At 43.3% G+C, this 288,358-nt stretch overlaps 2 protein-coding genes, 1 long non-coding RNA gene and 1 pseudogene across 4 annotated transcripts; 2 read left to right on the top strand and 2 right to left on the bottom strand.

Moving 5' to 3' along the window:
- Window positions 1-31,532: 31,532 nt before the first annotated feature.
- On the bottom strand, window positions 31,533-43,429 carry LOC115649116. Its single transcript, XR_003999765.1, has 3 exons — window positions 43,341-43,429; window positions 32,117-32,282; window positions 31,533-32,029 (listed from the first exon to the last, which is right to left on the bottom strand). It is a non-coding gene; the product is annotated as an uncharacterized LOC115649116 (long non-coding RNA).
- Window positions 43,349-50,794, top strand: EPCAM (epithelial cell adhesion molecule). Its single transcript, XM_030557716.1, has 9 exons — window positions 43,349-43,519; window positions 44,422-44,526; window positions 45,040-45,280; window positions 45,637-45,702; window positions 47,097-47,160; window positions 47,868-47,969; window positions 48,125-48,319; window positions 49,111-49,152; window positions 50,254-50,794. The coding sequence occupies exons 1-9, from the start codon at window positions 43,450-43,452 to the stop codon at window positions 50,293-50,295; spliced, it is 927 nt and encodes a 308-aa protein (XP_030413576.1). The 5' UTR covers window positions 43,349-43,449; the 3' UTR covers window positions 50,296-50,794.
- An 11,670-nt stretch (window positions 50,795-62,464) lies between these two features.
- MSH2 (mutS homolog 2) lies at window positions 62,465-186,251 on the top strand. 2 transcript variants are annotated; one of them, XM_030557718.1, is made up of 16 exons: window positions 62,465-62,554; window positions 73,050-73,204; window positions 74,386-74,664; window positions 76,064-76,210; window positions 78,545-78,694; window positions 83,365-83,498; window positions 125,236-125,435; window positions 133,339-133,448; window positions 153,096-153,219; window positions 156,079-156,229; window positions 159,712-159,809; window positions 162,933-163,178; window positions 165,305-165,509; window positions 165,853-166,100; window positions 172,876-173,048; window positions 182,511-186,251. In XM_030557718.1, the coding sequence occupies exons 2-16, from the start codon at window positions 73,085-73,087 to the stop codon at window positions 182,679-182,681; spliced, it is 2,556 nt and encodes an 851-aa protein (XP_030413578.1). In that variant the 5' UTR covers window positions 62,465-62,554; window positions 73,050-73,084; the 3' UTR covers window positions 182,682-186,251. The 2 variants fall into 2 exon arrangements, with proteins under 2 accessions (XP_030413578.1, XP_030413577.1); XM_030557717.1 differs by lacking the exon at window positions 62,465-62,554 and adding an exon at window positions 63,832-64,155.
- Window positions 186,252-230,634: 44,383 nt separating this feature from the next.
- Window positions 230,635-284,817, bottom strand: LOC115647590 (annotated as a pseudogene).
- Between the last annotated feature and the right edge of the window lie 3,541 nt (window positions 284,818-288,358).

The following is a 288,358-nucleotide window of genomic DNA, read 5'->3' on the forward strand; positions in this document are numbered from 1 at the left end:
TGGAATCTGTGTCTGGGCTGATTTCAAGGCAGTAACAGACATTTTAAGATCACTACTTTTTTGTAGGTTTAGCATTTTGAAATAAGTAAAAGAATTCCATGATTGTTTTCTTGTGCATTGCAATTTGATGTTTCTGTTTAAAATGTTCTGTGTAAATTAATTCTGTTTTGTGTGTGAATGAGGAATGAATGTGTAAAGAGATAAGTGTGAAGGCCATTGTTGAGCCAAATGTATGAGGGAGGAACCGGAGACAGACGCAAGGGCGCCAGGAGGCTGCAACATGACCCTATTGAAGTGTCAGAGGAAGGCAGATTGAAGACTCTAAAGATGAGACAGGCCCCTATCAATGGGGACATGATAGCTGTTAAAGACAATTTAAGAAGGACAATTTAAGAAAACAAGCACTCGTCAAACAACAATTGTTTACAGCATGACGGTGCAAAACTCATTGGTCCCAATGAAGGAAAATCACTATATAAACAGGGTGCCTTGCCAGACAGTCCAATTTCTTAAACACAGAACCCTGTGATGGAGGAGAGTCTTTTGCACTGAGATGAACAGTCCTTGGAAAACTCAGCCTTGCCATTAACTTTGTTTGGGGACCTCTTGTGAGGGGCCTCTGGAGGCTGACCCTATTAGGTGCTGAGCTCCTGAGAAGGGACAGAATAGGCCCTCTGCTCCTCCTGCATGTTATAAGAGGAAACTAAAAGGGGACTTTCTGGAGAGGGATGGGCTCCACCAGGTTAGAAATTTGTCCAAGACACTGCATAGGATGAACAAGTCAACCATGTCCATACCGGATTGGTCGCAGCACGGGTTAATAATGACCGCGCCAACCATCTCCCACCAGGGCAGACATTACAAGTATACTAATAGTGTAACCCCAACAAAGAGGATTCATGTAAGACATAACATCACCATAGCCACATGGAATGTAAGGACATTGAGACAAATAGGGAGGCTGAAAGAACTCACGTACGAAATAGAACAATATACCTGGCACTTCTTAGGAATCTCTGAGGTCATATAGAAGAACTTAGGAGAGGCACTAACAGAAGAAGGCCAGGTGGAGAGGACAAACATGTCAACAGCATAGGAATTCTTGTGCATAACGATATCAAGAATTCAGTATTAAGATACCAGCCAATAGCCAGCAGGCTTATTTCCCTCCGTCTAAAGGAAGTACTGTTCAATATCACAGTGGTACAAGTCTACGCTTCTACAATAGACTATGACAATGAGCATATTGAAGATTTTTACAATCAGCTCCAAGACATCATTGATAAGGTACACAAGAAAGATATTCTGATTGTACAGAGAGAGTGGAATGCTAAAGTGGGTACTGATGCACAGGCAGATTGGTGAGATTATTGTGGCCCTTTCTGTAGTGCGGTAACCAATGAGAGAGGACTGAGACTTTTGGAATTTGCTAGCTATACCAATCTGGTTCTTGCAAACACATTAGGAGCACATAAAGCATCCAGACAATCAATATGGCATGCACCTGATGGTTTACATCACAATCAGATTGGCTACATCATGGTGCAAAACTGATTTTGTTCTGGGATCAACAGAGCTAAAGGAAGGAGCTTCCCCAGTGCTGATACTGGAAGTGATCACGACCTTGTGATGCTAAACTTTTGGCTGTGGCTAAGGTAAATCGTCAGGCCAAAGTTCACCAGAATTAAGTTTTACTTAGAAAGACTTAGAGACTGAAGCATTGTGGAGTCATTCCAAGCAATGATTGGCAGAAAATTTGTTCCGCTGCTTGCTCTAGAGGAAGACGTAGAAACAATGACCAATAATTTCAACTCTGTAATGAATGAGGCAGCTATGGACATCCTTGGAAAACACCATAGGAAGACAAAACCTTGGGTCACAAATGAAATACTACAAATGTGCGACATTAGAAGAGAACTCAAGAGGGACAAGATCAGCACTGAGGGAGCTGATAAATATAGAGTGATTGGCAGAAAGATCAAGAAGGGAATGAAGGTGGCCACGGAGATATGGATTGAAAAACAATACTCTAAAATGGAAGAGTGTATCAATAATAAAAATAGCAAACAAGCTTTCCAGACTGTAAAAGATCTGACGAAGGAAAGATGGACCAAAACTAATGTAATTCAAGACAAAGAAGGGAACAGTCTTACAGAAGAAAAGGACATCATCAATAGCTGGACAAATTACTGCTCTGATCTATACAACCACCGGACAAATGGAGATCCTAGTGTCCTATACAGCCCAGATTCAACAGAGGAGGATGACTTTCCAATACTGCATGAAGAAGTGGAGACAGCTGTGGAATCACTCAAGAACAGAAAGGCTACAGGTATTTACTATATCCAAGCTGAACTGATGAAATTTGGAGGAGAAATAGTAATAGATGTACTCACCAAGATCTGGCAGACCACCGAGTGACCCTCCATGTAGACACAGTCACTAACCATCACTCTGCAAAAGAACAGCAACCTGCAATTGTGTCAGAATTACTGGACCATCAGCTTAATTAGCCATCCCAGCAAAGTGATGTTGAAAGTCATACTGAACAGATTAAAGCCACAAGCAGAGAATATCATCACTGAAGAACGGCTGGATTTCGTGCTGGAAGAAGTATCACAGAACAGATTTTTAATCTTCGTGTTCTATGTGAGAAGTACTTACAACACCAGCGGGACATCTACCACGATTATGGACTTCAAGAAGGCATTTGATCGAGTATGGCACGAAGCTCTCTGGGCAACCACGAAGAAGTACAATGTTGGTCGTAAACTTATTCTTACCATTAAACAACTGTACGCCAAGGTCAGCAGTGCAGTTCTCATCAGTGGCACAATAGGAGAGTGGTTTCACACCACTGTTGGAGTCCAGCAAGGCTGCCTTCTTTCACTCATACTGTTCAACATCTACTTGGAGCGCATAATGACTGATTCCCTAGAAGATCACATATGCACAGTCAGCACTGGGGGGTGAACAATCTCAAATCTTCAGTTTGCTGATGACATTGATGGCCTGGCAGGTAGCGAAGATGAACTTGCCAGCCTTTGTGAAATGATTGGATGAAACCTCCACAAAATATAGCATGGAAATCAGTACAGAGAAAACCAAGCTGAGGACAAACAAACGTGATGGGATCATCTCACATCTCACTGTCAGTGGATTAGAGCTGGAGACAGTGAAATAATTCAAGTATTTGGGGGCAATCATCACTGATGAAGGATCAAAGGCAGAAATTCTGGCAAAAATTTCACAAACAACAGCAGCAGTGGCAAAGCTAAAGTCAATTTGGAGGAACAAGAACATCTCCCCGGAATCCAAACTGAAACTGCTGCATGCATTGGTCATCTCCATTTTTCTGTATGCGTGCAAGACATGGACCCTTGAACAGAAAATACAGGTAGTAGAGATGAGATACTTCCATAAAATCCTGGGCATCATCTATCCCGACCATGTCACTAATGAAGAGATCTGCAACATCATGACCAACATGCTGGGTCGTATGAAGACCTCCTGATGACTGTGAAGAAGTGCAAGCTGAAGTGGACATGCATGAAGTGACATGCATCCGACGAAGTGGGTATTCACCCATGAAAGCTCATGCTGCAATATGTCTGTTAGTCTATAAGGTGCCACAGGACTCTTTGCTGCTTTTACAGATCCAGACTAACACAGCTACCCCTCTGAAACTGAACTGGTACATGTAACAAGATCATCTGGCCTATCCAAGATCATCCTCCAAGGGACAGTACAGGGGAAGAGAAGAAGAGGTAGACTGAAGAAGAGATGGATTGGCAACATAAAAGAGTAGACAGGAATGGACTTTGTGGAGACTCAAGCACTGACACACAATTATTGGGGGTGGAGACAATTGGTTGATTGCTCATCAATGATGGTGCCTCAACGACCAATGTGGTTATGGGGCTGATAATGATGACAGAAGGTCAGAGTGGACAGAAGTTTCTATTTCTTGGCCTGGAACGCAGTCCTAAGAAAACATATTTTAATCTCTTATGCATTCTTTAGGCTGCTTATGCTGAGCCATACTGTTTATAAAGCAATATACTCAATCAGTTTAGCATTTGTTCTTAGTGGTGAATTTAGATCTATACAGCTGCATTGTGCTTTTGCTTCCTGGGGCCTGGCATACAGACCTGATTCTCCATTTAGGATCCCATAAGAATCCAGCACCGACAAACTTTGTCAGAGACTAACAGCCTGGTTCTCATTTACACTGAAGGTCCCTTTGCACTACCAGAGTGCTTAGAGACGTTGGTGTAGTGAGAATCAGACTCTGAATTCCCTAACTGCTCTTCCCCACTTGAAATTATACTTCAGCTCCACCTCCTGGCTTCCTGGCTCTTGTAGGGAGGATGTCACCAGAAGCCACAAACAAAGGGTGAGCCTAAACAAATGCTTAGTGTGTGGCAAGTCAGGGTGTGAATCTGCCTCACACTAGCCTACTGTGCACTAAGTGTCTGTGCAGACCCTGCTGCCATGCAAACAAATTCTCTAGTGCACTTTTACCTACTCCACTCTGAAACAGGAGTCAATTAAAGTCCACTAATGAGCTTTTAGTGTGAAGCAGCAGAGTCCACACAGACTCTTAGTGCCTGGCAAGCTAGAGCAGGGAAGATTGACACCCCAGCTTGTTGCAAACTAACTGTTTGGGTTTGTGTACACATAGTGTACAGGGGTACCACAGCCTGAGGCAGAACACCCATTTTGGGGAGGAAGGGGCGAAGACAGGGATGGAAAAAAGTTTGGGAACATGAAGGTGAGAGGACTAGGTCATAAATGAAGAGGAGCTTGCTTCACATAAGGCCCCACACCTAGGACTCCCAAGAACATGAACTCTAGAGTTGGTGGAAATTTTTATGTGGAAAGTTTTCCTACCACAACACTTTCATCAATATAAATCGCATATAGGGAAGGGCAAACATCAGTTCAACACACTGCTGGTTTCCACATGGGAAAACTTAGAAACAACTTTACTCTCACATTCACATTTCAAAAATGAACAAACTTTATTTCACTTCAATTTTAAACTCTTCATTGTGGTGGCTTGATATTAAAACTCATGCACACGACTATATGAAATGACATTAAGTCAAAATATGAACTAAAAATATATGTGTGGTTTCAACTCTTTTCCGCACCCTCTGTCTCTCTTATTTAGATTGCAATGTCCTTAGGGCAGTGACTGTCCCTTACTATGTATATATACAGTTCCCTCATAATGGGTCCCTGATCTCAACAGACGCTACTATAATATAAATAGCTACCATACCCATCCAGTGGATTTTTACAAATTGTAGATAGCCTTATATAACTTAATCACATGCTCGGGCTCTACAAAATCACCTTCCCATCAAGGGTTCAGTTATGGGAACAGCAAAATGCACACCTTTGACAGCAGGCTGACATGCTGGCCAAATTTCAAATTTCAACATGGGGTGCTGTAGCAGAGTGGGTCTCTGCTCCAGCCTAGAAGGGGTTAAAACAGCCCTGGATAAGGGCTGGGGCTGGGGCTGGAGAAAGCAGCCGTTTAGGTTGGGCTGATGGGGGAAGTGGCAGCAGCTGGGGCCATGACCCAAACTGAGCAACAGGCCGTTATATAAGGGCAGAGAAGCCAGGAGCCCAGATAGTCTCTCTCTGTATTGAGCGAGAGAAGGGCCTGGCTGCAGGGACCAAATAAGGTACCTAGGGTGAAGCAGGGCTGGGGAAAGGCAGAGGAGCTGGGGAGCTCCTGCCTGGAAAGCCCCAGGCTGCAGCCTAGCAAAAGGCTAAGAGGTACTGGCCGTTGCAGGGTGCAACCCAGGGGTAGGCCAAGGCAGCATGTCCAACCCCCTTTGCTGATGATGAGAGGCTAATACTGCAGTCTGCCCCAGGACGTGGGGCTAGCTCATGACTGGGCAGTTGCCAAGACACTGAGGCAAAGTGGGGATAGAGGTTGGGGGGGTTCCCAGGGAGGAAACCCCTAAGAAAGAGGCAGTAACCCCACCCAAAAGAGACACTGGGGTCCAGAGAGGGACACGTGGCCAGTAGCTGAAAGGCGGATCACCGCCCTGCAGAGGGCGCTCCGAGCTGGAATTTGAGCTAATTCCCGAAGCAACCAGCAGGAGGCGCTGCGGGGGTGAGTCGTGCCCGGTTACAGGTGCTTACTTACCATAACTTTGTTGAGAAGCATCTCTAAAGTGGGCAAAACAACATTTCCCTTCATCTTATTCAGTAAAATGGCTGAACTGTTGGCTGAAGTGAAAAAAGATTCAGCCCGAGACAGATACCCTGCATGGAAAATTCAGCCTGAATTAGGGTGACCATATGTCCTGTTTTGGCAGGGGCAGTTCCCTTTTTCAGCTCTGTCCCAGCTGTCCCTACTTTTTCACCAATGCTGGCCATTTGACCCTGCTGCAAGGCAGAGAGCAGAGCGGTGGCTGCTGCCCGGGGAAGGGGGAGTGTCAGCTGAAAGCAGCACTGCCCACCAGCTGGAGAGCAGAGAAATTTGCTGCTGATGGGCAGCGCTGCCTTCAGAGCTGACCCCCACTCCTCACCCCCTGGGTGGCATGGAGTTTAGGAGGTCAGCCCCAGCCCCGGGCGGTGCAGGGCTCCGCGGGTCAGCCCCAGCCCCGGGCGGTGCAGGGCTCCGCGGGTCAGCCCCAGGATGTGTGGGCTGGTGAGCCCAGGGCTGCCCTATTTTTACTTTAAGAAATATGGTCACCCTAGCCTGAATGGTAAAAGTTTTGGAAAAAGTATAAACAACTGACAACAGGGTCTGATAATAGAAAGTATTGGGCAACCTTAACAGGCATTGCTACCTATGTTGCATATACTACGCATTAGATAGTAACTGTAAGCTGGAGACCATGCCTCCCTCTAAGCACCGATCTGGGAGCCAGGAAGTCCTAAATTCTGATTCCAGTTCTCAGAACAACTCTGCCTTTGGCTCAGGCAAATCATTTGGTCTGTCTCCTACAATAATACCTGGCTACCTAGAAGGGGTGCTGTGAGGATTCATTAGATGTCTGAAAAGTACTGCGAGATTAAAAGCGGTGTTAGAATATATTATATATTTTCCTACTCCACTTAGTTTGTAAAGGTTGTAAATATTTCACTTATTTACATACAGTTGGATGCTAAGACTGAAGACATAACTCCAGTGTTACTCACTCCACTACGGGTCAGGTTTCTCATAAGATAAGGCCAGAGGTCTGTGCAAAAATGGTGTAATTGCACATGCAAATGAGGAAATACTAATTTGTGCTTGCAATTTAGGTAATCACACATGCAAATCATGCACAAGCACATGTGCCTTGGGTCTCCTTTGCAAATCTGGCCCTACATGTTTAAATAATTAGATCTTGATTTTTTGAATGATGTGTTGAACAAAGAATTCTACATTCTCATGGGTATGTTAGATGAGAAGTCCAGTGGTCAGTTAGAGGTGACTGAGGGCTTGTCTACACAGGGAAATCCAGAAAATTAATCTGAATGAATAAAAGATGTGAATATGAAGTGGACTAGTTGAACTGCATTAAATCCCTTTGTGGATGCTGTTATTCAGAATTAAAGTTGCCTTAATTTGGTTTCACTTAATTCACATTCTATGATTCTGAATGAGGCTGCTCACACAAAGGTTTAATGCAGTTTGAGTGGTGGGATCACATCGTCATGGAAGTCTGGGGTGACGAGCAGTGGCTGCAGAACTTTCGGATGAGAAAAGCCACTTTCATGGCACTGTGTGCTGAGCTCACCCCCACCCTGCGGCGCAAGGACACGAGATTGAGAACTGCCCTGACGGTGGAGAAGCAGGTGGCTATTGCAATCTGGAAGCTGGCAACTCCAGACAGCTACCAATCGGTCGGAAACCAGTTTGGAGTGGGAAAGTCGACAGTTGGAATCGTGTTCATGCAAGTTTGCAGGGCCATTAATCGCATCCTGCTAAGAAGAACCGTGACTCTGGGGAACGTGCAGGACATTGTGGATGGCTTTGCACAAATGAGTTTCCCTAACTGTGGAGGGGAGACAGATGGGAAGCACATTCCTATTCTGGCACCACCCCACCTAGCATCTGAGCACATTAATCGGAAGAGGTATTTCTCTATGGTTCTCCAGGCGCTTGTGGATCACCGTGGGTGTTTCATTGACATTAACACAGGCTGGCCTGGAAAGGTGCATGATGCACACATCTTTCGGAACACTGGCCTGTTCAGCAAGCTGCAGGTTGGGACTTTTTTCCCAGACCAGAAGATCACAGTAGGGGACGTTGAAATGCCCATTGTGATCCTTGGAGACCCCGCTTACCCGTTAATGCCTTGGCTCATGAAACTATATACAGGGAAGCTTGATAGGAGCAAGGACTGGTTCAACTACAGGCTGAGCCAGTGCCGAATGACTGTGGAGTGTGCTTTTGGCCGTTTAAAAGGGCGCTGGCGATCTCTGTATGGGAAGCTAGACTTGAGGGAAAGCAGCATCCCTGCGGTTATATCTGCATGCTGTACCCTCCATAATATTTGTGAAGGGAAGGGTGAAACATTCAGTCAGGCATGGACCTCTGAGGTTCAACGCCTGGAGGCTGAATTTGCACAGCCAGAGAGCAGGGCTACTAGAGAGGCCCAGCACAAGGCTTCAAGGATTAGGGATGCCTAAAGTGAGGAATTTGAGGCTGAAAACCAACAGTAATGTTTGGTGCCTTGCATGGGAGTGAAGTGCAGTGGTTACAATGTTAATAGGAATCTTGTTTTCCTAAGCTGATTTGCAGTGCCTGTTTCTTTCCTGGGTTAAGGTATCTTTGACTTTCTGCAATAATAAAGACTGTTTTCAAAGCCAAGAATTCATTTATTGAAAAGAATATAACTTTATTGACAGACGCACAACATTTTGGGAACCTAAAAGGGCAGGGCGGTGGGGTAGAGAACTGTGCAGTCACAGGTTTGACTATGTCCGATCTGGAGTGCTGTGCAATGACTGTTGCACTTCAGGATGCCTATACTGCATGGTGATGGGGGTTGAGTGCAGAGGGTAAGGGTCGTAGTTCTCAGGGCTGGTTGGAGAACGTACAGGTGTTGGAGGCAGCTGGTGGTGGTAAGAACCTGGATGCTGGGGAAGAGGGTTTTGAGCTGACATTGAGGCACAAGGGAAAGAGCTTTGGGATGAGGAGGGGGCCAATGTGGTAGTGCTCTGCCTGCATGGCTATGAGCGCCTGGATAGAGTCCGCTTGGCGAGCCAGGATGCCTATCAGCTGCTTTGTGATTTTCTTCCTGGCTGTTGTGTTTTTCTGGCAGATACTGCTTTCCCTTTCCCTCCAGTCCTGCACTTTTTGATTCTCTGTGGCAGAGTGATCCATAACTGCTTGCAGCAGGTCTTTGCTTTTTCGCGGCTTCTTCCGAAGGATTTGGAGTCTTTGAGCTGTTGATAACACGGGCAGCCGAGAACTCAAGGTTGCTTGTGGAAAGGCAAAAAAGGTAACACTTAACAGAGGCAGCATTGTTTATATCGCAGACAGTTATTCCCACACAGTGAAGGAGTAACATTCTTCACAATAGCATAATTTTCCCATACCAAAGAGAGCGTACATAACCCACAGGAGCCCCGAAAAGGTGAGTAAGGGGGACTGATTGCTTCAGGGCAGTATTGTCCTTGGGGTTTCTGTGCATTGGGGAAAGCAAACAGCTGCAGGGGACACCTACACTGAACACTCTCCCAACATTTTCACCAGGAGTTGATCCTGGAAGATCTCTTGCTGCTGCAGGTCACCTGGGAAGAGTGGGAGGGTCTTCTATAGCAATGCAGATTCTGCCCTGGCCCCTATGCAGCTTGCCTGTGTGCAGCAATTGTCCCCCCCACCCCTTGCTATTCCACATCTAGGCAGGCATGCAGAACCCTCCCTCCTCTCCCGAAAAATTTCCATCCTGAAAATAAAAGCCGCTTACTGGGAACCCGCTCCTCTGTTTGTCCTCCACCAAGTACCGCATGCTGCGACTGCCTACCTTCCTCCTGGCTTGAGAAGAGCTCCTGGCTGCATGCGTCAAGGGACTCCGGGGTGTCTCCCTCCACCCCAGTACCCTCACTCTCGGTTTCCTCCTCCCCCCCACTCTGAAGTGTCCATCGTGGTCCTCAGATTGGCAGTGGGGTCACCCCCAAGTATCGTGTCCAGTTCTTTGTAAAACGGCAGGTCGTAGGAGCAGCCCCTGAGCGGTGGTTTCCCTCTCGAGCTTTGCAATAGGCACTCCACAGCTCCTTCACTTTAACCCTGCACTGCAGTGCATCCTGGTCATGGCCCCTTTCCAGCATAGCCCTTGATACCTGCCCAAAGGTATCGTAATTCCTATGGCTGGAGCGCAGCTGTGACTGCACAGCTTCCTCCCCCCAGACACTGATGAGGTTCAGCAAATCGTCATTGCTTCATGCTGGGGCTCGTTTGGCGCGTGGAGGCATGGTCACCTGGAAAGATTCACTGATTGCACTCCACACCTGGCTGAGCAAACAGGAAGGGGATTTTTTAAATTCCTGGGGCATTTAAAGGGTGGGTCACCTGAGGCCAGGGCAGTAGAGTTCAAACTGATGAGCAAAGTGGCTGAACAAGCATTCTGGGATACCTCCGAATACCTCTGGAGGACAATAACAGCACTTTTGGTGGCCACAATGGCGGAGCAGCGCTGCATCACCAGCGCTGCAGTCGTTATTCCCCAGGCCGAGGTGGAGTACAGCCAGCTCTGTAGCTAGGGAGATACAGCGCTGTATGTGCCTTGCAAGTGTGGATGGTGAGTGAGTTGCAGCGCTGTAAAGCCACCACCAGCGCGGCAACTCTCCAGTGTAGCCAAGCCCTTAGGTTGATATAGCTACGTCAGTCAGGGCTATGAATAATTGCACACCCTGAGCACCATAGCTAAGCTGACCTATTTGCTGTAGATTCAGCTAGGTCAAAGGAAAAATGCTTCTGTCAACCTAACTGCTGCCTCTTGGACAGGTCGATTAACCACATCAACCAAACCCCTTTTTGTTAATGTAGAAAGCATCTGCATGATGGTACTGCAGCGCCATAGCTATGCCTGTGTAGCGCAGCTGTAACATAGACATACCCTGAGTCACAGGTGAAGACTCCATGGGTGCTCTGGGGCTCAAGCACCACCGAAAAAAAATAGGGGGTGCTCAGCACCCACAGGACCAGATTAATCTTTTGTGGGCCCCAGTGCCTGGACCATGGCCTCAACCCACACTGTGCCAGTGCTCCATCCTGAGGCGTCACCCCTACTCAGCCTCTCCCCCTGTGGTCCCACTCGCCACTCACATGAGGGGAGAGGGCAGAGAGGAGCTGTCATAGCATTCCCTCTCAGATTTGAACCTTAGAGTTCAGAAAATGAGATACTAGCACCTGAATCCTCTAAGCTTAATTACCAGCTTAGATCTGATAGCACTGCCACCACCCAAAAATATAGTGTTTTGGGGTACTCTGACCTCCCCAACCTTCCCTGGGGACCCCAAGAACCCAGATCCCTTGGGTTCTTAAAACAAGGAGAAATAAACCATTCCCCCACCTTTCCCCCTCCCAGAATTTCCCTTCCTGGGCTATCCTGAGAGATACTGATCCAACCTCTTAAATCACCATATAGAGAAGCATCTCCCTTCCCTTCCACAAAGAGGCAAACAGATTCAAGGAAAACAGAGAGAGATTCTGTTTCTCCCCCATCCCATCTCCCCCACCCGTCCTGGTGAGTTATCCCAATCCCCGGGAATAAAACAAGGGAAACAAGGGGAAAAAATCAATCGGGTTCTCTAAAAAAGAAACATTTTAATAAAAGGAAGGAAAAAGTAAAGAATTATCTCTGTAACTTCAAGATGTAATTATTACAGGGTCCTATAGCTTACAGACACCAGAAAGAGACTTTCCCCCCCAGTACCAATATAAATCAAAATATTCCCAGCAACTACACATATAAAAGTTAACCAGCCAGATCCACAATTGCAAATAGAATAAAACAATCAAAAAGCCTAAACCGCCTGTTTTTACTTACTATTTGAAAAGAAACTTAGAGAGCCTGTAGTAATGTCTGTCTCTCTCAGACCCTCCGAGAGAAGAACACACAACAGACAAAGAACACACACAAAAGCTTCTCTCCACCCAAATTTAAAAGTATCTTGTCTTCTGATTGGTCTTCTGGTCAGGTGTCCAGTTCCCTGCTTGTAACCCTTTACAGGTAGAAGAGACATTAACCCTTAACAATCTGTTTATGACAGGAGAACCTACTGGTAAAAACAAGAGTCAGGCCTGTGCCCTGAATGAATCTTTTTGCCTCTTCATAAAATCTGGTTGCTATATAGCAGGCCCTGGGGAAGAGAAGTTTGTAAGACTCTTTAGACTTCAGTGGAGGGTGGCTGTAGAAATTTTACCAGAATGATCAAGTCTTGCTATCACACTAATACAAAGTAATAATACTAAAAAAACAAACTTTGAACACCTCAGAAAATGGAATATTGGCTATTCTAAACAACTCCATGTAGTGAAGACAGCGTGGAGCTGCTTGGAAAACTTGAACAAACTGAAATGTTTTTTGTCTCTTTAATTCTGTATCTGGATCCATTTTTCCTTGGGACACAATATTATAGAACACTACATATTTGATAATGCACTGTGCCTGGTTCGTATCTTGCATATATCCATTTTACAGCATTCTCCACTTATGTCAGTGAGGCTACACCTAATTCAAACCAAGTGAGAGGAGAGTAGATGTCCGTGCATTTATTGAATTAAATGACCACGTTCTTGCTTTTCTCATGTAAAGTCCAGATGCACAGCATGTCCTATCACACAAGGGCTTACATTTAATAATGCCAAATGTACTGGGCTATTTGTATTGCAGTAGGCACCTAGAGGTCCCAAATGAGATTGGGGCCCCATTGTGCTAGTCACTCCACAGGTATACCACAAGAGTCTGATCAAAAGCCTTGCTGAGGTCACAATGGGAGACTTTCCATTGAGTGCAATAGGCTTTGGATCAGGCCTGCAAGGTGCTGTGCACTCTAGTTCCAGTCTGGTAAAATACTTACAGTTAAGCACATACATATGAGTAGTTCCAATGAGTTGTGGTCTCAGTCTAGTTCCAACATGACTGGAGTCTATATCAAACACGCACACACAAAAATCACTTCTTCGTTAGCACTGTCAGTGGAAAGACAAGGATTGAATAAGCCTGGAGAGTAAACTACTCTCACAAATCCCTAGCGTGGCTTCTCCAGAATAGGGTGGAGGCAAGTTAAGATACTGGTGTGGGGAAAGCTTCCATTGTAATTGCTACACATGACCTACAGATAAAGAGTACTCTGTCCTTCAGGATTGTGGATCAGTAAATGGGACTAAGGCAAAGTATTGGAAAACTGCCTACAGGGTCTGGAATTTTCAGATGCAAGTTAAGAGTGTACCTTGCAGAGGGATCAAACGAGGAACACAATCTTAGCCAACGTTAATGAATTGATTTCAGTGGCAAGGCACCTTCTTACTTCAACGCTGACTTTGACACTTTCTTACAGTCCTTCTCCAGTCACTGGGGATAGATACAAAGAACTCTGCTTTACTCCAGCTCTGATTCTGGACAAGACTCCTACAGTGGGAAAGACACTCTGGAACTTTCACTGAAGACCATGCTGTCCGTAAGCAAACCACTGCAGTAAGTGACTGCTTTAAAATAGTTCTATCATTTCCAATGCAATTTTGAGTGTTCTGTAAAGACAATCTCTATCAGGCACCAGTCCCTCAAATCTGTTAAGGGATGGCCCTCAAGCCATACAATTCTGATCCATATAAGGACAGGATCCTTACTAAAGCTGAGGGGAATTAGTCCTGGGGTTCTAACTGAAGCTCATTTCTATGAGAGAGACAAGGTGGGTGAGATAGTATCTTTGTCTTGGAACAACTTCCGTTGGTGAAAAAGATCAGCTTCCAGTTTACAGAGAGATCTCCTTCAGGCCATTTCTATGTAAGTCAGCTGGTGAGTGCAGAGCTATTGAAATGGTATATGTTCTGGATCTACTGAAAGGTTGTAAAATCTACAGAGAGAGAGAGAATGGATTCTGCATCTGACAAACATCTGCAATAGATAAATATGAAGTAAAAATCAGTTACAAACTAACAGATTTTTATTTGTGTATGCAGTTTTATTTGTAGCCATGTTGGTCCCAGGATATTAGAGAGACAAGGTGGGTGAGGTAATTGTCTCTCTAGATTTTTATTTAGTGAACTTTACAAGTCTTTAACCACTAGAGGGCACTTTTTTATTTTATAGCATGAAACTAACACTAATCAGGTTGTTTGCAGTATTGTTGTAGCCCAGACCTGAAAAAAGAGCTCTCTATAAAACTGGGCTCTTTCACCAACAGAAGTTGGTCCAGTAAGAGATATTACTCACCTTGTCTCTCTACTGAGCAGGTTGTAACTTAAAACAATTGAAGCGAGAAGGTTTGGGATTGCTCTGGGAGCTATACCTCAACTCAGTTCCTTATTGTGCCCTGGAGGTTCAGTGCACTAGCAGTCCACAGCTGATCGTTGCATGTCCAGGGTGAGTGTGTGAATGTATAAAATGTGAAAGCAAATGTCAATACAGCTTTGAGGGTTCACAGTCATGAAAATGAAACAAGGTTCCTAGAGCAATGTTAACTCAGTTGCTTTACACATCCTGTAGACTTGTGTATGAAATCTCTCTCCTGAAAACTGTCCTAGTCTGTATTCCTAGTTCTGCTAATTTAGGGGTCTAATTCAAAGCCCACTGGAGTCAATAGGAGTCCCTCCACTGACTTCAATGTGACCTTTGGATCAGGCTTTTGTGACAAGTTGAAGCAGTGGCCTGAAAAGGGTTAAGAGATCCCCACCGACAGGGGTGGCTCCAGGCACCAGTGTAGCAAGTATGTGCCTGGGGCAGCAAGCCGGGGGGCCAGCGTGCTGGTCGCCATGAAGGCTGCAGTCAGGCAGCTTTCCGCAGCATGCCCGTGGGAGGTCCGTCAGTCCCGTGGTTTCAGCGGCAATTTGGCGGTGGGTACGCCGAAGGCATGGGACCAGCGGACCTCCCGCAGAAATGACGCCGAATCTGCGTTACCAGAGGACCTCCCTCAGAACCACCACCAAAAGCCACCTGACTGCCATGCTTGGGGCAGCAAAAAACACAGAGCCGCCCCTGCCCACCGATCACATGGATGGGTGAGGTATATAAGAGGAATGCGGCTCCTGCTGGTGAAGGGGAAAACTTCTGTGGACTGGAGCAAGCATTTGATTAATTTTGTTCTTTATCTTGAAATAGTAAATTGTGCCCTGAGGCAATGGCCTTTAGGGGGCTTAGGTGTAGTGTTCACTTCCCATCCCTGACTGGGGAAACAGCCCACCCATGTATAGTGCTAGATCACTCCCTGTTCAGTTTGCCCACTTATAAAAGGAGGATGGTGCTTACCTGCCTCATATATGTACTGAGACTTGATCACTCATGTTTGAAAAGTACTGAAATCCTTTGGTGGCAAGTGCTATGGAAGTGTGAAGTATAGTTAAATTTCCCTTCCCAGTTTTAAGCCCTTGGACCCAGCTCCCCAAGATATTTAAGTGCCTAACTACCTTTTATGGATCTGGGCCTTAATTATTTGCCTATTTTCAGGATGGGCTAATTTTATTAAAAGCTGAGAAGAGGGAAAATATAAGAATACCTAATATTTTTCTCTCTCTGGAAGAGGCAAGAAGTCATCCAGGGAATATAATCCATATGATCAGTGAACTTTATGGGTTAGCTAATGGAACATTATAGCCCTACACACCTTCTGAGCAAAGATTTTAACGAAACAATCACTAGTGGGAATAGCTGCAACATAAAAATGCACTAGGGAACCATACCAGTAAATTATTCTCACAATGCCACAGGCTTGCATGAGACAGATGGACAGTCCTTTCAGCAAGAAACTTGCAATCCCAGGGCACTCAGCAGGAAGGACTCAGCAATCTGCAGGGTGGGACCCATGTTACACCTCACACAGGAGAAACTTGAGAAGGAAGAGGGTTCAATGATAATTATATTTGTTTCATACATAGCTCACTGGCTTTAAAGAAACAACTTAATGTTGTAGTGTTTGCACTGTTTGAGAACAAAGTCTGTCATGATGGTAGTGGTGGGGGAGGGGTTGTCAGGGTTGGAAGGCAGAACTGACACCATGACAACAAAACACAGATTGTAATGAGACATCCGCCTAACAGTGATACAAACATCACAAGCTCTGCCCTTCAGTTCAGCCCCTTTTCCCTAGGCTGCGAATATCTTTATGGTCAGGGCTGATGCAGGAGAGTTTTGCTGGCACAATCTCTCACTGCTGAGCTGCTGTTCTCAGCGCTTTTGACAGGCAGGCCTGCTGCTGGAGACCATGCCCTTCTCTAGATGTGATTAACGCTACAGTTTAGTCATGGGTATTTTTAGTAAAAGTCACGGCCAGATGACAGGCAATAACCAAAAAGTCATGGCCAGTGACCTGTCTGTGACTTTTACTAAAAATACCCCTAACGAAATCTTAGGTGCTGGGGGCAGGGGGTGCTCCAGTGGACACTGCTGTTCCTGAGTGGGGGGGGCAGCCCAGGGCCCTGCCACTTATGCTGCTCCAAGCAGGGGGCAGCCGTCCCCCTGCCATCAACACCACTCTGGGCCGAGGGGCAGCCCGGGACCCTGTTGCTGTTGCTCCTCCGGCCTGGGGTGCAGCTTGTGGCCCCGCCGCCACCACCACTGCTCCTCCAGGCAGCCCATGGCCCCACTGCTGGCACTGCCATTCCTCTGAGCTGAGGGGAGACCCATAGCCCTGCGGCTGCTGTCGTTCCTCCGGGCAAGGAGCAGCCTGGGACCCTGCTGCTGCTGCTCCGGGTGAGGAGTGAACTGGGGCCCTGCTGCTGCTGCTCCAGGTGAGGAGTGGCCCAGGAGCCCACTGCCACCGCTCCGGGTGAGAGGTGGCCTGGGACCCTGCCACCACCGCTCCAGGTGAGGAGTGGCTTGGGACCCTGCCGCCGCCGCTCCAGGCAAGGAGTGACCCGGGGCCCCGCCACCACTGCTGCTCCGGGTGAGGAGTGGTCTGGAGTGCTACTGCTGCTCCTGGACCGCTGCTCTGGGGCAGCACCTGGGACCACTGGAGCAGCGGCTGGTGTGACTGGCCCCAAGGGCGCCCCAGCTACTCAGGCAGCCCTGCAGCTGCAGAAGTCCCGGAGGTCTCGAAAAGTCACAGAATCCATGACTTCCATGAAAGACTCACAGCCTTAGCCATGATTAATCTTTACTTGCACCTACCATCTTTCTTTTTCCCTGCTGCTTATCTGCTTCATTCCCTCGGCTGCATAACTCTGTGCACTAACACACTGGTCTTCCTTTGGCTAGGCCCCTTCTGTAGCTGGACCTGTTTGCAATACTTTCCTTGCTGCACCTGTAAACTGCTACAGGTGAGCAAATCCAGCCTCACTGGGCTCTGAATGGTGCTGGAGTTCATCCTCATAGAGCAATTTGCATGATCAAAGCCTAAATCTCTTCCCTTCCTCTACCTGATGCACTCAATTTATTTCATTTTGCTGGCGGGCTTTTCTCCTGTGTGCCTCTGCTATGTTCAGTCTCTGGCTTGTTCAAAGAGGATTTAAAAAGGAGATTCCTCTTTTAAAGGTTTCAGAGTAGCAGCCATGTTAGTCTGTATCAGCAAAAAGAACAGGAGTACTCGTGGCACCTTAGAGACTAACAAATTTATTTGAGCATAAGCTTTCATAGGCTAAAACCCACTTCATCAGATGCATGCACTGGAAAATACAGTATAAAGATATATACATACACAAAGAACATGAAACAATGAGTGTTACCATACACACTGTAACGAGAGCAATCAGTTAAGGTGAGCTATTACCAGCAGGAGAGAAAAAAAACTTTTTGTAGTGGTAATCAAAATGAACCATTTCTAACAGTTGACAAGAAGGAGCAGTAGGAGGGAAAAATAAACATGGGGAAATAGTTTTACTTTGTGTAATGACCCATCCACTCCCAGTCTTTATTCAAGCCTAACTTAATGGCGTCCAGTTTGCAAATTAATTCCAATTCAGCAGTCTCTCGTTGGAGTCTGTTTTTGAAGTTTTATTGTTGTAATATTGTGACTTTTAGGCCTGTAATTGAGTGAACAGGGAGACTGAAGTGTTCTCCGACCAGTTTTTGAATGTTATCATTCTTGACGTCTGATTTGTGTCCATTTATTCTTTTACATAGAGATTGTCCGGTTTGGCCAATGTACATGGCAGAGAGGCATTGCTGGCACACGATGGCATATATCACATTGGTAGATGTGCAGGTGAACGAGCCTCTGATAGTGTGGCTGATCTGATTAGGTCCTATGATGGTGTCACTTGAATAGATATGCGCACAGAGTTGGTAACGGGCTTTGTTGCCAGGATAGGTTCCTGGGTTAGTGTTTTTGTTGTGTGGTGTGTGGTGGCTGGTGAGTATTTGTTTCAGGTTTGGGGGCTGTCTGTAAGCTAAGACTTGCCTGTCTCCCAAGAGAGTGATGGATCGTCCTTCAGGATAGGTTGTAGATCCTTGATGATGCACTGGAGAGGTCTTAGTTGGGGGCTGAAGGTGATGGCTAGTCACATTCTGTTACTTTCTTTGGGCCTGTCCTGTGGTAGGTGACTTCTGGGTACTTTTCTGGCTCTGTCAATCTGTTTCTTCACTTCAGCAGGTGGGTATTGTAGTTATAAGAACACTTCATAGAGATCTTGTAGGTGTTTGTCTCTGTCTGAGGGGTTGTAGCAAATCCAATTGTATCGTAGAGCTTGGCTGTAGACAATGGATCATGTGGTGTGGTCTGGATGAAAGCTAGAGGCATGTAGGTAAATATAGAGGTCAGTAGGTTTCCGGTCCAGGGTGGTGTTTATGTGACCATTGCTTATTAGCACTGTAGTGTCCAGGAAGTGGATGAGATAATATATTTTATTGGACCAACTTCTGTTGGTGACAGAGACAAGCTTTTGAGCCAAACTGAGCTCTTAGTCACCAACAGAAGTTGGTCCGCTAAAAGATATTACCTCACCCACTTTGTCTCTCTATTATCTTGTCTCAAGAAGATGGAACACCAGCCAACAGAAAGCAGATGCAATCATGAATTGCCCATGCCCACTGACATAACTTCTTATAAAAAGAGAAATAAGGACAACCCAGGGAAATACAGACCAGTCAGCTTAACTTCTGCACCCGGAAAGATAATGGAGCAAATAATTAAGCAATCAATTTGCAAACATCTAGAAGATAATAAGGTGATAAGTAACAGTCAGCATGGATTTGTCAAAAACAAATTGTGTCAAACTAACTTGATAGCTTTCTTTGATGGGGTAACAAGCCTTGTGAATGGGGGGAAGCAGTAGACGTGGTATATCTTGACTTTAGTAAAGCTTTTGATATTGTCTCGCATGACCTTCTTATAAAAAAATGAGGGAAATGCAACCTAGATGGAGTTACTATAAGGTGGATGCAAAAGTGGTTTGAAAATCGTTCCCAGAAAGTAGTTATCAGTGCTTCACAGTCATGCTGCAAGGGCATAACAAGTGGGGTCCCGCAGGGACCAGTTCTGGGTCCGGTTCCGTTCAATATCTTCATCAATTATTTAGATAATGGCATAGAGAGTACACTTATAATGTTTCAGAGGTATAGCCATGTTAGTCTGTATCCACAAAACAACGATGAGTCCAATGGCACCTTAAAGACTGATTTATTTGTGCATAAGCTTTTGTGGGTAAAAAATCTACTTCTTCAGATGCATGGAGTGAAAATTACAGATGCAGGCATAAATATACTGACACATGAAGAGAAGGGCGTTACCTTAACCGTGGAGAACCAGCGTTGACAAGACCAATTCAATCAGGATGGATTTGGTCCACTCCAAATAACTGATGAAGAGGTGTCAATACCAAGAGAGGGAAAATTGCTTTTGTATTGAGCCAGCCACTCCCAGTCCCTATTCAAGCCCAAAATAATGGTGTTAAATTTGCAAATGAATCGTAGCTTTGCAGTTTCTTTTCTAGGGTTGGCAGGATATCATTGAGACTTCATTCTTAACTTTGCTTCCATTGGGGGTCCACTGTATAATCTTCAGAAAAAAGGGATTGCTTGGGCCTGCATGTGAATGCATTTGTAAAAGTAAAGCTGTAGTGCAAGCACCTGTGCTGATCACTCCAGATCTCAGCAATCCGTGTCACTTAGAGGTCTCTCTGAGTGCAACTGCTCTTGCAGCAGTAGCTTCTAACGAGAAGCATGGGAAAATCAGGCCAGTAGCCTAGGTCTCTAGAAAAATGAGCCCAATAGAACTCAGATCGGTACATTGCACCTTGTTGTTGCACGACAAGGATATAACAGCGACCCCAGTATGGACCTTCTCTCCATTGCCAGGTGTCCTGTTGTATTCATGTATGCCCAGATATTGATAAAGGGAAAACCTTGACCCAGTTTTTCACATTAATGCCTCCCCAAATAAAAATCACAGAGGCATATTGCTTTTTCATAGATGAGCTACTGTGATCAAGGGAAACCAATACCTTCTTGTTCTTATTGATCCATTCTCTAAATGGGTGGAAGCATTGCCCCTTAAGGTAAATACTCCAAACCACAGCAACAGTTGTGGTGGAACAAATCTTATCTCATATCCCTGCTAGGGTTGAGTTAGACAGAGGAACACATTTTACTGCACGAGTGTTCCAAATATGCTTACAGCTTTTGGGAATGCAACAAAATTTGCACATTCCATATAGACCTGAATCATCAGGGATGATAGCGCAAACAAATCACACCATCAAATTGATGTGGAAGCTGGTGAATGTCAGTAGGTGCAATTTGGATAAAATGTTTGGAATCAGGGTAAGGGCACTCAGAACAACTCCAGCTGCCTCCACAGATCATACACCCTTTGAGGTGATGACTGGCCGAACTATATGAATGCCAGGGCACCTTAATAGTATACCACTCGAGAGGATTCATCAGCCTTTTTATGGTTTATGTCCCGCCCTCTAATCCCATTTCCAGTCATGTACACATTTGGCACCGTCTGTCATTTTGAAAAAAAAATTGTTTTGGGGAATGTTAGAGGTGCTTGTGTGCATGTGTTTTGACATATTTGGCTGGGGTTTGAGAGAAAACTTAAAGAAAAATACTTTAAAAATAAAGAATAGAGTTAAGAAAAGCAAGAGAGCCTGTGTCAGTGAGCATAGGGCAGTGAGAGGATTTTTAAACGTTCTTTAGAGAAAAAAGAAAGTTTTTTTTAGAAAAGAAAAAATATAAAGAGTTATTTAGAAATAAAGAAAAGCAAAAGATCTATCAAATAGAAGAGGAAAAATAAGATTTCATAAAGAAAGAGGAAAATGAGGAATAAGGGTTTTAAAGAATGGAGACAAGGCTGTTTTAAATGTTTATGAAAGAAAGAGGAAAACGAGGAAACAGAAGGTAAAGAAAATAAAGATTTTTTTGTTAGATCGAGAGAAAGTTTAGTGAGCACATGGCAAAGAGAAAGAAAGACAGCATATGGCAGAAAGATCCTGTTTTGTTAGTGAGCAGATGGCAAAGAGAAAGATTAGAGGAGAGGAACAGCTTACCCTGTGGCTGCCTTTAGTGAAATTATAAGTATTCTGGGCCATGAGCTTTGGGAGCAAACCACATCTCTTGGCTGATCCAATCAGAAGCTGATTCACAGCCACCTCATAGACTATATTCTTCCTGAACCAATCATATCATAACAAGATTTTAAAACAAGAGCCACCTCCTCCCTCCCTTCCTGCTTCCCTCCCCTCCCCGCCCTCTGTTTGAAGATATAAGATAAACACTGACTCATCCTTCTTAATTCTTTTGCTAACAGTGAAATAAAAGATGTTCTACTTCTCTAAAAAATACAACAGCTTGCTTTTTAAAGTTTAGATTTATACAAAACACACATACAAGAAAAATGGCCCTAAGAAAGAAGCTTATACAAAAAAGGCTACTTTTTAAATGTAAAAAGAAAAAATTATATTTTACAACAAGACAACCTTCCTCCCTCCCCCGGCCCCGCAACTGTTTTGAAGATAAGCCCTTTTCTTAATTATTTTGCTAACATGAAAAAATTCTGGAAAGAAATTATACAAAACACACTATAATATGAAAACTCTCAGTTGAGGGGAGATTACAATAAAATGTTATTTAAAACATAAAACTATATATTATATAGGGCTGTCAAGCAATTACAAAAATTAATCGCAATTAAAAAATTAATTGTGATCATGTGATTAATCGCGCTGTTAAACAACAATACCATTTATTTTAAATATTTGTGGATGTTTACTACATTTTCAAATATATTAATTTCAATTACAACACAGAATACAAAGCATACAGTGCTCACTTTATATTTATTTTTTATTACAAAGATTTGCACTGGAAAAACCAAAAAAATGTATTTTTCAATTCACTTCATAAAAGTACTGTAATGCAATCTCTTTATCATGAAAGTTGAACTTACAAATGTAGAATTACAGACGCTCCCTGAATTACGTAAACCCAACATATGCAAATCCAAGAATAGGAGGGTTTTGGGAGGGAGGTTTGCATAATGTCGGAGATACGTTTCCGACTTATGCAAAATTTGAGTTATAAAAGGCGTTCTGATACAGAATGCTTGCGTAAGTTGGAAAGCATCTGTATGTACAAAAAAACCTGCATTCAAAAACAAAACAATGTAAACTTTAGAGCCTACAAGTCCACTCAGTCCTACTTCTTGGTCAGCCAGTTGCTCAGACAAACAAAGTTGGTTACAATTCACAGGAGACAATGCTGCCCGCTTCTTTTTTACAATGTCACCTGAAAGTGGGAACAGGCATTGTAGCTGGTGTTGCAAGATATTTACATGCTAGTTGCACTTAAGATTCATATATCCCTTCATGATTCAATCACCATTCCAGGAGACATGTGTCCATGCTGATGATGGGTTCTGCTTGATAACGATCCAAAGCAGTGTGAACTGACACATTTTCATTTTTATCATCTGAGTCAGATGCCACCAGCAGAAGGCTGATTTTCTTTTTTGGTGGTTTGGGTTCTGTAGTTTCCGCATCAGAGTGTTGCTCTTTTAAGACTTCTGAAAACATGCTCCACACCTCGTCCCTCTCAGATTTTGGAAGGCACTTCAGATTCTTAAACCTTGGGTCGAGTGCTGTAGCTATTTTTAGAAATCTCCTACATAGGTACCTTCTTTGCATTTGGTCAAATCTGCTGTGAAAGTATTCTTAAAATGAACATGTGCTGGGTCATCATCCAAGACTGCTATAACATGAAATATATGCAGAATGCAGGTAAAACAGAGTTGGAGACATACAATTCTCCCCCCAAAGGAGTACAGTCACAAATTTAATTGATGCATTATTTTTTTAATGAGCATCATCATCAGCATGGAAGCATGTCCTCTGGAATGGTGGCCGAAGCATGAAGGGGCATACAAATATTTAGCATATCTAGCATGTAGATATCTTGCAACACCAGCTACAAAAGTACCATGCGAACACCTGTTCTCACTTTCAGGTGACATTGTAAATAAGAAGAAGGCAGCAGTATCTCCTGTTAATGTAAACAAACTTGTTTGTCTTAGTGATTGGCAGAATAAGAGGTAGGTCTGAGTGGACTTGTAGCCTCTGAAGTTTTAATCGGCCTCCACATCAGACAAACATTTTGTTTCTTTTAAATTTAATTCTTTCCAGCTTGTGCAATGTGTAAGCATCCTGAGCCATCAGCCAACCTGCAACCTGCGTTCTGCTCAAAGTTTAACCATGGTTTTTGGTGGCTTGATATAAGGCAGTTACACCCCCAAGACTTCCAATCTCCCTGGGTACGTAATAAATTTTCTTTAGCAATCTTGCCATTTCTGAACCTTCTTCCTCTAAAACCCAAGTATATGTAGGCAAAACACAAGCCTTGCTCCTTTTTTTTAAAATTTATTTAATACAGAAGCAGAGTAATATAGGAAGCGGCTATACAAATCTTTTTTTATTTTGCATTGCATCTTAATATTCAGTTTTATTTATTTATTTTTGACCCTTTAGGAAAACGTTTTGTCATGTAAAAAGTTTTAGAATCTATTTTATGAATCCTCCTATACACCATTTGGCCAATTTTTGCTGACACCTTATTTGCAAGGTCTATCAGCAACGCCATTGGGTCCAGTGTCTTTGCTACCTCTATAGTCATTTTGACAACTTTGGGTACAGTTTCATTAGTCATATTAACCTGTTTCAGTTTGTAGCCTTTGGACATAATTATATTTAGGACCCATGCCTGCTACCTCTATGATCATTTTGACAACTTTGGTTACAGTTTCATTAGTCATGTTAAACTGTTGCAGTTTGTAGCCTACGGACATAATATTTAGGACCCGTGCCACATTCAGTTTGGGGTTGCGTAACTGTATGGAGGGCCGGGTAAGGAAGGCTGTGCCTCCCCAAACAACCTGGCCCCCGCCCCCTATCTACTTCCTGCCCCTTTATTGCCCACCTCAAAACCTCCAACCCATCCAACACCCCTTCTCCTTGTCCCCTGACCGCCCCCTCCTGGGACTCCCGCCCCCTATCCAACCCCCTGCTCCCTCTCCCCTGACTGCCCCAACCCCTATCCACAACCCTGCCCCCTAACAGCCCCCCTGGGACTCCAACCGCCTATCCAACTGCCCTCTGCTCTTCATTCCCTGACCACACCTTCCCAGGACACCCCACCCCTAACTGCCCCCTGGGATCCCACCCTTATCCAACCCCACCCCCCACTCCCTGTCCCCTGACTGCCCTCCTGAACCCAATCCACATCCCTCCCCCCGACAGGCCCCCCGGGACTCCCACTCCCAACCCTCCCTGTTCCCCATTCCCTGACCGTCCCCCCTCCAGAACCTCCACCCCATCCAACCATCCCCTCCTCCCTGACTGCCCCCCAGGACCTCCCGCTCTCTTACCCAACCCCCCTGCTCCCCACCCTCTTGCCAGTAGCAAGAGCTTGCAGCTGCGACACCCAGCCAGAGCCAGCTGCATTCCCCATGCTGCCCAGTGGGAGCGGTGGGCCAGAGCGCTGCCTGCGTGGCGGTGTGGCTGCGGGGGAGGAGGGACAGTGGGGGAAGGGCCAGGGACTAGGCTCCCCAGCCGGGAGCTCAGGGGCCCGGCAGGACAGTTCCATGGGCCGGATGTGGCCCACAGGCCGTAGTTTGCCCACGTCTGATCTATCTAGTTCTCTCAGGGTCTGATAGAAACCACTGGTAATACATAAGTGCTCCACAGGTAAATTAGATATGCTGTAGTTTGTTAAATGCTGAATATCCCTCCCTTTCCAAGAAGTGAAAGTCTGAACTGAATTTAATTGTTGTACAATAGGTTAAAAGTGCTTTCTGTGTATTCAAGCTCAATAACAAGAGGTTGTAAAAGCTTCCTCTGTCCAGAGTTGATGCAATAAAACCAGTAGTACTGAGGCTATGTCTACACTATGGGATTATTCTGATTTTACATAAATCGGTTTTGTAAAACAGATTGTATAAAGTCGAGTGCACGCGGCCACACTAAGCACATTAATTCGGCGGTGTGCATCCCTGTACCGAGGCTAGCGTCCATTTCTGGAGCGTTGCACTGTGGGTAGCTATCCTGTAGCTTTCCCATAGTTCCTGCAGTTTCCCCCGCCCATTGGAATTCTGGGTTGAGATCCCAATGCAAAAACAGTGTCGCGGGTGACTCTGGGTAAATGTCGTCACTCAATCCTTCCTCCATGAAAGCAACGGCAGAGAATCATTTCACGCCCTTTTTCCCTGGATTGCCCTGGCAGACGCCATAGCATGGCAACCATGGAGTCTGTTTTGCCTTTTGTCACTGTCACCGTACGTGTACTGGATGCTGATGACAGAGGCGGTATTGCAGTGCTACACAGCAGCATTCATTTGCCTTTGCAAGGTAGCAGAGACGGTTACCATCCCTATTGCACCGTCTGCCATGCCATTGTAAATTGGCGATGAGATGACAGTTATCAGTCGTTCTGTACCGTCTGCTGCTGTTGTGGGTGCTCCTGACTGGCCTTGCTGAGGTCAGCTGGGGGCACATGGACAAAAATGGGAATGACTCCCTGGATCATTCCTTTCTTTATGTTTTGTCATAAAATAGAGTCAGTCCTGCCTGGAATATGGGGCAAGTGTACCAGAGAACTAGAGAGCACAGCCGCTCCATGTCAGAGCCCCAGAGATCCCGCAGAAATGATGAGCTGCATGCCATTCTAGGGGATATCCCTGCAACAACCCCACCAGTTGCTTCCCTCCTCCCCCAACCCTCCTGGGCTACTGTGGCAGTGTCCCCCCATTTGTGTGACGAAGTAATAAAGAATACAGGAATAAGAACCACTGACTTTTTAATGAGATAAAATGAGGAGGAGGCAGCCTCCAGCTGCTATGATAGTCCAGGCAGTACAGAATCTTTTCTTTAGACATGAAATGGGGGAGGGGGGGTGATAGAGCTCAGCCTCCAGTTGCTATGATGAGGACAGTTACCAGCCGTTCTGTACCATCTGCCAGGAATGACCGGGAGTCATTCCCATTTTTACCCAGGCACTCCCGGCCGTCCTCACCGAGGCCAGCCAGAAGCACTCACGGGCTGATGATGACGATGGCAGACGGTACAATATCACTGCTATCCACCAGGAAGGGGATGCTGGTGTTCAGCGTTGCAGCACCCTGTCTATCAGCAGCATGCAGTAGACTAGGGTGACAATGAAAAAAGGCAAGAAACTTTTTTTTCCCTTTTGGGGGGGGAAGGGTGTAAATTGAATACATACACCCTGAAACACCCTGGAAAATGTTTTTGACCCTTCAGTCATTGGGAGCTCAGCCAAGAATGCAAATGCTTTTCAGAGACTGTGGGGACTGTGGGATAGCTGTAGTCCTCAGTATCCCCTCCCTCCCTTCATGAGCGTCCATTTGATTCTTTGGCTCTCCGTTTCGCTTGTCACACAGCACTGTGCTGTGGCCTGTGTCTATCATAGCCTGGAGATTTTTTCAAATGCCTTGTCATTTAGTCTTCTGTAACGGAGCTCTGATAGAACAGATTTGTCTCCCCATACAGAGATCAGATCCAGTCTCTCCTGTACGGTCAATGCTGGAGCTCTTTTTGGATTTGGGATTGCATCGCCACCCGTGCTGATCAGTGCTCAACGCTGGGCAAACAGGAAATGAAATTCAAAAGTTCGCGGGGCTTTTCCTGTCTACCTGGCCAGTGCATCCAAGTTTAGATTGCCTTCCAGAGCGGTCACAATGGTGCACTGTGGGATACCGCCCGGAGGCCAATACCGTCGATTTGCGGCCACACTAACCCCTAATCCGACATGGCAATACCAATTTCAGCGCTACTCCTCTCATTGGGGAGAAGTACAGAAACCGGTTTAAAGAGCCCTTTATATCGATATAAAGGGCCTCGTTGTGTGGACGGGTGCAGGGTTAAATCGGTTTAACGCTGCTAAATTCGGTTCAAACGCGTAGTGTAGACCAGGCCTAAGACTAATTAAAGTGCAAAGAGAAGTAGCAACAGCGGTTAACAAAGTCCATTGAACACTTGCAAAATAACGGAAGATTTTGAACAAGGAAACTAGTTACATCACAAACCTAAAGCAATCGACTAGTCTCATATCTAGTTGCTCTAATACTATCTCTATATCCTCTCCTATAATTTCTTATTGTTATGCTAAATTGTGTTTGTCAGATTAGATTGCCCCTCATCTTTTGGGAATTCTTGTTTCTGTGTTTATTGATTTTCACTTCTTAATGAGCAAATTCTGAGGCAAATGTCACCAAGTAGTGAACAAAATACGGACTATAACTTTTTGATACCTGCCGTACACCAAGACAAGAAAGCTGTCACTCCAGTCTGTTAGCCATCCAAACAATCTCCTCGGAAGCTCTGCTAGCCTTTACCTGGTGTACCCCAATCACCTCAGAAGTGTCGCTCTATATTGTCCAGCCCCTGTCACTGGACACTCTCAGTAATTAGCACCAAAGAGAAGGTTACAACTCAGGATTAGGTCCTTCATTACAACATAGCATTTACATGAGATTCACAGATTCAAGTGAGTATTGAGCAAGAATAATGGAAAAAGAAATGGTTACAAATAAACCAGAAGTAGAACATGCTTCTAACAGACTAGTCATAACTTTAACAGGCTACACTCCTTTGTCTCAAACAGTTTCTCATCATTGCAAAGTATGCTCATTTTCAGTCAATTCAGGATCCAATTGTTTATGAACCACCCCCTCCTCTTTCAAGATCTTTCTCAGGAGCAAGGGAAGTGGAGCGGACTGGGGCCACATTGCTCTGCTTCCTGCCGCCAGCGGCGAGTGCAGGTGGGGGACCTTTCCCTACCCATCCCCGAGCAACGCAGCCGGGGCCGGGGTCGAGGCCGAGGCAAGGGAAGCGGAACAGACTGGGGCCGCATCACTCTGCTTCCTGCCGCCGGCGAGTGAGAGGGGCGTCCTTTCCCCAACCTCCCAGCACTCACTGGTGGTGGGACGCAGAGCAAAGTGGATGAAAGCTGGTGGAGTGAAGTGGGCTAGGGCCGGCCCCAGCCACCCCGCACTCACGGGCAGCATCAGGAAGTGGAGCAACCCTGCTTCATGTAGGAATGTCCTACTGGTAGCAGCTATCAATATGTAACAAAAGCAGTTTCTCCTCCCTTGGTGTTCACACCTCAGCTGCTGGAAGAGGGCCTCATCCTCCATGATTGGACTAACTTCGTTATCTCTAGCCTGATTCTTGCTTGCATATTTATACTTGCCTCTGGAAATTCCCACTACATGCATCCGACGAAGTGGGTATTCACCCACGAAAGCTCATGCTCCAAAACATCCGTTAGTCTATAAGGTGTCACAGGACTCTTTGCCGCTTTTGTAAAAAGATGCTACTTACCTCATAGGTTATGTTTTCTAGACCTTAATTTTTTTTTTCTATTCCCTGGACTCTCTCCAGTTTGTCCACATCTTTCCTGAAATGTGGTGCCGGACACAATACTCCAGTAGAGGCCTAATCAGTGCAGAGTAGAGCAGATATCCCAGAGTGATGTTATGAGAAGGTCATGGGAGACAGTATCAAAAGCCTTACTAAAGGCAAGATAGACGTGTAAGAAATTGCAATCTGTAGGGATGTGCTACCTGTAACACTTCAATCTGATGAAGCTAATTCCTACAGATAGCAGTTCTCACACTGTAGGCATGTGAGACTTTTATCTGCTTGAATTAGCTATGTCAGATGGCCTTTTTTAGCAAAGTAGGACCTGTCGCTACTGCAGATAGCATGGTCCTACAGATTGCAGTTTCTGACACACACATTGGTAAGAAACGGCAATCTGTAGGGATGTCGATATATGTGATGAAGCAAATTCCTACAGATAGCAGTTTCTCACACCATAGGGATGTGAGACTGCTATCTGTAGCAATTTGCAACCTGTAGCAGAGAGATAGTGAATTCTTACAATTAGCAGTTCCTGAGAGCTGCGAAGGGCTGTACCTGTGGATGCTCAGATAAACAGTATCTCGTGACCAGCTAGTGGCTTTCCCTTACAAGCCGCAATGCATAGTTTGAAAGCCCCTGGCCTAGCACAATAAGCAAACATACTCTGCTATTTTCATTAAGAGCAAAAGAAACTAATGCTGAATACTGCAGCTGTCAGGATGTGATGTAAACAAGTATCACTTCTTGTTAGAAGAACTTTCTGCTAAACTCTGCACATGCCCAGCCCAATCACACTCCCTACCTTCATCTGGCTTCTCTCACTCAGCACAAAATGAAATAGTCACAAGCTTGACATTGGGAAAGATGAGAGTTTCAGTTGATTAACCTGCCAGATAATAGCTGCTGCTGCTGCTGCTGCTGCTGCTGCTGGAAATATAGTGGGGTAATATACCAGAGAGATTACACTGATCAGGCCTTTTGAGAATTTACCAGAGAAATCCAGAAATTTTATAATTTGGGATTCTGAAGAAAAGTACAGGGAAATGAGAGCCAGGATTTCCACTGACTTGCTGTGTAACCTTTGGCAAGTTACATCACCTTGTGTGCCTCCAGTTTGTCCTCTCAACTTTCCCCTGCCCTGTTAACTCAAGGGTAAATAGGCCAGCTACAATTTTGATTTCAGCAGCAGATCTTTTCACCCCTCTGGATCTATCACCAGGTGTTAGATACAAGTTGGTGTGCCTCCCACCTCTCTTGTGTGGTGTAGTGTACAAAAGAGATAGAGAAATGATTTTTGCAAACAAACATTCCATTCCTACATGGAAACTATTGACATGCTTGACAAATGGAAGGGTGTCAACAACTTCTTTAAAAATCGTGTGGTAAGCAACACCTTTCAGAAAGCATTCTGTCTTCATCATCCGCTGTAACCATGTCATCAAAATCACCTGGATGACTGCTTGAAATCCTTGACACTACACACTCCTCCTTTTCCATGTGTGTGACAGCCACTTGGCTGTTCTGAGTCTTGTTAGATACATTGCCTCCCATTTCTCCTACCTCTGAGGTTTTCACAGTGTCATCCTGTCATGGTAGAATTCTCCTACTCTGAACCTTAGCGTCCAAAAGATGGGGTACCAGCATGAATTCCTCTAAGCTCAATTACCAGCTTAGTAATTGTAGCGCTGCCACCAACCAGGAATTCCAGTGCCTGGTACACTCTGGTCCCCCCAAAACCTCACCCAGGGACCCCCAAGACCCAGTCCCTCTGGATCTTAACACAAGGAAAGTAAATCCTTTCCCTCACTGTTGCCTCTCCCAGGCTTCCCCTCCCTGGGTTACCCTGGAAGATTACTGTGATTCAAACTCCTTGAATCTTAAAACAGAGAGGAAAATTCACCTTCCCCCCTCCTTCTCTCTCCCCCTCCCAGACTCTCTCTGAGAGAGAAAGTAATCCTAACACAGAGAGAAAATTAACCTCTCTCCTCCCCTCTTCCCTCCTTTCTCCCCACCAATTCCCTGGTAAATCCAGAGCCAGTCCCCTGGGGTCTCACTAGAATAAAAAAACAATCAGGTTCTTAAAGAAGAAAAGCTTTTAATTAAAGAAAGAAAAAACAGTGAAAATTATCTTTGTAAATTTAAAATGTAATAGGTTCAGGGTCTTTTAGCTATAGACACTGGGAATACCCTCCCAGCCTAAGTATACAAGTACAAATTAAAATCCTTTCAGCAAAATACAAATTTGAACTTCTTCCAGCCAAATACACATTTGAACTCCTCCCAGCCAAATACACATTTGCAAATAAAGAAAACAAACATAAGCCTAACTCACCTTATCACCTAATACTCACTATTTGAATTTATAAGAATCTGTATCAGGGAGATTGGAGAGAAACCTGGTTGCACGTCTGGTCACTCTCAGAACCCAGAGAGAACAACAACCAAACACTAACAGCACACACAAAACTTCCCTCCCTCAAGATTTGAAAGTATCCTGTCCCCTGATTGGTCCTCTGGTCAGGTGACAGCCAGGCTCACTGAACTTGTTAACCCTTTACAGTCAAAAGAGATATGAAGTACTTCTGTTTTATTAACTCTTACTTATCTGTTTATGACACATCCACAGCAGGTTCCTTTTCCATGTTTCTCTGTGATATGTTTTCCTCACCTAATTTTGGAGGCTCTTTAAATACTTTTAGTTGGGAAATACTGTACAACTTTGCTAAACCTTTCCCTATCTTGTTTTCTAAGTTAACTCTTTTGCCCATGCAGCGGCAGTTTTGTATGGTCCCACGTAGGTAGGTTGTAGCTGCCCTCCCTTTCTTGTTTTCCTTCTCGCATTCAGTAACATGACAGTGTCACCAACCTTGAATGTTATTTCCCCATGTTTACGAGTCTTCATTTTGGCATACTGTATTTGTTGCTTTTCCTGTGCATTTGAAATATTACTGATAGCCAATTTAGTTTCAGCATCACGTCTAGCTTCAATTTTCATGATGTACTCTTTGTAGTATTCTTCATCAAGTTCCTCAAATCTGTTGGCTTTGGAAACAAATGGAGAAGGAGTTGTGTTTGTGAAAAGAACAATTGCAGAATAACATATACACTTGAAAGCTGAAGGACACTTACCGTGTAGTTGTCTGAGATTTAGTCTGGGAAACTTGCCTCAAAGCCATACAGTAGTCCAGAGGGTGATAATTTGGTTGTCGTGTTTGGTTTTGTTCTCAAAGAAAATACGTCACCAAGAAATTCATCACAATTAGTCGCACTGTCATCAACCAACTTGTACAATGCTCTGTAAAAAATAGGGATGGATTATTTGTGGGGGAAGAGGAAAGGACTGTCTTTACTGAGAGAAATTGTACGCAATCAAAAAGGCGTAAAGAGGCCATCCTAGTGCAGTGAGATAGTTCAATTTACTTGACATAGAAGACAAGTTGAGTTTCAGTGTACTAAACATTTGAAGCAATTTGTAGCTTCTGTTAAAGTGCATTCTCCTTTCTATTAATACTGTAATTTTCCCTGCCCTAAAATTATCTTTTGATGGATTTGTTTGTGTTTTCAGCTAGTCCATTGGTTTGTGGATAGTATGGGTTGGTGAAGCTATGTTGTTGTCCCAAATTTTTGCACATCTTTAGATTAAACTGAAAGGAAAAAATGTATGCCATAAGCTTTCCTTTGGACAGGTTTGGTGTGTAACCCTAACCCTAACCCTCTTCCCTTATACCTTGCATGGCATGCTTTATATGTAAGATCACAATTATATGAAAATGAGGAAGATGGGGTACACTCCCCCAAGGTATAGAATGTCACACATTCATTTTCTGATATAGCTGTAAAACTACTCTTAAAAGTTTTCTAAATAAATCACTGTTAAAAATGTATATTGTGTACCTTCTAAAAATGAAACATATCTAACTCTGAGCTGTGAAGAATATGTATTAAGGCTATAACAACCAACAGGAATGCACTTTTATCTAGAAAATTATGATTAAATCGAGTCTTCCTTACTAATGATTTAAATTATGATTTAAATTTAAATCAAATCCACCATGGTTTGGGGCCAATGTCACAGACTTATGTACATGCTTATTACTCAAGAAATCTTAAGTGACACTTTCGCTGTATGGCAAGATGCTTTGTCACCATCCTCAAAATACCCATTAGACAAACACTTGATACCAAACACATTTCTGGAGAAGAGAGACCCAACCCCATATTCCTATATTTTCAGGACTGTTTAAAAAACATTTTGCAAGTAGAATTTCATGGCTATTGCATGAAAAACCTTAATGAAAGTCTGAACATTTAAAAGAAATCTTTATTAGTCCCTTACCACTGCATAGTAGGTCATACAGTCTATTAATAAAAAAAAATGGAATGCACACAAAACATTGAGAATAGTGAAAAACATTATAAATAGTATGTGAAATATTTAATTCCTTTGGAAAGCAAGCTCATAGGCAGAAAATCTACCATTGTGCTTTGTAAAGTTTCCACTTCTGTCACTGTTACACACACATAAGGAGCAAAGAGGTATCACCACAAAAATTACACTCAGAACTGTGGTACTCACGTCACCTCATTGTTCTCTCATTTAATTTTTTAGACATTTTCTTTAGCCGTTGTCTTCACCGTTAAAACTTAACTTGTTTTGTGTTGTTTTCATTCGTTTTATTAGCAGTGAGAAAAAGGTCTATGTCTGCATAATGGAGACACAAGATATAGTATACACACCCAGATTATTCTTCAGTAGTTGATAATGTCAGATCCTTCTTGTTCTCAGTATGCTGAGCTGAGCTGAAGCGTCTGTCTTCCCATCATCCAGATTGCTGGGACAATCACTTCTCACTGTTCAGTCTTTGTACCTCAGGTGTTTCCAGTTGTTCTTGTAGGCTGTCATTGTCTACCTTTTTTTTCTTCCCCCCCAATTTCTGGAAGGCTCTTGTGCTGTGACCTGGGTCAAACAGCACCCACTGTGTAGAGGTATCTGATCTTGGTCAAGTAGTCCCCATTGTATAGCACTACATTCAGAGGTTCCTATAGCACACAGTTCCTGGGGTAATCTTTACGTCTTTGTGCATTCCTTCAATAAGCCACTAACATTGTCTGGCCTCATCCAACAGAGCACATTTGAAATACAGAGACATGGTCAATGCCTCAGATACAAATATTACATGCATACAGGTTGGATAAACACAGTCAATAGGTCTTAAGTTTTGCAATGATACCCCACATCAGACATCTTGCATAAAGTATATATTAGCTATGTCATATCCATATCAAGCATATTTTCATAAAGAATGTAGAGTATAATGTCACGCCCCACATGTATGTTTGCTGATCTGCAAATAGTAAAGGGGCATGCAGCTTTGGGTGCAAACGCTCATGACAATAGTGCAGAGCTATGCAAACTCCATGGTTCTGTGAGAGATGGCAGACAGTGAGGCGGGCCAGGCATGTTTGTGGGTTTAGAAAAAAAGGTGTAAACATTATGTATACGTTTATGTATGGGATACATATAAAATTAGTGGATAGTTAACAATGTATTATAAGAAGTTGGATCCCATGGCCACAACCACCCCATCTGACCTGTTTGTTACCCAGCATACACTGCCAAAACAAAGCCTCTCAAAATTCAGTGGGATAGCTATTCATGGTGCACCTCATTCTGAATCTATACAAGTGCTTCTGGTGAGTACCCTGACTGCTGAGACAAGGAGTCCAGGAGGCATGCACACAAGTGACATAGTAACCGAAGTGACTCTATGCTGACATAACTTGAGTTATGTTTGGGAGAGGTAACAGGGAAGTATGAGGGCAGACTAAGATTCATTCATAACAGTTGCAAAAATGCAATCCCCATTGGTGGATTGACTCAAAACAAAGTTTTGACACTAGGTCAGAGATTGTCAGCTCTAAAATGAGAAGAAAAAAATAAATTTAAAAATTCAGGGAATCCCAGCAGCAGATGCGACAACTTGGGAAACTGCTCGGAGACTCTATGCATTCAGATACAGTGATAAGGAATTCTCTGTTTCTGAGGGGATCTGTGTAAAATGTTTCACTGAATTAAGTCTCAGGGATTATCTATACTGGCAAGTTAAAGCACTGGCTCAGGGATATGAAAAATCACTCCCCCACACCCCGCCCGGGAGAGCAGCAAGTTTGAGAGCTTTAAAGCGCTAGTGTGGACAGGCTTGGCTCTCAGTGCTTGGAACTAATCCCCTCATCGAGGTGGATTCCCAGGAGCACTGGCACCCACGGTAGAGCTTTGAACTTTGTAGTGTAGACATAGCCTCAGTAGGTTAGATCAGACAAAGAGGAGCGGCACTGACTAGGCATTAGGATGCCTGTGTCTTTAAGAACCCAGCCCTGGGAAGCCGATGCTGAGAGGTGCTGTCTGTGAGAGGGGGAAATAAAAAAGCTGCTTTGCCCCCCACCATTTTTGCAAACATAGGTGTCTCAGTCACACTGGGGTAACTGCTACCTCCTCTTACGGTAACCAGACAGCAAGTGTGAAAAATCTGGACAGGGTGGGGAGTAACAGGAGCCTATATAAGAAAAAGACCCAAAAAGTGGGACTGTCCCTATAAAATCAGGATATCTGGTCACCCTACCCCCTCTGCCCCTGCCTGTGCTGGGCTTTGTCCTCTGTCATCTTCTGCCAGTGCCTCACCCAGAGCTTAGCTTCTCGCCCACCCCAAGCCCTCATTTTGCCCTTTTGCCCCTCTCCCAATCCTGCCTCCAGCTTCTTGACCCCCCCCCACCAGTCAATTTCCGCCCCCTGCTCAGACCCTGGCCACCCCCCGGCTCCGATTCGCCCTCTTTGCCTCTTTTTAGCCCTGTAAATAGCAGTCAGCAGATTTTTATGGCTAATAAGGGCAGGGTGAAGGGCAGTGGCTTCAGCAAACGTTACTGAGCATGCTCAATTCATGTGACCATACAAAAAAGCCACCTTGCTCAAATAAAAAATTCTCTGCTCCCCCGCCAACAAACTATTTTGCAAAGCACTGGTGTCTCAGTGCCACTGGAGTAACTGCTACTCTCTCTGCCCCTGCCTGTGCCAGGGCTTTGCCCTCTGCCAGCGCCTCACTCCTGGGCTTAACTCCGCCTTCTCCCCCCTCACCCCTTCTTTTAACGCTGCCTCCAGCTGCTTGACCCCCCCCAACCCAGTACATTTCCACCCCCTGCTCAGAACCTGGCCACGCCCCTGCTCCGATTCGCCCCCTTTGCCACTTTTTAACCCGTCAAAAGCAGTCTGCAGAATCTTATGGCTAATACGGGCAGGGTGAAGGGCAGTGGCTTCAGCACATGTACCAAGCATGCTCAGTACACCGTAAGTAGCACCTTCCTACAGAGAGCACTTCAATACACTACACTCCTAAGGGTTTGTAAAAATGCAACGTAATGCTCAAATTCTTAGTGTTAGGCAAAGGGGACTGCTTGTGGAGAGTTCATTACAGGATTGGGGCCCATGAGAGTAAGAAGGATTAATATTTTATTCAGTTCTGCTCACATTCCTGTGAAATGAAATTATAGCAAAAGACAAGTAATCAATATTCTTCATTTTCAAGGCCCATTTTGCTCAGCCTAGCAACCTGATAAATGATAGGGTAAGAAATAATCTCCTCTTGAATAAACAATTAAATATACTTGGAAAAACAGAGCTTTACAATTGGCAATGGCATTTCTGTCTATTGCTGGTGATGTTCACCCTACTCAACAACGTCATCATTTGTGACACTGGCAGTGTGGGAATCTAGGGGCAGGGTCTATAAACCATCCACACCCACTAATTTGCAGATTGCAGGGCTTGTCTGATGACGTCAGGTCTGCATTCTTTGAAAAAGAAGTCACAAAGGGACATTAATGAGTCACACAAAATAGTGAGAGGATATAGAAATCCTATTCACACTGGGTCAGTAGCAAGCTAAGGAACTGTGTTTCAACTCAGATTCAGCTGAACCAGTTTCTCACGTGACTTGGAAGGCCGGAATGGATGACCCTAAAGGCTTAGGCTATTGGAGCTAGTGTAAAATACAAAAACAAAGGATACACAAAGACAGATTACATGAAGAGACCTATCCTGCAGCCACTTTGCTCTTAGATCACTCGATGGAGTTCCAGGCGTTGAGTATCTGCATGTTCAGCCCTGAATTATGCTGTCAAAGGCAACATATTTATATTGAACTAATATAGTCTTAAGAGGAAGTTACACTATTAGGAAACATACTGTTTGTTACAGCTTCTAATTTAAAGGGGGGGAACAGACCTAGGTGGATTCTGTCCTGGCTTTCAACTTTCCTAAAAGAAAGTTTTCCTACTAATGCATTTTTAATTATTCAGAAAGATCTTTTTATTTATTTTGCCTTTCTTCTGGTGTGAAGTTTATTTAGAAAGCTAAAACAAAAGTTTAGAAAATATTTTTAAAATGTGTTCTGCCTAACCTCTGTCTTATGTTTCCAGTGGTATTGCTTTTATATTCTGGGAAACCAATGATATTTAAAAATAAAAAACTAGCTTTTCTGTTAAGATTAAGGGTTGTACCACTACCTTTGAAATACCTTTTGGTACTAACTTCTATTTTGTATGTTTTCACAAGCTTGATAACATTCAGATTGCATTTTTGAATTTAAAAGGAAAGGAAGTGGAGATACTTCAGTAACAGAAGTGTTCTCCAAATTCCTTAGAATCAAAGTGCACAAATACATTGCTGCTGTATACATCCCACAGCAGAACTAAAGACAACAGCTAGTTGACATATGCATAACAAATAGTATATTTAATATCTTTAACCATTTTTTTTGTTCTTGAATTGTCTGAGAATATACCAGGATTTCTATGGATATTGTGTTTATAAAATAATTTGGGGGAAAAAATGCAGTGGATTTGCAGAAAGCAAACTGAATATTATTTTTCATTATTTATTATTGTTTGCTCAAAAAGTAAAAGCAAAATGGAACTTGGGTGTGATATGTTGCAGGTGTTTGAACAGAAACTAAGGGTACGTCTACATTATGAAATTAGGTTGATTTTATAAAGTCAATTTTTAGAAATCAATTTTATACAGTTGATTGCGTATATCCCCACTTAGTGAATTAAGTCAGCAGAGTGCGGCCTCACTACCGTGGCTAGCATCAACTTACGGAGTGATGCATTGTGGGTAGATATCCCAGAGTTCCCGTAGCCTCTGCTGCCCATTGGAATTCTGGGGTAAGCTCCCAATGCCTAAGGGGGCAAAAACATTGTCGCAGGTGGTTTTGGGTACATGTCATCAGTCACCCCTCCCTCCGTGAAAGCAACGACAGACAATTGTTTCATGCCTTTTTCCTGGGTTACCCGTGCAGACGCCATACCACAGTAAGCATGGAGCCCACTCAGCTCACCGTCACCTCTGCTGTTGTGGGCAAGTCTACTGTGGGAGTTGCTGTGATCCAAATAGCCAATACAATCACTGATGTTCTGTTATCAAGGGTAGTGACTGTGGGAAATGTACAGGCCTTGTTAGATTTTAGGTGCATCATATTCCTGTCTTTTGTCGCTAGTAAAGAAGTCTTGCAGCTGTACATTCCCATCCGGTACACGCTGTAACACCTCATAGCACTTCTGTGTTTGACACATGTAACAACTCCAGGGCTCTTGCTCTTTCGCCTTGACCGAGGTACCTTGCCCTACCAGGACGCCAAGCATTCAACACAGAAGCACCTGCAGCAGCTGACATTGCTATACAGCCGCAGCTCCTTGCTTTCGCAGCAGACAGTGCAGTAGGACTGGTACCTGTCCTTGTCGTACATGTAGAAGAGCACCAATCGATCCCTGCAAGTCTGGCAAAGGCTTCCCTCAAACAGCGGGTGGAATGTGGCTGGGTTTTTTCTCCTGCAAGATAAACAACTGTCTTCAAGGCTCCTGTTGTTGTTTGTAACTTCGGAAACCATTTGCTTTCTCTTCTGGTCCACCTCCACCCGCTCCTTGCTGTTGTTGCAGAAGTTAATCTTTAGCCGCTTGGCCAGGGGTTCTGGGAATGTCTTCCCTGTCTGGCTCCTAGCAACCTCCAGGGCATAGTGTATGACTCGTTGATAGGAGACCAGCTTATTAAACGTGAAGTGGTTGAAATGCTGCCTAAAAGCCATCAGACCCACCAGCCTATCTGCTGAAACCTCAGAGAACTTCCCATCCTAAAACCATTGCACCCAGCACATTCCGGAGATTGCCTGACATCTGGATGAGACTCTGTAGGTGATGATGATTGCAGGCCACCAGGAGAAGCCCTTGATCTTCCCCCACATGAGCTCCCCAATTCCAAAATCTTTCCCATCTTGGTATTCCACCACTTCCCCTGCTCTCCTGCTCCCCAGCGACGAGCTCAGGGGATCCGTTCTGGTCCTCCTGGGTGCTGCTTTCAGATGTGGTAGTGCTGCTCTAGGAGGACTCCTTGGAACCCTCCTCAGTGAGGTCAATTAGTGGCACCTGGACAGACATGGCCATCCTCCTCTTGGAACATCGAATGGGAGCCAGAGACTCCAGGTCATTCTCTTCTTTAAGTTTCATCTCATGGAGATTCAGTCCTGCCTGGAATATCATGCAAGCTGGAGGCTTCTGCCTCAGGCTGCTCTCCCAACCGGCAGCACCACACAGTCGCACCTACCCCAGCCTACCCCTGGCTCCCATGGCTCATGAAGCATGGACAGTAGTAAGGAGCAGTTCAACTATAGGCTGAGCAAGTGCAGAATGATGGTAGAATGTGCCTTTGGACATTTAAAAGCTCACTGGTGCTGTTTGCTGACTAGGTCAGACCTCAGCACAACCAACATTCCCATTGTTATTGCTGCCTGCTGTGTGCCCCATAATATCTGTGATAGTAAGCAGGAGACGTTTATGGTGGGGAGAGAGGTTAAGGCAAATTGCCTGGCATCCAATTTTGAGCAGCTAGCCACCAGGACGATTAGAAGAGCACAGCAAGGCGCACTGCACATCAGAGGGGCTTTGAAAACCAGTTTCATGACTGGCCAGGCTTCAGTGTAACAAGTTGTGTGTGTTCCTCCTTGATGCAAATCTTTGTTGATTTTAATTCCCTCTAAGCCAACCACCCTCTCCCCTTCAAAATAAAGTAACTATTGTTTTGAAACCGTGCATTCATTCTTTATTAATTTTTTTAAAAAAAGAGATACTGGTCAAAGTAGCCTGGGTGTGGTGGGGTGGAGGAGGAGGGAAGGATAAGGCCACATTGTTTATTGTAGCCACACTACAAATCAAACTGTTTGAATGACACCTTCTATTGCTTGGGCCATCCTCTGAAGTGGAGTGGCTGGGTGCCTGGAGCCCCTCCTACCCCCCCGCATTCTTGGGCATCTGAGTGAGGAGGCTATGGAACATGGGGAGGAGGGCAGGCGGTTATACAGTGGATGCAATGGGAGTCTGTGCTCTTGTTGGCTTTCCTGCAGCTCCAACAGATGCTTCATCATATCCGTTTGCTCCTCCAACAGGTGCTTCATCATGTCCATTTGCTCCCCCATTAGCCTCAGCATCAGGTCCTGCATCCACTCTTCATGCTCACTTAATTTTTTCCTGGCCTCTGCCACTGAATGCCTCTCAATTTAATAAAATCACCAGAAACATGTCATGTGTAGTGTAAATATTCTCACTGTAATATGATAACAGCCAGTTAAATAGAAAAATCTGATTATATTACTGTATATTTGTCTAAACAAAAGCTCACTGTTGTAATAGTTATTTTTGTTTCTGATATTTATATAGCAAGGATTTTTAAACCTACTAAAACTTCCTAAATAAAGTTAAAACCCCCTTCCTAAATCAATAGTTTTAGAAAAAGTTATTCTGCTATAGCTAAACTGGGGCTTGGTTCATACTTAAAAATTAGATCATGATAGCTACATCAGTCTGGGCTGTAAAAAAAACCCCACACCCTTGACCAACATAGCTATTCCAACCTAACCCCCAGTGTGGGCACAGCTATGTCGATAGGAGAATGCTTCTGTTGACACAGCTAACTTTGGGTATGTCTACACAACAGCAGCACAGCTGTGATACTGCAGCTGGGGCATAGACACTTTCTACATTGATGGATAGATTTTTTCCCCATTGATGTAATTAATTGACCTATCTGAAAAGCAGTGGCTGCTCAATGGAAGAAATCTATCAACCTAACTGTGTCTCCAGTGGAGGCTATGTTGCATAAGGCATCAGATTTTCCACAGCCCTGAACAATGCAGCTAGGTTGACCAAAGTTTTAGGTGTAAACCATGCCTTTGTTTGAGCAGGTTCTGTTACTATGTGGACAGAAAACCCTTCCACTGGTGTATGCTGTGTGTATGCTATAGGGCAGCGGTAGACAACCTATGGCATGCATGCCAAAGGCGGCAAGTGAGCTGATTTTCAGTGGCACTCACACTGCCCAGGTCCTGGCCACCGGTCTGGGGGGCTCTGCATTTTAATTTAATTTTAAATTAAGCTGCTTAAACATTTTAAAAACCTTACTTACTTTACATACAGCAATAGGTTAGTTATATATTATAAAGTTATAGAAAGAGACATTAAACACATTAAAATGTATTACTGGCACGTAAAACCTTAAATTAGAGTGAATAAATGAAGACTTTGCACACCACTTCTGAAAGCTTGCTGACCCCTGCTATAGGATTATACTGGAATAGCTACAATGACATACCCATGCCAACACACAAACAGCCCAATACAACAATTGGCATATCTGAGAATCTGAGAGGAGCTTAAAAAATTAGATCATAGATATCACAAAGGAGAAAGGGGCATGTTTATTCCACTAGCGAAGGGGTCATAGAAAAGTGAGTGACAACCTAAGTTTCCACACCTCAAAACCAACAGAAGGCAGGGATTGACCCAGGATGAGTAACAGTTTCTTCTTGTCCTGAAGAGCAAAACCTCCTAGTGCAGGTCATGTACTGGTTTCATTCATGACGTTCCTCATTTCCTCCATCCTCCTTTCCCTCCCCTTTCTATGCACCTTGCCCTCCTCTCCTCTCGCTTTCCCTTGCCTCTACTTGCCCTGTAGATCCCTCTTCTCTTTCCAATCCACTCCACCCTCGAGCATTGTATTGGCACGTACTCAGCTCGCCAAGGGCCGTCATATTCCGCTACCTGTTTCCAGGCCAACCCCTCGGGGCCAGAGGGTCCCGGCCCATGGATCCCCTACTGCTGCCCCGTCAGTGCCTTTCTCCACAGTGCCCTCCTGCCTTGCTCCGCCCCCTCCCCCCGCCCCGAGGTGAGCGCTTTCCCCCACCCCATGGCCTCCCGGCTTCACCCCGCCCCCGGAGATGAGCGCCCCCCCCATGGTCTCCCGGCTTCACCCCGCCCCCGGAGATGAGCGCCCCCCCACACACACACCCCATGGCCTCCCGGCTTCACCCCGGCCCCGGAGATGAGCGCCCCCCCCCCATGGTCTCCCGGCTTCACCCCGCCCCCGGAGATGAGCGCCCCCCCCCATGGTCTCCCGGCTTCACCCCGCCCCCGGAGATGAGCGCTCCCCCCCCATGGTCTCCCGGCTTCACCCCGCCCCCGGAGGTGAGCGCTCCTCCCCCCACACACCCCATGGCCTCCGGGCTTCACCCCGCCCCCGGAGATGAGCGCTCCCCCCAGTCTCCCGGCTTCCCCCCGCCCCCGGAGGTGAGCGCTCCCCCCCACCCCATGGTCTCCCGGCTTCACCCCGCCCCCGGAGATGAGCGCCCCCCCACACACACACCCCATGGCCTCCCGGCTTCACCCCGGCCCCGGAGATGAGCGCCCCCCCCCCATGGTCTCCCGGCTTCACCCCGCCCCCGGAGATGAGCGCCCCCCCCCCCCATGGTCTCCCGGCTTCACCCCGCCCCCGGAGATGAGCGCCCCCCCCCCCATGGTCTCCCGGCTTCACCCCGGCCCCGGAGATGAGCGCTCCCCCGTCTCCCAGCTTTCCCCCGCCCCCGGAGGTGAGCGCTCCCCCCCCACCCCATGGTCTCCCGGCTTCACCCCGCCCCCGGAGATGAGCGCTCCCCCCAGTCTCCCAGCTTTCCCTCGCCCCCGGAGGTGAGCGCTCCCCCCCACCCCATGGTCTCCCGGCTTCACCCCGCCCCCGGAGATGAGCGCTCCCCACAGTCTCCCGGCTTCCCCCCGCCCCCGGAAGAGGCTATATATGGTCGCCGGCCCCGGGGCGCCCCAGGTGAGGCAGGGACCCCTCCCCCCCTGAGTCACTCAGTTTCGCCCAGGCGCTGCGGGGTTTATTAGCCCGGGTGGGGCAGCGCCAGCGATCGCGGGGGGAGGAGCGGTGGTGGTAGCCCCAGGTGGGTGTAACCGGAGACGGGAGGCGCGGCCAGGTCACTACCTGCGGAACCTGTCGGGCAGCTCAGTCAGTGACTGGGAGCGGTTCCCCGAGGCGCACGCACAGGTCGCTCTCCCGCAGCTACAGGGCCAAGCGCTCCGGACCGCCCGCCATGGAGCTGCTCCGCGGGGCTGCGCTGCTGCTGCTAGTGGCCGCCGTGTGCTGGGCTCAGCAGGACCAGGGTGAGTAGGGTCCGCGCCCGGGGAGCTGCGGCTCGGTCCCGCGCCCCAGAACGGGCCCTCCCGGCAGGGCGAGGCGAGCTCCGCCGTGGCGCTGCAGCCGCCCTTGGCGCTGTGGCTAGCGCGGGCTCCGCCTGCTGCTGGGGAGCTGAGCCCCCGGGGGCGGGAGCTGGGCCGGGCGCGCCGCAGGGTTGGGAAGCGCCGTGCTGGGAGCGCCCGGTGCCCTCTGGGTGGCTGAGCCGCGCCCCGAGCACCTGCAGGGCTCTGGCTGGGTCTCGGGAACCGCCCGGCCCGGCCCGGCCCCGCCCCGCCCCGCCCCGCCCCTGGGTGCGTGCGGTACCGAGCCCGGAGAGTTTCCCGCGGAGGGGCGCGCACGGAGGATACTTGGGAGGCGAAACCACCTGTTGGGTGCGGGGCCGGGCTCGGCAGGGCCTGAGGAGCCGAGACATTCTCCCGGCCAGTTCCTGCTCCGCCGGGCGCGGCGCGGGGCCGGGCTCGGCAGGGCCTGAGGAGCCGAGACATTCTCCCGGCCAGTTCCTGCTCCGCCGGGCGCGGCGCGGGGCCGGGCTCGGCAGGGCCTGAGGAGCCGAGACATTCTCCCGGCCAGTTCCTGCTCCGCCGGGCGCGGCGCGGGGCCGGGCTCGGCAGGGCCTGAGGAGCCGAGACATTCTCCCGGCCAGTTCCTGCTCCGCCGGGCGCGGCGCGGGGCCGGGCTCGGCAGGGCCTGAGGAGCCGAGACATTCTCCCGGCCAGTTCCTGCTCCGCCGGGCGCGGGGTGGCCTCGCGCGGGTCACTCGCTGCGCTTTGGCTCGGCGCTCGCCCACAGCCTGCGAAAGGGCGACGCGGGCCACGTCTGTAGGGGGGTTAAGTACTCACAGCGTCCCTGGGGGTTTAATCTCTTTTAGGTTGTACATGTGCCAAAAACAAACGCACATCCAACTGCATTGGCAATGATACCGGCTGCTGGTGCACATCCATTGGGTCAGAAGTCTCAGTCAGGTGTGACAAACGTAAGTATCGCCTGCTCTCCTTGGTCTGGGCAGCCGCTTACTGTTATCCTTTCAGGTGAGACCTCACTATGTCTGACCACTGGGCTGCGTTGGCAGTGATTGGTGCTGACTGCTTCAGACGAAAGGACAAGAAGCCACAAAATGGGCACTTAGGAAGCTTTCCCCAAGGGTGAATTATTCCTTAACCCTCCCTTACTGATTGAAAAGGTTATAAACCCATTGAGCTAAGGGTCAAATTTGTTTGTCATGTCTAAACAAGTTCTCATTATCCAAATCTATGTATATTTCCACCTCTCCTTTGTTTTAATCCTTGTACTCTGTCTCCTGGTAAGGCCTTCCATAGATGACTTTTGTGTAACGTTTCCTTTTAGCAACACTACAGTTGCTGCCTTTCAATAGGACATCATTCTACTTATAGCAGACCAAAGCCAGTCACTGATGTTTTGAATCAATGGTTCTGGTAACTTTCAAGATAAAACTTCTTCCTTTTTTTCCCCCCTTAACTATTCTTAGTGACTTCAAAATGTCTGCTGATGAAGGCAGAAATGGCTGGCTCGAAATCTGGTCGTAGGGAGAAACCAAAGCATGCATATGTAGACAACGATGGCATTTATGATCCTGACTGTGAAAACAGTGGCATCTTCAAGGCTAGGCAGTGCAATGGAACTTCCTGCTGGTGTGTGAACACTGCTGGAGCAAGAAGAACTGAAAAGAGTGATGCAGACTTGCAGTGCAGTGAACTAGTCAGAACAAGGTCAGTCCTGTAACACATTATGGTGCCATATTCTAATAGTACATGACTTGCCTTCTGTATTTTGTACATAAGGGAAAACTTAAGAGTGTATATATGTGAACCAAGAATCCAGTAATCCTAACCTTCTAATAATTTAATCAGTTTTAAAATAATTTGATACTTCATTTAATACGTCTGTGTGAATGTGCAGGGAATGGTGGAAAGAAGTTTCTAGTTCTTCTTGCTCACAACTTAATTTTAAAAAAATCAGTTAACATTGATCTCAGAACATGAGTAGGCAAAGTATTTTAATATATTGGTGTACCTGACTTTGTAGATACTTAAAATATTTGCTCTTAACTGCTTTTATATTTCAGCTGGATCATCATTGAAACAAAACACAGTGAGAGAAGTACAGCTGTGGATGCTTCTCGTTTGAAGGAGTAAGTGCATCAAATTAAAACATCTGTCTGTGCTATAGTATGCAGTTGAGGATGTTTTATTTTTCACTAGTATGTTTCAACTAGGGCTGTCAATTAATTTGTTTTGAGTTAATCACTGGAGTTAATGCAGCGTTTTTTAATCAAGTTATTAACACTGTTAAATTAAATGGTATTCTATTATTATTATTATTATTCACATTTTTGGATGTTCTACACTTACAAATATACTGATTTCCACTACAATACAGAATACAAAATGTACAGTGCTCACTTCTATTTTGATTACATATATTTGATAGTATTTTTCAATTCACCTCTTACAAGTACTGTAGTGCACCTTACAAATGTAGATTTTTTTTGTTTGTTACATTACTTCACTTCCAAACAACAATGTAGGCTCTAAAGTTTTACAAGTCCACTCAGTCCTACTTCTTGTTTGTCTTAGCATTTGACTGAACAAATTTGTTTACTTTTACAAGAGATGATGCTGCCACCTTCAGATAGCATGAAGGGGCATATAAATGTTTAGCATATCTGGTAAGTAAATACCTTGCAGTGCTGGCTACAGAACTGCCATGCAAACACCTGGTCTCACTTTTCAGGTGACATTGTAAATAAGAAGCGGGCAGCATTGTTTACATTTATGGGAGATAATTTTAGCAATTGGCTGAACAAGTAGGATTGAGAAGACTTGTAGGCACTTAGTTTTCCATTGTTTTGTTTTGAATGCAGTTATAGATTTGTTACATATTGGAAAAATACTATTCTTTTTTTTTACAGTGCAAATATTTGTAATCAAATAGTACGAAGTGAGCACTGTTGTAATTTTTAAATGTAGGAAACATCCAAAAATACTTAAATGGTATTCCATTATTTAACAGTGCAATTAAAACTGCAGTTAATCACAATTATTTTTTAATCTCGTGATTAATTTTTTTAATAGCTCTAATTTAAACTAAATAAAATAAAAATTCTTAGGTTTTGGCAATATTGTTAGAACACCAAAAATAATTGGCCTTCTGGTTTGAGCCTTTGGTTTACACTTGCGTCCCTCTATCTTCTTCCTTGCAACTGATAGCTAGAAATTTAAGATTAAAACTGTCATATAATCACTTGAGACTGAGGTGGGTTTTTAAAAAAAAAAAGGCAAATATTGCAAGTGTTACAATACCTGACTCACTTCATTAGAAGTTTTGACTTGGCCTTCACAATGCTTTATCATACACTCCCATGAAAGTCCCAGTTGTCACTGGAGCTGTTGCTATATGTTGTACAAAAGTCCTCCTATAGGGCTCTTACTCATGAAAATGAAGACTCCTAATATGTTTGGGTGGCAGTTTAGCTTCTGTGTAAACTTAGAGTTGCTACATTTTAATATTGTAATCTTCTTGCAGAAGCATCAAAAATGAGTTTAAGGAGCGTTACTCCCTGGATCCAAAGTATATAAGTGATGTTGTGGTAAGAGGCATATCTTTTTCTTTACTTAGAAATGTGTCTGGAAGTCAATTTAATATCTTAAGATTGAGCTCATACAAAGCAAGCATTTTGATGCTAGTATGACTATAAAACACTTAAATTGGAATATTCCAGTTGAATAGCAATGGTGATAGCATTGTTTGAGTGTAATCATTCAGTTAACTAAAGTAGAGACTGAAGGGTAGGCAGTGCCTAGATCTGAATTAGATTTAGAGTTGGATTTTCTCCATTCTCCTCCAAAAAGGGAGGAGAGATGTGCCTTGTTTGGGGAATCTATTCCTACTCAGAACATGCTTCCGAGACACTGTCCCACCTTCCCTTTCCTGTGAATCCTGTCCTGACAATCTCTTCAGACATGACCAAAATCTTGAGTTGCTCATGAATTGGAAAAATCAGAGTAAAGGCTGGTGCAAATTCTCATCTGTTTACTGTCCAAAAGAATTCTAAAATTCCTCCTCCCACCATATAGATAACTTTGCTTAACCATTGCATGGTTCAAATACATCATCTAATGTGCTATTTTTGGTATTTCCATCTTGTTCTCAATCTGTAAAACTGCTCATCAGTAACATTAAAAAGAACATAACTATGGAATTGCTTTAAAACATTATAAAGGACTTGTTGTTTTTTTCATCACTCTAGTTGTGTACAAGGAAGTAATAACGGTAACACTGCTTTTACTCTTGCAGTATGAAAATCCTTATATCACTATTGAACTGAAGCAAAATGTTTCCCAGAAGTCTGCTCAGGATGTGGATATAGCTGATGTGGCTTACTACTTTGAAAAAGATGTAAGACTGCATTAATAGTTTGCTTTCAAAACAGTGACTTTGAACAATTATATTCAAGTGTACTGGCTAATAATTTTGAGTTGTATCCAACATTGTTTTTAGATGGATTATTGCATGAGCAGTGTGCTAATAAGTGCCTCTTCAACCTCCCACAGGTCAAAGGTGACTCTCTAATTCAGAGTGGCACACTAAACATAAACATCAGTGGAGAACCTCTAAAATTTGATCAAGCTCTAATCTACTATGTTGATGAAAAGCCACCAGAGTTTTCCATGAAACGTCTGACTGCTGGTGTTATTGCTGTCATTGTAGTGGTGATACTAGCAATTGTTGCTGGAATTATTGTGCTGGTAAGTTTTTTAGTTGCAAACAAGTCTAGTAATACTGGCAATGTACACTTTTTGTGCCAGCACTCTAGACCAGTGGTCCCCAACTTTTGTCTGCTGCAGCACATCTCCAACTCCAGGGGCTCTTCCCTCCTGTAGTCATTGGCTAGGGAGGGGTAGGAGGAGAAGGGGATAAGCACAGGAGCTGACCTGTTGCTCACACAGTAGGGGAGGGAAGAAGAGAAATTAAGCTCTGGTTGGTTGCTCTGCCCTGGAATAGGCAAGGACAATGACTAATCAAAAGGTGGTGGTCCCTCACATGTACTTTTTAAAAAATTCCACAGCACACCTGTTTGGGACTTATGGCGCACTGATTGGGAAGTAGTAGTGTAGACTACAGAGAAGCAATCATGTATATTACAGCAGAAAATGATTTCTGTAAAATCACTTGCACTCAGTCTGTAATCTGACTGTATAAAATAAATGACAAACTTCACACTTGTCTCCTTCTGAGCTCAGTCGCTGGATGAAAAGCCTGTTTCTGCTTTTTGTTTTCTCTAGAGCTCTGGTGCAGCACACAAGTAGGTGATCCTTTTGGAGATAGGATAACTTAACGTAAATCTATCTGGATAGCTTTTTTTTTTTTTTTTTTTTTAATCTGCTAGTCCAATGTAGTAAAGTGGGTAGCAGAAACTTTTTTCTTTCCCTTCCTTAAGGACTCAAGGTTTGGGAAACTTTAGAGCACCAAGCGGGCTTGAAGCTTAACACTGAATTGTGATGCTTGACTTAACTGTTAACCTTTCTGTCTCTTACAGGTAATCACTAGGAAAAGGAGGGGAAAGTATGAGAAGGCTGAGGTAAGTTCCGAAGGATCCAGAGCACTTTATTAGGTACAGACTTCTATGAAGGCTAAAGGTGTGGAGTGTCACTTTCCTCAGGATTTTTTTTAGGGGGAAAGACTTCTTTTCCAACTAAGGCAAAATTTCTTTTTGTGAGGGTTGCAAAGCAAATGTCAAAGCTCTGTGTTCGTATACAAGTGACTCTAGTTGCAATGACTTAGTGTGGCAAGGGCTCATGGTTTTTAATACTTGCTGGGTGCTTGCTGTGTAATAAACCAGTTATTGTAAATCTGTATTCCTGTTTAGGTACGTCCTTTCCTAATCTCCACAGGATTATGACTATATGCAAGTAATGTACTTGGCAATAGGGGCAGTCTGATGCTGAGAGGAACTTCTTCTGTCTGGTACTTCTGTACCTGGAGACTCAGGCCTCAAACGAGAGAGGCACAAAACATCTAGCTTAAAACTTGTTCACTTGCTCTCTGCCAAGCAGAAGAAAAATTCAAATTTTGGGTTCCTTGAAGTAGCACTAGCAAGCCTAGCATTGTGTGATATCAGTGGTAGTAGCAGCAGCATCACCAGATTTGACTAGATCTCCTGGTTGCAGACTATGGTCTATGCACTGATACTTTTCCCTTTTCCAAAAAGAGTGTTTATTAAGTAACTCTAAAACATGTCATGGCATTGTGACAGACCTCTTTTATATGAGCAAGGTTAATGAATATTTGGTGCACTAAGCCCAAACATTTATGCAGGCATTAAGTTCCCAGTAACAGAGTTAAATCCATTCATAATTGTTTGCAACATCTACTAACAATAGTAAAGCTAAGCCCATGAGTAAGTGTTTTGCAGAAGGAGGATTTTATTTTCTATTTGGCTGAGTGAAGCGAGGCCCTAAACTGCTTCACAGTGCATGCCAAGGTATGGCCACAAATTATGTAACAATGGGATGAAAATGCCTGGCTATGATAGGGTGTTTGGGGCAGTGGCAGAGCTAATACAGAGACTGAGAGTGACTGCCGCCACCTCTCTCCCTCTAGTGGCCTTTAAGGAGGTAAATATAATTGTCTTCCAACTTCTGTATCATTAATATTTTTCTCTTCTTCCTTCCCACCCCAGGCAAAGGAAATGAATGAAATGCAAAGAGAATTAAACCCATAACTGAAGTTACTGAAGACAAATCGTGAACTATCAAGAAGGCAAACAGAACTAAAACAAGACTAGAAGTGTGGATTTAAACTTTGTATGTTTGTGGTCTACGGGAAAAAATTATGTGACTTAGTGATCTCTGAAATTCTAATGAGCATAGATAGGATAAGTACTAGTACAACTGTTGCCAATCTTGAGGGGGTGGGAGGGGGGTACAAGTTTAATTTGGGAGCTGGATAACTCTCCAAGAGATTGTAGCGATGAGCTGACTCTGCAGAAGTGTTGCAGTAACACATCTATTACAAACTTCCTACTACAAATAATGGGAAATTAATCTAAATACACTTTTTTGAGGCTGGCCTTGTCAGGGTATAGCTACAGAACTCTGAATACCTGCTCTCTGGCTCATGTACAGTTGAATATGGCTTTGTTTTTAAAGATGTCTGTATGTACACTGTCTTTGATACATTTGCTGTAACTTTTTTATGACTTGAATTTAATAAAACTCTAAAACAAATTGCCAGCTCTTTATTATATTGACTTTATATTCTACTAGTCTAGTTAAACTAATCATGCAGTACTTTGGTATTATCCTCTGTGCTAAAATATCAATTACACAGCAGTGTTAGAATAATTTATAACTTTTTAGCCATAACAGAAAATACGTGTCAAGCTAAATCCACAGAACAATGGGATCTAACCTTGTCTAGAAATCAATTTTTGAAAGATTTAGGCTTCTAAATCAGTTAGATATTGCAACACTGAGTGCAGCAACACCTAAATACCTTGAGAATCTGGGCCTAAGGCCACAACCTCAATCTAAAAAAGAAGTGCTGTTGAACACTCTCCATTTTAAAAATATGTTAACAGAGCTTGTGCAAGATCATAAACCACATGTCTAACTTGAAAATCCACAATCTTAGCCACTCCCCTATGCTGCATTTCAGGGTGACTAGACCTGTTTAGGTTATCCTGTGTTAATCACTATAAACCACACACTTCTCCTAAAGCCAGGAATAGAATACAGGATTCCTAATCACCCATTTCTACTGCTTACTAGTAAACAGGTGTGAAACCCATTTGGAAAGTGTCAAGTCCTCCTCTATTGGTTAGCAATTACTCCTGTAGCTCAAGTAGTAAGGCAGCCTAAGATAGGGACCTGATGATGGTCAAGGTGTTGAAACCTTGCTGCTGTTCTATGTAGGGAGATGGTATAGTTGCATGTAATAGAGGGAAGACTTTAAAACAGATTGAAAAACTATGATCTGAAAAGTAGGTGTGAATCACAAAAATACAAAGTAGCCATCTGTTGGGCTTGTCTTGTAGGAGGTGACTTCTGGGTACTGGTCTGGCTCTGTCAATCAGTTTTTTCACTTTAGCAGGTGGGTATTGTAGTTTTAAGAATGCTTGATAGAGATCTTGTAGGTGCTTGTCTCTGTTAAAAATACATGTTTCACATTTCAGTTTGTAAAACATTTTGCCTGTGTAACCCACTGGTCAGTGCGTGTTTCGTTAGGGTTGCCGAGTGTCCAGGAATTAAATATTAATCTGTAATTAAAGATTGTCATCTGATGAAACTACCTGGAATACGTCCAACTAAAGTTAGTAACCCTACACTCTATGCCCCCATGGTCCACAGAGGATGAGAGTCTGACAGTTCTCACTCCAAGAGACTAGGTCTTTAGCAAACATGCTAAAGACTCATACTTTCACTTCTGTAGGTCATCAGTTCAATCAATATGGTGTTGGCCAAGATAGCAGCCATCACATTTGCAGGTGTCCCACATTGACATCTTTGAAGGTTGAGAGGTATGCTTTATGCTGGCAAGAGATGGGGGGTCTGGTGAAACAGGGAGCCCAATACCCAGACTCGCTGGTACAATGCAGGCATGTACACCCAGAAGTCCACAAGAGGCTCTGAGAGTTTCAGGAAGTGAGTGATGAGATAGATTCCTCCATGAAATTCTCTCCAGCTCACAGGTTATGTCACCACTGCTAAGCATGGACATTTGATCATGGTGTACTTACTTTCAGTAATTCTTAAACAGAATATATATAGATACAGGGTTTACTGAGATGAGTGTCAGCACTCACACTCTTCTGAAGAGTCAGTGCAGTCCAGAGCAGCTTTAGCAGTGTAGTTCCTCCATGTGATCTCAGGCAGGTGCAGCTTCCTTTCTCCCTGATTCTGCAGAGCTATCTAATGAGGTACACTAAAGCTGAATAAAAAAATAGGAAATCAGCAAATAAACTATGTTTTGGGACAGTTAAGATTGCAACAAGACATGATTCATTGACACAAAATCTTAAAAGAGTGGAAACAAGGGGAAAAATGTGTGCATTCTTTTCTACCTTTATATTGCCATGCAACACTATTGATAACACACTCCACAAGAGTTTCACTTCCATCTGCAACAGATACCAAAAGGTGTGTATGTACCCCAGCTTCTTGCGCTTGTTGCATTTCTCTATGAATGATTTGTTGACCTACAAAAGTCCTTTGATACGGTTTAGCAGGAATGGCATATACAAAATTCTGTCGAAAACTGGCTGTCCACCAAAAGAGCTCTCCCTATTTAAGAATGAAAGCAACTATCCAGCATGAAAACGAAGCATTGTCTGAGTTACCCTTGCCCCCTCTTCCGGCACCTCTGGCTTTATGGCCAGCTTAAGAACTGCCCACAATGCAGACGAAGGCCAAAGCTCCAATACAGCTACACGCTCAAGCAAGGTTTCAAGACATTCAGCATTCCCATTGACAACTGGAAGAACCCTGCCCAGAATTGCTCAGTCTGGAGCAGTCATCATAGAGAGCCATCAGAGAGCCCAGGCTGAGGCCCATAGGCAAGCCAGGAAGGAGAGTTTGCTCCAACCTCCATCTGGAGAGTGGACCTGTAGCCACTCTGGGAAGGTCTACCGCTTGTACATCAGGCTCTTCTCTCACACGACTGTCATGCACCATTGACGGACTGACTTTGTCATGTTTCTTTTCATCTGTCAAGATGTTGGATGGCCATGTACCATGCACCCCAGCTTCATCAAACTTGCACTTTAATGCAAAACCTTAACAGTGACCTCAGCAGCGTTACAGCAGAATAATTTCCTAAATACACAACATGTGTGACACTCAGAGGTGCTGTCGATATAATTGATATAAAAGCATATGAGGTCACTGTTAAGGTTTTGCATGCTTATTTCCATGCTTTTACGGTTTGGGGTGGATAGAGTATGTCTTGTTGCAACCTTAACTGCCACTAAACTTAGTTTTTGTTTGCTAATAACACTACAAGAGTTAACGCTGCTATAGTGCAAAGAGCTGATCTGGCAGTAACATAATGAATTCTTTCAGAGTGGCAGCCATGTTAGTCTGTATCAGCAGAAACAAGGAGGAGTCCTTGTTGTTTTTATAATAAAGTCTGTGTTTCTTTATTTTCTTAGGGATTGTTTACACACACTTGCTGCACAGTTTTATTTTGGTTTAGAAACACAAAGTTAAGCCCCCTAATGTAGATGCAGTTATACTGATATAAAGGTACTTATATCGGTGTAGTTTACAAAGATAAGCTATATCAACAAAGGCACTTTTAAACTAGCAAAACTGCATCCACTCTAGGGCGTTGTATTGCTTTAACCATATCTATTCCTAAACTGAGATAGTTAGAAAGGTACATAAACTGTGTGTAGATCAGCTCTTTAAATGGTTATTTGCATTGTTCAGAACTGTTTCAACAATTGCTTTCTATTAATCTCTTTTTTTAAGCAGTTGCACTGGGCTTTACCTAGTTTTGTCTCTTTACTGAGCAAGCACTTACTAGCAAATAGTATAATTACATACAAATTAATATGTCGGGGGATGAGGGAAAAGAGAAACCAGAAGTGAGAGTGCCTGAGTCCTGCAGCCACGCTGACGCAGACTTCAATCAGTTTCCTTGTTTCCTTTTTTAAAAGCTATACTGGAAGATTCTAAACGCTACATCCAGCTATATGACACACAATAAATATTATCTTAATTTTCCATTTGCACAAGTTCCTTGGACGAGGGAGCAGGCATTTTAAAAATCTCTGTAGAAAGTGTAAAAAAATATGATACTTTATAAACCTTTTTAAAATAAAGATTAAAAAGGTTAAAGTAGGCTCAGGGCCAGTGCCAGTTTTTCTGCCGCCCCAAGCAGAAAAAAAAAAAAAGGTGCAGCAGCGCAATTGTGCCACTCCACTCTTCTGTGGCAATTTGGCAGCAGGTCCTTCACTCTGAGATGGACTGAGACCCCCACCGCCAAATTGCCGCTGAAGACCCGGACGGGCCGCTCCAATAGCGGCTGGAGTGCCACCCCTTGGTATTGGCTACCCCAAGCACCTGCTTCTTTAGCAGGTGCCTGGAACCAGCCCCAACTCAGAGTAGGACAAATCATAAAGCACGTTTTTTTTTAAGTTGGTTAATTTAAGCAAGCTGTGTCTTGCTCCAAGCAGAAACATAATTAAATATATAGAACTGTAATGGTGTGGTTGGAATAGCAGCCCCTTGTGGATCTTCCCAGCAGCCTGATAAGGCCATGGGTATCCAGGGTGGTGGTGAAGGGAATAGGGCAGGAAGTCTCTGTCCCCTGCATCCACTGAGCATTCTTACAGTCTTCACCCCTTTGGCGGACTGGAGGAGCTTAGCCCCAAAATGTTCCCAAGCAAAAAGTAAAGTCAACTCACTACTGGAGTCATCCTCAAAGTCCAAAACAGTCACTCTCTCCTGGGGACTAAGTTCTTCTCCCCCAGTGGCTGCCCTGACTGTCGGGCCTGTTTCTCCACCAGAAAAGCTCCCTTCACACGGAGAGACAGAGCTATGTCCTGTTGCCTCACCAATCAAACCGGAACTACTACTATTTCTTGGGTTTTGTGGCATAACAGACTAATTTCTGAGTCTATGACCACCATCCACTGTACTTCAGATCTTGTTCATGACTTAGAGTCTTGCACCGGTACTCTTAAAAAATTGCAGAAGAGCTTTTTATATTGGGCCACATTTTCCTTGTATTCTTGAAAAACATTGCAAGGAAAATGTTATTTTAAGACCTCTGAGTTTTCTAAATAAACACCTCCTTTCAGTGGTACAATCTGTACAGTCCCAAAGGATATGATCTATCATTTCCTGGACCTTACCTATTACACATAATCCATTTTATATTTGTTAATCAGAAATGAACTACTATTTAATCCATTTAGAATGCTAAATAAAGCCACTTCACTCTTCCTCTCGGGGCCTTGTATTATATCAACATTTTCAAATGTTGGGCATACTTCTCGGAATTGTTTGCCCTTTGTTTCATTTGCCTAGAGTTCTTGACATTCCTTCCTTAGCTCATTTTTGATTAGGTGTTTAAATTCCAGTTTTCTTACAGGGATTCCTAGGACAACTTATTCATGGTTAATAGTATCTTTTACCTGTTTGTCCACCAATTCATTGCCTGTTATCCCTATGTGTGTTGTGATCCATGCTATTATTATAGTTATATTCAATTGTGCCAGTTTGGTTGTTAGCAGTAATATTTCATTAAGAATATCCCTTCTGCTGGCAGGCACTATACATTGCCTACAGCCCTAATAAGGAATCAGACAGGATGGGGGCAGCTGGCCATACATCTAAATTTAGTGCTAGCATAATTCCTATTCCTTCCTCTTTGGAGCCATCTGCATTTGTTTGGCAACAGTGTCCCCACTTATCACAAATATATTGATTTGCTATATCTTGCATATTTATCGGTCTTCTCCTTTTATTTATTTCATTATATAATTGCATGTCTATCTCAGGGGGAATGGTTTTCCAGTGACAGAGTATTTTCCCATAGCTATAGATTTTGGTCTCTTTTAATCATTTCTTTTCATTAAGATCCTTTATCCACTTTTGTACCCTGCTTACACTAGGAGTTTTGATTTTTTGTCCTACCCAATCTCCATGTAGTTCCCAACAATCATTACATATTAGCTTTGTGTTGTCAAATTCACTATAAACTAGTACTTTGGCCCAAAAGGTTAAGTCTAGGAGTTTCATTCTAAGACTGATAGGTATTTCACTGACTATCTTCTGTAGTACACACTGAGGTGAAGTAATGAAGGCACCACGTGCAATACACAATGCCTGTGCTTGGATATAATCTATTTTTTTCAGATTTGTGTTGACTGGTGACCCAAAGGCCTGGCATCAATACGAGTCAATAATTTGTCTAATTAGCACTCTATAGAGCATTATCACCATTTTCTTATCCGTTCCCTAGGATGTTCTAGAGATACTTTTAAGTAAGTTACTTCTACCTTTGCACTTAGCTTTAATATTTTCAATTGAGTTTGATATCAAATATCATAGCTACAAATTTGTAATTTTTCACTATATTTATAGAACTGTAAGTTGTATAGATAGAACTTTGCATCTTTTTGGATTGTCCTTGTTGTGAAGATCATTCCCTTAGGTTTGTCTATAGAGAATTTGAAATCCCACCTGTTTCCCCATTCTGCACTTCTCTTAACTGCATCAGTGATTCTTTTGGTGGTGCTTTTGGTTCATATGGCACAGTCATCAGCAAATAATGTGATCACTATTCCTATACTCATCTCCTTAGGGAGATCATTTATTATGATGTTAAAGAAGGTCGGACTTATCATAGTATAATTCCCAATTCTGGACCTTAGCGTCCAAAATATGGGTACTAGCATGAATTCCCCTAAGCTTAATTACCAGCTTAGATCTGATAGGCTGCCACCAATCAGGACTTAGAGTAGAGCACCTGACAGACTCTGGTCTCCCCCCAAAACCTTCCCTGGGGGTCCCAAGACCCAAATTTCTTGGGTCTCACAACAAAGGGAAATAAACCATTCCCTTCCCCCTCCCTTTTCCATCCCAGCTCCTTCCTGCCCTGGGAACACTAGGAGATTGCCTGATATCAATTTCTTGAAACACAACACAGAGAGATCAAGTTTCTCTCTCCCCCTCACCCAGAGGCAATACAAATTTACCTTTCCCTCCTTGCTTCCCATCAATTCCCTGGTATATACAGACTCAATTTCTTTGAGCCTTAATTAGGAGAGAAAAATTAACAGGTCTTAAAAGCAGAACTTTTAATAAAAAAAAGAAAGAAAAAGTAAAAGGTTTATCTCTGCACTTTAGATGGTAAACAGTTACAGGGTCTTTCAACTTATAAACAATAGAAAGAAACTTTCTCCAGCAGAAACACAATTTAAGCTACTTCCAGCAAGTACACATATGCAAATAAAAAAACAAATTAAATGACTATAACCGCCTTTTTTCTTACTCACAATTTTGAATAGATAAGAGACTGTAGCAGGGAGATTGGCAGAAACCTGGTTGCACCTCTAGTCCCGTCCAGGACCCAGAGAGAACAAAACCAAACCCAAAACCCACAAACAAAGGCTTCCCTCCCATGAGATTTGAAAGTATCTTGTCTTCTGATTGGTCCTCTGGTCAGGTGTTTGGGGTCCCTGTTTGTTAACCCTTTACAGGTAAGAGAGACATTAACCCTTAACTATATGTTTATGACAGGGCTACTCACACTTCTCTGTGGAGTTCCATTTGCAGTTGAATATACATTGGAAAAAGCTTTCCTTATTTGGATTTGTATAATTCTTTTGTTTAAGAAGTCCCTTATCCACCTGTACATTTTCCCTATAATAGCCATGGAGGCCACTTTATGAAGTAGTCCCTCTCTCTATATTGCATCATAGTTTTTTTCTATGGCCAGGAAGGTTACTATAATGAATTCTTTGGTTTTCATGCATTTTTTGTGCTTCTATCTCTTTCCTTACAATGTGGACAATTGCACTCCTCTCTCTTCTGAACCCACTCTGTGTTCAATCTATGAACCTATTTCTTGCTAGGTGCACTAGTAATTTCTCCATTACCAATCTTTCCATGGTTTTATCTAAACATGCTGTGATGGAATTGTTCTGTATGCCTCAAGTCTTGAGCACAACTTATTCCATTTTCTCAGTGGGACAGTAATTGCATATTTCCAGTCCTTAGGTATCAGCCCTGAATTAAGCCAGGTTCTCTCCTTTCATTCTGCCTCTAGGCTTGTCATTGGCTGCAGGTATAGCAGCATGGGGCTAGCGGGGCCCAAAGACTCTCTTCAACATCTCCTCTGTTGGTGTGAGACCTCCCTGCTCCATCACACATCCCCCCACAACCTTATTTGTGGTATGCCCTTCCTGCATTGGTTCTTTCCCACCTCATGAAAAAAAAAATCAGCATTCAGGTGGGTTCTTCCAGGCATGTGATGGATGCAGAAGGAGAAGGACTAGAGGGACTGGTACCACCTCATAATTAGGAGGTTGATTTCCTTCATGGTGTACAGCCAACATAGTGGGGTATGGTTGGTGACTAAGATGACGTGACCGCCCAAAATGTAGTCCCATTTCACTGTCAATGCCTCTCTTTTTTAAATTACAGGATAAACCCTCTCCCTTGGAAATAACTTTCAACAAAGATAGAGAATAAGGTGTTCATTTCCGTCCACCACCTGGAATAAAATGGTTTCTAATCCCACACCAGAGGCATCAGACTGTAGCAGGAATTCTCTGGTGACTTCAGGGTTATACAAGACAGGTTCTTGGCAAAGGTGGGCCTTAAGGATTTGAAAGACCTCGTCACAAGTCTTCTTCTACTTAATCTTCTTTGGGCTATTATTGTTAAGGCGATTCATAACAGGGGCTGTAATTGTCAAAAATCTGGAAATAAACCGTTGGTAGTATCCTGCCAGCCCTAAGAAGTGGCTTACCTGTTTCTTTGAATTGGGCATGGAGCACATCTGGAGGACCTGGACCTTACCCACCAAGGTTTGCATCTCGTCTTTTTACAGTGTGTACCTGAGGTATGTAGCCCAGGTGATATTTAGCAGAGTTCACTCTCAGAACAACCACCTTGAGGGGTTGTAGTACGGCACTTACACGTTCTAGGTAGTCTTCCCAGCTCTGACTGTAGATCATGACGTTGCCGAGGAAGTAGGTTGTCACCTGTGTTCTCCAACAATTTTGTAATGGCATGGCTGGAATAGTGCCCCGATGGACCTTTTCAGTGTCTTGAAGTAGCTGCCAAGTCTCCCCAGCAGTGGGTGGAGAAAGTTTCTGTTCTCTGTGTCCACTGACCACTCTTACAGTCTTAACCCCTTTAGAAGGGCAATAGGGGCTTAGTCCAGAAATGTTCCCAAGCAAAATGTGAAGTCAGCTCATAACTGCATCATCACCAGCAGGGCCGGCTCCAGTCACCAAGCAGGTGCTTGGGGTAGCCAATAGAGAGGGGCAGCACATCCGGGTCTTCGGCGGCGGATCTCTCACTCCCTCTCGGAGCGAAGGACCAGCCACCGATTGCCACCAAAGACTGAAGCGGCAGCAGTAGAGCTGATTGCAATCGCGTTGGTTTTTTGTTTTTTTGCTGCTTGGGGCGGCAAAAACCCTGGAGCTGTCCCTGATCACCAGTGTACTTAACAGTTTCTTAGCTGAGCATCCCTCGCTCCTGGGGGCTAGGGGCTTACAGAGCTGTATGGTGGTTAGAGGCAACAGGTCACAGCCCTCTTTCCTGAACAGGACATTTGCCACCATATTTTCTTTCCTCTTTATACAGAAGAAACCCCTTTTTGTCACCTTTGTTTGTTTGTAGTCTTCAGGACATAATATCAGAGGGTATCCATAATTTCACCTACAGAGTTGTTACAAATATTTCACACTCACATCAATGACCAATGTGTTATTAGATTTCAAACAATATATTATGTCACCTTTTAAATAAATATCATGACACCAGTGTGTGAGGTGCAGTGAGTATGGCAGGCCTGATGAGCTGCTGATACAGAGTAGTGAACCATAAAAGGGCTTCTCTGTCACAGCTACTATACTCCCATGCCTGCTCTTAGGCATGTTTTTTTATCTTGCCCCATTTGTACTTTCAAGCAGAGGTGGCTTTCTTGTTTACGTTAAATGTGCGTGTTTGCATATCATAATTACATACAAAGGAATTATATTAAAGGAGAGTTATCCAGCTTATGAAGTCAAGCACTCCAAAGTTAACAAATGACAGACTTATAGTTATTTGGGCAACATTAATTCTGCCTCTAGTGCATCTAATGTGTGCATTGCAGGAGCCAGAGGTCCTGTGGAAAAAATAGCTTGTGATCAATTTAATTAAAGACTGTATCATAATGTATATGCACAAGAGGGCCGAATTAAGTTGCATGGGCAACTGTAAACTTCCTTACTTTTGAGGGCTTGCCTTTGAAACCTCAATAACCCTGTTTTAACATATTTGTTATATTTTTTGATGAGTAGGATGTACTAATCTATGATTGATGTAGGAACCGTAATATTTAAATTTATTAAATTTTGTGTGCTTAATTTTCAACTATAACTTTTCACTTGTGCTGTTGATTAATTGCAGTTAACTCATGTGATTAACTCAAAAAATTAATCATGGTTAATGGCACATTTATTCACAATGTTAAACAATAGAATACCAATCAAAATGTATTAAATATTTGTGGATGTTTTTCTACCTTTCAAATACATTGATTTCAATTACAATACAGAATACAAAGTGTACAGTGCTCACTTGATATTATTATTTATTATATTATTATTATATTATATTAATTACGTATATCTGCACTATAAAAATGATAAACAAAAGAAATAGCATTTTTCAATTCAGCTTATACAAGTACTGTAATGCAATCTCTTTATCATGAAAGTGCAACTAACAAATGTAGATTTTATTTGTTACATAACTGTACTAAAAATAAAACAATATAAAACTTTAGATCCTAAAAGTTCACTCAGTCTTACTTCTTGTTCAGCCAATCGCTCAGACGAACAAGTTTGTTTACATTTAGGGGAGACAATGCTGTATTTTAACAGTGCAAATATTTGTAATAAAAATAACAATATAAAGTGAGCACTGTACATGTTGAATTGTGTTGTAATTGAAATCAATATATTTGAAAATGTAGAAAATACCAAAACTATTTAAATAAATGGCATTTTATTATTAAGTGTGATTAATCCTGCATTTAAATTTTTTAATCACTAGACAGTCCTACTTTTCCCTAACATTAGTTTTTGCATTTAGAATATATCTATATGCTCTTCCAGAAAGAGACCCAACCCCTTTCCTTTCCAGTAATAATACATAGCATATATATAATGTGTCACACATTTAAAGTATGGTATGGTATATTGCTACTTATTCCTCACAACTCCTTGTGAGATAGATGGATAAGTACAGATTTGGAAATCTTGAGTCGGAAGGATGAAGTCACTTGTCCAAGGTCACACAGTGTGACAGTGACAGACTTCTTAGAAGGGAATATGGATATAGCTTACCTTGGAAAATATTTGAAAATATGGTGCACTCAAAATGCTTCCTTCCAGAGACAAACAAATGTGTTCTTTAGAAGTCATCTAAATTGTATTAAGGCCTTCTTCCCTAATTGTCTTCCTCACAGACACAACATAAGAGAGAAACCCTTCAGATCATATGCATTAGGATTTTTTGTGTAATAAGTGTACAATGAGAAACAGGCCTTAGCGCGTTATTTGTAAAACCTTTTGATGTTAATATAGTTATTATTTACAGGGTCAAGCATGGTGAGCTTGGTAAAATGAATGAGTAGCTTTCATTGTGAGCCATGATTTATCTATTCCTGTTTCTAAACATAGTGGACTCTGATCACCACACCCTGCAGCAGTACTAGACTCTAGACTGCTTGATATAAAAAAAAATCATGTCTAAGAGAATAAAATCAGTGCTAGCAAGTCATTTGGCCCAAGCTAATGGGTGATGTTTATCTTGCCCTTACTGACAATTCCCTAGAGCAGTGGTTTTCAAACTGTGGGTTGTGACCCAGTACAGGGCCATGGAATGTAAGGCACTGAGTCGTTAAAAGTCCCATTGGCGGTGCTGCCCAGGTAAGGCAGGCTAGTTCCTACCTGGTCTGACACCGCGCTGTGCCCCTGGAAGCTGCCAGCAGGTCTGGCTCCTAGGCAGAGTGGCCACAGGGCTCCATGCGCTGCCCCTGCCCTGAGCACCAGCTCCACACTCCTGGCCAATGGGAGCTTGGGGGGGAGGAGGGGGACAGTGCCTACGGGTGACAGCCACGCAGAACTACTTGCGTACCTCCGCCTAGGAGCTGGACATGCTGCTGGCCGCTTCCGGTCAGCGGTGCCATGAGAGGGAGGAAGCCTGTCTAAGCATCCCCACTGTGTCACTGACCAGGAGCCACCCAAGGTAAGCCTGTGCCCCAACTCCCTGCCCCAGGCCCCCAAAACCCCTTATCCCCGGCCCCACCCCAGAGCCTGCAACCCCAGCCCAGAGCCCCGATCCCCTCCTGGACCCCAACTCCCTGCCCAGAGCCCCCTCCTACAGCCTGAACCTCTCATTCCCAGCCCCACCCCGCATCCCTCACCCCCGCACGCAAACCCTCTGCCCCAGCCCTGAGCCCTTCCTAATCCCCTCATCCCCAGCTCCGTTAGGTCATGGGCATCAACAATTTCCTTTAACTGGGTTGCCAGAAAAAAAGTTTGAAAACCACTGCCCTAGAGGCACAAGGTGCCTGTCTTACAAAGGTGCATCACTGAGCGGATAAGTGACCACGTATGTTTGAAGAAATAGAAGACAGTGATTACTTTTACAAAACAGCATCTGTGTTACACCCCCTATAAAATTATGTACACATAATGTACACAGGGTATGAGTATGACCCTATGCATGGTTACTGTTGTAATGTGGACAAAGTACACACTATTAATAAAGGATATGGGTCATTGGTTTAGATTAAAAAAACAGAATATACCTCAGCATGAGTTTATGATTGCTCTCAGCTATTGCTGCTGTTGGTTGTCTTGCAGCAGACATTCCTTTCTGTTGCCAACTCTTGTGAGTTTTGCAGCCAGTCTTGCAGTATTAAGCGGTCTTTTAAAAACTCCAGCTCCTGAGAGTCACGGGAAGTTTTCATTGTCAATAAATGTAAGTTTCTCATCGTCAGGGTTGTGGTGCAAAATTTGAAAAAAGCCCTAACACCCCTCCTCGCCCCAAATTAAAAGACCGTAAGACCAATTATTTTTTAAAACTCTTTTGCTTTTTGAATGCTTGCGCTTGGCAATGCGGGCTCCCCCCGCAGCCAGTGGAGCTGAGCTCAGGTATAAGAGGCTCAGGAGCTGGAGGAGGAGCATGCACGAGAGGATCTCGTGGGCACAAACGTGGGCTCTCGGCTCACTGGGGGCTGGGGGATACTTGGCGAGAAGGCAGTTCCATGGCAGCAGGGCCAGAGGTCTAGGAGGGACAGGGAGGAGGGATCGCTGATAACCAGGCTGGGAAGCAGGCCCAACCATAGCGCCCCGCCCCGTTACGGACACAGCAAAGCCCTCCAGGCAGGAGACAGCTCCGCCTCCAGCAGTGGCCGCAGTACAACGCGGAACAGCAGCGGGCTCATGGCCCTGTGAGCGCAGGGCGTCCGCAGCACAACTAACAGCAAAAGCTCCACCCGCACCGGGATAGGGGCGGGGATAGAACCCGGCGCGCGGGTGACGCACTTGCCGGCCGCGCGGTGATTGGCGGAGCCGTGCGCTGACTGGCGGTGGTGCTGGCGGGAGATTGCAGCATGGCGTCGGTGGTGCCTGGGTCTGCGGCGGAGTCGCTGTGGCCGGAGGGCTCGGGCGCCGAGGGCGGTTTCGTGCGCGCGGTGTTGGCGTTGCCCGACAAGCCTGACACCACCGTGCGCTTCTTCGAGCGCGGCGAGCACTATACGGTGCACGGCGGGGACGCGCAGCTGGCCGCCCGCGAGGTCTTCCGCACCCGCGGCGTCATCCGGCTGCTGGCCGGGGGCCCAGGTACTGGCGCGGGGTCCGGCGGCGGTGTGCGGGCCTGTCCGGGCCGGGGCGGCAGCCGGACTGGGGGTAACCTCGGGGGGCTTGGGCCAAGGGCCGGGGCGCAGGGTGGACCGTGGGTGTCCCTGTGTTTGGGGACACGGGTCTTGTGTGTGACTGTAGTTGTAGGTTAGGATGTGCTGGGCTCAGCAGTAGTCTCCCCTGTAGGCGCTGTTCACGGGGTAACTGTGAAAGGACGTGGGGTGGGCGTCCTGCTTAATGCTTGGCCGCTTGCTCCCAGGTCAGTCCTGAGCTAGAATCGTAGAATATTAGGGTTGGAAGGGACCTCAGGAAGTCATCTAGTCCAACCCTCTGCTCAAAGTAGGACAAGTCTCCAGACAGATTTTTACTCCAGTTCCCTAAATGGTCCCCTCGAGGATTGAACTCACAACCCTGGGTTTAACAGGCCAAAGCTGCTGGCTGCACAACTTCTACATATCCATTTGTTGTTCTTATTTTGTTACTGTAGCACTTTGCTTCCCTCCCTGCACCTGGCTGATTAAGTGAACCTGCTTCTCTTCTCCTTTGGTGTGGGTTTGTTTTTGGCTCTTAAATGTGTTCCAGAACCTTCTGATTAGTTATCAAGGCCCCAGATTTGAACATGCCTGCTGCTGGTGCATAAGATTCTGGGTCATGGTTGAAATTTGAGGGACTCACTGTATATGACTGAGCAGAAAGTGTGATCTCAGTTATGTATACCTTTTTAACTATTTAGGAAGTTTCAACAAGTCTACAAATTTTTGCTGTGTCAGTATTGGGGACTAAGCAATCATTATAACAGCGAGGTTTTGTTATAGCCGCATTATACAGTGTTGTAATCCTCAGATCACTCTATTTAACTGTAAAAGCAGCAAAGAATCCTGTGGCACCTTATAGACTAACAGACGTTTTGGAGCATGAGCTTTCGTGGGGGAATACCTCCTTCGTGGGATGCATGTTTTTAATGGGTTTCCACTCCATACGGCTAAATGCAGTCCCTTGCATGGTGTCAAGTATCAGAGGGGTAGCCATGTTAGTCTGGATCTGCATCCGACGAAGCGGATATTCACCCACGAAAGCTCATGCTCCAAAACGTCTGTCTATAAGGTGCCACGGAATTCTTTGCTGCTTTTACAGATCCAGACTAAGACGGCTACCCTTCTGATACTATTTAACTATGTGTTGCCATATTGCAGAGTAAGCATCTTTATCATACCTGTGTTGTTTCTGATGAATTTATTACATTGAGTGAAAATTCAGATTACACATTTAACAAGCCACCTATGCAGTGAAGCTCATTTAAAAGTACAACTGAGAAATACAGGACTGGACAGATTAGTTGGAGAAATGAGAGCAATGTGTTGTGGGGTGCCAGCATACCTGAGCTGGCTCTAAGCAAGAAATGTATTGTTGCTTTGCGTTCGGGAATGAAAATCTCTAGTATGGTTGTTTAAGGGGATAAGGTGGTTTCATTATGTTCAGTTAAGTTTAAAACACTTCTGAAAAACTTGCAGGCCATGGTTCCAAACCTGTAGTCATATTAGACACACACATTGACATTTTAGGAGTCTCTAAACACTTATTTTAGACCAGTAAGTGCATATTTACAGGTCTGTGGGTTGCTGTAACTTATGCTCACTGGGTATTTCGCCGGTGGACCACAAGTCAGCTGGGAATAGCCAGACTATAACACTCTTCACAACCCTGAGTGCAAAGATGAGGGAAGGGACATGTTGAAACTTGCTGTGCTGGCTCTGTTATACCAATTATATTAGACCAGTAAAAACCAGCAGGATCTTATTAAAGGGGACAAGGCAAAGATGCCACATTTATTATGATAACAATTTATGACTAATAACTAATATCTTAATTCTTATACACACACATTATATCTAATACCTACATACACACACACACACACACACACACACACTATACCTAATACCTATACACACACACACCCACATTCATCAGGTGTTCTGCAGCTGCTGCATAGTTACCAGTCCTGAAGATAGCTTAAGTTCATGGCTTGATTTTGCAGCTTGGGTTCGTAGCTTGTGGCAGCTAACTGGCCAGGAAAGCTGGGCACAAGGCTGAGCTGGATCCCTGTTGGGCAGGCACCGAAGTTCTTCCATGTTGGCAGCAGAATGTTACCCAGAATTTCTCATCTCACCCTTCTTTTTTATAGGCTTTTAGTTTGGATTCAAAGTCTATAGGTCTTGCTGTGTCACGCTGCCTCTGGGTTTAGATTGATCACCCATCAATTGCAGGCTTGACTTTCAGCCTTGGACCTGGCTTTGATCTTCCTTCTGTTGTTCTGTTGTCCTTTTCTTTTTAGGGTGGATGCTTCTTACTTTGTTTAGAGCTTTGTCTAGGTCTTCAGCCGTTGGTATTTGAACTTTATATCATCAGGACAGGCTGGGGCTGGAGGTTGATTCCATCATTCATACATACCTCATTCACACATCTAAACTAAACTAATAAGATTACAGCAGGGTTTGCAAAAATGAAGGTTGGAGGAAGCTTTTACAAAATGGAGTGAGTGTTTTAAAATGGGGTTTGAATTACAATATGGAACAGAAGTTACAGAATAGGCAAGTGTAGTGAATGGTGAACAGAAGTTACATTAATAAAGTGAACAATTGAAAACAATTTCATTTATCAGTTCTACAGCTCTACGCATGCTTGGAATTTCCCTAATTTTAGGCATTTATGGGTGGTTCCAGCTCCCCAAGCTCTGCAAAGTAAGTGTAATGGGACAGACTTTTTCCATATTATTGTGTGGCACTGGCCAGTTTTGAAATAAAATGTTTGGCTCCAAGCTAAGAAGATTGGATACCACCACTGCAAGAAAATTTTGTCCTAAATTCCTGTAAGCACTCTTCTTGATAGGTTGATAGGACGCTTGGAACTAAATGGTTCCTAATGTATTCAGCCAATTATGTAGTGCAGGGGTTGGCAAACTTTTTGGCCTGAGCATGTAGGGAAATTGCATGTAGGGCCATGAATGTAGGGCTGGGACGGGGGGTTGGGGTGCACAGTGTGGGAGGAGGCTCAAGGCAGGGGGTTGGGGTGCGGCAGGGGACTCTGCAAGGGGTTGGGGTACATGATGGGTCTGGAGTGTGGGCTCCAGCCTGGTGCTGCTTATCTGGAGTGGCGCTGGGGTGAGAGCGGTGCGCAGCAGGGCTAAGACAAGCTCCCTGCCTGCCCTGGCCTTGCACTGTGCTGCTCCCGGAAGTGGCCGGCACCATGTCCCTGTGGCCCCTGGGGTGGCGGGGCAGAGGGCTCTGCATGCTGTCCTTGCCTGTGGGTACCACCCCTGAAGTTCCCATTGGCTGCAGTTCCCCGTTCCTGGCCAATGGGAGCTGCGGGGGGCGGTACCTGCAGGCAAGGACAACACATGGAGCCCTCTGGGCCCCCCCATCTTTCCCCAGGGGGCGCAGGGACGTGGTGCTGGCCGCTTCCCGGAGCAGTGCAGGGCATGTGGTGCCATGGGACTGGCAATCCCATGGGCTATAGTTTGCCCTCTCCCCCCTCCCCTGGTGTAATGCAGTGTTACACCATGATTGGCAATATTTTTAATGCCCCTCATTCCCCAAGTGGTAATAACTAACCAACATGCTTTGAGGCATAGGCAGTCCGGGTACTATTTTCTCTAGTGGCTGTAACTGTGAATTCCCTTTTGTGAATTGCATTAGGCTGTTTGCCAAGGAATGCCTTGTAGCAATGAATTTAGCATGTTAATTACATAGTGCATACAAATTTTTCTGTTCCCTCCCTGTTTTATTTATACTGTGAGCATCTAGATAAGCCCAGAGAAAACGATATCCAGAAAAATGCTTCAATGTTGAGAGGCAAACTTAGGCCATGTCTACACTGGTGGAGTTTTTTCGCTGAAAGTTTGGTTGATGATCAAAAAAGTGCCAAAAGAAAATCGTCGTTGTGTGTTCACACAGTCTTCCTCCGTCAGCAGAGCACATCCACACTTGGGGCAGTAGCATCAACAGTGAGGGTAATGCACTATGGGTAGCTATCCCACAGTTCAGCTCTCCGCCTTCTGCCGCTAGGTCTTATGGGAAGGTAGAGTGGATTGCAGCACATCATGAGTCAGTGTCCCATGATGCATTGCTTTCCATCCCAGCGTACTATGTGCTTCCGTCTTTGGCTCAAGGCATTTTTTCAATGTCCCTTGTTTTCTGCTCACCGTGCCATCTGTCTGAAAGGATGGATCCCGCACTGCTATCAAATGCTCTTCTAGCTATCAGTAGCACATTGTGAATGGCAGTGCAGTTAATCATGAAGTTCTGATCTCAGCGGGATTCACAGTTGCCTGACCTGCTGTGCACCGTGGATAGAAGCAATACCGGATAACTTTTGGCATTCACGGAACCGCTGAACATGGTGGATTGTCGCTTTTGGGCATGGGAGCCTAGAACTGAGTGGTGGGATCGCATTGTTATGCAGGTCTGGGATGATGAGCAGTGACAGCAGAACTTTTGGATGAGGTAAGCCGCCTTCCTGGAACTGTGTGCTGAGCTCACCCTAGCCCTGCTGGGCAGGGACACCCTGCAAATGAGAGACGCGCTCTCGGTGCAGAAGCGAATGGTGATGGCAGCGTGGAAGTTAGTAACTCCAGACTGCTGCCAGTTGGTCTCAAATCAGTTTGGAGTTGTGAAGTCAACCTTTGGGGCCGCGTTAACACAAGTGTGCAAGGCCATTAATCGCATCCTGCTATGAAGTACCATGACTCTTGGCACGTGAAATCGCAGATGACTTTGCATAAATGGGTTTCCCTAACTGTGGAGGAGTGATAGATGACACACACATTCCAATTTTGACACTGGACAACCTTGCGACAGTTTACATCAATAGTAAGGGGTACTTCTCCATGGTGTTGCAAGTGCTTGTGGATCACCACAGGCGTTTCACTGACGTCAATACAGGGTGGTCTGGAAAGGTGCTTGAAGCACATATCTTTGGGAACACCAGCCTGTACAGAAAGTTGCAAGCGAGGACTTTCTTTCCAGACCAGAAGATTTCAGTAGGAGATGTTGAAATGCCCACAGTGATTCTGGGAGACCTGGCGTACCCCTTAATGCCATGGCTCATGAAGCCTTACACGGGAACCCTAAATAGCAATAAGGAGCAATTCAACAATAGGTTCAGTAGCTGCAGGATGACCGGAGAATGTGTGTCGACAGATTAAAGGCTTGCTGGTGATGCCTTTATGGCAAGTCACACCTCAATGAGGATAATATTTCCATGATCATAGCTTCATGTTGCACGATATTTGTGAAGGTGAGGGGGGAAGGTTTGCTCGAGACGGACTGCTGAGGGAGAATGCATGACTGTTGCTTTTGAGTAGCCAGATACCAGGGCTATTAGAGGGGCTAACAAGAGGAGGAAATTCGAATCAGAGGGGTTTTGAGGCAACACTTTGAAGAGGAGAATCAGTAATGTATGTTGCTATGCTCTGGACTTCAATGCTAAATGAAATAGAGTTTTGCAAGGAAGCACTTGTGATTTTTGTGGCCTACGATTCAATGTAAGCTAATGATTTAACTGCTTGTTTATTTGTTGCTGCCATGTGTTACCACAATTTGCAGGAAACAGAGTTCTTCAAAAAACTTTGCTTTTATTGCAGAAAAAATACAGCACCACTTACACCCACAGTTGCTGGAGGGAGAGGAGGTAACAGAAGAGGGCCGACTTTCAGAGCTGTGCATAAGTCCAGCTCTCATTTGAAGAAGCGTCAGTGGGGGTGGAGTGAGCGGGAAAGGAAGAAGTCCCAGACAGCAGAAAGGAATTAACCGGAGGGGAAGGCATGGGAAAGAGTTCTGAATATGCTGACAAAGAGGGCAGGCAGGCATCTGCTCAGTTTGGAGCATTATGGAGGACTGTAGCATCTTGGTTTGCTTCTCCATAACTTTTATTATCCTCTCCACTGAATCCCTATTGTAAGCCTCATATTCTTTTCTGTCCTGCCTTTCGATTTCCTTCCACTGCCCGTGTTCTCTGTTTTCTGCATCTGACCTCCTGGAATGTCTCCTCTTTGCTCCATCTTGGGCCCTTTCTTATCTGGTGGAGGTGCTCTGCCCGTGTGTAGAGGGTGTCGTGGAAGGCCACATCTGCAGAAGCACAAGGAACAATACGCAGAAGCATGATTAAGTACACACACAGCATTGAAACAGTACAGTAAAATACACCACTGTTAACACACAAATCACTTTCTTGCTGACCCTTGATGAGCACACATGCTGGCAAACACTCTAAGCATGGTGAGTTTACCCCAGGGCGAGGGACATTACATCAGGAGAAAATCAATATGAAAGGGTCTCAGTGCAATTGACTAGGGACAGTATTCTAAATTTTGCACCCTTTTCCCCAAACAAGGGGTCAGTGTAGCAGATACCTCACTCCTGAGAGGAAGCAAGGGTGCATCTACTACATGCTTGTGGCTTCCGTCCCAGTCCCTGTGCTACTTGCCTGTGTGCTGCTTTGATCCCTGTGCAAGTGCTTGCAGAATGATACGGGAAAGTTTCCTTCAATGGGGAAAGGAACAAAGCAGCTCTGCCAAGGAATCTTTGGCAGAGGATTTGCGAGCACGTCCAGGAAAATTTCCTAGAGATCTCTGGAGGATTCCCAGGGAATCTCGGTGTGCATCGACACCCTGTTGTGCCATGCTGCTTAGCTGCACAGGAAAAATGTCCAGCACATAGAAACACAGCCAGCCCTGTACATTTCAATGCCCTCAACCCCCCTCCACGCTTTACAAAGCAAAACCACTTACCAGGGTCTCCTCTCATCCATGGGGTGGAGGTGGGGTCACTGCTGAAGATAGCATCCAACTCGTTATTAAAAATGGCAGGTCTGAGGCGCAGCACCGGAGCAGGGATTTGCCTCTCTTGCCTTCTGGTATGTGTGCCTCAGCTCCTTGATCTTTGCTCTACACTGCCTCATGTCCCAATCATAGCTCTTTTTGCCCAAGCTTCATGAAATTTGCCCGTAAGTGTTGAAATTCCTATAGCTGGAGCGCAGTTGAGACTGCACAGCCTTCTCTCGTCAAATACTGAGCAGATCCAGCAGCTCTGCATTGGTCCAAGTGAGAGAGCATTTGCTGTATGGAACAAGATCAGTTGGGGAGATGCAATGTGAGCTCTCCATGCGGAGCAAACAGGAAGTTGAATTTCAAAAATTCCTGGGCCTTTAAAGGAGGAGAGGCAAGCAGTTGCTTACCTGGCTGTAGGGCAACAGAGTTGGAGCTGCTGACCAGGGTGGTCAGGATGAGCATTGTGGGACACCTTCTGGAGGCCAGTTACAGCAATAAAATGAAGTGCGGTGTCTATACTGGCATTTTGGTGATACAACTTTTGGTGATTATATTTTGTCACCGAATGTGGCGTCGCAGTGTGTAATGTGGCGTCGCAGTGTGTAAACCTGTGTTTCATTGCCAAAAGCTGCCTTTTGCCAACAAAACTCTGCATTGTAGACAAGGCCTTAGTATTGTGTTTGATCAGGAATTGCTTTAAGTACAGTGTAATGTTACTAGTTCACATTTATTTTACTAAATGTGAATGGCACAGTCACAATAGTGATAGTAATTTTTCCCTCATTTGTATTAAGGGGGAAAACATTGTTCTGTAATACATGGCTAAACTTTGATTTTTCCATTTGCACTGTGAAGACTTAATTGAGCTTGACAATGTATTACAAATTCTAAAACTTATAAAGATTCAAATCCAGAAGATATTATGCATGCATGCATGCATTTATATTCTTCTTTAGTTTCAAGTTTAAACTCCCTTGAGTTACGTTTTGGTTATCAGCTACAGTATTAAAATGCCCTAAAGTATAACTTTTATTTTGAATGAAGGTCACGTGTAAAACTTCATTCGCACATTCATCCTGTGCTGCAGATAACATTTTAATTGTCTGCTTTAGTTTTACGTTAAATACTAAACATCATGCTGTATGAGCAATCCTGCATTGGCACAGAGAGCGCTTAACGGTGCATGTTACACTGGAATCAGAGGAAATGGAAACTCCCCTGTATGGCTATTTGTTTTCTTCATTCAGAATTCAACCATCTAAAATCCTGCTAGAGTTGTAAGATCTGTATGATAAGTGGGTCTTATATTTAATAAAGATAAATTTCTATCAACAAAAAAAGGAGAGAAAAGCTTCAAATTTGGTGGACTTAAATAAGAGTAAAAACAAGAATGTTGTCAGCTACATGTTGTTTCCTTAGGCTAGTGGGCTTTATGGTGATGTGCAGGTTTTTCTGAGTTAATGCGAATGCTCTTAACTCTTTGATTGAGGCAGAATTCAGGTCACTACATAGTAGACAACCATCCCTTGAATGAATGTGGACAATAGACTTTTTCATGAGCTGGTTGATGGAGATGAGTTACCATTGGTAGAACTCCCCTGAAGAGCTTTTCTTAAAGTTATCTTAAAGCTCTGTCTTAGAGCTTGTTTCCGCTATCCTTGCTCAGAAAATCTATTGTATAGTGTGAAAAACAAACTAGAATATCTGAGGGTAAAACCTATATTGAGGGAAAAGTAGATCAATTTTAGAGATTAGTGAAAATTTTTTAAATGTACTTGGTTTCTTTCTAGGTAAATCAAGTTTTCTACAGAATCTATATCTGTTCTTAACACTTGGAAATCCACATACTCTTTACAATTAAGTGAGATGTTTTTATCTTGATTCTTGGAATTTATGTGCTTGCTTCTTCCTTGCTTGTCAAAATAATACTGTATCCTCTAAAGGTTATTAAATTTATTCTTTGCTGAGCTCACAATTACAAAATGTATGTAAGAAAACCAATAGTTATGTTTACTTTACAGATATTTTATTCTCTTTCCTTTTCCTGTAGGCAATCAGAAACTCGAGAGTGTTGTGCTTAGTAAAATGAACTTTGAATCTTTTCTGAGAGATCTACTTCTGGTTCGTCAGTACAGAGTTGAAATTTACAAGAACAAAGCAGGCAGTAAATCTACCAAGGAGAATGACTGGTATTTGGCATACAAGGTACCATTTTCTATCTCCATATATGATCGAAGTTGAAAAAAATGCAGATGTTTACTATACTTCTATTCATCCAGTTAAAACTTTCTTACAAGCTTTCAGTGCCTCCAATTGGCTATATAATTGAGGGGGCAAGGGGGGTGTCGTCCACCTTTTTGTATGTCCCTGCATTTCCCCACTGCTCCAGGGTGGGTGGATCCTGCACTGCAGGTGTGCCATATGATGCTGTAAGGGGAGCTTCAGGACAACTGACTTACTGTATGGTTAGAGGTTTACATTCATATTTTTTTCTGCAAGTATAGTCTTAATAGTTTGAAAAGTTAGAACCTTGTCCGTTTTATGTACTACAGGCATGGTGTATTTCATTTGTTCCTTTGTGCCTTTAAAAAAAATGCATGTATGTACAAATATATAATATTACTATGTTTTACAGCATCAAAATATCGCTACATTACAGCTGCCAAACTGTTTATAACCTCATACTCCAAAGACAACATTGTATTAATCATATTTAGGCTTTCTTTGCAACCATTAGGACAGGAAATTTTTTTAAATCAAAAGCTAAAACTGTGTAGAAATTGAATGTCCTGTGGTCCACAGATACAGACTGGGTGTTTTGACACTTATGGATTAGAGTAACATAATTTCAGACTAGAAAGGTAGTTCAAATTAACCTCTTAGTTTGAATGCAGTGTTATAGCTGTGTTGGTCCCAGGATGATAGACACACAAGGTGGGTAAGGTAATGTCTTTTATTGGACCAACTTCTGTTGGTGAGGTACAAGGTTTTGAGCTTACATAGAGCTTGAAGAAGACCTGAGACCTGAAGAAGAACTCTGTGTATATTCAAAAGTATGTGGCTCTCACTAACAGAAGTTGATTCAATAAAATATATTGCCTCACCCCGTTGTCTGTCTTTAACAGCAGTTTCAGATTTCAATATAGTCTGGGACTCCAATTGCACTGGGAATGGATTTTATTGGCTACAAACTTATAATGTACTTAATTATCATATTTGCTTTTTATTTCCATTTCAGACTGATTTTAAAGTTTGCGGTGTCTTAAAACTCTGATTTCACTGACATGCAAAAAACCCCAATTTGTTCTACTAATCTTGACAGTTTTTGTTGTGCAAGAGATTAGAAAAAAATTGTTGTGCCATTCTAAGTTTTCTTTCTCAAATAGGGTTCTCCAGGTAACCTTGCCCAGTTTGAGGAAATTCTGTTTGGCAATAATGACATGTCGACTGCCATTGGTGTTGTGGGTGTTAAGCTATATACTGCTGATGGACAAAGAGTAGTTGGAGTTGGGTATGTTGACACTACACTCAGGAAGCTGGGTGTCTGTGAGTTTCCAGATAATGATCAGTTCTCAAACCTTGAAGCTCTGCTGGTTCAAATTGGACCTAAGGAATGCGTGCTACCAGGAGGAGAGACTGCTGGGGATATGGAAAAACTACGACACGTAAGTGGAGTGAATATGTGGACTGACTGATTTATATTTGTCTTAATTGAGAATGGGAAGAAAAATCTCTGAAATAAGTTGTGAACTAAGCTCCATAAAGGCTAAGAAATGAACGGGATTAATAAATTAATGTGAAGGAATTCTGGATGATACATACGTCACTTGTTCGTTACATGTTTTAATCAACAAAAGATACTGTTAACGCTGGTCTATGCTTTAGAGTTAGATCTACATGAGGCAGCTCATGTCAACGTAATATTAAGTGTTTACCTTAAAATGTTACTCCTGCTGATATAATGCCCACTATGCCAATTTAATAATTCCAGCTGCACGAGAGGTGGAGTGCTTAGGTTGACACAGTGTCTGTATAGACACTGTGTTGCTTACATGCACTGTTACCCCACACTGACAGTTGAATTGGTGTAAGCACTCCTGGTGGGGACATGCACCACTAACACAAAGAGTGTAGTGGGGACATGCAAAAGTCTGTACTTCTGAGGGAATTCTGCAGTTGGGAGCACAGACCTCCGCCTGCACAGAGGTGGGAGATGACCCTACAGCACTGTTTCCCCCCCCCCCCCCAACCCCGATGCAGCAGAAGGGCCAGGCCAGCCCAGAAACACTCCAGGGCACAGACGCCAACTTTTTTCTGCTCCGGTGGGTGCTCATGCCCCTGCCCCGACTCCGCCCTGCCCCAAAGTCCCCGGCCTAACTCTGCACCTCCCTGCTCCTATTGGACCCCTCCACAAATCCCCACCCCGTCCCCGCCGCCTCCCCCAAGTACATAGTGTTCCCCCTCCCTGCCAGGCTTGCCGGGCAAAAAAGCTGTTTCATGGTGCAAGCGCTGGGAGGGAGGAGAAGCAGGATGCGGCGGCATGCTCAGGGGAGGAGGCGGAGTGGAGATGGAGGTGAGCTGGGACAGGGGAGCAGGGCAGGGAGTGGGTGCTCCAGCCCCGAAGTACTCATGGAGTTGGCACCTATGCCCCAGGGTCCTGCCCCTCAACATTAGGCACACCAAGATAGCAAGTGAGAGGGACAGAGTTTCGCATGCTCAGCCCTGTGACTGCTCTTGTGGCTTCCCTTTGCTTCTCTGTCAGAAAGCCATTTCTCTGTGGGGAAGCAAAGAAATCTTCAGGGGTCGTGAATTCTGCATGTGCGCAGTGGCATAGAATTACCTCAGGAGTAAAAAGTGATTTAATTACTCCGGTGCCTGTATGGAGTCATACTTTAGGTCAGCATAATTTTGTAATGTAGATATACCCTTGAAGTAAAATCCTATCTATCTTTATCTTCTCTCTGTATAGTCTAACAATTGAATACAAATTAACTTGTCTTTGAGAATACTCTGTGTAGTTCACTCTCACTCTCTTGAGAACTGGAAATGATTTATGCACAACAGATCATTCAAAGAGGAGGAATCATGATTACAGACCGAAAAAAGGCTGAATTCACAACAAAAGATATTGTGCAGGATCTCAACCGCTTGCTAAAATCAAAAAAGGAAGAGCAAGTGACTAGTGCAACGTTACCAGAGATAGAAAAACAGGTGAGTAACTTGTAGCAGCTGCAGATAGAACAGTGATTGATAATACACTTTTTTTTTTAAATGGAACACTGTCAATTGTTGACTGACCACTCTGCTTTTACTGTATTTCTTTCTTTCTCTTGTCTGACTTTGTTAATCAGACTGTAAACTCTTCAGGACCCAGACTGCCTTTCTATTTGTCCAATATCTGGCATATTTGAGCACCGCTAAAATGTGAACAGTACTTTTAAATGAGTTATAGCAATAGTGTATAACTTTGATTTCACTATACTGGTGTCACTGCTTTTGTAATGTCAGATGTTTAGAAGGGAAGCTTGAAGTCTGTAAGATTCTTTTAAAGCTTTCCCTGACCGCTGAAACTACATCACCTTGTAGTTGATTCTTTAACAGGCACTTTTAAAAGGAAAAACCACTGTTACTAGGGACTACTAAAGCATAAATGGAAAAGAATTTTAAATTTCCTGTGATGCATTTACATTTCTGTACTTAGGGTGGTTGTGGAATAATACTCTTCTTCATGGGTTTATAAGTGGTTTTAGGTTCTTATTCCTATGGTCTGAAACTTATCATAGAGGTCTGAGCTCTAACTTCTAAATTAATGCTCTCTGTATTGGTTCCCCGTAGAATAGAATCCCATTTTCAGGTCCTGATGTGACATTCAAAGCTCTTTAAGGAATTGGGCATAGCTGCCTAACAGTGCACGTGCTCTCATGCTGACTTGCCATAACACTTACTTACTCTCAAGGAAGCAGTCACGTTTTAGAAGGAAGCTTGTGATTGCAGTAGAGGGCACCAGGAGTTGGAATTAGACTATAGAATTCAATCTCAGAAGGAATAGGCATGTCTGCAGACCTTGTGCCTTCATAACTAATTGCAAAGCTCATTTTTATGACTTAATGCTCCCTAAATCTTTAATTACACATTTAGGTTAGTCATAGCAAAAGGAACGGGCCAGTGAGTCCAGTTCCTGCATGGCTGACCTCTGCCTATGTGAGAATATCCTGTGTTTTTTTGTGCTGTGGCAGTTGTGCAGTGACCTTTCTAGGCAAAAATCTCATGGGAGGGCCAATTTGCCTGCCATAGCTAGGCACAATAGATTATAATGCAGGTTTGGAATGGTAAGGGTGGTGGGGCGTAAAATCCTGCATGTATTACTTAATTTGTTTTAGACTTTTTGCAATAGGTTACGAGTGGGAGAAGTGATGTTCTCTTATTCCATTAATGTCTTCTTTGACTTTACGGAGTTGATGTGATGGGTCTTGGGGTCCCCAGCCCTGAGAGTCACCTTGTTACCCTCCTGCCTTTTTACATAATATCTATACATACGTTTCACAGTAAGTTTAGTGATCAGTGTGATTCTGGCTTTCATTTAATCTTACATGACATCATTTCTGGATAAGTACCATAAAAGTGATGTGCTAAGTGTAGTGAGTTTGTCAGGCCTGATAAAGTTACTGTTACAGAACAGTGAACACTTTGCCTGTTGGTGGTGAGGGTTTCCTAGGGTCACAGTTCATGTGTTAGGAAAAGGTGTGGTTACTTCTGCTGCTTGGACAGCCTCAAGAGACACAGAAGGGTAGTTGCTGGGTGGCTCAGGGAGTAAGCATGTGTGATGGTACCATGGGAGCAGCAGTAACAGCTTCTTCCATAGTACTTCAGTGAAAACAGATGCAGATTTAAACACTTGTGTAAGCACATGCAGTGTTCAGCAGTTTCTCACAAAAATATTCCATTCTCCTTTGATCTCACTTGGATTTGAGTTGGGAGCCAGGGAAAGTTCCTTTTTATCTCCTACCTAACTACTTCAAGATACTAGGCTTTTGAAAGCTAGCTGCACAGGCAAAGAGTCTCTTTACTTGCTATTCATTCTTAAGTATAGCTGAAGTTTAATCCTGAACTTTTTATTTCCTATTTTTTTTTTATTGTTGGATGGCAAACAACCATAACACATTAAATTTGTTTTGTTTCTGAATATTTTGAACATATATTTAGAGCATGCTGTATTTATATACTAAAATACTTTGTATTCTGTGATTTCTAGTGGAAATGCGTTAAGACGTATAGGCTTTATCTTCACACTTACTGGATTTTGTAAATCAACCCAGGTTTGGTGAACCTGGGTGTAACCCGAATTGCCAAGGGCATTATGAATTCTTGTTTTAGGCTAAAGTCTCATCAGATAGTCAGTCAGAATTTTTGTTTGCTTTTTGATTTTTTTTTTAGGTTGACATGGCTCTGAGAAGCTACTCTAGGATATTGTTTGTAATTCTATAAAAGCATCTGTTGGCCGATAGAATTATTTTGTTTTACTGTAACACACCTTTGTAACTTTAGGTTGCTGTTTCATCCTTGTCAGCCGTTATCAAGTATTTAGAGCTCTTGTCGGATGAATCTAACTTCGGACAGTTTGAATTGACTAGCTTTGACCTCAGTCAATATATGATACTGGATAATGCAGCTGTTCGAGCGCTTAACCTTTTCCAGGTAAGAAAAACATGTATTTAAACTAATGAACTTGCTTCCAGTTTAATCACAAAAGTATACACTTTGCTACTTGATAGTAGCCTCATAATACAGACTACCCTGAAAATCCTTTATAGTTGTGATGGTGCATAATCGGAGGTTCTAATTTCTGGTTTCTGTTTTTTGGTTTGGCCAATCTAATGCTGTGTAACTTCCTAGAAAAAAGCAAGCAGAGTGGGGGACTTTATCTAATTCTCACCTCCCTTACAGGAATTCCCAGTAGGCAGAGCCAAAGGTGTTCCCATCTCCAGTGGCTGCAGCTTAGTCTCGTTTATTTGCATGCAGAATCGTACCTCGTTTATAACCACATGGGTGGGGGGGGGGAGAAGGGACTTGCCACAGTGCTCCTCTTATTGAGCAGGAAGTAATGCAAGGTGCAGCTTACAGCAGTCAGTAAACAGATTCCTTTGAAAGTTCTGCTGACGAAACCTTGACACATTTAAATGGGCGCTGTCAGTGTAGCCTTTTAAAAACAAACGGCCGAATGTCGTCTTTGGTGTATTTGCTGACTGTACCCACAGAGAAGTAGTTCGAACGCTGGTGTATATGCTGATTTCACTTGTACTTTTTTTTTCTTACCAGATTCTGCTTAGTGCTCCTTGGCCCAAGTTACAAAGTATATACAATTTGGGGCCCATGGAAGAAGCCCAGGGAGTAGAGTACTACTTCTCCACTCCACAAAAGAGAGGCTCCTGGAGATTCCAGGGAATAAAGAACTCAGATCTGGCACCTAGGTGTGCTAGCCCAGGGAGAAAGGAGAAGCCTGAACATTCTTGCTGCCTTCTCTTGCTATGTCCAAGAGTTTAGGGAGGGGAACCTCTGCTCCATTCCCTTCTCTAGCTTTATGCAGGAGTTCTTGGGAGCAGCACACTCTATACTCCTCTCTTTCCCGAGTTCCTGTCTGGGAGACTGGGACAGATGTAATTTTCTGACTAGATACGTGGCATTGGGAGGACATGCGGGGAAGGGGTAGCTCAGTGGTTTGAGCATTGACCTAACCCAGAGTTGTGAGTTCAGTCCTTGAGGGGGCCATTTAGGAATTTGGAGATTGGTCCTCTTTGAGCAGGGGGTTGGACTAGATGATCTCCTGAGGTCCCTTCCAACCCTAATAATCTATGATTCTATGACTCTTCCCATCTAATTTTGGGAAATTCTCATTTTAGGATAGGCTTTTATTTAAGGGAGCTGTTGCATAGAGCAAGCTCAAAATATAGTCCTAAAAGTCCCCAATGTAGGGGATGAAAAAGTAGCTTAGTAAAATGACACCTTATTTACACAATAGATCGACTGACTTTAAAATGCAAATTCACTGAAGTGGAATGCTTCACCAAATCTATTACAGATTTCTCAAAAGTCTTGTTGAAACAGGTGGGTTTCTCTTGGAAACTTGCTGGTGTTCCAAGGACCCTGCTGGGGCTGGCACTCAGAGCTTCTGAGCTCCCGTTGTCAAGCCTGGGCTTCCAGGGTTCCTGCAGTGGAGCTGGGAGCTTTGATTAGTAGAATCAGGTTCCAAAACCTGTGGCCCTGGGACAGCCCTGCTATACAGACTACACCAGGGCTAGGCATTCTCAGGGCTTCCAGCTGGCCCAGAAAATTGGAAGTGCTGGGGTCACCAGCCTGAGGCAGTCTGCATGATGGGGCTGCCTCTGTGCAGCAGACCCTGGCAGTTGGTCCTATGCCCTCCAGACTCACAGTTCAGTGTCAGGAACCCAGATGACCTGAGAATCTAGGCTCAGGCAGGGAGCCCATCAGCCCCAAAAACTCCAGGGCTTATTGCAGTGGAATCCTTGAGAGTTTTCTATCTAGGATTCAGTGAATGACCACGTAGGGGCTTGGCTAACTTGCAAGTTAGGGCGCCTTGGGATAATTTAATGTGCTCTGACTCCTGGGGTGTCCACATTGGCAGGGCACATGGAGTGCCTGGACTCCATGGCAGGAGCGCCCCTGGAATCCACCTCCATGAGAAACATTAAGGTTACTGCACCCTGGCTGAAATGCTGGGGTGTCGGTGTGGACGACATGTTGATTATTGCGTTGTGATTGGCCTCCGGAAGCATCCCATAATCCCTTAAAGTCAAGTGGCCGCTCTCATAACGGTTCTGAACTTGGCTACAGGTATGCGGATATCCCCTTTGAAAAATCTGTTTCTGACAGCCGGCATGCTTATCTGCCGCGGGACGGAAAGCAGACCATTACTGTGACATGTACCTACTGCAGAGGCGTGTGTGTGTATGTGACACACACACTCTCTCTCACACGGGCAGAGCGGTGGGGGCTGATGGATTTACCCCACCACTGTCTGAACTTACAGTATGCTGACACGCTCTCTGCCCCCCAAAACATGCTGTCTCATTCCCCCCCACCGCAACATACTCCCTGTCAGGCTCCAATCCCCCCACACACACTTGAAAAACACCCTGCAGCCACTTGCTGCACACTGGGATAACTACGAACAATGCACTGCTCTCTGTAGCTTTGCAAGAACTGCTAATGTGGCCATGCCACTACGCTTGCAGCTGACAGTGTGAACACACGGCAGCACTTTCCCTGCTGCTGTGTCTGAGGGCTGGTTTAACTCCCGGCACTTTACATCTGCAAGTGTAGCCGTGCTTTGTTTCAGGAGCACACCATGTTTTGGTCATTCCAAAATGAAATTTTTGATGATCTCTGCTTTGCCTAAAAATTTCGGTAACTTTGCTTTAATTCCAAATTGGAACAAAAGCAAATTCTAAAACACAACTTCTCCCTAACCAAACACCCTGAGTTCCAGCCAGTTTTACTTGCTGTTCCTTATTCCTGTTAGCATTGCAGAGCAATATATCTTTCAGAGAACAAGATGGATCCTATTGTCTTTTGCATCATAGTTGGTGTTAACCAAACTCCAACTGTAGAATATTGCGACACCCAAAAAACTTAGCAAAGAATCCTGTAGCACCTTATAGACTAACAGACGTTTTGGAGCATGAGCTTTCGTGGATGAATACCCACTTCGTCCAAAAAACTCAGCGCCTCTCTTTTTGTAAACCAAGTAGATTTCATTTGAAAATGACCTAAACACACTAAACGAGAATCTTTGATATGACAGTTTACAGATTAAAAATATGTTTTTAAATAACTCTGACAATTTAGCTATTTCTAACTTGTAAATGATACATTAGATATAATTTCAGAACCAGAGTAATTACAGGGTTCAGACAGCAAAATTAAGGACTTCACTGCTTTTTGTTTTTTCTTTCTGTACTTGCATCAGGGGAGCAATTTCAATCAGTTTTTTCTTGGGATCTTTTATTTTACCCATGCTGCTCAAAGTTTTGTCCTGATTCTCTCTGCTGTAATTACTACAATGTAACATCTTGAGCTAGGATTAACAGGGCGTGTCTAAGTAGGTAAAATGAGCTGGAAATGGCTCTCCAAAGACAATGGATGTGGCACAATAAACAGCATATGCATTTGTTGCCTTATGGGTAAGGCGCGTCCTTGGGATTGTTGCCAGCCTGGGAACAAAGCGTCTGCCACATGGCGTTGCTGCTTGAATGTCAGACTTTTCTCTCTTGACCAGTGTTTCATCTAAATAAAAAAATCTGTTATGAAGTCTGTTCTTACATACTTTACAATTTGAGTCAATCACTCTGTGAGGCAGGAAGATTCTGATTGATAGCGCAGTTGGTGTATTGTAGTTCTACGTGCTGTCAGAACCATAAAATGGTAATATAGATTGGCAAGTGCAGAAAAATAAAGTTTGCTAGGAAACCTTTGAAGAGATGTAAAACCAAATATATGTTCTACTGTCGGTCAGTTGACTAGGTATGTATTTTTAAACAAACACTTAACTATTACATACAATAAAGTAAATATTTCATATACATAAAGTGCCAGTGTCTACTGTTAACAATAACTGCTAACAAAGTAAACTGTTCTATAAGTATAGTGTATTGGAGTTGGCATGACTAATTTTAAAATAGTATTGGGTCTGCTTGCACTCAGCTTGATATTTCATAGTAGTGTACATTCTCCAATATAAAGTTCTCCAATATGTTGACTGTGGCTATTGTACTCTGCAAAAATAAGGTTCTTACTTCCCAGCATTTTAAACTATGATACCTTGCTTAATTCCATTTCTCTCTTTTGGACACTCCATTACTATAGTGTATCTCTCTCTGATGGTGAAATCAGACCTGAGGCTGGATTTCTATTTGAAGCGGTTTGCTTTTAATTATAGGTGTGCTTGAGAGGGTGAGAGAGAAGAGATCAATACTACAAACCCCTCCACCCAAGTTGAGACTTAGAGGTTTTGAAGCAGATGTATCAGCTATTTTTGCATGTTAACTGTGTCTGAGAATTTCCTTCTGGCTGAATTTTGTATAGTGCATTCAAAAATATAAAGCTGTGCAGATACACGCAGCATGCCTGCAGTTAATATCTAACCAGACACTGAAGATAGTGTACTATAATCTAAACAGACCTGGTTTAAAGGTTGTAGCCTATAGTACCACACAATGCCATTATTATGCTAAATTGAATTGTGTCAGAAATGTAAAACTAGAAAACTCAAATGTTCTACCAAGCTGCAGTTGTTTTTTGCCATACCTTTTATTTATTTTTTTAAATCATTTCTATTTTTCTCTTTCCAGAGTTCTGGTGAAAATGCCAACAGTACACAATCATTGGTTGGGTTATTAAATAAGTGCAAAACTCCTCAAGGACAAAGACTGGTTAATCAGTGGCTCAAACAGCCACTTACGGACAAGAACAGAATAGAAGAAAGGTAAACATACATATTGATATGCATCTGATCACTTCACTGCAAATCCTTACACTACAGATAGGAGTCTGGTTGCTTTTTTTTTTTTTTTTTTTTTTCCAAAGCAAAACTAAGACGAGTCTTTACCAGAAACAGCTTTTCAGAGTTGAAATGTTAACTTTCTATTGGAAATAGACTGATGAGCACCTAGAGATTTCTGAAGAGGATAATGTAAAATTGTATATAGAATGTGTTAGGTGGTACGTTATACTTGGAGCAAAGGGCTTTTTTCTCTAATAGAAGGATTAATGTATCACTAAGCTGAACCCTCCTAGTTATAATCCTTTATACTTAATCAGAAGTCACAAGTTACAGGGGTGTGGAGCAGCAATAGGCTTACTGTTTTGAACACTTGAGACTCAGGATATGTCTACACGATGGGATTATTCCAATTTTTCAGAAACCGGTTTTGTAAAACAGATTGTATAAAGTTGAGTGCATGCGGCCACACTAAGCACATTAATTTGGTGGTGTGCGTCCATGTACTGAGGCTAGCTTCGATTTCCGGAGCGTTGCACTGTGGGTAGCTATCCCGTAGCTATCCCATAGTTCCCGCAGTCTCCCCTGCCCATTGGAATTCTGGGTTGAGATCCCAATGCGTGATGGGGCAAAAACAGTGTCACGGGTGATTCTGGGTAAATGTCGTCACTCAATCCTTCCTCCTTGAAAGCAACGGCAGACCATCATTTCGCCCCCTTTTTCCCTGGATTACCCTGGCAGACGCCATAGCATGGCAACCATGGAGCCTGTTTTGCCTTTTGTCACTGTCACCGTATGTGTACTGGATGCTGCTGACAGAGGCGGTACTGCAGTGCTACACAGCAGCATTCATTTGCCTTTGCAAGGTGGCAGAGATGTTTACCATCCCTATTGCACCGTCTGCCATTGTAAATTGGCGATAAGATGATGGTTATCAGTCATTTTGCACCGTTGGCATTTGGAAATTGGCGATAACGGTTATCAGTCGTTCTGTACCGTCTGCTGCTGTCATGGATGCTCCTGGCTGGCCTCGCTGAGGTCAGCCAGGGGCACATGGACAAAAATGGGAATGACTCCCCGGATCATTCCCTTCTTTATGTTTTGTCTAAAAGTAAGTCAGTCCTGCCTAGAATACGGGGCAAGTGTACTAGAGAACCAGAGAGCACAGCTGCTCCGGGTCAGAGCCCCAGAGATCCTGCAGAAATGATGAGTGCATGCCATTCTAGGGGGTGCCCCTGCAACAACCCCACCCATTGCTTCCCTCCTCCCCCAACCCTCCTGGGCTACCATGGCAATGTCCCCCCATTTGTGTGATGAAGTAATAAAGAATGCAGGAATAAGAAACACTGACTTTTTAGTGAGATAAAATGAGGGAGAGGCAGCCTCCAGCAGCTATGATAGTCCAGGGAGTACGGAATCTTCTTTAGACATGAAAGGGGGCGGGCTGATGGAGCTCAGCCTCCAGCTGCTATGATGAGGACAGTTATGAAGCCTTCTGTACTGTCTGCCGGGAATGACCGGGAGTCATTCCCATTTTTACCTGGGCGCCCCCGGCCTACCTCACCAAGGCCAACCAGGAGCACTCACGGCTGATGACGACGATGGATACCAATAATTTTGCACCGTATGCCACCGGGAAGGGGATGCTGGTGTTCAGCGCTGCAGCACCCTGTCTACCAGCAGCATGCTGTAGGCATAGGGTGACATTGAAAAAAGGTGAGAAATGATCTTTTTCCCTTTTCTTTCAAGAGGATCAGGGGGAAGGGTGTAAATTGAATACATACACCCTGAAACACCCAGTAAAATGTTTTTGACCTTTCCGGCATTGGGAGCTCAGCCAGGAATGCAAATGCTTTTCGGAGACTGCAGGGACTGTGGAATAGCTGGAGTCCTCATACCCCCTCCCTCCCTCCATGAGTGTCCATTTGATTCTTTGGCTTTCTGTTACGCTTGTCACGCAGCACTGTGCTGAGTCCCTGCTGTGGACTCTGTCTATCATAGCCTGGAGATTTTTTCAAATGCTTTGTCATTTCGTCTTCTGCAACGGAGCTCTGATAGAACAGATTTGTCTCCCCATACAGCGATCAGATCCAGTATCTCCTGTACGGTCGATGCTGGAGCTCTTTTTGGATTTGGGACTGCATCGCCACTCATGCTGATCAGAGCTCCACGCTGGGCAAACAGGAAATGAAATTCAAAAGTTCGTGGGGCTTTTCCTGTCTACCTGGCCAGTGCATCCGAGTTTAGATTGCTTTCCAGAGCAGTCACAATGGTGCACTGTGGGATACCGGCCGGAGGCCAATACCGTCGAATTGCGGCTACACTAACCCTAATCCAACATGGCAATACCGATTTCAGCGCTACTCCCCTTGTCGGGGAGGAGTACAGAAATCGGTTTAAAGAGCCCTTTATATCGACATAAAGGGCTTCGTTGTGTGGACGGGTGCAGAGTTAATTCAGTTTAACGCTGTTAAATTTGGTTTTAACGTGTGGTGTAGACCAGGCCTCAGACTATGTAAATGCAGCAGCCACTTTGATTCTTATCTAAAAGTAAACTATACACAGCATGAATACTCTGGTCTCCCAGCCCGTTCCGAAAATGCCTTCATTGTGTTAACAGAACATTTAGATACCTCAGTGATCACTTACATAGGATAGCACATCTAGATTGCACCATTAGGAATGTTACCTTCTGAGTGGAGGGACTTGTCTACCTTTTTATAGATGTTTACTCTGCAGATCAGTACTATGCAGATCAAATACTTCTCCACACATAGAATGGACTATTTATATCTATCTTGGGGCTTTATGCTGCAGCCCATCACCATAGTATCTGAGTGCTTTCTTTGTAAAATCAATAATAGTCAAAATACTTAGAGTACTTCATGGAGCTTTTGGCACACTCCCACTCAGTGGGAATGGTCAGTTAGCTTTTATTTTCTCCTAGACGTACAAGTTGAAGGTCATAGTCTGTGTTTGAGAAGTAACTTGTTTGCCCTGTGATATCTTGTAATCTCTCTCTAGGCAGACAAGAGACATTTTTAACACATGCTAAAATAACCAAGTTATCCTTTCATGTTCTCAGATTGATAGCAGGTTTGTGTGTACATGTACATTTTAAAATTATATTGCAAAGTACAAAAAGGGAGGCCAGGAAATTCCGATTTTAACTTTGAAATGGCCCTAAAAGCTGATGGTGCCTTACAGATATCACTTGACATGCTTATATAAAACACTGTATATGCTGCATTTAGGGCTGTCGATTAATCACAGGTAACTCACATAGTTAACACAGAAAATTAATCATGATTAAAAAAATCAATGGCTATTAATTGCACTGATAAACAATAGAATACCAATTGATATTTAATAAATATTTTTGGATGTATACTTTCTAGAAGTAAATATTTTGAAAAATAAAATGTTGATAGATTGCAAAAGATTAAGCTATCTCCCTCTTGATGTGAATTAGCAAGATTGTACTGTATGCTAAAGTTAAAATTTTTGAAGGATTCCAAAGCACTTTACTTCATATGCATACAATATGGGAATTGGTTTACTGCCAGTGAAATGCTGTCATCTGTGAAGTAGAACACTACAATTATTTAACAGTATACAGCAATGTTACACTATTCAGGAAAGCAGACACATTGATATATTCGGCTGAGACTTGTAGGCAGAAGTTAGGTGGAATGGGTTTGAGAGTAACCCACTGGTTTCATTTTCATGCAAAAGTGCCATGAAAACTTAAACCTTTGTTCTTTTTTCAAATGATGCCTCCAGCGGTACCCTCCCCCTCAATCACCTTAAGGCAGGGGTCCCCAACGCGGCGCCCGCGGGCGCCATGGCACCCACGGGGGCATCTGAATGTGCCTGCGTCCTGACCAGCGGTCGAGCATCTGCTGAATTTTTGCGTGACATCATCGAGAGGTGTCGCCGCTGAAACACCACAGAAATTCGGTGGCATTTTGGCGGATGTTCCACCGCCAGCATGGTCCTCCAGCTGGCGCCCACTGCCTCAGTGCGTCATTGGGTCGGTATTAACATAAAGTGTGCACGTGCTAATGTGCCATCACCATTTCTAAGCAACATCAAATGCTGTAAGTCTCATGGAAAACAGTATAAACCCATCCAGACCCTGCTTGGTTAGTATGGCTGCAAAATCTTGCCCCACAATTGAGATCTGTAGGTGGTATAAGGCAGTCATGCTTTGGAGCTAAATGGCTGATGCAATTCTATTTACATTAGTTACTGAGGATGTACACAGCATTAGTTTTACGTGTGCGGAATAATGGACATCCAATTATATAAGTTGGTGGTTAAAGCAGAGTAGAGGAATAGCAATCGGAATACATATAATATAAGATATATGCATTCCGTTTGTTATAACTTATACACAGGAGAAAATGCATCTGAAGCCACTGCTGTTAGAACATGTGACCTTTTGCTGAAGCAGCTTCTAATAAACACAAGGAAAGCAGGGATTCCTTACACTTGCATTTCTGGGTTTTACCCAGTCCTGTTTCCTTTATAAAGGAAACAGACCACAGCTGTACAAAGGAAGCTGACTACTCAGCCATCCCTATGCGGAGTTGCTTAGGAAGCAGATGTAGGAGGCTGTTGACTGCAAAGCACAAAGCAATGTGTTTCTGATATTGATATCACTAAGTCTGGGTACAAAGATAGTAAGAGCTAATACAAAATATTGATTGCAGTGTGTAACATTACTAACTATACAAATAGCCTATGAAAGTCCTTGCTGTTTGGCAGACATTTGAAATCCTGAGAAATTAAAAATTCTGCTGACTGAACAGTAGAGGATGCTGCATCATGCTTCTTGGTGAGCTCTCATACAGGGTATATTTGGCTGATTCCTTTAGTCTGTAGTGCATCCACATCTTTCTGAAAAATCTCACTGTATAATTTCTGCTCAGCTTTCTTGAACAAAAACGTTGATTCCACTAAACATATTCAGTCCTATATGCATATTGTCTTATTGTTTTAGTCGCTGGGGCCCAATCCGGGATCTGGGCCTTATTGTGCTAAGCATTGTACAAACACATAAATGGCCCTACACTGAAGAGTTTAGTCTAAATATACTGTAGAGGATTATGCGTTTTAACATTAGTTACCTGGCTGGATTATTCTGAGATGTTCCTAAATTTTGCTTTGGTGCTTCTGCAGTTTACCTTGGTTAGGGAAATTAATCCCAGCTCTGGCAGCCTCAAACTATTGTTAATCTGACTACTCGATGTTGGAATTTTTATACCATTCAAGGAGATTTGGATGATGAAATCAAGGGGTTCGGGTAGAATGTCCTTGTCCACTGAGCTTCTAGTGATTCATTCAAGACCTTTTCTAGACTAAAATGTTTTTTAAAAAAAAAAACTCTTCTAAACTAATGGGTTTTATTTAAGGGTTTAAAAACTTGTCGCTACCTAGCGTAGTGGGTTTTAACACCTTTCAAAGTTATTTTAACTAGTCAGAGCAACACTAATGGTTTTATGGAGATACTGTGAAGCAGTTTCCTATTAAATTTTCTCTCAGGACAGGATAACATAATATATCCCTGCAAAGTATTGACAGTTAACACTTCCGCTAGCCATAGTGGTAATGTAACAATGCTCTGGAACAGTTGTCAGTCGAGGAAGAAGTTGGGACCTTTCAGTTTTCGTTTGAGATCAGCCTTTTATGTTGAGATTGAAAGGTATTAGCTTGCATCTACACCAGGGAAAAAAATTCCTGGTTAGGTTGGAGTTAGCAAACTCTGACCTAAACTAACCTCCTTTTGAACTTGGACAAATGCTGAAAGTGCACCTAATGGCTACAGGGAAGTTTCTAACATGTAGATTGATCAATTGATAATTCATGTCAGAACGTGACTTGATTGGTTTACAGTACAAGCTACTATAAATAATGCAGGTGAAATGAGCGGTCATTTTACTGACCTGAATGTGACTTGCTGGCTTTTGTAATAAGCCTCTAGTTTAAAATATAGATATACACTTTATCTGATGACAAGGTGACATAGTAGCGCTTAAAACTGTTTGAGTACTTCCATTATAAACCCCTTCTCAAGAATCCTTAATACAGTAACTCCTCGCTTAACATGCCAGTTAACGTTGTTTCGTTGTTACATCACTGATCAATTAGAGAACATGCTCATTGAAAGTTGCGCAGTGCTCCCGTATAATGTTGTTTGGCAGCTGCCTGCTTTGTCCACTGGTTTCAGAAAGGGCAGCCCGCTGGAGCTAGCTGGTGAGGGCTTGGAACCAAGGTGGACCAGCAGCCCCCCTAAGTTTCCTGTGCGGCACCCGCCCAGCAGGCTATCAATTGCCGGGTAGTTCAGCTGTCCCTCCCCCTACTGCTGTGTGCTGCTCCTGCTCTCTGCCTTGGAGCTGCTCCCAGGAGCCTCCTGCTTGCTGTGCGGGGGGAGGGGGCAAAGAGGTGTGCTAATGTCAGGGTGTCCCCCTCCCTCCTGCTCCTGTACCTCATCTCTACAGAGCGGGGTGGGGGGGATGACGACACAACAGAGCTCAGGACCGAGGGAGCTTGCTGGTAGCAGCTGCTGTCTCAACTTGCTGATCTACTTAAAGGCAATGTACTTAGAGTGGGGTCAGGGTACATGGTTTGTTCCTTCCCCTTCTCCCACCCCCCCCCCATCCCACATGGTGTGTGTCTCTGTTTCCCTCTGCTATGCTGTGGTTCCTCCCTACATTCTGTGTGAGGCTACATTAACAACAACGTGTTAACCCTTGAGGGCTCAGCTGAGTGCTAGTTCATCATTTAGCAGCAAGGCATTTCCTGGGAAATATCCCATCCTCTTCCACCCTCTGACTTCACCACCTCAACCAAGCTTCACAATCGTCATTGCTGCGTACTATATTTAACTGTTTGTTTAAAACTTATACTATGTGCGTATGTGTATATAGAGATTGAGAGTCTCTTGTCTGGTGAAATTTTTTCCCCTGGAACCTAACCCTCCCTTATTTACGTTAATTCTTGTGGGGAAATTGGATTTGCTTAACATAATTTTGCTTAAAGTAGCATTTTTCAGGAATATAACTATTACATTAAGCGAGGAGTAACTGTATTCTAAAAGTTGCTTCAGGGTCACATACATTTTCTTTAGTTGGTTTTTGCTACAAAAATCAAAGTTCAAGACCTGAACTTCAAATGTTTAAAAAATAAAACAAAAAACACTAAACAGAAGCTTCATCAACCGAGCACAAAATAAATCAAACTAGTCACTTTTATGACTGTCCTCTACAAATCACTGATTTTAATTTTTGCATGTGCTACACATGAATTTAACTTTTTAAAATGATTGTCAGGTGACTTTACCTGTATTAATTTGGTTGTGCTGTAATATTCTAGAGAACAAACAATTACATGTGCTGAGAAATGTAACTTTGAACAGCAACTCCTTCTAAAACCAGTAGTTTGCCCAAGCAACACGTATCAGTGTTTGGGTTGGATATGTGCCTGAAAGCTGTTTGCTTATCCACACTTATCCAAACTACTTTGGTCCAGAAATTAGATACCCAATCTGATTTAATTTAGGTGGGAAATCCTGTTAATTTATCCAAGTAGACTTGACCATCCTTAGTATGACCCTCAGCACTTCTATTTTGTTATGCTTTCAGTAGTATTTTCGTGAAGGTATAAATGGAACAGTTTAAACATTTAGTATTTGATTGTATGCCAGAAACAAATAAATGAAACTTTAGCTTAAAGCACCAAACTCTGAATTAAAGTGTACATTGTCTTGACCGGTCCTCTTCTTTGATATGTTGTACAAAAATAAATAGAATTGAATTGTCTTTGTCTTAAAAAGCCTTAGAGCCTAAATAGGTACCACAACATGCCCATACCCAATCAATATTGAAGAATAAGCAGACTTTCAGTGAGATTTCCTGTTCTAGCATTGCTCAGTACAGGGTTCTTATGCCACCACTTCAGTAGCCGGTAAAAGCTAATTGCTAGTAGAACTGTATGAAATTCACAGGCTTCATTTCAGAAATTCAAGCAAACTTTTTTCCCTCTCTCTTTTCCCACTCAGTGTTCTGCGCCTGAGTTTGAGGTTCAAACAAAATAAAACAGGAACTTGCTGAAACTGTCAGGTTTTTGTCTGGCTTTTAGGATTTGTGATAAAAATTTCACACAACTTTAATAGACTAGTGGGAAGTGACATCATACTGACCCTCTTTTGTTCTCAGCCTTCCAAGGTTAAGGTATAATAACTTAAAAAAAAAACTTAAGGCTTTGCTTAAGATTTGTTTCTGACAAATCAGGAACTAAAACAGACTTTGGTCCCCTCCCCCCTATGACAGAAGTCTCCAGTTAACCTTTTAAAAGCTGAATGACTTCACTGTATGTTCAAATAGTAATCAGTAATCATTCAAAGGTAATTGCTTTCTGTCACCGTGTTCTTTGTGATTACAAATTTGAGCTCATTCCCTTAATGTAAAAGAATAGGAGCCCTGCATAGTTTATAGATTATTGCTTCTGGTCTGTTTAATCAACACTGGATGAAAGCTTGAATATCATAAATAACTAGAGTTTCTAGTTAATAGGGCACTGACAAGTAGTTGAATCTAGACTATTTTTAATTTTTATAAGTCCTGATAGAAACATTTTCATGAAATTATTTTTTTTAAATCTATGGACAAAAATGTATGTAAACATTCTCTTCTAGGATTTGCAATATATATATGAAAACATTGTGCTAGTGAAGTAAAACCAGAATCTGAATCTGGTTAGTTTGTTGTTAAATTGTACAAACTCAGTGAAGTGCAAAGAGTAAAAAACAAAGGAACACAACTATTCTTGGAGAAGTCAATTTAGATGATTAAAACTCAATTCTAAAAGTCTAAAGTGTTTTGTTTAGTAATACAGGTGTTTCCATGCCACTTCTTTGCAAACCTGTTTCTCTAAATTGTCCCTAGGAGTTTGAAGAATCTGTAGTTATGATTCTGTGATGCTTTAGTATTTACCTAATCGCCAGGAGTCCTAGAAAAGTATGATTATTGAGAACCAGTTCAGGATTTCTCTTGAAGAGTTTAGGGTGGGGCAGTTTCAATATGTGAAATGATGATAAACTGGCTAATTACTGTACAGTACTTTGCTCCTTGTTTTTTATTGTAATTATGGAGAATAAAAAGACTTCACTGTTTTGTTATACGAAAAATGTTTTTAAAACTGCTGATAGGATTGTTATGCAGCTCTTTGTTCTGTCATGAACATATTTAGGTTTCAGTGGATAGGCAAACGTCATTTAGGTGTTTCCTTTCTTAACAGGAAACTGTCTTCCAGTCAATAACTCTCATTCACAACTCATAGTTTCATGCGTGTGAATTGTTCGGTATTCAATGTGAAACTGAAGACACTTGATTTTAATCCTAAGTATGATGGCAACGATCTCTGTGCTTTTACGCTGTTCAGCAGTACTGCCCCCAGCACTCAGTATTAGTTGGCGATTTCATAAGTTAAATATGTTATATAATTCAATGTTAAACTCATTTGTATTATTTTTCCTGGTTCATAGTCTAGTGGAGGTAGTCTATATTTCCATGGTAATTTATACAAATTTTCAGTGATAAAGACTTCACAACTGTTGTTGTTGTTCCATCAAGAACTATTTTTATTGTTTGAATTAGATGTTACTCCTGGGGGATTCTGTGCCAAAAGATTCAAAATTCTGCATATTTTATTTGTCAATATAATGTAATATAATCACATCAGTTTCAGTTGTTTTGCAATTTATTTAAACTACAATACAGAAAAAAATTCACAATAACGCTTCAGCATTTCCTAAACCCATGAAAGTTAAGTTACAAACATTTGATAACTAATACTCTGCATTCCAGTTATCGTTCTGGATTTTCATTTAAATTACAGAGCATCAAATAGTGCCCCCTCTTTCTCCCCCCACCCCAAAAAAGTAGAATGTCATTTTAAATTGCTCAGACTTTCACACATAAAAGTCATAGTTTTGATAAGTATCAGAGGGGTAGCCGTGTTAGTCTGGATCTGTAAAAGCAGGAAAGAATCCTGTGGCACCTTATAGACTAACAGATGTTTTGGAGCATGAGCTTTCGTGGGTGAATACCCACTTCGTCAGATGCATATGTTAGTCTATAAGGTGCCACCGGATTCTCTGATAGTTTTGATAATCATTTGTCCTGGACCTGGCTGGGTACTTCGGGAAGTGCTTGGTTCTGATTGTCCTGATGTTTTACTGACTGCTTGGTAAATGTTTAATTTGCCTTCAAAGTCCTTTCTTTTAAAAAATGGGTCTGTAAATTAAATCCTGAGCCATAATCTAACCCATTGTGCCACTTTGGCACAGGAAGAAAGTGATAAAGCGCACAGATCTTCCTAGCTGAGGATACCCTTACTGTCATTTATAATAAGGCTCCTTTACATCAGTCTGACAATGAGGGGTGGTTTTATGCTCCTGGGGGTGGAATTGACTGAGAATGGGAATAGTTAACTAACAATAGGAACATTAACAATGTTACTACACAGGCAAGCGACTACATTTCTGCCTGCCTGTGCATAATAAAGTTATTTAAGAAATACTTTATTATAGTAGTCTGGAAACCCAGGTAAACAAAAATTTTAAATACCTTTTTTCCCCATCCTGTCCTCAGTAAGATATTAATTTTAGTGAAGCCTTTTTGGAGAAAGGAAGGTTGGAATGAAGGCTTTCATTTCCATAAAAAGCAAGTATCTAAGTGCCTAATATAAAATAACTGTCTAAATCTTGCAGTTTACATGTCAATACACCAATCTAGGGAGCCTGACTTATGTAGTGCTTACTGTTTAATTATGGATGTTCTGCAGAACGTTTCGAGAAGCTGGAAATGAGTCAGCAGTGTGCCTTTGTTGCCAAGAAGGCCAAAGGCATATTGGGTTGCATTAGCAGGAGCACTGCCAGCAGATCAAAGGAAGCGATTATTCCCTTCTGTTTGCATTGGTGAGGCCAGACCTGGAGTATTGTGTCCAGTTTTGGTGGTCCCACTACAGAAAGGATGTGGACAAATTGGAGAGAATCCAGTGGAGGGCAGCAAAAATAATTAGGGGGCTGGGGCACATGACTTGTGAGGAAAGGCTGAGGGAACTGGGATTATTTAGTCTGCAGAAGAAGTGTGTATCTGGGGAGGGGGGAATTTGATAGCAGCCTTCAACTACCTGAAGGGGGATTCCAAAGAGGATGGAGCTAGGCTGTTCTCACTGGTGGCAGATGATAGAACAAGAAGCAATAGTCTCAAGTTGCAGTTGGGGAGGTCTAGGTTGGATATTGGGAAACTATTTCACTAAGAGGGTGATGAAGCACTGGAATGGGTTACCTAAGGAGGTGGTGGAATCTCCTTCCTTAGAGGTTCTTAAGGTCGGCTTGACAAAGCCCTGGCTGGGATGATTTAGTTGGTGTTGATCTTGCTTTGAGCAGGGGGTTGGACAAGATGACCTCCGGAGGCCGCTTTGAACTCTAATATTCTATGGTGGTAGAGTAGTGGGATTGGAAAGTAGCCCAACAAGTAGAGCCCTGTGTGGATATAACATTTGTATCCACGTCCGACTGGCAGTCCGCAAAAATGATGGATGTGGATATCTGCACACACAAAGTGGATATCTGTGGCTTTTCAGGGTTCTATCAACAAGAATGTTCTGAAATTATTTGTTTGCTTTGTATCGTATCATTGGAGGAATCAGGGTTGACATAGGAAATGAATGTTTTACATTTTGATAAAGAAACTGATTTAAATATGGTCCTGCTTATTGAGATGTCAGAAATCAAGCTCACTGTTCAGATGTGTAGAGGAGCCTATCGCTGTGAACAAAGAAGTTAGCTGCTTCTTTCTTCTCCCGTACCTTTCATTCTCTTATCTACCGAAGAATATCATTTGGTTAGGGCCCTACCAAATTCCCCGTCCATTTTGGTCAATTTCGCAGTCATAGGACTGTGACGTTTCAGGGTTTCAGATATTTACACCGGGGGTGGGGGCCACATATTTCCACCATTCTGCGTTGTTGTTGACGGAGGTGCTGTTTTCAGAACTGAGTAGCTGGAGAGCAGTGGGCAGCACAGACCCGAGGGTCACATGGTATGGGGGGGCAGGGCTGACCTTATGGGTGGGTGACTGCCCTGGGTTCAGGGGATGCTGTAGTCCCTCCCCGCACACAGCCATCTCAAGGGCCCTTTAACCCCCAAGCACTGGAATGGAGCTGGAGAGGGACAGGGCTGGGTGCCAGAACCTTTGTAAAAGTGTAGGGGGGGCACGGCGATGCTGGAACTGGGAGGGCTGGAGGACATGTGCCCCACTTTTAAACGGTGTAATTTGGGAGTGCGGGGACAGGGTTGTTCCTCCAAACTGAAAGCCTCGGGCAGGCGCAGAATAGTGCCAACAGGGGCTGCGCTTTGTGGCAGTGTTGTCCCTCCAAACTGCAAGCCTCAGGTAGGTATGGATTGGCACCCACAGGGGCTGTGCTTTGTCCCGGGGGAACCGCACAAGGCAGCACCTGCCTGAGGCTTGTGGTTTGGGTGGGGGGCACACTGCCACTTACCCTCCCCCAACTACACCCATGTTAAAAACGTGAGGGGAGCTTGGCCCCTCTGTCTACCCAGTTCCAGTTCCATCTTCCAGGGGTGCTCCAGCAGTAGGCAGGGACTATTAACTTTTTGTGGGCCTCCCTGGGGAATGATTGTTAAAGTGGCTGGGGTAAAAGCACAGTGGGGCAGGAGCTAGGATTGGTCTCTGGAACAAGAGAAGGGTCGGGTAAAGTGCAAGCACAACAGGGCTGGGGAGGGGGTAAACAGGATCCCCCCTGCCCACATAGAGCGGTTACCTACCCGGTTCTAGCCCATTCTCTGTCTCTCTCTGCACTGAGCTGTCCCTCCTCCCACAGCAGCAGGACAGGGTCTCTTCCAGCCCTCTGGGGTGGGTGTTGGGAGTGGGAGGAGTAGGGGCTAATGTGGTTGCTTCTATAACTGGACATTTAGTTTCCAGTCAGCACTGCTAACCGGACACTTGGGTCCCATTTTCTACTGGAATTTCCAGTCTAAATCTGGATACCTGGCAACAGGGCTGCCAGAAAAGTCTGAGGAGGGGAGAGGGGGTATGGGCTGGGGTCATTGCCCCAATTCCAGCCCCTTCCCCAAGGCTCCGCCTTCCCCTCCTCCTCCTGCTCCTCCTCCCCAGAGCAGTGAGCGCACTGTGGCTCCGCTCTTCCCCCTCCCTCTTGCCAACAGCTGATCGGCCGCAGGGGGAGGGGAGGGAATGTAGCATGCTGGGGGAAGAGCCAGGAGAGGAGCTTGGCTGCCAGCAGAGCCTGCCCTGCTGCAGCAGGAGCCCCTGCAGCTGGCAGCATCAGGTTTCTGACCCCACAGTAGAGAATGGGGGTGGAGAAGAGCGGGCCAGCGCCATGCTAAATCCAGTACTGGCAGTAGGTATGTTTCTTCCTTCCAGGCGGCGTCACACACTAGCCTTTAGAGTTCCCTCCTTCCCAGCCAGAATTCAGTTCCATTGTCTACCTTGTTTGGATCTTCCTATACAGCCACCTTGTTTGCAAGCTGCTCTAGAGTGTCTGTCTGTTGTGGCTACCACTGACCTCCTTGCCAGTGACAGGCTGCTTCTGACTCCAGCTCCCAAGCTTGTTTTGGTTTCTCACCACAGCCAGTTCCTGCAGTGCTGCTTCCAACCTCCTCTGACATAGCCTTGCTGTGTTTCTATCCTCCTGGGCCAAGTATACCCAGGTCCTCTCTTGCCTCTGGCTGTATTTTATTTTTCTGTGCTGGAAGGATTATGAAGCCCTCTGCTGTAGGAGTTAACACAATGCCCAGTAAGGAGCTGGCATGTTAATTACAATTCAATATTTGTAGTATACTATATTAGAAGGGTACAGTTCTATCAATGATGATTTAGTTGGTGTTGGTCCTGCTTTGAGCAGGAGGTTGGACTAGATGACCATGTGAGGTCTCTTCAAACCCTAATATCAGGAAATAAAATAGCATACCTTATTTTATTATGTATGCTAATAATGTAAATAAAGTATGCTATTTTATACTGAATCACTGAAACGGAATTACCTTCAGATTACAGTCACAGAAGCTACAGTAAGTGGGCTGGAGTTAGTGATTTTTGCAGTGTCACAGACCCATAGTTTCAGACTCCACACCTAATAGCATACCTTAAACACCCAATTCCTAGTTTATTAGTGCATATGTTTTCTTTGCTCTGTTACCTTGCTTCGTTTTTCTAAGTTGTTTTCCATAAGCTAGTTAAGTCGTCTTTCCTTGACTTTTCTTACATCATGCTAGGGGTATTCCCTGAAAATGGGGAGAAGAGGACATTGCATGCTACAGAAGCACTGGGAATTTCAGTCATGACTGGGGAAATAGTGGCGACTTTGTAGTAAGTAGCATGCTAAACGAGAAGTGCAAGTTCTGAAGAATTTTATCTAACTTAAAACAGTTTGGATCAAAGCCTTCAGCAAGTGTGTGGGGAGTGGGGAATGGCAGGAAAATTTTGTAGGAAGAACTTGGACTGTCTAGAAAGCTTCTAGGAAAATTGTGGAATCCTAGATTGCACAAATTGTTCTATAGTAATGTCTCTAGAAGGGCAGACTGGCTGAGCAACTCCACTATAGGTTGTAAGACTACCTATCCTCCCACAGTCATTTGTATGCACATGTATACAGACACAAAAAACATGGGCCAACACGTTAAAGAGCTTTAGAATGAACGGAGAAACTGTTTGGTACAAGCTCAGCCCTGAAGTAAGGATGCACAACTTAAGAAAATTAAGCTTCATACAGTTTTGTTTGTTTGTTTTTACTTTCATAAGTATTTACATGTCAGTCTATAGCCACAATATAATAATGTTAGTGATGGCTTCTGTTTGTTAGTGCATACTGAAGAATTTTGTCAGCACTAATGAAACTTGGTTTTAACTTTCTAAAGTCTTAGAAGCAACATTCTGATATCCTAAATTGTCCATGTAGAGTGTATTTAGAAACAGTATTCTCAGTTGTTGGCATAAAGACTTAAAATAAGAAACCTTAGTAGAGAGTTAATTCTCAAGTGTTTCATCTTGAAAGTACTCAACAAATAGCTAATGGATTCTATATTGTAAATACTACATGAGACTGATTTTTAACCTTTATGTAAATAACAATGTTGCCCTCTGCTGGAGACTCCAAACTCAATCAGAAATTAGAGAAACTTATTTCAAAGCACAAAACCTTATATAATATTTAAGGACTGATTGTAGCAACATAGGTGATATATAGGAGTGCTTCCCCTTGACGTAAAGTGGTTTCCATCATATACAGGGTTTACATTTTGGTTCAGTCGCTCTCAGCACTCTCACTATACACATTGTTCCAGCAGCCTGTGTAGTAGTGGTGTCACAGAATAATGGTATAAAATCTATTGGCATTACACAACTTGAAGTGATTTTTGCTTGAATTGTTGCTTTTCATACTTTTTTACTTTGTAGAAAATAGCTTCTACATACAGGTCTAAGACTAGGGTGACCAGATGTCCCAATTTTTGTAGGGACAATCTCGATTTCTGGGGCTTTTTCTTATATAGGCTCCTATTAACCCCCACCCCAGTCCCGATTTTTCACACTTGCTATCTGGTCACACTATAAGACTGTCAGTGTTTTGTTACAACTTGTATATACAAAAATCCTTTGCAGGTCATCCTTTAAGACTAAATGATTACTGATCTGCCCATAGAGGGGGATATAATGGGTTTTGACACTATGGCAGGATGACGAAGCTTACTAATTTAAAAAATGTTCTGTCATCTGAAACAAAAGTGTTAACCTGCAAGTTGCACATACATGTGCTGAAAATGCTCCCACAAGAAGGGTATTTTATGCATTACATACACATTTGACATCAAATAAGGGCTAGAAATACTAGTCTTTCCTCAAATGGTGGGAAAGGGAAAACGTACTACAGAGGAGTAGTGATCACTTGACTTTACTCCTGAGTTGTTTCAGAAGGACACGAAGCTGCATGAAATGAATGTTGGGAATGCTGGAGGAAATGGTCAGGAATGGGGAGCAGTAGCAATAGGAGGGAATGAGTGGATGGCTGACAGGATGGGAGATGCAATGCTGCTTCATTGATTAAAACAGACTACTCAAATTCTACCTGGAAGCTTAACAGAAGCCTGTGCAGATCCTGGAGTACTGGAAAGAGATGCATCTGACAGCTCTACTTAATACATGGGCTGTAGCATTCTGCACAAGCTTCATTTTCCAAATATTCCCAAAGTGGAGCCCCATATAGTGTGTATTATATGTGTTGGTGTGGCTCTCCTTTGGAGATAGGGCCGAAAGGAAATGTTGCGCCTAATATTCTTTCAGTAATTCCAATCAGTGTTCCAATGAAAGAGGCAGGGCTGCTGTCTCTGAAATTTTTGTAAATGTGCCGTTTGTCTAGGAATCTGCCTTTTTTTTTTTCCCCATTACACATCTCTGTAAACTTTAGATTCTCATGTTTTTATAAATTTAACTATTGGGATGATAATGGTCAAAATGGCCTGGAATGGACACTTCTCAGTAAGTGTTGTTTTATGCTGTTAAAACACTTGCACTATGTTCACCCTAGTCCACCCAGCAAACTGACTACAGTTTAATGACAGATAAAACTATCCTTGTGTATAGTCTGCAGATACATTGACATTTGTAAAGCACATTGGGATCCAACAGGATGAAAGGTGCTTTATACATGTAAGTTTGGTGTATACTGCTTATTCAGAAGTATAACTAATGGACATATGACTAAGAGAACCAGGCAGAGGAAAAGACGGGCCAGTGAAGGAGAAATAAAACTCAGGAACAGGTTTGCAGAGTTGGAAAATGAAGAATGGGCACAGCAGGTGGCCGTTGAAGGAGAGAGGGCAAGGAAAAAGAGAAGAGCTGATAGTCCTGCAAGAGGAGGGGAGGAGTCAATGGAGGCAACACCAAATATGAGCCCCAGGAGGATTGGAAGGGGAAATAGGAATTAAGAGGACTTGCAGCCAGTGGGTGCGGGGGATAGACCGGAGAACCGCACTGTCACCAGGAAAAGGCAGGTCTACGTGATTGGAGACTCCTTACTGAGAAGAGTAGACAGGCCTGTAACTAGAGCTGATCAGGAGAACAGAAGAGTGTGCTGTATGCCAGGTGCTAAGATACAGGATGTGGACCTGAGGCTGAAAAGGATACTAGCGGGAGCAGGGAAGAATCCATTGATTGTCCTTCTTGTGGGAACAAATGATACGGCTAGATACTCTCTGGAATGTATCAAGGGAGACTATGCCAGACTGGGGAAGACGCTTAAGGAAATCGAGGCTCAGGTGATCTTCGGTGGGATTCTGCCAATTCCTAGAGAAAGGCGACAAAAGTGTGACAAGATTATGGCTATCAACAGATGGCTCAGGCAGTGGTGCTATAAGGAGGGCTTTGGGATGTACGGCCATTGGGAAGCATTTACGGACAGAAGACTGTTCGCTCGGGATGGACTTCACCTGAGTAAGGAGGGAAATAGACTTCTAGGATGGAGGCTCGCTGACCTGATTAAGAGAGCTTTAAACTAGAAATTTGGGGGAGATGGTTGGGAGATGTTCGGGAGATCTCCATGCCGGAATTTAACCTTGAGAGGGAAGTAAACAAAGTAAGAGGGGATACAGCCGTGAACAGAAGCATTGGCATAAAGAGGAAGGATAGTGTAGATAGCAGACTAACGGGTGATGTTGATGGTGGTAGAAAGTCTGTGCCTAACAGGGTAAAGAATGTGAATGAAGCCAGGCGGCAAAAATTAAGATGTCTGTACACTAATGTGAGGAGCCTAGGGAACAAAATGGAGGAATTAGAGCTACTGGTGCAGGAAGTGAAACCGGATATTATAGGGATAACAGAAACATGGTGGAATAGTAGTCATTACTGGAGTATGGGTTTTGAAGGCTATATGCTGTTTAGGAAAGAGAAATAAAGGCAAAGGTGGTGGAGTAGCATTGTATATCAATGAGGAGGTTAACTGTAAAGAAATAAGAAGTGATGGAATGGACAAGACAGAGTCTATCTGGGCAAAAATCACACTGGGAAAGAAAGCTACTAGAGCCTCCCCTGAAATAGTGCTTGGGGTGTGCTACAGACTGCTGGGATCTGATCTGGATATGGATAGAGACCTCTTTAATGTTTTTAATGAAGTAAACACTAATGGGAAATGTGTGATCATGGGAGCCTTTAACTTCCCAGATATAGACTGGAGGCCAAGTGCTAGCAAGAATAGTAGGGCTCAGATTTTTCTGGATGTGATAGCTGATGGATTCCTTCACCAAGTAGTTGAAGAACCGACAAGAGAGGTGCCATTTTAGATTTGGTTTTAGTGAGTAGTGAGGATCTCATAGAAGAAATGGTTGTAGGGGGACAACCTTGGTTCGAGTGATCATGAGCTGATTCAGTTCAAACTAGATGGAAGGATAAACCAAAATAGATCTGGGACTAGGGTTTTTTATTTCAAAAGGGCTAACTTTAAAGAATTAAGGAATATTAGTTAGGGAAGTGGATTGGACTGAAGAACTTGTGGATCTAAATGCGGAGGAGGCCTGGAATTACTTTAAGTCGAAGATGCAGAAACTATCGGAAGCCTGCATCCCAAGAAGGGGGAAAAAAATCATAGGCAGGAGTTGTAGACCAAGCTGGATGAGCCAGGATCTCAGAGAGGTGATTTAAGAAAAAGCAGAAAGCCTACAAGGAGTGGTAGAAGGGTGGGATTAGCAAGGAAAGCTATCTTAGTGAGGTCAGAACATGTAGGGATAAAGTGAGAAAGGCTAAAAGCCAAGTAGAGTTGAACCTTGCAAAGGGAATTAAAACCAATAGTAAAAGGTTCTATAGCCATATAATTAAGAAGAAAACAAAGAAGAAGTGGGACCGTAAAACACTGAGGATGGAAAGGAGGTTAAGGATAACCTGGGCATGGCCCAATATCTAAATAAGTACTTTGCCTCAGTCTTTAATAAGGCTAATGGGGAGCTTAGGGGTAATGGAAGGATGACAAACAGGAATGAGGATATGGAGGTGGATATTACCACATCTGAGGTAGAAGCCATACTTGAACAGCTTAATGGGACAAAATCGGAGGGCCCGGACAATCTTCATCCTAGAATATTAAAGGAACTGGCGCATGAAATTGCAAGCCCATTAGTGAGAATTTTTAATGAATCGGTAAACTCGGGGGTTGTACCATACGACTGGAGAATTGCTAACATAGTTCCTATCTTTAAGAAAGGGAGAAAGAGTGATCCAAGTAACTATAGGCCTGTTAATTTGACATCTGTAGTATGTAAGGTCTTGGAAAAAAATTTGAAGGAGAAAGTAAAGGACATTGAGGTCAATGGTAATTGGGACAAAGTACGACATGGTTTTACTAAAGATAGATCGTGCCAAACCAACCTGATCTCCTTCTTTGAGAAGGTGACAGACTATTTAGACAAAGGAAATGCGGTAGACCTAATTTACCTCGATTTCAGTAAGGCATTTGACATGGTTCCACATGCGGAATTATTAGTTAAATTGGAAAAGATGGGGATCAATATGAAAATTGAAAGGTGGATAAGGAACTGGTTAAAGGGGAGACTACAACGGGTCGTACTGAAGGGTGAACGGTCAGGCTGGAAGGAGGTTACTAGTGGAGTTCCTCAAGGATTGGTTCTGGGACCAATCTTATTTAACCTTTTTGTTACTGACCTTGGCACAAAAAGCGGGAATGTGCTAATAAAGTTTGCGGATGACTCAAAGCTGGGGGGTATTGCTAACACGGAGAAGGACCGGGATATCATACAGGAAGATCTGGATGATCTTGTAAACTGGAGTAATAGTAATAGGATGAAATTTAATAGTGAAAAGTGCAAGGTCATGCACTTAGGGATTAATAATAAGAATTTTAGATTTACATTGGGGACACATCAGTTGGAAGCAACAGAGGAGGAGAAGGACCTTGGGGTATTGGTAGATCACAGGATGACTATGAGCCGCCAATGTGATATGGCCGTTAATAAAGCTAATGCGGTTTTAGGATGCATCAGGCGAGGTATTTCCAGCAAAGATAAGGAGGTGTTAGTACCGTTATATAAGGCGCTGGTGAGACCCCACCTGGAATACTGTGTGCAGTTCTGGTCTCCCATGTTCAAGAAGGATGAATTCAAACTGGAACAGGTTCAGAGACGGGCTACTTGGATGATCCGAGGAATGGAAAACCTGCAGTATGAAAGGAGACTCAAAGAGCTTGGCTTGTTTAGTCTAGCCAAAAGAAGGCTGAGAGGGGATATGCTTGCTATTTATAAATACATCCGAGGGATTAATATTAGGGAGGGAGAGGAATTATTTAAGCTTAGTACCAATGTAGATAAAAGAACGAATGGGTATAAACTGGACACTAGGAAGTTTAGACTTGAAATTAGACACAGGTTTCTAACCATTAGAAGAGTGAAGTTCTGGAACAGCCTTCCAAGGGAAGTAGCAGGGGCAAAAGACATATCTGGCTTTAAGACTAAGCTTGATAAGTTTATGGAAGGGGTGGTATGATGGGAGTGCCTAAGTTTGGCAATTGATCTTTGATTATCGGCAGGTAAGTATGTCCAGTGGTCGGTGATGGGATATTGGATGGGATGGGGTTGGATGGGATGGGTTCCGAGTTACTGCAGAGAATTCTTTTTTGAGTGCTGGCTGGTGAATCTTGCCCACATGCTCAGGGTTTAGCTGATCGCCATATTTGAGGTCGGGAAGGAATTTTCCTCTGGGGCAGATTGGCAGAGGCCCTGGAGGTTTTTCGCCTTCCCCTGCAGTGTGGGGCATGGGTCACTTGCTGGTGGATTCTCTGCAGCTTGAGGTCTTCAAACCACAATTTGAAGACTTCAATAACTCAGACATAGGTTAGGGGTTTGGTATAGAAGTGGATGGGTAGGGTTCTGTGGCCTGCTTTGTGCAGGGGGTCGGACTAGATGATCACATTGGTCCCTTCTGATCCTAGAATCTATGAATCTATGTGTTCGTTCTCTGTGCTGGTTTTTCAGTTTGTAGAGTGATTAATTAGCAAAGTAAAACAGCCAAGATGTTTTATAAGAGGTGCAGCTGCAGTGAGTCCATGTAATAGTTTGTGATATTTGCTGACAGCTCAGCAGAAATGCAGTGTTCTGAGGTACGTTATGTTTGAGGGAACTAGCTTATGGCAAAATCATGCCAGTATAAAGAATAACCCTCATTCAGTCTGCCATACTTATTATTGACATGAGATCCTGAAAGTATTAACCTCTTAATTGCAATGGTGTAAAAAAACCTTAAATCCACTGGAATGGGTTACTTAGGGAGACGGTGGAATCTCCATCCTTAGAGGTTTTTAAAGCCCGGCTTGACAAAGCCTTGGCTGGGATGATTTAGTTCAGGGGTTCTCAAACTGGGGGGGTCAGGACTCCTCAGGGGGTCATGAGTCTATTACAAGGGGGGTCATGAACCATCAGCCTCCAACCCAAACCCTGCTTTGCCTTCAGCATTTATATTGGTGTTAAATATATAAAAAAGTATTTTTAATGTATGGGGGGGGCACACTCAGAGGCTTGCTATGTGAAAGGGGTCACCAGTACATAAGTCTGAGAATCCCTAATTTAGTTGGTGTAGGTCCTGCTTTGAGCAGGGGGTTGGACTAGATGACCTCCTGAGGTCTCTTCCAACCCTAATATTATGATTCTATGTTGGACAAGTAAATTATAAAAAGTTGGTTACCACAGTCTGACCTCAAGCATAGGGTTGCCAGCCTTCCAGGACTATCCTGGAATCTCCAGGAATGAAAGATTAATCTTTTAAAGATTGTCATGTGATGAAATCTCCAGGAATACGTCCAGCCAAAACTGGCAAGGATCACTATTAAAATCAAGAGAAGGAAATTGTGCTCAGTTTAGATGTATCCCTCTGCCATGTACATTGGCCAAACTGGACAGTCTCTATGAAACGAATAAAAGGACACAAATCGGACATCAGGAATGATAACATACAAAAGCCAGTAGGAGAACACTTCATTCTCCCTGGACATTCTATAACAGATTTAAAAGTAGCCATACTTGAACAGAAAAACTTCAAAAACAGACTTAAAAGAGAAACTGCATTACTAAAATTAATTTGCAAATTTAACTTTAAGATATACTGGGATTAGAAAAGGTTCAGAGAAGGGCAACTAAAATGATTAGGGGTTTGGAATGGGTTCCATATGAGGAGAGATTAAAGTGGCGAGGACGTTTCAGCTTGGAAAAGAGGAGATTAAAGGGGGATATGATAGAGGTATATAAAATCATGAGTGGCGTGGAGAAAGTGAATAAAGAAAAATTATTTACTTGTTCCCATAATATGAGAACTAAGGGCCACCAAATGAAATTAATGGGCCGCAGAGTTAAAACAAATAAAAGGAAGTTCTTCAGACAGCTCACAGTCAACCTGTAGAACTCCTTGCCTGAGGAGGTTGTGAAGGCTAGGACTATAACAGGCTTTAAAAGAGAACTAGATAAATTCATGAAGGCTAAGTCCATTAATGAGTATTAGCCAGGATGAGTAAGGAATGGTGTCCCTCGCCTCTGTTTGTCAGAGGGTGGAAATGGATGGCAGGAGAGAGATCACTTATGTTCTTAACACCATTAATTTGGGCTTGAGTAGGGACTAGGAGAGGCTGGCTCACTACAAAAGGAACTTTCCGTCTCCTGGCATTGACACTCCTCCAATTATTGGGAGTGGACTACATCCACCCTGATTTAATTGGCCCTGTCATCACTGGTAAGGTAACTCCCTTCTCTTCATGGGTCAGTATAATAATGCCTGCATCTGTAATTTTCACTCCATGCATTTGAAGAAGTGGATCTTTTACCCATGAAATCTTATGCCCAAATAAAACTGTTAGTCTTTAAGGTGCCACCGAACTCCTTGTTGTTTTTGTGGATACAGACTAACGCAGCCATCCCCTCATATATAGCAGCAGTGTTTTATTTAAACTTCTACCTGGTGTGTTGGGAACCCAAACACAGCAGCACTGAATAAAACACAGAAATTAAGATTTTGTTTTAGAAACTGAGTGTTTGGTTGTAACGTTTTGTTGTTATGGTTTATGAAACATAAGCGCAAGTGAACTTAAAACTAAAACAGCACTCAAGCCAAGATTTCTTATATTAAGGTATATATATTTTTCCTGATGTGGCATTTCTTAAAGCTCTGTGATGGCAATCACCAGATTGGTGGGGGCCTTAAATGGTAAAATTATGAAGAATCTGCTTTTGGGTATAGGATCTAGCATATAATTTAAGCATTAACATGGGTGAGAAACTGCTTCATTGCTTTCCAACAAAAATATAAAATCCTCAAGTTACCACAGTGCAGTTATTCTGCTAAAGTTGGGAAGGTGCATTAGCTAAGGCTGCATAAATACTTGAGGACTCAGGATCCATTTCCGAGACGTTGCCAGTTTCTGCAAACCCATATGTTGGCAAGTAGTCCACTGACTTAAATATTTGGTTTCACTGGGACGTCTCCTGTGAGTAAGGGTTTGCAGGCTCCATCCCTTAGATTATACGTGTTGGACTAGCCCCTCTGTCTATTTTGGGAAATCAAAAATTGTATTGTTTTTCATAAAATTATCCTCAGATGCCTTCTACAACTTGTATTGATTTTAATCCTTTGTATAGTCTGCAGGCTCTGTGGAGCAGGGACTGTTTCATTTGTTCATATGGCACTTGGCACAATGGGGCCCCTGTCCTCATTTGAGGCCTTTAGGCATTAGTATAACATAAAAATGTTTTTTTAGTGTTGTACTAATGATATGTGAATTTTGGTCCCTTATTAGCTCTTCCTTTTCATTTCTCAAGATCTGAGAAGATAGTAATATGAGTAAAATTCACAACTACCAACAAAAGTTCAAAGTTGAGACTGGTACAGAAGAATGCTTTCGTAGTGACGTGGGTACCGTCTCTTCTTGTCCCCCCCCCCCCGCCCAAAATAAAAAAAAAAATAACCCAACAACTCAGTAGAGGGAGTTGCTTAGGCTGGAGTGGTTGTAGCAAAACTGGCTGACATCAACGATTTCTGCTTTAAAGAGCTGGTCTACACTTGAAAATTGTTTCGGATTAAGGTTGTATGTGACTTTAAACCAGTTAGGTATTCCAGAATAACTTCATGTGTAGACACTCTTACTCTGGAACGAATGTCCCCATGGTGCTTTTCTTTATAGGATACCCTCGTGAATAAGGGTTGCAGCTTTTTGGCAATAGATCCTTACTTTAACTTGTATTTGAATATGGTATTCTACTATGACGTGTAGACTTTATCATCATTATTGCAAAGCTGTGACTATTTCTTTCCCATCTCTCTGTCTCCCCCCTTCCATTCTTTTGATTGCTTTCAGATCATTACTGTGTATAAGTAACTAAATAGTCTATTCTATTTAAATAATTACACGGGAATCCCCCATCCTCACCCCACCCCCCGGTACTGTGGTATCTGAGCACCTCATAGTCTCTGTTGTATTTATCCTCACTATGCCCATGTGAGGTAGAGAGGTATAGTTATCACTATTTTACAAATGGAAATGGAGGCACAGAGAGATTGGGACTTACCCAAAGTCACATAGGAAGCCTGTGGTGAATCAGGGAATTTGAACCTAGGTCTCACATGAGCCAGGCTAGTGTCCTAACCACTTGATCTCTAGTATCATGCCCAGGATAGGTTGATCTAAATCAAAGCAATTAAAATAACTGATTTTAATCATAAAATCAATCAGCAGGCAAGAAATCTTGATTTAAATTAATTTTTAATTTTTTTCTTAAAAGTTCATTCTCATTGGTTGGTAATCATAGAATATTAGGGTTGGACGGGATCTCAGGCGGTCATCTAGTCCAAACCCTGCTCAGAGCAAGACCAATCCCCAGACACATTTTTGCCCCAGATCCCTAAATGGCCTCCTCAAGGATTGAACTCCCAACCTTGGGTTTAGTAGGCGAATGCTCAAACCACTGAGCTAACCATTCATAGATTCATAGACTTTAAGACTGGAAGGGACCTCAAGAGGTCATAGAGTCCAGTCCCCTGCCCTCATGGCAGGACCAAATACTGTCTAGACCATCCCTGATAGACATTTATCTAACCTACTCTTAAATATCTCCAGAGATGGAGATTCCACAACCTCCCTAGGCAATTTATTTCACTGTTTAACCACCCTGACAGTTAGGAACTTTTTCCTAATGTCCAACCTAAATCTCCCTTGCTGTAGTTTAAGCCCATTGCTTCTTGTTCTATCATCAGAGGCTAAGGTGAACAAGTTTTTCTCCCTCCTCCTGATGACACCCTTTTAGATACCTGAAAACTGCTATCATGTCCCCTCTCAGTCTTCTCTTTTCCAAACTAAATAAACCCAGTTCTTTCAGCCTTCCTTCATAGGTCATGTTCTCAAGACCTTTAATCATTCTTGTTGCTCTTCTCTGGACCCTCTCCCATTTCTCCACATCTTTCTTGAAATGCAGTGCCCAGAACTGGACACACTACTCCAGTTGAGGCCTAACCAGCGCAGAGTAGAGCAGAAGAATGACTTCTCGTGTCTTGTTTACAACACACCTGTTAATGCATCCCAGAATCACATTTGCTTTTTTTGCAACAGTATCACACTGTTGACTCATATTAAGCTTGTGGTCCACTATGACCCCTAGATCTTTCTGCCATACTCCTTCCTAGATAGTCTCTTCCCATTCTGTATGTGTGAAACTGATTGTTCCTTCCTAAGTGGAGCACTTTGCATTTGTTTTTATTGAACTTCATCCTGTTTACCTCAGACCATTTCTCCAATTTGTCCAGATCATTTTGAATTTTGACCCTGTCCTCCAAAGCAGTTGCAATCCCTCCCAGTTTGGTATCGTCTGCAGACTTAATAAGCATACTTTCTATGCCAACATCTAAGTCGTTGATAAAGATATTGAACAGAGCCGGTCCCAAAACAGACCCCTGCAGAACCCCACTTGTTATACCTTTCCAGCAGGATTGGGAGCCATTAATAACTACTCTCTGAGTACAGTTATCCAGCCAGTTATGCACCCACCTTATAGTAGCCCTATCTAAATTGTATTTGCATAGTTTTTCGATAAGAATATCGTGCGAGACCGTATCAAATGCCTTACTAAAGTCTAGGTATACCACATCCACTGCTTCTCACTTATCCACAAGGCTCGTTATCCTATCAAAGAAAGCTGTCAGATTGGTTTGACATGATTTGTTCTTTACAAATCCATGCTGGCTATTCACCTTCCAAGTGTTTGCAGGTGATTTTTTTAATTACTTGCTCCATTATCTTCCCTGGCACAGAAGTTAAACTAACTGGTCTGTAGTTTCCTTGGTTGTTTTTATTTCCCTTTTTATAGATGGGCACTATATTTGCCCTTTTCCAGTCTTCTGGAATCTCTCCTGTCTCCCATGACTTTCCAAAGATAATAGCTAGAGGCTCAGATACCTCCTCTATTAACTCCTTGAGTATTCTAGGATGCATTTCATCAGGCCTTGATGACTTGCAGGCATCTAACTTTTCTAAGTGATTTTTAACTTGCTCTTTTTTTATTTTATCTTCTAAACCTACCCCCTTCCCATAAGCATTCACTATGTTAGACATTCCTTCAGACTTCTCAGTGAAGACCGAAACAAAGAAGTCATTAAGCATCTCTACCGTTTCCAAGTTTCCTGTTACTGTTTCTCCCATTAAAACATGTTGACGTGTAACTAAACATAGCCTTTATACAAAATTGGGTACTTTTTGCTAACCATAACAATTACTATGTCTATGCATGTTTAAGCGATTATATAGCTTTACATACATTTTATTCAGATTCCTTAACTTTTTTTTACTTATTGTGTTTAGAAAATGGTCAGTATTGTATTTCTTATTTACTAGCTGATTAATGTGGTTTGTGCCAAGCTCTGTTTGGATGGAAACAGCTTTTTAATTTGTAAAATGTTGTAGATAGATAAATTGATCAAAATATGTGGTGTATTTAAAAGTTAGTGATTTACTAAACAAAGGCAGTATTATCTGTAGTTAGTTAATTGAAATGATTGTTTCTGGTCACCATGTTGTTCAAGATTTTAGAGCTAGGAGAGCTCTAATACCTAATTGTTCATAACCTTGTTTTTCCTCATCCAGTTTTTCTGCTTTTTCAACTCCTATTGCCTTCTTAGCTTTGAATGAACTAATCATTAAGCTAGTTGGATACATTACAATGAAGAAAATATTCCCTCTACACCGGTAGAAGAGGCTACTACTATCCAAAGCTAGCACTTCAAAAAACTCGAGCTCTATATGCTTGGCCAATGCTTTCAAACAGTTCAGTGCTTTGACTTTCTTCAGAACTTAGTAGCAAACACATATTGCTTATTTTTGATGTGTTAAAATTGTTTTAATAGATTATAATAATTTTAGGTCTTAACATAGGTTGCCATAATTTCAAATAAAATTTTTAAATAGGCTTATTTTTTTTAAAGCATGTTAAAGTAAAGTCTGATTTAAATTTAAAAAATCTGATGCGATTTCTTTTTTTAAATCACCAGTTTTTATCTACATGATCAAGCCTATTAATGAACGTTGGGCATTTTTTTACCAGACGCTTCCACACTTGCAGCTTTACATTCAAGCAAAAAACCCCTCAGAATCCATTACTCAGATATAGCTTTATTTCTGTAGGCAGTCTTTTTAACCTTGTGATTTTGTAATTCGGTTTGCATACGTATCAGTATTGCTGAATGCTTTCCTGTTAACTTAGAAAATCTTATATCAAACTATAAGAGCTTAGAAATTGTGTTGAAAGGTACGAACAGGTATGCCTGTTATGTCAGCATAGAGTCTGATACCATCAAAAGTGTAACTAAACAAGGCCCATTGGCATAGCAACAGAGGAAGCAATCTGTGTGTGTAGGGAGAAGCTTACAGACTTCATCTCAGTAGAGACAAGCCATAGAAAGACATGGAAATAAGCATACTGAATTAATCATGTCTTTTCATGGTGTTCTGTGTTTAAATTACTCATAATTTTGTAGTGGTACATCACAGTTGTGGTGTGTAGGAACAGGGGTGAAATGGTAGCAGTTGAGTTCTGCCAAAAAAGTGGAGCTGTAGATTTCTAAAGGAAATCAGTAAGATTAGTACCTATTCAAAATAGAAAAAAATAGTTTGGACTAGTGAGAGGAAAAGATTGTGAAAGAATGGTGCTGAAAGCCCTTTCTAAATTCAGAGAGAATGACTTCAGTTTTCCTTAATGGACTAACGTGACTTGAAGACTGTATTTAAAAAAAAAAAAAAGAAAACATTCTTAATTCTATCATTTTACTAAAGGCAAATAAACGATGAGCTAGGTACCGATGCAGGACATTAATTCTCTGTTTAGTACCCTTTCCTGTTAAATCAAAATTGTTTCCCTAATTCTGTGGTGAGAAGCATGCTTTCACCTGCCCTCCCACTCTGAGGCCTGGTCTACACTACAAAGTTACGTCAATGCAAGGTCAACCTAATTATGTCAGCATCTGTACCACAATGTTTCTCCCACTAATGTAAGTCTCCTGCTGTATCGACTTACCACCACCTCCATGAGAGGCTTAACTCTTAAGTCAACATAGTTAGATCGCCGCAGTGGTTGTGAAGACAAGTCGATGCAAGCAGTGCAGTAAGTGGCCTCCATAAGGCGTCCCACAATGCCCCATTGTGACCACTCTGTTCACCATTTTGAGCTCCGCTGCCCAGTGGCAGAAACAAGCCCCATCCCTTATAATGGCCTACACATTTTTTAAATTCCATGTACTATTTGTTCGGCATGGAGAGCTCACCTAGCAACTGCTGAGCATGCCAGCTACAAGCTCCAAACATGAACCTGCCTGGAGTGTACAGGAGGTGGTGGATCTTCTGGGTCTGTGGAGAGGGAAGAGGCTGTGCAGGCACACTTCATATCTAGCCGTAGAAATGTGGACATCTACAAGCAGATTGGTTGGGGCATGAGGGAGAAGGGTTACAGGAGAGACCCACAGCAGTGCAGCATGAAACCAAGGCACTGCAGCAGGCATACCAGAAGACCAGGGAGGCAGGCAGTCACTCTGGTATGGTACCGCAGACATGCTGCTGTTAAAAGGAGTAACGTGCTATCCTCTGCGGTGACCCCACCACCACTCCCAAGAACTCTGCAGATACATCGAAGGAGTCAGAATCGTGGGCCACCACAGTCAAACCTGAGGACACAAATGCGGAACAGGCGACCAGGGGGATCCATTGTCATGGCAAGCCAGGAGCTGTTTTTAACCCTGAAGCAGTCCAGCTAGTTACAACACTTCAGCATGGGCGAGCATGATGCTGGGGACTGAACCTCTGGTAAGTACGTGGTTTTGCATTGATATTGCGGAGACACATCTTCTCATTTACTAGTTTTTATTTATTACAAGAGGTGGTGAAATAGCCACTCTACCTCTGCTGGGTATCTGCTTCTCATTGCCTGGCTCAGTTAGGCAGAGGTGGCCCTGTGAGATGTTTTGTTTGAGCACCATGATGTCTCGTGAATCCTCCAGAGAGATCTTAAGGAGACTTTCCTGGAGGTACTCAACAATCCGTTGCCAAAGGTTCTGGGAAGCCTTATTTCTGCCACATTTTCCCATGTCACTCTGCAGTTAATTCAGCAGGCATCATTGCAGTGCACAGGCTAGCAGCATACAGACCTGGTCTCTAACTGGACATGTGCAGCAGCTGTTCCCTTTCTGCCTCCATTACCCTTAGGAGTGAGATCACTTAAAGTTACAGCTGCCTGTGGAGAATTGTGCCAGTAAATCAGTTCAGTTGCCTGATCCTCGAACACTAGTGCTCGTGTGGCTGTTCCCCCTCGCCCCCAGCTGGTGCCAGTTTACCCCCTCCTCCCATGGGCCATACTCACCATGGCTGGGATAGGCAACACAGTCTGTGAATACCTGGTTGAAGTGAAAGTGTAGTCCTTTAAACTTGCATGGATTAGGGAATGATTTCAATATTGCAATTGTCTTCCATATACCTTGACTGTGCACTCACAATGGCACCTCTGTGCATTGTCTCTTTTGCAGCTGCAAAAGTGGCCTTCCCCTCTCCTTCCACAGCAGCAGTCTGTGAGCCAGATAAGAAAGAAGCGAATTCGAGATGACAAGTCTCTGGAGCAGCGGACACTGAGCAGAGGTTGTGGAGGATCACTCTCTTGGACAGAGACATTGAGGACAGAAGAAACACTCAGGAGAAGTAGTGTGATGTGCAGCAGTAGATGATAGTGCTTCTGAAGAACAGACAGACATGCTGAGAAGTCTGGTTGACCTTCAGGCACAACACGTTCAAGCTCACCTCCCTCTATAGCCCGTCAAACTGCATTCCAGCACCATCTTATTCCCCCTTCCCCCCCCACACACACATTCCACGTTGTGTCGGGGGCTGGTACCCTATCCCAACCACTCCACCCTGGGAGAGAGTACAGGCAATCACAGCCACACATACACTGATCTGTGATAGGCAAGGTGTGTATGTGTTTGTAAAAGAAAAATGAACTTGGAAGGGGAAAGAACATTCAGTCCCCTGTATTTGTAAAGTTTTTCTGTTGTACCTATGTGTTTGCATATATTTGTACTAAAAGTCCATTTATGGAAATTGAATTCATCTTTATTCAAAACACAGGGAGAAAGGGGGTGTGTGTGATGTTCTGAGTCAATAGCAATAGGTGCATTTGCAGGGTTATATTACTACCCTCACAGCAAGTTTCAGACCAACGTGCTAAAAACACATTGGCAGGCACAACATAGAAAATCAACTGTGGCTTATTATTAAAAGCCTCCCTGAGCCATATAGCTCACCTTTGAGCTCTTCTTGTAGCCCTGGTATCTGGCTGCTCAAAATTGGCAGCCAGCCAATCCACCTCCTCCCTCCATGCCAGCGGAAATTTCTCCCCCTTTGCTTCACAGATATTATGATGTGCACAGCAGGTAGCCATAACTATGGGGATATATCTATAATATATATATTTTGCTGAGATCTAACTTGGTGAATAGACTGCACCAGTGCCTTTTCAAATGGACAAAGGCACATTCAACAGTCATTCTGCACCCGCTGAGCCTGATGTTGAAGTGTTCCTTGCTGCTCTCGGGGTGTCTAGCTTCATGAACCATGGGAGTAAGGGGTAGGCTGGGTCTCCCAGGATCATTAATGGCATTTCAACATTTCCAACGGTGACTTTTGTGGTTCAGAAAGTCAGTCCCTGCTTGTAGCTTTCTGTTCCAAACTGGAACAGGTTCAGAGACGCGCTACAAGGATGATCCGAGGCATGGAAAAACTGCCTTACGAAAGGAGACTCAAAGAGCTTGGCTTGTTTAGCCTGGCCAAAAGAAGGCTGCGGGGGGATATGCTTGCCCTATATAAATATATCAGGGGGATTAACGTTAGGGAGGGAGAGGAATTATTTAAGTTTAGTACTAATGTAGGCACGAGGACGAATGGGTATAAACTGGATATTAGGAAGTTTAGACTTGAAATTAGACGAAGGTTTCTAACCATTAGGGGGGTGAAGTTCTGGAACAGCCTTCCGAGGGAAGTTGTGGGGGCAAAAGACTTTCCTGGCTTTAAGACAAAGCTTGATAAGTATATGGAGGGGATGTTATGATAGGATTGTTAATTTGGGCAATTGATTTTGGATTACCACCATATAGGTCTGCTCAATGGTCTGCGGGGAGATGTTGGATGGCATGGGAACTGAGTTACTGCAGAGAATTCCTTCTTGGGTGCTGGCTGGTGACTCTTGCCCACATGCTCAGGGTTTAGCTGATCGCCATATTTGGGGTCGGGAAGGAATTTTCCTCCAGGGCGGATTGGCAGGGGCCCTGGAGGTTTTTCGCCTTCCCCTGCAGCGTGGGGCACGGGTCGCTTGCTGGTGGTTTCTCTGCAGCTTGAGGTCTTCAAATCAATTTTGAAGATTTCAATAACTCGATCCCGGGATAGGGGTTGTTATAAAATTGGATGGGTGGGGTTCTGTGGCCTGCCTTGTGCAGGAGGTCAGACTAGATGATCAGATTGGTCCCTTCTGACCTATGAGTCTATGAGTCTATGAACATGTTCTTAAAGATGTGTGTGTCATGCATCTTCCTGCACCATCCTGCGTTTGTCTGGAAAATGTCCCCAGTGATCCACCAGTGCTTTCAACACCATAGAAAAGTAGCCCTTTCTGTTGATGTACGCTGTGACTAGATGGTCTGGTGCCAAGATAGGGATATGCATGCCCTCTATCACCCTACCACGGTTGGGAACCCCATTGCAACAGAACTATCCACTATGACTTGAACGTTGCCCAGAGTCACAGACCTCCTTAGCAAAAGGCAATTAGTGACTCTGCATACTTGGGTCACAGCAACCCCCATGGTGGATTTCCCAATGCCAAATTGATTATCAACTGATTGATAAGTCTGGCGTCACGAGCTTCCACAGAGCAATCACCACTCGCTTCTCCACCATCAGGGCAGCTCTCGTTTTGGTGCCACTGCGCTTGATGGCTGGGGCAAGTTCTGCACACAGCTCCAGGAAAATGGCCTTGCACATCTGAAAGTTGTGCAGCCACTGCTCCTTATTCTAAACATGCTTCACAATGTGATCCCACCAGTCAGTGCTTGTTTCTCAGGATCAGAACCAGTACTCCACCGTGTTCAGCTGCTCTGCAATTGCCAACTCAGAATTGTTTCTTTCCATGGCTTCCAGCAAGGCTACTTGAAAGGAATTGTCATATTCTGCAAAGCAGCTCTGGAAATGCTGCAGGATCAGACAGGTGCATTGTGTTCTTAGTGATCACTACCGTAGTGTAGAGCTGTGCAGGATCCATGCCTAGAAATGGCGGATGCATGGGTTTGGTTGGCTTTTGAAAATAGGCGTGAAATATTATGGAATGTAGATAAACTTAAGGAAGGGGAAAAGCTGCATCATGGGTCATTCATGCCATGTTCCAAGTCACCCCTGCATGAATTTTCTGCCCCCCATGAAGCATTGCAAACACTTCCCAAAACATCCAGACGCTGCTAATGAGAACGCACACCGCCGACACAAGGAGTGAAGTGTGGACATGCACAACCAACTGAATTACTGCGTCAGCTGTATGCTAACATAACTTAAGTTGACTTAATTTTGTAGTGTAGGCATACCTTACTGGGAGACAATATGTCCTACTTTCCACTTTCCCATTGTGCCTGAACACTGTTTTCTCATCTGGATCAGAATAATGTCCATCCCCTTGAACAGTCTATCCTAAAATGTAAATCTTTATTGAAATCCAGAAATCTTCACTTAAAGATGTTGGCTGTGGAACCTTTGTGTGGGGACAATGCTGCTTTTTCAGGCTCGCAGATTAAGGCAATCCAAGACCCTAGACATATCTGCCCCATGCCATGGCCCTGCCCCCATTGGGAATAACAGTGGCAGAATTTCCCTTCCCTGCTTTTCCAAGAGGCTGGGGCAGCAGCATGGGGAATCCCTTCTTCCGCCTGAGACTAGTAGTAGGGGATCAAGGTCTACTAGAGACAAAGATAAGACCTAATGTAGATGGCAGATCTGTCTACTATGGGATCCTTACACCTTGCTCTTCAGTATCTGTACCAGATGCTACCGGACAGGATATTGGACTACATGGACCTTTGGTCTGATCCATAGGGGTGTCCTGTGTTTCAAATAGTAATGCAGGTAGGAGAAAAGTCATGTAGCATTGCGTAGTGGTTTATAACATGGGCATGTTTACGCTTGTGACACTAGGATAAAAAAATCACCAAATTAGTTTTCAGTTTTGACTTAAGCAGGTATTTTTTACCTCTTGTAAAAGGACAGATAAGTGTATCTATCTCATACCCTAACTTGTGTCCTTAATGGTGGCTTTTATGAAGAAAAGTTCAGCATTAAGCTAAAGCTGACAGCTTCCAAATTAATGCATGTGAAAATGTGTGTTTTTGAGTTCTGTCTGCTCAAACTTTGTCATTATAGTAAGTCAGGTTAATTCTTAGAGTAGGGACATAGATTTAACAGAGACCTTAATGGCTCCCAGTCTACTTCTCCCAATCTCTGGGACCCTGGGAGGCAGTGACCATGAGATGGTTGACTTCAGGATCCTGACAAAAGGAAGAAAGGAGAGTTAGCAAAATACGGACCCTGGACTTCAGAAAAGCAGACTTTTACTCCCTCAGGGAACTGCTGGGCATGATCCCCTGGGACAAATAACATGAAGGGGAAAGGAGTCATAGACTATAAGGGTTGGAAGGGACCTCGGGAGATCATCTACTCCAACCCCCTGCTCAAAGCAGGACCGATCTCCAGACAGACTTTTGCCCCAGATCCCTAAATGGCCCCCTCAAGGATTGAATTCACAACCCTGGGTTTAGCAGGCCAATGCTCAAACCACTGAGCTATCCCTACCCCCAGTCCAGGACAGCTGGCTGTATTTTAAGAATCCTTATTGAGGTTGCAGGAACAAACCATCCCGATATGTAGAAAGAATAGTAAATATGACAGATGACCAGCTTGGCTTAACAGTGAAATCCTTGCTGGTCTTAAAACACAAAAAAGCAGCTTACAAGAAGGGGAAGATTGACCAGGAAGGAGTATAAAAATGTTGCTCAGGCATGCAGGAGTGAAATCAGGAAGGCCAAATCACAACTGGAGTTGCCAATAGCAAGGGATGTTAAGAGTAACAAGAAGGGTTTCAACAGGTATGTTATCAATAAGAGTAACATCAGGGAAAGTGTGATCCCCTTAATGAATGGGAGAGGCAACCTAGTGACAGAGGATGATGTACTCAATGCTTTTTTTTGCCTCTGTCTTCACAAACAAGGTCAGCTCCCAGACTACTGCACTGGGCAGCACAGCATGGGGAGAAGGTGACCAGCCCTCTGTGGAGAAAGAAGTGGTTCAGGACTATTTAGAAAAGCTGGACGAGCACAAGTCCGTGGAGCCGGATGTGCTGCATCTGAGGGTGCTGAAGGAGTTGGTAGATGTGATTGCAGAGCCATTGGCCATTATCTTTTTGAAAACTCATTGCGATCGGGGGAGGTCCTGGATGACTGGAAAAAGGCGAATGTAGTGCCCATCTTTAAAAAAGGAAAGGAGGATGATCTGAGGAACTACAGGCCAGTCAGCCTCACCTCAGTCCCTGGAAAAATCATGGAACAGGTCCTCAAGGAATTAATTGTGAAGCACTTAGAGGAGAGGAAAGTAATCAGGAACAGTCAGCATGGATTCACCAAGGGCAAGTCATGTCTGACTAACTTAATTGCCTTCTATGATGAGATAACTGGCTCTGTGGATGAGGGAAAAGCAGTGAACATGTTATTCCTTTACTTTAGCAAGACTTTTGATACGGTCTCCCACCGTATTCTTGTCAGCAATTAAAGTAGTATGGGCAGGATGAATGGACTATAAGGTCGATAGACAGCTGGCTAGATCATAGGGCTCAATGGCTCGTGATCAATGGCTCCATGTCTAGTTGGCAGCTGGTATCAAGCGGAGTGCCCCAAGGACTGCTACTGGGGCCAGTTTTGTTCAATATCTTCATTCATCATCTAGAGGATAGTGTGGACTGCACCCTCAGCAAGTTTGCAGATGACACTAAACTGGGAGTAGTGGTAGATACACTGGAGGGTAGGGATAGGATACAGAGGGACCTTGACAAATTAGAGGATTGGGCCAAAAGAAATCTGTTGAGGTTCAACAAGGACAAGTGCAGAGGCCTATACTTAGGATGGAAGAATCCCATGCACTGCTACAGACTAGGGACCAAGTGGCTAGGCATCAGTTCTTCAGAAAAGGACCTAGGGGTTACAGTGAAGGAGAAGTTGGATATGAGTCAACAGTGTGTCCTTGTTGCCAAGAAGGCTAATAGCATTTTGGGCTGTATAAGTAGGAGCATTGCCAGCAGATCGAGGGATGTGATCATTCCCCTCTATTTGGCATTGGTAAGGCCTCATCTGGAGTACTGTGTCCAGTTTTGGGCCCCCAACTACAAGAAGGATATGGAAAAATTGGAATGAGTCCAGCGGAGGGCAACGAAAATGATTAGGGGTCTGGAGCACATGACTTATGAGGAGAGGCTAAGGGAACTGGGATTATTTAGTCTGCAAAAGAGAAGCATGAGGGGGGATTTGATAGCTGCTTTCAACTACCTGAACGAGGGTTCCAAAGAGGATGGATCTAGGCTGTTCTCAATGGTAGCAGATGACAGAACAAGGAGTAATGGTCTCAAGTTGCAGTGGGGGCAGTTTAGGTTGGATATTAAGAAAAACTTTTTCACTAGGAGGTGGTGAAGCACTGGAATAGGTTACCTAGGGAGGTGGAGGAATCTCCTTCCTTAGAGGTTTTTAAGATCAGGCTTGACAAAGCCGTGGGTGGGATGATTTAGTTGGGGATTGGTCCTGCTTTGGGCAGGGGGTTAGACTAGATGACCTCCTGAGATCCCTTCCAACCCTGATATTCTACGACAGGTATCGGCAACCTTCGGCCCTGGTCTGCCAGGATAAGTTCCCTAGTGGGCTGGGTCAGTGTATTTACGTGCCGTGTCCACAGGTTTGGCCGACTGCGGCTCCCACTAGCCATGGTTTGCCATTCCAGGCCAATGGGGGCTGTGAGAAGCCATGGCCAGCACGTCCTTCGGCCTGCGCCGCTTCACGCAGCCCCCATTAGCCTGGAACAGTGAACCACAGCCAGTGGGAACCGCGATCGGCCTAACCTGCGGACGCAGCATGTAAACAAACCAGGCCGCCCCGCCAGGAGGCTTACCCTGGCGGGCCACGTGCCAAAGGTTGCAAGTCCCTGTTATATGGTCTTTGGCTATGTGCTTAAGTTTTTAATAACCTGGTTTGGGGAGGGGAGGGGAGGGGAGGGGAGGAAGATTAACATATCATTAACTCATTTGTTTTTCAATAAAAATTATGTACCAACTTCCCCTGACACACCCCTTTCCAGGATATCGAAGAGCGTGCCCTCATTTATAGTCTAGTGGCCTAAATTTATGAAGAGTAATAGTTGAGTCAAGAAATAGAAATGAAGGTTAAGATACATTCCTCAAAGTGGCTCATTGATTTTGTTCAATAGGTTCAATATAACACTTTGACTTTATAGGAACAATCTTCATACAGCATAAAAATGTCTTCATTGAAATCTTCAAATATAAAAACTAGGGCTGTCAAACGATAAAAAATTAATCACAATTAATCGTGATTTAAAAAGTTAATCGCAATTAATTGCACAATTAATCACGCTGTTAAACTATGATAGAATACCATTTATTTAAATATTTTTGGATGTTTGCTACATTTTCAATTATGTTGATTTCAATTACAATACAGAATACAAAGTGTACAGTGCTCACTTTGTATTTATTTTTTATTACAAATTTGCACAGTGAAAAAACAAAATAAATTGTAATTTTCAGTTCACCTAATACAAATAGTGTATCATGGTAATTTTCAGTTCACCTAATACAAATAGTGTATCATGGAAGTTGAACTGACAAATGTAGAAGTATGTGCAAAAAGCCCTGCATTCAATATAACAACGTAAAACTTTAGAGCCTACAAGTCCAATCAGTCCTCCTTCTTGTTCAGCCAATCACTCAGACAAACAAGTTTGTTTACATTTGCAGGACATAATGCTGGCTGCTTCTTGTTTACAGTGTCACCTGAAAGTGAGAACAGGCATTCTCATGACACTGTTGTAGCTGGCATCATGAGCTATTTACATGCCAAATGTGCTAAAGATTCATATGTCCCTTCATGCTTCAACCACCATACCAGAGGATAAGAATCCATGCTGATGACGGGTTCTGCTCAATAACAGTACAAAGCAGTGCAAACCGATACATGTTCATTTTCATCATCTGAGTCAGATGCCACCAGCAGAAAGCTGATTTTCTTTTTTGGTGATTTGGGTTCTGTAGTTTCTGCATCAGAGTGTTGCTCTTTTAAGACTTCTGAAAGCATGCTCAATGCCACATCCCTCTCAGATCTTGGAAAGCATTTCAGATTCTTCGGTCTTGGGTCCAGTGCTGTAGCTATCTTTAGAAATTTCACATTGGTATCTTCTTTGCATTTTGTCAAATTTGCAGTGAAAGTGTTCTTAAAACTAACGTGCTGGGTCATCATCCGAGACTGCTATAACATGAAATATATGGCAGATGCGGGTAAAACAGAGCAGGACATTACAGTTCTTCCCCCCAAGGAGCTCAGTCACAAATTTAATTAACGCATTTTTTTTTTGACGAGCGTCTTCAGCATGGAAGCATGTCCTCTGGAGTTGTGGCCCAAGCATGTGAGACATATGAATCTGTAGCTCATCTGGCACATAAATATCTTGTGACACCAGCTACAATAGTGCCATGTGAATGCCTCTTCTCGCTTTCAGGTGACATTGTAATTAAGAAGTGGGCAGGAATATCTCCCATAAATGTAAACAAACATGTTTCTCTTAGCAACTGGTTGAACAGGAAGTAGGACTGAGTGGAGTTATAGGCTCTAAAGTTTGACATTTTGTTTTTGAGTGCAGTTCCGTAACAAAAAAATCCTATATTTGTAAATTGCACTTTCATGATAGAGATTGCACTACAGTACTTGTATAAGGTGACTTGAGAAATACTATTTATTTTGTTTACTATTTTTACAGTGAAAATATTCGTAATATAAAGTGAGCACTACAACGCAGATTAAAGAGTGTATAATTGAAATTGTTATATTTGAAAATGTGGAAAAACATCCAAAAATATTTAATAAATTTCAGTTAGTATTCTATTGTTTAATAGTGTGATTAATCACAATTACTTTTTTTGAGTCAATCACATGCGTTAACTGTGATTAATTGACAGCCCTAATAAAAACGTATATTCCCTAGATCTTGGATTTCCCAGCAGATCTTCCTCTAGAAGCTAAGCTTTATTTAAGAAAGTGACATTTCTAATACTGCTAGCTGCACAGATACCTAATAATATGAAATTCAAACCATTACAGTATGTTGCAAGCCTGCAAAGCAATAGCAGTAATGCAGTGAAAGTTCTGTTCCTTCCTCCTCCCCCATGCCTCTTAAAGAAATATTAATGGTGCAGCCTAGTCACTGTCCACTTACATGATGATATGATTTAACAAGAAGCTAGGACAGCTGCGTTATGTTTCAATATCGGGTCCTTATAAGTAGGTCAACTCTGTCCTCCTACATAATATAAATAAAATAAAATGTTATATAGCTCAGGCATGTTAGAACAAAGAATTATACCTAACAGATTATTGATGTGACCGATGAATAGTTCAGTGTACAGGGAGGAAAAATAGGTTTTTTTCATTGCAAATGCAAGAATATACAAAATATGTAAAGATGCCAATGGAGTGACAAATACTATAGTAAAAACTATTCTCAAAAGAAACTCATAGATACTATATTACCTTGTGTAGGGGAAAAATATAACCCAGTACTCCATCACCTGTCATAAGATGGCAGAACCTCTGTTGGGCTTTACAGCACATTAAGAATATTTTACATATTTTTACAAAATTTCAGAAATGGGAAAAAAAAAGGAGGAGCTGCTTTTTGGAATTTCATTTTCTTGTTCCCAGATATTGTGCTGATACAAGAGGATGGAAACTGCTTGCTGTTACCTTGCTGGTTTTCTAACGGTCTTGTATGAGTACATTTTAATTGGTCACACTTTAAATGAAGACTAGTGTGACAATAACAAACTTGTCAGTGGGCATGCTGACTTTACAGAGTTGAAGTGTCAGTCAGACTAATTCTCTATATGTGAATGCATTTAATTAATTATGAAATTAAATCTTGGAAGGAACAGCACTTTTGTAGATTAAGGTTTAGTAAAAGCTTTGAAATACGGATAGTAATTTGGGAAAGTAAATAATGTTGGTTGAGTAATTAAAATACAAAGGTGAAGTTAGTAATTATCTTCCAGTTGCTATACGTCTTAATTGAACTGAAAAGGATTTTCCAAAAAGGGGATTGTGTTCTTGTTTTGCTGCTTTGTTTTGTAAAGAAGGCTTAAGTTTTGTTTTGTGTTCAAAGTGGCTTTTTTCCTGCTTATTAGAAATGTTAGGAATGGCAAATCTTGTCTTCCCTAATTTAGCTGGAGGACTTCTTTTGTGTTTTGTGGGAGTAAGAGTTGATCTCAGGTGTCTTGTGAGGTTTCTCACCTTTATCGCAGCAGGTGAATCGTAGGATTGGAAGGGACCATGAGAGTTCATCTAATCTAGTCCCTTTCACTCATGGCAGGCCTAAGTATTATCTAGACCATCCCTGATAGGTATTTGTCTAACCTGCTCTTAAAAATATCCAATGATGGAGATTCCACAATCTCCATGGGCAATTTATTTTAGTTCTTAACCACCCTGACAGTTAGGAAGTTTTTCCTGATGTCCAACCTAAACTGCCCTTGCTGCAATTTAAGCCCATTCCTGATTGTCAGAGGTTAATGAGAACAATTTTTCTCCCTCCTCCTTGTAAAAAACCTTTTATGTAGTTTGGACTAAAAAAAAAACCTCACTTGCTTAGCCTGGTCTATACTACCGTGTTTGGTCGAATTTAGCCACGGTAGGTCAATTTAAAAATGAATGTGTCCGCACAACCAACTCTGTTCCATCGACCTAACGGGCTCTTAAAATTGACTTCTGTACTTGGCGAGGGGAGTAGCACTAAAATTGACTTTGCTGGGTCAAATTTGGGGTAGTGAGGATGAAAATTGACGGTATTGACCTCCAGGAGCTATCCCAGAGTGCTCCATTGTGACCGCTCTGGACAGTGCTTTGAATTCTGATGCACTAGTCAGGTACACAGGAAAAGCTCCAGGAACTTTTGAATTTCATTTCTTGTTTGGTCAATGTGGCAAACTCAGCATCACAGGTGACCATTCAGTCCCCCCAGAATCGTAGAGCGTAGAATGTTTCTACTCTTCCCCCTATCATCTCTGCTCCTGAGGTTATTGCAGATTAGAAGGCGAAAAAACGCACTTGCCTTGACATGTTTTCTGAGCTCATGCAGTCCTCTCGCATTGATAGGGCACAGCTTAATGCATGGAGACATTCAGTGGCAGAGGCCAGGAAAGGACATGATGAAGCGTCTGTTGGAGCTGCTCTTCTAATCGCCCTGATGTCTGGCGCAAAACCATTGTCTGCAGTTGCTTTCACAGAGGGAGAGGCGACTGACGAAATGTACCCCAAACCACTCGCAACAATGTTTTTTGTCCTGTCAGGCATTGGGAGCTTAACCCACAATTCCAATGGGCAGCAAACACTGCAGGAGCTGTGGGATAGCTACCCACAGTGCACCACTCCGTAAGTTGATGCTAGGCATGGTAGTGAGGATGCATTCCACTGACTTAATGCTCTTAGTGTGGACATACGCTATCGACTGTAAAATCGATTTCTAAAAATCGACTTCTATGAAAATCAATCTAATTTTGTAGTGTAGACTTAGCCTTGTTTTATGTAATGTCATAATTTCTCTAGTTCTTCTACCACCAAAAGTGTATTGGTATTGGGTGCAACTAAACTAAAAGGGCCTTCTGCACTTCCATTTTTGCAGTTCAGTAAAGCTTTCCATTATGATCTACCAATAACAAAGTTTTGCCTAATTGCAATAATTCTTCTTTTGATCTTTTACGTAGGTTAAATTTGGTTGAGGCCTTTGTGGTAGACACAGAGCTACGGCAGTGCCTTCAAGAAGAGCTTCTACGTCGTTTTCCAGATCTCAACCGGCTAGCCAAGAAATTTCAAAGACAAGTAGCAACCCTGCAGGACTGTTACCGAATGTATCAAGCTATTAACCAACTGCCTAATGTTGTACAGGCACTGGAAAAACATGAAGGTAACATGCCTCCTGCCCCTCTATTTTAAATGTTTTATGTCTTGTGACATATTGATATTGGCAAGAAGTAGAGAATGGATTTCAAAAGATGACTATGGTAGCCTGTTTTGATGAAGGGAGTAAAACTGAAAGGGAACTTGAAGTGTGTTGTTCTAGAACATCAGAGTTACTTTTCAGATGAATTTAGCAAGTGAATAGAAAATAAAATGTCTCAAATCATGTAGTATCCCTTTTGGAAAAACACTTAACTGATAGGTAGCCAAGATGGAAAGTTCAATCCTGTCTGCTAGGGAGAAATATCCCATGAACCAGTCTGTCTTTAGAATTCTCTCTCGAAATATAAAAATAAATAAAAGAATGTATCATATATACTCGTTCATAAGCCGAATATTTTTGGTAAAAAAGTGAAACATCTGCACCAAAATGTGATGATTTTAAACTCTATGGAATTATTGAATTGAATATCTAATACATTGTCATTTTGTTTACCTGATGCGTCCACAGGCATGGAGCCCCTCAGCTCCCTGTGGCTGCGGTTCGCCTTTCCCAGTCAATGGGAGCTGCGGGACGTAGCCCACACATTTGCAGAAGGACAATAGGGTTGATGTCTGCTATCTATCTAATCACATTTTTGCTCTTAATAGACATGTTATCTCTGGGACACAAATCCAGTTTGAGAACTGCAAAACTAAGCATATCTGATGGTATCTTATAGACTGAGCTCTGAGTCCCATTGCGTAGATAGAAAGATTAACCTAAATAATCTATACAGAAGCCCGTGGAACCCCATAAGATTGGGGTCTCTGATCCATGAACTATTGGAACTTATTTACAAAACTTTTCTTAAACATTACATGAATATGTTGTCTCATGCTATAGAATTAGAATTTATAATCCCTATTCCATGATGAGATATCTTTCAGCTATAATGTATCTTTTAGATAGGTTTTTCCTCAAAATGCATTTTATCAAAAAAATCCGATGTAAATTTTAAAAAAATTGATTTTTTAAAAAAATCATTGGTTTTTATCCACCCTGTTTGAAACTATCACTGTACTTAATTTATTGTTGACTTTTTTTGAAGGAAATATGTTAATTGTAGAATGCAGTAACTCTTTAATAATCTGAGTTTAAATAAAAAAATAAGCTTCCCAGAAATTGAAAATTTTAGTGGAATAACTGGGCCACACTTTTTTTTTTTTTTTTTTTTTGCTTTCTGTTAAAAATTAGTGAGGTAGGCAGTCTGATTTTTATTAGAATGGAATTTTGTATTACTTCAGCCAGAAAATGTGGCTGCTATAGGGCATAATGAATAAGAGAAAAATGAAATTGGGTATTTCTATCTGATTTTACCTGAAGATGTTCAGTACTCATAAACAAAAATTGGTTTCTCTTTCTTGATAAATTGTAGTACTGTGTGAAAAGGGAAGGCGAATACCATAAAATAAGGTATATTGTCACAATTATGTGGAAAACGGGCTTCCAGATATGAGCCTAGCATGCAGTGTAAAATGTAATCCATTGTAAACCTCTGTATGACGTAGAAAATCCATATTGCTACTACAAATTAAACTTTTATTATATAGGCCACCATATTAAGTATCTGCCTGATCATACTGAAAGCAGATATTTTTTCCTTTAGGAAAGTAAATATATTTACATAGCCAAAAAGGTAGGTTTTGGCTCAGAATCTCACCAAAAATGTCCTTGTTACAGAACAAGGCTTTACAAAATGGTGGTAAAGTCCTTGTAATATGTATATTTATGCATATAGAGGTGAAAGAGGTGTTTTGTTTTTCAGAAATGCTGAACACCACGTAATTTTATCCTCCAAATTACTTAAAATCTGTAGTCTGGAAAAAGGAGAAATAGTAGGCCAAATCTTAATTGCCTCTATTGATGCCAGTTAAGGGATGTGGCCCCAACTATTTTAATCTCATGGGTTTCTTACCATGCCTTATGGGACACCATGACTAAGACAAGTAAAATACTCAATATTATTAATTGAGTATTTTTTAATAAAGAAAAGAATAAAATCAAAACACAAGCAAGTGATAAACAGTGGTTCCAGAAGAGTTACAGTCTCTCCTGTATGTCTCTCTGTAGAGAACTTTCAACAGAGATTACATCTTTGAGTGGGTCTGCCCTGGTGAGGACATCCTTCTCTAGGTAAATTAAGACCACCGTATATTCCAGAAATCAGTTGTGAGTCCTATCTTAATTTATCTTAAACAGCTGAGAGAAAGCAGGTCTATCCTAGGAGTTCCTTTCATTAGCTTGAATATCTCATTTAATAAAATAAGCAACCAAAAAGAGCATCTGAGCTATTATTCTCCAAGTAATATGTGTATGAAAGTAACTGCTCTTACCAAATTCTAGGAGATACTTAAACGAGTTTGTAATGACATAACATTACCATAATGATTTGCGGTTAGTGCAATTCTGTTATGATGGTGTAATTCAGTCTTGATCTGATTATTTTCCTATCCGTTTGTTTGTTGAGATCGGAAGAGCTTTTAACTCATTGCGAGATGGAATGTCAAAATGTTTTCTGGTAAGTTTGAGAATCTGACACATTTCAGGACTTCGTTTCCTGATTAATGGTTCTTGGAAAGTATATCAGCCATACCATTAAGCTGACATCAGTGACTACTTTTCCCTGGAAGATGTAAAGCCGGGTGTCGGCAAAAAAACTTCAGGACCAGACTTCAAAGAGAAACTGCTGAGCTTCAGTTCATCTGCAAATTTGACACCATCAGCTCAGGATTAAACAAAGACTGTGAATGGCTTGCCAACTACAAAACCAGTTTCTCCTCCCTTGGTTTTCACACCTCAACTGCTAGAACAGGGCCTCATCCTCCCTGATTGAACTAACCTCGTTATCTCTAGTTTGCTTGCATATATATACCTGCCCCTGGAAATTTCCACTACATGCATCTGACGAGTATTCACCCACGAAAGCTCATGCTCCAAAATGTCTGTTAGTCTATAAGGTGCCACAGGATTCTTTGCTGCTTTTAGTGTTCACTGTGTCTTAAGCCTTGTATCACCATGCCGTAGATTTAAGTAACAAAACTAGAATGAAAATGAATTTTCATTTAAACTAATTTTAAAAGTATCTGTTTTGATATCATAAATATGCAAAAGAAATCCAGTATTTTCTTAATTTTAAATTTGACTTTGTGAATTTATGTATTTTACCTTTAGACTTTTGAAAAACATGCTCATCTAAATTCATTATTTCAGTTGCATCATTAAACTTTCTTCTTTCTTTTAAAGAAAGTGAATTTTTACTTCTACTTAAATTAATTATGATAATTTGTCAAGTATTCAGGTATCTGAGATTATGGCACTGTATGTGCCCCTGCTCTGTTAATCAGTGCATGAAAAATTGATGAGTCCACTTTCAGGGAAGAGAAATTATTTGACTCTCTTTATCTAATCCCTGCCACCTCCTTATTGCATCCTATTTTTTCCAAATTTAGTTCAGGTTTGTCTTCCAAGTTTTCTCTTTAAAAATAAATAAATAAAATAAATCACAATTCATGTTCCGTCAGTTCTTGGGAATGAGAAATGGAATTGCCTCCATATTAGTCATACTGTGGATGGACTGGAATGTGTGACTTTGCAATATCCCATAAATCCACGATTTCAAACTCCCCACCTAAAATAGTAGCACACTTCATACTTCCAATGTATGGTGCATATATCTTTTCTCTGTGCTGCTGTGCTCCCTTGCATTGTTCTTCAAAGTTGTTTTGCAGAGACTAGTTAGATTTAAAATGACTGTCTTCCATTTCTGCAACCTCTGCAATCTGCTGGTGAAAGGATTTAATCTTTTACTCAGGAATAGATATAAAATCAATTTTTTTTAATCAAAAGCCAAGCAAAAATAAGTCCAGAAGAGAAAAGGAGAACAAAAAAACCCAGCTTTCTCTCTGCCAGTTATGAAACTCGCTAAGATTGAAAGCAGAATAGCTTAATCTCTGAGCCCATTCTATTCTTGGCCTGCCAGTGAGAGTTGTGTTACTGATGGTACTTGATGTAGTCATCTGCGCACTGAGATGGACAACTTATTTTGCTTAGCCCATTAAATAGCCTTCAGATGGAAATGACAGGTCACAATGCACTTGAGATAGAATGGAATTTATGATTTAGGATTGAAAGGCTCTATAATGCTGATAGTGATCTCCTGAACTGTCTAGTCCCCTAGCTGGTGCATTTTTTAGCCTTTGCTGGCCTGGGCAAAGGGACTGTCTTTTTATTTAATTAAAAAAAAAAAAAAGTTGAATGAAGTATAAGAAGCAAATATTTACTACTGCTTCAAAGACTTGTGCATTATTAAATAACAATTTGTGGAAAAGGTTAGGATGACTTTCTAGCAGTTTGAATCCTAGACAATTTAAAATTTTGACATTTTAAGCAGAATACTGACGGTGAAGGTCTGCAGAGCTCATTAAGTTAACAGAAAATGGTGAGAACTTTGATGTCCACCTTCCTGATTCAGCATGTGCTTTGTGATGCTAAAGTCAAGCAGTCTTTTGGGGCCTGAGAATATTTTTGGAATAGTAACTTTTAAGAAAAGTTCCCTTGCAGGTTGAGGAGCCTGACTATCGTAGCTTTCCCTTTACAAGTCTTGCACTACCGAGCACTGGAGATGAATGGAGGCAGAACAAACAGGGATTGGAGGACACCAAGACACTGCCTACTATCTTGGTTCATGCTACTATTATGGGCAGAAGTAGGTGCAGAGAATATGCTGCCGCTTTTCCTTATTGGATGTGAGCTGCTGCTTGCTGTTCTGCACCGAGCGCCAGGTTAGGGGAGGGAGGGGAATTAAAAGGGAAACTTCAGTTTACCACTCCCACAGGTAAGTCCTGAAGATAATTTCTGTAGACAATTTCCAGGGAGGTCTCCAAGTCATGGATCAAATACAATCCAGTACACAAAATCAGTAAATCCTTAGGTGCACTCCATTATGCTAAAAGCTGTTCAACACCTAATGGGATCTGGAGTGTACAAACCAGAAGAGAGACACTGAGGAAGTGTTTAAGTTTCTTCCCCTCAGTATGGTTCCAAGGAAATCCAGGAGATGGAAGAGTGGTGTTGGGTTTTATGGAAATGAAATAATTTACTTCTTCAGATACCTGAGGACATGCCTAAGAAACTGGGGGAGGATCCAGATTCTCGGATTGAGAGGGCGTCAAAACAGAGCCAGTAACCCACCCTTTTCAAATAGAGGGTGTCCCAGTCAAGTTTCAGATGTTGGCAACTGCAGTACTATTATAGGGGTGGGATGATTGTGATAAACATATCCTAGACCTAGACCATTTAGGGCAGTAGTCAGTTACTTCTCAGTGGTTCATATTGGTGAGGTGAGGCATGAGTGTGAAAGTGATATGGAGGGGAAGAGACTAGGGTTTCTTTGAATAGGTTGATAAGGAAATGGGAAGTTCTGGTAATAGCCAGTACATACACCTCTACCCTGGTGTAATGCGGGTTCTCATATAACACGGTAAAGCTCTGACACGCTGCTTTGAGCAGTGTCTTGAGGGTGCCGAACCAGGCCGGGGCTGAGGGGTTTGATAAGGGGCAGAGGGTCTCAGGGGCGGTCAGGGACTCCTTCCCCAAGGTCGGGGGGGCAGGAGCTGTGGGAGGGCACTTTTGGGGACCCCGCAGTCCCAGAGTGGCCCGGGGGATTAGCGGGGGGCCAGGAGCAGCCCGCTCAGCTTCCCTCACCCCAGCCTCAGCTGTGTGGCTCGGGGGAGAGGGCTTGGGTAATGGATCCCACCCTGCACTCTCCAGCAGCGGCGAAGCGCAGCAGCCCAGCCCCAGCCTGCTCCACTCCACCAGCTCCCAACCGCAGTGCTCCGCTTCCCGCCGCAGGTGAGTACAGGGAGCGTCCATTCCCCAATCTCCCTGCACTCACCGACAGCAGGAAGTGGAGTGCTGCAGCTGGGAGCTGGCAGAGTGGAGCGGGCTGGGGCCGCCGCATTCTGCTTTGCGCCGCTGGTGAGTGTGGGGGGGGCGTCCTTTCTCCAACCTCCTTGCACTCACCGGCAGCGGGAAGCAGAGCAGCCCAGCCCCAGATAGTTCCACTCTGCCAGCTCCCAGTCATGGTGCTCCACTTCCTGCCGGGTAGGTGTGTGCAGGACCTTTCTCCAGCCGCCCCCCAGTGACACGGCTGAGGCCAGAGCAAGGAAGGCGGAGCGGGCTGGGGCGACGTCGCTCCGCTTCCTGCTGCAGGTGAGTGCAGGGGAGGGGGCATACTGTCCCCAACCTCCCCACACTCATCGACGGCGGGAAGCGGAGCGCCACATCTGGGAACTGGCAGAGTGGAGCAGACTGGGACCGTGCTGCTCTGCTTCCCGCCGCTGCCCGTGAGTGCCTGTCGGGGTCGAGTGGGGGGTGGGTACGGGTCAGAGCAGTCAGGGGACGGGGGTTGGGAAGGGGGTGAGGTCCTTCGGGTGATTAGGGAGGGGAGTCTCTGGAGGGGGTGGTCAGGGAACAAGGAACAAGGGGGACAAAGCCTTGATATAATGCGGTCTCACCTATAATGCTGTGAGATTTTTTTTGTCTCCCAAGGACCACGTTATATCGAGGTAGAAGTGTAGTACTATCTTTACCTGTTAATGCTTTGAGGTTACTTGTGAACATGAAAGGTGTAGATTGTTTTGAAGAAAACCTCAGAATTCTATACTGAGTCAGCTTCTGCAATGTTACAGCCTCTGATTCATTTTGAAGAAGTCTATGATAATTCATATTATTAGTAATACTGATGTATCTTTAGCTGCTGTGATTAAAATATACCTCATGGTTGCAAAAATGTAACAATTTATTTACTGATATGAAGTGTTTGCAGTTGGCTATTGTATAGGCTCACAGTTGCAGCTCGGAAAACATGCTGTTTCACAGAACTATAAATGTCTGCAAGTGCTAACAATAAATCTGGAGTCTTATCTCTTTTTGTATTTCATTGTTTGTGGATTATTTCATGTGTTTAAAATTCTATGTGCTTTTGTGTAAGATGTAGAATCTGCTCTTATGACTGTTGTATTCACTGTTAGATCATGTATACAGGACATGCATATAGAAAAATAGATATGTTTTACAATTCAGTTTTTTTAATGTTTAATGAATTGGCTTCCCATTCAAAATTAATATTAGCAGATGTAAAGATCTGATGCAGACTGGTGAAGAAGAGATATTTTAACAGTATTTCTCAGTGATGCCCAACGTCTGAGTTACAACTTGTAGTGTTGGAAGCTTCCTAACTTGTGAAATATTATTTTTAATACAAACAATTCACATGGAGCAAAGATAATAGAATTTTTCAAATAATTTCAATTAATACATCTTAAAAATTGGTAACTCTAGAGGTTAAAATTTCAGCGAAAGCAGTTTTGAAATTTCTGCTTCCCCCAGCAACACTGGGTTGTATTCAGATGGCTTATGTTCACTTTGAGTGCTGCATAGTATAGGTAACAATGCAGTTTATTCACATTACCTCTAGAGGAGAGGTTCTCAACCTATTTACCATTGTGGGCCACATATGGAGGTGTCTGTGTTACATGGGCCACATCCACACAATGTATATACTATCTGTATGGCCCTGAGGATGTTGGTGCAGCTATGTGCTGACTGGGCCGCAGGCAGGTCGTGTGCTGAGAACCACTGCTCTAGTGAGAGTGCAAATGGTTAGTCTCCATCCTTGGAATGAGGTAGATTAGCTAAAAATAGGAAGAATTTCTGAAGTAAATGCAGTCTGTGAAATAACTATTGTCACATCTTAGTGAAAACTGACAACTCATTAGTTTTATACTGGTGCTATTTTGCTTCAGGCTGGTAAGTTCAACCGAATATTTAGAGAAATAATGACTATCACATTTTTTTTCTTTGACAGGAGCACATCAGATGTTGTTGCTGGCAGTATTTGTAATGCCTCTTAATGATCTCAGCTCTGACTTCTCCAAGTTTCAGGAAATGATAGAAACAACTTTAGACATGAACAAGGTATGGGATAATTTCTTTAAAGTATGAAGCATCTTGCTGGCCTGTAGTGGTGTGGTTCACTCTTGTATTAAGATATTTAATGTGTAATCTACACAAATATTTTATTGCTACAGAACACTTAAGTTGCTATAATTAGACCAGTATTAGAGTAGTCTATTGAGTATAAATGAGTTATTTTTTGAGTTTGGATTCTGATATCTGGGGAGCAGAATGACTTATGAGAATGCACAGGATAGTTTTAGACCAACTGTTAGATTTAAATCTGAGTTACAAGGTGGTTACACAGGTGACTTGAAAAGGATGGAAAGCAGGTTCGGTGCCTAGGGTTAGCTTTCTGATAATGCCACAAAGCCAGTTAGATTCATAGATCCAGCCAGTCTCCCAAGGCCCTAGTGAGCAAAAGAGTGCATTCAGCCCTAGAGAGGATTGAAGTCTCAGTGTTACTCTGCCCTACAATTGGTTGAAAATTGTCAACATTTCAATAAATATTTTTCACAGTAATTTTTGCACCAGCTGTACTGTGCAGCCACTCATCTAGAGGATCTTGGAGCAGTCACTTTGGGCTCTGAAGGAAGTTCTATCCAGTTGTCCTTAGCTCAGAGAGAATCATTGCAATACAAGACATTGACTGTTTTAAATTCAAAAGGGATGAGTAGGGCCCTACCAAATTCGTGGTCCATTCTGATCAATTTCATGGCCATAGGATTTGAAAATTAGTCAATTTCACATTTTCAGATGTCACCAGGGGAGGGAGGGTACTGACCCAAAAAGGGGGTTGGGGGGGCCTTGCAAGGCTGTTGTGTGAGTGGAGGGTCGCAGGCTTGCCAGCCTCACTTCTGTGCTCCTATCAGTCAGAGCTGGGCTCTGAAGGCGGCAGCCGAGGAGCTTCCTGCAGCCGGAGGAAGCTCCTGGAGGTGGAGGTGAGTCTGATCTTCCTCATGCTGCTGGGAGGACTTCAATCTGAGGACTTCAGTAGCTCAGACATAGGTTAGGGGTTTATTACAGGAGTGAGTGGGTGAGAGTCTGTGGCCTGTGTTGTGCAGGAGGTCAGACTAGACAATCATCGTGGTCCCTTTTGACCTTAAAATCTTTGAGTCTATGAGACACTCCACCTGGGTGTTGGTTACTTTCCTTGCTGTTGCCTCTGGGAAACTAATATCTGGCTGATTCCCCAACTTACAGCATGTTTAGTGACAACCATACTACACAATTCTCATAACTTCGTATTCATTAATGATGTATGTATATCAATAGAGAAATGACTTTCAGCAGATCATAACCTTTCCCCTGATACCTTACAAGGCATGCTTTATATGTGAGATCAGGATTATATGAAAATGAGGAATATGGGGGGGTACAGTATGCTCCCCCAAGGTATAGAATGTCACAGGGAAGTCATATTTGAGGTCGCTACAGTCAAGCAAGGACTCTCAAAACAGGGTGGGGGAGTAACCTGCATACACGAGCCTGGGCATAGTGCAACCTCCCTTAGAGACTTGGGCTACATAAGCCTTATGCCATTGGTCGAGCCTGGGCTCAGAGCTGCTACACGTTTTGGGGACCCCACAGTCTAAGTCCCATTCTATGACAGGACAAGATCGGCTGAAGTGTCCTGGACTCTCACAGGGAAAGCATAAAAGTGGGCCACTAATAGGGTCTGGCTAATCCCTTTTCTTTGGGGTTTCTGGGATGCGGCTCTGGGATGGGTTGGCAGGCACACATTGTGACCAGTGCTCCGGGTCTGGATCCAGAGGGACTTCCCTCCTGGTCAGTTCCGGTCTCTTGGGTGCCCCCTTTGGCAACTGGGCAGAGTTGTCTGCACCCTGGGCCTCCCCGTGGTCAGACCTCAGCGGGACATATTTGCCAGGCCAGGCAGTGAGCAAATAGTCCTCTGTAATCTGGACTGCAGCAGCAAGTGAGTAGGGTCTATGCTGCCGAGCCCATATTTGAGTTGACGTTGGCAGTATGTCTAGGTACTGCTCTAAGACTATCGCGTCTCTGATCTCTGCAGTTGTGTGGACCTCAGGGCATAGCTATTGGGTGGCCCAGTCTTTAAGAGGTTGGGCTCTGGCCCAGGGGTGAGCCCCTGAGGCAAAAAGCTCCAAGTGGTAAGTTTCTGGGGATACTCCCAGACGGTCAAGTATGGCAACCTTCACTGTCCGGTAATCTCTCACCACTTTGTCATCCAGGGCCTGATAAGCCACCTGAGCTTACCTGGACAGGAATGGGGCCAGGCAAGTGGCCCAGGTGTCTTTAACCCAAGCAGCGGTTGTGGCTGCCTGCTCCAAGGTGACTAAATAGGTGTCCAGATCACAATGTGGCCCCAGCTTGGCCAGTGGTATCCCCGGCCCAGAGTTCAACTGGTTTGAGGAGGCTGCTGAGCTAGTTAGTCACTGCAACAATGCCTCCTGGAATTCCTGCTCCTGCTGCTGGAGCTGAAGCACCCACACCGCAGCCTGCTGTTGCTGAGCACCCCGCTAAGCTTCATGCTGCGCTTCAGTTAGTGCCCTCTGGGTTGCAGTAGAGCTGTGCTGCTGCTGGGCCAGCAGCCTTACCAACTCCTCCATTGTCCCCTTGTTTCAGGGGTCGGCCCCGAAATCTGCACTTCTGGCATCAGTGTAGCAGGGTACACTCACCTCTCTCATGAGCGCCCCCTCAGCCAAGTGTGTGTACCTGCACACACACACACTTTCTCTCTCAGATGGGCTCCCTCCCTGGAGACAATGTCTTCCCCCTCTTGGGCTTCTGGGCTACAGCCCTCCAGCTGGGCCATTATAGTTCAGTTTCACATCTAGGGTGCCTCAATGTCCAGGCCACTTCCATCGGGCCCCGCCCACTACTCCAGGCCCCAGCACAGGGACCTCATAGATTTCTGCTGTGTCCCTTTAACTATGTCACACGGCTTCTCTAAAACCTGGGCCACTTCCTCGCAGGCCCACGCTGTCTTCACCCTTACCTCAGGGCCTTGTCCTGATGATGTTCCAGCAACCAGCTCCGGGCTCCTTCTAACTGTCCCTAGCTTCTGGCCTTGCTGCCCTATCCGGGGTTCTGCAGCTCAGTCAGCCAGCCATACGCCATCCAGGCTCCTGCAGCTCCAGCACGGAACTGAACCGCTTCTGGCCCTGCAGCTCTTCTTATACTAAGCTGCTTGGCCCACACAGCATGAAGCCAGCATGAAGGACCCTGTCCACTGCCTTTTTTGGGGCAGGGTGTAACAGGGCCATGAGGCCTCCAGCACGGGGCCTCGGAGGGTCTGGTATATACCCCATCAGAGGTAGGCTGTCTAACAGAGTAGCAAATTCCCTATTGACACATTTCTGCATCCTCTCTTATCTTATATTGCATGTCATGGAAACAAGATACATGCACTTAAGTAGCTATGCAGATTGGAGTTCATGCTCACTTTCTGTAGAAAATCCTTGCGACATTCTAGTTTGTCTGTACATGAGTATTTATTTGAAATAATGGAGAAATCAAGCTCTTGAGTTGAAATGTTTACATGCCTGAAGTAAGTACGAGAACTGGAATTCTTAAGTTGTATAAATGCAATTCTTTGTTTAAAAAGTGAGCAGTATTTGAAAGTTCGTGGACACGTGGAAGTGGTAGTAACAAAAGTGAAATTACCGAAATCTAATTAACACTTTCAGTTTGCAAAGTTTACTGTTATCGCCTTACTGTGAAAACGCAGTGCATCTTTTTTATCTTGTGAGCCTTGGCAGCCTTGCAGTGATGTAATTCTTTGATGAAGCTTAATTGGAAAAAGCACACAATGTAATAAGTTCTGCTCCATATCTATTAAATATGCTTATGTTGCGTACATTCATTTATATTTTAAATATATCATGTGCAAGTTACTTGTTACAGCTTAGTTGAAATCTGTATGCAATTTGCTGCTTAAAATTAGCAGTGCAGGAACTATGTTGATTTAGGTTGATGTTTTAGGTTAACTGCTTGTATTCATTTTCAAGGCCCTTCAGTCAGACTCCACCTTACTTACTATTTCTCATTCACTATCAAGTGGAGGCCAACGCTTGCCTCCAATCTGCCAATGATGACGGCTTCCATTGCGCACTTGTTAAATTTTCAGTCAAACATTCTGCTTTCACCCATGCTGGCCCTCATGTTTGGTAGGTTCTCCCTGAAAACATCTGCCATGGTATCTCCTTATGCACCTTTTTAATTCCTCCTCAGAACTCTTGCCTGCAAAAAAAATTGTCACATTGTCTGCAAAAAACTTGACAGTGGCTAGGCTGCTGGTGTGCAGAGACCAATGCCTACCATGCTGACCAATATTGTTTCTTGTATGCCCCTGCCTGTGCCACTCTCTCATGTCTTATACTAAGGGTACATCTGTACTGTCCCCTGGATCGGCGGGTAGTGTTTGATGTATCAGGGATCGATTTACCGCATCTCTTCTGGACACGATAAATCGATCTGCAAATCAACACCTGTACTCCACCTCGGCAGGAGGAGTAAGCAGAGTTGACAGGGGAATCGCGGCAGTCAACTCGCCACCGTGATGACGGCCAGGTAAGTCGAACTAAGATACTTCGACTTCAGCTACACGAATAGCGTAGCTGAAATTGCGTATCTTAGTTCGAACACCCCGTCAGTGTAGCCCAGGACTTAGATTGTTAGTGCCTTAGGGCAGGAATCATTGTGATTGTACAACATGGCACACTGGGGTCCTGGTTCTTGACTAGGGTCCAAAGGCACTATCGTAATGCAAATAAGTAAAGCAAACATTTTACTCTAGAAATCGGATATGTATTTTAATTGTTTTGAGATCAAATAAAATACAAATGACAAATAGAAAATACTGACAAAGAAAAATGACTGGTAAAGCCTAATTAATAAATGGGTATTGATTAATGATCAGTCTTTCAGACTGCAGTCCAACAAATGTTCAGTCTCTTTATGCCCACATCATCAGGAATATTATCAATATGCAAATGAAAGACCTGTAAGAACACATGATAGTGACATCAGAAATATTCACATATAACTACCCAACCATTTTATTAATAATTTTGTTATGCAGCTAAACAGTACCACAAGTACTGAAATACAACAGCGGATAGAAATAGTGCAAAGTGTTTAGCCTTATAACTACTATCACTCACATCTCCTGCCGGGGAGCCCCAGAGTGTCAGTCATTACTTTCTCCTGCCCGTCTGTAGTGGTCATCCTAGCGTCTCCTCATGCATTCCCCATCCCTACTTCCACCCCAGCACAACCCTACTAAGGTTGCATACATATGCATATGGTTTCCAACTTCTTTTTCCTTATCCATACTTTCACACCCCACTAATTTATGCATCCAACAAAGTGGGTATTCACCCACGAAAGCTCATGCTCCAGTACGTCTGTTAGTCTATAAGGTGCCACAGGACTCTTTGCTGCTTTCACTAATTTAGGGATGTCCTGTTTCTCTTTGGCAATAGGCCCTGTGCTGCAACGTTGGTTAATGCTTGTATTCCATCTCTATATCCTAAATATACTTTATCTTCAGTTTTTGAGTGCACTGGAAATGTGCAGTTCATTCACTAATATCAAAATTACAGTAAGATTACCACCTCTTAAGCAATTGTATAAGCAGAACAAGGAAGTTAAACCGTTTCTGCCATACATTTGGCTTTAAAGATCTTTGCAATTCTGACTTTCTGAAGAGGCCAATGAAGTGTTCCTAAATGGTATTAAATATCAGTGTTTGTCCTGTAGCCTGAATACTGTGTGACTTCTACATCTGTTTACTGAACAATAATTGTCAATAACAATTGTTCTGCATTTCTTGTCACTTGTCCCTGAATGGACCTATAAATAACTACCGTCTGAAACTGTTTTTCCATAGAGACTTATGTAGAACCACTAATTGGCACTTGTGAAGTGTTTATAAATCCCACGGTTTTGGTGCTGTCAGTGAACCTATTCCAGGACTCGTACTTCTAGCATGTGACCAGTGTATATTCATGATATTTTTTTCTACTGATGTAGTGTCAAGTACATGTAACATTATTTGATTGAATCAAGTGTGCATCACTAATATGTTGCTTTGTGGCAAATAATTGATCCAGATATAAAAGTTAACTTTACTTTCCAGCATAGAGAAGCTTTTTCCTATGAAGACAAAAAAACCTGTATTAACTTACTTCATTGTAAGATACCATCAGGGCCGGTGCAACCATTTAGGCGAACTAGGCGGTTGCCTAGGGCCCCGAGATTTGGGGGCACCAAAAAGCGCCCCCCAATATTTTTTTAAATGGTTGAGCAGCCGCTGCTGCTGGGACAGAGAGGGAGTCTGAGCTGCCAGCGGCAGCCGGCAGCCCAGGGGGTTCCCCGGGTCAGGACGCCGCCGCGGCAGCTGGCAGCCCAGGGCTTTCCCTGGGTCAAGGCGTGGCAGCCGGCAGCCCAGGGCGTTCCCCGGGTCAGAGTGCCGCCGTAGCAGCTGGCAGCCCACGGTGTCCCCCGGGTCAGGGCGCCGCCGCGGCAGCCTGCAGCCCAGGGGGTCCCCCGGGTCAGGGCGCCGCCGCGGCAGTCCGCAGCCCAGGGGGTCCCCCGGGTCAGGGCGCCGCCGCGGCAGCCCGCAGCCCAGGGGGTCCCCCGGGTCAGTGCGCCGCCACGGCAGCTCGCAGCCCAGGGCTTCCTCTGGGTCAGGGCGCCAGCAGGGCCGCCCAGAGAGGGGGACAAGAGGGGCAATTTGCCGCAGGCCCCGCAGGGGCCCCCACGAGAGTTTTTTGAAGCCCCTGGAGCGGGGTCCTTCACTCGCTCCGGGAGCCCCGGAAAACACTCGCGGGGCCCGGGCCCCTGGAGCTTCTTCTGCTCCCGGTACTCGCTGGCGGGGGATCCTTCCGCTCCGGGGAGGAAGGACCCCCCGCCGGTGAATTACCACCGAAGTGGGACCCACTGCTGACATGCAGCCCGGTCTTCAGCAGTAATTCGGTGGCGGGGGGCCCTTCTGCTCTGGGACCAGTCTCCGAAGTGCTCCGGAGACCCGCGGCGGGGGCCCTCCACCACAGAATTACCGCTGAAGACCCGGCTGCACTTCGGCAGCTGGTCCCGCTTTGGCGGCAATTCGGCAGTGGGGGGGCCCCGTGGCGGGTCTCCGGGGCACTTCGGCAGCTGGTCCCGCTTCGGCGGTGGAGGGGCCCCGTGGCGGGTCTCCGGGGCACTTCGGCGGCGGGTCCTGGAGCGGAAGGGCCCCCTGCCGCCGAAGACCCCAGGCCCCCGGAATCCTCTGGGCTGCCCTGGCGCCCCGTTGGCAATTCAGGGTGGTCCCCTGGGTCAGCACGCCATTGCCAGCAGCTGCCAGCCCAGGGGTTCCACTGCGCAGTCCTGCTTGGAGAGGACACGGAGCAGAGGTGAGCTGGGGTGGGGGGGGGGGTCCTCAGGCCAGGGGGTGGGGAGCTGCCACCGGGACGGGCGGCACACTTCAGGGCGGGGGAGGGGGCAGGGAGCTGTGGGGGGGCGCAAGGTGGAAGTTTCGCCTAGGGCACGAAACTTCCTTGCACCGGCCCTGGATACTGTAGATCACCTGTATAAGATTTTTGGCAAAACTTTCTATTTTATGTCAGGTCAGTGAAGAAGACTTGAAAGATGAAATTCAATAAAGACGAGTGTAAAGTACTTCACTTAGGAAAGAAAAATCAAATTCACAATTACAAAATGGAGAATAACTAGCTAGATGGTAGTACTACAGGAGAGGATCTGGGTGTTGCAATGAATCACAAATTAAATGAGTCAAGTGTGATGCTGTTGCAAAAAAGGCTTATATTCTGGAGTACGTTAACAGAAATGTTGTATGTAGTAAGACACAGGATGTAATTGTCCTTGCTCTACCCAGCAGTGGTGAGGCCGCAGCTGGAGTACTGTGTCCAGTGCCGAGTTCCATACTTTAGGAAAAATGCAGTCAAACTGGAAAGAATCCAGAGGAGAGCAACAAAAATGATTTTTTTTAAAAGGTCAGTTTTTTCAAATCCTATGAGGTAAAATTAAGATAACTGTACGTGTTTAGTCTTCAGAAAAGAAGACTGAGGTGCGGACTTGATAAGTCTTCAAATATGTTAACGGCTGTTAGTAATAGTTTGGTGATCAATTGTTCTCCATGTTCACTGAAGGTAGTGCAAGAAATAGTGATCTTAGTCTTTAGCAAGCAAGATTTAAGATGGACTTTAAGAAAAACTTTCTAACTGTGAGTATATTTAAGTTCTGGAATAGGCTTCCAAGGGAGGTTGTAGAATCTTCCAACCCAACCCAATACCTCTGATTTTGAGAGAGAAAACCCTGACCTTTTGGTCTGTTTCAGAAAGTAAGTGGCAATGATCACAATTGATTATTGTACACTATGTTCAACAGTCCTGAAAATTCAAAGTTGACATCTTGATGTCCTTTCACTAAAATGGGTGAAGCAGCCATAAAGTTTTGTTTTATTTTCACACAACTTTTTCTCTATCTCCTATGCATTTCTATAACAGTAATTTTTGAAGTGTAAAATAGCAAACATGATTCATAGATGTCACTAATTTCCCCAGCTGGCTAGTACTTTATATTAACATTATGTTCACAATATATTTTTTCAGTCATTTCAGGAAAACTTTTTATTACTGATAATTAAAGTGCAAGTCTGTCATGGAAGTCATGGATTCCATGGTTTTCCAGGACTTCTGCAGTGGCCGGTGTGGCTGACGCGGATGCTGCCTGAGGAGCTCAGGCTACCCCATGGCCAGCTGCGCCAGCCACTGCTCAGGCAGTCTCGGGCCACCACGCCTCCCTCACCCCCGGCAGCAGGAGTTTGGGTGTGGGAGGGGGATGGGGCAGGGGGTTGGGGTGAGGGAGGGGGTGGGGGCTCTGGGCGGCGCTTACCTTGGGGCGGCTCCCTGGGAGCAGCAACATGTCCCTCGGCTCCTAGCCAGAGATGCGGCCAGGCAGTTCTGTGTGCTGCTGCCGTCCCTGCAGCTCCCATTTTGCTGTGCTTCCTGGCCAATGGGAACTGCGGAGCCAGCACTCGGGATTGAGGCAGTGTGCAGAGCTCCCTAGCCACGCCTCTGCCTAGGAGCCGAGGGACATGTCGCCACTTCTGGGGAGCCATGCAGAGCCAGGTAGGGAGCCTGCCAGCCCCACCAACTCTCCCCTCTCCCCAGCAGCAGTGAGGGTCCCAGACCACACGCTGCTGCCCACCCCTTGCCCCAGCACCCATGGCACCCCTGGTCTGCCCTCCCCCACCCCAAGAGCACCCAAGGGGTAGTACAAGTCGTGGACAGTTCATGGGCCATGAATTTTTGTTTACTACCCATGACCTGTCCATTACTTTTACTAAAATTACCCATGGCAAAAACATGGTCTTACTGGTCCAGAGAAGAGCAACAAGAATGATTAAAGGTCTTGAGAACATGACCTATGAAGGAAGGCTGAAGGAATTGGGTTTGTTTAGTTTGGAAAAGAGAAGACTGAGAGGGGACATGATAGCAGTTTTCAGGTATCTAAAAGGGTGTCATCAGGAGGAGGGAGAAAACTTGTTCACTTTAGCCTCCAGTGATAGAACAAGAAGCAATGGGCTTAAACTGCAGCAAGGGAGATTTAGGTTGGACATTAGGAAAAAGTTTCTAACTGTCAGGGTAGTTAAACACTGGAATAGATTGCCTAGAGAAGTTGTGGAATCTCCATCTCTGGAGATATTTAAGAGTAGGTTAGATAAATGTCTATTAGGGATGGTCTAGACAATATTTGGTCCTGCCATGAGGGCAGGGGACTGGACTCGATGACCTCTCGAGGTCCCTTCCAGTCCTAGAGTCTATGAATCTATGAATAATGTTTTCTTATGTTGGCTGTGAAAGTTTCACTATTCCAAATAGATAACATTTCAGGGGTTGCTATAATTATCGTTTTTAATTGTTATAAAGGTGCACAAGTGTCGATCCACCCACTCTCATGTCACGAATGTGTTATAAGGCTATGTTGTGACTTAACAGATATTCTGGTTCCTCTTTATCCAATTCTAGTTCCTCTTTTTGGGGCCCTGACCACATCTTTCTGCCTCAGCATGCCCTTTGTACAGAAAAACAAGTTTAGCAAAAGTTATAACTCTTGCTCTTAGCTAAAGGCTTTTGGGCCTACTCTTAGTCTATTCTCAGCAAAAAGCCTGGGGCCTTGGGTAAGGTAGGGTCAAGGGCGGGGTTTCCCTATCAGCTAAGACAATAACTTTTGAAAATTGTACAGGCTTTAATTTTGAATATTTAATATTATATTTAATTTTGAATATACACACTTGTCTCCAAAGGAGACATCACTTTTTCATCTGTGTTCCATTTTGGTGGTATAGATTAATAATTGGCTTTCACTTTTTGCTTAAAGGAAGAAAGGTCGATGACTGACAAAAATGCTAGAATTTACAGTATATGCTAATAGAGATCTATAACCTTACACTAGTTGGAGACCACCTGTTGATTTAGTTTTATGCCTTGGGACATCTTCTGTTCTTTTCCAACAACTGTGCTAAGCCTTTATCCTTCAAATGCATTCTAACTTGATGTTTTTATTGCATTTCTGCTAAACAAAATAATGAATTGGATATTTTTAGTGGCACCTCATAAAATGCATTATGTGGAATTTGTTTTCAAGTCATAGGAGTTAATTAAAATGGTTGTTGATTTCCCAGCTCTGGTTGTACTGGAACAACAAACCTTCCTCAGTATGAGTATTAAAATTTATGCCTTCCGGCTTTGTATTTTGTTAGATTTTTATCGGATTTAAATATAATGGCTGAATCTAATAGAGAATAAGGTATGAGAGAGTTACAAGGTGCCAATAGCAAATAAGTTATGTTAGTAATCCATTCAGAGTAAGCTTTCTGGGGTAAGTATCAAAGAACACAATTTGAAAAGAACCAGATATATTTGCAGTCCCATAATGACTTATTCACTTAAATAGCTGTGATAAATGTTGGTAACTGGATAACTTTTTTTCCATTCCTGTATTTGATTAGTAACCACTTTTTGCCATAGGCTTGGCACTCTATACATGTAAAAATAGTGCATTAGACTACAGCATTGCCTAGAAGGGTCCAAATGGAATAGATTTTAATTACTAATGAGTAAATATATGCACCTACTTAAGTGTTTGCAGGATTTGAGCTGTAGCTTATTTATTATCCACCTATGTACATTTTTAACATTGCTGAATATGTCTCAGTGTTTGTTAACACACACCAGCAGTCCTGAGAAAACTAAATCTTGGCAAGCTAAAAAAAGACTTTTTTGGTGGTAGGCAGGAGGTAAGATGGGAGGGAGGTAGTTAGATCTTCTCTTTTTTAGTTAACACTGAGTTAGGAGGTTTGCATTCAGTCTAATGCTCTGGTAAGTGAATATACATGGATTAAAACAATGCAACAGTGATACATATGGCCTAAAATGGAACAATTCAAGGCTATTTGATCTAGACTTTGCTGACGACATCACTCTTATCAATGAAGATTCCAATGGACTACAAAAATGCACAAACCAAGTAAAAAGTAATGGAGAAATTAGGTTTGAGATACAATGCAAAGAAATGTAAAGTTATAGACTCATAGACTCATAGACTCATAGACTCTAGGACTGGAAGGGACCTCGAGAGGTCATCGAGTCCAGTCCCCTGCCCTCATGGCAGGACCAAATACTGTCTAGACCATCCCTGATAGACATTTATCTAACCTACTCTTAAATATCTCCAGCGATGGAGATTCCACAACTTCCCTAGGCAATCTATTCCAGTGTTTAACTACCCTGACAGTTAGGAACTTTTTCCTAATGTCCAACCTAAATCTCCCTTGCTGCAGTTTAAGCCCATTGTTTCTTGTTCTATCATTAGAGGCTAACGTGAACAAGTTTTCTCCCTCCTCCTGATGACACCCTTTTAGATACCTGAAAACTGCTATCAGGTCCCCTCTCAGTCTTCTCTTTTCCAAACTAAACAAACCCAATTCCTTCAGCCTTCCTTCATAGGTCATGTTCTCAAGACCTTTAATCATTCTTGTTGCTCTTCTCTGGACCCTCTCCAATTTCTCCACATCTTTCTTGAAATGCGGTGCCCAGAACTGGACACAATACTCCAGTTGAGGCCTAACCAGCGCAGAGTAAAGCGGAAGAATGACTTCTCATGTCTTGTTTACAACACACCTGTTTATGCATCCCAGAATCACGTTTGCTTTTTTTGCAACAGTATCACACTGTTGACTCATATTAAGCTTGTGGTCCACTATGACCCCTAGATCTCTTTCTGCCATACTTCTTCCTAGACAGTCTCTTCCCATTCTGTATGTGTGAAACTGATTGTTCCTTCCTAAGTGGAGCACTTTGCATTTATCTTTATTGAACTTCATCCTGTTTACCTCAGACCATTTCTCCAACTTGTCCAGATCATTTTGAATTTTGACCCTGTCCTCCAAAGCAGTTGCAATCCCTCCCAGTTTGGTATCATCCGCAAACTTAATAAGCGTACTTTCTATGCCAACATCTAAATCGTTGATGAAGATATTGAACAGAACCGGCCCCAAAACAGACCCCTGCGGAACCCCACTTGTTATACCTTTCCAGCAGGATTGGGAGCCATTAACAACTACTCTCTGAGTACGGTTATCCAGCCAGTTATGCACCCACCTTATAGTAGCCCCATCTAAGTTGTACTTTCCTAGCTTATCTATAAGAATATCATGCGAGACCGTATCAAATGCCTTACTAAAGTCTAGGTATATCACATCCACCGCTTCTCCCTTATCCACAAGGCTCGTTATCCTATCAAAGAACGCTATCAGATTGGTTTGACACGATTTGTTCTTTACAAATCCATGCTGGCTATTCCCTATTACCTTACCACCTTCCAAGTGTTTGCAGATGATGCCTTTGATTACCTGCTCCATTATCTTCCCTGGCACAGAAGTTAAACTAACAGGTCTGTAATTTCCTGGGTTGTTTTTATTTCCCTTTTTATAGATGGGCACTATATTTGCCCCCTTCCAGTCTTCTGGAATCTCCCCCGTCTCCCATGATTTCCCAAAGATAATAGCTAGAGGCTCAGATACCTCTTCTATTAACTCCTTGAGTATTCTAGGATGCATTTCATCAGGCCCTGGTGACTTGCAGGCATCTAACTTTTCTAAGTGATTTTTTACTTGCTCTTTCGTTATTTTCTCTTCTAAACCTACCCTCTTCTCGTAAGCATTCACTATACTAGACATTCCTTCAGACTTCTCAGTGAAGACCGAAACAAAGAAGTCATTAAGCATCTCTGCCATTTCCAAGTCTCCCGTTACTGTTCCCCCCTCCTCATTGAGCAGTGGGCCTACCCTGTCCTTATTCTTCCTCTTTCTTCTAATGTATTGATAAAAAGTCTTCTTGTTTCCCTTTATTCCCATAGCTAGTTTGAGCTCATTTTGTGCCTTTGCTTGTCTAATCTTGCCTCTGCATTCCTGGGTTATTTGCCTATATTCATCCTTCGTGATCTGACCTAGTTTCCATTTTTTATATGACGCCTTTTTATTTTGTAGGTCCCGCAAGATCTCAAGGGTAAGCCAAGGTGGTCTTTTGCCACATTTTCTATCTTTCCTAACCATCGGAATAACTTGCTTTTGGGCCCTTAATAGCATCCCTTTGAAAAACTGCCAACTTTCCTCAGTTGTTTTTCCCCTCAGTCTTAATTCCCATGGGACCTTGCCTATCAGCTCTCTGAGCTTACCAAAATCCGCCTTCCTGAAATCCATGGTCTCTATTCTGCTGTACTCCCTTCTACCTTTCCTTAGAATTGCAAATTCTATGAGTTCATGATCACTTTCACCCAAGCTTCCTTCTACTTTCAAATTCTCAACAAGTTCCTCCCTATTAGTTAAGATCAAGTCTAGAACAGCTTCCCCCCTAGTAGCTTTTTCAACTTTCTGAAATAAAAAGTTGTCTGCAATGCAGTCCAGGAACTTATTGGATAGTCTGTGCCCCGCGGTGTTATTTTCCCAACATATATCTGGGTAGTTGAAGTCCCCCATCACCACCAAATCTTGGGCTTTGGATGATTTTGTTAATTGTTTGAAAAAAGCCTCATCCACCTCTTCCGCCTGATTAGGTGGCCTGTAGTAGACTCCCAGCACAACATCACCTGTGTTTTTTACCCCTTTTAGCCTAACCCAGAGACTCTCCACCCTTCTGTCTCCTATGTCCATCTCCACCTCAGACCAAGTGTGTACATTTTTAATATATAAGGCAACACCTCCTCCCTTTTTCCCCTGCCTATCCTTCCTGAGCAAACTATACCCATCCACACCAACATTCCAGTCGTGTGTATTATCCCACCAAGTTTCAGTAATGCCAATAATGTCATAGTTGTATTTATTTATTAGCACTTCCAGTTCTTCCTGCTTATTACCCATACTTCTTGCATTTGTATAAAGGCATCTAAGATACTGGTTTGATCTCGCCTCCCAGCTTTGCCCTGACCCTCCTTCCTCTCTGCCATTATAGCCCGTGCTCCCTCCTGTTTCCAACCCATCTCCCAGGTCTTGTTCCCCACTTACCTGTGGGCTTTGCTCACCTGTCCCCGTCGAACCTAGTTTAAAGCCCTCCTTACTATGTTAATGGGGACTACAGGGACAGAAATCGGAACTGGAGAAGGTGGACAATTTTATGTATCTTGGAAGTACCATCAGCCAAGATGGTACTAGTTCTGAGAAAATAAGAAGAAAGTGGAAGGCAAACACTGCATTTGGAAGACTCAGAAACATCTGGCAACTCAGGAATATCTCCCTCAAGACAAAACTGAATGTGTACAAAGCAATTATTGCCATCACAACATATAGCAGTGAGACATGGCAGCTTACCAAGAAAGATACGCAAAAGCTGGTTGCATTTCATCACAGATGTCTGAGAAGAATATTGGGAATAACACACAGAGATAGGAAGACAAATGAAGTCAAAAAAATTACTGGACAAGGCACCCTCTCACAAATAATCTCCAGAAGACATCAGTTACTGGGACATGTGCTGAGAATGGAAAAAGAGTGCTTACCAAATACAGCCATTGAATGGAAGCCAGAAAACGCAAGAAGAATGAGAGCAAAACCACGAATAACATGGAAACTAACAGTTCTGAACAACGTCAAGCATCTCAACATGAAATGGGAAGATTTAGAGAGAAGGACAGTTGACTGGTAAGGATGGCAAATGTGGGTAGCCCAATGTGCAGCAAAGCACAGGATGGTCTAAGGTAATGCCCTGGTATTGCTGTATCAGAAACATCTGTCAGTTCATGACCGTTACACATCTACTATTCCATGCCCAGAATGGAATTAGAAATCTTTTGACCTGTTATGGCAGATTCCATTGAAAGTAACTGCATGTTTCTACTCCTTAATCTCTGAAGCCAGGTGAACATTCAGCTATATTGGAATAGAAGAGTCTTTCTTTCATTTTACAATTCAGTATCAGTTTCAGCCATGAAGAAATTATTGACGTGCTCTTACAGTTAAAAACGTGGTGATGACTGTCTTTTTTTTTTTTATTCCTGCTCTTATTGGAAGCCCTAGAGGGAATAAGTCCAGCCCTTCAGTGTTTCCCTAGGTTCTCCTGGTAGATTTTTCCATAGTTATATAGCAGAATGTTGCCATAAAAAAGCTTTTTAATGTCTGAAAACTATTGGGAGGCCACATGTTCGTTTTTTAAATTTCTCACTCCAGATTGGCAGATGCACACAGAATGAAGAGATGACTTTATGGAGGAGAAGAGAATAGCTTCTGTGTTGGGCAACTTTTCTAAATACAGTTAGGGCTACAATCAGTAAAAAAAATATTAAACTCTCCAATGTTCTATTTTGGGATAATAAATGATTATTTTATTATTCTGAGAAGTTTTATCTGGAATGGCAGATTTGATTTTTTTTTTTTAACCAAATAATTTAGGAACTCCTTTGTGTTTGTTTTTTAGTAAGCTGCAACATCTAGTCAGTTAAATTCTCACAGTTAAGGTTTATAAAACATTAAGTATTAGCTTAATCAGCTTGCATTTGACTACATTCTCCAAGGTAACAGTTCTGTTTCAGCATCTGCTAGTCAAGGATAGACTAGTTGAGTATAGTCATCGAATACTTGAATGTGGCACAGGTGATAAGAGATCTGTTTACAGGAGTTGGAGTAGGGCGATCAATTTGTTGGCTCCTACAGACTTACTGGAAGCAGTGCAAACCGAGATACACATTGCTAGGTGTCTATGGATATAAATGCTGAAAACTATTTTTCATGTTTTGCCTTTTTGTGATTACTGGCTTTGGAGCGTAAGAGGGGAACTGGATTTGACTTGAAATGGAACATGGGAGCCTTTCAACTTTGTGAGTCTGTGTGCAGTCCTGGTTGGTAGGGAGTGAGAATCTGTAGTGCCTCGTAGCTGTTTGGTCTGTGTGAAATTAGTTTCTGTGATGTCGCTGCTGTTCTTGTAGGTGAATGGATCAGTCTTCTTGATATGTCAGGCAGGTGATAGTCAGTCCAGATGCAGGATTTTTTCACCAAGTTCCATGCAAGAAGGCTTTCTTGGTGCACAGCTTTCAGGTGGAAAAACTAGAGTCAGGATAGTGTAGGCTACCTGTCCAATTGTTCTGCTTGAGCACTGTTGCTTATTAGGACATCTTGAGTGAGTGTCCATACTGATGATGTTGCATGTAAACCAATTAATGAGGTAGGATAAACACATGAAGGAGGAAACAATAAGATAATGAGTTAATCAAACCGTATCTCTAAAATTGCTTAACCTGACTGCAAGGAAACCTGTGGACTGTATACCTGGTCTAAGGAAAATTGGGTTGAAATTGGAAAAGATTTCGGAAAATGCACTGTAGGCTGCCTTTCATAACCCAACAGAGTGTATTTAATTGTTAGAAGCTTGCACTGAAGCACTTGCCTATTTCCAAAAGGGTTGCTGTTTTAGAACACCCCATCCTTGTGGTTTGCCTGCTAGGTTTATGTAGCTAGGTGGCTATGCAGAGTATGTGAGAATCATGTAACAGTCATCTCATCCCTCTCCAACAAACATGTTTGTTTACTACTGCTGAGCTATCTGCATGCAAATAAATATTCAAATCTATCTATTTCAGATGTAAATGGCTCAGTCACATATCAGCCTGAGGCAATTTGGGGAATCTGTCTGTGTATAAGTTATGAATTCTGGTTGTTGATATGAAGTTGTTATGAAAGTGTTACATCATGGAATTGCCTCTGTGGATGTGAAAGCCATATTTTGCTGATAGGTTGTAGTATGTACCTACCAGGTTTAATGGTTAAGTATAGTGATCTGACTGAACAGTGAGTGTGATAAGGAGGTTGTCTGAGCCAGAAACCCAGTCCAGCCAACTTTCCACTTCACCAGCAACACACAGCAGCCAGGTGATGATAGAGGGATACTTAAACTCAAGACTCAGATATGCAGTAAGCTTTGGTCAGGAGAGAGAAATGTGCATGCTTTTGTAGTGGGTGGTCCTGTTTAACTGCAGGACCAGCCAAGGTCAGAGAGAGTAAGCTGACTAAGAGGATCTTTGACTCTGAAGTGAAACCATGAGCTGCAGGGGAAGGATCCGGATACCCCAGAGGACTCTTCCCAAGCCTCACGAACTCTCCAGAATGGTGAGGAATGAGAGACAGGAAGAGGCCTATAGGCGTGTTTATTCTGTGTCTCTCTTGTGCTGCTAAGTAAAGAGTAGTTTGTGTTCAGAATCCTGTGCAAAGTCTGTCTGTTTGTGTTCGCTCTTGTATATCACTAGTGTTCCATGTTTTCAGTTTTTATTTGTTGAAAAATTCTCCATTGTATTTTTTAGTATTTGTTTTCCAAACATTAAAACAAGGATGAAATCAGGTTAAAAATTAACAAATCAGGGAAAAAAGAATAAAAACTTTAATAATATATGCATGTTGTCAAGTATCGGAGGGGTAGCCATGTTAGTCTGTATCTGTAAAAAGTGACTGAGTACTGTGGACCTTCTAGACTAACAGACGAAGTGGGTATTCACCCACGAAAGCTCATGCTCCAATACATCTGTTAGTCTATAACGTGCCACAGGGCTCCTTGTTGCATATCATACACAGTTTACTCTACAGTATAACTGAAAATTATTTTTATGTACAAAGGTCTTTTTTCTCACAGAGCTAGTAGTTTTTTCAGAAAATCCTGGTTTGTGTACTCCCGCATAATTTTTTTCAAAGTATCCTCACTCATGTTGTGAGCCTCTTGCTGTCTTGGAGGTAGTCCAACTTTGAAAATAAGTGCTTTGCATCAGTAGATCCAGGGGGTGCCCTTAAAGCTCACCATGCCACTTTGCTGAAGTTGGGAAGTGGTGTCTTGATGACTTTTCCAGAAAGCCAGCACATCCAGTTTCACATTGTCGGGGATAGGCACGTTCATGTAAGTAGTAAATTCTCGTTTCAGATTTGAAATTTCATCTTTAGTGGCAAATGATTGAAACTTTCTGGCATAACAGCTGTAGTCTGCTGCAAAATTCACCTTGAGGAAGGGATGCACGACTTGGATAACATTCCAGAAAGAATCTTCAGCACCAAACACTTCAGGGTTGAGATTACAGGCCAGAGTTGTCTCCCATTTCTTGCTGAGCATAGCATTGAAGGTTTTGGTATTCTTGTGTTCTGGGGTCAGAAGAATTTCCAGAAACAGCTCCGTTTTCTGCTTGAGCACTGATCTCAATGCTGTAGTACTTGCAGTGCAATGCATTCTCTTCGTTCCTGTCTTTACTTTTAGTGCAAATTTCTAAGCACTGATTTTCTTGTTGGTATTCAGGCATAGATTTGTGTTTCTTCCCCATGTTTACCTTTTACCTTATCTTTATCTGTGGAGGGTTTCTTGTTTAAATTCAGTACTGCACTAAATGAATACAAAGAAATAGTGGAGCTGTGTCGCCTTGTGAGCCAATCAGAGTGCAGTATTAACATTTTTTTTTCCAACCACCACTTTGTGTGTGTTCTGTGCTTTGTTGGAACTGCTTCAGTCACAGAGCTGCCGGACACAAGAACTGTGTAAAGCAGTGTTTAACAAAAATAAGTACCTGAAAAAAATACTGAGTGGATTGATAAACAGGTGTAAATCAGTAAAAACCGAACTCCTTTAATTAAAAAACCTGGTAATTTATCAGTGAAAATAGCTAAAAACTGAAAATGCAGAACACTACATATCCCTAAAGGGGTTACTGTAAACCCAGAGTTCCCATGAGGCTGGAGTTCTGGGAAGAGGTGTATTTAAGCTATGGGGAAGTCTGATGAGACCACACTAGTCCCAGGGGCTAGGCAGTTGGACCATAAGGTATCAAGTCTCAAGAGGGATACTCTAGCAAGGGGTAGTACTTAGAATCTGTTTAGACTCAAAAAGGCTTAGCGTACATGGGACCCAGTGAGGTGAGCTTCAAACACAGCAGCCTGCGGAGTGTCCACCCAGAGGAGGCTTTGTGTGCGACTCAGCAAAACTCTCTCCAGCTAAGAATATCATCTGACACAAACAATACTGAATTATGAAATGATGTACAAAAACTATTAAACCAAATCAAACGAAATGACTAATGTAAAAACATTAAACTTCTGCATAACGAATGTATGCAGCAATCAAAATGTTACTATAGTTATATTCATTCTCATTCTTCTTTTTGTAGGTGGAAAATCACGAATTCCTTGTGAAGGCTTCTTTTGATCCTAATCTGACCGAGTTGAGAGAGAAGATGAACAAACTAGAGGAGAGCATGCAGTCTCTTCTAAAGACTGCAGCCAGAGAACTAGGTACGGTGGGGTAAAAATCCCTTTTAAGACTTTATAAAAAAAAAAAGTGCTGTAAGATCTACTGATCATATAAGAGTTAGGTATATTTATCTTTAGTTTAATTATTTAATTATTTGTTAGGCTTCTGGATGATTTTAATGGTGTTATTTAGTATGGTATGTGGAGAGTAACAAACAGCTTTATACCCAAATTGCTTTTTGGGAAAGGTGGTGTTTCAGAATGTTTCACCAGTTGCTGCATACCTATTACAGAGTTGTACAGAATGTATTTACTGTAACTGTGTCTAGCCTTTTCCACTGATTTTATTTTTATTGAGACCCTTGGGGAATATGTAGTCAAAGACCCTGTCCTTATCTATTCGTATTGGTGTCCATTCTGGAAATGCCCATTTCTTGTGGTATGAAGGTGCATATAAAATGGAATACAGAATTCTATTAAGCAGAATTAAACATTTAAAACGACCATTTTTTGTGTGGTACAGTCAGTGCAAATCTCACATTGATCAGTGAATCACATAATCTCTTTTAATGAAAATAAAGTGATAAGAAAAACTAGCAACGCTGACAAAATAAATGAATCTCTAAATTACAGTTTTTTATTTACATCATAGTTTTGCTCATGTGACCCTGCCGCTTCTTATTCTGGAAGTTCCAGATGTACTCTACACACACATTACTGTCAGAATATTCAGTTTTTCTTTACAGGTCATAGTTAGTCAACTATTTTAGTGAATGAAAGTCTGCTTAGTTTGCTGTATTCCAAAAATGGTGCTGAACTTATTTCTGACCGCTTTGATTGGTTTTGGGGACACAAGTAAACCAAACTTGTTTATACTTTGTGCTTCTAAACAAAATACCTGGATGAAAGAGAGCAAAAGACTTGATTGGCTAGGACTGGACCTGGGGTTTCCACCTCCAGAAGCATGTATCAATTGAGATAAGCAGTGCTTTTAATTCAAATGAACGTAGCTCTGTGTCAGGGGTTCTCAAACTTCATTGCACTGTGACCCTTTTCTGACAACAAAAATTACTATAGGACCCCATGCGGGGGAACTGAAGTCTAAGCCCGCCTGAACCGCTCCTGCCTTGGTCGGGGAGGGCGCAAAGCCAAAGCCGAAGTGCATCAGCCCTAGGCAGGGGGTCTGTAACCTGAGCCCCACCGCCTAGTGCTGAAGTCCTCAGGTTTCAGCTTTGACCTCGGGCAGAGGGGCTCAGGCTTCGGCTTCAGCCCCAGGCCCCAGCAAATCTAAGCCAGCCCTGGTGACCCCATTCAAATGGGTTCGCGACCCACTTTGGGGTCCCAACCCGCAGTTTGAGAACCACTGGTCTGTACTGATAGTTGTATAGACAATACCTGTAATTTGCTTCGTACACATCATATTTAGTCTTAGCTGAATATGGAGTGAGGAGGGAGAAAAATTGTTCTTCTTATTCACTGAGGATAGGACAAGAAGCAATGGGCTTAAGTTGCAGCAAGGGAAGTTTAAGTGGACATTAGGAAAAACTTCCTAACTGTCAGGGCGGTTAAGCGCTGGAATAATTTGCCTTGGGAGGTTGTGCAATCTTCATCATTGGGGATTTTTAAGAGCAAGTTGGGCAAACACCAGTCAGGGATGGTCTAGATCAAGAGTGGACAAACTACGGCTCGTGGGCCAGATCCGGCCCCTGAGGGCTTTGGATCCAGGCAACAGGGTTGCTCCCTGCGGTGCCACGGGCATGGCGCCGCTCTCAGAAGTGGCTCCGGGCTGGAGGGGCAGAGGGCTCCGCATGCGTTGCTCTTTCCTCCAGGCACCGCCCCCCGCAGCTCCCATTGGCCCCGGTTCCCCATTCTCATCCAGTGGGAGCTGTGGGGAAGGTACCTGGAGGCGCTAGCAAGGGCAGCGCACGCAGAGCCCTCCACTCACCCCTACCCCAGCGGCCACAGCACTTCCTTGAGCATCGCAGGGCTGGAGACAGGGCAGGCAGGCAGCGAGCCTGCCCTGGCCCTGGTGGCACCCCGGAGCCACTTTAGGTAAGTGACGCTGGGCCAGAGCTTGTCCCCCTCCTGCACTCCGCCCCCCAACTCCTTGCCCTGAGCCCCCTGCAGGCACTTCGCACTCCTGCTGCACCCCAACACTGTGCCCTGAGCCCCCTGCCTTCACCCTGCACACCCCAACCCTGCCACACCCCTCCTGCACCCCAACCCCTGCCCTGAGCCCCCTCCTACACTCTGTACCCCATCTTCCTGCCCTGAGCTCCCTGCTGCACCCTGCACCCCTGTGCACCCTAACCCCATGCCATACCGTGCACCCCTCCTGCCCCCAACTCCTGCCCTAAGACCCCTGCCCTTAGCCCCCTCCTGCACTCCACACTCCTCCTGCACCCCAACCGCCTTCCCTGAGCCTCCTCATACACCCCGCACCACTCCTCTGCCCCAGTCCCTAGCCCTGAGCCTCTTCCTGCACACCACACCCCCTCCCATACCCTGCACTCCCTCCTGCACCTGAACTCCCTGCCCCAGCCCTGCATACAATTTCCCCATCTAGATGTGGCCCTTGGCCCAAGAAGTTTGCCCACCCCCAGTCTAGGTAATACTTAGTCCTACCATGAGTATAGGGGACTGGACTAGATGACCTCTTGAGTTCCCTTCCAGCCTGTGATTCTATGATGTGATGCTTATTTTGTATCCAGCAGGAGAATGGAGCTTTGAGTTAAGTAAATGTGCCATTTGATGGTTTACTGAATTAATGGTGGAGGTGAGCAATACATTTCCAAACAAAGTTCTATAGCACCAAAGACAAGAACATTAAACTTGGCGTGCCCAGTGTAATTTAAGTCATTCATTTTTCTTTTCCTCCCCCACCTTCCTCATATTGAAAAGGCTTGGAAGCTGGCAAGAACATCAAATTGGACTCCAATTCACAGTTAGGACATTACTTCCGAATTACCTGCCGGGAAGAGAAAGTCCTCCGGAACAATGCAAAATATAAGATCTTAGATACCCAGAAGAATGGTGTGAAATTCACAAATAGGTATATGGCAGACGTTATTAATCTTTTCAGTTGTTTGATTTGAGATGCTAAATCATCCCTTTTTGTGTAGACCTATGAAAGTTTTCTTTCAGAAAAATACTGTTAGCATAATACTCCTGGGGGAATTCTGCACCACTGTGCAATGCAGAATTTTGTATTAACGTGCACGTAGAATCCGCCTCCCCTCCTGTAATGGGTTGCAGTCTTGCTGGCCGCCACTAGGGGCTGCTGGACCCGGCAGAGTCTAGCTCTCACATAGAAGACATCGCTCTGGGGAGGGGACGGGAGAGAGGGTTCCTGGCAGCTGCAGTTCAAAGCATGCCATGAGGAAGGAGACAGCATGCAACCTGGGACCCAGCATCAGGCTTTCTCTCCCTCTGGATCCCTGGGCTCAGGGGCGAGGGTGGGGGCATGGAGGGAACTGGGTATCTGGACAAGGGGAGCCACGGCTGGGCATGGGGGGAGGGAGGGAGTGGGTGTTTGGGTCCTGTGGGGGAGGGGGTCTAGGTATCCAGGCAAGGGGAGGGCCCACAGCTGGGCTCGGCGGGGAGAGGGAGTGGGTATCTGAGCTGGGGGGGAAAGGGGCTGTGGCTGGACTCTGGGGAGGGGTGTATGGCTCCCCCACGTGGACTCTGGGTCAGGAGGAAGGGAGAAGAGAAACAGGAACTGGGTGTCATAGGAGTTTCTTTAATTCTACTCCTGGTAGGGTGACCAGATGTCCTGATTTTATAGGGACAGTCCTGATTTTTGGGTCTTTTTCTCACATAGGCACTTATTACCCCCCACCTCCTGTCCCGATTTTTGACACTTGCTATCTGGTCAGCCTAATTCCTGAGGGAATTTTTGTGTCTGTATTGTACAGACATACTTGCTGACAGGTATTTTGAAATAAATTACCAAAGTAATTGAAACTGGTGTGATTATGTAGTGTTGTTTTGACAAAATCTGCAGAATTTTAAATTTTTTGGCACAGAATGCCCCCAGGAGTAGCATATTTACCTAATGAATTGCTTGGTTTCCCCCTCTTCTGTGTAATCATTTTGCTCACAGACTGAAATGTTGTTGAGATGGGCATGAGGGAAGGGAGTGCTGATGCAGGCATTGCTGTCACTACCACACTTCTAGCATTCCCTCTCTACCCTGCCGCATATTTTTGCTCTTTTGATTTCAGGCCATTTCTGTTGGATGATTTGGCTACCATTGTCCATAGTGACAGCTACAGTGAAGGCAGTTTGCAGGCTGTTGTAGAAAACAGATAATTGTAGTTTTAGATGCAGTTATTTGAGGTAATCCTTTCTGTTCTTCAGTATATTTTGCTTAATTAATTTTCTTGTGTCTTGGCCTTGCCGAATATGCTGGCTTAGTTTGTTTTGTATATTTGTGTAGATGACCAAAACAAAAATGAGAGAATAAACATTAATTTGATTGAAAGATTATAATGTTCTTCAGAACATCCCTAAAATGTAAAGCAGTTATCTTTTGTGCTCTTAGTTGTTCTAAATCTTGTTTTACTTCACAATCCAAAATTAATGTTAAATACTGTTAATCAGCTATGGAAGATGCAAAATTTAATAAGTGAAAGTGTCCTCATAGAGGATTTATATTTATAAGTAAGCCAAAGAATCCCTGAGGAAAACGTAACTTTTTTGTAACATCTTTGTTGTGAATAAAGGCCCGCAAATAGACTGAGTTGACAGTCATGGAGCTGAATTTCCTCTATTCATGGAATAGGCACAGTTGCAGTGCAAACTTTCCTGTACGGCCCCATAGAACCTAACCTGGAGAGTGGAGATTAAAAGGTAGCTTAGAGGTGTATATAGATAAATATTTGTTTAAACAGTCTCTTGAACATCATGTTGTGAAGCTGCTTGGAGTGGCTCAGGAGCATGAGCACCAACCTCAGGGAAAACTGTTAAGGAGGAGGGCACACATCCCAAATTGACTGAGAGGTCTATACTTAGATTTCACCAACTAAGTACCAAGTGTGATCTTCTCATGTACTGCAGTAGCCTTAACATGGAGTCAGACAGTTCCCTTGGGTACTCCAATCTATCTTGCACCCAGATAAGCTTGCCGTTGTGATAGATGGTCCCTTGTATCAAATATCACAATGTTCACTTACCCCAGGTCATTTGCACTTGAAGTCCTACACCAAGGATAACCATTGTAGCTAATTCTATACTAAATTAATTAAAAATGTATTAACTAAGAAAAGAAATAAGTTATTTACAAGGTTAGAGCAAGTAAACATACTCTTTGGAACTTAAGATTAACTCATTTGTGTGTGTAATGGAAGTGCTATAATACGCAAGCTCTGTAAGTCCTTTAGGGTTAAACCCAAGCCAAGCGCTGGGGATCCCTTGCATATCTTGTACCTTCCAAGTCCAGGCAGTGAAGAGATGCAGTTTCTTCCTGTTAAGGATTTTTATTCCCTTCCCCCAGAGTCAAGCAGATGGGACATGTCCCCATGCACATCTCTTCTTCATAGTTGGAGGGCGGGAGGGGGAAGAAATCACTGAAGTCTTGTCCTTTGATGTTCCACAATGGTTTGTCTGATGTCTATGGGCCTTCTTTTGTTGGACAGGAAATACTTCCTGTGGTGAACCTAGTATTTAGCACATGCTAGTGCTTCTCTCTTGACTCTGGGGGTTTACAGTTTCAGCGCAAATAAGTAGATATTACCTTATAACATGGGATGCAGATATATGAGATTACTGCATGCAGCAATTTACAAGCATTTCATAAAGTCCAACTCTAAACATTATTTTCATAAACCTACTACATGTTGTAACAGTGCTAACACACAGGTGAGTCAGACTGGTTTCCAGCTATGCATTTGTCAATGTTCAGTTAAGGCCTAGGGGCCTTGGAATGAGCTGGCACCTGATCTGCCAGCATCACGCATCCATCTAAACCCACCTTATTTGAAGACTATGAATTGTTCATAATGTGCAGTAGCTACTTGGGACTTTATGAATGAAAAAGATAGACTTCTCGTAGTATACATTGCTTTCTTCAAGTGTGCATAGCTCTAATATGGACCTCTGTACGTGTTTGGGAAAATCATTTAACTGCTCAGTGTCTGGTTTTCCCCCGTCAGATCTTCCATACATCACAGTTCATTATAAGGTAGCCACAGTTCAGGTCTGATTCTGTCCTTTTAAAAAATAAATAAATCCATTCTCCTCTCTCACACACACACACCCTGCTAAATTTTAAAAATAGCTATGTACAGACACATTAAACTGCTGCTTAGGGTCACAGCTTAGGATCTTCTGTTGGATTGTAGTCTAAACTCTAATCCATTTGTTCAGACCAACATCACCTTAGATGTTCTGCATCTTGATTTTTGGATTGCACTCCCCAAGTAGAACACAGTTAACAAGTTGCCGTTAACTGAAAAAACAAAAGGTGATGTATTGTAGCAAACAGTAGTAGAGATTGAGAGAACGTCAACTTGAATATTGTGATTTTGTTCACAGTAAATTGAGCTCCTTCAATGAAGACTACATAAGAAGCAGAGAAGAGTATGAAGAGGCTCAGGAAGCCATTGTTAAAGAAATCATTAATATTGCTTCAGGTAAATACGTCTCTATTAAAAAATGAAATGAGCTGAAAAGTTTTGGAGAACTGATTTAAAAATTGTATTAAAGTTAATGTTTAAAATTAAATATACACAAGTTAAGAGGGAAGGTACTGTACATCTGGAGTCTGGCTTGAGTTATGAGGGATTACCCGTATCGGTTACAAGGCTGAAGAAATACATGCATATCACATAACCAACATAGACCCAGATTGGGGTGCGGGAGTTTTTGGAGTGTCAGTGGATAAGTGGGCTCAGGTACTCCACCCATGGAATGTATTAAGAGTCCAAGTCAGTATTGGTGTCGCGACTAAGAACATGGGTGGGGAACTTACTATAGTCTTTCTTTATTCCTGTATACACAATGATCTGTTGTTTGCAGTTGGTTTCAAGCATGAGTCCCTTAACTCCCAAATTGTTTGAAAATGAATTGGTCACCTATTCAGGTGGCCAAAATGTTTAACATTCCTGGGTGAAGAGTGCTGCAGTATTATAACTTGGAAGCATAGTTTCATGCAAAGCAATTCTTAAATCTTTAGGGGATAAATTAAAAAACTCACGAACATAAATCCCAAATCTGGAAGAAAAAAAATGCAATTAAGCAAACTTTATTTAGATGAGCCACTACCCCAGTAAGGAAAGAACGGAGAGTTATGCATCTTTAAGCTAAAGAATAGTGAAGAAAATTGTAGAAATCAACATGGTATAAGTGTTCTGTGTCTTTATGAATACTTCCTTGACAGCTTTAAGTCGATCAAATAAATGCTCATAGTAATTATATAAAGCACTGTTCTTAAGAACTAGCTTTGAAGTTGTTTTTGAATGGTAACTGTTAAACTTTCAAGTGCTTTAAAGGGAGAATGAGTAACCAGGAAAAAAGCTGCTGCTAAGAGGCAAAAATGTTAGGTGCAGAGGGATAAATAATCAGTTAGCATTGCAGCACACGTGTTTCATACTGTGTAGAATGTTGACCTGCAGTAGGTGCATGTATGCATGTGTGCGTAGCAACAGTTACGCACTTGATACAACTCTGTTATAGCAGCCTTGTCCTTATTTTTTTTTTCTTTCTTTAGCTTCTCTCTCACAGCAAATATATCTTGGGAATAGATAGATAAGCACAGATATAATGCTGAAGAACAAATGGAAATTACTTGATGATTTCTCATTCTGCCATATAAACTGTTCCAGATTATAGGAATTGTATAGATCAATTCTTAATTGGAAGTGATCTTTTTTAAAAATTCTGTAACTGGATACCATAATTAAAGAAATACAAAATGTTTAGTAGAAGGCTGAATCTCTTGCTTTCCACTGAAGCTTTATATTACATTTTGTTTATTTTTGTCTGGGGTTAAAGGCTGCAAAAGCCCCCATAATGATTTTTTTTGCGTAAAGCTTGTTTAACTTCTGTTCTATTTCTGTTGGATTCATTTGCTTGACTATAGTCAGTTTCAGTGGCCACTTGCATACGCTACTGTGGTATTGAATTCACAAATACATTGCAAAGCCAGTGTTCGTTTGGCTTGATCGGATCATATTTTCATAGTTTGCATCATGCAGTAGCTATTAGTTATGTCGTTTGCTTTAATATACATTGTGCAGCTGCATGAAAGCAAATTAGGTGGTTTGTAAAGATGGCATCTTCTACAATAAACGTCCAACAGACATAAAAGTAGGTCTCTCTTGACTCATTTAAAGACTTCACTGGTGTGTTAACAGAAGCCTACAGATGTATACTCCTATATTTAAACATAATTTTTCTGTCTTTTTCCAGTGGAAGCAATATAATTAAAAAAAAAAAATTCTGCAGTCTGGATTGTGTATACCAGGGTTAGGCAACCTATGGCGCAGGTGCCGAAGGCGGCACGTGAGCTGATTGTCAGTGGCACTCACACTGTCCAGGTCCTGGCCACTGGTCCGGCGGGCTCTGCATTTTAATTTAATTTTAAATGTAGCTTCTTAAACATTTTAAAAACTTTATTTACTTTACATACAACAATAGTTTAGTTATATATTATAGACTTATAGAAAGAGACCTTCTAAAAACGTTAAAATATATTACCGGCACGTGAAACCTTAAACTAGAGGGAATAAATGAAGACTTGGCACAGCACTTCTGAAAGGTTGCCGACCCCTGGTGTATACAATTCTTAATTGGAAGTGATCTTTTTTAAAAAAGCCTTCATGCTGCTCTGTACCCTGCTGTGCAATGAAATGCCTGGTAGAATTTTCTGGAATGAATTCTTTGCACTGTGCTAGTCACTTCTTTTGACATGTTATACCATTTGTAAATATTAAAGTAATTACAGGTTTGTAGTTCAATCACTACCAACACCCTCAACAAACATTTAATACTATTAACACACGGTATAGAATTTAAATAACTACACAGTATGTGCTCTCACTCGACCTTGTTTTAGTGACGCATCCAAATAGTGGTCATCAGAGGCTGTGTGGTCGTTCTGACCATCTATTTTTCCATATTCAAATAAGCTTCCCCCCTTTTCTAATGCCAATAAGAGGCAATTAGTAATGGGCAGGCCTCCTCCCCATTATAGATTGAGAGCATCATATCTTTGTGATCCAAGTATAGGAATCACATGATGACTTCTTAACTCTCACTTCAAATATGGTGTGATGATCTGTCACTAGAGCGGTCGAGTCTATTTTACACATTTGTATTATCACATACTATTCATTCAACTCAGATTTGTCACTATCATCTGCAATAGGTGGTCTGCAAGATGAATGGAATTATTTATTAAAGATGTATTCATTACTTCATTGGTTTCCATATTTGCTTTAAAGCAAAATTTAATTTAAAAAAAATGGATTTTGTGACCAGATCATAGTAATTGATTGGAAAATATGTGAAAGATAAGTTGAACTCTGATTTTGAGATTTTTCCATGCAGTTTTATTTTAAATTGCAGTCTTTTCTTTTGCATAGTGTCCACAAAATGCTGTGTGCTGCACAAATGCAAAAGGAGAGACAGTCCCTTCCCTAAAGAACTTACCCTATTTTAGTTCAAATTTAGGTTTAATATTTCCTTGTTTTTTATTTGTATAAATATAAATTCAGTACCATTATAGATGAATTGTTCTGCTTTTCTTAAAACAGGATATGTAGAGCCAATACAGACAATGAATGATGTGATAGCTCAGTTAGATGCTGTTGTCAGTTTTGCTCATGTATCAAATGGAGCACCTGTGCCGTACGTACGTCCAGTCATTCTGGAAAAGGGACAAGGAAGAATTGTGCTGAAAGATTCCAGACACCCTTGCATTGAAGTTCAAGATGACATAGCATTCATCCCGAACGATGTTAACTTTGAGAAGGGCAAGCAGATGTTCCATATTATTACTGGTAAAAACTAATTTTATATGCAATATTTTCAGTTTTCATTTAAACTCAAGAAACAATGTCAATTTTGAAGTATTTCTTGTGAAAGATGTTTTTAAAAAATGAGTCTGTCAAAATCATTCAGTGCTTTATAGGTGAGGGGGAAGAGACCATTTAGTAATTTACTTATACCAGTGTTGGCATTTGGGGTAGGTTTTGAAAAAAAGATGAGACTGGCTTTCATAAGCCAGTTTCAGCATCGCTATATTTTTGTGATGGTTGTATTAATAAGCATGTATTTTAAAACAAAAAGTGGCCATGATGTACTTATAAAATGTTTCCTTCTGTGCTGGCTACTTCATACACACGGACTCACCAGTCGTCAAAATGACTAGTCATAGAACTGGTCCGCATCATTGTAACTGGAGATGTGCTTGTGGGAACGCTGGTCATGGCATTTGGGGTCTGGTGACATTTAAACAGGATTGTTAGGGTAGAAGAGAGAGAGGTCTTACAAATATTTATAAATAGATACTAGAACCTAGTAAATCCCATAGCACTTTGCAAGATGACACAGTGTACGTGGAGTTGCCATACAATTTCTGTGGAGTTGCCATACACTTGAGTCAGCGTTATAAGTTAACACATAGGGGAATGTTTAATCTCTGTTAATTTAACATAGAATGGACTACTTTAAAAGGTAAGTATGACATAATATACTTAATAGATTAGTGATATAATAAACTCTTGTTTTGGTAACAAATTGTAAGGTCAAATCATTCTTAATACCAACAACATGATTGCCACTGTACGTACATGGAGGAAGACATGGTTTCTGCCTTGAAAAATCCCAGAATCTAAGTTGAAATGCATCATAATTCATTGCATTGTATTTCCATTCTTGTTATGATGATTAGATAGGCCATTCTATTTGAAAATGTTGTCAGCAGTCCTTGTTCAGAAGTTATTGCTAATGTGACTTACCAGGGAGATGTATAAACGTCATATTGATAGTGTAAGTGCTGATTACTTTACAGGTAGACTTTACAGGAGCAATACATTTTAATATGTCCAGTAGACAGTGTAGTTTCTATACAGAGTATAGATGTGTAGTTTTTCTAAAATAGTATCTATGCTGTATATATGTACATTTCCTGTAATATGAATAATCTGCTATACTTTCATACTCTTCTGTTACCAGAGTGGATAAAAATCAATGGATTAAAAAGTATGTGTGTGTGTGGGGTGTAAATTAAACACACCTTTTAAAAATCTGTTTAAATTTGATATTTACAGCCTATGTTAACGCCTAAATTTACTATAATCTATTACAGTCACGTACATAAAGAAATGCTTCAGCAATGAGCCCTCCTCAAATTTTAGTTTGTCTAGCAGACGCAGAGAATGTTTTTCTTCATTTTGTGTAGTTAATTCTAAGATGAGAAACCGACTGGATGTTGAAAAATCAGGAAAGTCTGTTTTCCTCCTCCAGTCTACAAATAAAAATTAAGTGGGAAAGGAATGAAGTCTGTTCATTCTGAATATTTGAAGGACAAGAAACCAGATTTTCAAAGGTGTTTATAGGCACCCAAGAAGCAGATAGGTGTCTAGTAGGATTTTCAAAAGCTCCTGAGGAAGGTCGATGACCAGAAACGATCACCAATTCACTAACTACAGTTAATGTTTCCTTTGTTTAATAAATCACTTTTAAAAATAGTTTTATATGGAGCAGATTGTGGAGGAAGTAATTGATCTTGTAACTTAAAACAGACTGCGTTTATTGTTGAAAGGAAACACTATCAAGACTGATGAGCATAAAATTAAACCCTTCTAGCTTTGCTTTAGTTTACCAGTATGTACATGCATTTCAGATTGTTGCTCATATTTTTGAGAAGTCAGATTGTTTAAAAAAAAATCATCTTTAGGAAGAGCTACAGTCAAGTATTTGCAGTTGCAAGTAAGTCCATCCATGAAGCTGTGCTACTTGTTGCAGCTGTTGGTTATATAGGGAGGAAGAAGTTTTTAAATGTCTTATTTTAGGTTAAATTTAGCTTCAGACCCATTAAGCTTAAGAATCCCTTAAAGCTGTATATAATGTACAAAGGAGAAGAAGCTAATTTATTAATTTCTTGTCAAAATTAATTTCTTAGGTCCTAACATGGGAGGGAAATCAACATACATTCGCCAGGCTGGAGTGATAGTTCTAATGGCCCAAATTGGGTGCTTTGTACCATGTAGCTCAGCGGAAGTGACTATTGTGGATTGTATTCTGGCTCGGGTAGGAGCAGGAGACAGTCAGTTGAAAGGTGTCTCGACTTTCATGGCAGAAATGTTAGAAACTGCTTCAATTCTTCGGTAAGAGCTGTACCTGCTTTGTATTTCATCAAACGGGGAGGAGGCTACCTTAAAGGATTTCTTTATATTGTACCGTTTTTGTTTCTGTTACTTAGAAGATATGTAACTTATCACCATAGATACTGATGCTCCTAGATGAGGATAGCCTAAGTGTTTTACTTAATGAGTGCTCATCTTCATTCACACAGTTTCTTGTGAGCCTGATTATAATCATGTCTCTTGCATAATATCATTTCTCTGTGTGTGTGTGTACATAGTTAACTATTTGCACTTGCATTAGACTAAATTTTGAATTTCAGAGAGCTTGCACTATCTAAACTTTGAAAAAATGTTTTTATTTTAGGACAGCATCTGAAAACTCTTTAATAATCATTGATGAGTTGGGAAGAGGAACTTCAACATATGATGGATTTGGGTTGGCATGGGCTATTTCAGAATATATTGCCTGCAAAATTTGTGCCTTCTGTATGTTTGCTACGCATTTTCATGAACTGACAGCACTTGCTAACCAAGTGCCAACTGTGAATAATTTACATGTCAGCGCACTAACCACTGATGAGATGCTGACTATGCTTTACCGTGTCAAGAAAGGTGAGATCTTTTAAATGCCGAACAAGATAAAACTATCAGATGCCGTGGGAAAGGAAAAGGGAGCCTTTCCTGCAAAAAGACCTGAAACTACCTTTCCTATTTTTAATAGTGATGGCTAAGAACAGCTTGCGACCTACTAATGATTTGGTCCATTTCTCTCTGAAATTGAATACCTTTTAGAGAGCTGCATCTCTGGCTGAATACAGATGAAAATCAGTATATTTTGGTAATGAAATGAGTTGTTTTCTAATCCCCAGACATAGTTCTACAACACAAGTGAAACCTTTTTGGCCTGTTTTTAATATTGCATTTTCAAAAGGAGAAACCCTTCCCAAATAATTTCACGGCTCTGCATTTTTCTAATTAACATACTACCTATAACTACTTTGGCATATTTCATGCTTTATAATTTTATTTTAGAGCAAAAAATTGGAATCTGTTTCTACAGGGAGGATAGATGTTAGAGTTTAGCAGAACAGTTCAGTAGGATGATAAAAAGAAATAAAACAGTAAGCTCTGGATACATATATTTTATTTAACAAATAGTTCAATGTGTGGAGGCATAATCACTGAAAATATTGGCTAACTTATTTATGCAACAATTCATATCTAGCAAAAAGTTATTTTGCCCCCTTTTTAAAGGAACTGGCAAATGAAGTTGAAAGCCCAAAGGCAAGGATTTTTTATTGAATCCATAAACTTGGGTACCGTATCACTGGAGAATAAAAATATAGTACCTGTATTTAAGGAAGGAGAAAAAAGGTAATCCAGGAAACTACAGGACCGAACGTTTCACCTCAATTGTATGCAAGGCCTTAGAACAAATTTTGAAAGAGAAAAGTAATTAAAGACCTACAGCTAAACAGTAATTGAGGTAAAATACAACATGGTTTTTATTAAAGGTAGATCGTACCTGACCACCCTGATCTTTCTTTGAGAAGATAACGGATTTTCTAAACAAAGGAAATGCAGTAGATTGAATCTACCTGGATTTCAGTAAAGCATCTGATACAGTTCCATAATTAAAATTAATGTGAGACTTGAAAGATGAGTAAGGAACTGGTTAAAGGGGAGACTGCAATGGGTCATGCTGAAAGGTGAACTGTCAAGCTGAAGATAGATTACTTGTGGAGTTCCTCAAGGATCAGTCTTGGGACCAATCTTCTTTAATATTTTCACTTACAATCTTAGCACAAGAAGTGGGAATGTGCTAATAAAATTTGCATATGACACAGTTGGGAGATATTGCCAATACAGAGGAGGACCACAATTTCATACAAGGAGATTTGAATGACCTTGAAAACTGGAGTAATAGATATGGGATTAAATATTATAGTTCAGAGTGCAAGTTTATGCACATAGGGAGTAACAACAAGAATTTTTGCTTTAAGCTAGAGCAGGGGTTCTCAGACTTTTGTACTGGTGACCCCTTTCACACAGCAAGCCTCTGATTGTGACCACCCCCCTTATGCATTAAAAACACTTTTTTGTATATTTAACACCATTATAAATGCTGGAGGCAAAGCAGGGTTTGGGGTGGGGGATGACAGCTCGGGAGCCACTGAGGGATCCCGAGCTAGAGCCTTATCGGTTGGAAACCCAGGAGAAGACTTGGATGTATTGGTCAATCACAGCTGTGAAAAATGCTAATATAATCCTAGGACACATCAGGTGAGGTATTTCCAGAAGAGAGAGAGAAGCATTATTACAGTACAAAGTACTGATAAGACGTCATCTGGAATACTGTGTGCAATTCTGTTCTCCATTGTTTAAAAAAGATTAATTCAAACTGGAACAAGTGCAGAGAAGGGCTGCTAGGATGATCCGAAGAATGGAGAACCCTGCCTTACAAGAGGAGACTTAAGAACTTTGGCTTTGTTAGCCTAACAAAACAAAGGCTGAGGAGAGATCTGATGTATTTATAGAGAGAAAACACCAAGTAGGGAGAGGAGTTAAGTTAAGGGCCAGTCTTGGCCCAAAAACAAATGGAAATTGGCTGGTGGGTCTCACCCACAAATTCAGTCTAACTGATCCCTGTATTTGGAGTTTGGAAGGAATTTTCCCCTAGGTTGGATTTGCAGAGACCCTGGAGGTTTTTTGTCTTCCTCTGCAGTGTGGGGCATGGGTCACTTTCTGGTTTGAACTAGAATGGTGGAGTCTCTGATTTGAAGTCTTTAAATCAAGTTTTGAGGACTTATAGACTCATAGGTCAGAAGGGACCAATCTGATCATCTAGTCTGACCTCCTGCACAAGGCAGGCCACAGAACCCCACCCATCCAAATTTATAACAACCCCTGTCCAAACACCGAGTTATTGAAATCCTCAAAATTGGTTTGAAGACCTCAAGCTGCAGAGAAACCACCAGCAAGCGACCCGTGCCCCACGCTGCAGGGGAAGGCGAAAAACCTCCAGGGCCCCTGCCAATCCGCCCTGGAGGAAAATTCCTTCCCGACCCCAAATATGGCGATCAGCTAAACCCTGAGCATGTGGGCAAGAGTCACCAGCCAGCACCCAAGAAGGAATTCTCTGCAGTAGCTCAGTTCCCATTCCATCCAACATCTCCCCGCAGACCATTGAGCAGACCTATCTGGTGGTAATCCAAGATCAATTGCCCAAATTAACAATCCTATCATAACATCCCCTCCATATACTTATCAAGCTTTGTCTTAAAGCCAGGAAAGTCTTTTGCCCCCACTACTTCCCTCGGAAGGCTGTTCCAGAACTTCACTCCCCTAATGGTTAGAAACCTTCGTCTAATTTCAAGTCTAAACTTCCTAATATCCAGTTTATACCCATTCGTCCTCGTGCCTACATTAGTACTAAACTTAAATAATTCCTCTCCCTCCCTAACGTTAACCCCCCTGATATATTTATATAGAGCAAGCATATCCCCCCGCAGCCTTCTTTTGGCCAGGCTAAACAAGCCAAGTTCTTTGAGTCTCCTTTCATAAGGCAGTTTTTCCATTCCTCGGATCATCCTTGTAGCCCGTCTCTGAACCTGTTCCAGTTTGAATTCATCCTTCTTGAACATGGGACACCAGAACTGCACACAGTATTCCAGATGGGGTCTCACCAACGCCTTGTATAACGGTACTAACACCTCCTTATCCTTGCAGGAAATACCCCGCCTGATGCATCCCAAAATCGCATTTGCTTTTTTAACAGCCGTATCACATTGGCGACTCATAGTCATCCTGCTATCAACCAGTACCCCAAGGTCCTTCTCCTCCTCCGTCGCTTCCAACTGATGCGCCCCCAACGTATATCCAAAATTCTTGTTATTAATTCCTAATACCTTGCACTTTTCACTGTTGTATTTCATCCTATTACTATTACTCCAGTTTACAAGATCATCCAGGTCTTCCTGTATGATATTCCGGTCTTTCTCTGTATTGGCAATACCTCCCAGCTTTGTGTCATCCGCAAACTTTATTAGCACATTCCCGCTCTTTGTGCCAAGATCAGTAATAAAAAGGTTAAATAAGATCAGTCCCAAAACCGATCCTTGAGGGACTCCACTAGTGACCTCCTTCCAGCCTGACAATTCACCTTTCAATACGACCCTCTGGAGTCTCCCCTTTAACCAGTTCCTTATCCACCTTACAACTTTCATATTCATTCCCATCTTTTCCAATTTGACTAACAGTTCCCCATGCGGAACCGTGTCGAACGCCTTACTGAAATCTAGGTAAATTATATCTACCGCATTTCCTTTATCTAAGTAATCCGTCATCTTCTCAAAGAAGGAGATCAGATTGGTTTGACACGATCTACCTTTACTAAATCCATGTTGCAATTTGTCCCAATTACCATTGACCTCTATGTCCTTAACTACTTTCTTCCTTAAAATTTTTTCCAAGACCTTGCATACTACAGACGTCAAGCTAACAGGCCTATAATTACCCGGATCACTTTTATTCCCTTTCTTAAAAATAGGAACTACATTAGCAATCCTCCAGTCATACGGCACAACCCCCGAGTTTACCGATTGCTTAAAAATTCTCGCTAACGGGCTCGCAATTTCACGCGCCAGTTCTTTTAATATCCTCGGATGGAGATTGTCCGGGCCCTCCGACTTCGTCCCATCGAGCTGTTCAAGTACGGCCTCTACCTCAGTTGCGGTAATATCCACTTCCATATCCACATTCCCGTTTATCATCCCTCCATCATCGCAAGGTTCCTCACTAGTCTTGTTAAAAACTGAAGCAAAGTACTTGTTTAGATGTTGGGCCATACCTATGTTATCCTTAACCTCCATTCCATCCTCAGTGTATAGCGGCCCCACTTCTTCTTTCTTTGTTTTCTTCTTATTTATGTGGCTGTAGAACCTTTTACTATTGGTTTTGATTCCCTTTGCAAGGTCCAGTTCAATGCGGCTTTTAGCCTTCCTCACTTTATCCCTACATGTTCTGACCTCACCAAGGTATCTTTCCTTACTGATCCTGCCTTTCTTCCACTCCCTGTATGCTTTCTGCTTTTGTCTAATCCCCTCTCTGAGTTGCTTGCTCATCCAGTTTGGCCTACAACTCCTGCCCATGGTTTTTTTCCCCTTTCTCGGGATGCAGGCTTCCGACAGTCTCCACAGCTGTGACTTAAAGTAATTCCAGGCCTCCTCCGCATTTAAATCCACTAATTCCTCCGTCCAATCCACTTCCCTAACTAATTTCCTTAACTCTTTAAAATTAGCCCTCGAGAAGTCAAAAACCCTAATCCCAGATCTACATTTGTTTATCCTTCCATCTAGTTTGAACTGAATCAGCTCATGATCACTCGAACCAAGGTTGTCCCCTACCACCATTTCTTCTACGAGGTCCTCACTGCTCACCAACACCAAATCTAAAATGGCATCTCCTCTCGTAGGTACTTCAACTACTTGATGAAGAAATCCATCCACTATCACATCCAGAAAAATCTGACCCCTATTATTCTTGCAAGTACTCGTCCTCCAGTCTATATCTGGGAAGTTGAAGTCCCCCATAATCACACATTTCCCCTTTGTGTTTACTTCATTAAAGACATTAAAGAGGTCTCTATCCATATCCCAATCAGATCCTGGCGGTCTGTAGCACACGCCAAGCACTATCTCAGGGGAAGCTCTAGTTGCTTTTTTACCCAGTGTGATTTTCGCCCAGACAGACTCTGTCTTATCCATTCCATCGCTTCTTATTTCGCTACAGTTAATTTCATCATTGATGTACAAGGCTACTCCACCACCTTTGCCTTTCTTCCTGTCTTTTCTAAACAGCACATGGCCTTCAATAACCGTGCTCCAGTCATGAGTACTATTCCACCAGGTTTCAGTTATCCCTATAATATCCGGTTTCACTTCCTGCACCAGTAACTCCAGTTCCTCCATCTTGTTACCTAGGCTCCTCGCATTAGTGTACAGACCTTTTAATTTTCGGCGTTTGGCGTCAGTGACAATCTTTCCCCCGTCGTGCAGAGACCTTTTACCACCAGCATCACCCGTTACTCTGGTTTCTCCACTATTCCTCCTTGGATCAAATCTTGGGACCGCAAGGGTATCCCCTCTCACTTTGTTTACTTTCCTCTCCAGGTTATATTCCGGCGTGGAGATCTCCCGAACATCTCCCAACCATCTCCCCCAACTTCCTAGTTTAAAGCTCTCTTGATGAGGTCGGCGAGCCTCCATCCTAGAATTCTATTTCCCTCCTTGCTTAGATGAAGTCCATCCTGAGCGAACAATCGTCTATCCGTAAACGCTTCCCAGTGACCGTACATCCCAAAGCCCTCCTTATAACACCACTCCCTAAGCCATCTGTTGATCGCCATAATCTTGTCACTCCTTCGTCGCCCCGCTCTAGGAACCGGCAGAATCCCACTGAAGATCACCTGAGCCTCGATGTCTTTGAGCCTCTTCCCCAGTCTGGCATAGTCCTCCTTGATACAAAGTACCTCAGCAAGAGGTTAGGGGCCTATTACAGGAGTGAGTGGATGAAGTTCTATGGCAAGAACTGGCAACCTTTGGCACATGGCCTGACAGGGTAATCTCTCTGGCAGGCCGGGCCAGTTTGTTTACCTGCCGCATGCGCAGGTTCGGCCAATCGTGGCTCCCACTGACCGTGGTTCACTGCTCCAGGCCAGTGGGGGCTGGGAAGCGGCGGTCAGCACATCCCTTGGCCCGCGCCGCTTCCTGCAGCCCCCATTGGCCTGGAGCAGTGAACCACAGTCAGTGAGACCCACAATCGGCCGAACCTGCAGATGCGGCAGGTAAACAAACCGGCGTGGCCCGCCAGGGGACTTACCCTGGCGGGCCACATGCCAAAGGTTGCCAATCCCTGTTCTATGGTCTGCGATGTGCAGGAGGTTAGACTAGATTATCATGATGGTTCCTGTGGGTCTTAACGTCTGAAATGAAAGGAATATGCCATGATGTATCAGCCATCAACATATATAAAATAAACCTCCAAGTTCCTTCATAGCTTTCTGTGCATATTTTTGGACTTATATCTTGGCATAGCTAATTATATGTTGCAGAGCTTCATACCAAGGTGCTTGGGTGAAACTGAGGAAAGTACTAAAATACCAAAGATAAAAATCATTGTAACTTAAAGGAATGTCATGTACTTTCTTTGCGCTATTCTGTGCAGGGCTGTAAGCAAATAACACATTTCCTAGGATGTTATCAAATATAGCCTAAGTGGCTGTAAGTCAAGAAATATTGGGAGAACCTAAATATTGCAGGGCTTGTTTTTATGATCTTTTAGTCATTGTAAATATTTTCGCCTGAGAGTTAACTTTATTTTTCTCCAGGTGTCTGTGATCAGAGTTTTGGAATACATGTAGCAGAGCTTGCGGCTTTTCCAAAGCATGTAATAGAGAGTGCAAAAGAGAAGGCTCTGGAGCTAGAGGAGTTCCAAACTATTGGAAAACCTGAGGAATCTGAAGGAGAACCAGCAGCTAAGAGACGCTACAGAGAAAAAGAGGTTTGTTAACATAGGCTGAACAAAACCCATGTCAGGTAGTCAGACTGATAAACATTATTCACTGAAAAAAGTTATACACAAACAATACATTATTTTGAATGAAAAGATGGTGACTGGCAAAAGCCTTTCATCCTTTCTGGAACAAACAGGTTGCAGAATTGTATTTTGCTACATTTAGCCACTGTTTAAATGGGCCAGAAAAATGTCAGTCTCTGGGAATGTCATCTTCTCTAGTGTTGTCAGTTTAGAGCTCCCCTCCAGGGAGATGCACATGAACCCTTTAGAAAGCAGTGGGTGGAATTGCATGCATGTCTTCTTGCTGAGCTGAACAGTACGGACTGAAAGCATATATGGGACCATGGCTCCATCTATCTCTGTGTTTTCTTTCTCCAGTGGGCTGAAGGCCAGAATTGATTGGTTGGTTGGTTGGCTTGTTTTGGGGGGGTGTGTGTGGGGTGTGTGCGCCTTTGGGTTGTAATTTAGTTTATATGTAACTAGCTCTCGCATTTGTTAGGTTTGTAGTTTGCCTGGCTCTGCAGTTGACCCACTGTCTTTGTCCTGTTACGTGAGGGTTCATCTGCACTAATTTCTTCAACCTCAAACAGACTTGTTCAGTATAGTTGATTCCAGTAAAAAATTAGGTTCATATTGTTTTCTAAGTATTAAGAGAATGCGGAATCAGTCAGTGCTACGCTTGGCTGATGCGGCAACTCATGGTGTTAGATGCCATCAGGTGGTCGAGGGACATCTACATGAACACATCACTGGACTTTGACAATACCAGGAGAGATGGAGCTGGAGTTCCGATGAGAAGCGCAGTCGAGAAAGTAACTGAAATACTTCCTTCATGGATTGTTTTTTCTAAATAGACAACCTACCCTAAATTCTCTGTTACTGAGGGACAATCTTCACTCACTAATATATTTTGTTTTCCACAATGAAAACTCTGTACAACTTTTCATGAGTGATATACCCCAGTATTCAGATTCTAATATCTAAACTGTATTGTTAAAATTATGTCACCTAAATTTGGTTTATTGCTGATTATTCACTATATACATATTTTATCTTATCTATATGTATCTTATGACTTTTAAAACAAACTTTGTATTTATGGATAATCTAAGCACTATATCCAGATGTACAAACAGTAAATTTTTTTAGCATTAATGTCAAAGATTAGCATACCAGGTGTGTGTTATGCAAAATGAAAGTCATTCTTCAAGCGCTTGCTCATGTCCATTCCATTGTAGGTATATGTGCTTGTCACATGCACTGGTGACAGAAGATTTTCCCTGAGTGGTATCTGTAGGGGACCGGCTCTGGCACCCTCTGGAGTGGTGCATGTATGCACCGGTATAATAGGTGCCGCCTCCCCCTAACGCACCCCTTTCAGTTCCTTCTTACTGCCAGTGACGGTGCTGGAACATCATAGAATCATAGAATATCAGGGATGGAAGGGACTTTATGAGGTCATCTAGTCCAGCCCCCTGCTCAAAGCAGGACCAATCCTCAACTAAATCATCCCAGTAAGGAGTTTGTCAAGCTGGGCCTTAAAAACCTCTAAGGAAGGAGATTCCACTACCTCCCACTGGTAATCCATTCCAGTGCTTCTCCACCCTCCTAGTGAAAAAGTTTTTTCTAATATCCAACCTAAAACCTCCTCCATTGCAACTTGAGACCATTACTCCTGGTTCTGTCATCTGCTACCACTGAGAACAGCCTAGATCCATCCTCTTTGGAACCCCCTTTCAGGTAGTTGAAAGCAGCTATCCAATCCCCCCTCGTTCTTCTCTTTTGCAGACTAAATAATCCCAGTTCCCCCAGCCTCTCCTCATAAATCATGTGCTCCAGCCCCCTAATCATTTTTGTTGCCCTCCGTTGGATTCTTTCCACTTTTTCCACATCCTTCTAGTAGTGTGGACAAACTACTCCAGGTGAGGCCTCACCAGTGCCAAATAGAGGGGAATGATCACATCCCTCGATCTGCTGGCAGTGCTCCTACTTATACAGCCCAAAATGCCGATAGCCTTCTTGGAAACAAGGGCACACTGTTGACTCATATCCAGCTTCTCGTTCACTGTAACCCTTAGGTCCTTTTCTGCAGAACTGATGCCTAGCCACTCGGTCCCTAGTCTGTAGCAGTGCATGGGATTCTTCCGTCCTAAGTGCAAGACTCTGCACTTGTCCTTGTTGAACCTCATCAGATTTCTTTTGGCCCAATCTTCTAATTTGTCTAGGTCCCTCTGTATCCTATACCTACCCTTCAGCATATCTACCACTCCTCCCAGTTTAGTGTCATTTGCAAACTTGCAGAGGGGGCAGACCATGCCATCCTCCAGATCATTAATGAAGATATTGAACAAAACCGGCCCCAGGACTGACCCTTTGGGCTTCAAGCGCTCTTTATGGAGCGGGCCCTCGCACCGGCCTCCGAGATGGCTAGATTGGACTCCGCTCCAAGCACCTCCGCATCGGTGTGGAGCAACCCACAGTCCCCAACCTCTGACTGGTGCCGATCCTCATCACCAGTACCTGCTAAGAAGCAGAATAAACATGCCGGGAAAGGGTGGTCTCCCATGTCCCATCAAGGGAAGAAGAAAGCTGGAACCAAGCAAAGACCAATGTGGGGCAGCTCATCCCCTCCGGAGCCCAGCCAGGCTCCAGCATCACCAACTGATCTGTCGATCCCCCTCTGGACCCACCCACCACCCCAGGAAGTGGCAGAAGAACCCAGCACCTAGCAGTGCCATCCATGCCAGAGGCCTTCCAGGCTGCTTAAGGACATATTGTCCCTTCTGGTGCCGCGGAAATGTGCGAGAGAAGTTGCCTGCTTGAGAAGCAAGCCCTGTGGCCCTTACAATGATCCCCATCTCCACAGCATCACTCCCCAGCACCATCACAGGCGGCATTCCACCAGTAGTCTACAGAAATGCACTATTGTCCCTCCGACACAAGCCAGCTGGCCTGCCGGAGCTCCCGGCACTGCTCCCCGGACTCCAGGCACCACTCTCCGGAATCCCAGCATCAATCACCGGCTGTCTGGGGCAGACCTCCCAAGGCATTCTGCCACTCTCCAGAGGCCCAGCACAGGTCTCCTGAGCATCTGCGTCGCTCTCCAGACTCTCAGCACTGATCCCCTGACTTTCAATGCTGGTCCCCAGAGTCACGACACTGGTCTCCGGATCAGTGGTACAGGTTTCTGGAGTCAAGACAAAGGTCACTGGAGCCCTGGGACTGTTCCCAGAGTGTGAGGCGTCGATCACCAGGCTACAATCCCCAATCTGCCGAGCGCCTTCACCAGAGGCACAACACCGAGGTCTGACATCCTGGCACCAGTCCCCAAGGGAAGAGCACAGGAACAGCCAACATGGTAAGGGCAAGGAGACGGCAGCGGTACCACTCTGGTCCCCAAGACAAGTCTCTTCCTCCTCAGGCTCGAAAGGCAAGGAGGTCGCAGTGCCCACAGGCCAATGTCACCCACCAGTGGCATCGGAATTTCCCCCCGGGACTACCAGCAAGCTTGTGGCCTCAGGGCCAGTGGCCAGCTCCATGGCAGTTCTGAAACCCATGGGGGTTCCCTCAGATATCACAGCACGTGCTGCAATTGGTCTCAGGGACATCTGAGAAGCAGTCGGCGACAGTCTCCTGACTACCCCCAGACTCAGAAGAGGAGTTGGAGCAGGATGCCCAGGAGCAGCCAGCCTCGGCTGAGGCTACCCCAGCAAGGGAAATGGAGTTGGTTGACTCACCTGTGCCCACCTCCTCATCCTCTTCACCTCATGAGGCGGTGGCGGGGCCCTCCCACACTGTTCCCCAGGATGGGGTCAAAGCTCCCCAGGAGCTACTTAAAAGAGTGGCAGCAAATCTGAGGCTGGAGGCCAAGGAATTGTCGGAACCCTCTGACACCCTATTTGACATATTGAGCACAGCAGCCCCTTCCAATGTGGCCCTGCCCATTCCCGAGGGGGTGGTAATGTTAATCAAGGCTTTGTGGCAAACTCCCTCCTCCCTGCCCCCCCCATCTCCAAGCATGCAGAGAGGAAATAGTCCCAGTTAAAGGCTTCTAATACCTTTACACCCACCCCTCCCCGAGTTCTTTGGTCATATCCACTGCCAATGAGCATGACAGGCAGGGGTAACCCGGTTTGATCCCTAAAAACAACGATGCGTATAGGCTCGATTTGTTTGTCAGAAAGATTTATTCGCTTGCTAGCCTCCAATTGTGAGTGCCAACTGCTGCTTGGAAGATATGATTATAACATTTGGCAATCCATGGCCAAGTTTGTGGACTCGTTGCCAGAGGGCTGTAAGCTGGAGACCCTGACCATTCTCGAGGAGGGCAAGACAGTGGTGAGAGCTGCCCTCCAAGCAGCCTCAGACATGGCAGATTCCGCAGCCAGGGCCATGGTTTTGGCCATGTCCATGAGAAGGGCATCTTGGCTACAGTCATCCGGACTCTTGATAGAGGTTCAGCAATCAATCCAGGACCTTCCCTTCGATGGCCTGGCGCTGTTCTCAGACCAAACAGACAACAAATTGTATGGCCTAAAAGATTTCAGGGCTACACTGTGCTCCCTGGGTCTTTGTGCTCCTGCACCTGCAAGAAAGTGATTCAAACCACAGCAGACCCAGAGATTCGGGAGCCAGTCCAGGTCGGAGCCCTACTGCAAGAAGGGTAACAGCTATAAGCGCCACCAGGGCCAACTACCAACCTTCTCTGCTCAGTTGGGGTCTACCCACCACCATCTGGGTAGCAAGCAGGTCTTTTGAGGGTGTGCCCCAGGGCGACTTGAAGATCAAGAGGGACAAGGTACGAGTCATGATCACCCCAGCTTGACCGTGCCAACATACTCATGGACTTAGCGGTAGCAGCCCCATGGACTCATCCCAACTGCTCAGGACCTGCTCCTTCAGGATTCCAGACGGTTACTGCACCCAAACCTCGCCTCTCCCCACCTCACAGCATAGATGCTGTGTGGGTAAATCTTGAGGAACAAGCCTGCTCTAGTCAGGTCTGGCAGGTTCTTTTGGAAAGCAGAAAACCCTCCACCAGAGCAACTTACCTGACAGAGCAGAAGTGCTTCTCATGCTGGGAATCGGAGCAGAATATCTCTCTGGTACAGTCATCTCTACAATCCATCCTGAATTACCTGCTTCACTTAAAGCACCAGGGCCTCACCTTTTCATCGATCAAGGTGTACTTGGCATATTGGCCTTCCACCCTCACATCCAGGGTAGATCAATATTCTCACATGAGATGATCATCAGATTCCTGAAAGGCCTTGAAAGACTTTTTACACCTGTCTGGGATCCAGTTCCCCAATGGGATCTCAACCTGGTCCTCTCCAGGCTCACTGGCCCTCCCTTCGGTCCTCTGGCTTCCTGCTCTCTTTTGCAACTGTCATGGAAGATCACATTCCTTATAGCTGTTAGCGAGGCGAGTCTCTGAGATTAAAGCTCTTATGTCAGACCCCCCATATACAGTATTCTGCAAGGTTCAGCTGTGTCCCCATTCAGCCTTTCTGCCAAAGGTGGTGTCACAATTCCATGTTAACCAGGATATCTTCCATCCGGTGTTTTGTCCAAAGCCTCACACATCAAACAAGGAGAGTCGTCTGCACACCCTAGATGTCAGGCATGCCCAGGCTTTCTACCTGGAGTGCACCAAGTCCTTCCACAGATCACTCAACTCTTCATTGTGCTGACTTACAGGATGAAGGGCCTTCTGGTGTCTTCTCAGAGGATTTCATCCTGTATCCATACTTGCTATGAGATAGCACAGGCCGCTTCTCCACTGATAGTGACGGCTCATTCAGCTAGAGCTCAGGCGTCGTAGGCCGCTTTCCTGGTCTATTTCCCTACTCAGGATATCTGCAGAGATGTGACGTGGTCGTCAGTGCACACCTTTACGGCGCACTATGCCATTACCCAGCAGGCCAGAGACGACGCTGGTTTTGGCAGAGCTGTGTTGCAATCGACACGTCCATGAACTCCTATCTACCTCTGGTGGTGCTTGGGAGTCACCTACAATGGTATGGACATGAGCAAGCACTCAGAGAATTAAAAATGGCTACTCACCTTTCGTAACTGTTGTTCGAGATGTGTTGCTCGTGTCCATTCCAATACCCACCCTCCTTCCCCTCTGCTGGAGTTCCGGCAATAAGGAACTGAAGGGGATGGGGGCGGGGGTGACGGCTCCCCTTATACTGGCCCATATGCATGCAACTCCAGAGGGTGCCAGAGCTGGTCCCCTACGGATACCACTGAGGGAAAAACTTCCAGCACTGGTACATGTGGGAACCGCACACACCTACAATGGAATGGACATGAGCAACACATCTTGAAGAACAACAGTTAGGAAAGGTGAGTAACCCTTTTTTTCCCTGGGAAGGTTTGTAGCCTATACCCATTTAGACTCTTGTTCTTTGAGTAAACTTACTATTGTTGGTGAGAGCATTACTGGTTAATCTGCTCAAAGTCAAAGACTTAGCTCTTTGGAATCTGGGACTTCAGCGTTTTATAGCAGTTTTTAGGTTCAAAGGCCATAAGAGAATTTGGGCTGAGACTTTACCTCTTCCTCAGCAAAGGAAGAAAAGGCATGAGTGTTCCCTCTTGGCCTTACGCAGACTCTGGGAGGAGGTTGAGGAGATGCAGATCTGAGAGCAATCTCAGATGTCAAGGGAAGCTGATTCAGACACTGCCATGGTTCCAGTGGTCTGTTGCCTTTCTCGGCACCAATTGATCATTTGGTACTAGATGCTGGCATGGATCATGCAAATGAGCTGCCAATTAAAATTGTTCTTACTCCTTCTTCTTCCCTTTTTCCCCCTCTAATAGGCTTAAGCAAGGTTTCATTCCCCTGTATACCTCCTAGTAATAGGCAACAGGAGGCTTTCTTGTAACAGTCTCTAGATGGCTTCTCTGCCATTCTGAAAGACCTTGGGCCAATAATGATCCCATGTTGCCTTTTCACCAAGGGTGCCAGTAATGGATCCACCTTATCCTAGTTGCATTGGTGCATGTAAATCTATTTGCAGGTCTCCTAGGTTTGTGACATATGGAGATAAATCTGAAGAAACCATCTCTTCTCAGAAATACTTAATGCATCAGTCTGTGCGTAGATGAGTTATGACCTTAATGGTGTCATAGTGTCTAAAAACCTTGGCACTTATGCTGCCATATCCCAAACAGCTTCTATAGTTTAAGAAATATCTTTGTTACAGAGACATGCGAGGAGGCTGCCTGGCGCTCTGTCATGGAGTTACACAGTATTCCTTTCTCAACTTGTAGCAGGTCTCACGTACAACTGGGAAAGTGGTTCTGCAACCAGTCCCACTTCCTGTATGTGGGTAGGGGAGAGGATAACTTGCTGCTGTCACAGGAAATGGGCGCATATGCTAACAATACTCAGACAAAAATTCATTACCAGTAGCCAGTGTTCCCTCTAATTTTTTATGTTAATGTGCAGAATGAATTTTATGTGCACCAATATGGAGGTGAGGAGGCTCAGGACTGGGTGCAGGGGGTGAAAGCTCTGAGGTGAGACCGAGGATGAGAGGTTTGGGGTGCAGGCTGCCCCAAGGGTGCAGTGAGGAGACAGGACCCTCCCCCCCACCCTCTCTTGTCACAGCTGGGCTGAGGGAGGGGCTCCTCTCCCCCAGCTGCAGCAAGTCCAGGGCAGGTCCGTGCTGGGGCTGGTGGAGAGGGGCTTAATAGGCGGCTTAGAGGGAACTTAGCCAGTAGCTGTAGTTCTTCAAGTACACTTAGTCCAAATCCACGTTGCTTCCTATAAATCTTTTTATAAATCCTAATAAATGCATCATCTTGTTGTGGAGTCCTGAGTAAGTGGAAGGACCTGGGGGATGGTTGGGGCAACAGTCCCTTACAATAGCGTACTCCCAAGTCTAAATGTTCCTCCCTGTGAGAGAGCATATATGCAGCCCTGTGGTCATGGCCCAGTAGAGGATTCCAGTTGGGTTTCCAGAGTACAGACCCATCTGAAGGTATGGAATCTATGCAGTCTACTCAACTTAGGTTACTTTTTACCAGTGACTGTTCTTTTGTTGCATCTTAATCAAGGTCAGGGTAAAATACTCTGCAAAATTGTTTCTCATGTCTGAGTTCAAATTGTGTCATCTCTTAATTTGATGTAAATTAAATTGCTATAATCTACTGTAGCAAACCTCTCAACGTAGGGGAAAGTTTCTTTCTTAGGTGTTTTAAAAATACTGTTAAGGTTATACCATACAGTGTCACTTCAGAAAGAGAGGCAGTAGTACTGCATCATTTCAGATGTTTTGTCTTTCTTAACTTACCAGATGCATTAACATCACTTCTGGAGGCAGACATATGCTATTATATCTGCAAGTCCTTTAGATTGATGAAGGTTCCTCACTGGATGTGCTTTGCGTAAGAACCTCATGCTAGGAAATCACAATTTCGGGAGCCATGAGATTAAGCAGGCGATTGCATTGGAGATGCACAGAGGCTTATGCAGAATCTTGTACTCTTGACACATTGTGTTACCAACACAGGGATTCTGAATACTAGTCAGCAATTTGTTTGGTGCTCTTAATGTTTGGTTTTATTGCACACTACTTCAATTTTTAAAAGTTCTGCTCATTGGTTTCCTTAAAGGCAAATGCATACAGCGTTTCTATTTTCATGTGTTCCCCTTGGTGCCTGCCATTCTCTGGTTGCTTGGTAACAACTTGTCCTTTCCTTGTTTTTAAAAACATTTCTATTTGCAGTTTAGCTTCACAATAGCGGTATAGGTATTCCAGCTGTTGTCAATCACATACTTTTTATGTTCACCGAATGCACAACTCTAGAGCTAAACTACGGACTGGGATTTAAATATGAAACACAGTAGATCCAGCCTTTCAAAGTAGCAGGTTTTAAAATCTTTACATGGACAGTTACTAACCTAACAATTTTTGTTTGTCAACAAATGATTTCTACCCATCAATCAGAAGGTGAAAGCACTCTCTTATTGCTCTGCTGCTAATTGCTCTACTTCAGGGGTAGGCAACCTATGGCACGCGTGCCAAAGGCAGCAAGCGAGCTGATTTTCAGTGGCACTCACACTGCCCGAGTCCTGGCCACCATTCTGGGGGGCTCTGCATTTTAATTTAATTTTAAATGAAGCTTCTTAAACATTTTGAAAACCTTATTTACTTTACATACAACAATAGTTTAGTTATATACTATAGAAAGAGGCCTTCTGAAAACATTAACATGTATTACTGGCATGCGAAACCATAAATCGGAGTGAATAAATGAAGACTCGGCAGAGCACTTCTGAAAGGTTGCCGACCCCTGCTCTACTTATTGCTCTGCTAAATCCTTTACTTCAGGAAAACTTCTGACGCTTAATGAAATTCTGTTCTTGATGCTTCCTTGGTGGGATTGGGAAGAGAATTAGCTTAAAGGTTAAATACACTTTCCTTTTTCTTTCAGGAAGGTGAAAAAATAATTCAGGATTTCCTTTGCAAAGTGAAAGCATTGCCCTTGAGAGACATGTCAGAGGAAGACATCAGAACCAAACTGAAACAATTGAAAGCTGAAGTGCTGGCAAAGAATAATGGTTTTGTGAATGAAATTGTTTCCCGAACAAAAGTTACTCCATGAAAAAAGCTAAAATGACACTGCTTGAATTGTTTTAAGTCACAAGAACTATTGTTTTCTTGTCTTGTAGGTTTTATGCTTTGTGATGTTTTGTACTCATTACTGAAGCAACACTTTCTCCTGACTTGTAATTACTTTTTTAAATGAGTACCTATTGTACCTGCGTAATAGTTTAGTTACTGCTATTTTCAATAAAATTGTTTCTCTATCAGGGAAGTGTGAATAAAAGAGAGCGATAGTTTTTCCAGTAAGTCAAACCACATATAACTTTTACCATGCTGTGTTAGTTATGAAAACTGTCAGTCCTAGCACATAATCTACAGCTGCCCTCTACTGCAGTTATTTTTGATTGTTATTATTGATGTTGCACTAGCTGGTCCAAAGGAGTACCTGGGATAATTGTAGTTTTAACAGGGCTGGATTAGTGATGTCTTTTAGAAAAACATTTGATAAGGAATCTTAGCTAATGATTAGACATTTAACTAGTTCTGACTATACTCTCTTTAAGTGCAAAGGATTGTTTACACTTGCTTGAGCCAGACATAGTACAGGCTAGTGCACTTTCCATTCCAGTGCTAGACTTTCATTGTACAGAGACTGCCAGTTGTGTGGTGGGTTGTAATGTGAACAAACAGGAACTAAGATGATGTCACCAATTAACTTTCTTTTGTGAGTTAAATAAGATTCACGTAGTCGAACTCTCCAGAAGAGAGAAAGCTAATTCATTTTACCTGATCTACTTAACATGCTTCTGGGGGGGAGGAGGGGACCTGTCTTATGTATGCAATGATTTGAATTGAAAGAGGACACAACTGTCCTGTGCATGTGCTATTACTGTGTCTCACATACTGTGTACCAGCTAGTGTGCGTCAATTCAGCGTGCAGTCACCTCCCTCTGTTGGCAAGCCCTGAAGCACATCAAGGTACAGGTTTGCCTGCAGCACTTGCCTGTTAGCTATATATGTTGCTTTATATCTGAAACTGGCAGTGTGAAAAGCTTTATTAAAAAAAGTGATGTCTGGTTGTGGGATTATAAGAACATACATATGCTGAAGATGACACACATGACTCTTTGATATATGCTCTAGCAGAGATTAAACCAGAATGTGTGTTAAGAATGTTGATAGCAGCGTGCTGTTGAAAAACTAATTGTGTGTGTCTGATCTATACACTTATTGGAGTAGAGTACATATAATTTTATTACTAGAATGTTTGTTTCTAAGAGGGTTATCATACTAAACTTGAGAAGTTGATCATTTTTACTTTTAATCAAGTATAAGTTGGAAAATAAGCATACTATACCCTAGCAGATGTAGGAAAAGGTTAGTTCGATGTAGAGATTTTATGTACATTGGACTCTGCCACAATACCTTATATTTGTTTTAAATTAGAATACAGTATACTTTAAGTATGTTCATATTAAACATTGTAAGAAAAAATATCTATATAAGTATAATACTTATATACAGTATTATAGTGTCTGTAAAGTAACTAATTTGTCAGAAGAGAATAGCATAAAGCAGTGCAGAGTACTGCAGCAATACAAGTCCATTTCCTTGATATACAAACATTCTTATAATAGATACTTAGTGGGAATCGGTTTAAATTACTATAGAAATTCATGGGAAATCACAGGGTTTGAATTAAATTGACTTGTTTCACTATATCTAAAGAAAGCTAGCAGTCCTTTGAAGATTGTGAGTGGCATACACCTATTACAAGCCTAGGGAAATGAGTGACTAGTGTATTTGCTTATGTGAAGATCACATGCTTGAGTCAACCTCGTAGTGAAAATGTTGCCATGCTGTGTATTGGAATAAGGTCCTTGTGACTGTTAATCTATGCATGTGCTCTTCCTCAACCATGGACGAGGAGTTTTACTTCTGTAGCATGCCTGCTCAGCTCCACAGTTGTGTTATCTGGGCATTCCACAGGATTTCAGCTCTGAGGCTAGAGTGGGCAGGGTACAAGAACCATCTTGGTTCCTCCCATATTCCGCCCTCCAAATCCCACAAGGAAGGAAGGTGTAAGCAGATACAACCTGAGGCTGTATTAATGTACACTGCTTTTCTGCCTACCCTTGGAACATCCCTTTCGAGGGGCACCAGCAGCAGCTGTGCTGAGGGAACCCCCAAAGGATAGCTGCTGTAGGAGCCGATGCTGTCCAGAGTTGTATGAGAGGAAAGTATGGTTAGGATCAGAAATATACTCAAGAGCATGGGCCACTTCTGGAGATGCCCCCTTGCAACCTGTGGATTAAAGGTGGGAAATCCCTGAATGCTTCTGCAGGATGGAGGAACCCTCCAACAGACCTGTGAGTAGGAAATTGTGAGTTGAACTTTGCAAAGTTTCCTCCCATCATGCGGGTTGTTCCTGTGATGGGGAGAACGGTGCCATTTGTTTTAATTTAAATCAGTGACCCTCCGACTGAGGCTTGAGAGCTGCAAGTGGCTCTTTAATGTATCTCCCGTGGCTCTTTGCAGCATATGATTTTAAAACACTGTGTGACTTAATTATTAACCAATGTAAGTTAATGGTAGTTAATAAAGTAATACGTGGTCATTTTTTATATATATAAGTAGTAAATGAAACAATGAATACTCAGAAGAGCCACAGTATATATATAATTTTCCGTCATAGCAAAATGACTGACCAAGTATTTTATTAACTGCCATTGGTTAATAGTAAATATAAGTAGTAAATGAAACAATGAATACTCAAAAGACCCACAGTAGTGCGAAATGTTTATTGCTAATCTGGCTCCTGAACCACTGAGGTCTGAGTATCACTGAATTAAATCTAGCTGCTTTTCTTTCAGAAACATGGCCACAATGACAAGAACTGTGCCAGGAACACATCTTAAATGAAACAGGAACTATGTCATGAATGCAGATTATCAAAGCTTCAGAACTAAATTGTGCAGTTATCAAGAGAGCTTGAGGCCACTGTCAGCCTTGAGTAAAGATGCAATTTCTCTTTTGCTCATTCACACCCCTGTTCTCAAAAAGCTTGGCACTGAATACTTGCTGCATATTCAGTATCAGTTTGTAATCTGTGCAGTTGCTTTTCATTTAGAAGGCTGTTGAGGAAGAAATAGCTTCTAGTAAAAGAAAAGGGCATATTACCAAACACTGCTAGACTTCATTTCTTTGAAAAATGCCATTTTCTCCCTGATTGCTTTAGCATCTGATCACAAAGTAGAATGGTAGAACAATGTAGTGTATATGCATGAGAGCAACATCTATTCAATATACAAATACTTGCTTTATTTTTGTATTGCAGTCATAAGCAAGTGAGACGTAGCTTAAGACAATTGAAAAGAACTAGAACAATCTGATATAGTGGTAGGGAGAATTCAGTGATAGATAAACAAGTTAGTGAATTAAAATAAATCAGCCTATCACTTCTGAGACTCCAGTTCTCATGTGACCAGTAACCTAGCAGTAGTGTTTGCCTTTAAGCTACTTAAGACTAATATGTATAGAATAACGCTGATCTGAATGTCAAGTTGCAAATGCCTGTTCACTTCTAACAACTGATAAAGTGGCTGATAAAAATGACTTTAAAATCTGATTTTTGTTGTATGTTGTAACTTAAATGTTTATGGAATATAAGATAGCGCATAAATATCTTAGTTAAATGTGTAATTTAACTCCTTGTCCATTGAATATCATTGAATGCATATAGTCAACTTGTGAAACTAATGACATTTTTATACTATTTAAATATTCTCAAATAGTATTAATTAGATCTTTCTTTATTCAGTAATTCAACCCCTGGGCACATGCGTTAGAAGATTGAGACCACGAATTACACTTTGTCAAAACACCTGGGGAGATAAAAAGATAGAGTGCATTAGAAAATCACTGTAAACAATTGCATTCTATAGTATAGCTTTGGGGACAAACAATGGAATTAGGACACCACTGTGACCTAAAAAGTCTGCTTTTACCACCACAAACTAGCTGGGAGGCCAGCTGCTTGAGAGGACACCTGAACAGAGAGGCATCAGCATAGGGTAACGCTCCTAGTGCAGTACAGTAACTCCTTGCTTAATGTGGTAGTTATGGTCCTGAAAAATGCTACTTTAAGCAAAACAATGTTAAGTGAATCCAATTTCCCCATAAGAATTAATGTAAATGGGAGGGGGAGGGTTAGGTTCCAGGGAAAATTTTTTTGCCACACACACTGTTATATGAAACACACATACACACAGTTTTAAACAATTTAATACTGTACTGTGAAGCTTGGCTGAGGTGGTAAGTCAGAGGGTGGGATATTTCCCAGGGAATGCCTTACTGCAAAATGATGAACTAACACTCAGCTGAGCCCTCAAGGGTTAACATGTTGTTGTAAAATGTGAGGCTACATTAACAAGGCAGCATGAATGGAGGGAGGAGACACAGCATGGGAGAGAGATACACAGACTGTGTGTGTCTGAGAGATGTGCATTGCCCTTTTAAGTATGCTGACCCCACTCTAAGTACCCTGCCTTTTTAAGTAGATCAGCAAGTTGAGAGGGCAGCTATTGCCAGCAAGCTCCCTCTGCCCTGGGTGTCCCCCTACCCCCGTTCAGGGTACAGGAGCAGGGGGGAGAGGGACACCCTGACAGCACCCATCTTCTTCTCTCTCCCCTGCACAGCAAGGAGGAGGCTCCTGGGAGCAGCTCCAAGGCACAGGGCAGGAGCAGCACACAGCAGTGCAGGGGAGGGACAGCTGAACTGCTTGGCAACTGATAGCCTGCTGGTCAACTACTGCACAGGGAACTTAGGGGAATGGGGAGTGATAGTGGGGCTGCTGGTCCACCCTGGTTCCAAGTCCCCACCAGCTAGCTCCAATGGGCTGCTCTTTCTGCAAGCAGTGGACAAAGCAAGCATCTGCCAAACAACGTTATAAGGGAGCACTGTGCAGCTTTAAACGAGCATGTTCTCTCACTGATCAGCAATGTAACAACATTAATTGGGATGACATTAAGTGAGGAGTTACGGTACACAAGAATTAGGGCTGTCAAATCAGTCACATGATTAAAAATGAATACCATTTATTTAAATATTTTTGATGTTTTCTACATTTTCAAATATTGATTTCAATTTAGTTGGGGATTGGTCCTGCTTTGAGCAGGGGGTTAGACTAGATGACCTGAGGTCCCTTCCAACCCTGATATTCTATGATTCTCCACACCTCCTCCCTCTCAGATTTTGGAAGGCACTTCAGATTCTTAAACCTTGGGTCGAGTGCTGTATCCTTAGAAATTTCATATTGGTGCCTCCTTTGCATTTTGTCAAATCTGCTGTGAAAGTGTTCTTAAAATGAATATGTGCTGGTTCATCATCTGAGACTGTTATAACACGAAATACATGGCAGAATGTGGATAAAACAGAACAGGAGACATACAATTCTCCAAGAAGTTCAGTCACAAATTTAATTAACACTTTTTTTTTCTTAAACGAGCATCATCAGCATGGAAGGATGTCCTCTGGAATGGTGGCCAAAGCAAGAAGGGGCATATGAATGTTTAGCATATCCAGTACGTAAATACCTAGCAATGCTGGCTACAAAAGTGCCATGTGAACACCTGTTCTCACTTTCAGGTGACATTGTAAATAAGAAACAGTCAGCAGTATCTCCTGTAAATCTAAACAATCTTGTTTGTTTTAGCAATTGGCTGAACAAGAAGTAGGGCTGAGTGGAGACTTGTAGGCACTAAAGTTTTACATTGTTTTGTTTTTGAGTGCAGTTATGTAACAAAAAATCTACATTTGTAAGTTACACTTTCACGATAAAGAAATTGCACTACAGTACTTGTAGGAGGTGAATTGAAAAATAGTATTTTTACAGTGCAAACATTTGTAATAATATGAAGTGAGTACTGTACACTTTGTATTGTGTTGTAATAGAAATCAATATTTCAAAATGTAGAAAAACATCCAAATATTTAATAAATTTCAATTAGTATCCTATTATTTAACAATGCAATTAATCATGAGTTAATCACATGAGTTAACTGCAATTAATCATCAGCCCTAATAAGAATACATCGTATTTAACTTATTATGGCACCACAGGCTGAAGTTTGGTTTCATTGGGAGAGTCTCTTGTTTAGGAAATCATGTGTATTTGAATCTTGGAGGTATGGCCGGGGGAAGGAAAATTAAGAATAGGATAAAAATTGCCAAGGCAATCAACAGCTAGGGTTACTAACTGTCTAATCACACAAACCCAAACACCCTTACCATCCCCTTCCCCGAGGCCCTGCCCCTCCCCACTCACTCTTTTCCCCCTCCCTCTGTCACTCTCTGTCCCCCATCCTCACTCACTTTCACTGGGCAGGGGCTTGGGGAGTGGACTCTGAGCTGGAGCCCAGCAGTTTGGAGTATGGGAGGGGGCTCTGGGATGCAGGAGGGGGTGCAGGCTGCAAGCTCTGGGAGGGAGTTTGGATGCTGGAGGGGGGCTCCAGGCTGGGGTAGGGGTGCAGGCTCTGAGAGGGAGTTTGGGTGCAGGAGGGGATGAGGGCTGCAGTTAGGCAGCACTTACCTCTGGCATCTCCCAGTCAGCAGCATAGCAGAGCTAAGGCAGGCTCCCTGCTTGCCCTGGCCCCATGCTGCTCTCGGAAGTGGCCAGCATGTCACTGTGGCCCCTGGCGGAGGCCAGGAGTCTGTGCGCGCTGCCGCTGCCCCTGTCCCTGCCCCTGTCCCTGCCCCGAGTACTGACTCCATTGCTCCAATTGGCCACAGGGCTGGGGTTGGAGGCACTGGGGCAGCCTGGGGCTGAGAGGCCGGTAGCTGCAGTGAGGGTGCTCTGGGCTTGGGGGGGGCAGGGGGGAAATGTGGAGGGGTCCGGCGCTAGCCTCCCCGAACAGCTTGTTCACCCACTGCCCATGCACCTCAATGAGAGGCATAAACTCTTTTACATCAAGCTTGAAGCGACACAGTGTCAGTGTAGATGCTGCTGTTTGTTGTATCACCATAACTGGTCTCCCCCAGTATCACATGATGCCTACTGTGACCATTCTGCTCACTGTTTTGAACTTGGCTGCCCTGCAGGCATTCATCCCTCCCCCACTTCAAAGTTCGGGGAAGTTCTGACAGCTGTAAGTGTGGCTCTGTTCTGGGCAACAAAGAGCAAATCATTAATGTGGAATGCTGCATTCTCCCACACTAGGAACATGGAGGCAAGCAGGGATGCGTATGTGTGAGGGAGAGAGAGAGACTGCTGTGCAGAGCCAGGGAGGGAGGTGGGGGCTGATGTTGGGGGTGTCCCTTTCCCCCACCTCAGGACTAGTTGCTTCCAGGAGTTGTCTGAAATTAAGAGACAGCATGCTGACATACTCGCTCTCCCCTGACACACGCACACAAACACTCTCACATAAACACTCTTACCCACTCTCTCGCACACTGTCACACATACAGACACTCCCTGTCACACACTTTCCCACCTCCCCTACACACACACTTTAGTTGAAAAGCAGCTGGCAATCTAGTAGGTTCCCCATAGAATGATGGGATTGAGAAACTTGCATCATGTGATGCTGTGCCTGTCCCACGAAGCATTGCAAACCCTTTCCAATGCATCCTGTGGCCAGTTGCACAGTGAGATAGCTACCACAATGCACTGCTCTCTATTTCAAAACAGGAGCTGCTAGTGTGGATGCACTCTGCCAACTCAAGGAGTATAGTGTGGACATACAACAGTGATTTAATTAAAGCGCTTTAAATAAAATGGCATAACTTTTGGCGACAAAACTCTGCAGTGTAGACATAACCTTAGTTTCATTATCTAGAAGATGGAATGTGTACAGAGTAGAATTGGTACACAAAGCCTGATCTTATGGGTAGTCACCAACCAGAAGCATGACTCAAGCAAGAACAAAGAGAACGGTTTTGAATGTTGGTCATTATAGTCCTGCCATAAGCAATCCTGGCCAGCTGTACATTACAATGAAATACAATCACATTGAAACTCAGGCACTGGCTATGCAAACTGAGCTCTCTCTTGCCAAAGAGCAGCACCAAAATGGCAGCGAGCAAAGCATATGCTCAAGGCCTAAGGCTTCTGCCCCGTGTCATGTAGCAAAAAGCCTAGTTCAGTATCTCCATTTCTCCCACCCAACAACAAATGTTTTTAGCTGAACTACTCTCTTGTGATTTGAACACACTCTTATGGCTCAGGGGACTCCGCCTGTTCCCCATTGTGCGTTAAGACAAGTTGGGTATTAAAAACACTGGGGCAGCTCACTTCCTCCAACTTTTATATATAACATTTTATATTTCAGATCAATATCCGCTTCTAATACCATTAAGGTTTGTGATATTGACCTAGATGCTCTGACTAGAGTAGGTTTTCCCTTTCAAAATCAACCAGAAATGCAGAATAAAAAGCATGCTCATTTCTGTATCCTATTCTTGGTCATTTTTTCAACTCTAATTCTCCAAGATATATTTCCTACCACTATACTGTGAGATAGCATTTATCTTCACTGTTGGAGATAATGTGATGCATTGAAAGTGCAGTCTGACAGGTCACCCACACACTAATGGAAATAAATGGCATTTTAAAAAAACCTTTAGCTTTATCCATATTTCCTAACCAGCAAGTGTATTAGAGGGGAAATGATCATGCATGTGAATAGGGAAGCCTGATGAGGGGAGCCATGGCCATGACCTAGGATGAGACTTAGAGGTGTACCCTCTCACTGTGCAAGACTATGCCTGTGACCAGTGTTCAAGCAACCCATGGGGTTGCAGAAATCTGAGTCAGACCATTACTAACCAACCAAACCCACTGGTAACCTGACAAAGTTGCAGTGATTGTAACTGAAACCCCCCAAAACTAGACTTGTTGGATGGCTGATGGAAAGTGAAAAACCCACATGGCTATTTTCCAGTTTTTCCAAAGGTGAAAAATCCCTTGCAGACACCAAAACTGGCAGTCAGCCTAGCATCACTAGAGACCCAGCTACTAGATTAAGGGTGGGGAAAGTGGGACTGAAACAAAACCCACAATGACTATTCTAGCCAGGCAGCAAACTCCATCAACCCCCCCTCTCGAGGTCCCCCAACTGGGAGCCAATCACCTGGCCACAGCAACACCACCCTGTCCAATGGTGGTGGTGGCAGCATCAATGCATGGGATAGAGCCCAGATGCAGCTAGTGACCCCTATCCCACCCATGCTCTGGAGCATAACAAAGGAAGGGAGAGGGAAGGAAGGAAGTTGAGATCCTTCCACTCCCTTTGCTTACCGCTCCACTTCTACCCCCATCACAGCCACACCCTAGCGAGTAGTGTGAGCATTTCTAACAAACTGGCTTGAATATTTCTAACTTCAAAATTAATGCTTTGGAGCCATCTTTGCAATGTTTTCTTACTCCTATGCTGTTTCCTGATTTCTTTTAGTTCTCACAAATGAGCATAGTAGGCAGTTGCTTGACACTCTCTCAATATTGTAGAAGCTGCACAATAATTAACATGTTCCATTGTAGAATTGCTATTGTGTGTATTGCACTGGTTGAAACATGCTCTTGCCCCTCATTTTATGTCAATTGCTTAATTGTTTTTAGCTCTCAGAAGGGCAGCATTCAAGGCACTTGCATCACTAACTAACTTAAATAATGAAGATTCATTATAAAATGTAGCTTGGCTTTCCAAAGCAGCTGGGAGCTGTGCACATCTGATAAACAAAGGCCATGATCCTGCACAGCTGCATGCACACAGAGGCCTGCCTGAGTGGAATCCCTTTTCGGAGTGGAGTCTAAAATTGCACATTCTTCTACGTTTAAAGCCTACAATGTAAAGTTGAAAGAACCCAGAAGGATTTTACTTAACCTGTATACTTGTTGTATGTATGTCTCCCTTTGATGTAAATGGGTGTGGAATGCCTAGATCAGGGAGAGGAAGGGTGTGCTTAGGGTTTAAAAGCATTGGTGTGGGATGTGAGAGAGCTAAGTTCAATTCCTGGCTTTACTGCAATCTTCTAGTGTGACTATGAGCAAGTTACTTAATCACTCATGCTTCAAGGTCCATCAGTAAAATGGGGACAATAATACTTCCCTACCTCACGAGGGTATTGTGGGAATAATTCACTACCATTAGGTCTTCAAGTACTGATTGATCAAGATGTTATGAGTGCCTAGGCAGAACAAGCCCGAAAAGCTAAATGCGCTGCATAGGATGAGTGTAAATAATGCATAAGGGAGTGACACTAAATGATTAAATGCTGTGAGATGTTTTCACAATGATTGCTTTGATAGCAATTTGGCCTGTATTTTCTACATATCTCTATGCTGAGACACAGGATTTGGTAATCACTTCTGTCTATGTGAGCATGTGATGTATTTATTGAGTGCTATAAACGTGCATAGCCCTTGACAGACAAAAGTCATGAACGAGAGCCTGATCCCCACCCACCCACACACTTACCAGCAGGTATACTGCTCACTCTCCCTATGTGCAGCACACAGCTGCTATTTTGTTTTTAGATTTGCAGCTGCAGCTTTTATGGAGGACACAAACATGCACTCAACTCACCAGAATAAGTTTTGTTCTAGTGGTTTTCTCTTAATTTAAATTGTGTGTGTGTTCATTTTGCATGAAAACATTACATTTACTAAGTGGACTACAGACCAAAAAGATTAGAAAATATTTAGGTGGCTAGTTAGCCCTTTTTGTCAAGGGGTTAAGTCTTGTGGGAAAAAATTCCATGTTGATGCTGGAAGGCACTCAGCTGGTTAGATTCTGCAGGCTCCCATAATGACACCTCTGCTGTTACAATGTCTAGGGGAAAGTTAAGACTCTTATTTTTAATCAGATTTTTATTCCACAGTAATAGTGAGGGACTTCTCTTCAATTCATTAAAAAAAAAAAGTAGATTGAATAGTAAGTGGTCCTGATTTCCATATATATATTTTTTAATTTACAACAACCAATTTAATGACTGGATTTCTTTGCTTTGAGTCTTCCAGGGAGAAAATTAATCTCTAGAAGGAAAGTCTTTCAGAAGCCTCAATTTATTGCTTGTTTCAAAGATTGGATTGTTAAATATAATGTTACAGTATGTCTAATCAGAGTAACTGGAGTGCTGCTCACCTATCTGCTGTGAATAACTGTGGGATTACAGTTTGCTTTAACTGAGGGATAGACCCTCAGATGGCATAAATTAGTGTAGCTGCATGTCGTCAATGGAATTTTTCTGATTTACACCAGCTGAGGATCTGGTTCTTAATTTAAGCCCGAGGGTCTGTGCTATTACTGTTGCATACTTTCCAGTGCTTAATGCTTCTCCCTTGAGAATAGAACATGGCTGTGGCTTACGTTGAGATGGTCTCATAGCAGAGTCTGAGGAGCTAATGTGCATCTTTATAACTAATGATGCAAGGCCTGTTTTGATGATCTCAAAGAATTCCAGCAAGCAAAATAAGGAGTGTAATGAGAGTGGATTTATCCAAAAATAATAGAGGCTGGTTTACCGTGTGCACTTAAACAAGAATACAATAAAGAATTATCCCAGGCTTTGGTCCAACCTCAGTACACGGAGAAAAACACACTGCTCTTGACGTTTCTTTTTCTATTTTCCCTATCAAAAGAAATCAAATGAGATGCCAGGATGTACAAAGACTTTTTACATGAACAAAAGTTCCTGCTTGTTTAACTAAATAAATAAGATATTTTAAATGAGTCTGTAATAAAGAATGACACACAGGCAGGCTGGTCAGAGACTACTCTTCATTTCCTAGCTATAGCCCCCTAACGTGTACCACGGTTATTAAAAACTCTAGTGTTGATTTTTATATTTTCCCTTGTCCTTCCCTTTTGTTCAGTTTTGTTGAAAATCTAAGCTAATAATAAAAAAAAATCAGTCCAAAATAACATACTATTAACAGCCAATCAATAAAACAGACTGGAGGGCAGCTTTGACCTGGTTATCAGCGATTCTGCCAATAAGTTGGCATCTAATTTCATTCAGGCAGGGACAGCCTTTTTTGTTATCCATATACAGTGCCTTCCACAACAAGGCTTTGCTCACTGACTGGGCATGTAGGTGCTACTGTAATACACATAAATAATACTCTGACTGTTAAGATTCCCATAACTTAGCTTAATTGTATGGGTTTGCAACATAATGGTCAATCAACACAGCTGAATTTTGTCACGAAAATGAGCCTGTCTTACTACTGCGTGGATCGCAGTGTTCCAGAACTTTTTGAATGAATTTGTCTAGCAATTTGCAGTCATCTTTATGCTCGCACTGGCATGTATGGTAGCTCTCCAAGGCTCTGCTCTTGCCACATGTAGCAGTGGGGAGGATTTCACCCTCTCCAATTTCTTTTCAACACCATTTGCTTCCAGGTAAATTGGGAAGCACAGCAGCTGCCTCCTTTGCCAGGCTCCCTTTCTGATTGAATGAGGGCTGTGTTTCAGCCTCAATCCCTTGGACTGCTACTTTTCAGATCTATCCATATAGCAAATAGGGATTCTTAACTAGTTCATTTTTTCTTTATAATCTGCCAGATTATCCTGTAGCTCTGTTCACTGGGATAAACTCAGTGATATTTACAATACACATCTGTAGTTATTTATTTGCAGGGTAGTAGTGTATAGGTGCCAGGTGTTGTACAAACTGAGACAAAAAGATGGTCCCTGCCCAAAGAGCTTATAGTCTAAGCAAGGACTGCTGTCACCAGTCATTTGTAGTGAAGACACTAATTGTTAGCTGCTTTTGGACAACTAGGATTTTGGCTGCCAGTGAAATTGGTAATACAAGTCAATTAATTGCTTTTGGGCTACTGTGTAACTTCTAGCTGATGTGCTAGTAAATCACTGTAATAAAAGGGAATGGGCCATGTGATTGGGTCAGGTGTATAACCTCTAGTTAGCCAGGATGGGGTTTAAGTGGAGACTGACCCCAGTTAGGCCATGGAGGTGTGTGCCTAACTGGTGATCAAATGCAGCTGGTGGGAGCAGAGGGGAAAAGGAGACCAGGGAGAAGATACAGATGAAAAGAAACTGGGTGTTTTGTTTCTTGGGCTAATGGTTGAGAGACGCGAGGAAGGCCTGAAACTTTAGAGAGCCAGAAAGAAGTCTGGGTAGCTGGGGCACTGAAACCTGGGGGCAAAGGCAGGTTGTCCTGAACCAGGGGGAAGCCAGAGTCAGAATGAGCCTGTGACATCTGCTCTGTTGGGTAGACTATTTCCTGATCTTAATGACTGGACCATGTTAATGAAGTGTGGGTTCTCAATCATATGGAAAGAAGAGTTTGTTGCATAAACACACTGGGCAATTTTTTCGTCAATTACCTCTTTTTGTAATCTGCTAGATCTTATCACAAACTTACCTATGGTTGTTTCTGGATGATGGAGGGGTTTTTTTCTTTTTGCTACAGGTGATATACTGTGGCTATGTGACATACATGATGTGACTGAAACACTAGCATTGGCAGAGAACTCTGAAACTATAGAAAATGATGGTGATCTTGAAGGTGGATAGTCTTCAGAATCCTGTATATTGAGGATGTATTCTCCTAAACAAAGTGAGTCAATGCAGTTATTTAATTATTATTACCATACTGCTCATTTAGTATTACTCATTGCATTCACTGACACTCAGTACTACTTTAAAGATGAAACTGTAAAAGGAAGATCTGCCTATTTCAACTATTTATTTTTTATCACAACTATATTTTTTGCTCAAACATGAGAATTCAAGAATAGTCCAGAAGGAAGACAGGCCGTCCTCAAGAAAGAAGTACAAAATAAAAATGTTTACCAATCTGAAGATCCTGCATGTTCAGACATGGTCCTTTCATCATCTTCAACGCAGCTTTCTCCTGAGAAGGAAACCTTCTCATGATGTTTCATTCAGGCAATCAGACCTTGCATTTCTTTGTTGGACTGTTTGCCTTTTGCACATGTGCCTGTCTTACCCACAGATAGCAGAACTTCATTAAAATATTCCCAAACTGGGTCTCTTTTGTGGCCTGCTGCCATTATAGGTTTTCCCTTCTAGTGAGAGAATGGTATGGTAGATCTTAAATCAATGAAGGCTACACTCAGAAAGACCTCAAAACTTCTGGAATATGCTGCTCAAACAATTTCACTTTTGTTTCTACTGCCTGTCGCTCCCTTCTCACATTTATCTCCAGACTTCTTCTCCTTGTCCAGATCTATTCCACCTCCAACAATCTTCTATTTATCTAACTTTTTAAACTTAGCACTTTTAGAGGGGTAAGGGATTGACTCTGTGTACACAAATTTGCAGAGGGACAATAGAGTTGATGTCTGCTATTTCTCTTCTCTATATATTTATTTTAAAACATTTTTGCTGTTAACAAGCATTTTATCTCTGGAGACACAAATCCACAGTTTAAGAACTGCAAAACTAAGCATCTCTGATGGTATCTTATAGACTGAGCACTGAGTCCCATTGCATAGCTAGAAAGATTAACCTAAATAATCTATACAGAAACCCCTGGAACACCATAAGATTGGGTCTCTAATCCATGAACTATTGGAACTCATTTACAAAATTTTTCTTAAACGTTACATGAATATATTGTCTTATACTATAGAATTAGAATTTATAATCCCTATTCCATGATACATTATAGCTCAAAGATATCGCATCTTAATTAAAACTATCTTTTAGATAGGTTTTTTCCCTGAAAAAGCATTTTATTAAAAAAAAATCTGATTTAAAGACATCTGATTGTCTAAGTAATTTTTGACTTGTTCTTCCCCTATTTTAGACTCTGATCCTACCTCATTTTCACTGGCATTCACTATGTTAGACGTACAATCAGCACCACCCTTCTTGGTGAAAACCGAAACAAAGAAATCAATAAGCACTTCTGCCATTTCCACATTTTCGGTTGTTGTCTCTCCCCCCGTCCCCCCTTCATTGAGTACTGGGCCTCCTGTCCTTGGTCTTCCCCTTGCTTCTAAGGTATTTGTATAATGTTTTCTTGTTTCCATTAATGTCCCTAGCTAGTTTGATCTTGTAATATTTATCTAAATGTATTTATTTAAATATTTATCTTCTGGATTGAAATGAAATGGGGTTGGGAATCTTAAACTAAGATTGCCTAACCTCTTCCAGACGGAACATTCCGTCTGGATCATTTTAATTAAATTTTATGTATTGAGCCCTCGAATCCCTGTTTCTCAGATGTAATTGGAGCAATGAAATTCATTCTACTGAATTCCAAAGGTGTGCAATGTGTTGGAATATCTGTCAAATGTAAGGGTGTGCTGTATGCTATACTAACTCCTCCTTGGCAATCCAGCAGGCAAGGGGAAATGGGATTTGTTACTAATCATCATGTAATTAAACATCTGGTTACATGGAAATGAAAGTCTGCATGTGTGTGTTTAAAAACAAAACAGACATGGAGCCTAGAAAGCTGAAGAATGATGTGTTGCATATAAAGTTACACAGCACTGTAATATAACTAAACAGTGGCTGAGTTGTGCTCAGTGCCCGAGATCAATTTTGTGTTCCCTGATCCCCAGGGCTGCTGGGGGTAAATTCTGTTGAGGCTAACTGGCAGCTAGCTGCAATGACTCTGAAGGGGCTGTCATTCTGGTCAGGCATTGCTGAACACAGTGCTTTCCTGACATCTCTCTTCCCTATCTAGAATACTCGATAGAGCCAGTGATTTTCAACTCAGAGATTCCCCAGTGCTGAGGATATCCCTAGCTGGCCACTTAGACCAGCTATAAGGCTGCATTGCTCTACTAGAATGGCACATGGCTGCCTTATCAGGGAGGAGAATCTGTCCCACTGCTTTAAAGCAAAGAAAGTTTTAGTTGCTGATCAAACTCTTGTCCCTAGTCTGTCTGGGATCAATGCAGAGATAATGGGATTAAACAGCAAAGCCAACATTTTTATAGGACCAAACAAATTGTCTGGATGTGGCGAATGAGGGGGTTAAGAGTACCATGTTTTATGAATATGATTTTCCCCTCAGATTACCTGACTCATATTAATCAAGTTGACTGCCAGGAGTCAAATCAAAGGATGGTGATAAGGCAGAAATAAACTCGAAACGAAAAGACAAGACACAGTCCTGGAGGAAACCATGGAAAACTGTTCTGAGGAATATCCCCTACCTGGCTCCAACAGGGCCAGAACAGTTTACTCTTCCCAAGCTTGAGCCTAGGATCAGAGAGAGTCCTAAAACGACGATGTCCTGGCCTCGGAACAGAGGAGGGGGAGTGGGTTGTCAGCAGATGGAAGCCAGATTAAGATATAATATAACTAAACTACAGTTTAGGTAGGGCCTTGCAATAGGAGGGGCCTCTAAAAAAGAAAAAACTGACTCAATTTAAAATTTTACCAAAATTGATTGATAAATAAAGGAGATATGGGAAAAAGAAGATTCTCTAAATATAGACATTTTCGTTCAAATATGACAAAAATATATACATTTGATTTCACAAATACCCTTACCCTACTCTAACCCTTCACTAATTTTTCATTATTGACAGGCAGGAGACCAAGGCTAAGGGGAAAAAAAAACAATAAATGCACTTGTAAAATTAGTATTTCTATGAGTAAGTCTGCTATCAGTCTCCTAAAGCCGTGTTTTGTTGGCCAACTGCTACAAGTAAAATTCTGACCGTGCCTTCATAACTTATTTAAATAAATAAATACATCTCGCTGCTAATACAATCAGAAAAAATGTGAGGTCAGAGATGGCAGTGTCGTGAAGCAATCCTGCCAAACTCATACTCATATGGGACTTGTCCTAGAAGTGACATCATGTATAGCATCCCCCTTGGCTGGTAATAGCTGGAAGGCCACCGTCTTTTGTTTATTGTCCAGCATGCTCAGTTCTTAGGTTTCTTAAGCGTTAGTACGTTCTTTCGTCTTTTAATCTTACATATGTACAGTTGTGTGTTTTAGTGCACACACCACTTTCTGCTTCTTGCACTGTCCATACTTCACATGACTGAGTTTGTACGTGATCGTTTTATGGACTTGGGTCAAGTGGATCTTAAGGAGGATAAATTTGTGTTGGCTTCCCTCTGTCAGTTTCAGGAACCTTCACAGTAAATATCAGAGAGTGCAGACGAAAGGATAAATAGAGAGTTTTGAGAGAAGTGAAGGAACATATACATATATATCAAAATATGCTGAGTACTTAGTTTGAAATAACTTGCTCACCATGTGCATATATGATTTGAAGCCTATAATATTCATTATATTTGCTTGAATATAGGCTAGTTTTTCCTCACTTTCTCAGTGCCTGTCTAGAAATTATCAGTCTTTTTTTCTGGTAATTTTTTTTTCTCTTTAGTGCATATAGCTTGTTGTCACTCTGTGTGTTCGAGGTGTTTACTCGAGATTAATTAATGGTCCTGGGGGATACAGAAGTTAGAGAAGTGAATGCAAAGAGAGATGTCTGCCTAGAAAATGCTGCAAGAAAAGTTATCTGCCATAAGCATTCTGTGACAAACTCCACAGTTTATCATTTGAGGACATGATCACTGACTTTGCTCTCCAGAAATCACAAAAGAAAATATTTTAAATTTCAGTGGTAAAATTAATGTGATGTGCAAATAAACATACTGCAGGTTGTACTGCTTCCATTAAGTAAGCCGGTCTGTGTAACAGTAACTGCTTTTGTGTTGCTGTAAATATAAAGTTTTCATAGCTACTAATTAAGAAATCAGCTGAAAATATATCAATTTGAAACTATTTTATAATGCAAACGGGCATATTGCAAGACATTTGTTTTACTTAGATTATTCTATTATTACAACTTTGCCTTTGTATATATGCAAATATAAAGCTTTTGTGTTTATTTTTCAATGTCCTTTCTATGAAAATAACATTAATTTTTTTTAACCTCTTACACTTGGCATATTTCAGGGCCTCAATGTCAAAATCCAGCCCTGCTAGGATGTGATTTTCAGAAGCATGGGCACCCACAACTCTTGTTTAATCAATGAGAGCTGAATTCGCTGCTCCTCTGGCAACTCCGGAATGTGGTAGACATACCACTACTAAAGCAGCAGGCAGCTCTCTCAAGTAAGCAGAATGCTCTGGAAATGCAAAAAGTGATTTTACTTTGTCAATGGAGATATCCATTAATACCATTTGAGGATCTAGTCCTAAATTTCCAAAGAGCCTTCTAAGCTGTGTCTGCAAACTTTATGAGCCTGCACAAGTAAATAACCATATTTGTGTGTTAAATATATCTTCTAACCTGCCAATGCAGGATTTTTCAGGGACATTTTAGAAACTCTTTGAAAAATTGGGCCCTTGTTCAGTGATTCATATTACAAGTATTGACTCTGTCAGTTTGTCCCTTTAGGGATGTAGAGTGAAAGCCTGCATGCAGTGTATCCTTTCCCAGTTTGTATGGTTTCATTAGTCAAATCAAGTCAACATGTGCCTGGGAAACGTAAATCAATGTGTTTTTTCCAGTTATTTAACATTAGACAAGTCACAGTAGGTAAGTCGCAATGAGAAGTTCAAACACCTTCTCAGCAAACTCCTATAGTTGCTGGTCCTCACCTCTGCAATTCTTCATTTTAAATAGTGCCTCAAACTGATTTTCGTGTTTGTTTGTGGCTTTTATTGGCTTGATCCAAAATTTTTTTATAACTTTTCGGTTTGGCCATTGAATCAAAAAATTGTTACTTTCACAGTTCTACTTGGAGTCCCCAAAACCTTAGCAGCATTAGTAGGTCTATTTATGTTGGGAAAAGAGAGATGGGAGTACCAAGTTAGGCAGCTGGTGAACACCTTGTGCAGCCACCTGGTGGAAGCTGATTTGCTCAGGATATTCTGATAGACTCTTGTCTTTTTCTGAAATACTTCTATAGGACTGGCCCAGCTCCCATTAAAGTAAACAGAAAGCCTGCTGTTGATGTCAGTGGAAGCTGGACAAGGCTCACAGTGTTTGACATGGCAAGATGGTCACTGAGGGCACTTAGCATCTCCCTTCTGTAAACTGGGGGCCCAGGCTTTCACCCACTTCTATCATTCACTTCAGTGGGAACAGAAGCAGGCACTAATCTGGCACAACCACAGCTTCAGCTAAACTAAGCATGAGCCAGCAGGTGCTTTCTGAAAAGATGATGAAGAAACTGCAACACATTCCCTACAATTCACTGTCAAGAATAAACTTCCAGGGAGTGATTTAACCAAAAGGTTAGTGGCATGTTTCATAGCTCTTAATCTGAAGCTATGGAGGTTTGGAACATAAATCTAGGTGAACAGCCCTACCAAAACCTGCACCAGCAAACATTTAGTAGCTGTATATTCTGGGAGTTTAGGAATACACTGTACGTCTACTACATGATGTTCCCATACAACTGCAAGAATAGAGATTAGGCAATGTGAACCCACTTTGTCCCCTAAAATAAAATTGACTGTATCAAAAAGCATTTCATTTCCTTGCATTGTACTGAATACTATAAAAAATGGACACAAGCAGAGTTCTCTCTTAGGCCTGATCTACACTGGGGGGGGACGACAAGAGGGAAGAACAATCTGAGATACGCAACTTCAGCTATGAGAATAGCATAGCTGAAATCGACGTATCTTAGATCAACCTACCTGCCGTCCTCACAGCACGGGATCGATGGCCGCGGCTCCCACGTCGACTCCACTTCCATCTCTCACCCTGGTGGAAATCCGGAGTCAACAGTAGCGTGTTCAGGGATCAATTTATCTTGTCTAGATGAGACATGATAAATCGATCTCCAATAGATCAATCACTACCCACCGATCCAACGGATAGTGTAGACATACCCTAGTAATACAAACAAAACCTCTTCCCCTAATTCAGCATTGCAAAATGGATTAGGGAATTGGAAGCACTGGATTAGGTGGCTCAAGTAGAGCAGCAGATATCCCACTGGCAGTGCTCATCTTGCTGCGTCATCACCACATTTACCTGTGCCATTCAAATGCTATTCTCTTATCTTCACAAAAACCTTTGTTTTCTTCCATGCAATCCCTTATGCTTGTGGAAAAACTCCACATCACAATCCAGACAGACTTGCAATGCAGTATTTCCTGCAAAAAGCCACTGGCTGCTAATGACTCAGGTGAGGAGTTGACTCCTGTCTATTCTGCAAAACGTGCTCAGTGAGCTGGTACCTTGACCTCCCACTCCCTGACCCCCTCCATGTGTTTGCTTCATCTGCTTATCAGACCTTGTCATAAACCTAGACTGAGAGCTCTTTATGGGAGTGATCATCTTATTCTCTCTTGTTTGTGCAATGCCTAGCACAATGGGGCTCTGATTCTTGATAGGGGATGGTGGGTGCTACTGTAATGCAAATAAATCGGTGATCCTCTCTCTGGGCTGGATTCTGCTTCCTTTGAAGTCAGTGACAAACCTCCTATTAACCTGAAGAGTGCCACTTGGAGTTCTAAAAGCTCCAAGCTGCACTTCCTATTTTAAGCCATGATTAAGTGAAAATTAAATACTTAAGCAGAGCAAGAGGAGACATTGCATTCTTGCTGAAGAATGAAAGAGAGTTGTGCAGGGAGGTGGAGACAGTGGACAATGCCTGAATGTGAATCTTTGTGGGTGGGGGTGGGGGATAGGGGGCTGTGGAGCTCTTCCCCATGTATTTTCCTCCCTCCCACATCTGTCTTTTTAGCTCTCCTGTTATCTTTTCTCTTTCTAGCTCCCTTCTGCCAGTCTTCTGCTTTACCATTGATTCCCTGCTGCTCTGCTCCGCTCCACTCCTCTGAGGGCTAAGCTAGAAATGCAAGCAGCAGCTATATCAGTGAAAATGTCTTAAATCTCCCAGTGGCCCCTCCACATATGAATCAGTTTTTCTGACAGGGCTGTGCAGCTGCCAGTAAGGTAGAACAACAGGAATGCACAATTTCATTCTGCTCTATTTACAGCCATACACCAAGCTCATCAATGTGGGATTGAAGAATCTGAACAGAGTGGACAGAGACAGGACCAAAGTTTCCAACTAGAGCTGTGGGAAATGGGCAAATTCCCCTTTCCCCTCAAAATTAGCTTTACATAAGGTTTTGACTAAACTCAATTTCAGCTCCAAGTGCTACCTTTGCTCGAAAAGGAGACATTTTCATTTGGAAAAAGTCTGATTTTGCTTGGAAAAAAATTGCATACCTTAGCAAAAATTTCAATTCACACTGTAAGGTGAAAAACAGTGAAAAGATCAATGGGCTTAAAGCTATTCAGGCTGGATGGCTCAAGGCATGGGCTGTGGAGGCTTAGGCTCAGGCTCAGGCTGCCAGTTCAAAGACACAAGTGGCTGAATATTGTTTCTGAGAAGTTATTTAATAGCACATGTAATAAGAGTTGTTGCTCTTAATCCAGTTCCTAGTGGGCATATGTCCATATCAGAATTGGCATCTTTGTCTTTAGAGATATGTAGAGGATTCCTTCTGAAAAGAGACCTGGCTACTTCTTTTCCTTCCATGTGCCAGCTCAGCTTGTATTGTTGTTGGCTGTGCTAATATGGAACTTGTTCCTTGGACAGACATTGAATTTCAGGCAGCAGGGCTGTACCTTTCAGGCCTCAGTATTAGGCACTGATTTCACTCAAATTTTATAAAAATATTCCCATCCTACGTCATGTGGCTATGTCTGCATTCTCTGTAAATGGCCTGTGTGTAAGGGGACTGTTGCCCCCTTGCTAACATTCAGTGAGGGTGTTTGGTTGCTAGCTCCCAGCACTAAAAAGGGAAGGGTTGATGGAAAATCAGAAGCCTGAGACTGACATTCCCCAGGAACAATGGGGAGAGGCCAATCCTCCAGGTCAGCCTGATTGACAGGGCGGGCAGGCTAATCAAGGAGTCAGGAGGCCGGGGGGGGGGAGGGGGGGAGAGTCCCTTGTCTGAGTCAGATGGAGTGGGGCCAAGTTAAGCTGCTGGAAGCAGAGCTGCAGCCCAAAAAGCCAGAGCACAGCCCAGAGAGAGCAGACCTGCCCTAGGAGCAGAGCTTTGGCAACCAGAACCAGAGAGGCCAGAGAAGCAGCCCAGGGAGCTGAAGGCAGAGCAGCAGCAGTAGCCATGCTGAGGCAGTGTGGAGCTGGAGCTGGGGCTGGAGCAGTCCAGAGCCGGGTATGGTGAGCAGCTGAGAAGAGCAAGGGGGACCCTGGGCACTGGGCCCAGCACAGGGAGACACCTCAGCCAAGAGGCCCTGCAGGCCAGACTTTGAGGGGGATCATAACCCTGATAGGGTGGGGAAGATGCTGGGGAGAAGGGTCCTGCCACCCAGAGCCTGAGAGTGTGGCCATCGCCAGAGCAAGTGTCCAAGCCGCAGCCTCCCTGCAGCACAGCCAGGGCCTGAGAAGGAGGCCTGGGACCTACAAGGAACAGACTGTGAACTGCCCTGACATTCCAGAGACACTGTTTGTGATGTTCTCTGCCACAGAGCAGCGTGATGTGTTTTCCTTTAACCTTTCCCATTTTTCCTTATTCTTTTTTTAAATTAATAGTTAATTAAATAACTTGTATTTCATTTAAATTGTATGTTGTGATCAGTGGGTCAAGGAGGTGTGCAGTGCAAAGAGATTATCTTGGAGTTGGGACACCCTAGCCCCTGCCCTGGGTGACCACAGCAGGGTTGGGAGTTGAGCCCCCTAGGAATCCTGGACCCAGCCTTGTTGGGGTTACGAGGACTCTGCCAGACAGGAGAGTGGAAGGCAACTCCTCAAGGGCAGGGACGCCTCTGGGTAAAGGAAGTGGGAGCGAGGACTCAGATCCTTTCGCTAGCCCACTTCACCGGGGTAGTGCAGAAGCCAGGAAAGTTCCCCACAATAGCGAGACCATTCCCCTGCTTACATGTGCATTGGAACTGCAAGTAAAGGTTGTCTTGTGGTTAAGGCAGAATAGTGAAAATCAAGAGACTTGGGCTTTGTTTGTGCCTTGAATTTTGTGTGGCCTTGGGCAAATGGCTTAGTGTCAGGCAGAATCTAGCCCTTATGTGAGTGCATGCTGTACAAAGATCCTCCTTTCCTCCCCTGCACAGCTAAAGTCAATGTGGAGCAGAATGGCAGTCCCTGAGCTCACAAGAGGGTGGAGGAGGAAGAGGAGGGGTGGAGAGTAGGAGAATCCCTGGATGTTTCTCTCAACCTTTCTGATCATGGATACATGCCTTAAAGGGAATTGAAGCTTGCAAGCTCCCCCACAGAGCTCCCGAGGATACCTTCAGGGCTCCTCGGTGCAGCTTCATCAAAAGAGGGCTCTGCCTACAAGGCCCAATTCAAACCTCAATATCTCTGCACCTCAGTTTCATCACCTCGAAAATGGGGACTGACACTGCACCCCATATTTTTCATAGTTGTATGATTATGATATGATGAAATTTGTACAAGATGAGTCATGTGAGGTGTCATTGGAAAAGTTATGATTTGCTGAATATAATTATCCCATTTGTATGCATTTTTGTATCTGAAGTTATGAATATTGACTATGGATCTGTATTTCAAAGTCCTCACTCTGGAAAACACGCACAGCTAGCCTTTCAGGTAAAACAATGATGAAGCTAAACAGTACCAATGGCTCATAAGCAAAGAGAATGGGCTATGGAAGAGTTTAGCCTTCCTGTGAACGTTTCAGGCAGCCTGTAAGTAATGACTGCTATGACTCAGCAAGGGCATCGGACCAGATTTCATAATACTGAACTCCATTTTGGGTACCTGTATTTTTCCACAAACTGGGTTGGGAACTGTTTTTGGAACAAAGGGTTCCCGCCATATGTTAAAGCTATATAAAGTGGGGTGTGACATCGTCTAGTGGCCTCACTCCCCACACAAGGACACTCCTGGAAACATCTGAGAAACAAAAACTGAACTGGGGACATGCTGGTTCCAAGCTAAAAGGATTTCTAGCCTGTGTATGGAAACCTGGTGGACTGCTTGTATCATCAGCCAGGGTGAAAAACTGCTAATTCACATCCAATCTTTCTAGTATTTTAGGCTTAGTTTGCAGTTTTGTTTATTTACTAGGTAATCTGCTTTGATCTGTTTGCTGTCACTTATCACTTAAAATCTTTCTGCAGTGAATAAACTTGTTTTTGCTTTATCTAACCCAATGTGCCTTTGAATGAAGTGTCTGAGGAAAAATCTCAGTTTGGTTAACACAGCCTTGTTGCATATTTTGCCTACATCGAGGGGAGAGTGAACTATTTATGAGCTTACATTGTACAGATCCCTGTGCTGTGCAAGACAGTACATTGGGTTTAAACTCCAGTGGGGGGTGCGAGCCTGGGGAGCTGGGAAATTGGTGTCTCCAGCTTGTCTTTGAGAGCTTAAGTACAGCACTCGGGTAGCTCAGTTTGGGTGTGTGGCACCGCTTGCTGTCGCGCTGGGTAATAACAGGGCCTGGTGAGGATAGCTGTAAATGTCCAACAAAGCAGTGTGACTGAGACTCCCCTTGAGATAACAAGCCTGGTACATATCAATTTATTTGTTAAACTGATGAACTCATATAAGCTTGCAGTATCCAGCGGGCGTAACTGGACACTGCAAGACGGAGGTTCCTAGGGTTGTGTCTGGGACCAGAGATATTGGCTAGTGTCACTTGGTTGCACAATCCAAGGAGCAGCTTACATGCCAGAGGACGTGCATGAAAAGCCCAGGAGCGGGGTTCTCACAGCAGAGCAGGGTAAGGCTGGTTCCTAGAGTCAAGAATTGGAATATCCTAGCAGATCACTGGTCTGGATAACACCAGAGGGGAATGTCACAGTGGGACTCGTCTGGATCACAGTGGAACCACTCCTATGGCTTAGGCTCCTAAGTCTGAGGTTTAGGTACTTAAGTACCTGTGTGGATCTGGGCCAAGCAGTACAAACCTCTATAATTAAAACAATATCTTGACGTTCAGTCAATATTGATTGAGTGTTTGGAACAGACAGAAAAACACTCAAACCATAAAATATAAATTTGTATTTGTGAATTCCCTAGATGGTCCCATCTTACTTAGGAAATTAGTGCATTTTTAATTACACTACGAGTGACGAGATGCAGATATTTCCATGGTCCTCCTGCAACACTAATGTTCTGTTGTCTTTGCTATTTTGCAAGCGCTCTGAAGAAGAAACCAAATGGAAAAAGAACAAACCCCAAACAACAACTTTTCCTGTTTAGCTTTTAAATGGAATTTTTGAGGCTAAGCACTGTAGTCCAAGACATAGTCAGATCTTGAGGAGACTTTTAGTTTTACAAAGAACTAACAAGTAAGCCATGACAAGCCAGGAAGGACAACAGTAAAGTCACCAAAGGAAAAAGAATGAAAAGGAAGAGGATATTGATTGTGGGGAGGGGGAAACCAAATAAACTACTGGAAAGACAATCAGGGCTAGCTGTTGTAAAATGGAGATCATCACATTGATACAGAATTTGATGGTGAGAACCTCCAGACATCCCCAGTGCAGGAACTGTAGATGTGGTGCATTTCATATGGTGATAACACAACTTCCTGACCATTCTCTGAAAACTAATGCTAACTGTTAGTATATAGGCTTGTTTGTCACCCTAAGATAGAATTTTGGCTTTGACTTTTTGCTGCTCTTACATCTTATACTAATACGTGTGAAGAACAATGAACAAAGATACTGTGTGTTGCATTTCCCACAACCAGATGTGGCTTTTAGTACAATGAGAAAAGATAAAGGATAGAGCTAAAGAGTTACAGGGTATGGTGGGAGTGTAATATATGAGCATACACTGAAAGGCTGCCTGGCTCTTTTCTCAAGCCAAGGTCAAGCAACCAGTTAGGAGGGGAAGAGGGGATGGGGGGTGGGGCAGGACAGGAGACATAAGAAACACTAAAAGCAAAAGAAAGGCCTGGCCTTGGCCAGAATGCAACCTCACTCCTTACCCCTCCCATGGGGTACAAAAGAGGTGGGCTGAAGACCCAGACCCACAACCCACCAAAACAGAACATGACCATAAATTGTAAGGGGTGGGACTAAGGGTGTGCATCGCAGGTATATTTGGGCCTGCTAAGGAAGAGAAGATGAGAAATGGTGAATAGGGAATGGCTCTGCAGCGTCAGAGCTGGGAAGGGGGGCATGAAGTAAAAGCTCTGCAATGTCAGAGCTGGGAACAGTACAATGGGAAACAGACTCTGCTGGTGTGTATTGCTGTGGATATATTTGCTTGGAACTAACCCCAATAAACATCTCATTGCCTGCACTTTGGACTTCCAGTCTTCTCCTTTCTGTCTGCTTGACAAGAACCAAGGGAGAGGGTGAAGGGAAAGCCCTCTACATTAACACTTAATGTAGTTTCAGCAGTCTCTTTGCTTGGAGGATCACAGTGTCATTCCACTAGTCAGAGCCACTGCTAGGCATAAGCTGATTAGGCAATTGCTTAGGTCCCCCATATACTTTTTATTATGTGGCGTGTTGGAGATCCCAAAAATATTCCTGCTTAAAGCCCTCAATAGGCTAGCACTGCCTCTGCCACTAGCAGCATCCACACTCGCATACACTCCAGTATGTTTAAAATGCATTCTTTTCAATGTTCCTTTGAACATTGTGTTACTTCTCATCATTGAAGTAGAAATCTAAAAAAAGGATGAACATTAGAAAGACAATACTTTTGTGTTGGTACTTTCCTTAAAAGTTCTTTCCTGAAGAAATAATCCCGACAGCAATTTATGAAGTTACAGAAAATGTATAACTTCAGATGTGTGATAAGGAATGAATCCTGATAAGTTTAAGGTCAGAGCCTGTGAGGTGCTGAATTTAATGAGAGTTAAGAGCATTCAGCACCTTGCAGGATCAGGCTTCTAAACAGGAATGATCCTGTTTTCTTGTAAAATTGTTGGCAGTGAAGAGCAAAGGATGCAAGCCACACAATACAGAAAAGTAGACCTAGAGTAGAATTGCTTCTTCAGAAGGGGTATATGTTTTTTTATTATCGTCTTCAAATTGGCAAAAAGTCTCTTGTTCTGCACTCAGGGCCTACTGCAGTTTCTGTTTAAAGTCAATGGCAGTTACTGCTAAGGATTTCAACAGAACCAAGTTCTGATCCTGAATGTTCTCCACTGTATCAAAGATGAGAAGCTCAGGAGTTGTCTTCAATTACTGACGCTGTCCTAGTTGATCTCACTGAAGCTGAGTTGGTCAATAAAGGTTATTTGGCCTGCACTTATTTCTTTTCCCTTGAGAACTTGTTCTTGGGCATGTCAGTGCACATTATAAAGGAGGCATGACTTTGAGTTTATGGTCCCTGAACTAACTTACTCTTTAGTCTCTCTTGTGTGTGTAACTGGACCTGATTTATCAAGAGAACACAATTTTTATAGTCACCAGTGTTGTCTGTTCTCTTCTGTTGCCCTTTGTGCCCATATCTGAACCCCTTATTCTTTCTCCAACTTACACCTCTTTTACCCTCAAGGTCCACTATTGCAGCCTCCATCCTTATGGCTATTTTTTTTCAGTAGTTAGAAATTACTCTGAAGGTTGTCAGTGCCAGTCAGTGGTCAACTCTGGGTGATAGAAAGTGCTACTTCTGAAATCAGGACCCTTCCCCACTAGGCTCTGAGCATGCTGTTTTTGCAGCAGCCTGTCAGTACTTCTGACACCTCTAAGGGAAGCTTTGGAATCCCCATTGCTGGAGGTTTTTAAGAACATATTAAATCAGGGGCTGTCAGTCTTTCAGCAGTGGTGTGCCAAGTCTTCATTTATTCACTCTAATTTAAGGTTTCACGTGCCAGTGATACATTTTAATGTTTTAAGATGGTATCTTTCTATAAGTCTATAATATATAACTAAAATATTGTTGTATGTAAAGTAAATAAGGATTTTAAAATATTTAAGAAGCTTCATTTAAAATTAATTTAAAATGTAGAGCCCGCCGGACCAGTGTCCAGGACCCGGGAAGTATGAGTGCCACTGAAAATCAGCTCGTGTGCCGCCTTCGGCACTCCTGCCATAGGTTGCCTACCTCTGTATTAGATAAACACCAGTCAGGGATGGTCTAGACACACTTGGTACTGCCTCGGGTGGGGTGGGTGGGGGAAAGGAGATGGACTAGATGACGTTTCAAGGTCCCTTACAGCCCTTCATTTCTGTGGCTCTGTCTTGAACTGGCTGAAGTCCCTCACCCCAAAAGTGTTCATCAAATTGTTGGCTGTGTCCTAACTAAAGTCCTCTCACTCCCTCATTCCGATCAGACATTCTCAGGAAGGAGAAGTTTATCTAGTACTAATTCAGAATGGATGAAGGAGGAATGAAAAATTTAACACTGTGTCCCTGTGCTCTGTGCAGTCCTATTGCAATCCAAGGCCCAGAGCTTGCAAGGACCTTTGCTCAGGCAAATCTTGTGTCCTCGTGGAGTTCCCAGACTTCATTATGTCTACAAAGGGCTTTGCATGGGTCTGCCTACATGGAGCTTCTTGCAGGATCAGGGCTGTCGTGGGGGGAAAGAATTTGTAATTTTTTCATTATATGACTATAATTTGTTTTTAGTATTATAGACAGGAATAACTTTATTCAACATTGAAACATAGATCTTTGTAGAGGAACTAGTTATTGAACAGCACCTGGGCATACAGCCAAACAGTCTGAGATGAGAAGTGAAAAAGGAAGTATTATTATTTCCAATTTTAGGAATTTTAGACCGGCAGAATGTAATTTCCTAAGCTGTACCCCAAATTACTTACAAGAGCTGTAATAACTGTAGGCCTCCAAGCACCTGCACGGAAACCAATCAACTGGGAATCCAGTTATGTCCTTCAAATTTGATACAGTAATAAACTAAAAGCTTTGAGAATGGAAACACCATTTATACATGGCACAGACGTTTTAAAGATAAACTACAATAAGAGCTCAAAAAGGGGAGCTGATGGCAAGAGCAAAGGGTGATGGATTTCTGAGAACTACTTGTTCTTGAAAAGCAGTACCTCAGAAATCCTGAGAATCCAATTCCACTCTCACTGCCTTAGTGCCCGATGAAACCGTTTGAAATGCTGCTTGAGCAGGAGTTTTAAACAAAGTACTGATTTTTTCCTGTTCTGTTGCTTGTGATGTTTGAGAAACAAGGTTCTTCAGTGAACACTAAAACTTTTTCACTAGATTTTTACATATACTATGAAGTTGCCAAGTACTCAAGAAGGTACATGAAGATGAAATATATGTTACCTTAATCCCATTTGCAACCCTCACTTTTCATTTGCTTTCAGTTCAACAAAATTGTCTAATGCTTTGAAGGAAATACCAGGAAAAAAAGACTTTGAAACATGGTGGCTTACCGAAAAATATTTGAGGCATTGTTTATTTTCTGAGTTAGCATGACACAGAGGTCACAGGGTGAACTCCTGGCCTGCTAAGATCAATGGGAGTTTGTCATCGACTTAAGTGGGGCTAGGATTGTATACAGTTTTAAGAGTCAGTTTATTGGACTGGAGCAGTAGAAGGAAACTGGAAGCTTAGGTAGTAAAAATGGATCTAGATAGAATAAATGCCTTAAATGATCAATGAAACAGCAAGGAAAGAAGCACAACGCATTCTGAGTAATTAATGACTTATATTCAGGGCCGGCTCCAGGGGTTTTGCTGCCCCAAGCAGCCAAAAAAAAAAAGTCATGATCGTGATCTGCAGCAATTCAGTGGGAGGTCCTTCGCTCCGAGCAGGAGTGAGGGACCCTCCACCGAATTGCCACCAAATACCTAAAAGTGCCACCCCACTACGAAGTTGCCGCCCCAAGCACCTGCTTGATAAGTTGGTGCCTGGAGCCGGCCCAGCTTATATTGCACATTTGAAGTATATTACAGGCCAAATCATTCTTGACTTACCATTCAGACAGAAATGGAACTGTCTACATCAATAAAACAGGATTTCACTCTTCATGTAATATACCAATTAGTTATCTAGCTCTATTGGTGAAAGATACTTGCAATTAACTAGCTGATGTATGGTAAGAGGAGAGTACATTTGGGAATCCATGTGAGAAGGCACCTTCCAAAAAGAATATGTAGTTTCCAAGAGGAATATGCAATTTCCAAGGGGGAGGGGAGGAAATGTGATAAAATATTCAGCATGGAATGGGAGGAGGAAAGGGAAGCACAGATAAAGGAAATAAGAACTGCAAGTTTTATGCAGTGAGGTACAATCCTGGTTACAGGGACATTTAAAAAGAAAATTAATCATTAAAGACTAAGTTATACTGAACAAAGTCTAATCAATTACCTATTCTCTCCTAGTCACTTAAATATAAACCCTTATTCAATAATGTATCCACTTATTCCGTCACTTATCTGTACAGATTGCAGGTAGAGAGAGAGAATCACTGAGCTGTCTCAGAGGATTAGAATTAAGGCCACTTTTTTTGTGCTTCAGTGACTTGGAAGGAGGACACAGTGTCAAAAGTACATGCATGTGCTACTAGATTGGAATGGGAAGGAAGGGAATGCACAGCAGAGGAATGATACTATCCAGAAGGACTAGTATGAGTGGAGGATGCTGGAATATAACTGCAGGGATATGAAGATAAATATTACAGACCAAAACCAGACCCAATGTAAGCTCCATTTATTTCAGAGTTACTTTCACTCATACAATGGCTGATCTGGCCCTGCCCTCTGTGATTAATGATGGTAATGAGCTTGGTCTCATGTAGATTGTCACGCCAAGATTTTCAGAAGTGATTAGCGATTCTGGATACCCAATTTGAGACTCCCTAAAAAGGCTTGCGGTTTTTTTTTGTTTTTTTCTCAGAATATGAGTGCTCAGCACTTTCTGAAAAACCAGGGCCCTTTTGGATGTCTCCAGTTGGGCACCCAAAAGTGGAAGCACCCAGAATAATGAATTACTTTTGAACATTTTGGCCTGTAACTGTAAGCAATTCCTGATACATTGTGTAAGGGAAAATTGAGTAGGCCCAAACTTTGACCAAGATAACTTTAATTAACATAACTGTGTACAAGGGGCAGGAAGAGAGAAAAAATGAAAAATGCCAGTCTTGCAAAAATGTAACTGTAATCGCTAGAAGCCTTAACCATAAAAGTACAACCTGATAATAAACAGGAAAGCTTGTTGCTTTTGTGTTCCTAATATGGAGCTGCTTTTCTATTTAAAAGGATATTACGAATGAAAAGTGTGTTTGACTAAACGTGGTTTTAAGCTATATAAGCTTCTGTGTTCCTTTGTTAAACAGACCAGCTAGACTGGCTGTGTCTCCCTGCATGCTTGTAATAAAAGAGCCTCAGGCTGTTCTAATTCAAACACAATGTGTGGTAATTTTTCCACATCAATTGTTAGAAGCAGCATGATACAAACCTTTTAAGGTTAAGTCTATAATGAATCAATTATTATTATAGAATCATAGAAGATTAGGGTTGGAAGAGACCTCAGCAGGTCAGCTAGTCCAACCCCCTGTTCAGAGCAGGACCAGCACCATCTAAATCATCCCAGCCAGGGCTTTGTCAAGCTGGGTCTTAAAAATCTCTAAGGATGGAGATTCCACCATTTCCCTGGGTAACCCATTCCAGCTCTTCACCAGCCTCCTAGTGAAATAGTTTTTCCTAATATCCAACCTAGACCTTCCTCACTGCAAGTTGAGACCATTGCTCCTTGTTGTGTCATCTGCCACCACTGAGAACAGCCTAGCTCCATCCTCCTTGGAACCCCCCTTCAGGTAGATGAAGGCTGCTATCAAATCCCCCCTCACTCTTCTCTTCTGCAGAATAAATTACCACAGTTCCCTCAGCCTCTCCTCATAAGTCATGTGCCACCAGGGCTTTGGAGCAGAGCCCAGAGCTGGAGCATGGAGCAGCTCCGGGGCAGTGGAGCTGCAGGTTTTTGCCTGGAGCTGGAGTAGAGCTGGAGCACAGCTTCAAAGCCCTGTGTGCCACAGCCCCCTAATCATTTTCATTGCCCTCTGTTGGGCTCTCTCCAATTTGTCCAAATCTTTTCGGTAGTGCAGGGCCTAAAACTGGATGCAATACTTCAGATGTGGCCTCACCAGTGCCAAATAGAGGGGAATAATCACATTCCTCAATCTGCAGGCAATGCTCCTACTAATGCAGTCCAATATGCTGTTAGCAACAGGGCACACTGTTGACTTATATCCAGCATCTCGTCCACTGTAATCCCCAGGTCCTTTTTCTGCAGCCACTTAGCCAGTTGGTTCCCAGTCTGTAGCAGTGCCTGGGATTCTTCCATCCTAAGTGCAGGACTCTGCACTTGTCCTTATTAAACCTCATCAGATTTCTTTTGGCCCAATCCTCCAATTTTTTCTAGGTCACTCTGGACCCTATCCCTGCTCTCTAGCATATCTACCTCTCCCTCCAGGTTAGTGTCATCCGCAAACTTGCTGAGAGTGCAATCCATCCCAACGTCCAGATCATTAATGAAGATGTTGAACAAAACCAGCCCCAGGAGCAACCCCTGGGGCACTCCACTTGATACCGGCTGCCAACTAGACACTGAGCCGTTGGTCACTACCAATTGAACCACACGATCTAGCCAGCTTTCTATCCTGTGGCGCTGAAGTCAAGATATATCACATCTACCACTTTCCCCATATCCACAGCACTAGTTATCTCATCATAGAAGGCAATCAGGTTGGTTAGGCATGACTTGCCCTTGGATTAATCCATGCTGACTGTTCCTGATCACGTTCCTCTTCTCCAAGTGCTTCAGAATGGATTCCTTGAGGACCTGCTTCATGATTTTTCCGGGGACAGAGGTGAGGATGACCGTTCTGTAGTTCCCCGGATTCTCCTTCTTCCTTTATTGTAAAGATAGGCACCCTATTTGCCTTTTTCTAATCATCCAGGACTTCCCTCAATCACCACAAATTTTCAAAGATAATGGCCAATGGCTCCACAGTCACATCAGCCAACTCCCTGAGCACCCTTGGATGCATTAGATCCGGCCCTGTGAATGTGTGCATGTCTAGCTTTCCTAACCTATTCTTTCACCATGGAGGGCTGCTCACCTCCTCCTCATACTGTGCTGCCCAGCGCAGCAGTCTGGGAGCTGACCTTGTCTGTGAAGACCAAGGCAAAAAAAAGAATTGAGTATTGCAGCTTTTTCCACATCATCTGTCACTAGGTTGCCTCCCCCATTCACTAAGGGTCCCATACTTTTCCTGACCACCTTCTTGTTGCTAACATACCTGTAGAAACCCTTCTTGTTACCCTTGTCATAACTCTCCTACTCAGATCTGAACCTTAGAGTTCAGAACATGAGAAGCTAGCATGAGACCTCCAAAGCTTAATTACCAGCTTAGATCTGATATCGCTGCCACCAGCCAGAAGATTCTAGTGTCTGGCTCACTCTGGTCTCCCCAAAACCTTCCCTGGGGGACCCCAAGACTCATATTCCTTGAGTCTCACAACAAAGGGGAATAAACCATTTCCCTTCCCCCTCCTCCCCTCCAGGTGTTCCCTCCCTGGGTTCCTGGAGAGATATACAGATTCAAGCTCCGTGAATCTAAACAAAGGGATTCCACCCTCTTTACCTCCTCCCAGATTTCCCCACCCTGGGGGACCCTAGGATGCTCCCTGCTTCAAGTCCTTGAAACACAAGTACTGAGAGATCTAATCTCTCTCCCCCCTCACCCAGAGGGTATGCAAAGTCAGGCTTAGTAAATCTAACACAAAGAAATTTTCCCCCTCCCTTCATTTCTTAGCCTTAACCAGTGAAAAACACTCAAACAGGTCTTAAAAAGAAAGCTTTATATAAAAAGAATGAAAAAGGACATAAAAGGGTCTCTGTATCAAGGTGACAATATACAGGGTCAATTGCTTAAAAGAAAAATGAATAAACAGCCTTATCCAAAAAGAATACACTCCAGCAACTACACACATGTAAATACAAGAAAAACCAATATAAACCTATTGTCTTACTATCCTTGTACTTACAACTTGGAAACAGAAGATTAGAAAGCCTGGAGATTCCTGTGGTCACTCTCAGAGCCGAGAAAGAGAACAGACCAAGAGTAAAGGACTCATACCCAAAACTTCCCTCCACCCAGATTTGAGAAAGTCTTGTTTCCTGATTGGTCCTCTGGTCAGGTGTTGTTTGTTACCCCTTTCCAAGTGAAAGAGACATTAACCCGTAGCTATCTGTTTATGACAACCCTTCACATCGCTTGCTAGCTGCAACTCCAATTATGCTTTGGCCTTTCTGCATGCCAGAGCAATATTTTTATACTCCTCCCTAGTCATCTGTCCAAGCTTCCACTTCTTGTAAGCATCCTTTTTGTGTTTAAGCTCCCTGAAGATTTCACTGTTAAGCCAAGCTGATTGCCTGCCATATTTGCTATTCCTTCTGCACCTTGGGATGGTTTGTTCCTGAGCCCTCAATAAGGCTTATTTAAAATATAGGCAGCTCTGCTGGGCTCCATTCCTCCTTATATTAGCTTTCCAGGGGATCCTGCCCATCAGTTCCCTGAGGGAGTCAAAGTCTGCTTTTCTGAAGTCTGGGATCCATATTCTGCTGCTCTCCTTTCTTCCTTTTGTCAGGATCCTGAACTTGACCATCTCATGGTCCCCGCTGTTCAGTTTGCCACTCACAGCTACTTCCCCTACTAATTCTTCCCTGTTTGATGTTATAATTATAATTGTATATAAAATTCTGTTTCTCTAGAAGTCAAGCAGAAAAGCAGACCATTGATGTTTCACCACGATGATGGGTAGCTGTTCGAAATTATTGCAGAATAATCTGAGTAATCAGCCTAGTCTATAACATTGCATAAAGGGCCATGCCATGATATCCTACCTATTCTTTTACTCAGCCCTTGTGCATGCCAAATTGGAGCAATTCTTGGTAATGGGAATATTTCAGTTTTGTTTAGTTCTTTCTCAGGCAAACTGCCCTTGATTTTCAGTGGTAAATGGCTTTAGGAAGGACCTCAGGATCTGGCCTATTGATTTATGGGAGTTTGCTTTGAGAAGGGCTAAATATTGAAGTCCTAGATTTTGTATATAAATATGTTTACTATGGGAGGCATCCTGGTTTTTACTACTTGGCAAAAACATCTTGTGGTATAATTAAGGCACGTTGGCTCTTTGTTAGAAGATGCAGATCATTAATTAATTCTTTCACTTGGCTGTTTTCCAAGTTTAAAAATGCTCATCGAAAGGTCAAATTAAAATAGAAAACAAATATGTGAGGGATGTTAGGTGACGTAGTGAGTTAATGTTTCATTTATGGGGTGGTGGGAAGTGAAACCTTTGGACATGGGACAATGATTTCACGTCTGAGGACTCTAAAAGCCCTTTTGGTTGCAAGGAGTTGCTATGGCATGTTTTTTCAAATTCCAGCCCTGGAGCAAGGACTGGTAGAAGGGAGAGCTGTGGCTGGAGGGTTTTTTTTCTGGGACCTGCCTGAAGAGGCAGGAATGGACTTTCAAAAGACACCAGAGACTAGTATAAGGGGTACTGCAGGAGTCCAGGCTACCAGAAAGGTGGCATTGAGACCAAGTTTGGAAAATGTAGGACCTAGCTGCTTCCAAGAATGAAGTCTAAACTGAGATCCAGAAATACTTTCTCAAGCGCAGGATGGGGGTAAGAAGGCACTTGTAGGTTGACAGTAACTGAGTTTATTCATGGGTTTCATTTTAAATAAAAAAATAAGTTTAACCAGGGCTGGAGTAGAGCTGTAGTATCTGGGTATTCCTGCAGCGGTCTTCAAAGACCACCAACTATACTGATTGACTAGCATCCCTCTACCTGGAGACAGGGCCCATTGAATAAGGGAGCAGAGTGAGGAGTGACACAATATAAAATTTTCAACCCTGCAGCTTGTTAATGGCAGCAGTTACCCAAGCCCACTGCGTTGGAAATATGGGATCATGACAAATCATACAACCAGATTGTTCACAGGAAATAGGAGAGAGAGAGAGGCATTTAAGAAGTAAATAAACTTAAAAGTTTAGACATTAAAGTATTAGAAAAAGCAGAGTTAATCCTGCCCTCAAATGACCAATATCACTTCAATCTATGATGAACAGAGCTGGCCAGGAAACTCCTATCAAAACGTTTTGTTTTCATTTTGGAAAAAGTAATTTCTGTAAAATTGAATTTTCTGTGGAGAAAGTTTTGGATTTTCGGTCAGGAAAATCAATGAAAAACCTAGTTTCAGGTCAGGTTGACATTACTCTAGTTTATCTGAGATGTGCCTAATAGGAGTTGTAATTAAGTTGGGCTCCCTGACTGGACTCCCATGATTCACTGCAATCTTCCTTCTGATTGAACCATTGTAGTGCATCATGGGAGTCACATGACTAGCTAAATGCTTGGAATTTTGAGCAATGTTGGTGAAGGATGTAGCTGTATATAGATGATTGTTCTGAAGACAATCCTTTAATCTAATCCTTTTAAGTATGTTGGTCCAAAAGCCTTAAATTAGAACATAAACACTTTTGGAAAGAAGTCAGCTCTGAAGGCAGAGTGGAGATAGTCAGGTGCTGGCTGGGTGCCCAGCTCTGAAGGTGGCAGTGCAGGAGAAAGTCCGGGCAGGGGACTGGGGGGAGGGCCAAGAGGAGCCCCTGGAGGCGGGGAGCTTTCTTAGTCTCTCCCATTGAAGTTGTTTGAGTAATTATTTATCCACAGTGAGTGGAACAGAGGATTGGATCCTAGATCTTTCACATCCTGGATGAGTTCTCTAATCACGAGGCTTGTGCTCTTGCATTTTCTCTCACTCAAAAATGATTTTCTTCAAGTATTTATCCAGAGTACGATAGCTCCAACAGGAGAGAGAGACCCCCATTTCAGAATATCCCATAGTCCACTGGGTAGGCCACTCACCTAAGAAATGGCAGGTCCCCATTCAAATCCCTTCTCCTCTTCAGGCAGAGGGGGTGGGGACTTGAACTGGGGATCTCCCATTTCCTGGGTGAATACCCTAACCACTAGACTAAAAGTTATGAGGGAGCGTCTTAACTTTTTTGTGTGAACTCACCTGAGGGGTCTGGTTCAGTAAGCATGCAAGCACCTATTGGATCAGGCCCTGCAAATGAGTTAGGTGGCCCAACGCGTAACTTCTCATGGTTCATGAACAACTCTGGATACCTCAGAGGGAAGTAACAGTGGGTGTGCTTAGAGGCAGAAATATAAAGGCCTAGGAAACTTTTTATTGCTAGAAGTTAACCTGGTCTACACTACAAAGTTAGGTCAACATAAGTCCCCTAGTTGTGCATGTGTTTGTTCAGATTCTTCTCTGGCCAGCATAAGTGCCCCATTATAGCAACACAGTAACACCATCTTCTCAAATGGCATTCAGCCCTGGTCTACCTACAGAGGTTGACACAGTGCGACTGTAGACCCAGCATGACCTATGTTGACAGTCCTTCAGCAGCTGTCCCATAATGCCTGACAATTGTGAACTCCACTGCCCAGGGGTCACAGAGACTGGAAGCCACCCGCACCTTTAAGAAAACATGCATATGTTTTTTAATACTTTTTTCTGCTTGCCCAGTTTGGCGAGCACACCAACCAGCTCTCAATTGTTGCATACAACTGCCCAACTAACCATGCCACCTACACACTGTAGAGACACTTGCACCTGGAGTAGACTAGAGGTACTGCATCTTCTAGACCTGTTGGGGAGTGAGGTGGAGGGAGCTGTACAGGCACAGCTACAGACCAGTCATAGAAATGTGGACATCTACAAAAAGATTGCAGGAGGGGTACAACAGTGATCAGCAGCAGTGCTGTGAGAAAGCGAAGGAATGGCAGCAGAAGCCAACAGTTAGTCTGGTGCTGAGTGAGACCTGCCACTTGACAATGTGTTACTGTGGCTGACTGTTAAAGTGTTTTTCCAAGGCCTCCCACAGCCTCATAGCTCCACACTGAGCTCTTCTAATGGACCTTGTATCCAGCTGTTCAGATTCAACAGACAGCCACTCCATCTGTGCCCTCCAGCCTAGTGGCAGCTTTCCCTCCCACTTTGCCTCAGAGATATTTTGCAGGATGCAATAGACAGCTATAACCATTGGGATATTTTTCTCACCGAAATCCAGTCTCAGTAAATACCACCAGTGTCCCTTCAGTCTACCAAAAGCACATTTAGCTGTAATTCTGCACTTACTGATGTGGTAGTTGAATATTTGTTTAGTGCTGTCAAGATGGCCAGCGGGCTGTTTCATGAGTAAAGGGTAGGCGGGGTCACCCAGGCTCACTATTTCAATAATGCTAATGGTTATCCACCACTCAGAGAAAAGCATCCATACTCGCAACTTTCTGAACTGTCCTGTGTTCTTAACAGTGCAAGCATCATGCTCCCTCCCTGACCAGCCCACACTGACATCAATGCAGCATCCCTGGTGATCCACCAGTGCCTGCATAACCATAAACAAGCAGCCTTTTCTGTTGATGTACTCTGTGGCAAAGTGAGCTAGTGCCAAAAGAGAGATGTGCATGCCATCTATCACTCCACTGCAGTTTGGGAACCCCAGTGTTGCAGATCCATTCATTATGTCCTGCACATTGCTGAGAGTCATAGTCTTGCATAGCAGGATTGAGCACACTTGCATGACAATGTCCCCCAGCAGCTTTTCCAACTCCAAAATTACTTCTCACTGACGGGTAGCATGCTGGCATTGCAAGTTTCCACAGTGCGATTCCCACTTGCTTCTCTGCTGTCAGCGATGCTCTCGTTCTGGTGTCCCTGCACAGGAGGGCTGGGGTGAGCTTGGTACACAGATCCAGGAATGTGGTCTTTTGCATCCAAAAGTTCAGGAGCCCCTGCTTGTCATCACAAATCTGCATTATGATGTGATCCCACCAGTCAATACTTGTTTCTCAGGCTCAGAAGTGGTGCTCCACTGTTTGCAGCTGCCACCAATAACCTTGAATTGTCTTTCATTATGTCCCGCAGAAAGCTGTCCTCCACAAAATTGTTATGCCTTCTGTTGTTGTGGTTCTTGTTGCAGGTCGGCAAATATTGGACAATTGTTCATCCTGTGTCTGTAACACTGATGATGCTACCACAGAGCTATGATGGCTGCCTGCTTCTGTCAGAGACGGTGGACAGTGAAAAGTGTCACATGAGTTTGTGGGATTTTTTTAAAAAGGTGATGATAATGGGATACAGATGGCATTATGATATGAAGAAAGTTGTATGATGGGGAAGACAGTGCACTGGATGGTGAAGAGTGGAACACTGGAATACCTAGCCATGGTGTACTGCATTGCACACTGACACAAGCACTCCTGGTGACTTTGCACTGTGCTGGCCCAGGCAGCCAGACATGCATGCACGTGAGCAACATGCTAACTACAGCAACGTTGTGCTGATGTAACTTGCATCGACCAAAATTTGTAGTGTAGATGTGGCCTCAAGTGAGTTTAGGTGCCTACAGAATTTCTTAATCCTGTGTATTGCAGTGGTCCTGAAACTGGGACTTTAGGCACTAACTCCTATTGTGCATCCAGGACCTAAGTCTTGTGTGGATCTTGTTCTAAGTGATTTTTCCAAGGTCACACGGGAAGCCTGGGGTGGAGCTGGGAATTGAACCACAGTCTGAATCTCCATCTAGTGCGTCAACCACAAGACCCTCCTTCCTCTCTAATGTGCTCTATCATGAACATCTGTAGCAACTCCCCACATAAGGCATCAGCAGTGTTTAATTTCAGGACCTTTAGCCCAGACCTCTATGATTTGAACTAAAGGACCAATTAATTTTACCCAGATCTCTGAAGTGGGGCAGAGGGACAGGCTAAAAGTGTTGATTTAGTCCCATCTCTGTAACGTGCAAACAAAAAGTAGGGATGATTTGAACTGAAGTTCCATTTTGTCTGAGTCACCAATATTTTTGAGGAATTAAAAGGATGTGGGTCCATTGCTAATTAACAGTGATAGTGAAAGGGGTGAGGTAAATGGAAGTTGAAAAGAAACTTTTCAGGCTTCTCCATCCTGTATTTTTAATTTTCAGAAAGTTAATTAAAATATAAAAGTACATCCAGTGATATAAATATGCAGCTTGCAAGTCAAAATCATTCACATGCAGCAAATTAATGATGCAACACAATATATTAAGGCCAGCATTTTAAACTTGGGCACCTAAAGAACTGGACTGATTTACAAAGGTGCTGTGCACCTACTTCTCCCATTGACTTCTCATACCGGGCTAAATACTGGCTGTAAATTGGTCCTGCTCCATTACAGTGAATGCAGGGGTGCCAATTTTCGCCATCAGCAGATTTGGCCTGCAGCTGCCTGAATGACCTGTTCTCTCAGGTACCATAAGGTCCTTTATTTTAGCCCATTACAGTCTTCCTTGGAGTCAAAGATGTGGCACATCTAAGTTTTTATTCATACCATGGTTCAAAAAGAGACTGTCCACTCCTGACTCATCCCTACCAAATGTACCCTTTTTGGAACTCACTGATGCACTAGTCCCAAGGAGTTTCCGGAACACCAGTATCATGTTGTTCATTTCAATTATAGTTGTACCATATTTAGAAGTAATAAACACCATTTCAAGTGGTTCTTCAGATCATCCTATAAAACTACATCATGGGAGAGATCATCCACCATTTCTGAAATGCATGCCCTTCTTCCCAGCTCAAGAATACCAGATCTAATTGATAGTCTAGTAAATCCTCTAATGAGAATAATTTCTTATGGCAGCTGTTTCTCAAGAACTCATTTCATACACAGTATTGATCTCTTGCAATTAACAATGACAGTAATTAGTTTTTAACTAATGCTCACTGGGGTCATGAATTTCTTTTTGTTGTGTGCTTTCTACACTTATTCAGGGCAATTATAAAATGTCCATCTTAAAAATCTTCTCCACAATCACTGAGGGATGATGCTAGTTCATCTGTGCTTTTTCCTGTTATGACTGAGGGTGGAGGTGGACTTGACACATATGCCAATATTTTTTTTGCTATTTTAAAAAAAAATCTTTGAAATACACCTCCAACCCAATATAACACTAATTCGGATATAACGTGTAAAGCAGCACTCTGGGGGGCGGGGCTGCGCAGTCCGGTGGATCAAAGCAAGTTCAATATAATGCGGTTTCACTTATAATACTGTACGATTTTTTGGCTCCCAAGGACAGCGTTATATTGGGGTAGAGGTGTACCTTTATCACAGCCATCCAAATTTTTTTCTGGGAGTTTGATATCCTTTCAGACGTATAGAAATCATTACTGGTAATACATCATGTCAATAAAATACATAAAATGTTAACTGAATAACAATTTGCATGTTTCAATATTTTATTTAACTATCAACTATTGGATGTCATCAAGTAATATTTTTTTCATGAATATCTTTGTATCTCCTTACAATGCAGTTGTTGATTCTCCATTTCTACTTCCTATATCAGTAAAAGCATTCCTGGGTCCATAGAGGTGGGTAACTCAAAATATCCATTGATTTTTCTTGCAAACTGTATGTAACGTAGAAATGTGGTCACCATTTCAGTATCTTAGTATATGGCTTTCAATCCTCTTCATTCAAAGATTTTACAGTGGAAAAAATCCTGAGTTTGCATGAAAATTATTTAGTGCTGTTTAAAGCATTGATATCTCATTGTGCATTCTAGAGACCAACTTTCCATCAACCCAGAATTAAATTATTTTTAAAAATTGTTACTTTGTTATAGAGAGTGGGTGAGACAATATCTTTTATTGAACCAACTTTCCAGCCACACACAACTTTTCTTCAGATGTAAGAGATGTACTCAGAGTGTCACAGCTAAATACAAAGTGGAACGGACTGTTTAGCATCATAGGTGGCGAGTTATATGGGTTCGTGGTGCCCGTGTGCCACCAATATTCAGGAACGTGGTCCCGGCTCCACCAATGTTTGGGCTTATATTTTCATAGCCGTCTCACTCATAAGACAGACCGGGGCAACTGCTCCAGGCCCTGCGCTTTGAGGGGGCCTGGCGCTTCAGGGGGATGTAGTGTCCAGGGCGGCCTAGAGGGTTAGCGGGGGGCCTGGCTCCAGCAGCAGCAAGCAACCTGGCCCCAGCCTGCCCTGCTCCTCCTCCACTCCACCCCTTCCCCCAAGACCCTGCCCCACCTCTTCCCACCCCTGCTCCACCCCATCCCCATTCCACTCCTTCCCCAAGTCCCCGCCCCTGCTCTGCCCCGCCCCACCCCCATTTCACCCCTTCCCCCAAGCTCCTGCCCCTGCCTCTTTCTGGCTTCCACCCTCTCCCCCGAGTGATGCTGGGAGCCAACTGGGCAGACTGGGGCCGAGTCACTGGCTGCTGCCAGCGCCAGGCCCCCCGCTAACGTCCCAGGTCACCCTGGACCCCACGTCCCCCTGAAGTGTGGGGCCTCCCAAAGCATGGGACCAGGGCTGTTACCCTGGTCCATTCTATGGACGGGACAGATCTTCTTGGACCTGTGTCATAAACAGATAGCTAAGGGTTAATGTCTCTTACACCTGGAAAGAAGTAACCTGAAACACCTGACCAGAGGACCAATCAGGAAACAAGACTTTTTCAAATCTGGGTGGAGGGAAGTTTGTGTGTGAGTCCTTTGTTCTTGGTCTTCTGCCTGTACTCTCTCGGCTATGAGAAGTGATTTTTTCTGTCTCCTGCCTTTCTAATCTTCTGTTTCCCAGTTGTAAGTACAAAAGATCAGATAGTGAGTTACATGGTTTTTTTTGTATTTACATGTGTGTGTTGCTGGAGTGTTTTAAATTGTGTTCTTTGAATAAGGCTGTTTATTCATTTTCTTTCAAGCAATTGACCCTGTATTTGTCACCTTAATACAGAGAGACCATTTTATGTACTTTTTCTTTCTTTTTATATAAAGCTTTCTTTTTAAGACCTGTTGGAGTTTTTCTTTAGTGGGGAACTCCAGGGAATTGAGTCTGTGCTCACCAGGGAATTGGTGGGAGGAAGAAGTCAGGGGGAAATCTGGGTGTGTTAGATTTACTAGCCTGACTTTGCATTCCCTCTGGGTGAGGGGGGAAGAGAGATTAGCTCTCGGTAATTCTGTTTCCAGGACTGGGAATGGGGAGGGTGGAGTCCCTCTGTTTAGATTCACGGAGCTTGCTTCTGTGTATCTCTCCAGGAACTCAGGGAGAGAACACCTGGAAGGGAGAAGGGGGGGGGGAAAATGGTTTATTCCCCTTTGTTATAAGACTCAAGGAATTTGGGTCTTGGGGTCCCCAGGGAATGTTGTTGGGGGGACCAGAGTGCCCCAAAACACTCTAATTTTTTGGGTGGTGGCAGCTTTACCAGGTCCAAGCTGGTAACTAAGTTTGGAGGTTTTCATGCTAACCCCCATATTTTGGACGCTAAGGTCCAAATCTGGGACTAGGTTATGACAACCTGTTCTGGGCACCACCAAAAATTATACAAACCAGGCTCCCATGTTTGGCATAAGTAGTTAATACATATTTCAAGGGACCATTCAAGATGAAGTGGCCTGTTAACACCTCTCCAGTCATATGGAGAAAGAAAGGGGATAAAAAAGCTGAGAGGGATTAGTGGGTTACAAACCATTGTAATACTCCATAAATCCAGTGTCTCTACTCAGTCCATGATTTTTAGCATCTAGCAAAGTTATGAATGTAAGCTCCTTGGCTCATCTTTTGAAGGTGTTCTGCAGGTTTCCTTTGAGAGTGAGGTCTGATATAGAGTGATTGCTTTGTGAAAAGTGTTCACTCACAAGTGATAGTGTGTTTTTGTCTTTTATCCTTTTCCTGTGCAAGTCCATTCAAGAGCACAGTGATTGTCTGGTTTTACTCATATAGTTGCTATGGTGGCATTTAGTGTGCTGGTTGAAGTACGCTACATGTTGTGATAGGCATATGTAGAACCCATGGCTCTTGAAAGGTATGTTGCTGGGGGCGTTGATCGTTGTAGTAGTGGAGATATGTCTACAGGTTTTGCGTCTGTTGTTCTGGCAGGGTCTGGTGCCACTTGGAGTTGATGTGTCCTGGTCTGTGGGGAACTTCTTTCATGGTGCGCTTGAAGAGGTTGGGCGGTTGTTTAAAGGTCAGAAAAGAGAGTACAGGAAAGATTTGTTTCAGGATGTGATCCCCACTGAGTATGGGTTATAACTGTTTAATGATGCACTGTATGGGTTCCAGAGTGGGGGTGGTAGGTGACAAGTAGTGGTGTGTGGTCAGAGAGGATTTTATTTCTATATTGAAGCAGGTTCTCTCAGGGTATTTGGGTGACACATTTCATGATGTGATCTACTTCTCTGGTGAAGTGTCCTTCTTTGGTGAAGGTGGTTTTAGTTGTGTTAAGGTTTATATCCAGACTGTCTCCTTGGAGCATATTCTGTGGTATCTGAGTGCTTGGCTGTAGGCAGCAGATTTCTTGGTGTGTATGGGGTGGTTGCTGGATATATGAAGGTAAGTGTGGGGATCTGTGGGTTTTTTGTATATAATAGTCTGTAGGATTCCATTGTTGATGCTAATGTCAGAGTGTTCTAGACATCGCTTAATTTGTGCTGGGGATCTAGGCTTGGCAGTTCATAGCTCTGGCACCTGCTCCTGGCCAGCACCTGCCACTCTCCAGCCACCAAACTCTGAAGGCAGCACTGCCGCCAGCAGCAGCACAGAAGTAAGGGTGCCATACCACCCTTATCCGTTGTGCAAGTTCTTTCTTGTGCATAAGAGATTCAGGTAGCAGCAGTCGAACACTCTGCCTCCACTCACATCACTCAGCTGCCAGAGGAACATCCCTGGAGTGTTGTGCTGCTGCTTGCATGACACTAATATCAACCCTTCACACCGTGACCATCAGTTTTGGGGAATGAGAATGGTTGTATTTCGTGTGCTGTCTTTGACTCAGTCAAAAAAAAATTGGCTTTGTGTGCTAGTGCATGTGGGGAAGGAGTATCATCGATTGCACTCCCTCCTGTGAAAACAGGAGTTAAAGGGGCAGTGGCCCTGTCCCCTAGCTTCTGAAGACACCATCTGGGAGGGCAGTCCATTCATCAAAGAAACCAGAGGGAGTGGCGGTAACAAGCCACCAGTCTTTTCTCCTAGGGATGTAACACTAGGCAAGGTTGATGGATGATTGTGTAAGGATGTGTGGTCTGGCAGGGTCCTACAAAGATTTGGCTAAGCATCAGACCCATAACTTTTCTTCATTTTCCCCGTCACTGGATTTATATGGAATTTGGCTACGCTGAGTTTCCTTTTACCTATAATTTGGTTATGTAACAGCTGGTTTGTAGTGTTCCTTTACATATAGTTTAGCTATGTAGAAACTAGTCTGGAGTAAGCCAAAGTACATGCAGTAGTGATCTTATGCTGAGATTTACGTGTTTTTATTTTCTTATCCTTGTAACATAGTGGTGCAGCAGAGAATAGATTCAGCACTCTTTTGGGTACAGTAGTAGGAAAGAGGAAACTTCTCATGGTATAATAGGCTGACTTATCTAGTTATACTACCAAAAAAAATCTAACAGTCAGCCTCAGACTTTCTTCTTCATTCAGACTGCCTATCATTTCTCCATTGGCAAGTCCAAGGTTTGGTACAGATTCTCCATGCCGTGTCCAGAGGCAGAGCCAGAATGCTTACATTCCCAGTCACTCCCATCCCAACAAACTCCTGTGGGGATCCATTTCTGGATATGTCAGATATATGTGTGACTTTCTGGGTATTATTTATCCCTTCCTCTCTTTGGTCTGTAAGACAAAATTGCCAAATATGGTTGATCTCATGCTTTTGCTAGCAATTTTGAGTGCACAAAACCTCAAAGTTTCAGGTTAAATGTGAATTTTGCAAGCTAATTTTCAAAACATTTTGCAAAGTTCAATTTCATAGAAAGCAAAATGTTGAGGACCTAAAAACCATGTAGTTCAGCTATGCAGAAATTGGTTTGGAGTACGCCAAACTACATGCAGTAGTGATGTTAATGCTGAGATTTACACGCGTTTTTATTTTCTTATCTTTGTAAACATAGTGTGCAGCACAGCATAAGATTCAGCACTCTTTAGGGTACAGTGGTAGGAAAGAAGAAACTGCTCATGGTGTAAACAGAGCTAGGAACATCATCCCTGCCCTTCCTGGCTAATAGCCATTGATGGATCTATTCTCCATGAATTTATCTAGTTCTTTTTTTGAACGCTATTATAGTCTTGGCCTTTACAACATCCTCTGGAAAAGAATTCCACAGGTTGACATTGCATTGCGTGAAGAAATACTTCCTTTTATTGGTTTCAGACCTGCTGCCTATTAATTTCATTTGGTGACCCCTGGTTCTTGTGTTATGAGAAGGAGTAAATAATACTTCCTTATTTACTTTCTCCACACCACTCATGATTTTATAGACATCTATCATATCTCCCCCTTAGTCATCTCTTTTCCAAGCTGAAAAGTCCCAGTCTTATTAATCTCTCCTCATATTGTCCTTTTCTTTACCTTTTCCAATTCCAATATATCTTTTTGAAATGGGGCAACCAGATCACGCAGTATTCAAGATGTAGGCATACCATGAATTTATATAGATGTGGAAAAAGCCTAAGTTGACAATTTATTTCCAGCAGCAAATTATATCATCAACAATGAAATAAACCATGTGGTGATTATGTATTTCCTGGGTAATAGAGAGGAAAACACTTGAGATCCGAGGTGAGTATGGCTTTTCTTACATCAATGAAGTTAATAATGATGCATTTGCCCTTTGGCTGACTTCAGCCACTCAGTAGCTAGAAATAGTTTCACATGTATAGCCAGAGTAATTTTAACTGATAACCATGTAACTTCTTGAAATCAGATAGTAGCTAATGTTACAGACCATCTTACACGAAAATTTGGTGGAGGGAAAAAATAATTCATGGCCATGGGAATTCACTGGGCTTTTCCCTGCACCATTGAAATCAATGGAATTTCCCCTCCATTAACTTCAATGGGAGCATGATAGACACCTAAGCTAGTATATTTGTTGTGCTGTGTGTGTGTTATGCACAAAACTGGCTTCTAATGGATCAGTGAGGAGCATAAGGTGCAAAGTTCAGGTCCAGATCCAAACTTCACCAAAGTTTGGGTGTTGGGGATATTAAACTCTGGGGTTTTGGTTTAGCTCATCACAGAGAAAGGGCCTAGCTGAATCCAGATCTGAAGTACTCCAGAGTTCAGTGGCATTTAGATTCAGGATTTTGGTTCAGGCCATTCTCTACAATGAAGAAAAGCATCTTGATTAGGGCACTGTCTTCACACGTAGCCACATACATCATTCTTCTAAATCATAGACTCATGCCTCCCCATACTGGGGGGGCACAATCTAAAGGGGAAGACACATGACTGCCTCACGTATCTCCTCTGTCCAGTGACAACCCCTCCCCACTTTGGCTCTGTGCCCAGCCTGGGCCTGCCATGCTCTTCCCACCTCATGTTACCTGGGGGGCGGAGGAGGGACTCTGTCCTTCTCTCCTTGCACTTCCCCCTCCCACCTGGCATGTTTAGCCGCTCTCCCTGGCAGCCGGGCAGGAAGCAGGATGGAGCCATTTCTGCCTGAGAGAACCTGACTGGGAGGCAATGGCAGCCTGCTCCCTGCCTGGGCTCTACTACCACTGACTGGGGCCGAGAGAGCCAGAGCCCTCTTTCCCGCTGGCACGCTCAGCTGCTGTCCCTGGCAGCCAAGCATGGGAAGGGAGCAGGCCGTCACTGCCTCCCAGCCAGGGAGAAGCAGCTCTGTCCCTCGCCCCACCCAGCTGCCACGGAGAATGGCTGAACATGCCAGGGGGAGGCACAGGGAGAGAAGAACAGAGCTCCTCTCCCTCTCCACCCCCAGCAGGCCAATCTGGGGGGCGGGACTTGACTTTGCATGCCCCCCTACACTTCAACTCTGTTCTAAATGCATGTCAAATGCTGTATGATGCCATTCCCAACACCAGCCATGTGGAGAATAAAACACATTAGGGCAAAGATGGTATTGCAACCCAGAGAAGACTTCAAAAAAATAAAATAAAAATAGACCTGCTGCTTGTTTGGAGTTTATCTCTTCACTTAAGAACTTCCATAAGCTCATGATAAGATCAGCCTAATAACTTGGTTTTTATTAAATAAAGAATAAGAAAATGTCATTATCTTATAGAAGAGACTGTCAAAAACTCTACCTAGAATCACTTGTTTCTACCAACCTATTGTTCATGATAGCTAGTGCACCAATGCCTGCAGAGAAGCCATTTTGTCTGCTGTTCATACTGACATTTCTAGGGTACCCATTGGCCATCTCGGAAAGCTGCTTTTGCAAAATGGCCAGAGAGACTTTGTTTGATGCTGTGAGCTCCTTCATTGAAATCATTTCACCAGAAAGCCTCCTCCCCTCTGTGTCACTGTCATACTGTCCATCAGTTTCCACAGAGATGTTATGCCTACGGAAGCGACTTCCTGGGGTGATGGCATTGCGACGACCAAGGCGGGCACTTGATTTATGGCACTTTGAGCAACACCTGCATCCAAACTTTTTCAACAGCCAGTTTAAAACTTGCTTGATTACAATTGATATGACATTAAAAAGGGAGTATATGCAAGATACACCCATTAATATAAACATGAAGTTTCCAAATCTGTATAATCCCTGATTTGATACACTGCATTTTGACTGCTTACCAAATCTCCAAGCCAATGGTGCTGAATGTGACAAACAATAGTATAAGGAGTCAATGTAGTTCCATCCTTCCACTGCTGTGTACATTGCTGAGGCACAGCAAGCCAGTGTAAAGGCAAAAATTCCCAGAATCAGCATCACATGATAAACGGATGGTTTCCATCCAGCAAGGCTGTCCACTTCAGAGATAGCTGATCCCCTTCGAAAGTTAGGGGGTAGAAGACCACTTCTTCGCAGCTGCCGCTCATGACAAGCCTTCATAATAAAAGCCAGGAGAGAGATATACGCTCCAGGAACAGATTGAAGAAAAGGATAGTCCCAGCACACCCGAATAGGCCATAAATTATGAGGAACACTTTTTCCAGCCACTGTTGCGGGTGTGGTCATTCCAAACCTGCAGAGGCACAGATAATGTAATTATAATCACGACATAGCTCTTCTGCATATACTCCTAGTATATCTTAATCCACCACATCCCCTTCACTTTGACAATTGGCTTGGAATATGTTTAACCAGCTAGTGAAATTGTGCTGTGTATAACTCAATTTGGACCAGCCTTAATTACAGTGAATTATTTCTTAGGAGGTGAGGAAGATTCCAGAATGCTGGACAACGTGACCAGGATTCAAGAGGGAGCAAAAAAGTCTGTAGGAGATGAAGTGTAAGTTATTAACAGAGAAGAGCTATTGTGTTTGGAGGAGCTATATTAGCAGCTCAGCAAAATTGGAATTCATAAGCTCAAATCACTTGGTAACGATGTTAAATTAATACACCACATCTTTGCTTCTGTTCATTCAAGCCAGCATGAACCTCTGGAAAGCTTAGTTCTCTATATCCAAGGTACCATTTCCTTAACTGCTGTAAATCATTGTAGCCCCACTCAAGTTAAGGTCTCACTATGATTATACCAACTCCTGCTAACAGATGACAGATTTCAATGTGTACAATAGTAAAGGAATTTGAACCTTGATTATCTTTTAAATGTAAGAGCACTTCCTTCAAAGCCTTCTGTTCAAATACAGAACCAGACTAACTGTCCTGAAAGTATCATTGCACGAAGGGGTATGAGTGAAATCGTGGCTCCATTGCAAAACACCCCTTGACTTCAGTGCTGTCATGATATTCCCTACAGGCACAGACCAAGAGTTAGTAAATAGCTAACATCTAGGTTTTGTAGCTCTAAACTCAGTTCTTTCAACTTTTAGAAGACAGAACTGTCTGTCTTCCAGATAATATATTTTTTGTTGCTGTGCATGTGAAATATTTTGAATAAGTTACATTTGTTTCATTTGCTTTTGGAAAGTGAGAAAAATTGTATCCAGTCATCAGACTTTTTCAATTTTTGATAGAAAAATAGTAGAAACTTTATTAAACCCCACCAGCAGTAAGAATTATGGAATCCTGTAGACTTAAAACAAGCTACTATACTAGTACAAGCTTCATGAATGGAATGAAAACCAAGAAAAAATAAAATATTGCTTCTGAGTTCAAACAAGCAGTTAATGTATTGTGAGCACATGATATCAAAACCTTAGAATCATAGAATATCAGGATTGAAAAGGACCTCAGGAGGTCATCTAGTCCAACCTCCCTGCTCAAAGCAGGACCAATTCCCAACTAAATCATCTCAGCCATGGCTTTGTCAAGCCTGACTTTAAAAACCACTAAGGAAGGAGATTCCACCACCTCCTTAGGCAACCCATTTCAAGTGCTTCACCACCCACCTAGTGAAAAAGTTATTCCTAATATCCGACCTAAACCTCCCCCACTGCAACTTGAGACCATTACTCCTTGTTCTGTCATCTGCTATCACTGAGAACAGTCCTAGATCCATCCTCCTTGGAACCCTCTTTTTAGTTTAGTTGAAAGCAGCTATCAATGGCCATATGCTTTTTAGACACAAACTTCCCCTTTGCAAATGTCATGTAAAACACATTAATAATGCTATATACTATAGTTTTCTTTTTTAACAGAATTGTTTAAATAATTTAATTAGATACTTCACAACTACCTAAAAATATCCTGTATTAGAATAGAATCATAGAATATAGGGTTGGAAGAGACCTCAGGAGGTCATCTAGTCCAATCCCCTGCTCAAAGCAGGACCAACCCCAACTAAAGCATCCCAGTCAAGCCAGGTCTTAAAAACCTCTAAGGAAGGAGATTCCACCACCTCCCTTCCATTCCAGTGCTTCACTACCCTCCTAGTGAAATAGTGTTTCCTAAAATTCAACCTAGGCCTCCCCCACTGCAATTGAGACCATTGCTCCTTGTTCTGCCATCTGCTACCACTGAGAACAGTCTAGCACCATGGTGCTTGGAACACACCTTCAAGTAGTTGAAAGCTGCTGTCAAATCCCCCCTATTCTTCTGCAGACTAAAGAACCACAGTTCCCTCAGTCTCTCCTCATAAGTCATGTGACCCAGCCCCCTAATCATTTCATTGCCCTCCTCTGGACTCTCTCCAATTTGTCTACATCCTTCTTGTAGTGGGGGAACAAAAACTGGACACAGTAACTCCAAGTGTGGCCTCACCAGTGCTGAATAAGGGGAATATCACTTTGCTAGATCTGCTGGCAATTCTCCTACTAATACAACCCAATATGCCCTTGGCCTTCTTGGCAACAAGGGCACTGCTGACTCATATCCAGCTTCTTGTCCACTGTAATCTCCAGGTCCTTTCTGCAGAACTGCTGGCTTAGCCAGTCAGGTCCCCAGCCTGTAGCGGTGCATGGGATTTCTTCTTTCCTAAGTGCAGGACTCTGCACTTGTCCTTGTTGAACCTTATCAGATTTCTTTTGGCTCAATCCTCCAATTTGTCTAGGTCACTCTGGACCCTATCCCTACACTCCAGCTTATCTACCTCTCGTCCCAGCTTAGTGTCATATGTGAACTTGCTGAGGGTGCAATCCATCCCATCATCCAGATCATTAATAAAGATGTTGAACAAAAACCGGCCCCAGGATCAACCTCGGGTCACTCTGCTTGATAATGGCAGCTATCTAGACATCCAGCCGTTGATCACTACCCGTTGAACCCAACCATAGTAGCTATGCCTAAGCTCTCCTGTAGCTAAGCTCTCCTGCCGACATAGCTTGGTCCCTCCTAGCTGGTACAACAGATGAGCCTTTCCGGGGCTCTTCCTACCTCGTCCTGTCTCGCTCCACTTAGGGGTGTGGTCATGACACCGTCTTTCCCTCTTATGCAGAAGGTTGCTTCCACAGTCTCACTAGGTCAAACATTTAGTTGGATCTTCCCAGTCCACTTTTCAGTGTCCACTTGCTTCCCCTTATCAGGGGAGAGAGGCAAGAAAAAAGGGTATCAGGCCCTTGGCCTTTTGGTTGGGTCTTACCCATAGTCCAGACTCTTCTCCTATAGATCCTCTGTCCCAGAAGCTACAGCCCAGCTACCTGCCTGCTGCCAGTCTCTCCTTCACTCTCCCCTGCTTGACTGTCAGAGTCTCCTTTTAAGCAGGCCATCCATTTGGAGCATGCTGTGCAGTTGCTGAAGGTCAGGGCCTTCTGGGCCCAGAACTGCTCCATTACTCCTATAGTCTTAGTGAGGGGTCTGTGAATCCCATCACAGGAGGGAAATCTTTAATTGCACACTGCAACTAAGAACATAAGAACGGCCATACTGGATCACACCAAAGGTCCATCTAGCCAGTATCCTGTCTTCTGACAGTGGCCAGTGCCAGGTGCCCCAGAGGGAATGAACAGAACAGGTGATCATCAAGTGATCCATCCCTGTTGCCCATTCCCAGCTTCTGGCAAAACAGAGGCTAGAGACACCATCCCTGCCCATCCTGCCTAATGGCCATTGATGGCCTAGCCTCCATGAATTTATCTAGTTCTTTTTGGAACCCTGTTATAGTCAGGGTTCAAACTAGTAAGAGAGAAACTTAACTTTACAGAGAGTCTACATATCATAGCAACATTAAAAAGCTAAAGTGTGGCATCTGCCAGCTGGAGAGATTTACAGAACTTCTAAAGAAAAGAGATTACAACCTCTTTTTTCACCTCCACACAAATCATGCTTGAAAACTGATTTTCCCCCCCTCCTATGGCTTTTGAAGGACTCAAGGACACTGAGAAAACATAAGTTGTCAATTATGTATTCAGATCTTTCCCCAGTAAGTTATGCTGTAGATCTTCAAAAGCGGACATTTCCTAAGAACTGGCATCCATGCTCAAGCTTTCTGGGGAATTCAAACCATTAGAAGTCATTATTCATTTCATAGTCTCATTGTGACAATGACTACAATTTCACCAGGTGAAAAACCTGTCTGGGAGGTTCTGCAAAGTTGTACAGAGATGTAAAATAATAAATAGCCTGTGTGCCAGACTATACAATGAAATGCTCAGAGGAATGGTAATACAGAGCCTTTCATTTCTAGATCACGGGGTCTAAATTTGGTCTACCATGGTAGTGCGCAAGAGTAACTATCTTCTGATGGCTGTTTGTTAACCTTTGAGAAAGGATCAGTCCAGTTCCTAGTGGAGTCAACATCAAATGGCAGGCTTGCTGGAGGCTTCAGCACAAAGGCCTAGGAGTTAAGGGGGGCCCCCAGAATTAAGGGTGAGGTGTTGTGCCTCTAGAGCACAACAAGGAAACTAAGGGGAATTTAAGCCATCTTTGTAACCTCCTGAGCGTAGGCTGTTCCAGGGGCTGGAGAGGCCTCCTCTTAGTGGTGGTTAAACTACAGCAGCCTGTCCAGGCTGTCCTATATGCTTCAGCATTTCCTGAAACTTCCACAGTGATGAGTGATGTGACTTTGCCTCAGATGTGCCCCTTCTATCTCTGGCCCCACCCTGGGACACCTTATACTTGAACTTCTGAAGGGTCCTTGGGAGGCAGCCTTATGCCAGTTTTTCACAGCACCCACATGGGAGGGAATCCTCCTCTAGTTAGATACAGGGCTTTTAAGGCCCCTTTTCAATGCTACTTCCCTTTTACATTTTGTAAACTAGCTGGAGGGAGGATAAGGATCTCATCCTAAATTTCTTTCTTTGTATCAGATATGTGGTACATCAGTGGGGCAGAATAAGGAAACTGTGAGTTCTGGGAGTTAGGTAGAACACGGCAAGCAAACGCTTACCAATCTTTTCAACAATTAGCCATGATACAGCAAAAGACAAATATTTTGTAAGGGACAAGAGAAGCAGGGAGAGAGCTAGAAGAACTCAATGAAAATGAAATACCCCTTGACAGATACACAATCCTACAGGAACAGAAGAAATAATGAGATAATTTGGAGACTACTATGAAAAATTATACATTGAACCTATGAAACAACCATGATCCTAAATAAAAAGTATAGCTCTGTATTTTGAATGGATACTCTCCTGCAAAAATGAACAGAGGAGCTAAAAGAAAATGTAATCCAGACTTTAAAAAGAGAAAAGAATAATGGATGCCATCAAATCATTAAATAGTAATAAGTAAACACGGCCAGGCAACATTGTAGTAAATTGCTTTCAAAGACTTATAGATGCTTAATGCTGTTATACAAGCTATACAGCATACACAGGATACTGAATAACATGTATCATGCAAATATCTTTCTGCAATCCTGTGTAGTATTGTTAATGGATGCAGAATCAGCAATTAACAGACTAGGTTGAAATTAGTCCAGATCTTTCAGCATAGTTAATAAATAATAATAATTTGAGATATACCCATCTCATAGAGCTGGAAGGAACCCTGAAAGGTCATTGAGTTCCAGCCCCCTGCCTTCACTAGCAGGACCAAGTACTGATTTTGCCCCAGATCCCTAAGTGGCCCCCTCAAGGACTGAACTTACAATGCTGGATCTAGCAGGCCAATGCTCAAACCACTGAGCTATCCCTCCCCCTAAGTTCTTTTGAAACATACATTTATTAGTCCGGAGGGCACTCTTTGCCAAAAAATTTAAAATTCTGCACACAATATTTTAAAATTCTGCAAAATTCTGCAAATTTTAATTGTCAAAAATTACAGTACATAATCACACCAGTTTCAATTATTTTGGTAATTTATTTCAAAATACCTGTCAGCAAGTATGTCTGTAACAATACAGACACACACAAAAATCCCCCCAGCATTAGAGAGTTAAAGAAATCCCCATGACACCCCAGGTCCTGTTTCTCTGCCCCCTTCCTTCCCCCAAGCCCAGCCAGGGGGCTATACACCCACAACCCCTCCCCCAACAGAGCCCAGCCACTACACCCAAACCTCCTCCCCACCAGAGCTCAGCTGTGGGGCCCCCCCAGCCCAGATACCTGCACCTTCTGTCATAGTACAATTCCCAACTCTGGACCTTAGCGTCCAGGATATGGGTACTAGCCTAAAGTCCTCTAAGCTTAATTACCAGCTTAGATTCTGTAGCGCTGCCACCAATCACGAATTCCAGGGCCTGATATCCTCTGGTCCCCCAAAACCCTTCCCTGGGGACCCCCAAGACCCAGATTCCTTGAGTCTCACAACAAAGGGGAATAAACCATTTCCCTTCCCCCTCCTTTCTTCCTCCCAGCTCTTTCCCGCCCTGGGCACACTAGGAGACCACCGTGATTCAACTCCTTGAATCACCACCCTGAGAGAATGTTACCTTCCCCCTCCCTTCTTCTCCGGAGAGAGAGACAGAGATAAACGCAGAGAGCAGGTGTTTCTTCCCTCCTCCCTTTCCTTTCTCCCACCAATTCCCTGGTGAGTGCAGACTCCCTTCCCTGGAGTCTTACAAAAGATACCAAAATAATCAATTAGATTTAAAAAAAAAGAGGAAAACTTTAATAAAGAAGGAAAAACATAAAAATTGTCTCTGTAATCAACATGGTAATATACAGGGTTTTTATAGCGTATAGACAATAGAAAGAAGCTTTCCTCCAGCAGAAAACACAATTTAAGCTACTTCCAGCAAGTACACATCTGCAAATAAAGAAAAACAAGTTAAAAGACTATAACCGCCTTTTACTTACTCACTATTCTGATAGATAAGAGACTGTAGCAGGGAGATTGGCAGGAAACCTGGTTGCACCTCTAGTCCCGTCCAGGACCCAGAGAGAACAACACACAAACCCAAAACCACAAACAAAGGCTTCCCTCCACCTAGATTGGAAGTATCTTGTTTCCTGATTGGTCTTCTGGTCAGGTATTTGGTCCCTGTTTGTTAACTCTTTACAGGTAAAAGAGACATTAACCCTTAACTATCTGTTTATGACACCTTCTTCCCACAAGACCAGCTGCAGAGCCCCTCCCTTACCCAGATACCCACACCCCCACCAACCCAAAGCCCAGTTATAGCCCCTCACAGCCCAGGGATCCAAAGAGAGAAACAGCCTAATGCTTGGTCCCAGGGTTGCACAGAGATTCCTCTGCGCCGCCCTCTCATTCCCTCAGGGCATGCTGGGAACTGCAGCTGCCAGGAACCAAGGGTGGCTCTATGTTTTTTGCTCCCCCAAGCACAGCAGTCAGGAAGCCTTCAGCCGCTGGTCACGCGGATTTGGCGGCATTTCTGCGGGTGATCTGCCAGTCCCACGCCTTTGGCATACCCGCCGCCGAATTGCCGCCAAAGCCGCGGGACCGGCAGACCTCCCGCAGGCATGCCACCGAAGGCCGCCTGACTGCCGCCCTCACAGCAACTGGCACGTGGCCCCCCCGGCTTGCCCCAGGCACGCTTGCTGCGCTGGTGCCTGGAGCCGCCCCTGCCAGGAACCCTCTAGCTCCCTCTCCCTTCCCCTAGCATTGTCTTCTATGTGTGAGCTGCCGGGTCCAGTGGCCCCTAGTGACAGCCAGCAGCACCCATTTCTGTGGGGGGAAAGGAAATTCTGCGCACACGTTCATTTCTGCAAAATTCTGCATTGCACAGTGATGCAGAATTCCCCCAGGAGTAAATTTATACAGTAGCTAAGGATCTGGCCCATTTTACAAACATACTACACATCAAGAACTTGCTTCTAATCTCAGTTACACCAATGTAAATCAAAAGTAAACTCTACAAAAGTTACACAGTTGGAGCCATAGACTCTGAGCAGACTCCCCCACCCCGTTCCATAGGGTGGGCAGGAGTCATGGGGGCAGGATGTGGAGCTTGAAAAGGCATAGTTAGGCCAGGAACATACAGGTCCTCATCACTATATTGAATGACTGCTCTGTGATCCCCTAGATACAGGACCATTAGTTTTGTTATTGGCGGTCAGCCCCCAGCTGTTACCTGGGAGGCCATAGGAAGTCCAGTATGTTGCCAGTGCTTGAGATTCTTTTGCACATAGAATTTCAGCCAGGGCTGGACAGTGATGTGAGAACCCCCAGCCCTCCTGCAAATTTCAGCTCTGGGGGGGGGGGAGGGGGAGAGAGGGAGGGGATGAACTCCTATCTGAGTGGCTAATTTCCCCACTCACCTCCTGGGAAGAGCAGCCAATGAGGGCTGCTGTAGATGCAGGCACTGCTCTCTACCCCTCCCACAGGACCCAACACCATTCTCAGAGGATGGGAGGGGTGAAGAGGGAGCAGAAAGAGCACAGCAGCTCCACTTCCTCATTCACCCTCCTCTCCTGTGAACCAGACAGCTCCTTTCTGCTCCTCTCCCCTCCCCTCTCCCTCCCTGCAACATCAGACCTGAGAAGGGGACTATGGTGGACATATGGCCTAAGCCTGGGAAAGGGGAAGGAAGAACCCCTGGGAGCTGCAGCAGAAGCAGGGCTGGTGCTGGGGCTTGACAGAATTAATCAATTGGCAGGCAGGGGGACAGGCAGATGTGAGGGTGAGAGATCCTGCAGCAGGGGCCAAAATTGCCTTTCCAATACATTTGGGAGTGGGAAACAGTAATGGTCCCACATGTGCTTTGGGTAGGGTAGCCAACCTTCCAGAATGTCCCGGAGTCTCCAGAAATTAAAGATTAATCTTCAATTAAATATTGCCATGTGATGAAACCTCCAGGAATATTCCACACAAAATTGGCAACCCTGGCACTGGGAGAGTTAAAAAAAAATCAAAAGAGAGACCAAAACACTATTATCACATGATTTTTGTGCTAATCTCATGATTTGTGGGGGTTCGACCATGATTTTTGAACCTTTGAGGCTGGCAATAGTGGAACCATGCAGTCTGATTTTGCAATGCCTTGCTTCTTGTCTATGCAAAGTGCAGAGCAATGGTGAATCAGACTTTCAGAGTGCACAGCAAAAACGAAGGCTGCCTCAGACAACTTTATCCCGCCAAACTTACTTTAGCTTTGATGAAATATAGATGAAAGCAACCAATTTAAGCCTCTGTTAATGAAGACCATGTTTAACTTTAAGCTTGTGCATACTCCACTTGATTAAGGGGGGAGGGATAGCTCAGTGGTTTAAGCATTAGCTTGCTTAAACCCAGGGTTGTGAGTTCAGTCCTTGAGGGAGTACTTTAGGGAACAGGGGTAAAAATCTATTTGGGGATTGGTCCTTCCTTGAGCAGGGGGTTGGACTAGATGACCTCCTGAGGGCCCTTCTAAACCTGATATTCTATGACCAGTAAGACTACACATGTGCTTAAAGTTAAGCAGGTATATGGTGCTGAGCCAGCAAGGGTTAAACAGCCACCAGACTGTGTGACACAAAAACAACCTGTAAGGACTTATTGAAATGATAAACAGGGCCATTCCTTGTAGACAGTTAGGAAAGCCATGTTAAATTGACTAGAGTTCTTAAAATATAGGCCTGTATTCCTAGAGGATTAGGAATAGATACTAATTGTATTTCTCAGTATTTACCTATATCTTGTTAGAAATTATCAGGGTAACCAGATTAGCTTGTGGATGCTAATTCCCATTCATGTGTTAATTATATTACATTATGCATATGGATGGTTCAATTAACCTTAAGATCCAAGATGTAAGATACTGCAGGAAATAATATTACTTGCATTGTCTTCAGTTTAAATTGTCTGTGTCATAATGGAATGCCTTGATAGTCTGAATGGCTAATTGCCTTATGTTAATGAATACTACTAGTTTACAGATATATACATAGAAAATAGAAGTTGAGCTTCAAAGCAACAGTATACACTGCCTATTCTTCATCCAGGAAGACCCCTGCTGCAATGTCTGCTAAGATGCTATCAGCCTGCTAGAGAACTATAAAGGAAGTTTCAGGCCTGGTCCTGTTTTATCTCAGATCAGCTTAAACTTTGTCAGAGGAAGTTCAAGCCACAAGACTGAGGTCTCCTCTGGATTAGTCCTGCACCTTTTCATGGAAGAATTTGAACAAACTGTGCACATGGACTGCCTATTGGACTATAACCCATTTAACCAATTCTGGAAGGACTTATACAAATCATCAACTTCACCATCTCAGTAATGAAATTGACCTAAGAACTTTGTTCATATCTTTATATATATATAATGATCTTTTAACCACAGTAACTCTTTTCTTTTTAAATGAATCTTAGATTTAGAAAATAAGAATTGGCTGTAAGCATGCATTTGGGTGAGATCTGAAATATTCATTGACCCAATGGGTAATGTGTCTGATCCCTTGGGATTGGTAGATGTTTATATATGGTGAATAAGGTTTTAAATAACCCTCGCTATACTTGGCTGTCTGGGTGGGAGCCAAAGGCTGGATTGCTTAAAGGGAACTATAGTTTAGCTTCTTGATAATCAGTAAGGTATTACAGAAGCTTTTTTGTTATTGGCTTGGTGAGTCTAATTATAGAATAAACCACCAGTTTGGGGGATTGTCTGCCTCTTCTTTGCAGTTTGCTCTGACTGAGTATTCTCAGTATAGCCCCTCCAGCAACCATGGTCACAAGGTGACTAAGTACTTTGCCGACTTGAGGTCTTAGTGTTGCTTCTCTCCTGCTCCTACCCCCATTTCTATAAACCATAGTGCGATCCTACTCTCAATTTGATCTACTTTCCAAATGCTACATCCTTTATGTCTCAAACACAAAACCTTTTCTGTCTAGACTAGTTACTTAATAATTAATCATTTGGATTATTCTCAGGCTGTAAAAGTTAAGTGGCCAAATTCATCCCTGCTTTAAATTCACTGGTGTGAGGAAAGTTACATTGGTGGATTAACTGATGGGTAAATTAGCCTTGTTGAATCCAAACAGAAGCCAATTTATTTCAGGGCTAACTGCTAAAGGACATTAGATTTATCTTAGCTACACTAAAGAGAAGTTCTAATTTAAGCACTTGGGGAGTATAGCTTTAGGTTATCCAGATCAATTACAGTATATATGAGTATTATGGCAATCTCTTGAAAACCATTAGAGAGTGTGTTGCCATTAACCTTAGCTGGAAAGATAGAGACAATCCATGAACCTCTTGCCAGGACCTGTTTTCTGCTTTCCATACTTATCTCTTCAAATCCAGAGAAGAAAATGGTTTCACATCCTACATATGTGGTGTTAATTTCCAAACTAATCCACAGGGATATTTAGCATTTCTAATGTGCCAATCACTGACAGACTTCCAATTAGATTAACAAGATCTCATACACAATATTATTCCAACATAGATGTGAAATTTGCCACCGCTGTAGGATTTTCCCCCCCGCCTTGGGATTTTATAGAAAACTGTTTCTCTCCACTGCTGAGTTGTGCAGTAATCTTATGTTTGCCCAATTGATTTTTCAGAAGTTTTGGATTGAAGGTATATAACAAGTCAGCTAAAAAAGGAGTGGGGAATTTTAAAAAAATTTACAAAATGATATTGTCCCTTTCCCACCACTCCTCCCACAGCTATATCCCCATGTATCCTCAGTTAACAAATGGTTCATAATTGCCAACTGCTCCCAAGTGTAGATTCCACCCAGATAGTGATTCGTGGTTTACAAAGAAACACTATTTTCCAGCTCCAAAATAATTCCTGATTTATGCTTTCAGACCAGTTCAGGTATACAGTGGTTGCTTAACTAATTAAATTCAAAAGACTGTGTTAATGCAACATTATTACTGCAAAATTTAAATCTCAAAGTCAGAACATGCAAAAGTTAAGGATCCAGCAGTAACATTCTCAGCCCTTTTTCATATCGTGTATATTTTGCCAGGACTCCTTCTATATTTCTTTTGGATTTAAACAATATAACTTATGAGAATCCAGTATTCTGCAACAGAGCTGGTCGAATAACACAAACATTGATTTAATAGAATTATAGAACTGAAAGGGCCCTTGAGAGGTCATCCAGTCCAGTCCCTTGCAATCATGGCATGACTAAGTATTATCTAGACCATTTCTGACAGGTGTTTGTCCAACTTGCTCTTAAAAATCTCCAGTGATGGAGATTCCAAAACCTCCCTATGTAATTTATTCTAGTGCTTAACCACCCTGACAGTTAGGACGTTTTTCTTAACGTCCAACCTAAACCTCTCTTGCTGGACAATTTCAGCCCATTGCTTCTTGTCCTATCCTCAGAGGTTAAGAAAAACAATTTTTCTCCTTCCTCCTTGTAACAACCTTTTACATACTCGAAAATTGTTACCATGTCCCTCTCAGTCTTCTCTTTTCCAGACTAAACAAAGCCAATTTTTTCAATCTTTTCTCATAGGTCATGTTTTCTAGATCTTTAAATAATTTTTGTTGCTTTTCTCTGGACTTGCTCCAATTTGTCCACATCCTTCCTGAAATGTGGCGCCCAGAACTGGACACAATACTCCAGTTGAGGTCTAATCAGCACAGAGTAGAGCAGAAGAATTACTTCGCATGTCTTGCTTACAACACTCCTGCTAATACATCCCAGTAGGATGTTTGCTTTTTTTTTCCAATAGTGTTACAATGTTGACTCATATTTAGCTTGAGGTCCACTATGATCCCCAGATCCCTTTCTGCAATACTGCTTCCAAGGGAGTCATTTCCCATTTTGCACATGCACAAATGATAGTTCCTTCCTAAATGGAGTAATTTGCATTTGTCCTTATTGAATTTCATCCTATTTGCTTCAGACCATTTCTCCAGTTTGTCCAGAACATTTTGAATTTTAATCCTATCCTCCAAAGCACTTGCAACCTCTCCAAGCTTGATATTGTCCACAAACTTTATAAGTATACTCTCTCTGCCATTATCTAAACCAGAGATCAGCAACCTTTGGCACACGGCTCACCCGGGTAAGCACCTTGGCAGCCCAGGCCAATCTGTTTACCTGCCACGTCCTCAGGTTCAGCTGATTGCAGCTTCCACTGGCCATGGTTCACCACTCCAGGCCAATGGGGGTGGCGGGAAGCGGCAGCCGGAACATTCCTCGGCCCGTGCCAGTCCCCTCTGCCCCCATTGGCCTGGGACAGTGAACCGTGGCCAATAGGAGCCATGACTTGCCAAACCTGCGGACACGGCAAGTAAACAAAATGCCCGGCCTGCCAGGGTGCTTACCCTGGTGAGCTGTATGCCAAAGGTTGCCGACCTCTGATCTAAATCATTGATCAAGATATTGAACAGAACCGGACCCAGAACTTTTCCCTGCAGGACCACACTCGTTATACCCTTCCAGCATGACTGTGAACCACCAAAAACTACTCACTGGGAATGGTTTTCCAATCAGTTTTGCACCCATCTTACAGTAGCTCCATCTAGGTTGTATTTCCCTAGTTTGTTATTGAGAAGGTCATGCGAGACAGCATCAAAAACTTTACTAAAGTCAAGATATACCACGTCTACCACTGTTACTTATCACCTTATTATCTTCTAGATGTTTCCAAACTGATTGCTTCATTATTTGCTCCATTATCTTTCTAGGTACAGAAGTTAAGCTGGCTGATCTATAATTCCTTGGGTTTTCCTTATTTCCCTTTTTATAGATTGGCACTATATTCGCCCTTTTCCAGTCTTCTGGAATCTCTCCAGTTTCCCATGACTTCTCAAAGACAATCGCTAACGGTCAGATATCTCTTCAGTCAGTTCCTTGAGTATTGAAGCATTTCATCAGGCCCTGGTGACTTGAAGACATCTAATTTGTCCAAGTAATTTTTAACTTGGTCTTTCCCTATTTTAGCCTCTTCTGATCCTACCTCATTTTTACTGGCATTCACAATGTTAGATGTCCAATCACCACCAACCTTCTTGGTGAAAACATTTTCTTTTATTATTTTTCCTCCCTCATTGAGCAACAGGACTACCCTGTCCTTGGTCTTCCTCTTGCTTCTAATGTATTTGTAGAATGTTTTCTTGTTACCCTTTATGTCTCTAGCTAGTTTGATCTCGTTTTGTTCCTTGGCCTTTCTAACTTTGTCCTTGCATACTTGTGTTATTTCTTTATATTCATCCTTCGTAATTTGACCTAGTTTCCACTTTTTGTAGGAGTCTTTTTTGATTTTTAGATCATTAAAGATCTCCTGTTTAAGCCATACTTCCGATCTTTCCTCCACAGTGGGATAGTTTGCTCTTGTGCCCATAATAATGTCTCTTTGAAAAAACTGACAACTGTATTCAATTGTTTTTCCTCTTAGACTTGCTTCCCATGGGATCTTACCTACCAACTCCCTGAGTTTGCTAAAGTCTGCCTTCTTGAAATCCATTGTCTTTATTTTGCTGTTCTCACTCCTATCATTCCTTAGAATCATGCACTCTATCATTTCATGATCACTTTCACCCCCAAGCTGCTTCCACTTTCAAATTCTCAACCAGTTCCTCCCTATTTGTCAAAATCAAATCTAGAACAGACTCTCCCCTAGTAGCTGTCTCCACCTTCTGAAATAAAAAATTGCCTCAAATACATTCCAAGAATGTATTGGATAATCTGTGCCCTGCTGTGTTATTTTCCCAATAGATGTCTGGGTAGTTGAAGTCCCCCATTACCACCAAGTCCTGTGCTTTGGATGATTTTGTTAGTTGTTTAAAAAAAGCCTCATTCACCTCTTCTTCCTGGTTAGGTGGTCTATAGTAGACCATGACATCACCCTCGTTCCTTACCCATTTTATCCTTACCCAGAGATTTTCAAAAAGTCTGTCTCCTATTTCTATCTCAACCTCAGTCCAAGTGTATACATTTTTAATATATAAGGTGACACCTCCATTTTTCCCTGCCTGTCCTTCCTGAGCAAGCTGTACCCTTCTATACCAATATTCTAGTAATGCATATTATCCCACCAGGTCTCTGTGATGCCAACTATGTCATAGTTGTGTTTATTTACTACCATTTTGAGTTCTTCCTGTTTATTCCCCATACTTCTTGCATTACTATACAGACACCTAAAATACTGATTTGATTCCCCCGCCCCAGTTCTGTCTTGTCTCTCCCTTATCCCTGCTATAACAGCCCATGTTCCCCCCCCAAATTCCAAAGGTCTCCATGTTCTTGACTTACCTGTGGGCTTTGGTCACCTGCCCCTTTTGAAGCTATTTTAAATCCCTCCTCACTAGGTCTGTATCCAAATATGCTCTTCCCCTTCCTCGATAGGTGGACCCCATCTCTGCTTATCTTCCTGGAACAGCATCCCATGGTCAACGAAGCCAAAGCCCTCCTGGTGACACCATCCTCACAGCCAGGCATTCACCTCCAGGATGCATCAGTCTCTGCCTGACCCACTACCCTTGACTGGAAGGATTGAAGAGACAACCACCTGCAGTACCTCGCAGTATCATTAGCGCCCACATGCATGAGTAGCATGGGGTAGTAGTCAGAGGTCCGGATGATCCTCAACAATCCCTCTGTAATATCTCAGATATGGGCCTCTGGCAGGCAGCATAGCTCCCAGGAGGTCATGTCAGGGTGACAGATGGTTGCCTCCGTCCCCCTCAAAAGAGAGTCACCTACCACCAGTACCCTACGTTTCCTCCTGGGAGTGGGGGCATATGGCTTCTCCTCCTCCTTCAGGGGTGATTCCTCATCACTCATTGCCAGAGCAGCATATCGGTTTTCCATCACTATGGTGGATGGTTTGGGAGTAGGAATGGAGCACTGCCCGCTGCCAGAAGCAACTATCAGACAGTGTCCTCCCTGTGACAGAGCCATATCCTCCTCCCCCCGTGGCATGACAGCAGTCCTCTGTAGCAGGATAGCCTCCTCAGCCTTGGATGTCTCCATGTGAATACTCTCGATGAATTCCACATGGGCATGGATGCTGCTCAGCCTAGCCACCTTCTCATTTAACTCTCCCACCTGCTTCCTGAGAGGTTCCACCAGCAGGCAACTTTCACACTGGATGGTCCCCCCAGCCTGGCTTTCTATGAGTGGGAAATGCAGGCCACAGTCTCTGCAAATCCACACCAGGATCTGGGTAGAGGCATCCAGGGTTAGGTTGTTTGTCTGGATACAGGCACAGGTGGAAGAGACAGGAGCAGCGTTGGCACTGGCGATGCAGCTTTTCCTAACCATAATTATTATATTACATCTTCCACCCACAAACTCCCTCCCAAACTCCCCTGTTTGCTGTGCCCTCTAAATTCCCCTGTTTGTGGTCCCTTGCTTGCTTAGCCTCTGGCTTTTAAGGCCTTCTCTCCTAGGTCAGCCCTACCCTCTCATTAATCACACAGGGGGAGTGTGATCACAAGGCTGATTGTAGCTGATCAAAGATGATCAAGGATGATCTAGGGAACAAAGGCTCAGAGAGTCCTCAGATGCACAGTCCCAACTGACCCAGTAACTGAAATAACTGAAATAACCAGAAAGAGAAAGTATCAGAGGGATAGCTGTGTTAGTCTGGATCATGCATCCGACGAAGTGGGTATTCACCCACGAAAGCTCATGCTCCAAAACTTCTGTTAGTCTATAAGGTGCCACAGGACTCTTTGCTGCTTTTTCAGAAAGAGAAAGAAACTCACAAAGAGCCAAACAAACTCACTCAGCCCAACTTAGACTCACAGACTTTAAGGTCAGAAGGGACCATTATGATCATCTAGTCTGACCTCCTGCACAATGCAGGCCACAGAATCTCACCCACCCACTTCTGTAACAAACCCTTAACCTATGTCTGAATTATTGAAGTCTTCAAATTGTGGTTTGAAGACCTCAAGCTGCAGAGAATCCTCCAGCAAGTGACCCATGCCCCATGCTGCAGAAGAAGGCGAAAAACCTCCAGGGCCTCTGTCAATCTGCCCTGGAGGAAAATTCTTTCCTGACCCCAAATATGGTGATCAGTTAAATCCTTAGCATGTGGGCTTGTTCGTTCAGCAGGGGGATCTCCTTCTCCCCCTCTCAAACGCCCTTCTTTGTGGACTCCTGTTCATTTGCAAACATTTATATGAATAAAAATGAGTTTGCGCCACTGATATTTGCAAGATCCTATTTGCTGATTGTGAATATTCAAGTGGCTACCAATGAAAATATTTGTGAATAACAAAAGTTTCCAATATTTTAGCATTATAATTTGTCTGAAAGTTCACCCCAAAAATAATGACTTTGCTAGTTTCTATTCTTTTGTTTTCAAAGTTTTTTGTTATTTAATAAAAAGGCAGACAAAGTAGCATGTGGTTTAGGTGACCAACTACTCCCCATAAATAATTAACTGTAGATAGTCAAAGTGAATCATTTGCCAAAAACTCATAGGCTGAAATTTGTTTACATAAACTATTCCTTGACTATTAAGGGTAAAATACTTGAAGAGAAATTAGGCTATATTGACAAAGGAGAAAAACAAGGGATAAATTCATTGGATAATTTATTTACAGTGTATAATTAAACCCACTCTATTACTATATTACACCTCTAGTCAGAAATAAAGGAATAAAAATTGCTACATATGTGCAACATGAGACGGGATTCTGGCTTGAGCCTTATTTTTTGCAGTGTCTGGCTTTTTGCAATTTTACCTTCTGCTACTTTAACATTAATGCAGAATTTTGCATTTAATTTCCTGATGAAAGAAAACAATTGCTTGGGATAATTAGACTTCAAAATATACATCTCAATTAAGAGAATGTGCTGGGGAACAAGGGAGTTCCTATTTTTGCTACTGATTTTATTTGTTTGTGGACACTTGAGTACCGGAACATTTGGTTATGTTGCAGTGTCAGTATCTTCAAAATGGAATAATGTAGTTTTGTTTGTAAATGGAAGTGCAGAATATTACAGAATTAAAAATTGCATAGAGAGCATTGAAATTTTTTTCCATACCCACAATTTTCTCCTCTCTCTGCAGTAAACAATCTTTGGGTCCTATTTTGCCTATGGTATAGGTTCCTGACTTCATGGTGGGTATCAGGACTTCCTTTTCAGTTGGTGGTCAGGGTATGACCATGCTGTTAGCTGATTCACGGCGGCTTCCTGTAATCAATGGTGTTGCTTGTTTAAATCACATGATCACAGCCTAGATCTGTCATGCTGCCTGCATTGGTGCGTAACAGTGAGTGCCTACCTCAGGGCAGAGTGTCAGGAAACAAGGCAGATACCCCAAACTGGTATTTTCTATAATGTCCCAGAAGTCTTTTCAGGGTACCCAGATTGTCTCTGGCGATCTCTGCTTTGCATCTGGCACGCTTCCCTGTAAGAGTCCAAACAGTCCAGAGAAGGAGGATCTTTCCTTCTGACAGAAAAGCTGACAGCGTGTCTACCCACGTGGGCTTTCCCTTTGATAGTCAATGAGGAATGCACCTTGAATCTCTGATCTCTGGTCATTACACACAATGGGCATTCACTTTGAAATTATCACTTTTTGTGATAACATCCTTCATTAGATTTCACAAGGCTTCTGTGATGGGTTATTTAGTTACAGGGGTATACACAATGTAAATGTTTTCTGCTACATCATAACAGGATATAGATAAGAAAAAGCAATGCAAATAACATCCCATTAGTTTTTTGACGTCTAAACACCAAATACACTCTTCTACCTTCAACAATCACTTTGATCTATACTAATACACAGGTGAATTGGCCTGAATACACTCTGGCATGACCTAGTCTGCCAACAGCACAAGGTCTTTGTCTCCCACTAATGGGAATGGATGGTTCACAGAAGAAGTTAATGAGTGAATTACAGCTGCCAGTTTGGGGACATTGGCCCCAATTCGATTAAAGCACTAATGTTTGTTACCAGTGGTTCTCAACCAGGGGTCCGGGTCCCCTTAGGAGAGGCCTCAAGAAGGTTTCAGGGGGGCCTCCAAGCAGAACCAGCATTAGACTCACTGAGGCCCAAGGCAGAAAGCCGAAGCCCCATCACATGGGGCTGAAGCCCAGATCCCTGAGCCCCGTTACCGGGAGCTGAAGCTGAAGCCTGAGCAATGTAGCTACATGGGGGCCCCTGTGGCATGGAGGCCAAGGCAATTACCTTGCTTGCTACCTACTAACCCAGCCCTGACTTTTATATACAGAAAACCAGTTATTGTGGCACAGGTGGGCCGTGGAGTTTTTATAGCATGTTGGAGGGGGGCCTCAGAAAGAAAAAGAAAGGATATGCAGCAGAGCCCTTAGAGCATATTCCCAACTGTGAGCATGTAAGTAGTCCCATTTCAGTCAATGGGTCTACTCACATGCTTGCAGTTAAGTACATGTTTAAGTACTTTGTTGATTTAGGGCTGTATCTCTTTAATTCAAGCAGTCGAAACTCTCAGCTTTTAGATGGAGAGATCTAAGGATCAATCCCTGCTGATGACCTATAGCAGGTGGCTATTACTTGTATTTGCAAAAAATCAAAGCAAAGGTTTTGAAACATGTTTTACCAAGGTTTAACTAGGATGCCAGTAGTACAGTGTGAAAAGCTACTACAGGTCACTGAAACCAGGAAGCCAGGACTTACAAAACAGATAAGTAAGACCAAGGAAAAGTCCTCGAGTACCCCTGGACCATCCCTAGCTATTCTGGGGCTCTACGCAGCCCTCCCCCCCCATGGGGGGACTGGCCCCAAGTCTCTGTGGGGGGTGGGGACTAGCTTGTGGGGCAGGGGGGAACCACCCCCCCAGCACTCACCAGTGGCATGGCTGAGGCCAGGTCCCTGCACTTCCTGTCACTGATGAGTGCAGACGCAGACCTGCTGCAGTCCTAGGGGGTGGGAAGAGGTGGGGCTGGGTGGGGGCTGGAGCAGTACACAGCTGCACAGGTACCCCAAGTTTCCTGGTGCCCTACACAGCTGCGTACTTTGCATATGGGTAAGGATGGCCCTGCATGCCCCCACCTCTTTGCGCCAGCCAGCGAAGTGAGACAGGTATACAGCTGGCTACACCAAATGAAGGGTATACTAGAGGGCATGTACCCCTGAATTCTGTGTGCTTGTCTCTTTGGCACCACCATGCTCATAGAGATTTAGCCTTGACAGGTACTGAGTAATAAATCTTAGAGTTGACTCCATTCTGAAGGATAAAAAAAAAAATCAAAATGTGTTAGCTCTAATAAATCCACTCAGAACTGCCTCTGCTTTTGATTTAGTGCAAACAAACAGAGAGCATGCAGGTGTTTAGCATATGTTATGTCACTGAGCTATGTTATTAGTACATTAGAGCTGATTTTGTATTGCACAGCCATTAGCATTCAATACGTCAATCAACTGCACTCTAATTCCAGCTCCCTCTGTCTAACCACTTAAACCCAACAGCCTCCTTTAATCTCAAGTGTTCAACATTTCCTTTATCCAAACAAAAATAATTAATAGAGATGTGTTGTTGCAAACCTGTTAACTACAGTCCTTCAGCAGTATTTTAAGGACAGGTGCTAACACTGATGAATTGCTCATACAGATTTTCCTAGCTGGCCTTGTAATTATTACCCAATTTATCAGCATCTTGCTTTGTTTTTTTAAATTAGTGACAGATAAAGCTGGGTTTTTGAGGGATGAGCCAGCCTAAGTGAATAAACTCTAACAATAGCCTTCTGTGTCCCTGTCACACACTTTTAATTGTTCTTGCTGTGCCTTCTGTCCCTTCTAGGGCTGATTCTGACTGTCTTGCTAGACTTCTGTACTGAACTCACCTCTCTGATATTAGATCCAATCCTTCTAAATTGGCCAGAGCAAGCTTAAGCAAATATAGATGCCCCTGCAAACCAGTTTGATTGCCCCTTGCCCTTATCAAATGCAAAGTCCAAGACACAGTTTATGCTTTCTTTCCCCTTTCACTCCGTTGTGCAAAGCTGGTTGGCTGTGCCAGCTGGGGGCTTGTGAGGGGAGAATGGAGCAACTGGTGTCTAGAGGTGGCATGTGTATTGTGGGATGGTGTTAGGGAGTTAGTGGATAGAGGCAGGGGCGGCAGAGCCTTCCCAAAAGTGGCCCTGTCCCCACCTCTCCTCTACCCCCCAAGACTCCACTCCTTCCCCAGAGGCCCTGCCCCCAGCCAAGCCAGAGCAGGGCCAGGAAGCCCACCTCCCCTCCTGCCCAGGGTGGGAGGAGCCCAAAAGCAGCCCCCTGTGCATGTCCCTGTCCCCTGAGGCTCCCCCCACTCAGGGTAGATAGAAGGACCCAGGCTCCTCACAGCTGCCTGCCTGGCTCTTACCTTAACCCAGCTCTGGCCAGGAGGCAGGGCCTCAGAGCCACAGCCTGGCCATGGTAAGAGCTGAACAGGCAGCTGTGGGGAGTCGCAACGCAGCCCCTCCATCTGCCCTGGGTGGGGGGCTCTGAGGATAGGAACACAGCCCAGGGGCTGCTCTTGGGCCCCCCACCCAGGGCAAGGTGCCATCTCAGTGGGGATAGATAGGCTTGGTAGATGAGAATAAGGCACTTTCAACTGCAGTTTGCCCATTGATATTCATTGGATGGCTGGGCACAAACCCCAGACAAGACCTCATGAATCCAGTATTTGTTTGAATTGGTGCAAAGCTTGCAAGACACTCAAGATCTGAATTTATATTGAGCAGAAACAATTGTTCTGTGTATTTATTTTTAGATGCTAATTAAAATGGTTTGCATAAAGAGCCATGATATTATAAAACTAAATGGCTGCGTTATAATATGCTTCCAATTGCCATTGATTTTACTGGCAGTAATGGTTTCTTTTAAGTATTTGAGGCAATACAAAGTGTGCAGAACAACATTCTGCACTGCTCCACTGGACCAGAAAGAGATACTTGATATACACAATTGCTGCTTCAAAAGATAGCAAATATGGAAAAGAAAAACATCTGTATGGTTTCAATACGTGTTATCATAGACAATCTCAGGCTATATAACCTATGACCAGTGTCTGTATTAGGAGTAGGACCAGGTAATAGTGCTCTTCAAAACAGATCTCAGTAATCCTTGCAGATTACTCCTCCCAAGAAATGAAGTCAAATGTAGTGCCCACCAGAGTAAAAGTGATGATGACTATAAGCAAAGACCTTTATATAGCTATGCTTAGGGAACAGGACTTAGTTATCTGGTATTGAAAGTCAAACATCAGAAGATCAGAAGAATTGCCCATTGGTCCATCTTGTTAAATGTCCTCTCTCGCCAGCAGCGGCCAGTGCCAGCTGCTTTGAAGAAGCTGTGAGAGATCTGGCAGCAGGCAGTTATGAAGTAACCTCCCCACAAACAAATTTCGTTTTACACCTGTTATGTTCTGAAACATGAGGGCTTGTAACTCTTTCAAAGAGAACAGAAGTCAGTCAGCATTCAGCAATACTCAGGGCCAGGCCTCAAGGAGCAGACCTGGGCTGGGGGGAAGGGGAAATGAACAACAAAGAGATCCTGCTCGCATTGAAATAAATATCAAAACTCAATGGGAGCAGGATTGGATCCTGGCACCTCTCAGTAGCTTTATTTGTGTATTGTTAACAGTCCTTGGCACACATTCCTAACTTGCTAATTATTTAGGATTGCTTCTCCCTTTTTCGATATGAGAACATGCCATCAGTCGCTGAGAGGAATGTCAGCATGAGAACCTGATTCCTATTGTTTTCTTCAGATGGCCGTTGAACTACAATTTTAGAAGGTGGAGAGAGAGAAATATATTTGTGTTGCATTTTTCACTCAGACAAACTCAATATTTTGAAAAGACAAGAACAATTTAATTTTATCTGTTTGCAAAATGCAATTTACTACAGAAATATGTTAATTTTGAATTAAACTGCTATAATTTTAGCTCTGCTGTCCTGGAAATATTTAATTAGTCTGTAATGCAGACCATGACCCCAGTTCTGGAAAGATTTACACATGTGCTTAACCTGACACACTATTAAGTCAATGGGACTTCTCCTAGGGCATACATGTAAATCATCTGTGGGATCAGAGCCCATGTGTGTCACAAGACAGCCGTGGACGTTTTGTCATTGAATTAAGTGTGAGCAGAACCAACTTCCTGAGTGCACTTACATGTAAGGCATTATGTATATTTGATGCTGCATTTTAAAAACTCAAGCCAAATTCTCCTCTCCTACATAGGTGTAACTTCACTGATTTAAATGTTTGCACTTGTGTAACTCAGGGGAGAATTACACCTGGTAAAATGCATGTGCCAAACCAACCTTGACTGTTGTCTGTGTGTAGAGCAGTGTGTTTGTATGTATCTTTTTCATCTGGCAGCTGGGCACAGCTGTTGAATACCTATTATGAAACTATTATAGTGTCTGTTGGTAGGCTGCTTCTTCTTGCAAGTTCTGTGTTTATAGTGTTTTCATTTTCTGCAGTAATTGTTTCAAGCTGGTGATACTTTTGAAATAGGTTTAACCTTCACTAGGTTTTCCCTCCCCCTGTGTATTTTCCTTTCAAAGTCCTCATGCTTGAATCATAGAATATCAGGGTTTGAAGGGACCTCAGGAGGTCATCTAATCCAACCCCCTGCTCAAAGCAGGACCAATCCCCAGACAGATTTTTACCCCAGTTCTATAAATGGTTCCCACAAGGATTGAATTTATAACTCTAGATTTAGCAGGCCAATGCTCAAACCACTGAGCAATCCCTCTCCCAAAGTTTGGGCTGTACCATATAGTTATATTGTATTTCTTTAATTTGATTTTTACATCACTGAAGAAGCTGATAAAGAAGACAATTTTTCAGAGCCTTTCATTCTTCCATATTCCTTCCCTGTGTACTGAAATTAAATAAAAAAATCATTGCAGATATTGCACACTGACTATTTTGATTTCAGTAATTTTTTAGCTGATTGATGTTTTGTCTTACAGGCTTAGACAGAGTTTTACTGAACTTTTTTAACTAGATTTATTTTTGTAATGTGAAGGTCAATGAATTTCATTTCTTCATGGATTATATAATGGATCTCTGTATTCGTGTCTGTTTTGAACTGAAAAGAGCAAACCATTCAAGAATTTGTACCCAATTGTGTATCAAATGTGAACCCAATTATAGGAACCTAGTACAGTAGGTATTCATTCCATGGCAAATCCTGGTTTGTTGAAGCATGAAGTCTACATGTTAAATAGCCTTAATTGCTTTATAGCAAATATAGGAATTGACAGTGATGGACATGCAACTGGAAAAAAATAAATGCCTTTTCTTCTTTAGTTTCAGCATATGCATTACTTTGTTACTTCATAACAGGCTTTGTCCCAATCTGACCTAAGGCCTGAGTGGTACAGGGAACACGCTACATTTCTTGAGACATGAAGGACCAGTCCCTGACAGCACTGGGTCTCAAAAGAACAGAAACACAGCAAAAAAAATTGACTTTGATTTACATTTTCCCACACTAATTTTACTCAGTGGTCTTGCCATTTTTTCTCAGCTGGTTTTAATTGTTTGATCCATGTACTTGTTAAAGAACAATGTCAAACTATGAGGTTATAATTCCATTTTGGGGTTCTGGTGGCTACATGAACCCCTTTTACTCAAAATTCCATGATAGAATTACAGCCCCATACTTCACAACTGCCTGTCATTGATTCTATGTATCCTTCACACCTAGTATCCGAAACTGATTGTTTGCATATACAGGGTCATCACTCATCATTATTAATGACAAAACTACTACAGATGGCAAATTCTTCTGCTCATTCTAAGGTGTGAAAATAGTATGAGGCACTTCTAACATCTGGCTTTGTATTTTTACAACTCCCAATTAAAAAGTTCCATTCTTTTACTTAGGGACCTGACTCCAGGAGACTATTTTCCAGTTGTAGATCATAAGCAGAGATAGCTGCCTCCCTGCAGCCAGGATTTAGGCACTGAACTCCAGCAGGGGGACTGTCCTGGCCAAAACAGGACATATGGTCACCCTACCAATGCCCTTCGTGTGGCTGGCCCTAAACACCTCAAGTATAGGCATTTACAAAGTAAAAGCTTTAAGAACTTTAACTATAGGAGCTCAGATGGTGGCACTTCATATTTAGGGCTAGACACACGAAGGGCATTAAGCATTGCAACTCTGACCATTGCAATGCCTAACTTTCAGTGCCTAGAAAAATCTTTGAGGCTAACAAAGAGAAGGTTAAGGGGTGATCCGATTACAGTCCTTAAGTATCTACATGGGGAACAAATATTGAATAATGGACTCTTCAATCTAGCAGAGAAAGTCATAACATGATTCAATGGCTAGAAGCTGAAGCTAGACACATTCAGACTGGAAATAAGGTTCACATTTTTTACATTTAGGGCAATTAACTATTGGAACTATTTACAATGGGTTTTGGTGGATTCTTCATCAGTGACAATTTTAAATCAAAACTGGATGTTTTTCTAAAAGATCTGCTCTAGGAATTATTTTGGCAAAGTTCTATGGCCTCTGTTATACAAGAGGTCAGACTAGATCACAATGGTCCCTTCTGGCCTGGGAAACTATGAATCTATCTGCCATGATGCTAATCATAATTTAGCAGTCGGTGAGTACTTGGATCAATCACGTTCAGCACTGTGAACACTAACTGTTATTTAAATTCTGGCTAAAAGTGCATGTTAAAATTTTCGCTACAGCAGGGGTCAGCTACATTGGTTTTCATAAGAGTCAGATTTGACTTGGAGCTTCCATACAACTCCTACCAGGCCTTTCCAACAGAAGTCACAATGATCAGAGATTGGGAACCTCCAATTACTCATGTTAATGGCGTGAAAAGGAGCTAAGAGCTGCTGAGGTTTTAGTATGGAGGTGAGCGACAAACACTAAACTAGCACCGTGCTACTGAGATGTGTGAACATTTAATGGATCAAAGAATTCAGGAGCACTCTGGCTAGTAATCAATCAACCAACAGGAAGACCAAACAGATGTTGAAACTTCATTTAAGATTGTGCTGACAGCTCTGTGGACATTATGTGTGAAGACATGTAAAACTACTGCCCACTGCTGCCATACAGAGAGAGAGCTGGACAACAAATGACAAATATTTCCCAAATATACGAATTTGAAATTGAAAATGTATTTGCTTTGGCTATGCTAGCCTTGCTAGCTTTGTGTGAATTGAGCCAAGAGTGGGTGCAATAGTGGTATGGTGAGGGAGAGATCTGAGATTGAGAGGGTGAGGACATGGTGAGCAGGGTTCTGAGGTTCAGGCAGTTTGCATTGAGGAGTGTCTCAGATTTGATGGAGTCTGCAGTGAGTATCTGATTGAGGGGAAGGTGCTGAGAAGGAAGCCCCTGAGGCAGCCTGTGCTGATTGGCCAAGAAATCCTTGAGGCAGTTCCTGCTGACCAAGTGATGGCGAGACTAAGACAGTGGCACAGCCTTTTCACACAGGAAGCTGCTGCTCCGTATATCATACATAACTAATAGCTTCATCTAATGGGGAGAGGGGCAGGTTCTGGCCCTTAGAGAATATGATGAGAGTGTGTTCTGAGGCTATAGAGAATAAGAACTAGAGAATAAGACAGGAAATCTCATATTGCATCTATATAAATCCATGGTACACTTACATCTTGAATACTGTGTGCAGATCTGGTTGCCCCAGCTCAAAAAAGATATATTGGAATTGAGAGGGTACAGAAAAGGACAACAAAAATGATTAGGGGTATGGAACGGCTTCCATATGAGGAGAGATGAATAAAACTGGGACTTTTCAGCTTGGAAGAGAAACAACTAAGGGGAGATATGATAGAGGTCTATAAAATCATGACTGGTGTGGAGCAGGTAAATAAGGATGTGTTATTTACTCCTTCTCATCATATAAGAACTAGGAGTCACCAAATGAAATTAACAGGCAGGAGGTTTAAAACAAACCAAAGAAAGTATTTCTTCACACAACACACAGTCAATCTGTGGAACTCTTTGCCAGAGGATGTTGTAAAGGCCAAGACTATAACAAGGCTCAAAAAAAAGAGCTAGATAAGTTAATGGAGGATAGGTCCATCATTGGCTACTAGCCAGGATGGGCAGAGCTGGTATCCCTAGCCTCTGTTTTCCAGAAGCTGGGAGTGGGTGACAGGGGATGGGTTACTTGATGATTATCTGTTCTGTTCATTCCCTCTGGGGCACCTGGCATTCGCCACTGTCGGAAGACAGGATACGAGCAAGATGGACCTTTAGTCTCACCCAGTATGGCTGTTTTTATGTTTAGTTTGTCTGGGCCCTGCCGGTAGGTTCGTCTTTCCCAGAGAAGCTGCTACTGCATCCCTTCTCAGGAGCTCCCAGGACGGGTCCTTCTCCCTGTCTTGTCAGCCTGCTTTTGAGCTGTCTGGCTTCCTTTTGAGCTCCACCTCCCTCTGGAGCATGCTTTGTAAGTGCAGTGTGGTTGGGTATTCTGGGCCCAGAGTTGCAGTGCACCCTGTTATAGTCCCAGGGTGCACTTTAAATTGTGTCAGAATTCTGTGGCTTTTCTCTCAGCAGTAGCAGAGAGAGGATATTGTAGGTGTGATGGGGCATGCATGTCCCACACTATTATTGCAGTGGTTAATACTTCTCTTTGGGCCAAGGAGGCCATGTGCCCTCGACCCTGCTGGATGTGATCCAGCTGGAGGCCAGTATAAAAGGGAGAAGCCCAGTTCATTTGGGGCTGACTGCTGAAGAGGAAGGAGCTGTGCTGCAGACTCATGCTGAAGGACGGCTGATGCTCCATGACGCAGAGGTCAGCCAGATGGCAGCAACCCATGAACCCCAGGCTCTGTATACCAGAGGGAGAAGAGATCAGGGGGAAATGTGAGACCACAAGCTGCAGAGAAGCAGGTAGGAAGTAACCCAGGGAGGTTTTGCGGGGAGTTGTTTGAAGACACAGAGACTAGCTTGGTGTGTTTTGGCTGGATCCCTGCTGAGCTGGTAGCAGGCAACCCTGCCACCAGCAGGGTCCTGGGTTGGGACCCGGTGGAGAGGGAGGTCCCAGGTCCTCCTATACTGACTGCCACCCACCCTGGGGTGGTGGCTCACCCCACCTGGCCTACTGACTCTGGCCGCTAGGCCAGACAGCCCTGATTGCAAGGGCTACTCTACTGACTCTGGCCGCTAGGCTGCACATTCCTGATTGCGATAGCTGTTCTATTGATGCCAGCCTCTAGGCCACACAGCCCTGATAGAAAGGGCAGGTAGACTGACTTTGACTGTTAGGCAATACTACTCCAAGACCCAGAGGTATCACGCAGATTTGCCTGCGGGCCTATAATGACCCATGCTCCTTCCCAAAAGGGGACAGGTTGTATATGACCGATGACAGTAGGATTATGTTGAAATAACTGATATGGCTGTCCTTTACAAAATATGTTGATTATATAGATGGTATAGATACATGTCAGAGTGTACAGGCCTTGCAAGTTGGTACAACTAACAATATGAACACTATTGTGCAACAACTAAAATGTATCTTTTCTGTAAAGGTTAGAGGGCACAAAGTTGTTGGGTTGGGGTTTTTTTGGGGTTTTTTTTGTGGGGTAGGAATGTATGTCCAGAAATGAGTTGGTGAGGTATGGAGAATGTTATGGTAAAGGGGGACTCAGCAGGATTCCTTCCTGACGTGTTCATTTCCAGATGTTCTAATATGTGTAGCATTTTCCCCCTGGCTTAAAGAGGTAGAACTTTAGAAAGGAAAACGTAATCTTAAATCCAGGGATCAGGTCTGTCTCCTTTTAGTTGTTTGGGCACTGGTCTTCCTGAAACCTCCTTGTAACCAGGATTTAAGTCATTCCCTCAGTTTCCTAGGATTATAGTCCATTTAAAAAGCTAATCACAGAAACCACCCCTTAAGGAGTGTTAAGGTTTTGCCTTTCACACCGTCCTGTGGTGTTTGTGCAGTCAGGCTTTATTGGCCCAGCTAAACATGAAAAAAAATATTAACTTTTCACGCAGAAGTATCTTCTCAGGAAGTATTTGCAAAACCATATAAGTGGGATGTAATACTAAGCGATGTATTTGACTAATTAAAACTAATCCATTATAGCTGGAATTTTGAGTAGTTCTAATCCATCCAATAAATAAAACATTTCAAAAATGTATTCAAAGTATGAAATCAAACAAGTATTGCTTTGGGTATTTACAGTATGCTCACTTTTACTCCAGAAACATATAAGCAAAGCATTTACTTGGCATTCATCAAGTCCTGTACCTCATGGGCCATGTGGTATCTTGTCAGTTTTATGCCAATACATACAAATTGGCCCAGATCCTCCAAGAAACCAATGAGGCTCAGCCTGGTTGCAAGCTGCTACCCAGGGGGGAAGGATAGCTCAGTGGTTTGGGCATTGGCCTACTAAACCCAGGGTTTGTGAGTTCAATCCTTGAAGGGGCCATTTGAGAACTGGCCCTGCTTTAAGCAGGGGGTTGGACTAGATGATCTCCTGAGGTCCCTTCCAACACTAATAATCTAGGATTGATCCAGGTACCTCTAGAGTTAAAAGTATAATTCTCTACTGCTTGACCTGAATAGGTAACTGTTACAGACTTGTATCCCCTATGAATCTGGTGCAGAGGAGAACACATAACACACACTGATTATTAGGTTACCCAGGACCAGCCCTAGACTAAATGGTACCCCAGGCAAGAAGCATCTTTGGTGTCCCCCTCTATTTGTTAAACTTTTTAATACCTTTATTTTGTATTGCATATGTAGCTCATTTCATGACTTTGATGCACAATTTGCATGCATTATTTATCCCTGTCATGTAAGACAATACATTTGTATGCTAGGATCTAGGTTAGTGAAAAATGAATCCACATATGGAATACCTGAAACATTTTACTTCAAACATTCCGTTTTCCTTTTGTTGCTTACAACAAAAATCAGCACCCCGAGCCCAGCACCCCAGGAAGTCTCTTAGGTCACCTGCCTCTAAATATGGCCCTGAAGTTACCTCCTTCCTCTGGATAAAGGATGCATTTCCTGAGCATGGATGGCCCACAATAGCTCAAAATCCTGGACGAGCCATGACTGTGTGAGGGACCAACACCAAGGTGTTAACAAGTGACCTCCAGAGCTAACAGCAAGACCTGTTACCATTTGAACTAAAGAGCCAGGCTGTATAGCTAGGGCTGTAACAGACACGCATCCTCTGTGAATCAAGCACAGAGGGAGGATCTATAACACACACTCACTAGTGGTCTGTGCAGATGTAGTCCACATTATAGGATTAGGGCTTGGGAATGATATCTTGTATTTAAACATCTTTTAGCTAAAAATTCCCAGAGGTGTCCACAGAGTCAATTACAAACAAAACTACATTAAAAGATTATTTAGGTTCCAGAGTAAAGCACTGAAAGTTAGGAAATGCCAGAATTAAGATTGCCTGTGCAACCTTCATTCAGCCTCCCTGTGCTTATGCATTATCATACAGGCCTTATATGAACAACACTATTTCTTCTGCTTGGGAGCAAACAGGTCACTGAGAGAACAGGAGAAACAGGCTCTCTGCGCTCAGTTACCGTGCCTGAGCACAGCTCAGCTCACCACAGTCTGGAGCAGCTGCCCTGAGATGGATCGTGTTCAGTCACTCAGAGGGGATGGTGCGCACACGATTTAGTCATACATAGGAAATTTGAGGGGATGCTCAGTAAAGACTGAATCTATGGAGATTTTAGCTGTTAAACTCCTGAGCACGTGTCAGCTGAGCTTTTTCTATAGCTTAGAACTTGACCAAATTTGGGTAGATTTTCATGGGGATGACAAGGCACATTTTTTGGCACAAGGGCCAACCCCTGCCAAATTTTAAGTCACTGATCCAAAGGATGGGAGTGCGAAATCTGTTCAAAGCAAGATCTCCAGAATTTAACATGGGCAAATTAATATATTTTTGACTAGCCTTCTTTGAAGAAATAGCTGAATTGTTTTGGCTGCAATTTTTCTGGAAAACGTCAGCCTGCAGCAGACATCTGGCATGGAAAATTTGAGCCCAAAAGGTTAAAATTTGCCAAGGTTATAAGCAATTGAAAACAGTCACCTTTATGCTTCCCTGATTATGCTTCTCACTGGGCTAGTCCTCTGCTTAGGTTACAGCAGCATAAGGAGTATTGTAACTTGCCCTCAGCTGCCTATATCTCCAAGGCAGGAGCTGTCCCAGCTGATAGGCATTGTCAAGCAATGTTCCTTTCCCTCTGCCATGCCCTTGGCACTGAAAGCTGGTACGGAGGTCCATAGAAGTTGCTATCCCATCTGAAAATTCTCCCATGCAGGAAGATCCCTTAGTGGGTTAGTTGACTGGTTTTCTGGCAGCTTTGCACCACTAGACCAGGGCACAATTTCCAATGATGAGACCATGAGAACTGGTGGAGAATCAGGCTATTGCCTTGTCAGTCAAAGAGATTAGACTCAAATTGCATAAACAAAGGGAAAGCTATAACCCACAAGTTTTAAAAGAGTCTGTAGAGTATAATTGTAAAATGGAAAATGAAGGGGAATTTCCAGAGAGTGACAGAAGCTGCTCTGAATGTCTTTATTGACATGGAGGTTATAATTAAAGCTGCTTCTGCAATGTCAAGTTTTATTGCCTTTAGTAGCGATGTAATTCTGTTTCTGTTAACTCTGAAGGCTAGTCCCTAACCTCAGTTACACCAGTGTAAATCAGGAGTAAATGCCCTCATCATTGCACAATCTTTCCTCTATATGTAATTTTTAGGCTGGATAGGATTACTATGGAGTCCTTAATATACTGATAAATAACAGATGTATATTCACTGAACTCTCTTATGTGAATGCACTGGCCACTAAGGACCAGGATCTTCCTCTGAGTCTGCTTTGCAGTGCTCTGGTGGCACCAAAAAGCCATAAAGCCACTTTAACTGACAGGTGGGAATTCCCTCACTATGGAGGAATCCTCAGGTGATGCAGAACCATCATATCTAATTCTATACCATCTTGCCTGATAGCACCAAGAAAAGATGTCATGGCTAGAATGCTCTTCCACCAGACCAGCCATGTGGAGGGTGTTCCAGCCAGCACAATTTAGAGCAGCCTTAAGTCTGCTATAAATTGCTTCTCAGGACTGCACTAGCCTACCAGTCTGAGGATCAGAAAATCCTATTCTAAGCTATTTTTGTGTTCCTTCCTCACCTTCTGAGCTGTGCTAGGTGCCAAACATCTGGTCCTAACAACCTGTCCCTAAGTCCTTAAAACCCTTACAACATTAGTATTGAAAAAGATACCCCATGAACTCAATAGCTGTTTTTCTCAAGGACATAATTCAGTCAAACACTTTAATACGCTTCCTCACATTAGAAGGTGATGATCTTAAAAATTCTACTTTAAAAGCAATCAATGCTGTCACAAGACTACTATTCACATTCTATAATCTGTGCAGAAGCAGTCCATCTCACTTGGCTTGTTACACTTCTGAATTTTAAATCACCACTTGCTGTCAGTGAGTGCAAAGTTTCAGATTTAAGACTTGGCAGCCTGTAACATTTGCACATTTGGAATATCTTGGAATGACAAAGCCCTGGCTGGGATGATTTAGTTGAGGTTGGTCCTGCTTTGAGCAGGGGGTTGGACTGTCACTAGATGGCCTTCTGAGGTCCCTTCCAACCCTAATCTTCTGTGATCTTCTTCCAAAATGATTGTGGCTAAGTTCATATGGATCATAGAGAATGAGCACATAGTCTTGAAATGATAATAGCTGAATATTTACTGAACCCCAAATAACTAAAACATAGCAATAGATAGATAGATAGATAGATACAGCAAATCAGGATTGGATTCTGTTTTCATTTACACCAGCATACATCTAAGGTTGTTCCCTGGACCACCAAAGCCTGGCCATTTCCCTTTAGCCCAAGAGAGCTACTGTATACAAGTAAAACCAGACTGCCACCTTCTCTGAGTTTCCGAATCCCTTGATGGAGTTGATGGAATTGAGCTTCTTTTCCTGGGGATCTTGATTTCTCAGAGTGCTATTGTTGCTAGTGCAGTTGTTTCTGCTACTTGCCTTTCTCCAAACATTTTGGAGAATGACGTTTTCCATATGAGGAAAATTGTGTTTTAAGTAACACTTTTCAAGATAGAATTTGTGCCCTGTCATCTCAGATTGGGTGCTTCAAACATTCTCTTTCATGTTTTCTTTGTCTAATGAAATTCTTGATTATATTTCAGGTACCAGAGTGGATCAAAACTTTGCAAAGAAGCGATGCATTTGAAATGGCAGAGAAAAGGAACAAAGTGACCAGCAGGTATCATCCATATTTTGTTATATTCTCATGGCTTTCAGATCTCTTTGGTCCATTGAACACCATCCAAATTAAAAGTATTTAGATGCAAGCAATATGCTAGAAACCTGTCAAACAATTGTCCATTGCTAGGAATATTTCTTTTGTGTCATTTTGTGTATTTCCAAGGGTTTGAACAAAAGGAGAGTATAGTCAGTATTGGGTAATATTTACTATATTACACTTTTAACACATCTGTCATCAGTTGTGTAAGTCTATTCTTTTCAATGCCAATCAACCTAAAACCCATTTCATTTGCTGCCAAGGGAAGTGCTAGAACTTTGCAATCAAATGCTTGTTGCCCAGTGCCATCGCTTCTGGAAATTCTGCTTCATGAGTGGTCCCAGGCACTGAAGATATGTTCTATATATTACCATGGAAAACCTGTCTTTCTAGCTCTGTGTTAGCATTGTGGTCCTGCCAGGCATATCATCTCTGTCCCTCCATAAGAGAGCTCTTGGAGATGCACTCTTACTATTGCTCCAGTGACACAGGTAGCAGCTGTCTGTGTGTGAGACCACCACCAAGAACTATCTCATGTTCCCTTTCTTTAAACCCAGCAGCTTGATGGTAGGGAAATTGAGATTTTTTTTTAATATTACAACTTTACTGGGAGTGATGATCAAAAATCCCTGATGCTGCAGCAACTCTTGATGCCCCCAGAAAAATTGCAAACCCTATCCTTTCTGTGACTCTCAGATATAAAGGGAAAATGACCATATTTGCCAGAGGAAATATAGAGGGGAAATGACCAGAGTTACTTTCCTTCCTTCCATGACTATCTGCTTTCAAAATGACATAGAATACTAAGGCTACATCTAGACTACCCGCCATATCGGCAGGTTAAAATCGATTGCTCGGGGATCGATATATCGTGTCTCATCTAGACACGATATATCGATCACCGAGCGTGCTTATATCGATTCCAGAACTCCACCAACCCCAACGGAGTTGCGGAATCGACAGGGGGAGCTGTGGACATTGATCCCATGTGGTGAAGATGGGTGAGTAATCCAATCTTAGATATTTGACTTCAGCTACGTTATTCACGTAGCTGAAGTTGCGTATCTAAGATCGATTTCCCCCCCCGTAGTGTAGACCAACCCTAAATCTATCAAGGTGCTTACAAATTTCCCAACACTATAGTGTCTGGGAAACTCACAACACCCCAGTGAGGTAGAGAAATACTATTATCTCCATTTTATAGTTGGAAAACTGAGGCATGCACTGACTTGCCCGAGATCATTCAAGAAGTCTATGATAAAGCAGCATAGGAAACCCAGATTTCCTGAGTGTTAGCCCAATGCCTTAGCCACAAGACCATCCTTCTTATTTTTCTATTGTAAATATCTGTACAAATTCCCCTGGCAAAAACACTGACAAATGTTCTGTTAAAAAATAAATAAGGAATTGTAGCAGAGTGACCACCCGCTCAAGCCTGGAAGGGGTTGGAAAAGCCCTGCAGAGGGCTGGGGCCGGGCAAGATAAAACCCTTGCTGATTGAGAGAAGTGGCTGAAGCTGGGGCCACACCCCAAACTGAGCAGCAGGGCCTTATAAGGCGGCCAGGGAAGCCAGAAGAAACAGTCTCCCTATGCTTGTAGAGGGAGAAGGGCCTGGCTACAGGGAACTATAGACAGAGGTGCCTGACTGGAGCAGGGCTGGGGAAAGGTAGATGAGCTGGGAAGCTCTAGCCTGGAAAGTCCCAGGCTGTGGCCTAGTAGAAGGCCAATGAGAGGGTGCAGAGGGCGCAGAGGGCAGTCCAGGAGCAGGCAAAGGCAGCGGGTCCAAATCCAACCTTGCCAGTGACGAGTAGGCTGATATGCAGTCTGCCCTAGGGTGTGGGGCTAGACAATGATTGGCAGTAGCCTGATACTGAGGCAAGGTGGGGTTAGCGGGTGGAGGTTTCCTGGGGAGGGGAGACCCTGAGAGAAAGGTGTTACTTCCAGGAGGCAGCACCCCAGTTAACAGGGGCACTGGGGTCTGGGAGGGACATGGGTGCCAGAGGACAGGTGGATCTTCTTCTTCCCCCCTCCCAGCATGTTTCTCTGCGCCCCCCTTTTTTGATAAACTGAGTTGGCAAAAGCAAACTGGACAAATGGCCACTCTTTCCACAAAAGTTTGAATGGCTGGGACAGGGCTTAAAAAAGGGACTGTCTGAGCCAAAATGGGACATATTGTCACTCTCATTAAAATGACTAGTTCTCTGTTTGGAAATATCTCCCTAGCAGGATTTTTATTTCCCTGCTTCAGCACAGATGATCCTGTTTTATGGCGCGCTCTATTTTCAGAAGATATTGCTGAAATCAGAAAGAAATAAGTTCCTAGATAATTTTTCCTTGGGGTTACCCACTGGTTCACAAACAAAGCCTGATGAAGGATTTTTAAAATGGAGAAAAATGAGTTCACTTTAAAAGTTTTTATATTGCAGTCAAGACCCAGCTCAGTAGGACCAAAATGGGATTTACTTTGAATCCTATCCATGCTGTTCCTTAAACAGCCAGAGTGGTTGCTGTTGACTAGCTGGAGGCGTTCTTCCTTTCTTCTTTCCCCTTAAGTGCCGAGCACGTTGTTCCTATAATGCTCTCAGCCCACCTAGAGAGATGATTGAATATTTAATGGATGTTTCAACTTAATAATTGGAAGGATTCTATCCAGTTGTCATATTGTGCTTGGATGAACCTGGATGAACTCAGTTTTTACTCAGACAAATTCCCATTTAGAAGGGACTTCAGGATTTTGTAAGAGTGAAAAGGATGCTGTGATGAATAATGCAACTCGCCACAAGTTTAGGAAGGTTTGATGTTCACTAGAAGAATCACTTCAAAGCTAGATTTGTTGTCAAGATATTATTACTGTTCATTTGATCCATGAGTAAGGAGAATGGACTGTGGCCCTTTAAATGTGAGAAATAGCAGTGCATGACCTTTCAAGATACTGGATTTTCTCATCTGTTCTACTCCACATCTTTTATTTGGTGGACAGTGCTGATGGTGCTATTCCTGCCCTTCACATATATTTTAGTGCAGTGATTTCATTTTGTTTTATTTTTCCTGATTGTACATTAGATATTACAAATATCAGACTTAACCTGCAAGCATTTACCACTGGATGTAATACTGTTATAGAATATTAGGGTTGGAAGGGACCTCAGAAGGTCATCTAGTCCAACTGGCTGCTCAAAGCAGGCCCAATCCCCAGATAGATTTTTTGCCCCAGTTCCCCAAATGGCCCCTTGAGGATTGAGAACTCAGAACCCCTGGGTTTAGCAGGCCAATATTCAAACCACTGAGCTATCCCTCCCTCCACTGAAGTCAGAGACAACACATGGCAATAAGTGCTGTATGCATTAGTAAGTGTTTGCAAAATCAGATCCATAATTAACTGCAGTTAATGGTGTTATGCACCTAATATACTAGTAAATATGTAGGGTGGGATTTTCTAAAGCATTCAGCATTAGCTTATCTATTGACTTGAGTGGGAGCAGAGGTAGGTCAGTGATAAGCACTTTCAAACATTTCACCCCAAACTTAAAAACAATTTGATGCATTCATATTCCAACTATTTGTAAAGGGTTAGGTAAAATCAATTATCTGGATGATTCTACATTCTGATTAACTGAAACAATATGAAAACCAGTGAGTAATAACTTTTCATCCTGGGATTAATTATATCAAACCAATATATAAAATTAAAGGATTTTAATGAGTTTGTTTGTATTTTTCATGTGTGTGTGTGGTGGGAGGGTTGTTATGGACTTGTCCTTTAGTTTACAACACTTCATATTGTTTGAAACCTTTTCTGGCTATGAACATTGAACACAACTTTTTATATCTAAGATCTACTGGAGAATGGAACTTTGGATAAAGCCTTGTCTATACTTGGGATTAGCCCTACATAGCACTGTTGCAGTGATTCCCTCCTCTTCTGGGTCAGAGATTGGCCACACCACCTCACTACATTACCGAGATTCCTGTCTAGTATCAGGGGAATTAGCAGACCAGGTGTTAGCATCCTGACTGTCCTAAGGGGATGGAAACCCCAGCAAGTAAGTGGCCAAATTTACTCACTCTCCGAGCCACGTGACAATCTTCAGAAGTTTGAGAGCTGGAACACCCCTGCTGGGGCTTCAGCCCCACAGGAGGTGCCTGCCAGGGCTCGAGGCTCCAGCAAGAGGAAGGAAGGAGGAAACACAAGGAGGAGGGTGCAACAGGGGAGGCCTCCTGATTCATACTGAGAAAGCAGGGCAATCAGTTAGTTATCTTAGGTGCCAGTGCAGGAATGCAAGAAGCCTGGGAAACAACCAGGAAGAATTGGAAGTCCTGACAGTCAAGGAACTATGATGTGATTAGAATAACGGAGTTGGAGGGTAACTTATATGACTGGAACAAGGTCATGAATGGGTATAAACTGTTCAGGAAGGACAGGTACGGGAGGAAAGGTGGAGCAGTTGCACTATATGTAAGAGTGCTATGATTGCTCAGAGCTCCAGTATGAAACCGGGGAAAAGTCTGAGAGTCTTTAACTTAAAGGCTTAAACTGCAGCAAGGGAGATTTAGGTTGGACATTAGGAAAAAGTTCCTAACTGTCAGGGTAGTTAAACACTGGAATAGATTGCCTAGGGAAGTTGTGGAATCTCCATCTCTGGAGATATTTAAGAGTAGGTTAGATAAATGTCTATTAGGTATGGTCTAGACAGTATTTGGTCCTGCCATGAGGGCAGGGGACTGGACTCGATGACCTCTCGAGGTCCCTTCCAGTCCTAGAGTCTATGAGTCTATGAGTCTTTGGCTTAAGTTTAGAGGTGAGAGCAACAAGGGTGATGTTGTGGTGGGTACCTGCTATAGACCACCAGACCAGGAGGATGAGGTAAACAAGCCTTTCTTCAGACAACTAACATAAGTTTCCAGATTACAGACCCTGGTTATAATGGGAAACTTCGATCACTCTGACATCTGCTGGGAGAGCAATACAGCAGTGCACAGACAATCCAGGAAGTTTTTGGAGTGTTGGGGACAACTTCCTGGTACAAGTGCTGGAGGAACCAGCTAGGGATCATGCTTCTCTTGACCTGCCGCTCACAAACAGGGAAGAATGGTTAGGAGAAGTAGAAGTGGGTGGCAATCTGGGCAGCAGAGACCATGAGATGATCAAGTTTGGGATCCTGACAAAAGGAAGAAAAGAGATGAGCAGAATACAAACCCTGGACTTCAGAAAAGCAAACTTTGACTCCCTCAGGGAACTGATGGGCAGGATCCCCTGGGAGGCTAATATGAGGGGGAAGGAAGCCCAGGAGAGCTGGCTGTAGTTTAAAGAAGCCTTACTGAGGGCACAGGAACAAACCATCCCAATGTGCAGAAAGAAAAGCAAATTTGGCAGGCGACTAGCTTGGCTTAACAAAGAAATCTTCTGAGACCTTAAACACAAAAAGGAAGCTTACAAGAAGTGGAAACCAGGACAGATGACTAGCAGTATAACAATATTGCTCAAGCATGCAGGGATTTAATCAGGAAGGCCAAAGCACAGCTGAAGTTGCAGCTAGCAAGGGATGTGAAGGGTAAAAAATGAGGTTACTACAGGTACGCTATCAACAATACGATCAGGGAAGATTGGGCCAAAAGAAATCTGAGGTTGAACAAGGACAAGTGCAGAGTCCTGCACTTAGGATGGAAGAATCCCGTGCACTGCTACAGGCTGGGGACTGACTGGCTAAATGCCAGTTCTGCAGAAAAGGACTGGGGATTACAGTGGACGAGAATCTGGATATGAGTCAACAGTGTGCCCCTGTTGCCAAGAAGGCTAACAGCATATTGGGCTGCATTAGTAGGAGCATTGCCAGCAGATGGTGGAAAGTGATTATTCCCTTCTATTTGGCACTGGTGAGGCCACATCTGGAGTATTGCATCTGGTTTTGGCCCCCCCCCCCACTACAGAAAGGATGTGGACAAACTGGAGACAGTCCAACAGAGGGCAACAAAAATGATTAGGAGGCTGGGGCACACGACTTATGAGGAGAGGCTGAAGGAACTGGGTTTATTTAGTCTGCAGAAGAGAAGAGTGAGGGGATTTGATAGCAGCCTTCAACTACCTGAAGTGGGGTTCCAAGGAAGATGGAGCTAGCCTATTCTCAGTGGTGGCAGATGACAGGACAAGGTGCAATGGTCTCAAGTTGCAGTGGGGGAGGTGTAGGTTGGATATTAGGAAAAACTAATTCACTAGGAGGGTGGAGAAGCCCTAGGGAGGTGGTGGAATCTCCATCCTTAGAGGTTTTTAAGGTCCAGCTTGACAAAGCCCTGGCTGGGATGATTTAGTTGGTGTTGGTCCTGCTAAGAGCAAGGGTTTGGACTAGATGACCTCCTGAGTTCTCTTCCAACCCTAACCTTCTATGATTCAATGAAGTCCCGGCAGGAGCCTCCTGCGGGGATGAAGCTCTGAGACACTGCTCCCTACTGGGCAGAAGCCAGAGGCAATGTGTGAGGGGGACATGTGGGGTCACATGCCCTGCCCCAGATTTTTGCCAGGGCTTGCTAGCCCCACTCAATCATGTAGTGCCACCAGACCCCACTTCCTGCACAGCAGCTGCTGAAGCTAGCAAGCTGGGAGCTGCACCTTGGGTAGAGGCAGCAGCAAACAGCTGATTGCTGTAGGGAAAGCCACTGCTTTTGCTGCTCCCTTTCTCCAAGGAACTAAAGTAGAAGCCCCTCCCTGCAGCTTCCAGCTGTTTGCCGATTGCTCTCCATGCAGAGCTAATACCTGGGAGCTGAAGGGAGGGGCCATTGAGGGAAGGAGGGGGTATGCCTGGGGATGTGTGACTCAAGCTGTTGGGTCAGGGGCAAACCTTTATATTCTGCACCCCCACGCTAAGCAGACACCAGTTGTATCTGGCAGAAGTCCCGAGCCCCACTACTCACTGCAGGACAGAAGCCCTGAGCTCCCTCCCCCCCCCCCGCCCCGCCTCCACCTGGTAGGCAAAGAATGGAGATGGGGGGGAATCTGGGACCCTCGTTTTCACTGTAAAAGAGCCAAATGTGGCTCCAAAGCCATGGTTTGGCCACCACTAGTCTATAGACTCTGGCCCTAGGCAGGGCAGAGCTAGAGTCTGTAAGCTCAGGCCTTCAGAAAGGGAAAAGCACCACACAGTCTGTCATTCTAGCTCTGGCAGATGACAGACAAATGCAGGCCTTTGGGTGGGGTTGGCAGCAGGAGGGGACAGCAGGAACCAGGCCAACCCTACTCCACTGAGTCCCAGTCCAGGGCCATAACAGTGGCAGACTTTGTCACTGGGTCAGTGGGGAAATCCAGCCACAACATGCTGACCTGAATTCAGGCAGCAATGCAGCGAGACTGGAGTTGGCTGTTTCTGGGCTACTTCCTACTACCCCACATTTGGTACCTCAGCTCTGTGGGTGTCCTCAGCCTCCTTAGGGTGGGGGGTAGGCAGGCAACAGCAGTCCCGGCAGCTCCCCTGCAGACATAGGCTTCTCCAGGAGGAGGACACCCCTTGGTTCAGCAGCCTGCAGCGAACAGGATGCATCTGTGTCCCTCACTGTCTCAGCCCCAATTGAGCTGGAAGCACCACCTTTTATACTTCCTGTCCCACCTTCCCAATTCTGTCAGGAGGAGTGAGTCTGGTCTGGCTCTGCCCATCTGGTCGCAGGGGGTGTTCCCACCCCCTTGGAGGATTTCCAATAAGGCCTCACTACACCTTGAATCAGCCATTAGTGGCCAGCAACCAGCATAGTAGTTCTGGTGCAAAGCCCAAGTGTAGACAAGGAAAACCCCAATTTCAAGCAGGGTTAAGCTCAATTTATACAAATCATGTCTCCTTGTTTATGCCTGTGGTTTGCAATGATGCAGCCTCACTACTTGTTGGCTTCCAATAGTTGAATCCCAAGTATAGACCTTGACTATTACCTTTTGCTGATAATGAATCTACAGAGATACAGAAACAGTAATAATGCTGGACTTGGTTTGTCCTTGTCTAGATGTGTGTTCAGCTGTGCTTGTTGCTGACACTTGTCAGAATGGGAATTTTCAAAGTCTAGACGAGGGTTGCATAAAACACTGGAGATTCAGGCTTCTGCATAGGCACAGGCATGGATACATCTGTTACCATCGAGGTGGATGGTTAAACTCCCAATGAGTACAAGAGCAGCAGAGTGAGGTCAATGCTGAGTGCTTTTACTGATGCCACCATATGTCACTGTAGAATGTCCTAACAAGAAACTGCTACATGATATTAGTTGGTGATAAATGTTTTGTACAGTTCTGTTCCTCAAATGTTGAGAAGCAATTGAAGTTTCCATAAAGGCAAGAAAACATGTTTGCAAAGATGTCCCTTCAATAAGAGAGAGAAGAAACACTGACATCCAAATGATCTGTGACAGATGGTGGGAGGGGGAGTGAAAGAAGGGAGAAGCTCTCAGGTTGGACAAAGAAACAAGGATCATATCAGGAAGGAGGTTAAAAAGAGACAAAGAGGTAATTAGTTATACAAAGAAAATGCAAGACTCTATTTTTCCCCTCATTTCTTTGATGCTTATCAACTTGAAAGATTATATGTGTCCTCAAACAAATATACAAAATTTAATCAAGCAGACAAATCAGCAGTAGAGAACAGCCTGGAAAATTGAGGAGACAGCAGAAGCTGGAGGAATTATTGTGCCTGTGAGAGGCAAATAATTGGAGTATTAGAGAAACTGTAACAGAAGCAGACAAGAGAAAATTTCAGAATGAAACAGCAAAGCAAATATAGGAGATAGAGAATGGTGATTGATTTGGACTCTACAGGAACAAAGTATACAGAATTCCACTCAGGGTTTGTGTTTATGATCCAGCAGTAACTAGACTAGGTGATAAGCATAGTAATTATGATCCCTTCATTGCTGGTAGACACGCAATAACTAATATACAGTAAGGTTGCCTAGTAATAGAAAATGTATTGGCTGGAGCCACCTTATGTGAGTTCAACAGCCAGAGAGTTATAAAAGTGCATAATAAGCACAAGATCTCATTCATTTCTGGGGTGCTCACCAAAGAAAATGGCAGAAAAGGAGGAAAAGAATGTTGGCACCTAATATTTTGAAATGGTCGGATTTATGAGGGGCATCAGCATTTGGAAATGGGTGTTCCAAACTCATCCCTGGTGAAACTCCATTGATTTCAAGGATAAATTCAGATTAGCAAAGCCAAAAGGGAATAATCAAGTATGCCAATAAACTCTTTAACTCCTTTGAATTTTCTTCAGGATCAAAGAGACTGCTATTGTTAAACAATATCGTTGATATTGTTAAAACAGTTGTTAGATATATTGTTAAACATGTGGCACATGTGACTAGTTAGTAAGTTAGCACACCCAGGGCTGGTGCAAAGATGTTTCGTGCCCTATGCAAAACTTCCACCTTGTGCCCCCCCACCTCCACCCCGAGCATCCCCCTACCCCGTGGCACCCCTCTTTCACCCTAAGGCACCTACCCCGCAGCAGCTACCCCCCTCCACCCTGAGGCACCCCCCACCCCAGCTCATCCCTGCTCCGTGCATGAGCACGAGCACCCCGAGCACGCCATTGTTGCTTCACTTCTCCCGCCTCCCAGGCTTGTGGCACCTAAGCTGATTGGCGCCGCAAGCCTGGGAGGCAGGAGAAGAAAAGCAGCCACGGCGTGCTCGGAGAGGAGGCAGGGCAGGGGTGAGCTGGGGCAGGGAGTTCTCCTGCATGCCGCCCCCCCCATCCTTACTTGCTGCAGGCAGCCCTCCCTGCGCTCCCCTGCCCCAGCTCCCTCTGCCTAAATGCCGGCAGCGACTGGGGTGGTCGAAGATCCGGCCGCCGCAGTCACTGCCGAAGAAAATGGCGCCCTCCAAATCCCAGCGCCCTAGGCGACCGCCTAGTTTGCCTAAATGGTTGCACCGGCCCTGAGCACACCCTCCTCAGAAAGGCATCATGGTCTAGAAGGGAGCATGGGGATCGCAATCAGGAACTCTTGAGTTCTGATCCCAGCAATGGCACTATTTGCTTTGATCCTGAGCCTGCATCCACTGACTCCAGTGGCACAGGCTCAGCTCTTACAGTACCCTAGGTCCTGATTTTCAAAAGTGGGCTCTGAGTTTTAGATGCCCGATTTGAGACAGCTTGGGGCCTGATTTTTCAGAGGTGCTGAGCTTCCAGAACTCCAATTCTCAAGTTGGGTGCGCAAAAGTCGAGGCACCCAAAATGAATGGGTGCTTTGAAAATTTTGATCTATCTTCTCTCTGTCTCAGTTTCTCCATCTGTAAAATAAAAATAACATCTACTGTGCAAAGGGTTGTGAAGAATAATTTAATGTTTGTATAGTACTTTGAAAATAAAATATTCTAGCTGAGCTCATATGATGTCTCTGGTACTTAAATTTCCTTTTTAAAACATTTCTTAGATAAAAGTTCTCTTTTAAACCATGTCTTGTCCTTTTAGCCTATGTAAATATACTTAACTACTAAGTTACCATATTAAATATTGCACATTCCACATTAATATTAATACACTTTAAACCATGTATTTGGCTGGCCCAGTGGCCTGTTAGTAACATTGTGTACTACCATGTGGGAGACCGAGGTTCAATTTCTTGTCCTAGTCTCAATTTCCAGACAGGCTGTATACACAGCAGCCCAGATTCTCAACTGTCCAGATTCCAATATGCCCTGGGGCTGGGCTCACCTGAGGCAGAGACCTCAAAGGTGCTGCTTGCAGCTGTCTGGTCCCACATCTGGGTCTATGCTGTTCCAGCCCTTAAAATAATCCAGAGCAGCCTCAGGCTGCCAATGGTCCCTGAGTGATGTTGTACGAGCTGGGGATCCCTGGAACACAGCAGCATTCAGCCACACACTTTTATCGTCACACCTCTAATATGCTAGGTGGTATAGGAGCTATTTGTGTCAGCTACACAACCCAGGGATGCCCCTATGTCAGCGGAATCCCCAGCTAATTTGTTAAATTGGCTTTTCAGACCAGTACAAATCAGCCAGAGCAGGGGCTCAGGCTCTAGCCTAGTGCGAACAGTGGATAGGAAGAGGTGTAGTTTTGCATAATGAAAAGACATGGTTTATATATCTAATCTGATTCATAATTCCTCAGATGAAATGATTTGTGCTGCTTATTTTGGGCACTTCATTTGTCTTGGACAATGGAATCAGGATTGTCAGTTTCAATTTCTGGTTCTCATGCATTAGCACAATCATGCAAAATTTGGGTTGCAAAGATACTCTTAAGCAAAACACTCACTGATTATTTTTTAAACATTTTGAAAGCATTATTGTTAAAAACATGCTGGCTTTTTTTCCTCTAAACTAAAATACTAAATTTAGGGCCAAAATTATTTCACCATCACCATTTAGAAAAGACCCTTCTAGTCACCGGTTAGATTATATTGATGGGCTCCAAGTGCAGTCTCTCTAGTGTTCCTTACCTCAGATGAATGCACCCACCCAAGTGAGCAAACCCTGTACATAACTAGACACAGGAAGTAGAAAACATTGCTTGGAATTGTAAAACTAAATGGACCAGGTACTCAGGTAGTATACATCATTGTAGCCCCATTTAAATTCATGAGTCGCATCAGTTGAGGATCTAGCCCTTTAATCTTTATTGGGAGCACCAGATTGATAAAACAGCTTCCATATGCCCACTTAGCACATTGATAAAATCATCACATTATCAGATGTACCAAATCCTGCTACAACAGACCATCCTGAAGAAACAAAACTAAACTGAACACTGTCATGCCAGCTTCAAACTGCAGTTAGTCAGGTAGCAGTGAAGGCAAGCAGTCTGACATTTCAACTCAGTGAGAAAAGCCTTGCTGCTGCTTCTGCCTTATTAAATGCATTTTGAAATTTATACATACATACTTTAGTTTTGTTCTTACTCTACTCCAAGCCTAGGAGTATTTTCCTGAAAATTTGATCCTTTTGCAAAAAGATGTCAGTGCAAACCTCAGGTACTGTCTATAATTGGAGAGCTTTAGGAAAACATGATTTCGGTGATTTTCATCAAAACTACATTTTGGTTTGACTGTTGCTTCTCACCTTGTGTTTGGTGTCTGTGGAACTATGTGAACATTCCTGGTCTCATCACACTAAAGTAGATAAATGGTTTATTGTTGTAATTCACTGGAGCGAACATGGATTTAGAAAACATTTAAAGGAATTATTGCTGGATGTGTGCTATTGTTCAAAGATATCATGCAGAAAATTGATTTCCTCTTACTTAATTAAATACTTCAAACCAATGTTTCACAATAACCACTCCAGGAAATCTATACATAATATTGCTGTGTGAGGAGTGGGGAGAGGTGACGGCAGGATACAAGTCCATTTAGAACAACTGCCCTTTGGAACTGCTTATGTTGAAGTGCAGTTTACGCTGCAGTAAGTCTGCATCGGCATCATGAGTCCAGCACACTGCTGTGCGAAGGGCCAGTATAAGGACTGTCCTCAAGTCCCACTTAAGCCCTCAAAACAGGGCAAAGTGGTATTTAAGTGATGCATGCATAGGTCATGTGCCAGCCTTATGAACAGGGATGAATTCTGACCCTTGAGAATACGGCCCGATGTTCTTAAGGACATGCCAGACAAGTAGAGTGCAATTAGATTATGTTAGATAAGATAAATCCGACCACTTTTTCCTCCCTAAACTTCCGACAGTCTAAGTTATTTCTAGAATTACTTGCCAATTTATTATACTCATAGCTCACTCCTGTGCAGGCCAACTCATTGGCTTCTGTATGGTGCAGTGCAATGTTTGAAAAGTTGCTCACTGAGCCACCAGATTGCCTCTTGAATGTTGTTTGCTTTGATTCAGCACTTTCAACATTTCAAGCCCAAATTCTGGATTTCTTCAAAATTGTTTTTCTAATGCAATTTAACTTGAGATCCCTGTGTGCCTGATTCTTATTTATGCTAGCACCTATCTATATGTTTCTGTCAGAGTAAAGGGGGCTATAGTATAAAAATGAGAACCAGGCACTGTGAATGGATAACGTTTTGAGAATTCAGTCATGTTTACTCTGCTGAAACTTCTGCAGGGTGGTAAAACAGCTGCTGTTCCTGTCCTCACAAAAGGTTCAAAGAGGAGGTAGGTAGCTGGAGTTTTTGGCTTAAGCAGTAAGGAATATAACTTGTCTTACCAGCCGAGGTTATTTACATTCAGTGGTGCTGCCAAGGGTGATGAAAAAATTATGATAGGACAGTAAGATTTCCTTCCACCTGCCTATTTTCAGCTATGGGAGTGTGCATGACAGTGTAAAATGCCATGTAAATCAGCTGCAATATATGCATGCACAAGCACAACACTTGCTGTGAGAGGAATCTATGCAAAACTTCAGGATTGGACAAAAGTTGTGAATCAAATTCAAGCATGGTGCAGAGGGCTGGCACAAAGCCCTCTGCACCACTTATGCCTGCACAGGAGATGGAGAGCTCAGATATCCTGTCCACACAGCAGGGCCTCTCCACCTCCTTAATACAATAAAAGAGGGACCCATACTCTCCTTGACATAGCTACTGCCAAGTGGTTGCCCAAACTGTACTAGCACCTCCAATGTCTCAACATGTTTTATAAAATAGGTAGGTATCATTTGTTCTGTTCATTTTTCAAATGCAAAACTAAGGTACTGAAAGTTTAAGTCCACAAAATTTAGCATTGGGGCTGAGGTCAGAACTCCTGGCTCATAGACCTGTGATCAGAGCATGAGACAATAACTGTCTGCTAAGCAGAGCATTTTCTGTTAGCATTCTGCAGGGAATCCTATACCATGTCTGAAAGTAAATTAATCAGAGCCATGCTAGCTTTGCTCCAAAGTGAAATATAGGAGAAATGTGTTCACAAGTTGGAAAGGACCAAAATCAACTGAGAAATAAATTCTGACTCTTACCAGTAGACTAAGAATACATCACCTGACCATTTGTTTAAAGGGGTTTTTATTTTTTTTTAAATTGCTGAAAAGAAGATCTCTCTGAAAGTTTAGTCTTAATGATTGAAGAAATCTTACAAACAGGCAGCAGACAATCAGAAGTTAGAATGGAGAACTTTCTTATTTAGCTACTGAAAATTTAAATGACTGTTAGGAAGACTAGATTCAATATTTGGTTATTCAATCATAAGTAGTAAGGAATGCTCTAAAACATTTTACTGACAGCAATCTGGGCATTCTGAGTAGGTCACCTGTGGGCCATTCAGGACAGTGCAGTAAGATTAGGCTTTTTAAAAGGGGGAAAGATGCAAAAGGAAATCTACAGGGCCACTCATGTATTTTTTACCCAAGGTTTGATTTTTGCCTTGTTGGCACAGTGCTTAGCAAGGGGCTGTGTAGAGCTGCAGAACTCTAAGGGAAGTATTGCAAGGCATTCTGCCTCAGGCAAGCAGAACCTGCAGGAGCTCCCAGGTGCACAGCTTCCTGTCACTCACATGGCCAATCAGCTCTGCTGGCAGATGCATAAGAGAGAGGAGAACAATGACATTGTGTCTCCCTTGGGGAGTGTGTAAGGAGCAGTCTCTGTGTTTCCCTCAGTGCAGGGACTGTAATTCTGCTTGGCTTTTATACAGGCCAAGCAAAGAGGAGGGAAGGGAGGAAGTTCCCTGCACACATTTCACACCTGATAAAAGCCAGGCAGAATCTGGCCCTCATTAAGGAATGTATGGTTGGCCCAAAATAAGTCCACTGGAACATAAAGGATGTTGTATACGTGAGCACTAAAGCTTCATTCTCCTGTTAGTTACCAGGGTCAGACTGTGACTGACCCTTGTTTTCAATGGAGAAAGAGGGTGAAAGGAGTTTCTCCATGCCTGCATAAAGGCCAGGAACAGCTGTGCTCAGGAGAGTCCCTCCCTATTTCCTTGGAGGCTGATGACACCTAAAGAGAGTAGAGAGGGGCAGGGAGCAGGTGGGGCCATGGTGCCACCTCAGCATGCATTGCTAGATAGGTATGCAGGAGGTAATACGTATCCCATAAAAGTGTGAAACACCATGGCTCCTTGTATGTGCCAGGCATCTCTAGGAAGCTTTGTGCCTACCTGATGCAGAATGCCTCTCAGTGCCCCCTCCAGAACAGTGTGACTCTACCCTGACCCTTGCGATGTGCTGAGCCTACAAGGCACAAATGAGCCCTTTTTGAGCCTGATTCTGCCACGCTTTCTCACACTGAATAGCAGCTTACTCCACAAGTAATCCTATTGAAATCACTGGCACTACCAAGCAATTAAGGGACTACTCAATAAAAGGATTGCCAATTTATTATCATTTAGGAAAAAAATAACTTAAGTCTCTGTTGGGAAGTTGTGTAACAGAACTGGATACTACTAGATATAAAAAAGAAGTCAGATGGGATAAACTAGAGAAAGATGGAGCTGGACTGCTTACTCCCATATGCAGTCATTTACCACCTGTGCAAAATACTGCCAATGAGTTTTACACTCACTCTGCATGAGTGTAATGAAGAGGAACTCAAACCCTTTGTCTCTAGACATTGATGTACTTAAAAAAAATGTGCAAATGAAAAGGAAACACTTTAATAAACTTTAAGAGAATAGAATAGAGGAAATAATTCACTTAGATGTTACATATTTGAAACTAGAATATATACTTCTGCTAAGGGTTTTTTGTGTTTTTGTTTCTTTGCTACCATAAATGTAGGGAAAGAAAGATTGTGTTACAATACCTGTATTGACTTTTCCATCTCACCTATAGAAGTAGCAGTCATTTTAAAAAGTTAGGGTCTTGTAATGAGAAGATCTAATGCTTACTAGTATTTTAATGGCTGGATAATTAAATATACTTAATTTGAAAACACTAAATTATTTAATGCAAGACAGTTACAATACTAGTCAACATAGTTATATTCATCATTATGTCTATATTATAGTGATCAGTTGCTTTATTGATAAAACACTTTCAGAATGTAATGAAAAGGTTTACATAATGTAATTGCAATAAAGACCCACAATTTTAAAAAGAATTTGAAATATTTTATTTAAATTCAACAGTATTATCACAATTTGGCTACTGTCAACAAATTAAAAACTTGATAGGCTCCCTTCAAACGAAATCAGTGAGTAATCATTTTACTATAGAAAATGATGAGTATCAGCTATTTTGGATAGTCATGACATGGATATATTTAATTTGAATTGTCTACATAACAATTTTGATGGTGCTATTTTAGGATGATAAACCTTCCATCAAATCATTGCTTTCTCTAACTTGCTATTAGATATAGCTAATAGCAATTAAATGTGGTCAAGGTCATACTGAAAATGTAAACCATTATGAAACTAGCAGGCATGTGGCTTTAAATATATCTTTTAACTTTATTTGCACACACTGAGCTTCACATTCTGTTTTTAACTGCTGATGAAGTTTGGGTGAACATTTAAGTTGCTTGACTGACAGTCTGTTTATTGTTTAACGCTTTTATTGGACTTCTAAAGAAATGTATCAAATATTTACCAGTCTGAATCTCCCTACAGCAAAACAGACAACAAATATCTCCACGTATACAATTAGTACTATTAGCCTATTTACATTAAAGAAGAATAGTGTATTTGAATAATGTATTTTTCCACAGTGGTTCCAGGGTGCTAATTTGTTGGTCAACTTCAAAAATAATTCTATAATGTAATTATACACATAATAAATGTGTTATGTTTAGTACAAAGTCACATATGGTGAAGAACATATCAAACTATCAGTTAAAATGTTTAAAATAGATTCTCAGGTCATGTGATCTTCAGAAGTATGTGTTAAAACATCAAGGACTAGATTCACAAGGGGGACTAAGGTCTAAGTCCAACATGTAGGGACCACTGGAATTCACAAAACCACCAGTCAGCTGCCACCTAACCTTGCAGACATCTAAAGTCCCAATGTGCCAAAATTTCCATCAGTGGGCATGTGCACAACCATTAATGTCCTGACACCACTGAGCTGCTTGGTGCCTGACTCATGCCTAAGTTCTGAAGGGATTCACAAACTTGGCATTTTCCTACTTGTCTTATCTGCCGGTGCCAGGCCTGATCTGGCACACATGCTCAGAACTTGCCTAACCTGGACAAAAGAAAGTAGAGGAGGTGATTGTAAGACTGTACCCAATAGCCCTGAGGTTAGGGCACACCACTGTGAGGTAGGAAATCCAGGTTCACCTCCCTGATTTAGAGTAGGAACTTAACCCATGTATCTCACCTCTCAGGTAAGCACTGCAACACCTGGGCTTTTGAGTATAAAAGGAGGTGGTTTGTTCTCATTCCCTTGTGAGAATAAGGCTGACCTGGGTTAGGCACTTAACTCCAGGAGGATTCACAGCTATGAATCCCAAACAGTGATAGGCATCTCTCTTGGGCCTGGAGTGAGGTGTTGAACTCTGGGAGAGGGTGGGGATTAGTCTTCTTGGCATTTCCTACTATCTAATTTAGGCAGCTCTGTGCTCAGCATGCTGGCTTTTGTGAACCCCTTTCTTAGGTGCCTGTAATGGGGTGTGCTCTCCACACTGGCCCTGACAGAGTTGAATTAGGCCATGTGGAGGGCACTAATTAGGAGGCATCTAACCTGTGAGAACAGGCGGGGCTTCTATAAAGCCAGGAGGCTGGCAGCAGCAGAGAGGAAGCTTGCAGTCTCTTTCCTTGAGTTAAGGTCCTATTGGGTTCTGGGAAGTGGGCAGGCACAAGCCCGCCCATTGCTAAAGGACCCTCCCCCAGCCTTAGGGGAGGATCCATAAGGTCCAGGAACTCAAATAATTACAGGGAACAATGAAAAATGTAGCAAGGGCAGGTGTGAAGGTGAAAAGGTCAAACAAAGGGAACCTGAAGCAGACATCAAGCAGAGAACCTTGGACAGCTCCCACTGCTCCTTGAAGGTGTCAAAGGAGTCAGCGGATGCCTCCCAGAGGAACTCTGGCTGGATACGTGAGCGAAGGCAGGATCGGAAATAAGCCCCACAGTTGCAGGAAACCACTCAGCCAACCACCTCTCCCTGGTTTTATATATGGCTACTTTGGCCAGCACTAGGAGGAGGTTGACAAGGAGGTCCCATGATCCCTGAGTTAAGGTAGAAGGAAGGGAAGATAGGAACCCCTGAGAAAAGGTATAGGAACCTAGAGGAAGGGTTTATCTAATAGGCCTAAGAGAGAGGGATCTGACTAGGAAGGCTGGAGAATGAAAGCTTAGAGAGACACGGTACGAAGTAGTCCAGGGTGAGAGCAGTAAAGTAGATGTAGCTGCAGAACTTAACAGCTTGCTGTAGGGCCCTGGACTGGACCCCAAAGTAGAGGGCAGGCCTGGGTTCCCCTGCCATCCACTGCTGAGTGGTATTGCTAGAGACAATGAAGGGAAAGACTGCCTGAGCCATTGCAGGAATGATGTAGTCAGGATGGTAGGCATGAGGACTGCCCGACACTGCTGGTGCAGAAGGACTTTGAAAGACTCCCCTGGAAGGAGAAATCACAGTGTGACATGGCTGGAGGGCCAAGTCATGAACAAGCTGTAGCATGACCCCATGAGCAGGAGGAGACCTTCAATGGGGAATGAGAAGAAAGGGGACACTGAACTGGGTAGAACTAATCCCCAGAATCACCAGAGTAGGTGCCACCCAGGTGTGAGCAGAGCACCCCATGACAGTGCCTAACTGTCTACATGCATCGTATAGGAAGCCTGGGTCCCTAACCTGGGGCTGTGAATTCCACTAGGAAGCAAGGCACCTAAAAATTAGGTGTTGAAATGCTGTGCAGTGCAATGCCTAAGGCCCCCTTGCGAACTTCGCCACAAATGAACATAAAACCTTTCCATGTATTCACCCTACATGGCGTTGCTATGAAAAAGCATTGCAGAGGGGACAGGCACACAGTGAGTAAAAATCCCATCAATTTAGAATAAAATAAAGGGATTGAGAACTCTCCAAAAGTTTAAAAATCACAGATCCCTTGAAACCCATAGTATTTGCTTTACAATTTAAAACAAAATTATTGATCTCTACTGTTGACTTCAAACAGAGAGGAAACTAAAGAGAAAATATATTTGATTATAATGTTGATTTCTGGTGGGGAGGGTGGTGAAGGAAATATACAGCAAGCACAAATGTGCTAAGGGACAGATTCTGCAACCTGTTGTCCATGGACTTCTGGGGGTCTGCAGCCTGTCTAAGATTTCCAGAGATTTCCATTTGAAATGTTTGTAGGGGTCTGCAAATGAAAAAAGGCCGGAAAACCACTGGAATAGATTGTCACTATGCAGTTAGTCCTATTGATTTCAATGGACCTACTACCAGAGTAAAGTATTATTCAGGGTAAGTATGCATGGCAGAAAATAGTCTTAAATTACATGTGGTGATGAAGACAATTTATTTACAAAAAAATTAGCCAAGTACAAAGTAAAACAGCGTGAAGTATGAAATTGGTGATTGATTTCTTCACTAGTACTGTACGAGATTTGGGTTGTGATCAGTAACGTGCGATGGAAACATGAATGCAGTCCTATAGGTGGCATCCTCACTTTTAAACCACTCACTAACTCCAGTTGCTATAGCAACCTGATACAGCTTTTTAAGGGGAGATTTTAACATCATTTCAAAACTTTAATCACCATAGCAACACAATTTAGCTCCTTGAAGCATAATCGTATTTTTGTTACAAATTTTTAATGTGTGTATCTTACTCCACTTGTATGTCTTTCCCTCTGGAAAAGACAAAAAGCATCACATCACAAAGGAAAGATGGAAGGTAACCATCCTTGCTTCACTATTTCACCATTATTCAAAATACAACAAAAGCAGTAGGGTGCGTGTGGGGACGAATTTAAAACATTTCAAAGTAACTTTTACAACCTATTGTTTATAATGGGAACTGTACTATTTTAACACACGGTGCATTAGCGTTCCTACCTTCCTGCTATTCAGTTCCACCAGTTGGGCCCCTTTGAAGCAAAGAGGTTTCCACTAGAAAGAACAAATTTCAAAATTCACGATGGATACATAGACGTGAGATGAAGAAAGCTGACTCGTTATTTTTAGGAAGTGTATTGCAGATTGCGTGTGAGAGAGAGCCACTTACCGATAGTTGACACTACTGTCCCCACAAAATAGAAAGCCCCAGTGAAGTCCCATCGTGGTCTTAGTGCATCTGCCCGGATGCCCGCGGCCATGGCTGCTTCATAACTCCGCAGGAAGTCCCTTAGCTCAGGCATACTGATGTTGAATATTGGCTGAAGTTTTGGAGTGTCCTGCTCCAGCGATGCTGAGCCTGGACTTCGGACGGCCTCTCGAGGGCTGAGAACACTGTAGCTCCAGCTGCCAGGTAAACTGCGATCAGGACCGCTAAGAGGGAATCTGCCATTGTCCTTGTTGAAATGGGACAAGCAGCAGCATCCCTGCGAACTCCTGCTAGACATCATCCGAATTTCAGCACCCCCGACCCGGCGGACAGTGACACTGGCATTGGGTTACTGTTAAATTTACGGAATCCCGAGGAAAATTTGTAGCTGGTTCATTGCAGGTGCTTCTTTTCTGTCATACTTGGCAAGAGCCAGCGGGGAGCCCTGAACTGCCATGCTGATTTCAGGGGCTGAAGCTGCAGTAGAATACAACTAGCCTGAAGCCCAGAGGGTCCTGTGGACAAGCCCCACCTTGGCTTTAGCTTTCCTTGCAGCCACGTCTGGAGTTCCTTTTTCCTTTGAGCTCTCCTCTGAGCTCTGAGCTGCAGTGGCCCTTGGTTTCTGGAAACGGCTTTGCTCCGCAGCCCCATCCCCCCTGTGGCCATATTCCTTGTATCCAGCCTGCCACCCGCTGACAGACACGGTCTGTCTGGCGTTCTCTTTTGGGGAAAGTTACTGATTTCAGGAGCGCTGATTTTTGGTAGCGAGGGTGAATGGAGTCCAATGTGCTCTCATTCCAATTAACAACTGGTTGGTCATGATGTATTCCATGCAATAGCTGGAGTTCGCCAAATACTACTATTTACATCACGCTGTCTTACGGTTTTATTTGCAAAGCTCCCACCAGACGTATCCCTGCCTGTTCACCTTCTTCTGGGGAATTTGTCCGGGTAACAGATCCCTTAAATTCCGCATCTAAAAAGTATCCACTATGAGTCCATATGTCCGTATACAATCGCTGCATCATGGTTATAGACATTTATCGGTATCCACTGAGACCAGTTCGAGACCTGTGGCGGTGGTTAGGAATCAGCTGCGTTTAAAGCAATCTGGATTCTGTCGGAGCTCAGGGTTTTCTGTCGGAAGTCTGGCTTTCAGCTTCGTCGTTCCATCATGCGCACTGGTCCTCTGCATTTGCTCTGATTTTTTTTGCTTTCATTTCGCCGGGTGAAACTGCAATCACACCTTCCTGCAGACCGTAACTGCTCTAGGTTACAACATATCTACATTCAAACGTGCCTCTCCGCTCACGAAAAGGGCTCAACGAGTTTTTGAGTATAGAACCCCAACCAATGTAAGGTTTGTTCTGTAACAGAGCACTGCATCTATACTCAAGTTACTCCCTCTGCGTGCACTGCTGTGTACTTTAAACTGGATGGTTCCTTGCAAAAACGCATCCGTAACCCTCATGCAATTCACCACAGAGGCGGATTTCAATCTGGATACGCGCCTAGCGTGACTTTTACTTTTTTGTCTCACTTGTTCTAGGAGTGCCCTATCGGACTCGATTTCCGCCACCACCTGAAGTCAACGTAAAAGCCTTGGCGTTAAAATTCATTGTAAATCACAGTATTCAGCCAACCAGTGCCCGGCGCCTGACCCCAAAGTCCCTGAACTAACCACATCCAACGGCACTTTTCACTCCGGCTAAGTGCAGTGAGCGCCGGAAGATGCGGTGTTAGTCCAAAGGGTTATTTACAGCGTCTCCAGGAGCCCTGGGCTGCCTGTTTCACAGACAGTCGGGGGAGGGGGCGCTTCTTGAGAGCAGGCAAAGGAAGCTCACGAGCTTCCCTGCATCAGCCCCCTGGGGAGCGCAGAGCGGCTGCTTTTTCCTAGCAGCGCCGCCGCCGCCGCCGCCTCTCGCTGAGCTGCGGGGCCGTGGCGGCTCAAACACGCACGCTTTAGCTTGGGGCTAATGCCGCCGATGTTCTCCTCTCTTGTGGCCAGACAGTTCTGAGGCAGATCCGCCGCCACATCTGAGCAGGGGAGGGTGGAAAATGGTGACTCTGCCAGCCGAGGGGCGTGCGCTGTTTGTTATCTGGGATCCGAGAGGCAGTTCTCCCAGTGCTGCAGGTGTTTGGGGGATTGCTCCAGTCTGCGGCCCTGTGAGCCACACTGGACCTAGACCAGGAAGCCATAAAGGAGGAGATGCAAAACACCTCACGGAGGAAGGGCCAGTGCTTTCAGTGATGCGAAATGTGCAGGTTTCTTCTGTTATTTATCTCTTGATATATAGTGTCCCCATCCACTGCATTTAGCTGCCTACAAAGCAGAACAGTAAGTCTGGGGACTGTTCAGTTGAACAAATAAACAAAATAATTTAAATGATGTGATTTTGTTTATAAAACTATGTACATGTTACAAATTTAAAGTAAAATTATTTCTCAGATTCATTTGAGAAAATATTTTAATTTATCACAAGAAAGGTTCTTTTTGAAGAGTCTGCAATATTTTAATGGTTAATTAATTAGGTGAACATTTCATTCACTTCATGCAAATTAATGTTTGTGATCAATCTACCTTTCCTGGAGTATGCTAGGTTAAACCCAAGAAAATGACACATCACTTAGTTTGTGGATATCATCTTTGAGATCAAGACTTTCCCAAAGCTGGTGGATTCTTTCCCTGCTAATTTGTTCACAACAATATTTATATCCTCTCTGATCCATTAAGTCCCACTAGATGCTAGAGTCGCTTGGTGAGTCATTTGCAGTGGCAAGGAGTGGATAGGAAATTTTAATGAGTGTGTTGCAAAACACAGAGTAATAGATCCCATTTAGTCCCAGTCCTGCAAACACATATGCAAAGGAATAACTATACAGATAAATCACGTGTATTTATTTATCCTGGGGTTATTCATATGCATAAGTGTTTGCAGGAGCTGGGCCTAAATGTGGAATAGGGACCAATTCACAGAGGTATCAATCTTTCTGGGAGCATTTTTGCTTTCTGTTTTTGTTCTGTTTTGCTTTTTTCACTTGGGGAGTGTACTGTTTACTAGGTAGCAAACATAAAGTAACTTCATGACCTTGCAGATGAGTGATTATGGTGTCTGATCTTTACCAGGATGCTTACATGTTATTTATGCATAGGTAACTGCTATAAGTTCTTATCTGAGAGCTGAGTGTTTTTGCTTTGCTCTAAGGTTCCATATCACGTGTTCAATTATCCTCTCTTTACACAGATCTGGAATACACACAAAATGTGAGACTTTGCTTACTCCACAGTAGAGACATTCGTTCTCAAGAGAGGCATAATATATTTTGATGTCTTCACAATGGTAAGAAATATATTTAAATGTCTTCAGAGCACACAGGCCAGACTCTCTGTCTGGGAAGCTCAGCTGTTATAGTCTCCTATACCACCTCTTCCCTTCCAAGCCAAAATTTAAAGCACTTAAAAAAAACACATTAATTTAACACACAATTACAAATATTTGTAACAAACCTAATAACTTAATACAAACAGTGTTCAGTTAGGCTTTGACATGCCCTGCCCTGTCACTTGTCTCTGTGTCAGGAAGTGGTAATTCCATTTGTTATGGTTGTTCCATGTTGTGCTCTGTTGTCTCAACCTGCTCTGGTTGTTGCCCGTCTGAGACCCTTTTGGACAAAATGGCAGACTCAGCACCCTTATCTCCCTCCCTTCTGTGATCTGGATAAGCTGTCACCTATTCCTGCAGGGTATATATCCATCTGGGATGACAACCTCATGCAGCCTCTTCTGACACCATTGCTGTTTGTGAGCATTGTTTCCCATCGTACAGATGCGCAACATAATT

The sequence above is a fragment of the Gopherus evgoodei genome, chromosome 3 (assembly GCF_007399415.2).
Source record: "Gopherus evgoodei ecotype Sinaloan lineage chromosome 3, rGopEvg1_v1.p, whole genome shotgun sequence".
Lineage (NCBI taxonomy): Eukaryota > Metazoa > Chordata > Testudines > Testudinidae > Gopherus > Gopherus evgoodei.

Coding starts and splice junctions, on each gene's coding strand:
- EPCAM (XM_030557716.1), top strand. CDS start 43,450: ATGGAGCTGCTCCGCGGGGCTGCGCTGCTGCTGCTAGTGGCCGCCGTG. Junction 45,703..47,096: donor GATGCTTCTCGTTTGAAGGA/GTAAGTGCATCA, acceptor ATCTTCTTGCAG/AAGCATCAAAAATGAGTTTA. Junction 47,161..47,867: donor AGTATATAAGTGATGTTGTG/GTAAGAGGCATA, acceptor TTACTCTTGCAG/TATGAAAATCCTTATATCAC.
- MSH2 (XM_030557717.1), top strand. CDS start 63,927: ATGGCGTCGGTGGTGCCTGGGTCTGCGGCGGAGTCGCTGTGGCCGGAG. Junction 133,449..153,095: donor CAACTTTAGACATGAACAAG/GTATGGGATAAT, acceptor TTCTTTTTGTAG/GTGGAAAATCACGAATTCCT. Junction 165,510..165,852: donor GAAACTGCTTCAATTCTTCG/GTAAGAGCTGTA, acceptor TTTTTATTTTAG/GACAGCATCTGAAAACTCTT.